Source organism: Pongo pygmaeus, chromosome 15, assembly GCF_028885625.2.
Source record: "Pongo pygmaeus isolate AG05252 chromosome 15, NHGRI_mPonPyg2-v2.0_pri, whole genome shotgun sequence".
NCBI classification, from domain to species: domain Eukaryota; kingdom Metazoa; phylum Chordata; class Mammalia; order Primates; family Hominidae; genus Pongo; species Pongo pygmaeus.
The window spans coordinates 33,196,607-33,407,452 of record NC_072388.2 but is presented as its reverse complement, the minus strand read 5'-3'; the positions used below and the strand labels follow the sequence as shown (position 1 = coordinate 33,407,452).

The following is a 210,846-nucleotide window of genomic DNA, read 5'->3' as shown; positions in this document are numbered from 1 at the left end:
CAGAGTAAGACCCTGTCTCAAACCAAAAAACAAACTTCATTTTGTTAAGGATTTTTGTTAAAGAATTTATGTTAATTCAGGATAAAGACTTCAGTTATACATTACATTTAGTTTTTATGAGATGCTGAAAGATTAGAAGAAGGTAAATATGAACTATGATCCAGAAGGAACTGGAATTCTTTTTTTTTTGTTTTGGAGACGAGTCTTGCTGTGTCGCCCAGGCTGGAGTACAATGGCGCAAACTCCGTTCACTGCAACCTCTGCCTCCCAGGCTCAAGCGATTCTCCTGCCTCAGCCTCCCGAGCAGCTGGGATTACAAGCACCTGCTACCATGCCCAGCTAATTTTTGTATTTTTAGTAGAAATCCATCTCTACTAATTCACCATGTTGGCCAGGTTGGTCTTGGACTCCTGACCTAGTGATCCGCCCACCTTGGCCTCCCAAAGTGCTGGGACTACAGGCGTGGGCCACCGTGCCCAGCTGGAACTGGAATTCTTAAAAGGACTGAAAAGGAAGTAGGAAAAAGTGAGTGAAAGAGGCTTAAAGTAAGACAAACCATTGAATACATTTATGGGAAATTTTATAGTTTGCATAAACAAAGTATAAACTTAAGGCATAGTGAATAACTACTGATAAACAAACTAGCCACTATTGGACAAGTAGCAAAAGTAAAATTCAAGAAACAAAACCTTCATAAGTCACTACTTCCTTTTGTTACAATCATAAACTTTTCTGGGTAAACTCTAGACACTAGTATCTCTAGGGAGACAGGATTCAGAAGATCACTTTTAGACACACCTATCTTCACTTGATAACCAAATAAATATCTGTGAGTGAGAGGTACTATCTCGAATGAAGTTAAATTAGAAGGAAAAGGTCAGGTTAGCATGTTTTAGAACTATTGGTAAACTGTAATTCATGGGACATTATATAATCAAAAGATTAATATTTTAAGCACTAAGTTATAAAGGGTTTACACCCATGAATAAAAAGATTACCATCACTTACTATGAACCACCATTCCATGAATCCACGTAGCTGAACACTCCTAATGAAAAGTTTAATTATCCTTCAACCTGTAGTTGAAGAACTCAGTTCATGTTCATTGACAGATTTCCATTACAGACCCACCAGATTGATGTTACTTTCTTTGACACTATATTTTATATAGCTATATTAAGATTGAAAACTTAATGCTGTTTAGAAGGCTATTAATATAACAATTTCTGAAAGCTTTGAGTTTCTGAAAAGGCTTTTAAGATCAAAATTTCTGAAACACTCCACACATTCTTCCTCATCCACATTTAATTATAAATCAATGTTATACTGATAAAAGGTTCTATACACATATTTAGAAATATGTGTGTATGTGTGTGTGTTTGTGTGTGTGTGTGTGTGTGTGTGTGTATTTTTTTTCCCCCCAAGATGGAGTCTCACTCTGTCCCAGGCTGGACTGCAGTGGTGCAATCTCGGCTCACTGCAACCTCCACCTCCCTGGTTCAAGTGATTCTCCTGCCTCAGCCTCCCGAGCAGCTAGGATTACAGACATGCACCACCATGCCCGGCTAATTTTTGTATTTTTGTAGAGACGGGGTTTCACTACGTTGGCCAGGCTGGTCTCAAACTCCTGACCTCAAGTAATCTGCCCACTTCAGCCTCCCAAAGTGCTGGGATTACAGGTGTGAGCACCGTACCTGGCCATATTTAGGAATATTTTCAAAATTAGCTTCACAATATATACATTTATAAGGTTTACAAATAACCTCCAACCAGATTCAAGTAAACTGTCCAGTCTTCACTGTTGCTACTTCTAAATGATGAATGACGGGTAATTTCATTAGGCTATCATTGCACCTTATACAATATCTAATTGCTCCTGATGGATTAAATCTATACCTGTCCCACTATCCCCCAATCCCCTCCAAACCACTTTTCTATAGGATTAACGCTGAACAGATAACCAGGATGCCACATGGATATTCACTAGGTATTAATATTAATAAATCTATTCTATAAGTAGTGTTTTAATATTATGTTCAAAGCTAGTTATTTGAGTCCTGAAAAAGAATACAAGATTAAGTGGCTTGCATTAAAAAATGGAAGCCTATCTTAATATCTGGTGTTATAAATTCAGATTCTTACATAAAACAATTATTCTCAATGAAAGAAAATTCAAAGTGCTTCCATCTTGTTCCTTTTATTATATGGTGAAGCATCCTTAGTGTGAAATTAATGGTTAGATATATAAATGCATGGCATAACATGAGAAAATCTAGGAGAAAATATCCTCATTTTAATCTAAGACTATGGAATTATCAATTCCAATTAGACTTAATCAGCAACTTACCTTTTTTAAAAAAAGCAAATGCACAAATAGGCTTGATAATTTAACTCTTCTTAACTATTAAGGCTCTAGGATGTCCTTAACTTTTTTAAAAGATCATTTTAAAACCAAAGCACTAATTCTATACACAGTAAAAACAGTACAAATATCTGAATTTCAGATCTGGCTTTTGCTAGATAGATCCTAAAAATGAAGAAAACATTTTCCCTTTCCAGATAGTTTAATAATTTAAAATATAAATAATTGTATTAAGTCCCACTGAATAAAGAATGTGAAAGTTTTTGTATTAAAAAAAAAAACTTAAGAGTTTGAAGCTTGATAGTCATTTCATTTTATGGTGGGACAGAGACTGGATTTTGCTTGCTTTCCATAATTAATTCACTGTCTGCCTCCATTTCAAAATTGACATTCACAAATGAGCTGGATATCACTGTCTCTGGTTGATCTGTCTGAACAATGGAATCAGTCTGCAATTTATTCTGTTGATATTGTCTTTCTGCTTCTTCAGACATCCTGTTTTCTTCTTCTTCTTCTTCTTCCTAAAAAAATGAGCAACATCAAGAATAGCTGAAATACGAAAGTCCAAAAGGTATATAGTGCTGTTTTCCCCAGTCAGCTTATGTTTAAAAAAAAAAAAAACCGTGTCATGTTCAAATCAGTTTGGTCTAATTAAGACATACTTTCCCTTCTCCTGCTCTCTAATTGAAATAACTACTGTAAAACATTTTAAGGAAAGTAGTTTTTTCTTGTTGTTTGTTTTTTTTGAGAAAGAGTTTGCTCTGTCACCCAGGCTGGAGTGCAGTGGCTCACTGCAACCTCCATCTCCCAGGCTCAAGCAATTCTCCTGCCTCAGACTCCTGAGTAGCTGGGACTACAAGGACCTGCCACCCACGCCTAGCTAATTTTTGTATTTTTAGTAAAGACAGGGTTTCACCATGTTGGCCAGGCTGGTCTCGAACTCCTGATCACAAGTGATCCACCCACCTCGGCCTCCCAAAGTGTTGGGATTACAGGCATGAGCCACCGTGCTCGGCCCAAAAGAGGTTATTTTTTAAAACAGGGTCCAGCACTACATCACTTAGATGAGGCCTGAATTAACTTTGACAAGGACTATATTTCTTTCAGATTAAGTCTAAGCTAAATAAATAAAAAGTTAGCTTCAACTGTATCACTTCAGTTGTAGGGTGTCAGTCTATTCGGTTGAATAGGTTGGTTCATTTACTAAATGATATATAGCATAGTTAGTTTTCCCATAAGCATCAAATATAGATAAGGCAGCACCTACCCTCAAGAAGTTTACAACTTAGTAGGGAAGTTAAGACATGTAAAAACAGTATTATGACAGATGTAGAGATTTTGAAAGGGTAAATAATTTCTAGTTGCAGAACTACTAAATTCATTGAGGAGGTGGCATTTGTACTGGACCCTGCAGAACAGGTAGTCAGTACACAGTGAGTAGCCCCAGAAGATTACTCTGGGGCTGGCTTGAGAATAGAGAGAGACCATTTAGGAGGCTAGTCCAGATGAGGTAATGAGGCTCTAAGCAAGGCTTATAGTGTTAAGAAATACTTATTTGTTCATAAAACAGGTTTGAAACCATATGACAAATGTTAAGTCAGCTGGCCTTTCCAGGCTCATGTCCAGTCACTCCCACATTGTACCTTATGCTCCAGTGACAATAAACTATTATATTTTTGCCATTTCCCCAACCATAACAATGTACCTTCATGCCTCTACATTCTAGCTTTACCTGAATTGCTGCCCTCTATTTTCTTGAAGAATAGCAGATGCCAATTTGTTGTGCTCACTAGGTGCTGTTCTAAACATTTTATATTTTAATACATTTAATCTGTAGAGCAGCCCCCAAGCATGGATGCTGCAATTCTCCTCATTACAAAGATGAGGAGATTGAGGCTTATAGAGGGGTTAAGTGTTCTGTCCAAGGTTACAAAGTTTTAAGTGGTAGAACAGATTTTGAATTCAAGCCCTTTGGTTCTTGAGCCCATGCTCTTAAGCACTAAAGGCTTTTATTTTTTAAGACAAAATTCACTTCACTCTCACCTTAAGACCTCACTACTTTTAAACTGCCCTCAAATTTTTGTGCATTAACACCTGGCACATACACATTTCTTGTACTTAAATTTTTATCTGTGTCAAACCCACTCCACTTTTCCTATATCCAGTCCATGTGCTCTAAGTATCTTGTTTCTTCATCTTAGAATTAGAATGATAATCCAAAGAGAGGCATGTGAAGATTAAATAATGTATATAAGGCATCTCACATGGCACTAAGACAATGAAATCTAGTTTAGTTTTGCACACAGATCATAGGAAAATTCCAGTTTTAAAGAATTCCAAAATGTATGTTACTTTGATAAAAGAAATTAATGACTCTAGAATGAAATGCCTAGCATAAGAGAGCTCTATGTTGGGCAGTTAGAAAATACATAGGCTCATTATGCAACCCATCAAGTCCATAGCAAACCAAACTGAACCAAGAAAATGTAAAAAGGAGGCATACCTCCTTCTTCATCCGATAATATTCATCAATGGCATATTGGTACTTTGGGGTGCTGATACCCAAAACAGATGCAATCTTCTCTCCAAGGAAGTCACACACTGAAGATACAAAAGTTAAAAGACTTATATAATTCTATAAACATTTCTTGAGCACTTTCTATGTGAAGACACTGTAGGAATACAAGAGTTACTGTTCCTGCTCTCAAGGAGATTATAAAAACCTAATATATCTCTCTTCTGTATATCTTCCCTGATTTCTTCAAGAAGTACTGGTGGCTTCAAAACTCCCAACAAGTCTTTTCATATCTGTATTAGAACACTTATCACTAGGTATATCTGTTATATGTCTATGTCTTTAAGAAAAGTGTATACTGCCAGGCATGGCAGCTCATGTCTATAATCCCAGCACTTTGCGAGGCTGAGGCAGGCAAATCACATGAAGTCAGGAGTTCAAGACCAGCTTGAACAACATGATGAAACCTCATCTCTACTAAAAATACAAAAATTAGCTGGGCATGGTGGCGGGCGCCTGTAATCCCAGCTACTCACAAGGCTGAGGCAGGAGAGTAGCTTGAAACTAGGAGGCGGAGGTTACGGTGAGACGAGATCACACCACTGCACTCCAGCCTTGATGAAAGAGCAAGACTCTGTCTCAAAAAAGAAAAATATATACTCAGAAAGCTGGGATATCACTGGGCTGGAGGAGGGGAATGGCTTGTAGTATAACACTCACTGAGTGCCTACCATGTGCCAGGCACTGTGAAAGGTTAGGCGTAGAGAGGTTAAAGAACTTAACCCAAACTGATAAAGCAGATCCAAAGTTCAAAGCTAGGTCTGAATCTAAAGCTCGTGCTCTTTCCATTACACCAACCTGTCTAGCATATATTCAGTGCTCAGTAAATGTTTGTTGAATCAATTACTATTCACAATTAGCGCTAATAAAAAGCAGAAAGTGATTTAAAAAAGTGATAAAAAGGGAGTTAAAAATGGAAGCAGAAGAAAGCTTCATAATTTAAAACCTATATTTTAAATCAGCATTATTAAGTTATAAGTTGATAATTCATTTCCTTCAAATATGACTTAGTCACATCTCAATTTAAGAAATGAAATATTAATGAAATAGAAATATAAATTAACTATAATACAGGCTTTAGAATAAGCAGTGAGACAGATTGAGAATGTTATCAATTGGAAACCAAATGACAAAGCAGCAAAATAGCTGTTAAGAGAAAGGGTTTAAGAACTTGAAAACCATATCTAAACTAACATAGTCATTTTTCATTCCTCAAAAAATAAACTATATTGGAAGCTGAAGAATGTTTTAATGTGAAGTACAAGTTAGGTTACTATCTCCCAATGCTAGCTAGCTCTTGAGGACAGTGATTAACTCCCTATTGTTTCTCCTTCAGTTTGGAAACATCCTATTTAGCAAAGTTCCTGTTGCTGAAGCATGTTACAGCAATTATACAATATTCAAGCAGAAAAGCAATACCTGAGAGAGTTGATGTAGCAGCCCGAAGCATGTAAAACCATAAGTAGGGGCCCCAGGTAAGTTTTGTCTGCAACAAGAAATCATGTTAGCAACATTCATACCTAAATTCATTCCATATATTTAGACCAGAATGAAGTAGTCAAATACTTGGTAGGCACCGAGAATATTCTATAGGCAGTACTACAAAGAGACTGCAATCCAATCAACAATTTAAAATCTTTAGAGTTAAAATTCCACAAAGATATTTTACATTCACCCATATACCACCTTAAGCCCATAGAAGAATCAAAAAAAGATGCAGCCGCTGAAATGGAGTTGTTAATCGCAGTCTGGATTATTTTATGAGTTGATAATCCAGAGCTTTCCTTTCTCCTGTCTTGCTGCATTTTTGTCTCCACTATTTATAAACACAACACCAGAGGGAGTGTTCAGTCAATAGAAAGAAACTTAAGGATGCCATCTGACATACTTATGCTATAGCAGGGAAATTAAGGTTCAGAGAAATTAAGCAGGATATGTAAGGGAACATCAAATGAGCTTTTAATGGTGGGAAAATAAGGGACAAATAAGTGGCAAGATAAGTTTTGTTTGTTTCTTTAAGTCTTTATTATTATTATTATTATTATACTTTAAGTTCTAGGGTACCTGTGCACAACATGCAGGTTTGTTACATATGTATACATGTGCCATGTTGGTGTGCTGCACCCATTAACTTGCCATTTACATTAGGTATATCTCCTAATGCTATCCCTCCCCGCTCCCCCCACCCCAAAACAGGCCCCGGTGTGTGATGTTCCCCTTCCTGTGTCCAGGTCTCATTGTTCAATTCCCACCTATGAGTGAGAACATGCGGTGTTTGGTTTTCTGTCCTTGCAATAGTTTGCTCAGAATGATGGTTTCCAGCTTCATCCATGTCCTTACAAAGGACATGAACTCATCCTTTTTTATGGCTGCGTAGTATTCCATGGTGTATATGTGCCACATTTTCTTAACCCAGTCTATCACTGATGGACATTTGGGTTGGTTCCAAGTCTTTGCTATTGTGAATAGTGCCGCAATAAACATACATGTGTATGTGTCTTTATAGCAACATGATTTATAATCCTTTGGGTATATACCCAGTAATGGGATGGCTGAGTCAAATGGTATTTCTGGTCCTAGATCCTTGAGGAATCGCCACACTGTCTTCCACAATGGTTGAACTAGTTTACACTCCCACCAACAGTATAAAAGTGTTCCTATTTCTCCACATCCTCTCCAGCACCTGTTGTTTCCTGACTTTTTAATGATTGCCATTCTAACTAGTGTGAGATGGTATCTCATTGTGGTTTTGATTTGCATTTCTCTGATGGCCAGTGATGATGAGCATTTTTTCATGTGTCTGTTGGCTGAATAAATGTCTTCTTTTGAGAAGTGTCTGTTCATATCCTTTGCCCACTTTTTGATGGGGTTGTTTGATTTTTTCTTATAAATTTGTTTGAGTTCATTGTAGATTCTGGATATTAGCCCTTTGTCAGATGAGTAGATTGTAAAAATTTTCTCCCATTCTGTAGGTTGCCTGTTCACTCTGATGGTAGTTTCTTTTGCCATGCAGGAGCTCTTTAGTTTAATTAGATCCCATTTGTCAATTTTGGCTTTTGTTGCCATTGCTTTTGGTGTTTTAGTCATGAAGTCCTTGCCCATGCCTATGTCCTGAATGGTATTGCCTAGGTTTTCTTCTAGGGTTTTTATGGTTTTAGGTCTAACATTTAAGTCTTTAATCCATCTTGAGTTAATTTTTGTAGCAAACTTGACAAAAACAAGAAATGGGGAAAGGATTCCCTATTTAATAAACGGTGCTGGGAAAACTGGCTAGCCATAGGTAGAAAGCTGAAACTGGATCCCTTCTTTAAGTCTTAAAAAAGGACTGGACCATAGAACCCAAGACAAGCTCAATGCATATTTGGTAAGCCAGGGCCACTGGCAGAATGCAATCCACAATGCACACCTACGTAGTTAATCTTGGTTCTGTAATTCCAAATGAATTTTGTGAAGCTTGCCAAACAGATGTTATCTGCCTCTCTAGATGAAGCCAGTGATAAGGGCATGCTTCATTGTACCAATACGTTTATCCAAAGAAAACATAGTATAAAGCCTTCAAGGAATCAAATGCATTAATAATTGTTTTCTGGAGTTTTTTTTTAAACGGAGTCTCACTCTGTCACCCATGCTAGAACGCAGTGGCACAATCTCAGCTCACTGCAACCTCTGCCTCATGGGTTCAAGTGACTCTTGTGCCTCAGCCTCAAGAGTAGCTGGGATTACAGATGTGCACCAATTGCACGAATTTTTGTATTTTTAGTATAGATAAGGTTTCGCCATGTTGGCCAGGCTGGTCTCAAATTCCGGCCCCATGTGATCCACCCACCTCAGCCTCCCAAAGTGCTGGGATTACAGGGGTAAGCCACTGCATCTGGGCAATAATTGTTTTAATATGGCTTCCAAGGAGGGGAGAAAGAGAAAAACTTGTCCATAATCTTCGTATATATACTAATGATTAAAAGAGCATTAAAAAGGCAAACACAAGAATATCTGTTAAGACGGAGTGGATGGGGCGGGGCGCAGTGGCTCACGTCTGTAATCCCAGCACTTTGGGAGGCTGAGGCGGGTGGACCACCTGAGGTTAGGAGCTCGAGACCAGCCTGACCAACATGGAGAAACCCCGTCTCTACTCAAAATACAAAAATTAGCCGGGCATGGTGGCGTGCACCTGTAATCCCAGCTTCTAGGGAAGCTGAGACAGGAGAATTGCTTGAATCCAGGAGGCGGAGGTTGCAGTGAGCCGAGATTGAGCCCCTGCACTCCAGCCTGAGCAACAGAGCAAGACTCCATCTCTAAATAAATAAAATAAATAAAAATACAAAAATTAGAGGGGCTGTAGTGGCACACGCCTGTGATCCCAGCTACTCAGAAGACTGAGACGGGAGAATCGTTTGAACCCGGGAGGTGGAGGTTGAGTGAGCCAAGACTGCACCACTGCACTCCAGCCTGGGCAACAGAGGGAGACCCTGTCTCACAAAAAAATAATAAATAAACTCCCTTTCATATATACATATATTCTATTAGTTCTGTCCCTCTGGAGAACCCTAATACAGTATCTAAAGCTGGAGAATTTAATGCCAGCAAAGGATGGCTTGATAATTTTAGAAAGAAGTTTGGCTTTAAAAATGTCAACAAACCAAGAGAAGCAGCTTCTGCCAAACAAAAGATAGCAGATGAGTTCCCACACATCATTAGGAAAATCATTGAGAAGAAAGGATATCTATCAGAACAGGTTTTTAGTGGAGATCAAAGTGCCCTATTCTGAAAAAACATGCCACAAAAGACATTTATTAGTAAGGAAGAGAAGCAAGCACCAGGATTCAAGGCAGAAAGGGATAAGGCTAACTCTACTATTTTGTACAAATGCAGTCCGGTTTATGATTAGGACTGCCCTTATCTATAAAGCTGCTAGCCCCCAAGCCTTAAAGGAAAAAGATAAACACCAGCTACCAGTCTTTTGTCTGTACAACAAGGCCTAGACAACAAGAACCCTTTTCCTGGATTGGTTCCATCAATGCTTTGTCCCTAAAGTCAGGAAGTATTCTGTTAATAAGGGACTGCCTTTTAAAGTTCTTTTGTTATTGGACAATGCTCCTGGCCACCCAGAACCCCACAAGTTCAACACTGAAGGTGTCAAAATGTTGTACTTGCCCCCAAACACAACATCTCTAGTTCAGCCTCTGGATCAGGGGTCATAAGGACCTTTAAGGCTCATTACACACAGTACTCTATGGAAAGCATTGTTGATGCCATAGAAGAGAACCCTGGGCCAGGCGTGGTGGCTTATGCCTATAATCCCAGTACTTCGGGAGGCTGAGGCGGGCAGATTACCTGAGCTCAGGATTTTGCGACCAGCCTGGGCAACATGGTGAAACCCTGTCTTTACTAAAATACAAAATATTAGCCAGGCATGGCAGCGTGCACCTGTAGTCCAGCTACTTGGGAGGCTGAGGCAGGAGAATTGCTTGAACCCGGGAGAAGGAGGCTGCAGTGAGCCAAGATCATGCCACTGCACTCCAGCCTGGGTGACAGCGAGACTCCGTCTCAAAAAAAAAAAAAAAAAGAAGAAGAAGAAGAGAACCCTGATAAAGAAAACATCATGAAAGTCTGGAAGGATTACACCACTGAAGATGTCGTTGTTATAGAAAAAGCTGTGAAAGACATCAACACGAAACAAACTTCTGCTGGAGAAAACTGTGTCCAAGTGTTGTGCACATCTTCACAGGATTTATGACAGAGCCAATCAATGAAATCATGAAAGATTATGGTAGATATGAAAAGAAAGGGGGGTGGGGGGTGGAGGGTTTCAAAATTTGGATCTTGGAGAAATTCAAGAGCTAACAGACACAATACCAGAGATATTAACAGAAAATGGCTTGATAGAGATGAGTGCCTCCAAACCACTGCCAGATAATGAAGAAGACGTAAAAGCAGCAGTGCCAGAAAAGAAACTGACATTAGACAATCTGGCAGAAGGGCTCCGATTTTTCAAGACCACTTGACTTCTTTTACAACATGGACCCTTCTATACAGGCAATGAAACTAAAGCAAATGGTGGGAAAAGAACTGTTACCACATAAAACAATTTTTAGAGAAATAAAAAAGTAAAACAGTCAGACAGAAATTACTACGTATTTCCACGAAGTCACAGCAAGTACGCCTTTCTCTCTTGCCTCCCCTTCCACCTCCTGCCATGCCTAACACAGCAAGACCAACCCCTCCTCTTCCTCCTCAGCCTACTCAATGTGAAGACAATGAGGAAGAAGACTTATGATGATGATCCACTTCCCACTTAATGAGCAGTAAATATATTTTCTCTTCCTTATAATTTTCTTAACCCTTTTTCCTTTCCTTTCCTTTCTCCTTTCCTTTCATTTCTTTTATCTTTTCTTTGTCGCCCAGGCTGGAGTGCAATGGTGCGATCTCGGCTCACTGCAACCTCTGCCTCCCAGGTTCAAGCGATTCTCCTGCCTCAGTCTCCCGAGTAGCTGGGACTACAGGTGCCCACCACCACATCCAGCTAATTTTTGTATTTTTAGTAGAGACAGGGTTTCACTATATTGGCCAGGCTAGTCTCGAACTCCTGACCTTGTGATCTGCCCACCTCAGCCTCCCAAAGTGCTGGGATTACAGGCATAAGCCACCATGCCCAGCCAACATTTTCTTTTCTATAGCTTACTTTATTGTAAGAATATAGCATATAATACATATAACATAAGAAATATGTGTTAATTGACTTTATGCTCTAGGTAAGGCTTCCAGTCAACACTAGGCTATTAGCAATTTAGTTTGGGGGGAATAAAAAGTTATATGCAGATTTTCAACTGTGCAGGGTAGTTGGCGGGGTCACACCCCTAAACTTCACATTGTTCAAGGTTCAAATGTAAATATGTTTCTCAGTGGACCAATTCTCCTGGGGTTGTTTCTGGAGAGAATAATTGATAATATCCAAGTTATGACTACCAAAGAATCAAATCTGCTCCAGAGCTGAAAAACAGGTTAATAATTCCTAGATAACATTTATCATCATCCCACACAACTGTACAGAATGAATATATAGGGCCCTTTGTTTGAACATTGACTTGATTGAATCAAAAAAAAGAAGTAGCTAGAGTCTACGCCAGAACTCCACCACCTAGACTATCCCAGTAATAGCAAAACTGGGACAAGATCTTGTGTCTTCAAGACTTCTTGTATATAGTGCTAAAACTCGAAATGATTCATTTTTCCTCCAAAAATATAAGTATTTCTTCCTTCCCTATTAAGACCTACTACCTTTTATTTCTTATTAAAACAATTTATTTTCAGATTATAAAAGTCATATTTATTTGTTGTAGAACACTTAGAAAATGGAGGTCGGCGGGGGCAGTGGCTCACGCCTGTAATCCCAGCACTTTGGGAGGCTGAGGCGGGTGGATCACGAGGTCAAGAGATGGAGACCATCCTGGCTAACACGGTGAAACCCTGTCTGTACAAAAAAAATACAAAAAATTAGCTGGGCGTGGTGGCAGGTGCCTGTAGTCCCAGCTACTCAGGAGGCTGAGGCAGGAGAATGGTGTGAACCTGGGAGGCGGAGCTTGCAGTGAGCCGAGATCGCACCAATGCACCCCAGCATGGGCAACAGAGCAAGACTCTGTCTCAAAAAAAAAAAAAGAAAGAAAGAAAGAAAGAAAATGGAGGTCAATATAAGGAAAATGTAATTCACCCATTTTCCACCACCTAGAAATAATTATCCAAATATCAGGGTATCTTTCCAGTCTTTTCCTGAGCATATACTTATTTTTACAACATTGTTGTCCCTTACATATTTTCTCTATCCTATTTTTCCACATGTATTATATCATATTAATATAATTATAATATTAAGCCTATTTACTTAATCTGCTTAAATTCCTAAAGGTGGAATTAACTAGGCCAAAAATATAATCATTTAGGAAGCTCTTCATTCACATTGCAAAACTTCACACTAGAAAATTTGCCAATAAATATGCAGTAGCAATGTATGTGATTGCCCATTAACTTGTAGCTCCGCCGGGTGTGGTGGCTCACGCCTGTAATACCAGCACTTTGGGAGGCCAAGGTGGGCAGATAACGAGGTCACGAGTTCGAGACCAGCCTGACCAACATAGTGCAACCCCATCTCTACTAAAAATACAAAAATTAGCCAGGTGTGGTAGCATGTGCCTGTAATCTCAGCTACTCAGGAGACTGAGGCAGGAGAATCGCTTGAACCCGGGAGGTGGAGGTTGCAGTGAGCTGAGATCGCACCACTGCACTCCAGCCTGCGCAACAGCGCAACAGAGGGAGACTCCGTCTCAAAAAAAAAAACAAAAACAAAACTTGTATCTCCACTTCAAAGTATTACCCTTTTCCTTTTTGTAAAATTTGAGGTGGCTGGGCGCAGCAGTTCATGTCTGTAATCCCAGCAGTTTGGGAGGCCGAGGCAGGCGGATCACCTGAGGTCGGGAGTTCGACACCAGCCTGACCAACATGGAGAAACCCCATCTCTACTAAAAATACAAAATTAGCCGGGCATGGTGGTGCATGCTTGTAATCCCAGCTACTTGGGAGGCTGAGGCAGGAGAAGCCCTTGAACCTGGGAGGCGGAGGTTGCAGTGAGCTGAGATTTTGCCATTGCACTCCAGCCTGGGCAACAAGAGTGAAGCTCCGTCTCAAAAACAAACAAAAAACAAAAAACGAAATTGAGGCAAAAAATGAGACCAGATAATTTTTAGTTTTGACTATATTAGAAAAGCATCACTCAATCCATTTATATAGGTAACAACTATATATATATATATATATATATATATATATATATACATATATATATTTTTTTTTTTTTTTTTTGAGATGGACTCTCACTCTGTCACCCAGGCTGGAGTGCAGTGGTACGATCTCAGCTCACTACAACCTCCGCCTCCTGGGTTCAAGCGATTCTCCTGCCTCGGCCTCCTGAGTAGCTGGGACTACAGGCGCGTGCCACCACGCCCGGCTAATTTTTGTATTTTTAGTAGAGATGGGGTTGCACCATGTTGGCCAGGATGATCTTGATCTGACCTCGTGATCCACCTGCCTCAGCCTCCGAAAGTGCTGGGATTACAGGCGTGAGCCACCGTGCCCGGCCTATAACAATATTTTTTTTTCTTTGCATCGGAGTCTCGCTCTGTCATCCAGGCTGGAGTGCAGTGGCACGATCTCGCCTCGCTGCAACCTCAGCCTCCCGGATTCAAGTGATTCTCCTGCCTCAGCCTCCCAAGTAGCTGGGACTACAGGTGCATGCCACCACACCTGGCTAATTTTTTGTATTTTTAGTAGAGACGGGGTTTCACCATGTTAGCCAGGATGGTCTTGATCTCCTGACCTCGTGATCCACCCACCTTGGCCTCCCAAAGTGCTGGGATTACAGGTGTGAGCCACCATGCCCGGCCGCCTATAGCAATATTTTTAAAATATATATAGACTTATACAAATATACACATATTTGAGGAATATTAACTGAAACTAAATTAATGTTTAAGAGAATTAGAGAAAATATGTTTATTCTTAAGGTACATCTAAGGTAAAATTGAAGTGAGTTACTATAGGATTATAAAAAGATCTAGGTCTCCACTTCTTTTTTTTTTTTTTTTTTTTTTTGAGACAGAGTCTTGCTCTGTCGCCCAGGCTGGAGTGCAGTGGTGCGATCTTGGCTCACTGCAACCTCCACCTCCCAGGTTCAAGCAATTCCCTGCCTTAGCCTCCCGAGTAGCTGGGATTACAGGCACCCACCACGCCCAGCTAATTTTTGTATTTTTAGTAGAGACGGGGTTTCACCATCTTGGCAAGGCTGATCTTGAACTCCTGACCTCATGATCCATCTGCCTCAGCCTCCCAAAATGCTGGGATTACAGGTGTGAGCCACCACGTCTAGCATAGGTCTCCATTTCTTATGCTCTATTAGTATCATATGCCAGGAGTATTAATCTTAAATCTTTATCTTAAATGTCAGGGTTTTAAAAATTGAGTCTGTTTTACAAATGTACTACGGAAATACAGGACCTTTTCAAAATTCCTTTGTCTTATCATATTTATGATGTATTAAGAGGAAACAGAAAATTGAAAGTCTGCTCTTAACATTAAGTGAAGCCAGGTTTATCTTCAGTTGTTAAAAAGTACTCCAATGGGGCTGGGCGCGGTGGCTCATGCCTGTAATCCCAGCACTTTGGGAGGCCGAGGCAGGCAGATCACCTCAGGTCGGGAGTTCGAGACCAGCCTGACCAACAAGGCAAAACCCTGTCTCTACTAAAATACAAAATTAGCCGGGCATGGTGGCACATGCCTGTAATCCCAGCTACTTGGGAGGATGAGGCAGGAGAATTGCTTGAACTCGGGAGGCAGAGGTTACGGTGAGCCGAGATTGCGCCATTGCACTCCAGCCTGGGCAACAAGAGTGAAACTCTGTCTCAAAAAAAAAAAAACTACTCCAATGGATAAGCATTGGCTGTTGTATTGGTCTATGGCAGGAAACCCAACGATACATTCAAACTGGCTAGTAGTGGTGAGATTTAGCTATACACATTTAAAAAATTTTTTTTAATTGGCTAATAGGGTATTATCTACAAAGATGTGGACAAGGTTTCCAACAATGAACAGAATAGTACCCCAGAGCTAATAGCACTGAGAAAACCATTAATATCCCTGCTGTTGTTTAAATGTGTCCCCTAAAAAACATGTGTTGGTAACAATATAACAGTGTTGGGAGCTGGGACTGAACGAGCAGTGATTATGCCATGACAGCTCCAGCATGGCATAATTAATCATGAATGGATTAATGCCATTATTATGGAAGTGAGTTTGTTATAAAATCATGAGCTCTGTCCCCTTCTCTGTCTGTCTCTCTCTCACCCTCTTGCCTTCTGCTACAGTCAATGATGCAGCAAGAAGGCCCTTGCCAGATGCCAGTCCCTCAATCTTGGACTTCCCAGCCTCCCCAACTGTAAGCCAATAAAGTTATGTTCTTTATTAATTACCCAGTCTGTGGTATTCTGTTATAGCAGCACAAAATGGGCTATCACAAACCCAATATCTGAAGGGGTAAAAAGAGAGAGCAGTTACTGGGAACCCCGGGAGAACACCCAAATGGAGAAGGCTTCCCAATAGTAGCTGTGGCCTTAGTAGAAAATCCAGTTACCCATGGCATATAACAAGGAAGGAATCCCAGAATCAGAATGGTGAAGAGTAAATAACACAACCTCATTTTATTCCCTGCCCTCTAATTTCCTGCTGGTGGTTCACATTGGCTAAACTCAATAGAAAGCCAGAGGACAAAGGAGTCTACTAATATAGTGCATACATGCCAAAGTACAATGCAGCATGCAGAGGAGTAGAGAGTAAATCTACAGGAGCAAACAGAAACTTCACATGATGCCTAGTCCACAAACACAAGAAAGGATATGGTGATTAGAAGTAGTTTTATGGTTACCTGCTATCACAATGCTCTAACATTAAGATACCAATCATCTGTTAACATACTCCACCATGTAAAAGATTTTCTACTTAACAATAAAAAACCTATTTATTGCCACCGATGGAGATTCTGAAATACATATTAGAAAAATTATCCATGTAAAACTACTAGAAGAAAACATAGGGGAAAACTACATAACATTGGTCTGGGCAATACTTTTTTGGATTTGACCCCAAAAGCTCAGGCAACAAAACCAAAACCAGACTAATGGGATTACATCAAAATAAAAAGCTTCTGCACAGTAAAAGAAACAATCAACACGGTGAAGTGACAACCCATGGATTGGGAGAAAATACTTGCAAGCCCTACATTTGATAAGCAGTTAATATCCAAAATATGTAAAGAACTTAAACAACTCAAAAGCAAAAAAACAACCTAATTAAAAACTAGGCTAAGGACCTGAACAGATACTTCTCAAGAGAAGACATATGAATAGTCAACAGATATATGAAAAAATGTTCAACATCACTAATCATTAAGGAAAGGCAAATTAAAATCACAATGAGATACCACCACATACCTGTCAAAATGGATATTATCAAAAAGATAAAAGATAACAAATGTTGGCAAGGATGTAGAGAAAAGGGAACCCAGGTGCACTTGGTGGGAATGCAAATCAGTACAGCCATTTTGGAAAACAGGATGGAGGTTCCTCGAAAAACTAAAAACAGAATTACTACACAATCCAGCAATTCAATTTCTGAATATATATATTGAAAGGAACTGGAATCAGTATATCAAAGAGATATCTGCACTCCCATGTTTATTACATCATTATTCACAATGGCCACATTATGGAACCAACCTAGGTGTCCATATCAGATGAATGGATAAAGAAAATGTGACATATATACAAAATGAAATACAATTCAGCCTTTAAAAATAGGGAATTCTGTCATTTGTGCAATGACATGGATGAACCTGGAGGACATTATGCTACTGAAATAACCCAGGCACAGAAAGGCATAACACCACGTTTTCACTTTTATGTGGAATCCAAAACTGAACTCATAGAAACAGAGAGCACAATGGTGGTTACCAGAGGCTGGGGGTTAAGGGGAAATGGGGAGATGTTGGTCAAAGAGCTCAATGTTACAGTTAGGAAGAATAAATGGTAAGTACTTGAGGCCATAAATATGTTTAATAAAAACAGAAAAATGGGCTGGGCATGGTGGCTCACGCCTGTAATCCCAGCACTTTGGGAGGCCAGGGTGGGCAGATCACCTGAGGTCGGGAGTTTGAGACCAGCCTGACCAACATGGAGAAATCCCGTCCCTATAAAAATACAAAATTAGCCAGGCGTGGTGGCGCATGCCTGTAATCCCAGCTACAAGGGAGGCTGAGACAGGAGAATCGCTTTAACCCGGGAGGCGGAGGTTGTGGTGAGCTGAGATCGCGCCATTGCACTCCAGCCTGGGCAAGAGCAAAACTCCATCTCAAAAAAAAAAAACAAACAGAAAAACGATTCAAGATTCAAAAGCCTCTATTATGTATACATTCCATTAACTATAACAATGGCATTTAAATATATACATGAAGTTGGCATCAAGATGCTCTTTTATGGCCAGGCGCAGTGGCTCACGCCTGTAATCCCAGCACTTTGGGAGGCCGAGGCGGGCGGACCACTTGAGGTCAGGAGTTTGAGACCAGCCTAGCCATCATGGTGAAACCTCGTCTCTACTAAAAATACAAAAATTAGCCAGGAGTGGTAGTACACACCTGTAATCCCAGCTACAAGGGAGGCTGAGGCAGGAGAATTGCTTGATCCCAAGGGCGGAGGTTGCAGTGAGCCAAGATTACGCCACTGTACTCCAGCCTGGGCAACAGAGTGACACTCTGTCTCAAAAAAAAAAAAAAAAAAAAAAAAAAAGATGCTCTTTTACTACTTTAAACAACACAAGAAAAATGGATTTGAGGCCAGGAACTCATGCTTGTAATCCCAGCACTTTGGGAGGCCAAAATAGGAGGATCATTTGAGCCGAGGAGTCCAAGACCAGCCTGGGCAACATAATGAGAATTTATCTTTACAAAAAATTTTAAAAATTAGACAGGCATTGTGGCCTGTATCTGTAGTCCCAGCTACTTAGGAGGCTGAGGTGGAAAGATCGTTTGAGCCCAGGAGGTCAAGGCTACAGTGAGCCATCATCATGCCACTACACTACAGCCTGGGCAACAGAGGAAGACTTTGTCTCAAAAAGAAAAAAATAAAAAAAAAAAGGATTAGAATTCCTACGATTTTCATATTATCAGACAATGGCTTTAATACTTTTGTTTCTAAGCCGGGTGCAGTGGCTCACACCTGTAATCCCAGCACTTTGGGAGGCCAAGGTGGGTGGATTACAAGGTCAGGAGTCTGAGACCAATCTGGCCAACATGGTGAAATCCTGTCTCTACTAAAAACACAAAAATTAGCTGGGCATGGTGGCAGGTACATGTAATCCCAGCTACTCGGGAAGCTGAGACAGGAGAATCATTTGAACCTGGGAGGTGGAGGTTACAGTGAGCCGAGATCCTACCACTGCACTCCAGCCTGAGCGACAGGGTGAGACTCTGTCTCAAAAAAAAAAAAAAAAAAAAAAAAAAATTTGCTTCTTATACCTTTTAAAACAAAGTCTACATTAATGAAAAACAAAATTAACAGCCATCTATTGCTGGTGTAAGATGAAGGAAATGCACAGCAGGTAACACATTTTTATTTAAAGAATATTCTGCCTGAGCACCATTCTGTTTATATAAAAGGATTCAAAAAGTAATCAAATACTCAGCTGGCAACTTCCCTAAATGGCATTTAAGATGTGCTTATCTTGCCAGAGAAAAATTGAAAAAACTATTCAGGTGGAAGTCTTTGGTTAGTTCTAAGCTTTAAAAATCTTTTCTGAACAGAAATGAGAATGTTGTCCGGCCAAAAAAAGAAAAAAAAAGATTCAATGGAAAAATCTCCTGAGTGGCTGAATACATTATGGTTTAATGTATTAAACCATAATGTATTCTATTAATATTAAAAGTTTCCCTCCAAGGCGGAGCTTGCAGTGAGCCAAGATCGCACCACTGCACTCCAGCCTGGGCGAGACAGCGAGACTCCGTCCCAAATAAAAAAAAAAAAGTTTCCCTCCAAAAATATTATAGTTATTTAAGGGAAATAAAACCACCAGCAAGTTTACTTTACGAATGTAATTCTACATTAAGCTACAGCATTAAAAAACAACAAAAAAAATATGGTGACAGACTAATATTAACATGGGTGTACATAAAAAATTAACCAGATGAAGTCATTTGCAATTCAGGCAGCTATAAAAAATATCAGAGATACAGGCCCGGCTGCGTGGCTCACGCCTGTAATCCCAGCACTTTGGGAGGCTGAAGCAGGCGGATCACGAGGTCAGGAGATCGAGACCATCCTGGCTAACACGGTGAAACCCCATCTCTACTAAAAATACAAAAAAATTAGCTGGTCGTGGTGGCCGGAGCCTGTAGTCCCAGCTACTCGGGAGGCTGAGGCAAGGAGAATGGCGTGAACCCGGGAGGCGGAGCTTGCAATGAGCCAAGATGGCGCCACTGCACTCCAGCCTGGGAGACAAAACGAGATTCCGTCTCAAAAAAAAAAATCAGAGTAATAAATTGTATCTCATTTTGCTAAAGACTTAAGTAATTATTATTCTATCTCAGTTAATTTAGTCAACATGTATAGTCACATTTCCTAAGTATAAATTCTTCATTAACTGTATTAGGTTTTTCTGTGAAAATTTTACTTAGAATTCAAGTAAAATGTCCTCTCTCAGCTTCAGGCTGTTATAACATAAAGCTACCAACTGACAGTACAGTAACAACTCATATTGCCTTAAAAAATCATTGTACTTTTTTGTTTTTTTGTTTGTTTGTTTTTGAGACAAAGTCTTGCTCTGTTGCCCAGGCTGGGGTGCAATCGCTCAATCTCGGCTCACTGCAACCTCCATCTCCCAGGTTCAAGCGATTCTCCTGCCTCAGCCTCCCGAGTAGCTGGTATTACAGGTGTACGCTACCACGCCCAGCTAATTTTTGTATTTTTAGTAGAGACGAGGTTTCCCCATGACGGCCAGGCTGGTCTCAAACTCCTGACCTCAGTGATCTGCCCACCTCGGCCTCCCAAAGTGCTGGGATTACAGGTGTGAGCCACTGCACCTGGCCCATTGCACTCTTAAAGGCATGAAGTACCAAAAGGGAATTTTTTTTTTTTTTTTTTTTTTTGAGACACAGTCTCGCTCTGTGGTCAAGGCTGGAGCACAGTACGGTGGTCTCTGCTCACTGCAATCTCCGCCTCCTGGATTCAAGCGATTCTCCTGCCTCAGCCTCCCGAGTAGCTGGGATTACAGGCTTGTGCCACCAAGCCCAGCTAATTTTTGTATTTTTAGTAGAGATGGAGTTTCAGGGTTTCACCATGTTGGCCAGGCTGGTCTCAAACTCCTGGCCTCAAGTGATCTGCCCACCTCAGCCTCCCAAAGTGCTGGGATTACAGGCGAGAGCCACCGAACCTGGCCCAAAAGAAAAAATATAATTTTAAAGCTTTAAACTTGCTATTTCAAAATTGGAATCATAAAACAAATCAATTTTATAAACTCTAAAATGATACTAAATCTGAGTGCAGGACTAGATTTGTTATTTCAAAAAGAAAATGACACTAAATAGGAACTATGGAGAAAATTAATTAATTTATTTATTTTGAGATGGTGTTTCACTCTTGTTGCCCAGGCTGGAATGCAATGGCGGGATCTCGGCTCACTGCAACCTCCACCTCCCAGGTTCAAGCGATTCTCCTGCCTCAGCCTCCCAAGTGGCTGGGATTACAGGCACCTGCCCCCATGCCTGGCTAATTTTTTGTATTTTTTTTTAGTAGAGACAGGGTTTCACCACGTTGGCCAGGCAGGTCTCAAACTCCTGACCTCAGGTGATCCACCCACCTTGGCTTCCCAAAGCACTGGGATTACAGGCAAGAGCCACCATGCCTGGCCCCAAAGGGAAAATATAATTTTAAAGCTTTAAAATTGATATTTCAAAATTGGAGTCATAAATCAATTTTATAAACTCTAAAATGATACTAAAATCTGAATATAGAACTAGATCTATTTTTTTTTTTTTTTTTTTGAGATGGAGTCTCGCTCTGTTGCCGGGCTGGAGTGCAGTGGCGCGATCTTGGCTCACTGCAATCTCCGCCTCCCGGGTTCAAGCCATTCTCCTGCCATTCATCTGCCCACCTCAGCCTCCCAAAGTGCTGGGCTTACAGGCGTGGTCCACCGCACCCGACCTATTTTTTTTTTCAAATGATACTAAATAGGAACTATAGAGAAAATTTAAAAAATAAGTTATGGGGTTTTCAATCTCGAATCGAGTTCTAAAATTACCTCAAGTAAAAAAAAAAAAAAAAACGCAAATAAAATTTCTTGTGCTACTTGCTATATTTGCTTTATCAATTAATACTACCATATATTTTTCTTTTCTTTCTTTCTTTTTTTTTTTTTTGAGACAGGGTCTCACTTTGTTGCCCGGGCTGGAGTACAGTGGCATGATCATGGCTCATTGCAGCCTTGAATTCCTGGGCTCAAGCAATCCTCTTGCCTCAGCCCTCCAAAGCAAAGATTATAGGCATGAGGCACTGTGCTCAGCCAAGTCACTTTTCAGTGAGTTTTCATAGATATTATCCATTTAATCTTTAAAAACAACTACAGGTAGGTGAGGCAAGTTATCTCTCTTCTTTGTAATCATGGAACTTTAACTACAATGAAAGTTAAGTCTTTGTCAAAGCAAGGTGACCACTACAGGACAGAGCCAGAACTAAAAACCAACTTTCTGACATCTCATGGTACCTCTCAGTAAAGAAAATGTAAAAAGACTTCTTATCACCCAGGGATCTGTTGGATTGGGCTTCACAACTCAGGGAAATTCCAACATGAATATGCTATATACATGGTCATTAAAGACCTTAAGAGTGCATACAGACCTCTATCATAACAGCATGAGGAACTCTGGACCCACTTCCCAGTAAAACTGATGAAATTTATTAAAAAATAAACATTTAAAGCCCCTGGAAATGGTCTTAATGGCATATAAATGAATAAACATCTATTCAAGAAAATCTATGAAAATTTGGTAACAAAAGCAAACGTCTGTGGTAACTGAACTAAGACCACTCCCTCTCAGCACCCTCCCAGCAAAGGAAGGTAGAAACTGCACTTCAGACTGGTACAGCCAAGAATACAGGGTTCCCCCTCCCCTCAGCTTCCAGTTGGGTTTTCTTCTCAGGAGGAACAGAATATTAACCAGCACTTCTCATCTATTACTGAGGCCAATTTCCAGGTAAGTGTGGTTGACAGGGGGCGACTCTCTTCTTCCACCAGCCTCTGCTCACAGAATGGAGGCTCTACCTTGAGCATGGCACCAGTGAGAACACCAGGGCCCTGATCGCCTTTACCCAGTTCATAAGGCAGCAGAGGCAAGTTCTACGCCAACAGAGGCAAGTCAAAAATACTTAAAGCTACTGACCCCACCTCCCATAAATGCTCAGCTCCTAAAGTGAAGGTGTTATTCAGACAGAAATGAGCCATTGTCCCCATCCCCAGCTCCAAAACCTTGGCTCAGATTGCCCTGAGTGAGAGGCAGAAGGGCGAGGCTGGGATAGGGGAGCCAGCCAGGACAGGAAACAAAGCAGACAACTCCTAATCTCTTCCTAAAGGAACTGACTTCATTTGCAACACACCTAGAAAAGTCCAAGGCTAAGGGTGTTCTCAAAAACACTGGAGATTGTAGCAAAATGTACAGTGGTCCCCCTTTATCTGCAGGGGCTGTGTTCCAAGACCTCCCATGGGTGACTGAAACTGCGGATAATACTGAACCCTATACTATGTTTTTTCCTATATACACATACCTATGATAAATTTTAATTTATAGATTAGTCACAGTAAGAGAGTAACAATAGCTAATAATAGAACAATTATCACAATACACTGTAATAATAGTTATATGAATGTGGTCTCCCAAAATATCATGTTGTACTGTGTGCGCCCTTCTTCTTCTGATGAAGGAGGTACCAAGTGTGACAGTATGTGACAGTATAAGATTTTATGATGCTACTCAGAATGGTGATCAACTTTGAGTAAATTTTCTGGAATTTTCCATTTAATATTTTCAGAGCACAACTGACCATGGGTAACCACAAAAAGCAAAACCACAAATAAAGCGGGGACTACTGTAACTGGAAGAAGATTCTTAGATTCAATAAAAATACAGGCTAAACTATAGGCTAGCTAATTTGCAGGAAAGAATAGGAGCGGAGAATAGACTTCACTAAAAGAACACAGCAGTCACTAAACAAATAAACAGGCAAATAACAATGACAAGATATAGGGGCGCAGTACCCAGAGTTGCTATAATATATAATCTAAAATATCTAGTTTCCAACAAAAAATTATAAGACATGCAAAGAAACAGAAAAGTATGACCCATACATAGGGAAAAAAAATCAGGCAACAAAAAATACCTGTGAGAGTGACAAGATGCTGGATTTAACAGAAAAAAAAATCAAATAGCTTTTATAAATATGTTTGAAGACCTAAGAAAATAATAAATTAAAAATAAAGGAAGGTATAACAGTATCACATCAAGTAGAGAGTATCAAAAAGAGACAGAAATTATTAAAAACAAAACAAAACAAAAACTGGCCAGGCACAGTAGCTCATGCCTGTAATCCCAGCACTTTGGGAGGCCAAGGCAGGTGGATCAAATGAGGTCAGGAGTTCCAGACCAGCCTGGCCAACATGGTGAAACCCAATCTCTACCAAAAATACAGTAATTAGCCCGGGCATGGTGGTGTGTGCCGGTAAGCCCAGTTACTCCAGAGGCTGAGGCAGGAGAATCACCTGAATCCGGGAAGCAGAGGTTGCAGTGAGCCAAGATCGCGCCACTGCACTCCCGCCTGGGCGACAAGTGTGAAACTCCATCTTAAAAAAACAAACAAACAAACAAAAAAAACAGCCAGGCGCAGTGCCTCACACCTGTAATCCCAGCACTTTGGAAAGCCAAGGAGGGTGGATCATTTGAGGTTAGGAGTTCAAGACCAGCTTGGTTGTCTCTACTAAAAACACAAAATTGGTGGAGTGTGGTGGCTCATGCCTGTAATCCCAGCACTTTTGGAGACTGAGGCGGGTGGATCACAAGGTCAGGAGTTCGAGACCAACCTGACCAACATGGTGAAACCCTGTCTTTATTAAAATACAAAAGTTAAAAAATACAAAAATTAGCAGGACGTAGTGGTGTGCATCTGTAATCCCAGCTACTCGGGAGGCTGAGGCAGGAGAATCACCCAACCTGGGAGGCAGAGGTTGCAGTGAGCCGAGATTGCGCCACTGCACTCCGGCCTGGCAATGAGCGAGACTCTGTCTCAAAAAAAAAAAAAAAAAAAAAGAAATGTAAATGCTTCTGTAGAAAATATTCACTTAATCCAAAAGATAACAGTAGAAAAGAAAGGAGCAAAAAGACATGAGACACAGAAAATAAAAGGTAAAATGGCAGATGTAAATCCAACTAAATCAACATAAAATATGAATGGATTAACAACTGAATCAAAGGGCAGAGATTGTTAGATTGGATTAAAAAAACAAGATCCAATTATATGCTATCTACAAGAGATGCTTTAGATTAAAAAATACAAACAGATTCACAGTAAAAGAGATGGAAGAAGATATACAAAACAAACTATAAAAAAGCTCACACTGGCCGGGCGTGGTGGCTCACACCTATAATCCCAGCATTTTGGGAGGCCAAGGCAGGTGGATCACAAGGTCAGGAGATTGAGACCATTCTGGCTAACACGGTGAAACCCCATCTCTACTAAAAATACAAAAAATTAGCTGGGTGTGGTGGCACGCACCTGTAATCCCAGCTACTCGGGAGGCCTGAGACAGGAGAATGGCGTGAACCCGGGAGGCGGAGCTTGCAGTGAGCCAAGATCATGCCACTGCACTCCAGCCTGGGCGACAGAGTGAGACTCCATCCCCAAAAAAAAAAGAAAAAAAAAAGCTCACATGGCAATATCAGTAGCAGACAAAACAGACTTTTTTTTTTCCTTTTTTTTCTGAGGCAAGGTCTTACTCTGTCACCTAGACTGGAATGTAGTGGTGAGATCCCAGTTCACTGCAGCCTCAAACTTCTGGGCTCCAGCGATCCTCCCAACTCACCTCTCCAAGCAGCTGGGCCCACAGGTGTGTGCCACCACGCATGGCTAATTTTTTTAAATCTTTTGTAGAGACAAGGTCTCACTACATTTCCCAGGCTGGTCTCAAACTCCTGAGCTCAAGAAATCCTTCTGCTTCAGCCTCCCAAAGTGCTGGGATTACAGGCATGAGCCACCATGCCAGACCTAAAATAGACTTGAAAACAAAAAACATAACTAGAGGTAAAGAAGGACATTTTGTAATGATAAAAGGGTCAATCTATCAGGAAGATATGAAATTATAAATACATATGCAGTTAATTTAATAACAGAGCACCAAAGTACATGAAACAAATCTGACAGAGAGGGAGAAATAGACAATTCAACAATAATAGTTGAAGACTGCAATATCTCATTTTTAATAATAAATAGGGGCTGGGCACAGTGGCTCACACCTGTAATACCAGCTCTTCAGGAGGCCAAGGCGGGTGGATCATGAGGTCAAGAGATTGAGACCATCCTGGCCAACACGGTGAAACCGCGTCTCTACTGAAAATACAAAACTTAGCCAGGCGCATGCCTGTAATCTCAGCTACACGGGAGGCTGAAGCATGAGAATCACTTGAACCTGGGAGGTAGAGGTTGCAGTGAGCTGAAATCGTGTCACTGCACTCCAGCCTAGGCAACAAGAGTGAAACTCTGTCTCGAAAAATAATAACAATAATAATAAATAGGACAACAGGGCAGACGATCAGCAAGGAAACAGAAAGCTTGAACAATACTATAAAATCAATTAGACCTCACAGACACCTATAGAACACTTTCAACAACAACAGAATATACATTCTTCTCAAGTACATATGGAACATTCTCTAAGACAGACCACCTACTAGGCAGGCTATAAAACAAACGTCAATACATTTAAAGGGCCAAATAATATAAAGTATGTTCTCTGATCAGAATGGAGTGAAATCAGAAATCAATAAAAGAAAAAAAATAGACAAACAAATACATGGGAAGTAAACAACGTACTTCTAAATAACCAATGGGTCAAGGAAGAAAACCAAAAGGAAAAAAAGAAAATACTTTAAATAAAAATGAAGGTATAGGCTGGGCGCAGTGGCTCACACCTATAATCCCAGCAGGAGGCCGAGGCGGGCAGATCACCTAGGTCAGGAGTTTGAGACCAGCCTGGCCAACATGGTGAAACTGTGTCTCTACTAAAAATACAAAAAATTAATTTGGCGTGGTGGCGTGCGCCTGTAATCCCAACTACTCGGGAAGCTGAGGCAGGAGAATTGCTTGAACCCAGGAGGCAGAGGTTGCAGTGCACCAAGATCATGCCACTGCACTCCAGCCTGAGCGACAGAGTGAGACTCCGTCTCAAAAAAAAAGAAGGTATAACATACAAAAACTTATGGGAAGCTGGGCATGGTGGTGCACATCTGTAAACCCTACTACTTGTGAGGCTGAAGCAGGAGGATCACTTGAGCCCATGAGTTCGAAGCCAGCCTAGGCAATATAGCAGGACCCCATTTGTAAACAAGAACAACAAAAATGTATGGAATAAAACTAAGGCAGTACTTAAAGGGAAACTTTATTCGTAAATGCCCAATTAAGAAACCTAGCAATAACCTAGACTTCTGCCCTAGGACACTGGAAAATGAAACACAGACTACACCTAAAGCAAACAGAGGAAGGAAATAATACAGGCAAGAGCAGAAATTAATAGAGAATAGAAAAACAACAAAGAAAATCATGAAACCAAAAGGTGGTTCTCGTGAAAGACCAACAAAATTGGCAAACCTTTAGCTAGATTGACCAAAAAGAAAGAGTAAATGCCCAAAATTACTAGAATCCAAAATGAAAAGGAAAATCAACCTTATGAAAAATAAAAAGAATCATAATGAACTACTGTATGCCAACAAATAAGATAACAGATAAAATGGACAAATTCCTAGAAAGACACAAACTCATACACAACTGACTCAAAAAGGAACAATCTTAATAGACCTATAACAAGTGAAAAGACTGAATTAGTAATCAAAAAAACTACCCACAAAGAAAAGCCAAGGAGGCTTCACAGCTGAAGTCTTCCGAACATTCAAAAAATAATTAAGACCAGGCGCTGGCTCACACCTGTAATCCTAGCACTTTGGGAGGCTGAGACGGGGGATCATTTGAGGTCAGGAATTCAAGACCAGCCTGACCAACATGTTGAAACCCCATTTCTACTAAAAATACAAAAAAATTAGCCAGACGTTGTGGCATGTGCTTGTAGTCCCAGCTACTTGGGAGGCTGAAGCAGGAGAATTGCTTGAACCCAGGAGGCAGAGGTTGCAGTGAGCCAACATCACACCACCGCAGTCCAGCCGGGGTGACACAGTGAGACTCTATCTCAAAAAATAAAAATAAAAAAATAAAAAATAAAAAATAGTTGGCTGGGCGCAGTGGCTCATGCCTGTAATCCCAGAACTTTGAGAAGCTGAGGTGGGCAGATCACTTGAGGTCAGGAGTTCAAGACCGGCCTGGCCAACATAGTGAAAGCATGTCTCTACTAAAAATACAAAAATTAGCTGGGTGTGGTGGTGCGTTTCTGTAGTCCCAGCTACTTGGGAGGCTGAGGCAGGAAAGTTGCTTAAACCGGGGAGGCAGAGGTTGCAGTGAGCCAAGGTCACGCCACTGCACTCCAGTCTGGGTGACAGAGCCAGACTACATCTCAAAAAACAAAAATAAATAATCAAATAGCCTAATCAAAATAAGCAAAGGAAGATATACAAACGGCCAATATGCACCTGAAAGGATACTCAACATCACTGACCATCAAGGAAATGTAAATCAAAACCACAATGAAATAACACATTCACTAGGGTTGCTAAAATCAAGAAGATACATAGCAAAGGCACAAGAGAACAAAAAAATAAAAAGACACATAATAACAAGTGATGCTGAGTATGTGGAGAAATCATTATCCTTACACACTGCTGGTAGGAATTTAAAATAGTGCAGCCACTTTGGAAAACAGTCAGGCAGTTCCCCAAACATTTAAACATAGAGTTAGGGCTGGGTGTGGTGGCTCATGCCTGTAATCCCAGCACTTTGGGAGGCTGAGGCAGGAGCTCGGGACCAGCTTAACCAACATGGTGAAACTGCATCTCTACTAAAAAAAAAATACAAAAATTAGCCGGCCGTGGAGGTGTATGCCTGCAATCCCAGCTACTTGGGAGGCTGAGGCACGAGAATCGCTTAAACCCAGGAGGCAGAGGCTTCAGTGAGCCAAGATTGTGCCACTGAACTCCAGCCTGAGTGACAGAGACCCTGTCTCAAAAAAAAAAAAAAAACAGTTATCACATGACCCAGCAATTCTAGTCCTAGTTATGTACCCCTAATATTCTACCTGCATTTGGAACTGCCTTCAGAGTATATGGTACAATCCTTTGAATATTTTCTGTGTAGAAAATCCGATTTTTTTTTTTTTAGATGGAGTTTCACCCTTGTTGACCAGGCTGGAGTACAATGGCACAATCTCGGCTCACTGCAACCTCTGCTTCCCAGGTTGAAGCGATTCTCCTGCCTCAGCCTCCTGAGTAGCTGGGATTACAGGTGCCTGCCATCACGCCTGCCTAATTTTTTATATTTTTAGTAGAGACAGAGTTTCACCATGTTGGCCAGGCTGGTCTCGAACTCCTGACCTCAGGTGATCCACCCACCTCGGCCTCTCAAAGTGCTGCGATTATAGGCATGAGCCACTGCTCCTGGCCTGCTTATGATTTTTTATTTTATTTTTTATTTTTTTTATTTTTTGAGACCAAGTTTCGCTCTTGTTGCCCAGGCTGGAGTGCAATGGCATGATCTTGGCTCACCACAACCTTCGCTTCCTGGGTTCAAGCGATTCTCCTGCCTCAGCCTCCTGGGTAGCTGGGATTACAGGCATGTGCCACCATGCCTGGCTAATTTTTTTGTATTTTTAGTAGAGATGGGGTTTCTCCATGTTGGTCAGGCTGGTCTTGAACTCCCGACCTCAGATGATCTGCCCGCCTCAGCCTCCCAAAGTGCTGGGATTACAGGTGTCAGCCACCGCGCCTGGCATGATTTTCTAATAGCCAAATATTTAAAGCCAAATCTGATGAAAAGGAATAACATTTTTAAAATCAAATATAAACAATTCTCTATTCTGTTACTATGCTTAATTTTCTTCATAGCACTTTTCATAGCCTGATAATTATAGTACGTATTTATTTATTGCCTGTCTTCTCACTAGTATATGAGAGCAGAAATTTATATCACCCACTGCTATATCACTGGCAACTAAAATAGTACCTGTTAGAAAGTCAGTAAATATGTGATTACCTGGACTCTCAAAATAATTACTTGAAGGGCATTTCTTTATAAATAAATACAAATTTCTTTATAAACATATAGCTAGTCTCATAATTATATAGTCACATCTTGTATAATTTAGAAATTCTCCAAGTTAGTTGATAAGGCACACAAAGTTCAGAAATGTATATTCTTATCTTCCAATCAAAACTTGAGGCAAACTTTTGTTTTGTTTTGTTTTGTTTCTGAGATGGAGTCTCACTCTGTTGCCCAGGCTGTAGTGCAGTGGCGTGATCTCGGCTCACTGCAAGCTCTGCCTCCCGGGTTCATGCCATTCTCCTGTTGAGGCAATATTTTAAAAAGCTAACAACTCCCTAAGTTTTGGGTGGAAACTATCATGGTAGTACAGTCCTTAAATCAAAGGAACTGGGATTCAAGCACTCAATTTAGTAAGAAATCTTTTTTTTGAGACAGAGTCTCGCTCTGTCCCCCAGGCTAGAGTGCAATGGCGCAATCTTGGTTCACTGCAAACTCCGCCTCCCAGATTCAAGCAATTCTCCTGCCTCAGCTTCCCAAGTAGCTGGGATTACAGATGTCCACCAATACATCCAGCTAATTTTTTGTGTTTTTAGTAGAGATGGCGTTTCGCCATGGTGGCCAGGCTGTTCTCAAACTCCTGACCTCAGGTGATCCACCCACCTCAGCCTCCCAAAGTGCTGGGATTACAGGTGTGAGCCACCGCGCCCGGCTGATCAATCTTAAATCTATCCATACTAACACAGTACTCTGACACTGAAAAACAAGCTGTTTCAGGCTACTGAAATGCTGGAAATATTTCCATCCATATCATGTAAAAATATTATTTTCTATCAAAATCACCATACATAATTTTATAATAAGAATATAGTTGATTTAAACCTCAAAAGGTCCCTTCCACTCAATGTTTAGGGAAAAAAAATAAATCAAAACAACGCCCACTGAGGAAAGAATCATCAATATCAAACCTACCGGATCAACAGTAGGCAAAACATCTTTCTTCTCCAGGCCATCAACTTCGTCTTCATCTGTGCTGTATTCTTCCATTGTTTCACCACTAACAAAGTGGATGACTCTCCTTGGGACTTTCTTCTTTTTTCCTATGACTCCCAGTTCTACATTTTCAAAGCCTCTTTCGTTACTCATCTATATCAACGATATTTTAAGAATATGAGAGTTTCAAGTGAGATTAATTTTCTTTCATTACACGTGAAAAACTTTTCGTAGGTTTATTGTAGTAAAGAAATAAACAAATCTTTAAGCAGTTTTGGTTTGTTCTGAGACAGGGTCTCACTCTATTGCTCAGGCTGGAGTACAATGGCAAGACTACAGCAGACCAAATAAAACCCACCATTTGTAAACCAAATCTGGAAAGCAGATTATCAGCGTTGTATCTCTGAACTTCCAGATGTCTTGGCCAGTAATACATATGTAACAAAAGAGATTTCTGATAGTAAAAAGATTTCACAAGTTCTTAAACTTTAGTAGTCTTATGGAATTTTTTTTTCCCCCAGACAGGGTCTGGCTGTTGCCTAGGCTGGAGAGCAGTGGTGCAATCATGGCTCACTGCAATCTCAAATTCCTGGCCTCAAGTGATCCTTCTGTGTCCATCTCCTGAGTACCTGGGACTATAGGAACATGCCACCACACTTGGCTGATTTTTTTTTCTATAGGGACAGTGTCTGGCTATGTTGCCCAGGCTGGTCTCCAACTACTGGCCTTAAGCAATCCTCCCACCTCAGCCTCCCAAAGTTTTAGGATTACAGGCATACGTCACTGTGCCTGAGCTGGAATTCTAATACAAATTTTACTCCTATATATTCACACTACATATATACATATATATATATATATATATATATATATATATATATATATATATTAGTGGGAGATGGTGAAGAGCTTCTTTTCATTGTCCTCTTGCCTCAAGTTTAAACTCTTAAGAAAACTGCCTGAAGTTGGGCCAGGCGCGGTGGCTCACACCTGTAATCCCAGCATTTTGGGAGGCCGAGGCAGGCAGATCACAAGGTCAGGAGATCGAGACCATGGTGAAACCCTGTCTCTACTAAAAATACAAAAAATTAGCTGGGCGCAGCGGCGGGCGCCTGTAGTCCCAGCTACTCGGGAGGCTGAGGCAGGAGAATGGCATGAACCTGGAAGGCGGAGCTTGCAGTGAGCCGAGATCGCACCACTGCACTCCAGTCTGGGCAACAGAGCAAGACTCCGTCTCGGAAAAAAAAAAAAAAAAAAAGAAAACTGCCTGAAGTTTAAACTTCCAGATTTCAAAAAGGTACAGTACATACAATTGTGAAGAAAAATCTGGCAACAGTGGTTACCCCATTAGAAACTAAGATGGGGGAGAAGGAGAAGGTAAGGGAGTAAGTAGTCAAAGGAGGGCTTTTATTCTTTTTGCATATACAGGACTACAGTACTGTCATGATTAGAGTCTATGTTCATAGAATTCTCTAGGATAGTCCAGAGTACAAACATTTTGTTCTCTATAAAGATTCTTGTGGTTATAAGCAAACATAATTTAAATCCATGCCTGCTGTTCAGCCACTGGAAAAGCTCTTTGAATTGCTATTGCAAAAAAAGGATTATAGTGATAAAAACAGTGAACTGCCCAGTTATGCAAGTATAAGCTACTTTATTTTTATACACTGTTTCATCTTAATCTTCTAAGGTCCTTCTTAGAAAACAGATATGATTCTTCTCTGCCTTTTACCTCCCAAAGGTAAGTTTAGTCATTAGCCAGGATTTGAACTGCAGATCATGAAAATTTGGTAACAGGACAGGCGTGGTGGCTCATACCTGTAATCCTAGCACTTTGGGAGGCTGAGGCAGGAGGACCACATGAGGTCAGGAGTTCGAGATCAGGCTGGCCAATATGGCAAAACCCCAACTTTACTAAAAATACAAAAATCAGCTAGGCATGGTGGTACACGTATGTAATTTCAGCTACTTGGCAGGCTGAGGCATGAGAATCACTTGAACCCAGGAGGTGGATGTTGCAGTGAGCCGAGATCGCACCACTGCACTCAAGCCTGGGCAGCAAAGCCAGACTGTCTCAAAAAAATAAAAATAAGGCTGGGTGCTGTGGCTCAGGCCTATAATGGCAGCAATTTGGGGGGTCAAGGCAGGTGGATAACCTGATGTCAGGAGTTGGAGACCAGCCCGGCCAACAAGGTGAAACCCTGTCTCCACTAAAAAAAACAAAAATTAGCTGGGCGTGGTGGCACGCACCTGTAGTCCCAGCCATTCGGGAAGCTCAGGAATGAGAATCACTTGAACCCGGGAGGTGGCGGTTGCAGTGAGCTGAGATCGTGCCACTGCACTCCAGTCTGGGTCACAGAGCGAGACTCCATCTCAAAAAATAAAAATAATAAACTATCTTAAAAAATAAAATTTGGTAACATAGGCTATCGATGTATTAACATGAAAAAAAGTCACAATTCTTTCTAGCCTGTCCTGAGGGTTCAAATAAATCCCAGCCCTTAACAAGGGAAGATCAGGTCATTTATTGTGTCTATGAAAAAAATAAACAAGTAGTTAACCCAGGACACCTTTCTTCTACCCACCCCCAACCCCCACCATTCCCCAGGCACTGATAGCCATCCCTACCCAGTCTCATGTTTACCCTTGAGATAAAATTTGGCTACGGCTGTCCGGACATCAACATTTCCTTTTGGACTATGACTCAGCTTTTTGGATCCCTTAATTTCCTATGCAAAGGAAAGATAGATGAGCTAAGTTAGATCTCCAGTCATCCTACTAACTGGATGGATCTAATGTCAATGCAACAGCTCCAGTCAGTGAACACAGAGCCCAGATCCTTCACAGTATACCACCACGCCTCACCCTATCCCACCCCCAAGACAGTAGAGGCTTCTCACTGCTACCTCTAGCAATCTCTCATTGGCTTAATGTTTTCCTTCTATGACACAGGCAAATGAAGGAATGTCAGTGCTCAAAAAGCTTCAGATTTTAGAGTATTTCAGATTAGGGATAATGATTCCAACCTCTACTTCGGAGACGGGGTGGGGGGCAATGAAGGAAGCACTAACAGGTAAAACCAACCAGAAAATCATTTGATACAAAATTCCCAATAATTATATTTTTAAAATATATATTTTTTTATTTTTCAAACATCAACTTGAACCAGAAATCCAATAATTACAAATAAAATTTACACTGTGGCTGGGCATGGTGGCTCATGCCTGTAACCCCAGCACTTTGGGAGACTGAGGCAGGCAGATAACTTGAGGTCAGGGGTGTGAGACCACCCTGGCTAACATGGGAAACCCCACCTCTACTAAAAAAATACAAAAATTAGCCAGGCGTGGTGGAGCGTGCCTATAATCCCAGCTACACAGGAGGCTGAGGCAGGAGAATCGCTTGAACCCGGGAGGTGGAGGTTGCAGCGAGCCGAGATCGCGCCATGCACTTCAGCCTGGGCAACAGAGTGAGATTCTGTCTCAAAAAACAAAAAAAGTTACACTGTGAATTTTCCAAATGCTTCATTTTATAAATCTGCAAGTAAGAAAAATTTCACTGCCAATTATGCAAATTCCATAACAAACCCCAAAGATCTGAAAGATAGTTTCATAACACCAGGAAATTATCATAATTACCATGTCAATTAATATTTTACTCAATTTTATAGTTAACCAAACTATAAATGTGCTTATCTTTATTCTCAGGATCTGTTTTTTTGTTTTTTGAAAAGGAGTCTTGCTCTGTCATCCACACTGGAGTGCAGTGGTGCGATCTTGGCTCACTGCAAACTCTACCTCCTGGGTTTCAGCGATTCTCCTGCCTCAGCCTCCCGAGTAGCTGGGACTAAAGGCGTGAGCCACAATGCCCAGCTAATTTTTCTATTTTTAGTAGAGATGGGGGTTTCATCACGTTGGCCAGCCTGGTCTCGAACTCCTGACCTCAAGTGATCCACTCGCCTCAGCCTTCCAAAGTGCTGGGATTATAGGTGTGAGCCACCCCGCCCAGCCCAGAATCTGGTTTTAATGGCAATTTTTTGTATATACTCCCATGGCACCCAGACTTCTTTAAAACACATACTAGACTCGGAATTTATTCTTTGTCATCTTCCCCAACTAGGCTATTAGCAACATGGGGGTAGGTACTGCTATATCTTTCAGCCTAGAGTTCCTGGCACATAGTAAGTGCTTGGTAACAGAGGTGCCAAATAAATCAATCACTGAGTGGTACTGAAATTTTAACTCCTTTAAAAACATTGAGGCTGAGATTCTGCTTAAAAGTCTATTCAGAGAAGCTGCTGGATAGAATGTCACAACAGGAGGCCGGGTGTGGTGGCTCACACCTGTAATCCCAGCACTTTGGGAGGCCGAGGCGGCAGGTGGATCACGAGGTCAGGAGTTCAAGACCAGCCTGACCAAGATGGTGAAACCCCACCTCTACTAAAAATACAAAAATTAGCCGGACGTGGTTGCGCGCGCCTGTAGTCCTAGCAACTCAGGAGGCTGAGGCAAGAGAATTGCGTGAACCCGGGAGGCGGAGGTTGCAGTGAGCCAAGATCATGCCACTGCACTCCAGCCTGGGCCACAGAGTGAGACTCCGTCTTAAAAAAAAAAAAAAGAACGTCACAACAGGTACTGGATGGCCTGTTTGGAGGCCTAATTCTAGACCCTATCTCCTATCTCTTACTCCCTTTCCCTACATTGCACTAGGGATTTCTCAGTTCTGCCAAACTTGGGAAGAAGTGTAAGATAGCGGCCTCTCCATCTCCTGAGATGTCCACTTCCCTGGCTTCTTCCCTCTTACTGTGCTCAACCCCTTGGGCATAGAACTGGAGTTCCCAAAGATGTTTCTGATTCAGGAATGTGAATCTGGAAGCACAAAGGGCAAATCAGAAAATGGAACTCATTGGAGTTTAATGAGGAAGAGATATTTAATATTTAATAATACATATAATATATAAGAAATATATAATATTGAACGATAAAATTCCAGAGAGACTAAACCAAAACTTAATAGCTACCTTTGGGGAATGAGAACATGAGGAAAGGGTGGTGGTGGGGTATTCCTGTGAATTTTTATCTTTTGTTCTACAGCCTTCTTCACTGTTTAAGTAGTTATTTGTTAACCAAGAATGTGAAAACAACATAATATCACTAACCCAAATCAAAGAGCCTCTCACTTCAAACAACATTTAGCTGGTATATAAGTACACGTGTGTTTACTTTGCTATTAGATCCAGGGCGGAAGTAGTGATTTTAAAAAAACAATTCTAGTAACAACAGGAAAAATCAAATTGAAAAACATATCAAGGGCCATGGACTCAAAGGTTAAGTATAAGTGCACTTGCCAACAATAGGTCTCTCAACTCAACTGAAAATGACGTGGCTTCCTCATCAATTCATGTTGTCCCCTGAATCCCCTTCTTAAGTAGGAGGGAAAAAACATATTCCATACAGAGCTTGGTATGTGGGAAAGTTGTGTTTTTTGTTTTGGGTTTTTTTTTTAGTTTTTAATTTAAGAGATGGGTTCTTGCTCTATTGCCCAGGCTGGATAAGCTTTTGTTAATGCAAACGACATCTTATACTATAAGAGATACACAGAGATATACTCACAGTTTGGGGGAAATGTCTTACTAACATTCAGGTACTTAGTCTCAAAAATGAAGCTACTGAAAAAGCTTCATTTTCATGGAGGATGGAAAGCGTTACACACATGAGCAACTCAAGGGTTTTTTTGTTGTTGTTGTTGTTGTTGCTGTTTTGAGACGGAGTCTCGCTCTGTCTCCAGCCTGGAGTGCAGTGGCGTGATCTCAGCTCACTGCAACCTCCACCTCCAGGGTTCACGCGATTCTCCTGCCTCAGCCTCCCGAGTAGCTGGGACTACAGGCGAGCGCCACCACGCCCAGCTAATTTTTGTATTTTTAGTAGAGAAGGGGTTTCACCATGTTGGCCAGACTGGTCTTGAACTCCTGACCTCAGGTGATCCACCCGCCTTGGCCTCCCAAAGTGTCTTTTTGTCTAATACTGAAAAGTTGCAAGAAACTAACTCTCTAAACCAGCGCTGTCCAATACAGTAACCACTAGCCACATGTGGCTAATGCGCACTTGAAATGTGGTCAGCCAGAACTGCAATATGCTGTGCGTGTAAAATGCACCCAGGATTTAAAAGACTTAGAAAAGACTCCAAAAGAGAATGCAAACACTTCATTAATAACTTCCATAGTAATTTTAGGCTGAAACTGTTTTGATAAATTAGGTTAAATAAGATATGCTATTAAAATTAATATCGGTTTCACTTTTTTAAAACGTGCCTACTGGAAAATTTTAAATTACAATTTTCAATGCAGCTTGCATTCTATTTATGTTGGACAGCGTAGCTCGGAGCCTTAGTTGCCTCGGGGGTGAAATGGGGCTAACACCCACCTCGAGCGGTTACTATAAGGATTCAGTGAATTAAAGCCGGTAAACGTTTGGCACATGCCAAGCAAAGGGCAGATGCCAAGGCAGGCGCTCGCACCAGAAGAGACTGAGAAGTGGTTGAAGCCGCCCTCACCTGGCTTCCAGCTACTGCAAGGACAGCCTTTGGGGGACACGCCTTCCTTCTTCCTCTGGTAGACCAGAAGCTTGACTATCACCCCAGGAACCCGAGGCCGCCCCAGAGTCTGCTGTGCTGCTAGCCAAGGGGTTGGTGAGTGAGGCGGGGGGCGCTCCTTCCCACAAGCTGGTCTCACTGAGCAGAAACAGGGGTGCAGTGAGGAGGCACTCCAAAGCTGGGGCGGCCTGCTCGGAGGACGGCCGGGCAGGCTAAAAGAGCGGCCCGCGGAGAAGGCAAGGAGGCGGCTCGGCTCCCCAGACGTCAGCCTTGGCGGCCCCACCTACCTGCCCCGCAGATTCCCCGAATGCCGCGGCGGCCGCAGCTCCCGAGGCTGCGACGGCTTCTCCTCGTTCCAAACGGCCCACTGGCTCCTGGTCCATCGTCGTCGCCACCACAGGGCTGCTGGCGCTGGTGAGAAAGAGGGTAATGGCCGGTAAGCCCACTTCCATCCTCGGTCTCCCCGCCCAGTCGCTGGCCGAGCCAGGCTGTCGGGAAGTGGGACTCACCCGCAGCGCCCGCCTCGCGCCGCGCCTAGCCAAGTCTCTGAGAAGGGGACTCGCCGGCCTGAGGGGCGGGACCAGCCCGCGCCTCGCCTAGCCCGCCTGGCTCCGCACCCCGAGAGCTGGCCGACTGCAGTCTAAGAGCCGCAACTACCGGCTCGCGCGGGGCGGGGCGGGGCGGGGCGGGGCGGGGCCTTGCGGGGCGTCGCTTCCGGCCAAGCAAGCATCCAGAGCTCGTGGATCCCCGCCTGGCACCGCCTGTGACGTCATTCCTGGGACGTGTCCCTGAAGCCTGGCGTCTCGACCTCGGCGCAGCCCGTCACCAGCTGCGTCCGGGGCAGTCACCCCGCAGGACCTCGGTTTCTGCACTTGTAAAATGAAGACAGCTGTGTCGTTGTACTTCAAAGGCTAGTGATGGGATGTGGTTGCTGAAAAATGTAAAATGTACGGCTCGTGCTGCACTTTCCATTCCTAACGTGGGTAACAGTCCAGCCAAAATACCCTCGAAAGAAGAACCCCAGGCATGATATTTGCTTACTCTTGTCTGAAATACTTAAGTATAACTGTAGAAAGTGTTAAGTGAAAAGACCTGAAGGAGAGCAAAGGGCAGTAGTAAGCTTCCATCTTGACAAATGTAAGGAATGTTTTATGTGTCTTAAAGTCGTGTGCGTATGCTAGAGGGGGCGTCCCAGATTTTTTTCCGTCTTTTGCAATGTTCAACCAAAGTAAAAAATCATGCAATTACTGCATGACTTCAACATCAAACAAGTCTGAGGTTCTGCAGGTAAATGGTTTATTGTTGTTTTAGCATGAAAGTTTTCACAAATATGTCGGGGTCAAAACCAAAACATACATTATTTTGGCTATGGGAGGCTTCATTTGATACTTTAAATTCCATTTTCATACTAGTCTCAACTCAGAAATGCTCCCTAAAGTTGTATGACCTTGTAAATGTTAACAGCAGGCCCAAATGTTAAATATTCCTTTCTCTTCTGTGCCAAAGTTCTTCTCCTTACCCTCTGCCTAATGTTATTGTACACTTCCTATCCTATGTATAACTGGAACCTAAAAACAAAACCAAAAACTTTAAAAACAAATAATCATTTGAAAACCATCTACGCCTTAAAAACTAGTTGGAAATCCATATTGCTCTGTATCCTGGTAATAAAATCAAATTAGGTTGCTGCTGAAGTAAACAAGTTAGTACCTGATCTGACTCTGTATGGCGGCATCAGCAGGAAGTTGAGACAGTCCAAAACAGCAAAACCAAACTCGGCCATAAATTGAAAACAAAAATAAAGAACCAATTGTTAAGACTTCATGAATTGGCATTCATAAACAACACAGTTCTGCATTATATGTATTCAAAATCTCTTCCTTCTTACTGGCAAGCAGGGCAATCAACAATCTTTATTACTAAACATTTGTGGAATATTTATAAATGCATGATTTTATTTTCCAAATTGGCAATTAAATATCAAATTACAATTTTCTTTTTCTCTCTTTTTTTTTTTTTTTTTTTGAGATGGGGTCTCGCCCACGCTGGAGTGCAATGGCGCAATCTTGGCACACTGCAACATCCGCCTCCCGGGTTCAAGCGATTCTCCCACCTCAGCCTCCCGAGTAGCTGGGATTACAGTTGTGCACTACCACGCCCGGCTAATTTTTGTATTATTAGTAGAGACGGGGTTTCACCATGTTGGCCAGACTAGTATCGAACTTCTGACCTCAGACGATCCACCCACCTCAGGCCTCCCAAAGTGCTGGGATTACAGGCGTGAGCCACCACGCCTGGCCTCAAATTACAATTTTCATTGCCGAAGCAGAATATATTTTCACAGTTTACAAATGTATTTCTTAGTTTACTGAAAATTCAAAGTACAAGTTATATTCTAACATGAACTGGAAGTATTTCCTAAAAAGTTATTTTTAACACAAATATGCAATTGAAGAGCAGTTTATTACAAATCAACAACTGGGGCTGGGCACGGTGGCTCACGCCCGTAATCCCAGCACTTTGGGAGGCCGAGGCGGGTGGATCACGAGGTCAGGATATCGAGACCATCCTGGCTAACACGGTGAAACCCCGTCTCTACTAAAAAATACAAAAAATTAGCTGAGCGTGGTGGAGGGTGCCTGTAGTCCCAGCTACTCGGGAGGCTGGGGCAGGAGAATGGCGTGAACCCGGGAGGCGGAGCTTGCAGTGAGCCGAGACCGCGCCACTGCACTCCAGCCTGGGCGACAGAGCGAGACTCCGTCTCAAAAAAACAAAAACAAAAACAAAACAAATCGACAACTCAAAGCAACATAAAAGCATAGAAATTCTAATGGTTTTATTTTGGGCATTTATATTTTTGTCATTATTTCCAAACTGTTATAGCTCAACCAAAAGTAGGCACCAAGGCAATGTGCCAAATTTTTCCTTCTTTCACTTTGTAACATAAATTGTATCGTAGCACTATGACAAAAATAAATTCAAGTATTATGATAATTTATCTACTTGAAAACATAATGTGGTCTACATTTATCATTTAGTGATACATATAGAGCTAAAAAGGTAAATTTGGATTGAACCATTTCTGCGTAAGGCTGGGAAAATAAATCTGAATAAAATTTGATAACCAGGAATGTTCATCAAATAAACAAGACATTCTTAGGGTTTTAATATAGCTACATATATATACTTTGATAGAGAATATTTTTTAAGTTGTCCGTCAAACAGAACAATATATTTTCATCAAAAATAATGCACAAGAAAAAAAGATGATAAAAATAAAAATGCATTTTAGGTTCAGTCTAAGCATAAAGAAATTTTTTTTTTTTTTTGAGACAGGGCCTTACTGTATCACCCAGGCTGGAGTGCAGTGGCACAATTATGGCTCACTGCAGACTCAGACGATCCTCCCACCTCAGCCTCCTGAGTAGCTGGCGTGTGCCATCACACCTGGCTAATTTTTATATTTTTTTTTCGCCATGTTGCCCAGGCTGAAGAAGTTATTAAAATCATGGTAGTGGTTTCACTTGTGGAGCACAATATGCCAGGTACTTTGCTTTCTTTGTATTAACTCTTATTCCTCACAACAATTCTGAAGTATTACTGTAACTACCAGCATGTTATAGATGAGGAAACAAAGAGAGGTTAAACAACTTGCTCCAACGACACAGCTGGTAAGCAGCAGAGCCAGGATTGAAACCCAGGCATTCTGATTCCACCACCTACACACTTAGCCATTCCGCCCCAATGAGAATGAAAATGTCAAAAAATACAAGGCCAGTAAGTGTTAGGAAGGCAAGAAATTTCCACACCAAAGGTGAGTATGTTATTTGGAAAGATTTGGATGGAAATGAGTAAAGTATGTTTCTTTTTAGAAGTCTTTTAGTAAGCTTTAAAGCTCTATATGTAAGAAGCAGATGAAAATACCAAGTGAATTTTTAGGTTTGATGTTATGTAAGGTTTTGTTTTGTTAATTAAAATTTGGTCAGGTTTTGTGTGTGTGTGTATGTGTGTGTGTGTGTGTGTGTGTGTGTGTGTGTGTGTGGTGAGAATATACCAGTGATATCCAACCACCAAAATTTTCTTTTTTTTTGAGACAGTCTCACTCTGTCAGCCAGGCTGGATTGCAGTGGCGTGCTCTTGGTTCACTGCAGCCTCGATCTCCTAGGCTCAAGTGATCCTCCCACCTCGGGTCCCAAGCTGGGACTACAGGCACACATCACCACACCCAGCTAATTTTTGTATTTTTACCAGAAACGGGGTTTCACCATGTTGGCCAGGCTGGTCTCAAACTCCTGGCCTCAAGTGATCCACCCGCCTCAGCCTTCCAAAGTGCTGGAATTACGGGTGTGAGCCACCATGCCCGGCCTAGAATTTTCTGTATTGTATTAGGCATAAAATAACTAGCTTTCTTTGCACACTATGCCTAGACTCAGTAATTTTAATGTTGGAGAGCTGTGCATCTTCATCTAAAATCTGTAGAACCCTGACTGTCTTCTGATAAGAATCTATAACAAGCTCTCCCTCTCCCTCTCCCTCTCCCTCTCCCTCTCCCTCTCCCTCTCCCTCTCCCTCTCCCTCTCCCCGGTCTCCCTCTCCCCGGTCTCCCTCTCCCCGGTCTCCCTCTCCCCGGTCTCCCTCTCCCCGGTCTCCCTCTCCCCGGTCTCCCTCTCCCCGGTCTCCCTCTCCCACTTTTTTCGGTCTCCCTCTGTTGCTCAAGCTGGACTGTACTGCCATGATCTCGGCTCGCTGCAGCCTCCCTGCCTCGGGCTCCTGTGATTCTCCTGCCTCGGCCTGCCGAGTGCCTGGGATTGCAGGCGCGCGCCGCCACGCCTGAATGCTTTTTGTATTTTTGGTGGAGACGGGGTTTCGCCGTGTTGACCGGGCTGGTCTCCAGCTCCTGGCCTCTAGTGATCTGCCTGCCTCGGCCTCCCGAGGTGCTGGGATTGCAGACAGAGTCTCGCTAACTCAACGCTCAATGGTGCTCAGGCTGGAGTGAAGTGGTGTGATCTCGGCTCGCTGCAACCTCCACCTACCAGCCTCCTGCCTTGGCCTCTTAAAGTGCTAAGATTACAGCCTCTGCCCCGCCGCCACCCCGTCTAGGAAGTGAGGAGCGTCTCTGCCTGGCCGCCCATCGTCTGGGATGTGAGGAGCCCGTCTGCCCCGCCGCCCTATCTGGGAAGTGAGGAGCGCCTCTGCCCGGCCGCCCATCGTCTGGGATGTGAGGAGCACCTCTGCCCGGCTGCCACCCCGTCTGGGAGGAAGTGAGGAGCGCCTCTGCCCGGCTGCCCCGTCTGGGAGATGAGGAGCACCTCTGCCCGGCCGCCCCGTCTGGGAGGTGAGGAGCGCCTCTGCCTGGCCGCCACCCCGTCTGGGAGGAAGTGAGGAGCGCCTCTGCCCGGTTGCCCCATCTGGGAAGTAAGGAGCGCCTCTGCCTGGCCGCCACCCCGTCTGGGAAGTGAGGAGCGCCTCTGCCCGGCTACCACCCCATGTGGGAAGTGAGGAGCGCCTCTGCCCAGCCACCCCTTCTGGGAGGTGAGGAGCGCCTCTGCCCAGCCGCCCCGTCTGGGAGGTGAGGAGTGCCTCTGCCCGGCCGCCCCGCCTGGGAGGTGAGGAGCACCTCTGCCTGGCCGCCACCCGGTCTGGGAGGAAGTGAGGAGCACCTCTGCCCAGCTGCCCCATCTGGGAAGTGAGGAGCGCCTCTGCCCGGCTGCCACCCCCTATGGGAAGTGAGGAGCGCCTCTGCCCGGCCGCCCACTCTGGGAAGTGAGGAGCGCCTCTGCCCGGCCGCCCACTCTGGGAAGTGAGGAGCGCCTCTGCCCGGCCGCCCACTCTGGAAGGTGAGGAGTGCCTCTGCCCGGCCGCCCCGTCAGGGAGGTGAGGAGCGCCTCTGCCTGGCCGCCACCCCATCTGGGAGGAAGTGAGGAGCATCTCTGCCCAGCTGCCCCATCTGGGAAGTGAGGAGCGCCTCTGCCCGGCTGCCACCCCCTATGGGAAGTGAGGAGCGCCTCTGCCCGGCCGCCCACTCTGGGAGGTGAGGAGTGCCTCTGCCCGGCCGCCCCGTCTGGGAGGTGAGGAGCGCCTCTGCCTGGCCGCCACCCCGTCTGGGAGGAAGTGAGGAGCGCCTCTGCCCGGCCGCCCACTCTGGGAAGTGAGGAGCGCCTCTGCCCGGCCGCCCACTCTGGGAGGTGAGGAGCGCCTCTGCCTGGCCACTCCGTCTGGGAAGGGAGGAGCGCCTCTGCCCGGCCGCCCCGTCTGGGAGGTGAGGAGCACCTCTGCCCGGCCGCCACCCCGTCTGGGAGGAAGTGAGGAGCACCTCTGCCCGGCCGCCACCCCGTCTGGGAGGAAGTGAGGAGCGCCTCTGCCCGGCTGCCCCATCTGGGAAGTGAGGAGCGCCTCTGCCCGGCTGCCACCCCGTATGGGAAGCGAGGAGCGCCTCTGCCCGGCCGCCCCGTCTGGGAGGTGAGGAGTCCTCTGCCTGGCCACCCCGTCTGGGTAGTGAGGAGCGCCTCTGCCCGGCCACCCCGTCTGGGAAGTGAGGAGCGCCTCTGCCTGGCTGCCACCCCGTCTGGGAGGAAGTGAGGAGCGCCTCTGCCCGGCTGCCACCCCGTATGGGAAGTGAGGAGCGCCTCTGCCCGGCCGCCCCGTCTGGGAGGTGAGGAGTGCCTCTGTCCGGCTGCCACCCCGTCTGGGAGGAAGTGAGGAGCACCTCTGCCCGGCTGCCCCGTCTGGGAGATGAGGAGCACCTCTGCCCGGCCGCCCCGTCTGGGAGGTGAGGAGTGCCTCTGCCTGGCCGCCACCCCATCTGGGAGGAAGTGAGGAGCGCCTCTGCCCGGCTGCCCCATCTGGGAAGGGAGGAGCGCCTCTGCCCAGCCGCCACACCGTCTGGGAAGTGAGGAGCGCCTCTGCCCGGCCGCCCCCTCTGGGAGGTGAGGAGCGCCTCTGCCCGGCCGCCCCCTCTGGGAGGTGAGGAGCACCTCTGCCCGGCTGCCACCCGGTCTGGGAGGAAGTGAGGAGCGCCTCTGCCCGGGCGGCCCCGTCTGGGAAGTGAGGAGCACCTCTGCCCGGGCAGCCCCGTCTGGGAAGCGAGGAGCGCCTCTGCCCGGGCGGCCCCTTCTGGGAAACGAGGAGCGCCTCTGCCCGGGCGGCCCCATCGGGGAAGTGAGGAGCGCCTCTGCCCGGCCGCCCCGTCTGGGAGGAGAGGAGCGCCTCTGCCCGGGCGGCCCCGTCTGGGAAGCGAGGAGCGCCTCTGCCCGGCCGCCCTGTCTGGGACGTGAGGAGCGCCTCTGCCCGGCTGCCCTGTCTGGGAGGTGTACCCAACAGCTCCAAAGAGACAGCGACCATCGGGAGCGGGCCATGAGGACGATGGCGGTTTTGTTGAAGAGAAGGGGAGGAAGTGTGGGGAAAGGAAGGAGAGATCAGATTGTTGCTGTGTCTGTGTAGAATGGGGTGGGCATAGGAGACTCCATTTTGTTCTGACTAGGAGAAATTCTTCTGCCTTGGGGTGCTGTTGATCTATGGCCTTTCCCCCAGCCCCATGCTCTCTGAAACATATGCTGTGTCAACTTAGGGTTAAATGGATTAAGGGCGGTGCAAGATGTGCTTTGTTAAACAGATGCTTGAAGGCAGCATGCCCTTTAAGAGTCATCACCACTCCCTAATCTCAAGTACCCAGGGGCACAAACACTGCAGAAGGCCGCAGGGACCTCTGCCTAGGAAAACCAGAGACCTTTGTTCATGTGTTTATCTCCTGACCTTCTCTCCACTATTATCCTATGACCCTCCCATATCCCCCTCTCCGAGAAACACCCAAGAACGATCAATAAATACTTCATAAATTTAAAAAAAAAAAAAAAAAAAAAAAAAAAAAAAAAAAAAAAAGAATCTATAACAAATATAAAGATATAATCCTTTTTTTTTTTTTTTTAGACAGAGTCTTGCACTGTCACCCGAGCTGGAGTGCAATGGTGCGATCTTGGCTCACTGCAACCTCCGCCTCCCGGGTTCACGTGATTCTCCTGCCTCAGCCTCCCGAGTAGCTGGGATTACAGGCGCACACCACCACACCCAGCTTATTTTTTGTACTTTTAGCAGAGATGGGGTTTCACTATGTTGGCCAGACTGGTCTCGAACTCCTGACCTGGTGATCCTTCCACCTTGGCCACCCAAAGTGCTGGGATTACAGGTGTGAGCCACTGCGCCCGGCAAAGATATAATCCTTTAAGAGATTATATTATTGATTCTGTTAAAGACAAATTATCTTTATTATAATAAAGACATAATCCTTGAAAGGATGATATTATTGATCTTTAAAGATCATGATTAAGAATGCCTCACCTCTCAGAGCAAGATCATACTTTTTTTTTAACACAGTAAGAAGCAAATTGCAAAAAAACAAGGGACACATCAACTGAAGAGTTTCACATTCTTATTTCCTACGAAGTGGAATGTCAAGAAACATGCAGCTATTTCTTGTACCAATTCTGACAGAATTGAGATTATGAACCCCTTAATTGATTTCCCAAGGTCAGAAAGTGTGGGCCAATGATGATATCCAATAACAATTCCCACCTCTTTTGGGTCACTGAGGAACAAGTTTCCCTTTCTATATAAAAGCATAAAACACAAGCAAACATGATTCCTGAAATATGGAAATATGCAGACATTATATGTTCTCACTTGATGCAGATATGAGACCTCTCTCTCTGGAAAAAGGCTCACAAAACTTTAGCATACCTTGCTTAAGAAAAATAGTCCACAGTCACAGGCTGCAAAGGAAAAGCCTATATGCAGCAATGTCAGAGGAATCTCAGACCTCAGGTAGGGGAGTTTCTTAGTGTCAGATTCAACTGAATCATCCCTCTTACAAACAAGTATTACTGTGCAATTTCTTGGCTGTTTTTCCACTTATGATCCAAGTGGTACCAACAATGCACTGTGTTAGGCTAATGAGAGAAGCTTTTAAGCCAAGCGAAGCTAAAAGATATAACATGCTCTTCAAATGAAGAGAGAAAAACATAATGAAAGGACTGCAAAAAGTAGCATATGCATGCCAAACTCAAAAGAACCTATATGGCAGTCAGCACCACATTAATAAAAGGAAATGTACCGTAGTTACCAGCTTACAAGGCATATTTTTACTTTAAAAGACTCCAAAAATTGGCCGGACGCGGTGGCTCACACCTGTGATCCCAGAACTTTGGGAGGCCGAGGCGGGCGGATCACAAAGTCAGGAGATCGAGACCATTCTGGCTAACACGGTGAAACCCCGTCTCTAACAAATATACAAAAAATTAGCTGGGCATAGTGGCGGGCGCCTGTAGTCCCAGCTACTTGGGAGGCCGAGGCAGGAGAATGGCGTGAACCCGGGAGGCAGAGCTTGCAGTGAGCCTGAGATCGCACCACTGCACTCCAGCCTGGGCGACAGAGCAAGACTCTGTCTCAAAAAAAAAAAAAAAAAAAAAAAAACACTCCAAAAATTATATTATATTACATATGCCTATATTACAGATAAAGGCCAGTACAAGAGAAATAGAGCTTAGGGTCTTAGGTAAGCAATTACTGAAAACTGAGTACCTACCTACCCCTAGTGGCAAAGTGTGGAGGAAAACTATCATAGCAAGATTTCACAGCGCATCCATTAACTACAAAATTAGCTACAAAAAAAAGCCAAAGGCTACCCAACTGACTTAGAGGTAAAGTTTAAATTAATCCCCAGCATGTGAGGTGTAAACTCATCATTCCTACAACTCGTGGCTCAAAAGCAAAGAAGGCACTAGGTTCAAGCTTCATGTAACCCCTAAATGTTTGGAACGTGATAATTAGAACTTGGGGCGGAATTTTGAGGATGATGACTAATTTAGTGAATCCAAAGAATGACAGTCCTAAAGAGATCAAATCATGTAGACTTAAGCTGTGATGATGGCCTTCTGGTTTTGGACATGATCATTTACTTGGCTTTACCAATAACTATTCATTTATCAATAACTATTCGTAAGTCTTGAGGGAGATCAGTATTTATATAGTTATTTAACCATGATTCTCACTGACATGGTTGTTTTTATTAGACCTCATTCAAATTCTCTGGCTGCTCTCTGTATTCAAATACTAAAATATTTTACTCTACATAAGCATCAAGTTGAAATTCCTTCACATTTTAATTTTCAATACTTTGTTCCATTTTTTACTGAAATATTTGCTTGTATGTGTATATGTACCAGAGCTACCTGTAAAATAAATTCATTCAAATTTATTTTATGATTTGCTGTTTAGATTTTCTAAATTCACTAAAATACTAATATATTAATTTTGCTGTTACATTAATATGCATATTATGGGGCTTTAGCTCCAGCAAATTTCCTGGTTTTTTTGCCACCTGTTTATCAGTATTCATGTACAACATTATATTTCTTTTTAGTTATGTGATACTATATTTCACAATACTAATAATATTAGTACATTATTACTGCATATTAGAACTTAGGACTTACTCTCACATTGTAACATACTGTATTTACTTGAACAAAATAATGGTTTATATAACACACATTACATGATAAAAAGAATTTAATTTTTTCCAAAAAATTTCTCCAGAAAATTGTGAAGCATTGGGCATATATATACCTTTGTATCTTATATACCATTAAATATGATACTTTCAGAACACTGACATCTATCACATTTAAATCATTAATTTCTGTCTGGGTGGCGTGGCTTATGCCTGTAATGCCAGCACTTCTGGGAGGCCAAGGCAGGTGGATCACTTGAGCCCAGGAGTTCAAGACCAGCCTGGGTAACACAGGAGACCTTGTCTCCATAAAAAATTAAAAAATTGGCCGGGGACAGTGGGTCACGCCTGTAATCCCAGCATTCTGGGAGGCTGAGGCAGGTGGATCACTTGAGGTCAGGAGTTTGAGACCAGCCTGGCCAACATGGTGAAAACCCAACTCTCTCTCTTTTTTTTTTTTTTGATACAAAGTCTCACTCTGTCCCCCAGGCTGGAGTGCAGTGGCACAGTCTTGGCTCACTGCAACCTCCACCTCCCAGGTTCAAGCAATTCTCCTGCCTCAGCCTCCTAAGTAGCTGGGACTACAGGCGCATGCCACCACACCTGGCTAATTTTTGTATTTTTAGTAGAGACAGGGTTTCACTGTGTTGGCCAGGCTGGTCTTGATCTCCTGACTTCAGTAATCTGCCCGCTTCGGCCTCCCAAAGTGCTGGGATTACAGGCGTTAATCACCCATCTCTACTACAAATACAAAAATTAGCTGGGCACATGCCTGTGGTCCCAGACTTGGGAGGCTGAGGTAGGAGAATTGCTTGAACCCAGGAGGTGGAGGTTGCAATGAGCTGACATCGTGCCTCTGCATTCTAACCTGGGTGGCAGAGTAAAACTCCATCTCAAAAAATAAATGAAATAAAATAAAAAATTAGCTGAGTGTTGTGGCACACTCTGATAGTCCCAACTACTCAGGAGACTGAGGTGGGAGGATTGCCTAAGCCCAGGTCAAGGTTGCAGTGAGCCATGACTGCACCACTGCACTCCAGCCTGGGTGACAGAGCAAAGACCCTGTCTCAAAAAAAAAAATTAATAAATAAAAAATCATTAATTTACCCTTTCTTCATTTTGTAGTTTGTGATATTTAATTTCTCAGTTTGTTGTTGTCTCATAATTACATGAGTACTGTAAGCTTAAGGAAGCTACACCTAGTTTTATGGTTACATATATTTAACATTATAATAAAATTCAGGAAGAATTCAATGTTGTACGGTATTAGAGCTAGCTAGTGGTCTAAGTTGGGAGTATATCAAAAAAACAATGGAGTCAATTTTAACAATAGTGAAAAACAAATGGAAATGTGTTCAAATTATTAAAGGATTTAATTTTGGTATTTGGTTTGGCTGTGTCCCCACCCAAATCTCATCTTGAATTGTAGCTCCCATAATTCCCACGTGTTGTGGGAGGGACCTGGTGGGAGGTAATTGAATCATGGGGGCAGTTTACCCCATACTGTTCTCATGGTAGCAAATAAGTCTCATGAGATGCGATGGTTTTATAAGAGGAAACCCCTTTTGCTTGGTTCTTATTCTCTCCTGTCTACCGCCATGTAAGATGTGCCTTTCACTTTCCACTATAATTGTGAGGCCTCCCCAGCCACATGGAACTGTGAGTCAGTTAAACCTTTTTCATTATAAATTACCCAGTCTTGGGTATGTCTTTATCAGCAGCATGAAAACAGACTAATACAGTAAACTGGTACTGGTAGAGTGGGTGCTGCTGTAAAGATACCCAAAAATGTGTAAGCAACTTTGGGACTGGGTAACAGGCAGAGGTTGGAACAGTTTGGAGGGCTCAGAATAAGATAGGAAAATGTAGGAAAGTTTGGAACTTCCTAGAGATTTGTTAAATGGCTTTGACCAAAATGCTGATAATGACATAGACAATGAAATCCATGCTGAGGTGGTCTTAGATGGAGATGAGGAATTTGTTGGGAACTGGAGTAAAGGTGACTCTCGCTATCTTTTAGCAGAAAGACTGGCAGCATTTTGCCTCTGCCCTGGAGATTTGTGGAACTTTGAACTTGAGGGAGATGATTTAGGGTATCTGGCAGAAGAAATTTCTTTTTTTTTGAGATGGAGTCTCGCTCTGTTACCCAAGCTGGAGTGCAGTGGCATGATCTCAGCTCACTGCAACCTCCACCTCCTGGGTTCAAGCGATTATCCTGCCTCAGCCTCCCAAGTAGCTGGGACTACAGGCGCATGCCACCATGCCCAGCTAATTTTTATATTTTTAGTAGAGACGGGGTTTCACCATGTTGGCCAGGATGGTCTCGATCTCGTGACCTCATGATCTGCCAGCCTCAGCCTCCCAAAGTGCTGGGATTACAGGCATGACCCACTGCACCCAGCCTCTGGCAGAAGAAATTTCTAAGCAGCAAACCATTCAAGAGGTGACTTGGGTGCTGTTAAAAGTATTCCATTTTAAAAGTGATACAGAGAATAAAAATTCAGAAAATTTGCAGCCTATGTGATAGAAAAGAAAAACCCATTTTCTGAGGAGAAATTCAGGCTGGCTGCAGAAATTTGCATAAGTAATGAGGAGCCGCCAGGTGCGGTGGCTCACGCCTGTAATCCCAGATGAGACTTTGGACTGTGGACTTTTGAGTTAATGCTGAAATGAGTTAAGACTGTGGGGGACTGTTGGGAAGGCATGATTGGGTTTGAAATGTGAGGACATGATATTTGGGAGGGACCAGGGGCAGAATGATATGGTTTGGCTATGGACCTGGTGGTATATAAATGAATCATGGAGGCAGTTTCCCCCATACTGTTCTCATAGTAGTGAATGAGTCTCATGAGAACTGATGGTTTTTTAAGGGGAAACCCCTTTGGTTCTCATTCTCTCTTGCTGCCTGTACACCCATTGTATCTAGGCGGGCAGATCACCTGAGGTTGGGAGTTTGAGACCAGCCTAACATGGAGAAACTCCATCTCTACTAAAAATACAAAATTAGCTGGGCGTGGTGGCATGTGCCTGGAATCCCAGCTACTCAGGAGGCTGAGGTAGGAGAATCACTTGAACCCAGGAGACAGAGGTCGCAGTGAACCGAGATTGTGCCACTGCACTCCAGCCTGGAAACAAGAGCGAAACTCTGTCTTAAAAAAAAAAAAAAGGAGCCAAATGTTAATCACCAAGACAGTGGGGAAAATGTCTCCAGGGCATGTCAGAGACCTTTGCAGCAGCCCCTCCTATAACAGGCCCAGAGGCCTAGGAGGAAAAAATGGTTTTGTGGGCTGGGCTCAGGGCCCCCTGCTGTGTGCAGCCTTGGGACCTGGTGCCCTGTGTCCCAGCCACTGTAGCCATGGCTAAAGGGTGCCAAGGTACAGCTCAGGCCACGGCTTCAGAGGATGCAAGTACCAAGCCTTGGCAGCTTCCATGTGATGTTGAGCCTGTGAGCGCACAGAAGTCAAGAACTGAGGTTTAGGAACCTGCACCTAGATTTCAGAGGATATATGAAAATGCTTGGATGTCCAGGCAGAAGACTGCTGCAGGAGCAGGGCCCTCACAGAGAACCTCTGCTAGGGCAGTGCAGAAGGGAAATGTGGGGTTGGAGGGCGCCCCCAGAGTCCCTACTGGGGCACTACTTAGTGGAGCTGTGAGAAGAGGGCCACCGTCCTCCAGACCCCAGAATGGTAGCTCCACCAACTGCTTGCGCTGTGCACCTGGAAAAGCCACAGACAACACCAGCCTGTGAAAGCAGCTGGGAAGGGGGGCTGTTCCCTGCAAGGCCACAGGGGCACAACTGCCCAAGGCTGTGGGAGCCCACCTCTTACATCAGCATGACATGGATGTGTGACAAAGGAGGAAAAGATCACTTTGGAGCTTTGAGATTTGACTGCCCCACTGGATTTCGGACTTGCATGGGGCCTGTAGCCCCTTTGTTTTGGCCAATTTCTCCCATTTGCAATGGCTGCATTTACCCAATGCCTGTACCCCCATTGTATCTAGGAAGTAACTAACGTGCTTTTGATTTTACAGGCTCAGAGGTGGAAGGGACTTGCCTTGTCTCAGATGAGATTTTGGACTGTGGACTTTTGAGTTAATGCTGAAACAAGTTAAGGCTGTGGGGGACTGTTGGGAAGGCATGACTGGTTTTGAAATATGAGGACATGATATTTGGGAGGGACCAGGGGCAGAATGATACAGTTTGGCTGTGGACCTGGTGGTATATAAATGAATCATGGAGGTGGTTTCCCCCATACTGTTCTCATAGTAGTGAATGAGTCTCATGAGAACTGATAGTTTTTTAAGGGGAAACCCCTTTTGCTTGGTTCTCATTCTCTCTTGCCACCATGTAAGATGTGCCTTTTGCCTTCCACCATGATTGTGAGGCCTCCTCAGCCACCTGGAACTGTAAGTTCATTAAACCTCATTTTCATTACAAATTATCCAGTCTTGGGTATGTCTTTATCAGCAGCATCAAAACAGATTAATACAGGTATATAGTACTTATGCTGTGAAACATCACTTCAATAAAAACTGAGAACTGAAGGATAGCTTTTGTAACTAAAATGCCAATTTAAGGACCTAATAGAATCAGAATTTTAAAGAACATTTTCAATTTCCTCATTTTAGCAGAAAAAGAAAGATAAAGGGAAGCTGAACAAAGTATCCTAGACCTTTAGTTGTCCTTTGTTTTATTTATTTACTTATTTTTTAGATAGGGTCTCACTGTCACCCAGGCTGGAGTGCAGTGGTGCAATTTTGGCTCACTGCAGCCTTGACCTCCTAGGCTCAAGTGATCCTCCTGCCTCAGCCCCCCAAGTAGCTGGGACTACAGGTACACACCACTATGCCAGGCTAGTTTCTGTATTATTATTATTATTTTAAAGATATTAAGAGTCTCACTCTGTCACCCAGGCTGGAGTGCAGTGGTGAGATCTTGGCTCACTGCAACTTCTGCCTCCCAGGTTCAAGTGATTCTCGTGCCTCAGCCTCCTGAGTAGCTGGGATTACAGGTGCCGGCCACCATGCCCAGCTAATTTTTGTATTTTTGGTAAAATCAGGGTTTCACCTTATTGGCTAGGCTGGTCTCAATCTCCTAACCTCAAGTGACCCATCGGCCTTGGCCTCCCAAAGTGCTGGTTTTACAGGTATGAGCCACCACACCCAGCCTAATTTCTGTATTTTGTAGCAGTGGAGTTTCACCATGTTGCCCAGGCTGGTCTGGAACTCTTGGGCTCAAGTGATCAGCCCACCTCAGCCTCCCAAAGTGCTGGGATTACAGGCATGAGCTACTGCATTCAGTTGTTTTTTAGATGAGGTCTCCCTATGTTGCCAAGGCTGGAGTGCAGTGGCTATTCATCAGCAGTGACTATTCATAAATGATCATAGTTCATTGTGACCACCAACTCCTGGACTCAAGCAATTCACTGATTTGCCCACCTCAGCCTCCCAAGTAGCTGGTACTACAGGTGTGTGTCAATGTCTTGCCACTGTGCCTGTCTTGTTATTGTTGTTTTTGCTTCTGAAAAATATATAAAATATATATATATAAATATATATTTAAAATATTGTTTGTGTCAGACACACAAACATTTAAAACTATGCCTAAAGCCATCAAGGTTATTATGGCCAAAGGTTTCAATTTCCTTTTTTGGTCAAAATGCAAAATTGATACCCTGAGAATAGAGTCACAAACGTGTACCTAGAAAAGGTAGTATGCATCAGTTAATAAGAAACTACTTTGGAGAACAGTATTTTCTCTGTTGTCAAATGTTTATAGCTTAGTAAGCTTTCTGAAGAACACACAATACATCATTTTAACATGGTATATAATTTTCTACAGGGTTATTCTAGTCTTTAGCAGAAAAACTAGCTAAAACCTTTTTATTTTAGTTTTTAAAGGGATATAAAACCTTTGCCCAAGTTAACAAGAAAATCTCAATTGCATTCTTTTTTTTTGAGATGAAGTTTCACATTTTTGTTGCCCAGCCTGGAGTGCAGTGGTCCGATCTCAGCTCACTGCAACGTCCGCCTCCCGGGTTCAAGCGACTCTACTGCCTCAACCTCTCAAGTAGCTGGGATTCCAGGCACCCACCACCACACCCGGCTAATTTTTTTTATTTTTATTAGACACAGGGTTTCACCACGTTGGCTGGGCTGGTCTTGAACTCCTGAACTCATGATCTGCCCGCCTCGGCCTCCCAAAGTACTGGGATTACTGGCGACAAGATCTTTTTTAAACAGGAGTCATAAAAAATTAGCACCATAAAAACTGTTTCTTTCATTCTTCTACAAATCAATCACTTGCTGAAGATCAGTTCATACTAATTCAGAATACACTGTTATACCATATATATTATCTACTTGATGTCAATAATGAATAGGCATATTAATAAATTATTCCAGTATTTTCAATTCCTTAATTTATTTAAAAGCCATTGTTCTAAATGAACCATGCAGCAATCCAAGATAACCAAAAACCAAATCAACTTTGTCACGGTCTCATGATTTATGTTTTTAACTTTCATTTTAGATTCAGGTCATTTTTTTTTTTTTTTTTTTTTTTTTTGAGACGGAGTCTCGCTCCTTTGCCCAGGCTGGAGTGCAGTGGCGCACTCTCGGCTTACCACAGCCTCCACCTCCCGAGTTCAAGTGATTCTCCTGCCTCAGCCTCCCAAGTAGCTGGGACTACTAGGTGCATGCCACCATACCTGGCTAATTCTTTTGTATTTTTGGTAGAGATGGGGTTTCACTATGTTAGCCAAGCTGGTCTCGAACTCCTGACCTCATGATCCGCCCGCCTGGGCCTCCCAAAGTGCTGGGATTACAGGCATGAGCCACCGTGCCTGGCCTTTCTTTTTTTGTTGTTGTTGAGACAAGAGTTTTGCTCTTGTCGCACAGGCTGGAGTGCAGTGGCACGATCTTGGCTCACTGCAACCTCTGCCTCCCAGGTTCAAGCAACTCCTCTGTCTCAGCCTCTCGAGTAGCTGAGATTACAGGTGTCTGCCACCACGCCCAGCTAATTTTTATACTTTCAATATAGGCAGGGTTTCGCCATGTTGGTCAGACTGGTCTCGAACTCCTGTCAGGTCATTATTTTTAATATATAATAGTGACAACCTAATACTTGCAATTATTTTTCCTTTAGAAGATGTATACATTAGCTATTATCATCGAAGTATATCAAGTTCTTCAAGTATATTTTTGGTATGTAGAAAACATAACAAAAATGGCTTTAAAAAAATGAAAGATTAAGCCAAGCATGGTGGCTCATGCCTGTGATCCCAGCACTTTGGGAGGACAGAGTGGGCACATCACTCGAGGCCATGAGTTCAAGACCAGCATGGCCAACATGGTGAAACCCCATCTCTACTAAAAATACAAAAATTGGCCGGGCACAGTGGCTCATGCCTGTAATCCCAGAACTTTGAGAGGCCGAGACAGGTGGATCACCTGAGGTCAGGAGTTTGAGACCATCCTGGCCAACATGGTGAAACCCTATCTCTACTAAAAATACAAAAATTAGCCGGACATGGTGGTACGCACCTGTAATCCCAGCTACTAGGGAGGCTGAGGCAGGAGAATTGCTCAAACCTGAGAGGTGGAAGTTGCAGTGAATGGAGATCATGCCATTGCACTTCAGCCCGGGTGACAGAAGGAGACTCTGTCTCAAAAAAAAAAAATTAGCCAGGTGTGTTGTCATGTGCCTGTAATCCCAGCTACTCAGGAGGCTAAGGCAGGAGAATCACTTGAACCTGGGACGCAGAGGTTGCAGTGAGCCGAGATCGTGCCACTGCACTCCAGCCTGGGCAACAAAGCAAGACTCCATCTTAAAAAAGAAAAAAAAAAAAAAAATCAATGATTGGCTGGGTGCAGTGGCTCAGGCCTGTAATCCCAGCACTTTGGGAGACCAAGGCAGGTAGATCACTTGAGCTCAGGAGTTCCAGACCAGCCTGGGCATGAGCCACCATGCTTGGCCTCTTAATTTCTTTTTTTTTTTTCTTTTGAGACAGAGTCTCACTCTGTCACCCAGGCTGGAGTGCAGAGGCACGATCTCGGCTCACTGCAATCTCCGCCTCCCGGGGTTCAAGAGATTCTCATGCGTCAGCCTCCCGAGTAGCTGGGACTACAGGCATGCATCACTACGCCCAGCTAATTTTTGTATTTTTAGTAGAGACGGGGTTTCCATGTTGGCCAGGCTGGTCTTGAACTCCTGACCTCAGGTGATCCTCCTTCTGTCACCCAGGCTGAAGAGATCCACACTTCAGCCTCACAAAGTGCTGGGATTACAGGCGTGAGCCACCGTGCTCGGCCCCAGGCATAGTTTTAAATGACATTTATCTATTGGCTTTTCCATTGAGTTTTTAGTGTGATAAACTGATAATATTTAACCATAAAGAAAGTTAACAACCCCTTAACTTATAACCACTTTGAAGTTTATTTTACAGCACTTTAATTGAAACATTATTTAACTACTGACCAGGACTGTTTACAAATGCAATACTTGGCCTTCGAGACAATCAAAAACCTTTAAGTACTAAAATTTTACATCATGAGTTAACTTAAGTGTTATGATGGTGAAAACAGAAGAAAATCTAAAGCAAACATATAATGATTTCCACAAAAACCATGTATTTCTCCCTTATATTAAAGGGAGGAAAGAAGGAAGGAAAAAGAAAAGGAGGGGAAAAGGGGGCGAGAAGAAAAGGAAAGAGTGCATGATAAGCAAGAAAAATACACTTTCCCCCCAATTTGCAAAAATAAGGGAAACTCTGAGGTCTCAGCAAATTAGGTATTCAACTGAGTCAGTTTATATTAAGGCATTTTCTTTACATATTATTGAATCCCATCATGCCTTTCATGTTGCCAGCAGCACCCTGTTGAAACTGCCTCATCATTGACTGAAGTCCTGCCATACCACCTAGAGCAAAAGAAGGGAAGTAGAGTTAAAAACAGACAATTATTAAGCAGAACTGGAAACATTTATTACTTTTGCCTAATAAGTACTTCTAAAAATACTGAATTCTGATTGCAATTTAGTCATCAGCCTTAAAGAACATACCACCTAAAAATTTGTATTATCACCAGTATCTTCATCAATAAAAGAGAATGAATAGCCTATCTTATGGAGTTATTGTGAGGAATAAATGAGGTGATACATAAAAAGATCTTAGGATACTACCTGTCACACAGTCAATAAATCTAAACAAAAAATTTTTTCTTATAAATCCAAAAGGGTCTTCCTCTAAGTTATATAAAAAATAATCAATAGGGGATTATTTCATAGGACTTACAAAAAGAACATAATTCATTTACTGAACATCTACTATATGCCCAGAATTGTACTGAATGTCTTCATATATATTATTTCATTTAATTGTCACAATTTCTTGATGAGATATGATCTGTGATTTTACCGAAGGGGAAAGTGAGGTGCAGAAAGTTTAAGGAACTTTGTAAAGGTTATACGGTCAAAGTAGAACTCAGGTTAAAAATCCTCTGTCATATAATTAAAAATATCCAGGTTCTAAAACAAGGGGAAAAGTCACCAGAACAAACAAACAAAAGATGATTAAATAGCTTGCTCAAACATCACACAGATGGCAGCAGAGGAGTGAATAAGACCTCAGCTAATAAGCCCTATTACAATTTAATTCAACTTAGGATTCAGATGACCATTTCCCTGAAATCACACACCTTTTGAACATATTTTCATAATATTACAACAAAACGCTTATCATTAAAACTCAACCCTTACAAATTAAACTGCATTAGCAACTGCCAACAACTTGGTATTTACCCATGTGATGAAGAACTCTAGGATCCATCATTTTGGCCATTTGTTGGTTCAATTTTGCCATCTGTGACTGGCTCACATTCTTAGACATGTCGCCACCTGAGGAAAAAAAAAAAAGATTTTGAGTCAGTGTAGGAGGTAATATAATCAGTATATTCAGGGTATAATAGAAAGTTTGATGAACTGAGTAAATACAAAGAAAAAATTACATAATCCTATCACTCTAACATAATTATTTCTATTTCTACATATTCCCTTCTAATCTTTATCTCAATTACATACTATTTTTTGAAGAACATGTAAAATTCTATATAAAAGGACATTTAAAAGCCTTTTTTAAGGCTACAATTTATGCTAATACTTTATTTATATCTGTGAATAAGCCACTATTAGCAAAATTGTATCCAGTGTTTTATTTATTATTTATTTATTTTGAGACAGAGTCTTGCTCTGTCACCCAGGCTAGAGTGCAGTGGCATGATCTCAGCTCACTGCAACCTCCGCCTCCCAGGTTCAAGTGATTCTCCTGCCTCAGCCTCCCAAGTAGCTGGGATTACAGGTGCCCGCCACCACACCCGGCTGATTTTTGTATTTTTAGTAGAGACAGGGTTTCACCATCTTGGCCAGGCTGGTCTCAAACACCTAACCTCGTGACCCACTCACCTCGGCCTCCCAGAGTGCTGGGATTACAGGTATGAGCCACCGTACCTGGTCAGCCAGCAGTTTTTAATAGTAAGCTGTAACAACGGCTTAATAGTGATATAGGGGAATGCTGGACAAAAAGCTGAGTTTATAGACACAAGTTAATTCGCAAAGAGACTGGATGGCTGGTAGATGAATATGAAAGTTTGAGTCTGTTGGGCCGGGTGTGGTGGCTCACAACTATAATCCTAGCACTCTGGGAGGCCGAGGCTGGCAGATCACTTGAGGTCAGGAGTTCGAGACCAGCCTGGCCAACGTGGTGAAACCCCGTCTCCACTAAAAATACAAAATAAATTAGCCAGACATGGTGGCACGCGCCTGTAGTCCCAGCTACTCGGGAGGCTGAGGCAGAATTGCTTGAATCTGGGAGGCGGAGGTTGCAGTGAATCAAGATCACACCACTGTACTCTGGCCTGGGCGACAGAGCAAGACTCTCTCAAAAAAAAAAAAAAAAAAAAAAGAAAGTAGAAAGTACAGTATGAGTCTGAGAGAATGTGAAGATGTGTATGTATCTAAGAAGTTTTTTTTTTTTTTTTTTTTTTTGAGATGGAGTCTAGCTCTGTCACCCAGGCTGGAGTGCAATGGCACAAACTCAGCTCACTGTAACCTCCGCCTCCCGGGTTCACACTATTCTCCTGTCTCAGCCTCCCGAGTAGCTGGGATTACAGGCATGAGCCACCACGCCCAGCTAATTTTTGTATTTTTAGTAGAGACAGGGTTTCACCATTTTGGCCAGGATGGTTGCGATCTCTTGACCTCGTGATCTGCCCACCTTGGCCTCCCAAAGTGCTGGGATTACAGGCGTGGGCCACAGCACCTGGCCAAAAGTTTTCTTTAAGTAATGAAAACCTTCAGAGAATACAAAGACAAATAATGCAACTTCATTTGTCAAGGAATTTCTACACCATGTCAAAACACCACAGTAAAAAGGGCAGTCAATGAAAGAGATGCAGCCTGGGTGAGGTGGGTCACATTTGTAATCCCAGCACTTCGGGTGGCGAAGGTGGGCTGATTACTTGAGCCCAGGAGTTCAAGATCCGCCTGGGCAATATGGCGAAACCCTGTCTCTACAAAAAAAAAAAAAAAAAAAGCATTAGCTGGGTGTGATAGCACGCGCCTGTAGTCTCAGCTACTTGGGAGCCTCAGATTGGAGGATCGCTTGAGCTTGGGAGGTCAAGGCTGCAGTGAGCCATGATCATGCCATTGCACTTCAGCCTCCAGCCTGGGTGACAGAGCGAGACCCTGTCTCAAAACAAAACAAACAAACAAGCAAACAAAAAACAACAAAAAATAAATGCACTCTGAGCCAGAATAGGTAAAAACATCCTTTAGACAACAGCTGTACTCATAAAAGAAAGGAAAGCAAGAGATCATCACTACAACAATGAATAGAATTGCTTCAACAATTTTTTTTTTTTTTTGAGACAGGCTCTTGCTCTGTCGCCCAGGCTGGAATGCAGTGCCCTAATCATGGCTCACTGCAGGCTTGTCCTCCTGGGCTCATGGGATCCTCCTGCCTCGGCCTCTCAAAGTGCTGGGATTACAGGTATGAGCCACCACAACCATCCAAAATTATTTATTTGAAAGGGGCATTAACTATGGTACTTCTCAGAAGCATTTATAAAAAACGGGACTCAAAGCTCCTCCTGATTCTCCAATCACAGCTGGTTAATGTGAATAAATCATGTGAATTATAAACTATGAATGAAAGAGAAGATATGTTTTTATGATAAAATCTGTGAAAACCATTTATGATGAATAAATCTGAAGAAGATGGGAATTCCATGCTCATTAGTGATTTGTCCTAAGAGTTTGTTTATCAGCATTTAAAACTTCTAAAAAGTATTTCAAGTATGGTGTGACACAGCTGTGTGTATATCCACTACCAACTTCATCTTGGGTTATTCCTTTATTGAGGAATCAATGCATAGATAAGATCTGGATGGTGAATCTGTTCTATGAAGAACAGTCAGGACTACATGGGAAAGACATTACAGTGATGTAATGTGTTTATTAGTCACTATCTGAAATAGCATGTGATGGTAGGAATTATAACCAATTTTCAACACGTTTGTCTAATTTTTTTGTCACAAAAGAGAAAATAGGATATCACAAGGAAAATAAGGAAAGCTTCAAAGACAAAAGGTAATTTAAAACATCTGAAAATACTCATTCTTTTAGAAGCTATTCAGTGGTATTCATCTTCAGAGCCTGTCTAATTAATGTTTTTGGAAACAATAAATTCATTTTAATGGGTTTCAAGGCAAATTTTCACAGGCTCTGAATTAGTTGTTTACATTATAGAAAAAAATCAAAAAGAGGACTGGAACAGTTGATAGTCTTTGGAAAAACTTATCTTTTTACGATACACAATACACAGCAAAATAAATTACATTGAGATTAAAAAGTCAAACAAAATAAAACCAAAAACGAGTAGAAGCCAGGCGTTGTGGCTCATGCCTGTAATCCCAGCGCACTTTAGGAAGCTAAGGCGGGCAAATCATTTGAGGTTGGGAGTTTGAGACCAGCCTGGCCAACATGGTGAAACCCAGTCTCTACTAAAAATACAAAAATTAGCTGGGCATGGTGGCACGTGCCTGAAATCCCAGCTACTTGGGAGGCTGAGGCAGGAGAATCGCTTGAACCCAGGAGGCGGAGGTTGCAGTGAGCCGAGATCATGCCAGTACACTCCAGCCTGGGTGACAGAGCAAGACTCTGTCTCAAAAAAAAAAAAAAAAAAGAAGAAAATGGTGACAACTGTGGTATCAACATGGAGAAGGTTAACTTGATTACCTCTGTAAAGAAAAAAAAAAAGGAAAAAATAAACATGGGGAAGCTGTTTATGAGCATAAAAGAAAAAAAGGCTGGCTACATTAAAAAGGGCAACTACTATTCATTATAAAATATAAATAAAAATAAAAGGTAAATGAAAAACTGGGGGAAAATATTTGAAGACATAAACCAAAGATTTTAAGGAGTTACTACAAAGATATAAGGGAGAGAAATGGAAGAACTGCACAGGGAACATGAAGAGGTGATTCATAAAGTAAATTCAAACCAGTAAATGTACAAAGAAATGTTAAACTTAATAATGTAAAAACACATATTGAGAAAATATTCAACCATTAAAATGGAAATGAGGCTGGATGTGGTGGCTCAAGCCTGTAATCCCAGCACTTTGGGAGGCCGAGGCGGGCATATCATTTGAGGTCAGGAGTTCAAGACCAGCCTGGCCAACATAGTGAAACCCCGTCTCTACTAAAAATACAAAAATTAGCCAGGTGGTAGTGGTGCGTGCCTTTAATCCCAGTTACTGGGGAGGCTGAGGCAGGACAATTGTTTGAGCCTGGGAAGCAGAGGCTGCAGTGAGCCGAGATCGCGCCACTGCACTCCAGTCTGGGTGACGGAGAGAGACTCTGTCTCAAAATAATATAAATAAATAAATATAATGGAAATTATATTACTACAAAATTTATTTAGCATCTACTATGTTTCTGATCAAAACAGACAAAAATCCTTGGTCTCATGGAACTGCACAAAAACTGACCTGATATAGAAGTGAATGAATCAAACTTACTGTCCAAAAAAGCGGCACCACATTAGACAAAGATACATGCATAACTCGAACAGTATTACTCAGAAGTGCGTGTGTGTGTGTGTGTGTGTGGACCGGAGTCTCACTCTGTTGCCCAGGCTGGAGTATGGTGGTGCAATCTCGGCTCACTGCAAGCTCCACCTCCTGGGTTCAAGTGATTCTCCTGCCTCAGCCTCCCAAGTAGCTGGGATTACAGGTATGCCCCACGACATCCAGCTATTTTTTGTATTTTAAGTAGAGGCAGGGTTTCACCATGCTAGCCAGGCTGGTCTTGAACTCCTGACCTCAAGTGATCTGCCCGCCTCAGCCTCCCAAAGTGCTAGGATGACAGCCATGAGCCATCGCGCCTGGCCAAGAATGATATTTTGAAGAATACTTGACAACATGGAAAAATAGTTATGATATATCAGAATAAAACTTAGTTATAGCAACTGTTATTTGCAGTAGGATCCACTGGATTCTCTGGGGAGTAAAGGTAATGTGTTTTTTTTTCCTTATATTATCTAAGTTTAATATAATGTGTTCACAAAAAGAAAATCATTGCTTTATTATTTTTTTCATTTACCCACACTACACATATGTAATGTGTAAAGTTTTTTTAAAAATATTAATATTACCTTGACTATGAAAACAGATAAATCACAGGTCACATAAATCCTGGAAGTACTTGAAAATAACATGAAATTCAGCTGTGAATTTTCCAATACTGGCAGTACTCTGAACTTTTTTCTCAATTTCCTTTCTTTTCCGTCTGTTAACTAATAACAAGCGTATTTTTCTTACCTTTGAAAAGTCCTTTGATACCTCCCATCTTTTTTACCATCTGTGCAAACTTGGTATATTGTGTCAAAAGTTCTTGAACATCTCTTGTTGATACACCCGATCCTCTTGCTACTCTTTGGATTCTTCCTGGTTGTTTACTAAAAACTTTGGCACCATCCGTACTGTCTAGTTCTGTAGACAAGGGTCAATTACTCTCACACACAATTATCATTCACCATCAAAGCAGTTATGTGCAAATGGGCAATACATAACTTCAAAGAGCTTAGCAGATATGTTTTTAAAGTGATAACTATCTCATTTTTCTCTTTTTATATTACAAAATATCTTACATATAGAAAAACAGACATAATACATAGTCAAACTACCACTCAGATTTAACAAATGTTATCATTCGCTATGTTTGCTTTTGAGTTTTAAAAATTAAACACGGAGGCCGGGCGTGGTGGCTCATGCCTGTAATCCCAGCACTTTGTGAGGCTGAGGCAGGTGGCTCATGAGGTCAGGAGTTCGACACCAGCCTGGCCAATATGGTGAAACCCCGTCTTTACTAATAATACAAAAATTAGCTGGGCATGGTGGCATGCGCCTGTAGTCCCAGCTACTTGGGAGGCTGAGGCAGAAGAATCGCTTGAACCTGGGAAGCAGAGGTTGCAGTGAGCCAAGATTGCGCCATTGCACTCCAGCCTGGGCAACAGAACGAGACTCCACCTCAAAAAAAAAAAAAAAAAAAGAAAATACGGAATATATTCAAAAGAACATTTATAGTATTCATAAGCTATAAAAACAATAAAACAAACATGTACTTTCCCTAAAGTTTAAGTAAACTATTAATAGAATGTTTTGAGACCCCATGTCCACCACTTCCATACTTCATATGTCTACCCTCTCTAGGCCCTCCAAACACCAGAGGTATATGGTATATTTAAAAAATGAACACAAATGCTCACCTTAGCTCTACCCTAAATATTAATCATAAATTCATAAATGTAGACTATATAAGCAAGCAGAAGGAGGTAGGTTCTATCCATAATCAACAGAAAAATTATTTCCTATAATCAAGTAATTACTACTGCTAGTATTTTAATTCTCTCAGTAGCATATAGTGAATTAATTCCCGCAGTTGTTCGATCACTCTTAGAATATCAGGTGCATTTCTTCTAGCTTCAGTTGCATGCAATCTCAGGAATGGGATGGAATTTAGTCAAAATGTCCATTATGTCTGCATTCCCTCTGCAATATCCCCCAAATAAATGGTTATCTAGCCTTGGTCTTAATATCCCCAGGAGAGATGACCTGCTATCTAATGTAAGGCTGTCTATGCCATTCTGTTATACTTAGGGAAAAATCTTTTCTTTACACATATTAAATTGAAATCCGTTTACCTGGCACTTCCATTCCTATTCATGTATGTCTCCTTGCTATACATAAAAAATAAGGCTTTCAAAATCTTTTTTTTTTTTTTTTTTTTTTGAGACAGAGTGTTGCTCTGTCACTCAGGCTGGAGTGCAGTGGTGCAAGCTTGGCTCACTGCAACCACCACCTCCAGGGTTCAAGCGATTCTCCCACCTCAGGCTCCCGAGTAGCTGGGACTACAGGCACACGCCACCACAGCCAGCTAATTTTTTTTGTACTTTTAGTAAAGACAGGGTTTCACCATGTTGCCCAGGCTGGTCTCGAACTCCTGACCTCAAGTGATCCACCCACCTCGGCCTCCCAAAATGCTGGGATTACAGGTGAGAGCCACCACACCTGGCCAGCTTTCAAATGCATAAGAGCTACCATGTCTCCTGTGAACTTTCGCTGGATGACAAATATCCAACTCTGACTCTTCTAACATGGTTTAGAACCCCATTTATCATCCTGATTTCCTACATCTTTTAATTTGTCTATACATACCCTCTAAGTATATTGTCCAGAAGTGAACTGAAATCCAGGTGAAGTCTAATTATCAATGCAATACTAACAAAGATACAATATCTCAAAATAAAGTCACGATCAGAACCTCCAAATCCATTTCATGAATGCAGCTTTTAAGCCACATCTTCCTTATGAAAGACTTATGAAATATATATATTATATTCCTTCTAACAGCTCAAATCAAATGAAAGAAGATAAACTAATAGGAGCACATTGTGGCAAGCAATATGACAGAGCTAAGCAAATAGAGGAAGGGGCCTTAATTCAAAGAAGGAAGAAGTCAGGAAAGGTTCTATATTGGGCAAATTACTCAACTTCCCTGTATCCCAGTTTCCTAATTTGAAAAAGGCAGATAATAACTGAATATGCCATAGGAGTTGTTATGATTATAAAATGAATTAATATATTTAAAGTGCTCAGGACAGTGCCTGGCACAGAATGGATACTTTAGATATGCTGCAATTATGAATTCTACATGCAAACATTTTTGCAGTGTTAAAGATAGTGAGGAAAAAGACAACCTTAAAAGAAAAAGACAGTCTTATTTGGGTTACTATGAAAACCTGGAGCTCAGGAAAAAGAGACTACAAAAAAATAACAATAAGTCAGATAGTAGATAAAGCACAGATATGAAAAATTGTTCAAATTGTTAGAATATTACATAAACTTAGTTGATAAAGCAGCAGCAACAGGGTTTGACAGAACTGACTCCAATTTTAGAAGACGTTCTACTGTGGGTAAAATGCTATCGAACAGCATTGAATACTACAGAGAAATCTTTTGTGAAAAGAAGAGTCAATCAATGGGGCAAATTTCATTCTTGTGTTTTAAGAAATTGCCACAGCCACCTTGACCTTTGGCAACCATCACTGTAATCAGTTAGCAGTCATCAACATCAAGCTAAGACCCTCCACCAGCAAAAAGATTATAATGCACTGAAGGCTTAGATGATCATTAGCATTTTTAGCAATAAACTATATTTTTTTATTTTTTCTTTTGAGACAGTCTCACTCTGTCGCCCAGGCTGGAGTGCAATGACACAATCTCGGCTCACTGCAACCTCCGCCTCCTGGGTTCAAGTGATTCTCCTGCCTCAGCCTCCCAAGTAGCTGGGATTACAGGTGCGTTCCACCACGCCCGGCTAATTTTTTTGTATTTTTAGTAGAAACGGGGTTTTACCATGTTAGCCAGGCTGGTGTCAAACTCCTGACCTCAGGTGATCCGCCCGCCTCAGCCTCCCAAAGTGCTGGGATTACAGGCGTCGTGAGCCACTGCGCCCAGCCAACAATCAACTATTTTTAAATTAAGGTATATACATTGTTTTTTAGACATAATGCTCTTGCACACTTAATAGACTACAGTATATGTATTTGTAAACATAACTTTTATATACACTGGAAAACCAAAACAATCTGTATGACTCACTTTATTGCATGATATTTCCTTTACTGCAGTGGTCTATAACCAAACCCACAATATCTCTGAGGCATGCCTTTATAGGGTCAGGGGAACAGAGCAGTATACTGAGAAAACTGAATTCTTATGTTTCAGACCGAAAGAATTTTCTAAACATTGCTTAAGCTATCCATTTCTTAGTTTCCCAATGTATGTTAGCAATATTAAAGCTCCATGAAGAGACTTTCAGTAAATAATTTTTTTTTCATAGAGGCAGGGTCTTGCTATGTTTGGCCAGGTTGGTCTTTAACTTCTGGCCTCAAGTAATCCTCCCACCTTGGCCTGCCAAAGTGCTAGGATTACAGGTGTGAGCCACCTCACCCAGCCAAATTTAACTCTAAACTAGCATTCCACCAAATTTGACTCAGAGTTCTCCTTTTAAGTTATCTCTATCAACATCATGAAGAACTAGTGTTCTTTCCTTGTAACTCATTTGGAGAAGTATCGTACTAGACATTTCTCTCAATGATGAAGGCAATCCAATAATCATAACCCTCTGAGTAAGAGCTTTCAAGCTATTACAAATCTACCTAAAAATAATCTTTCAGGCTAAATTTCTCCCCATCTTGTCCACAAGAATACAGTGAAACTCTCACCTTACTGATACTCAGAACATTGTCGCCTGAGGAAAATAATCTGCCATCTTACCTTGATCATTCATACTATCCATTATTGTCATTAATTTCTTTAGCCTTGCCATTGACTCCTGTTCATTTCCTTTGCTCATAAAATCTGTTCCAAAACCAGGGATCATCCCCTAAAACAGATTTAAACATAAAGTCAATAGTAGCTTAAGATTAATAGTTCAAAATGTCCACATTTAACTATTAGGTTTAATATTGACACTAAGTCTTAGATATATTTTTACCCAAATGTAAAAATAATTAAAGCAAGTGTATCTATTCTTAGAAAATTTAATGAAAACAAAAGAAGGTATAAACTTTTAAGGGTAACTAACCAAGATCTGACTGAAGGGGCCCATTTTCATGATATTTTGAAATTGCTCATACATGTCTCGCAACGTAAACTGACCTGAAATACAATGTAAATAATTCGGATATATTAGAGTATGTACATTTCCATTCAACAAAACTAATTTATTCCTTAATCATGAATTCATCTTGAAGCATACTTATAAAATATACAATCAATAAATATTCACCAAGCAGTTACCATGTGCAAGATGACAGGATGAATGCTGGGGAGAGTACATAGACACAGACAGGTCCTATCCTAGAGAAGCTTACATTCTATCCGAGAAGACACATATACAAACACACAAGAAACCTGAAAACAAGGCACATAAACTACACCTACTAGGATGAGTAAAATTTTAAAGATTGACAATATCAAAAGTTAAAGAGGATGTGGACCACAAAGAACTCCCATATATTGGTGAGAATATAGAATAGCAAAACACTTTAGAAGATTGTTTGGAGTTTCTTAAATAGCTTAGGTATCTATGAACAGGAAAATGGATACACTGTGGAAAAAATATTATTCAGCAATAAAAAGAACAAACTATAGATAAGTACAACTACATGAATGAATATCAAAATATGCTTAGTTAAAGAAAACAGACTGGAAAAAAAAGGATACACTCAGAATTTCTTTATTTTTTTAAGAGGATTGTGCTCTATCACCAAGACTGGATTGAAGTGGTACAGTCATAACTCCCTGGTAGCCTCAAACTCTTGAGCTCAAGTGACCCCCCTGCCTCAGTCTCCAGAGTAGTTAGGACTATGGATGCATGCCACTGGATTTTTCTAAGAGAATGGGTCTCACTACGTTGCCCAGGCTGGTCTCAAACTCCTGGCCTCAAATGATCCTCCCACCTTGGCCTCCTAAAGCACTGGGATTACAGTGTCAGCCACCATGCACAGCCCAGGACTTCTATAATATGAAGTATTACTGGGAAAGGGCACAAGCAAACCTTTCAGAGTAATGGAAATGTTCTGTTTCTGGATTGGGTGTGGGTTACTGTGCATTTCTCAAAAAAAGAAAGGTATCCTTAGGATTTGAGCATTTCATTGTATGTATACTAACCTAAGCTTTAAAAACGGGGATGGAACAAGCCAAAAGAGAAAGTATTTTCTATTTATGTCCTAAAGATAAAAAGAGAAAAGGTATTTGGTTCAGGCATTCTGAATGTGAAGTGGCAGTACAATATCTTAAAAGAAATGTTACAGCAGGCAACTAGAAACGCAGAATTAAACAGTGGAAGAAAGGATTAAGGTTGAAATACGTATTTGGCCATTTATACAGAAGTGATAATTAAAGCTAGAATAATATAAGAAATCTACAGACATGGAACTTAGAGTCTGAAAACAGAAAAGGCAGAAAACACTTAAATATCAGGAACCAAGGAAAACAAGAAAGGTCACTACATGTGGAAATTAGGAGACCCTTGGAGATCTCAGAATGAGTAGAATATTAGGAACAGAAACAAAAATGTAGAGACTTAAGGAGCGTCAGGAGTCAGAAAGGAAACAGAGTAGGAATATCACACCCAGCTTCATAGTGGTAGCAGAAACAGTGGTAGGATTATTCAAGACAGAAAAAGGAAGGAGCGGCCACGCAAGGTGGCTCACACCTGTAATCCCAGCACTTTGGGAGGCCGAGGCGGGCAGATCACCTGAGGCCAGGAGTTCGAGATCAGCCTGGCCACCATGGTGAAACCCCATTTCTACTAAAAATACAAAAATTAGCCGGGCATGACAGTGCACGCCTGTAGTCCCAGCTAATGGGGAGGCTGAGGCAGAACTGCTTCAAACTGGGAGGTGGAGGTTGCACTGAGATGAGATTGTACCAATGCACTCCAGCCTGGGTGACAAGAGTGAAACTCTGTCTCAAAAAAAGAAAAAAAGAAAGAAAAGAAAAAAAGGGGCAAAAAAACAGGCAACAAAGGATAAATTCATTCATTCAATAGTTGTTGAAGGCCTACTATGTGCCAGACACTGTGCTAGGTACTGTGAACATAAAAGATGAATAACACAGCTATGACCTCTACCTTCACCTTCAAGCAGGAAAAACAGACATCAAATAATTGTGGTGAATAATATAAAAATTAATTGTAGGAAGTGATAGAAACATCTGTCAGAAGGTTCCAACTCAGTCTAGGGTTCAGGTGAAATGTCCCTCAAGAAGGACATTTAAGGAGAAATCTGAACTGTAAGTAGCAGTTAGCCATCTTGGCCAGAGGAGATGATGGCAGAGGTAAGAAGAGAGATAGAGGGACTGGCAAAGGCAACAGCCCAGATGTGAGAGACAGGAATGTACATTTGAGAAACTAAAAGAAGTCCAGCATAGCTGGCACACAGAATACTAAGAACAACAATGCTAAAACACAACATGGAAGATGTGAGCTAGATAGTAAAATCAGTTAAAAACTTTAAAAGGGCAATAGAAAGCCACTAAAGAATTTTAAGAAGAGCAGTAATGGGATCAGATTTGCAGTTTTGAAAGATTATTCTGGGCTGTAGTATGAAAAAACACATCAAAAGGGAAGAGTACAGGAAGATGGAAGATCTGTTGAAAGACTTACAATAAGAAGATCTAGGAAAGAGACAAACTAGCATAGTTGTAGGGCGGCTACAGAGAAGGGGATGGAATGGAGATATTTAGGAGGTGGAAACACTTGGACTAGTTAACTGACGGAGAAAGGAGTGGGCAGAGTGAGGAAGAAATAATAATGACACCCAAGTTTCTAACTCTGGCAACAATATAAATGATATTAATATTCATTGATAAGACAACGAGGTGAGAGGTTGGGATAGGAATAAGGATATGCTAAATTTGAGATGTCTATGAAACATCCAAGAATGGTCTAGTAAACACAGATACATGAGTCTGAAGCTCCTGAGAAAGATGACTTCGAATGATCCCTGAGAAACATCAGCATTTAAGAGAAAAGTAAAGGCACAATTATCTGGTAAGATGAGTGAGAAGAAGCAAAGAGGCAGAATAGTTGCTATGGTAATTAAAGATTATTTTTAGAACAACTGAAATGGTCGAGAATAATATACATTGAGTGTTTATGATGTGCCAGACATTGTACATGCATCAGTGAATGCAATCTTCACAACCATATGAAGTAGTTAGTATTATGTACTTTTTACAGATGACAAAATTGAGGCTAAGTAATTTAAAAAGTTATAAAGCTAAAAAATAGATCAGAGATACAAAAACAGGTATGTTATATTTAAGAACCTGAGCTCCTAATCAGAATAATATCCTTCTCTACAGGAGTGGTCTTTCATGGGGGGTGAAGAAAATGTGGTATATTTAATTTCATCCTTGTGTTCTCACTTACTTTTAACCTGTTTAACTTCAAGGAACCGGCCAAGCACAGTGGCTCACACCTGTAATCTCAGCACTTTGGGAGGCCGAGGTGGGTGGATCACCTGAAGTCAGCAGTTCAAGACCAGCCTGGCCAACATGGCGAAACCCCATCTCTACCAAAAATACAAAAATTAGCCGGGCCTGGTGGTATGTGCCTGTAATCCCAGCTACTCAGGAGGCTGAGGCAGGAGAATCACTTGAACCCAGGAGACGGAGTTTGCGGTAAGCCAAGATTGCACCACTGCACTCCAGCCTGGGTAACAGAGTGAGACCCCGTCTTAAAAAACAGAAAAACTTCAAGGGACCTAGTGAAAGCCTTGATTTTAGTCTTAATTTTATTACAATAAAGAAAATAAAAACACTGAATTCTGTAACTGCTCAGGTACCTGAGATTTTAAATGATTTGCATATAAATCATCTAAAATAATAAGCAGTAGAAGATCTGACTCTAACAGATATTACATTTCAAATAACTTAATAGTAACTTTATTAAAAAAAAATCAATGGAAGAAATCTGAGATGAAGTGCTTTTTGTCACTCATATACCATGTTTCAACTTCTCTATAAGTGCTTCGTTGTCATCCAACTTCAACTCGTTGACTTTATCTATCAGTCCTTCAATGTCGCCCATACCTATAAGATGCAAAAAAGAAAAATTAACAACTAATACTATATACCCTGCTTTACATTATACAAAACACATTCACATACATAATAACCTTGTGAGGTTATTATAATAGGTTAGGTATTCTTACTACACTACACAAATGAGAAAACTGAAGCTAAGAAAGTTAAGTGGCATGGCCAGGAGCGGTGGCTCATGCCTGTAATCCCAGCACTTTGGGAGGCCAAGGTGGGTGGATCACCTGAGGTCAGGAGTTCGAGACTAGCCTGGCCAACATGGTGAAACCCGGTCTCTACTAAAAATAAAAAAAATTAGCTGGACCTGGTGGTGCACGCCTGTAATCCCAGCTACTTGGGAGGCTAAGGCAGGAAAATTGCTTGAACCCAGGAGGGTGAAGTTGCAGTAAAGTGAGATCCCGCCATTGCACTCCAGCCTGGGTGACAAGAGCGAAACTCCATCTCAAAAAAAAAAAAAAAAAGTTAAGTGGCAACAAACAATTGGCAAAGCAAAGGCTGCAGCCCAGGGTTTAATTCCAAATTTCATGCTCTCTAACTATACCACCTTGAGACATTGCCAAAGTATTATTGCCCTTACATCCACTATTATTAAAACCACTTGTTTTTGTATTATGCTCTAAAACTTTTCCAAAAAACTTTCTACTAGATACCTCATTTTACCACTTTCACCACAGAAAGGAGATAACCATTATCTCTATTTTACAGGTAAGGTAACTAAGTCGTAGAAAGAAATGATGTGCTTAAATTAGTGAGGACAGAATTAAAATCCTATTTTGTCCTAAAGATACATCGTATTTCTTGGAGATTTTTCTATATCCCCACCACTGTACATACCAAGAAGTTTGCTAATAAAAGGCTGTGTTTTGAAAGGTTCAAAGTCATCTATATGTTCCCCTGTACCAATGAAAATAATCGGACTTTTTGTGGCAGCGACTCTGGAAAAAAAAAAGAAAATATAAAATAACCTCAAAAGAACCCCACAAATTTGCAGCAGATCTGAAATTCGAAGTGAATCCACCTCCAAAGCTAATTAGACAACGGTACAAAACTCAAGTTTCATTTCACAAGTTATAATAGAACTATATCAGACAGGCTCCAAAATTGTTTCTATTTAAACTTCCTTTATAAACCTTATTAGGCTCACTATTGAAACATATTTTAAACGATCAATATAAAAGCTATAAACACATATCCTTCCCCATATAATCCCAAGACAGAGGACAACAGTATCAATGATACTTACGCACTGAGCGCACCACCTCCTTTTGCATGGCCATCAAGTTTTGTCACTATTACTGAGGCTACATCTACTTTATCTTTAAAAGCCTTAGCCTGGGCTTCACAAGCCTGCCCAATGGAGGCATCCATCACATAAACAATGTTATCAGGTTGCTAGAAAGTTTAAATAGAAAAGATACTTTAGAAAAGATTTTTATTGATCCTAAGCAAATGTCATCATTAGAAGCTATAAAACAATATTTAGAGCCAGGTGCAGCGGCTCATGCCTGTAATCCCAGCACTTTGGGAGGCCGAGCTGGGTGGATCACCTGAGATAGAGTTCAAGACCAGCCTGGCCAACATGGTGAAAACCCTGTCTCTACTAAAAATACAAAAATTAGCCAGGCATGGTGGCGAGTGCCTGTAATCCCAGCTACTTGAGAGGCTCAGGCAGGAGAATCACTTGAACCCGGGAGGCAGAGGTTGCAGTCAGTTGAGATCATGCCACTGCACTCCAGCCTGGGTGACAAGAGTGAAACTCCATCTCAAAAAAAAACAAAACAAAACAAAACAAAAAAAAAAACTCACAATAATATTTACACTATAAATAATTACTCAATCCATAAATATTTGTTGAAGTACTATGTATTATCAGGTACCATCTAGGTCCTGAGAACAAAAAGGTAAATGAGGAAATATTTGTCCCAAGAAACTTGCATTCTAGTCAGAGGACATATATAATAAAGAGATAAACATTTCAGATGTATAACAATGAAAATGGGATACAGAGTATCAGTTTTGAAGTATGGGAGGCATTTTCTAGTAGGGTAGTCAGGGAGGGCCCCTCTGGACCTAATGTTTGAGCTGAGGCCTGAAAAAGGAGGAAAAGCTTATACAAACATTTGAAAGAATGGCAATCTAGGCAAAAAAAGTACAAAGGCAAATCAAAGTAGAAGAGTTTATACTGAAAACGGATAAAACACACTTAAGGCTATTTCCCTTAGATCTGCTTAACTTGGTCAAAATAACATAACTGAAAAGAAACTTATTAGCATTAACCACAAACCAAAGAATTACTGCTAACACTCCAATGTCAAGACGTGGGTTCCTAATAATAGATGCTGCAGATATCTATAAACTGCTACTCCTCCCCCAAATTGTTTCCATCACACTTTTAAAGAGACACAAAATGATAATTAATATTTTTTAATGTATTTAAAAATCTAAGTATTTCCAACTGAATTTTTAAAAAGGAAATTCAACAGACACTAAAGGCTAATTACTAATTTTTTTTTTTTTTTTTTTTGGGATGGAGTTTTGCTCTTGTTGCCCAGGCTGGAGTACAATGGCGCGATCTTGGCTCACTGCAACCTCTGCCTCCTGGGTTCAAGCGATTCTCCTGCCTAGGCTCCCAGGTAGCTGGGATTACAGGCACCCACCACCATGCCCAGATAATTTTTGTATTTTTAGTAGAGACAGGGTTTCACCATGTTGGCCACGCTGATCTCGAACTCCTGACCTTGTGATCCGTCCGCCTCAGCCTCCCAAAGTGCTGGGATTATAGATGTGAGCCACCACACCGGGCCTAATTACTAATTTGTAAACACTTTCTTATGCATACTAATAGGATGATTAAGTGAAAAAGGAAATTATTTTTTCATACTTATGAAAATTTTATATTTAATGGAGAACAAAAATAATGAAATTAAGTCCCTACCACATAGATATAGGTGCCCAAAACAAAAATAAATTACTTGGGATCTGCATCACAGGCAAAGAATAATTTATATTGGTCATACACTCAACCTGGTTTTATAATTAAATTAACCAAAGTCCTAATAATAGTGTTACATTGAAAGCTACTTACTATAGCATTAGCAACTTGAAGCATTTCTTCAAACAAAGAGTCTTCTTGTTTGTGGCGGCCACTTGTATCAACAATAATAATTTCAAAATTTTCATTTTTAAATTTCTCTACTCCTTCAGAAGCAATGATGACAGGATCCATTTCTGTATAGCTATATAACATGGACAAATGATTTAACAAAACGACAAAACTTTCAAATACTACTAATTCAGAAATTGTTAATTTACCTATAATCTATTTTGAAAAAGCCAAAATGACCCCAATTTCAATTTTGAAGAAGAAAATCTATAAATCATTAAATACAGAATCTACTTCTAAAAAAGCATGAAGCATTATCCAATTTTCCAATTCCAAAACCCAGTATGATTCTACTGCATGTCTTTTTTGAATGAATTGTGTCTCCTTCAAATTTATTTTTTATATCTTCTTTAATAATTGAACTCATGCTCACAGTGTTTCACACATTTTTCCATTTAACATCCATTTGGAAGCATTTTATAAAACCAGTAGATAATCTTGTAACAAGCCTGAGCCATATAGGGAGATTCCATCTCTACAAAAAAAAAAAAAAAAAATCTAGCTGGCATAGTGGAATGTGCCTATAGTCCCAGCCACTTGGGAGACTGAGGCAGGAGGACCACTCGAGTCCATGAGTTCGAGGCTGCAGTGAGCTTATGATCATGCAACTGCACTCCAACTTGGGCAACAGAGCAAGACCATGTCTCTTTAAAAATAACACGGGGAAAAAAGAAAAAATATTTCTGTAAAACATAACCTTGAGGTTATACAGCATTCTATCAGATGGCTGTATCATTTATTAAATAATGCCCTACTATTAGACATTTGACGTTTTTCCAATTTTTTTTAATTTTTATTTATTTATTTATTTATGTATTTATTTATTTATTTTTGAGACAAAGTTTCACTCTGTCGCCCAGGCTGGAGTGCAGTGGTGCGATCTCGGCTCACTGCCACTTCTGCCTCCTGGGTTCAAGGGATTCTCGTGCCTCAGCCTCCCAAGCAGCTAGGATTACAGGCGCCTGCCACCAAGCCTGGCTAATTTTTGTATTTTCAGTAAAGATGGGGTTTCACCATGTTGGTCAGGCTGGTCTCAAACTTCTGACCTCATGATATGCCCAGCTTGGCCTCCCAAAATGCTGGGATCACATGCATGAGCCATCGTGCCTGGCCTCCAATTTCTTTTTTAAATTTATTTATTTATTTATTTATTTATTTTGAGGCACAGTTTCACTATCGTTGCCCAGGGTTGAGTGCAATGATGCAATCTCAGCTCACCACAACCTCTGCCTCCCGGGTTCAAGCGATTCTCCTGCCTCAGCCTCCTGAGTAGCTGGGATTACAGGCACGCGCCATCATGTCCAGCTAATTTTGTATTTTTAGTAGAAATGGGCTTCCTCCCTGTTGGTCAGGCTGGTCTTGAACTCCCGATCTCAGGTGATCCACCCGCCTAAGCCTCCCAAAGTACGGGGATTACAGGTGTGAGCCACTGTGCCTGGCCTAAAAAAAAATTTTTTTTTTTTAAACGGTGTCTAGCTCTGTCACCCAGGCTGAAGTGTAGTGGCGCGATCTCGGCTCACTGCAACCTTCACCTCCCAGATTCAAGCGATTCTTCTGCCTCAGCCTCCCAAGCAGCTGGGATTACAGGCACCCACTACCACGCCCAGCTGATTTCTGTATTTTTAGTAGAGAAAGGGTTTCACTGTGTTGGCCAGGCTGGTCTCAAACTCCTGACCTCATAATCCGCCCGCCTCAGCCTCCCAACGTGCTGCGCCTAGCCTGAAAATTTTTTAAATTTATTTTTTGTAGAGATGAGGTCTTGCTATATTGCTCAGGCTGGTGTCTAACTTCTGGGCTCAAGTGATCCACCAACCTCAGCCTCCCAAAGTGCTGGGATTACAGATATGAGCCACTGTGCATGGCAGTGTTTCCAATTTATTGATATTAAAAATACAGCCAATATAATTGGTACATAAATGTTTCTTCTTTGACACTATGTTATGACACACTCTTATGTTGAATTTGGAACAAATGGTATGACCATTTAAGGCTTTTCGTTTTTATGAGGCAAATCTCTTCCATAAAAGTTTAATCTCATCCCTATTTCACTACATTTTCACAATCCCCAATACAATCTTTGTCAACTTGAAAATCAAGAAATGAGATATTTTAATTTGCACTCTTCTGATTAGTGGCAACTTTTTATATGCAGATCACTACTATCAAATAAAGACACATAATGTTACAAAAAAAGTTTTTTCCCTAAATTAAGAACCACCACCAAAAACTCAGGTAGAAATACACTTAATAAGAATATGTGTGTGGCTGCGTACAGTGGCTCAAGCCTGTAATTCCAGCCCTTTGGGAGGCTGAGGTGGGAGGATCATTTGAGTCCAGGAGCTTGGGACCAGCCTGGGCAACACAGGATATTTTATAAGACAGGGTCTTTACAAAAAGTTTTTAAAAAAATTAGCAGGGCATGGTCAGGCGTGGTGGCTCATGCCTGTAATCCCAGCACTTTGGGAGGCCGAGGCAGGCGGATCACCTGAGGTCAGGAGTTCGAGACGAGCCTCGCCAACATGGCAAAACCCTGTCTCTACTAAAAATACAAAAATTTAGACGGGCGTGGTGGTGGGCACCTGTAATCCCAGTTACTCAGGAAGCTGAGACAGGAGAATTGCTTGAACGCAGGAGGTGGTGGTTGCAGTGAGCCAAGATCGCACCACTGCACTCCAGCCTGGGTGACAGAGGGAGACTCTGTCTCCAAAAAGAAAAGAAAAAAAAAGCTGACAGACAAGAAGAGGCATATAAGTGTTAAAATAAAAAACAGTAACCTACCTTCCATAAAATGGAATTCTTGCTTTGGTAGCATTCTGTTTTAGTTGGTCAAAAGCCCCTAGAAGATAAAGAGTTCATGAATCCTCAAACTTGAAAATAAAAATTATATAAAACAATTTTCAAATTTCAAGACATTACCTGCTCTGAATGTGTCTGCACATATTAAACAGGTCTTCCAACCTTTCCTCTGGTAATAATATGCTAGCTGGGTGAGAAAAGATTTAAAAATATAATATCATAAAATATAACAAATTATACATATAATTTCTTCTGTTTTTCCTTATTATTTACCTAAGGAGTAAAATAAAACTGCTTATAATTCTCCTGAAAATATTATTAAAGATTTTTGAATGTGGCAAATTTCCTACAAAGTTTTACATTCTAATTGTCATGCAGTAGCATTCAAATATAAAATGATCAAGTAGCAAATGATCATAGTAAAAAATGTTAACTACTATTAATGTTAATTAAAAACAAACAACAACAAAACGATCTAAAAATCATCCTTTCTCTTTTTCCCTCTCAAACAGTAACATACATGAAGCTTGTGGAAAAAAATCCCGTAATATTGTTGAGACACCCAATTCGGGAGAAAGGAGTGGTAAACTGAATTAAAAATTAGCATAAAGCGGTCAAGGCTACAGTAAGCTATGTTCACGTGCCACTGCACTCTAGCTTGGGCAACAAAGTAAGACTCTGTCTAAAAAAAATACTGCATAAGGATATACAAAATGAAGATCTATAGTATGCTGGGTAGGAACCTGAAAAAGGAGTCCTGAGCCATAGAGGATAAAGTAAACCCCATGTTCTCTTCTCCAAATATCATACACTCACTTCCTGAAAGGATAGGAATGGTCTTTTTTAAATAAAAGAAATTGCATAGTTACAGATGTCTACCTTCTTACAAAAAATAAATCATAAGAAACTATGAGGATCTCTCCTCTTATCCTACAAAAAACTATTTAAAAACATACATCAAGTAACACAAAATTATAAAGCAACAATACTATAAAGCCTGGCTTTATAACGTATTTTAATATATTATAAATATATTTTAATATACCACAACAAATATATTTTATAATATAAATACATTTTAATAATATAAATAACATTATTTATAATATATAAATGTATCCTAATTAATTATAATAAAATATATATTTCAATATTATAAAGCCAGGCTTTATATTTTTATATTAAATACAAAGCTTGATTTATACAAACCTATCTTCCATATGACTTCTTTTTAAATTAAGTTCAATTTACCTTTGAACATGTTGTTGTTTTACCACTCCCTTGCAATCCAACAAACATAATCACATTTTGTTTTCCTTTAGTGGGTGTCCATGCCTTAACTCCAGGGTCTACAAGCTAAATACCAAAAATAAATTAAAAATAAAATCAGGTTAACATACATTTAAGTTCAAAACCCCTTCCCCACAACTTTTTTTTCCTTTTTTGAGACAGGGTCACACTCTGTTACCCAGGCTGCAGTGCAGTGGCATAATCAGAGCTCACTTCAGCCTCGATCTCCTGGGCTTAAATGATGCTCCCACTTCAGCCTCCCAAGCAACTGGGACTACAGACACTTGCCACCACATCTAGTTAATTAAAAAAAATTTTTTTTGTAAAGACAGGGTCTTGCCATGTTGCCCAGGCTGGTCTCCAACTTCTGGGTTCAAGCAATCCTTCTGTCTCAGCCTCAGAGTGCTGGGATTTCAGGCGTGAGCCACCGTGCTGCCACAACTTTTAAATTATATAAATAAGGACATTTTCATGTAAAAGCTACCATAAGCTATTATAATATAATTATTCCCCTTTGTATAGACAGAGTAAAATTTAAGAACATAAATTTAAGAAGTCATAATCAAGTCTATACTCCAAACCAATTCAGAGGTAAAGATCTCACAACCCTTTTTAGAACAAGCTGGAGTATAAAATGTGAAACCAAATTTAAGCCACAGGAGGAATCTACATCAGCACTACAGAAATGTAATACAAAAATGTATGTGAAGGCTACACATGAATTTTAAAATTTCCAGTACTGACATTTAAAAAGTAAAAACAGGTGATACTAATTTTAATATCTACCCCAATACATCTAAAAAATTATCATTTTCATATGTAATCTATATAAAAAATTAATGAGATAGTTTACATTTCTTTTCCCATACCAAGTCTGAAAATCTAGTGTGTATTTTATATGTAAAACACATCTCAGTTTGGACTAGCCACATTACAAATGCTTAATAACCACATGTGGCTAGTTGATGCCATACTTGAGAGTGCTAATGTCCATATTCAATTTGACAAATATTTACTTAACAAAATTACGGATTATATGTGAAAGATTTTCCAGGTCAAACTGTAAATTCTCCAATGCCAAATATTTACTGTAAAGTTACTACATTTAGAGGGCTAGTAACAAATAATCATCAACTTTAAAATGAGTCAGTGGAAAATTGAGGTTCATATAGGGACAGTCTCCAAATTAAAAAAGCATGGGACATTTAGGGCCAGGCGCGGTGGCTCATGCCTGTAATCCCAGCACTTTGGGAGGCAGAGGCGGGCGGACCACGAGGTCAGGAGATCAAGACCATCCTGGCTAACACAGTGAAACCCCATCTCTGCTAAAAATACAAAAAATTAGCCGGGCGTGGTGGCAGGCGCCTGTAGTCCCAGCTATTCTGGAGGCTGAGGCAGGAGAATGGCGTGAACCCGGGTGGCGGAGCTTGCAGTGAGCCGAGATCGCACCACTGCACCCAGCCTGGGCAACAGAGCGAGACTCCGTCTCAAAAACAAAAACAAAAAAAAGCATGGGACATTTAAAAAATAATTCACTTGGGAGTCAGTTGTTTGGAGCTTGAAATGTATGATATAGTAATAAATCCATAATAGTTAATGTCCTAGATCAGGGGTTGGTAAACTATGTGCAAATAAAGTTTCAATGGAGGCTGGGTGTCGTGGCTCATGCCTATAATCCCAGCCCTTTCTGGGGGGACAAAGGAGGAGGATTCATTGATTCATTGAGACCAGGAGTTTGAGACCAGCTTGGGCAGCAGAGCAAGAGCTTGTCTCTACTAATTTAAAGAATTGGCCAGGTGTGGTGGCATGCACCTGTGGTCCCAGCTAATCAAGAAGGCTGAGGCAGGAAGACCGCTTGAGTCCGGGAGTTTGAGACTGCAATGAGCTATTATCAGGCCACTGTACTCCGGCCTGGGCAACAGGCTGTAAAGTTATTACATTTCTAGTTATTACATTGAAAAAAATTTTAATCTAATACAGTCATGCCCATTCATTTACCACTTTTTTTGTTTTTTTGAGACAAGGTCTTACTCTTGTCACCCAGGCTAGAGTGCACTGGTACAATCATGGCTTACTGCAGCCTCGAACTCTTGGACTCAAGTGATCCTACCATCTCAGCCTCCTGAGTAGCTGGAACTACAGGCGTATGCCATGATGTCTGGCTAATTTTAGTATTTGTTTGTAGAGATGGAGTATTGCTATGTTGCCCAGACTGGTTTTGAACTCTTGGCCTCAAGCAATCCTCCAGCCTTGGCCTCCTGAAGTGCTGAGATTACAGGTATAAGCCACTGTGCCTGACCCATTTACTGCTTTTGTGCCACAATGGCAGAGCTGAGTAGTTGCAGTAGAAATCACCTGGTCCACAAAGTCTAAACCTTTGACAGACAGTCTGCCAAGCCATCCATAAAAATTACATAATCCATATTATACCTGAATTTCAAGGAAAGCCATGAGGTAGAGAAGAGAGGAAAATACATTCTCTTATACCTTTCCTAGGCATCAACCTACTCTTAGGCAAACTTTTGAAATAGGCAAAATCTGTCTTAAACATAAATCCACTTCCCTTCCTCATGGATCCTTTCAGTACACTGATGCTGCTCCACATTCACCTCCATTTTCTACATGTCATGGCAAAATCTCCCAGCTCTCTATGGACCCATTATTTGGAATATATATGTTTTACTAAATAATTTTATAAATTTGTGTTCTCTTCCTCCCACCATCAAGAACAGCAGTTTTCAACTTCTTGGTCTCAGGGCTTCTTTATAATCATGGTAGTTTGTAAAGGTTAGCTGCAATGTAGAATCTGAAACTATATAAACTTTTATACTCTGTTACATTAAAATCTGTGATTCCATCTTGCATTTTAAACGAATCTTATACTGGTACATGATCTTGTAACATCACGCACTAGCTATTCACTAAACATTGGTTCACTGAGTTAGGCAAATCTCTCGTCATTGACATATTTCACTGTACATAATCAAAAAACTTTATTCATTAATACCAAAACTGACCCTCATCAGAAAAGTAAGTAGTGGGATACTGTCAAACTCATGATAGAGATAGATGATAGATACAAGTCCTTTTTATTTTTATTTTAGGTGGAGTTTCGCTCTTGTGGCCTAGGCTGGGTGCAATGGTGTGATCTCAGCTCATTGCAACCTCTGCCTCCCAGGTTCAAGCCATTTTCCTGCCTCAGCCTCCCAAGTAGCTGAGATTACAGGCATGTGCCACTAGACACAGCTAGTTTTTTTTTATTTAGTAGAGACGGGGTTTCACCATGTTGGTCAGGCTGGTCTCAAACTCCTGACCTCAGGTGATCCACCTGCCTCAGCCTGCCAAAGTACTGGGATTACAGGCATGCACCACCATGCCTGGAGGCTTTGTTTTTTTTTTTTTGAGACAGGTCTCGCTCTGTCGCCCAGGCTGGAGTGCAATGGCATGATCTCGGCTCACTGCAACCTCCACCTCCCGGATTCAAGCGATTCTCCCACCTTACCCTCCCAAGTAACTCGGTTTACAGGTGTAAGCCACCGTTCCCAGCTAATTTTTGTATTTTTTGTAGTGATGGGGTTTTACCATGTTGCTCAGGCTGGTCTCAAACTCCTGGGCTCAAAGAGTAGTAGTCCCAGCTACTAGGGAGGCTCAGGTGTAGGGATCACCTGAGCCCAGGGAAGATGAGGCTGCAGCAAGCCATGATCACACCACTGCACTCCAGCCTGGGCAACAGAGTAAGACCCTGTCTCAAAAAAAAACCAAAAAAAACCAAAAAAACAAAAAACACGGTGGTGCATGCCTGTAGTCCTAGCTTCTCTGGAAGCTGAGGAGAGAAGATCGCTTGAGCCCAGGAATTTGAGGCCGCAGTGAGCTCTGATCATGCCACTGCACTCTAGTTTGAATGACAGGGACTCTGTCTTCGAAAATAAATAAATAAATAAATAAAGAGTCCAGAAACTACTAGTATCGTCTGGTGCCACTGCCTTGATTCATACCAGGGAGTTTTACCTACCATTGTTTTCAGTGCAAATGTCAACATAGTACAAAAGTCAAATAATGTCTTAGTATTATGAAAATAATTTTGACCTTGCTTTGTACACCATTGCTCTAGGCCATAAGCATCTGAGTATAAGGACCAGTCTTATTTATTTCTGCTATCAGCAGCATTTGGCATACTTCCTGAAATAAAGTAGGTACTCAATAAATGCTTCTTAATAAAGCACTTGATACTCCAGAATTGCCTACAGTTACGAGCCCCTAACAATAAAAATTTCTGGCCAGGCACAGTGGCTGACATGTGCAATCCTAACACTTTGGGAGGCCAAGGCAGGTGGATCACTTGAGGTCAGGATATCAAGACCAGCTAGGGCAACATGGCAAAACCTTGTCTCTACAAAAAATGCAAAAACTAGCTGGGCGTGGTGGCATGTACCTGTAGTCCCAGCTACTTGGGGGGCGCTGAGGCAGGAGGATTGTTTGAGCCCAGGAGGTTGAGGCTACAGTGAGCCATGATTGCACCACTGCACTCTAGCCTGGGTAACAGAGTCAGACTGCCTCTTAAAAAAAAAAAAAAAAAAAAAAAAAGAGGCCGGGCACAGTGGCTCATGGTTGTAATCCCAGCACTTTGGAAGGCTAAGGCAGGCAGATCACTAGGTCAAGAGATAGAGACCATCCTGGCCAACATGGTGAAACCCCATCTCAACTAAAAATACAAAAAAAAAAAAAAAAAAAAATTAGCTGGGCATGGTGGCACACACCTGTAATCCCAGCTACTTGGGAGGCTGAGGCAGGAGAATTGCTTGAACCCGGCAGGCAGAGGTTGCAGTGAGCAGAGATCATGCCATTGCACTTCAGCCTGAGTGACAGAGGGAGACTCAAAAAAAAAAGAAAGAAAATATTCAAACAATGTGGGGGATAAATGATTGTAGAACTAGTGGGCATCTATTGCTCTAAAAAAATTTTTTTGTTTGTTTTTTTTAAAGACAGGGTCTCACCCTCTCCCCCAGTTGGGAGTGCAGTGGCACAATCACGGCTCACTGCACCCCCGAACTCCTGGGCTCAAGCAATACTCCTGCCTCACCCTCCGGAGTAGCTGGAACTACAGATGTGCACCACTATGCCCGACCAATTTTTGTATTTTTAGTAGAGACGGGGTTACACCATGTTGGCCAGGCTGGTCTCGAATGCCTGACCTCAGGTGGTTACCCATCTCAGCCTCCCAAAGTGCTGGGATTACAGATGTGAGCCACTGCGCCCGGCCTGCACCAGCTATTTTTATCAATTTTTTTTTTTGTAGAGACTGGTTCTCACTATGTTGCCCTGGTTGGTCTCAAACTCCTGGCCTCAAGCAATCCTCCCACCTCTGCCTCCCAAAGCACTGTGATTACAGGCATGAGCCACCATGCCTGGACTAAAATAATTTTTTTAACAGCTCCTTTCTTTTTCTCTTCTACAACTGAGCCAATATATATTTTTTAAGCTCTAAGATTTTCGCCATAATTTGCATGATCAGCAATAAGGTGAGGCAGGGCAACCGGCTATATTTACTACTTGAAAATAAAACTTTCACTAATTCAAAATTGCTCATAATCTAGGCAAGAATTGGGATACCTGGTCTTTGCAAAGGGAATTCCTTACACAACGAACAGTGTAGAAAAAGAATATTTGTTATATGTGACTTTGCCATACAAAAGCATGACCATCACTAGGCAAAACACGATAGTGAAAGAGGAAAAACTTAGGCCCTTCCATCAACCAATCTGTAGTGAAATTTCACTCATTGCATCTTGGCTTTGGCATTTTTTGCAGGAATAGTACTAGCTTTCATATCTGCACTCAGAATTATGTATATTCAGTAAAGTCTACAATAAAAATAGGTCCTGGCCAGGTGCAGTGGCTCACACCTATAATCCCAGCACTTTGGGAAGCCGAGGCAGGCAGATCACCTGAGGTTGGGAGTTCAAGATCAGCCTGACCAACACAGAGAAACCTCGTCTCTACTAAAAATACGAAATTAGCCGGGCATGGTGTTGCATTCCTGTAATCCCAGCTACTCGGGAGGCTGAGGCAGGAGAATTGCTTGAATCTGGGAGGCGGAGGTTGCACTCCAGCCTGGGCAACAAGAGCGAAACTCCTTCTAAAAAAAAAAAAAAGGGTCCCTAAGAAAACTCAATAATCCTTTCATTAATATTTTAATACAGATGAATATTCCATAAAAAACATATTAAAAAATTCTGAAATATTTGTAGTGCTAACGTGTTTTTATCCACTGAGTATAGAATCACAGCACAATCTTCATATACTTTTACCTTCACAAGTTCTTTAAATACAGCATGCTGAATCATTTTTCTTTTGTTAAGACCAGATGCCATCTCTTCAAGATCAATAGCAGACCTTTATGATGGTGGTTGGTGATTGGGGTGGGGAGGAGAAAATCAGTTAACAAACTCTAAGAAAAAGAAGCTTCTGCTCCGAAGAACGTACAACATTCAGTCATTCATATTAATAGTCTTCCAAGTAACATGCATGTAATTACTACAGATTCGTAAGTCTATATCATAAAGAGTTTTAGCCATGAAGTATTAGATGCAAGACTTTGGTTTTCAAGGATTACACTTGAAAGTATAAATATAAATGTCCTAATATCACCACAAAGAACTAGGTTTATTTACTTTTCTTGCAGCTTATATATCTTTACAACAGAAATCAGGACTACTTTCCCTATTTCTTTTTTTTTTTGAGACATAGTCTCACTGTCAGCCAGGATGGAGTGCAGTGGCATGATCTCGGCTCACTGTAACCTCTGTCTCCCAGGCTCAAGCAATTCTCCTGCCTCAGCCTCCCGAGTAGCTGGGATTATAGGCGTGTGCCACCATGCCCGGCTAATTTTTTGTATTTTTAGTAGAGACAGGGTTTCACCATGTTGGCCAGGCTGGTCTCGATCTCCTGACCTCGTGATCCACCCACGCCTCCCAAAGTGCTGGGATTATAGGCGTGAGCCACTGCGCCCGGCTACTTCCTCTATGTCTAAATGGTTAAATGCTGGTAGTCCCACAACTAATATCAGTCTAACAATACAAGGAGAGATGTCTAAAGCATGGTAAGAGATACGATTCAAGCAGTTAACTGAGCTACCTGTATTGCTCTGTGTCCTACCAACTCCGTGCCTCTCCCAGTGAATATGATAACTGAGACCACACACATTAATTCTTCAAATATGAAACAGAGAAACCAAAAGGAGAACAAAAGAGAATACAGTCCTCCAATAATGAAGGTTGATTAAGATCATCTTAAGCCTAAAAAGAATAAAATGGCAGTACCTTTCTATGAAGAACCTGAATTATTAAAAGGCTTTATATATTAAAATACTATACAGTATGTAATCGAATCCATCCAAATAAAAGACTAGTAAAATAGAAAAAAAATGTAATTAAATGAAAATCACATGTAGTTTATTCTTTGAACCATCATTATGGAAACTACTACACATGATCTCGCCCAACATATGAGCTCCAACACAGCACTTTTCCAGTGCTGCAGAGCAGAAATGATTCCTGATACAGCAAACACTTCTAGTTAGCACCTCTTTCCAGCAAACTAAACTTAACCGTGCCTGCGTTTTACCTGATTAATTTAACTTACTTAACATTTTCTCTGAGTTGCTTCACTAGTTTAATATTAACATCTGCTTCCAACAAAGCAGTACAGACTTCTTTTAGCATAGCATTCAATACCTGAAAATAAAGAAATAAATGAAATTTAAAGCACCCAATGTATCATTTCAGTTCCATAAAAACAATGGTTGATCACTTATATAACCACAGCTTAAGAAAATAATACCACACTACTGAGTTTTTCAGTTAGTTCTGGAGAGATAATTTTATTAAATGTTTAGTCATTTTGTCAAAATAAGAGACCCTATTTAGTTTTAGACCCAAGTATTAATTACCACAATTTTATTCCTATATAAAAGTAATTATAGGCCGGGCATGGTGGCTCACGCCTGTAATCCCAACACTTTGGGAGGCCAAGGTGGGCAGATCACTTGAGGTCAGGAGTTCAAGAACAGCCTGGCCAACATGGCGAAACCTCACCTCTATTAAAAATACAAAAATTAGCTGGGCATGGTGGCACGTGCCTGTAATCCCAGCTACTCAGGAGGCTGAGGCAGGAGAATCACTTGAACTCGGGAGGCGGAGGCTGCAGTGAGCCAAGATACTGCCACTGCACTCCGGCCTGGGCGACAGAGTGAGACTTTGTCTCAAATAAAAAAAAAAAACAAAACAAACAACAACAAAAAAAACACACACGCACACACACACACACAAAGTAGTAATAAAGACAATATTCAAGCCAAAAAAAAGTTACTACAAATAGATGTTGCCTTTGATGTTTTCTACGTTATTGAAGAGCTCCTGTCACTATTATGTAGTGGTATATAGTCACAATGTTTGCTTTTCTCTTTTTTTTTGGAACAGAGTTTCAGAGTTTTGCTCTTGTTGCCCAGGCTGGAGTGCAATGGCATGATCTCAGCTCACTGCAACCTCCCCCTCCCAGATTCAAGAGATTCTCTTGTCTCAGCCTCCCTAGTAGCTGGGATTACAGGCGCCTGCCACCACGCCCAGCTAATTTTTTGTATTGTTAGTAGAGATGGAGTTTCACTATGTTGGCCAGGCTAGTCTCAAACTCCTGACCTCAGGTGATCCGCCCACCTCAGCCTCCCAGAGTGCTGGGATTACAGGTGTGAGCCACCACGCCTGGCTTAATATTTGCTTTTCTTAAAAACTGGACAACTATGGAAGTAAATGTGACAGAAGAAAGTTACCCAGTCTTGTCGTTTTTACTTAGAGCAGCAGAATACAGTTGGAAAGGAGGCTATCCTCCATTAAAAACTTATTATCATCATACGTTTGTTGAATTGCAAGGCACTGTAGTTAAAAGGTCATAAAACTAAAAGTCTTAAGAAAAGATGAGGCTTTAGCCACTCATGTATATAAAGTGCTCACACACTAGAATGTAAACTCTATGAGGGTAGGAATTTTAGTCTATTTTGTTCACCACTGTATCTCTGGTGCCAGCAAAAATGTCTGCAAAAACATAGGCCCTCAAATATTTCTTGAATGTACTCTCTCCTTCAACTCACTTCGTATGCCCTACAGAGAGAGGCTTACCAGTTTTCTCTACCCCTCATTAAAGGGGTCTGATAAAACTGGAACTGATCTTTCACTAGAGGGCTTTCTCCTTGTTAATTAGCTAGCAGCACAGTATCAAGAACAGAGAAGCTGCCAATTTAAGCAACAGCTGTTACTCTACCTCCCACCAAGAACTCCTCCTCTGGTTTCCTTTCCTTTCTACTATAAACACAAAGAACATAAGGGCTACACAACAGGGAAAACTGTTTGGAAAGTTGTTTTATATATTTGGAATTACAAGACCAAACAATGATTTAAGTTATGATTTATTATTTAATAAGCAGTATTAGAAAAAGCCCTGTATGAGGAACTAGGAAAAAAAGGTTCTAATCCTGGTTCTTCCAAATAAATAATCACATGAAACTGACTTTTTGTTTCTGTTAAATAAGAAGCTGAACGAAATGATCTCTAAGATGGTCTCAAAATTATTTAATTCCATTAGCTTAGTGTTGAGATCAAATTCCATGTAAGAATTCTACGTAAGTTTTCTAACCTCCAAGTTAGAAAGTTTCTTTGATACTTAAAACCATTTTCTATGGTAAATGCTATTTTTCCTATTTTATACACTAAGGAATCTAAGGTTTAGTTGCCCAAATTTATATCGTACAGCTGCTAAATAGCTACAGTGGGACCCTAACCAATGTCTTCTAACACCAAATTCAGTACTTTTCCATTGTTGATACAAAACATAAAGTATACTTGTGAACCACAGTCATCTTTTTCAATTAATAAACCACTAAGATACAATCTGTGGGGGACAAATGGAACAAAGAGATATCTTAAAACAATATAGCCGGGAAGAAAAGTATTTTAATATGATCTAAGGAGTGGCTTACAAAATCTCCAAAAAACTGAAGATTTCAAAGAAAATGAATCAAAACAGACAAGATGGAAATACTAGCCTCTTATAAAAATGCTAAATAAAAGTCACAAAGAGAAGGACAGATAAGCACAGGCCTAGCCAAGAAGAAAGAAGCAGGGTAATGAAATTTTAGGTCTATATCAATAAAGAAAACTAAAGTACAGTTCCAGATTTAAGCCACTTTCAAAAGATAAAATATGTTATTTTTACATGTAAGTTAAGGTCAGTTTTTTTTGGATTTTTTTTGGAAAATTCTTTATAGAAAGTTGAAGTAAATCTGAAGTTGTAGTTAATTTCTTAATAAAACACTATTTAATGTATCCACTTTTAGGCTTTTATCTACAAGTATTAAGTCTATATCAAAATACATATAAACACAGGGATTATTAATAAGCCATCTTCCCAATGCTAGTGATAATATACAATCATATGTATTTCATACAATATTTTACATACCTCTTCATTGATAATGGTAGCATTGCTCAACGAGCGTAATGCTGATGTTATTTTTCTTCCAAGGTCTGCTAGAACCATCTTGACAGCTTTAAGATGTACTTACGAAGAACTCTAGAGTGGAAAAAAAATTAAGTGAGAATAATCAATTTCATTTCCCATGACTGAAGAGTTCTAAAGAGTATTTAAGTTCAAATTACTCTAGTGTTTAGATACTCTAAGTTCACCTTCCATAGCCTCAACCTGTGCTTAAATACAGTCATGTCATAAAGATAAAACTGCTACTTGGTTATGATGCCTTATATTCAAATCCTTAATTGGAATCTTGTATATGAATCAGCAAATTTAACATGTCAAATAACATACTTTGAGGAAATAATGACATAATCTCACATTAAATATGTTCTTTTTTTGGCACAATACTTATGAATAACTGAATTAGGTATCATGCACATTTTTAAATTAAAAGAGGAAAAAAAGGTGAAATCTCCAGGAATATTGCCTAATTTCCCACACTAAAGGACTCTGCAAACTATTTTGATTCTTGCTCCTAAGCAAAAAAAAAAGAAAAAAGGTTTTAATAACTTTTCTAGCACAAAAAAAGCAACTGTTCAGCTATTAGCTATATTGAAGTGCTGTACTAAGTGATTCCACATACGTTATTTCATTTTAATTCTTCTAACCACAAAGAAAAGAGGTATATTATTTTCCTTTTTTTTTTTTTTTTTTTTGAGACAGGGTCTCACTCTGTCACCCAAGCTGGAGTGCAGTGGTGTGATCACAGCTGACTGCAGCCTCAACTTCCTGGGCACAAGAAATCCTCCTGCCTTAGCCTCCCAAGTAGCTGGGACCACAGGTGCATGCCACCATGCCCAGCTAATTTTTATTATTTGTAGAGACGGGGTCTCACTATGTTATGTTGCCAAGGCTGGTTCTCTTCCCATTTTAAACCTGTTTCTGATTCCAGGAAAACTCTAAAATAAGATAATGATTTAAGTTATCATTTATTATTAATAAGAATTATTAGAAAAAGCCCTGGATGAGGAATCGAAAATAAAATTCTAATCCTGGTTCTTCCAAAAAATAGTCACAAGCAACAGACTTTCTGTTTCAGTTAAGTAAGAGTCAAAAACCCTTTCCGGCTCTAAAATCTTACTGTTTTATAAAAGTATTACATATTAGATGTACTTACTACTTGTAAGGATGCAAGGGCTTACGGATGATAAACAAGCAAATATTATTTGTAGTCCCTGCCCTCAAGATGCTTACCTACTAGCTGGTAAGACAAGGCACACAAATGAATACTAAAATAAACACTAAGAGAGAATTCCTCCTGTCTGACTGCTTACTGACAGGGGCATCAGCTTTTCTTGCCTTCTAACTGAAACACTGGTTCTTTGTGGGTCTCAAGCCTTTGGATTAAAACTACATCAGTGGCTCTCTGAGTTCTCAGGCCTTCAGATTCAGACGGGATCTACAACATGGGCTCTCCTGGGTCTCCAGCTTGCCAACTCATCCTACAGATCTTGAGACTTAAGTCTCCATAACGGCCTGAGCCAATTCCTTATAATAAATATTTATCTTTATATCCATTTCTCCCTCTCTCTCCCTCTGTACACACACACACACACACACACACACACACACACCCCTTACAGAGATTCTGCTTCTCTGAACAAGAAAAAAAAAAAAGAAATAGGAAGAAAAAGGCCAGGTACAGTGGCTCATGTCTGTAATCCCAGCACTTTGGGAGGCCAAGGAAGGAGGATCACTTGGGCTCAGGAGTTGGAAACCAGCCTGGGCAACATAGCAGGATCTTAACTCTTAAAAAAAAAAAAAAAAAAAAAAAAAAAGGAGCCAGGCATGGCGGCATGTGCCTGTAGTCCCAGCTACTCAGGAGGCTGAGGGGAGGATTGCTTGAGCCAAGGAGGTCATGATCACACCACTGCACTCCGTCCAGCCTGGGTGACGGAGTGAGACTCTGTCTCCAGAAAAAAAGAAAACAGAAAAGGAAGAATTTTAGACTAAGGCAGAGGGTATAGGCTTTATTGGAAAGACTGAGTATGAATTTGGTCCTGAAATAAGAGGAGAATTTGAGTAAGTGGAGAAGACAAAAGGGAATTTGAGGAAGATGAAATAGCATAAGCAGAAATGGAGACAGAGGTAAGTCTGGGACATACTTATGCCTTATATATGCAGTGTACTTATGGATCACTGAGCATTATTTAGGGGACAGGAAACAAAACATTCTGGTCAGGACAGAGGTGTATACAGTTAGAAGGAAACAGAGATTTCAAAGGGCTCTAAAAACGAGATTATCCAGACTAGATCCCTTCTACAGAATACACAGGAGATTAAAAATAAGAGAAACAGCACCAGGCGTGGTGGCTCACATCTGTAATCCCAGCACTTTGGGAGGCCGAGGTGGGTGGATCATCTGAGGTCAGGAGTTCGAGACCAGCCTGGCCAACGTGGCAAAACCCTATCTCTACTAAAAATACAAAAAAAAAAAAAAAAAAAAAAAATTAGCTGGGCATGGTGGCAGGCACCTGTAATTCCAGCTACTCAGGAGGCTGAGGCAGGAGAATCGCTTGAAGATCGGAGGCAGAGGTTACAGTGAGCCTAGATCGTGCCATTGCACTCAGCCTGGGCAACAAGAGCGAAAGTCCGTATTAAAAAAATAAATTTTGGGCCGGGTGCGGTAGCTCACGCCTGTAATCCCAGCACTTTGGGAGGCCGAGGCAGGCGGATCACCTGAAGTTGGGAGTTCGAGACCATCCTGACCAAAATGGAGAAACCCCATCTCTACTAAAAATACAAAATTAGCCGGGTATGGTGGCACATGCCTGTAATGCCAGCTACTTGGGAGGCTGAGACAGGTGAATCGCTTGAACCCAGGAGGCGGAGATTGCGGTGAGCTGGAGATCGTGCCATTGCACTCCAGCGTGGGCAACAAGAGCAAAACTCCATCTCAATAAATAAATAAATAAATAAATAAATTTTAAGACAAACAGGAAGATGAAATAGCTGATTCATTCACCATAGAGAAAGTAAAGAGGTGAGAGGAATCAAAAAAAGGCAGGAAGGGAAAATGCATTCGAGGACCTATCACTGGCAAACAGATATCCCAGGCTGAGCTATAAATTAAACACTACACTTTCACTCAAGTACAATTTGGTAATTTAGAAGTAAAAAAAACTTACTACCAACACTTGATAAAATTGAAAAAAAAAATTGCTTACCATAAGATTTTTTTACAATTACATTGTTACTTAACCTGAGAGCCAACTACTTCACTGAAAAGATCCAGGACTTTTTATTTCTTATGCCATACCCATTATACAAAATAATTATTGATCCTTAAATTAATATTCTTCATTTAAGAAATAAGATTCAGATGTTTCAGTTTATATCCTTCACCATGGTGGTACTGGGAGTGATATAATCCTATTTATGACACCACAATTAACTTTTTTAGAGGTCATGTCATAAGCAGATCATCCTTCATTTTAAAAAGCTATACTAAGCCAGGCATGGTGGCTTATGCCTATAATCCCAGCACTCTGGGAGCCCAAGGTGGGCAGATTGCTTGAGGTTGGGAGTTTGAGACCAGTCTAGCCAACATGGTGAAACTCCATCTCTACAAAATATACAAAACTTGGCCGGGTATGGTGGTGCACTCCGGTAGTCCCAGCTACTCAGGAGGCTGAGGCAGGAGAATCACTTGAACCCAGGAGGTGGAGGTTGCAATGAGCTGAGATCACATCACTGTACTCCAGCCTGGAAGACAGAGTGAGACTCCATCTCTAAACAAATAAATAAATAAATAAGCCATACTAGTTAACTTTTTGGGGGGCAAACTCTAGGAAGTGTCTTTATTTTAATTTTTTTAATTAATTTATTTTAGATTCAGAGAGTACATGTGTATGTTTGTTACACTGGTATACTGTGTAATGGTGGGGACTGGACTTACACACACATGACCCAAATATTGAACCTTGAACCCAAGAGGTACTTTTTCAATCCTCAGTCTTCTCCCAAACTCCCCCATTTTGGAATGGTCTGTGTCTACTACTTTCATCTTTATGTCCATGTGTACCTACGTTTAGCTCTCACTTATAAGTGAGAACATGAGATACTTGATTTTCTGTTTCTGAATTAGTTCTCTTAGGATAATGGCCTCCTGCTCCATCCATGTTGCTGCAAAGGACATGATTTCATTCTTTTTATGGCTGCCTAGTTAATTCTTAAATATAAATCTAACTTTCCATGTTAACTGGTTGTTTTAAATTTAAAAATTTTAAAAACTTCTGTGAGGTTTTCCAATATACTTTTCCTTCTGTAAGTAGTTACTGGCAGTGTGTATTCTAAAACATTTTTGCCTTAAATTAAAAAAATAAATATTTTATTATATAATACATGAATACATATAGTTTTAACATATAAAATAACAAAATCTGTCCAGGCCCAGTGGCTCACGCCTGTAATCCCAACACTTTGGGAGGCCAAGGCGGGTGGATCACCTGAAGTCAGGAGCTCAAGACCAGCCTGGCCAACATGGCGAAACCCCATCTCTACTAAAAACACAAAAATTAGCCAGGCTTGGTGGCAGATGCCTGTAATCCCAGCTACTCGGAAGGCTGAGGCAGGAGAATCACTTGAACCAGGAGGTGGAGGTTGCAGCGAGCCGAGATGGTGCCATTGCACTCCAGCCTGGATGACAAGAGCAAAACTCCGTCTTAAAAACACAAAACACAAAAACAATAAAATAAAATCCTGCATTTCAGTAGAGGAATAAGAACATCTAATAATGCCTTTAACTTACAGTGTTTCCTCTACAATGTCCAAGCATGATCTGTTCCTGAAAACTCCGTGTTAGAATTTTGCTTAAAATCTCCATGACTTCCATTGCACACAGATGTAAAGTCCTTGGAATGGACTGTAAGGCCACACACACACGACTGATTTTAATCATACTGACCTCCTTGCTATTGCTGCTACACATTTCCACCTCAGCGTCTCAGTACCAGCCAGCATGCTCTTCCTCTGCTTGACAACATAACTCCCTCCCTCATTTCCTTCAGATTTGTCCAGATGCCATTTCTCAATGAGGTCTTCCCTAATCACTTATTTAAAACTGCAACCCCTTCCCTTTATTTTTTCCTATTGTTCTATTATCAACTGACATATGGCTTATTTATATTATTTGTCATCTATAATCTCACTATTGAAATGTAAGCTGTGGCCACGTGTGGTGGCTCACGCCTGTAATCCCAGCACTTTGGGAGGCCGAGGTGGGTGGATTGCCTGAGGTCAGGAGTTCAAGACCAGCCTGACCAACATGGTGAAACCCCATCTCTACTAAAAATACAAAAATTAGCCAACCATGGTGGCAGATGCCTGTAATCCCAGGTACTCAGAAGGCTGAGGCATGAGAATCGCTTGAACCCAGGAGGTGGAGGTTACAGTGAGCCCAGATCGTGCCACTGCACTCCAGCCTGGGTGAAAGAGCAAAACTCCATCTCAACAACAAGAAAAAAGAAATTTAACCTGCACGAGGGCAGGGATTTTTGCCTCTTTTGCTTTCTCCTGTGAGCTCACTGCTTTATCTATCCTCAGCCTTATACAGTAAATCCTTAATAAAAATGAACATTATGAATGAATGAAATGATGTATTTAAGGCCTTAGGGATAAAGCGAGACCAGAGAACTAAAGTCATGAAAGGCATTGCAAATATCTTTAAAAGCCACTAAAATAAATCAATGAAGATAATATGATGAATCAAAAGAAAATCAATAACTTGGGTAATTTATACTGTACATTAAATATATTTATTTGTCATTACTTATAATTCTTCTTCAGAATTTCCCTGCCATGCATTTCCAACAAGATACTTAAAAATTAACCTCACCTTGTTCTAATATGTACACTAAAGTGAAAAATACCTTTTGTATGTTAATAGCTAAGCCTAAATCTCAGGTTGGAGTAATCTACAATTCAAGTACACTCTCAAGATTCTCTTGCCTAACTAAAACGATTTATAGAAATAAATCTGTATATGCTAGAATTCCACAAAAGAAGAATCTCTACTTAGATGGGGCTTTTAGAAAGGTAAGAGATTACCACACAGTACTTTCCTACAGTTGAACATCTATTATCTCATTCCACTCTTACAACGATTTTATGATATAAGTAGGATAGGGAATAGAACAGCCATTCCCTGCCAAAAAAAAAAGCAAAATGACTTCCCATAGTCCTTTGGCTAGAGTATGAATGCTGCTTTAAATTATAGGGTTGACTACACCTGCTGGAAACTGCAAGGACAAATTTTGCTGCTATGCTATAATAGAAGAAATCACATTTTAATCATATTTAAAGATGTATATTCCTCTTTGTGGAGGAGTAATTGCAACGTTCAGAAAGAAATGATAAGTATCACTGCAATCAGAACAGTACATACAAGGACTGATCCTGGCTCAAGTCACAGGGTCTTCTAACTGGGGTCTGACTAGGATTTGAATAGTAAGCAATGGAAACAGGCTGAAGTTTGGGGTGCCCTAAGTAAGGCAAGCACAGGGCCAAGTATCACACTTACTTGCTGCAGTGTGAAGTACTGGAAAGAGCATAGATTTTGGAGTCTGACAGACTTAGATTCAAATCCTAGCTCTGTTACATACTGGCTGTGTTACTTCGGGCAAGTTACTTAATCTCTCTGAGCCTCACTTTCCTCACTTGCAAAATGGAGATAATACCATTACCAAGGTAGTTACCCTGAAGGGCTGTTGTGAGGATTAAATGAGACAATACATATAAAGCTGTCTTCAAAAACCTAGCATATCAACTATTAAGTTCCTTTCTTCTTTTAATGATACCAACTATCTCTCTCTCTATTATATGGACTGTAAGTAAGCTGGAAATTTTCTGAACAATCTTACTGAAGTGTCTGTCCCATCATCCAGGAACCACTCCTGGAATCTTTAAAATTTAGTGGCAATTACAACTGCCAGATTATTATTCAACAGAAGCTGCAGTGTCCAAAAACTCACTTTTCTCTACATAAACAATTATAAATATTCCTGCCAGATTTGCCTGATCTGAGATTATATAAACAGAGTCTAATGATTAGATATGTCAAATCCTATTACAACATAATCCCTACAAAAAAGTTCTTTTTTTTCTGAGATGGAGTTTTGCTCTTGTTGCCCAGGCTGGAGTGCAATGGGGCAATCTCAGCTCACTGCAATCTCCCGAGCAGCTAGGATTACAGGTGCCCGCCACCACGCCCAGGTAATTTTTTGTATTTTTAGTAGAGACAGGGTTTCACCATGTTGGTCAGGCTGGTCTTCAACTCCCGACCTCAGGTGATCCACCCACCTTGGCCTCCTAAAGTGCTCGGATTATAGACAGGCATGAGCCACTGCGCCTGGCCAAAAGTTCTTTCTTCTAAGTCCTTGTGAATGACTTTTTGAATCAATATTAGCCTCAAGAACTAAATATACTTAGAAAAATTACTTCTACATAGTACAGTCAGCCTTCTGTATCTGGGGCTTCACAACCATGGATTCAACCAACCACAAATCAAAACATTCAGAAAAAAAATTGTGTCTCTAGTGAACATGTACAGACCTTTCTTGTCATTATTCCCTAAACAATACAGTATAACAAGTATTTTCTTAAGCATATAAATATGGTATAACTACTATTTACATTTTGCATTAGGTATTGATCTAGAGATGCTTTAAAGTATATGGAAGGATGTGCATAGGTTATATGCAAATACTACACCATTTTATATCAGGGACTTGAGCATCCTCTGATTTTGGTCCTGGAATCAATCCCCCCCAAATAGCAAGGGACAACCGTATACTTTTCTATAAAGCAGTCAAAGGCTAATAACCAGTATTTGCTTTTTTGACTTTAATACTACATATTTTTCTTAATTCTGCACAGCATATGTGTTCATAGTCTAGGACCACAGAAAAGTAAATTTAGTTAACAAAATGGCCTATAGGTATTGTATTTAGTAAAATAAATAAATATATATATATATATATATTTTTTTTTTTTTTTTTTTGAGATGGAGTCTCGCTCTGTCGCCAGGCTGGAGTGCAGTGGTGTGATCTCAGCTCACTGCAACCTCCGCCTCCCGGGTTCAAGAGATTCTCCTGCCTCAGCCTTCTGAGTAGCTGGGATTACAGGCGCATGCCACCAGTCCACCTAATTTTTGTATTTTTAGTAGAGACAGGGTTTCATCATGTTGGCCAGGATGGTCTCGACCTCTTGGCCTCGTGATCCGCCCACCTCAGCCTCCCAAAGTGCTAGGATTACAGGTGTGAGTCACTGCACCCAGCTTAGTAAAATATATTTTAATGACTAACTTTACAATGTTAATTATGACTTTCAAATTTAGGAATTGTTTTTCATGCTGAATCTACTTATTCCCCAAGGAAATAATTCACCTTTATGTTCTGTGATTACAAAATGATGTATGTTCATTGTAAAAGTTAAAACATTACAGAAATATTTAAGGTAGAAAATATAATTCCCCTAATTCTACCCACTCCCATACCATGGTAACAACCAATAATAATTTGGTATATATTAATAGGTATATATTAATATGGACTGTATTTTCTAGGTATATTAATTTAAGCAACGTTTCCCAAGAATTTATGGTTTTGGCGGGGAGTAAAGAGGGGAGCAAAAATTAGGAAAATTCTTTTGTAAAATATGCTTGCTAACGCTAAAAACAGGCTTAAATGCAAAAGGCAGACTATAAAACTGCATATGTAGTATAATCCATATTTTGTTAAACACAGTCTAAAAGCAAGTATTAAAAAATATTAGCCATCAGGGAACTGTAAATCAAAATCTTAATATCACCCAAATACTTGTACATGAATGGTCAGAGCAGCATTATTCATAATAGCCAAAAAGTAGAAACAACCCAAATACCCTTCAACTTATGAATGCATGAGTAAAATGTAGAATAAAATACAAAGGTATATCAGTAGGCAATAAAAAGAAATGAAGTACTGAACATATGCTACAACATGGATTAATCTTCAAAACATAAGTGAAAAAACCCAGTCACAAAAGACCACATATTATGGTTCCATATGAATTGTTCAGAATACATAAATCTATAGAGACAGAAAGTGGATTAATAGTTGCTTAGGGCCCAGGAGATGGAGTAAAATAGGGAATGATTGCTAATAGGTATGCGGTTTCTTCATGGGATAATAAAAATGTACAAAAATTGATTATGGTGATAGTTGCACAACTTTGTGAATACACTATAATCCTTTCAATTGTACACTTTAGGTGAACTGTGTAAGAATTATGTGTGTGTGTGCGTATATATATACACATATATATATATATATATATTTTTGAGACGGAGTCTCTCTCTGTCACCCAGGCTAGAGTGCAGTGGCAAGATCTCGGCTCACTGCAACCTCTGCCTTCTGGGTTCAAGCGATTCTCCTGCCTCAGCCTCCCATGTAGCTGGGACTATACGGAGTGCCACCATGCTCGGCTAATTTTTTGTATTTTTAGTAGAGATGGGGTTTCACCTTGTTAGCCAGGATGGTCTCGATCTCCTGACCTTGTGATCTGCCTGCCTTGGCCTCCCAAAGTGTTGGGACAGGCTTGAGCCGCTGCACCCAGCCAAGAATTATATTTTAATAAACTGTTAAAATAACATTTGTTATCTCTGGATGATGAATAACTAGCAATTTTTTTTTTTTTTGAGACGGAGTCTCACTCTGTGCCCACTGGAGTGCAGTGGCACAATCTCGGCTCACTGCAACCTCTGCCCTCCAAGTTCAAGCGATTCTCCTGCCTTGGCCTCCGGAGTAGCTGGGATTACAGGCGCCTGCCACCACACCTGGCTAATTTTTTGTATTTTTAGTAGAGATGGGGTTTCACCATCTTGGCCAGGCTGGTCTTGAATTCCTGACCTCATGATCCACCCGCCTCAGCCTCCCAAAGTGCTGGGATTACAGGTGTGAGCCACTGCGCCCAGCAATTTTTATTTTCTTATATCTTTTTCTAATTTCCAATTTTTTAGTAATGACTGAGAACATTATTTTTTAAGTCAAGGGAAAATTATTATCCAAAGCGCTCCTTGTGAGAATTAGAGTGCAACTAGTCAACAGACTAGAGGTTAGGATGGAGCTGCCACTTGTATTCATTTATTCATTCATTAAACACCTACTATGTACTCCAGAAATTGTCCCAGCATGAGAGAAGTTCTAACTCCTAATCAAATATAACAGTTTAACACAAGACTTCCTTCAAAAGATAAATTATGCATCATACCACCTCTGCCTTAACTTAGCACCAAAGGTTATATTCAATTATATCAAGAAGTATCAAGCAACTTTCTCTTCATTAAAGTAATTGTTTTTCAAATTTTAAAACTCATTTTATGTAAAATAATATCACAGCACCAATTCATACTTTTGCAGCAAAAAAGGTATACCAAAAAAAAGTCAATGAGCAACAAGAGGTAATAACTCAAAAACACTGGGAATCATTTCTTTACGATACTTTTTGGCTATGAGGTCAACCATAAAAAGAATCTTTACATAAAATGCTACCAATTAGAAAATTAAAATGAAAATCAAAAGAATTCCTTGGAAATGGTTGGCCTTAAAGTTGAAAAGAAAAAGGAAAAGTGAAAAATAAAAAAGGAAAAGGAGGGATAAGAGGTATATGCTCAAGCAATGGGTTATTTCAATGACATTTAGATAATGCCTATCAGTAAAAATTAAATGCTCAATCAGACTCTCCAGAGATGGCAAGGTAAAAAAGTTTTAGGGGGAGTAGCTTCATCTAAATTCTTAATCTGGAGTGCAAAACAAGACATTTATGTTTTGAAAACTTTCACTAGCTATACTGATGTGCAGCCAGGGTTCATAATCACTACATTAAGTATTTAATAACACGTCCCAAAGAAAACAACGGAATGAGAAATCTGTTCTATACCTTTAAAAACATCTTTAGATACAGTGTAACAAATACACTGGAGGGAAAAAACTGAAGAGCCAGGACACTACATGCACTACCCATACTCCATAAGGCTAGCTGCGACAAGATGTGGCCTTGAACTAGAGAAAAAGAAACTAGGGTTAAGGGCTAACTCACGAAGCAGAATCTAATGACCAAATGGTTATGGCAAGTGAAGGGAAAAAAAGGCAAAAATGATTCCAATATCTCTAGTTTTTATAACCAGATGGCTAGTGATGCCATTAACCAATGAATGGAAGGCAAAAAGGGAAGGTGGTTTGAAAGTCAGAAAGAGGAGTTAATAGAGAAAAGGTCAAAGGGACTTAATGTATTATTTTTAATGTTTCACTTTTTATGAAGGATGTGTACATAGATGTTCATTTTACTATCCCTCCAACTAGCTGGGACTACAGGCGGCGCCACTAAGCCCGGCTAATTTTTGTCTCTTTTGTTGAGACAGGGGGTTTCGCCATTTTACCCAAGCTGGTCTCGAACTCTTGAGCTAAAGCAATCTGCCAGCCTCAGCCTCCCCAAGTACTGGGATTACAGGCGTGAGCCATTGCTCACAGCCCTTATAATCCTTTAAAAATTTAACCTACTTGTAATCACAAAATTCAACCAGAGGTCAAAACTCAAAAACGCACTGAGAATCACTGCTTTTATACACTTTCCTATGCATGACATATGTCATAGTGGAAAAAAAAAAAAGGAAGTTGAAGACAGTGCATTTGGTTTCGGACCTAACGAGTTTGCAGCTTTTAGGGGAAAGCACAGAACTATCAACTCATAAGATGGAGGCTAAAGAATAAGGTTTAGGCAGGGCATGGTGGCTCACACTTGTAATCCCAGCACTTTGGGAGGCTGAAGCAGGCGGATCACTTCAGGTCAGGAGTTCAAGACCAACCTGGCCAACATGGTGGAACCCCATCTCTACTAAAAACACAAAAATTAGCTGGACGTGGTGGCGGGTGCCTGTAATCCCAGCTACTCCGAAGGCTGAAGCAGGAGAATCGCTTGAACCTGAGGCGGAGGTTGCAGTGAGCCGAGATGGTACCTCGGTACTCCAGTCTGGACGACAGAGCAAATAAGGTTTGGAAAAGAACAAGGTTTGGAAATGAAAAGAATAAGGTTTGGACATGGTTGGCATATAGGGACAATGACATGGAAGCAAGTGAGAAGCCTCGAGGAGAGCCTGTGGAAGACCATTTGGGTTATAGCAATGACTGAGGGCCAACTAAAAGGACGGCGTTAACCAAGACTGAAAATAACCAAAGGGATAGAAGCTTTTACTAATTCCCTTTCCCTTTCTCCGTGGCACATAGGAGAAAATCAATTTTTAAAAAGCTACATTTACGGTTATCTTACTGTAATCCTGTGGCAGGTCCAGAATTTCCAAATAGATGGGGTTAGAGGAGTAATCTGGAAGGAAGACTTGAAGATGCTTTTGCATAGTACTCTATATTAAGGTAGAAAATACCAGTTGGCCATATAAAAAAACTGAGGAAAAGCGATTTGAGGGAAATATTTCCCTCCCCTTTGGCACCATGATTGCTATGTTCTAGGCACTAAACCAAACCAAACCTCTTACCTAATCTCCTTTCTTCCTCATAACAAGCCTATTAAGTAGATGAGGAAATTGAGGCTAGATTGGAATAGAAACTGGCTCAGGGTCACAAAGCACCTAAGGAGCACTTTAGCTCTCCCACAGCTTTCTACAACTCTTTATATGTAACTAGTGTTTCTCATTACCCATCTCGATATAACGTGTATTTATGTGCGTTAGCTTCTCAATGTCAGAGTTAGTGTTATTCATTTCTGTATCCTTGTAGCCAAGAACAAGCATATATTTTGTTAAATTAAGCATGTGAAAGAATCAGGTGAGGATAGCATAAAGAAAGGCAGCAGGGGAAAGTTTCAAGAAATGGATGGTCAGCAGCGTCAAATGGTAGAGAGAGAGCTATCAGTCTATCTTAAATCATCACTGGCAATTCAACTGATATTCCATATTCGTTTATTGAACGTCTACTACACGCAGGACATTGTGTTAAGCACTACAAACATATAGGAAAAATAAAAGTCTGGTACAAGTAAAAGGATTTTCGGGGAAGTAGCCTCATCTAAATTCTTGCTCAGGAAAGGAAAACCAAGAGTCAGGCCTGCAACTGCCTACATCTTATTTGGCTCAGGTAAATCGGCAGACAACTCAAAAGGGTCACAGCGCATCTTTAATAAAACTTCTCATGGAAGACAAGAGATAAAGAAGAGCCACAGAAACTCAGTCTCGGTAACGATGGCCAGTGGCCAGGGAGGCAGACTTTCCCCGGAGTCTCTCGCCTCCTGAGCAGCGCTGGGGCTGCCCCTAGCTGCCCCTCCGTAGTCTGGGGCGGGAAAAAGCAGACACTTACCGCAAAAGACACCGCTAAAGCCGCGGCCCTAAGGGGCCGGGAATTCCTTAGCGAGGCCCCACGCCGTCGGAAGAAACCCAAGAAAGCTGGGAGCAGACAGACAGGTATGACCCCACAACCCAACTTCCCGAACTAGATAAAACAGGGTCCCAACGCCCAGCCCCGCGTCGCCAACTCCCACCAGCTGGAAGACCGACGGAGTGCCACCGAACCTTCCGCCCAATGAGGAAACGTCACCACTCCGCGTAGTCCACCCTTTCTATAGGACGATCCACTTCCGCTTCCGGGGCACACCGCCGCGTTCCTTCTACGCGGCTCCTGAAACAGTTTAGATGTTTATTTGCTTACACTGGTTTTTGGTTTCAGTTTCCTACCGCTGACTAACTGCAGTAGTAAAGTTAGTGGTAAAATAGGAGGCTGTCTAGGGACGTGATTTCGGGGAAGAAGTCAGGCCTCGACGAGCCACCTTAAGAAAAGTGACTAGGCGGAGCACTCCCAGCTAAGAGCGGAAAGATGAGAGATGGCGGTGTGACTAAAGGCAAGGATCCCCGGGGGCACGTGAGACCTTCGTAGAGGGGCGGGGCTTAGGGCTTCGCAGACTAGAGGCTTGTTCCGCGGAGGGCGCGGCGGTCTCTGCGTACGCATGCGCAATGCTAGCCAGTGCCTGCGCGGCTTGCTCCTGCAAGGTAAAATTTCCCACTGCGAAGCAGGCAGTGATGCTGCGGCAGCTTCGCGCTATGGCTGCTGCCGACCGCCAGGCGCTGCTACAGTGGATGCGAACTACCGGTAAGTGTAAGTGACCAGAGCCAGAGGCAGGCGATGGGGGCAAGGATATGCTGCGGGCGCTGACTTTGAGGACTTAGGCGGGGTGAGTCCAACAGCCTTTCTTGGGATCGTTGTGCTGGCCTCTGCTCTCTTGGCGGGTAGATTGACCAGGGCTCGGAGTGCTCTAACGGAAAAGCGAGTTAGTTGCCCGCCACACGTAGAGACCAATTAACAAGAGCAAGCCCTGGTATACAAGAAGAGGGATGTTATTTCCGAAGCCAGCCCGCTTCGCCCTTGGAGCAAAAAGCGGGCATTTTATAAGTTACGAGAGGAAATGAGCAAGAGGTCTCTGTTAGCTGATGCCTTATCTACCGGGTAGTTGAGTTGGTGCCTTTCTGAGCAGAAATAAGTTGTGAAAGTGGCCAAGTGGGCATGCTTTCTGCTTACCCTTCTGAGGCGACCCCCTGGCGGTGGGAGTTGCGTCTTGGATCTCGTAGGTGAATTTGCTCTGTAGAGAATGGTCTGGTGAGGGGAGTTGAGAGGTTATTTTGCATTTCAAAAAGGGCTAAGTGGGAAGTGTAGTGGGGAGGGTAAAAGAGGGGAAAAATAAACTGTCTCTTGGAAAATGGGGGTAATCGGATACAGTACCACTTGGAATTAATTGGGTGTGGGAAGACCTGGTTCTGAGTGGTTTGAGTTTGTAGCAGACTTCGGACAAGCCTTTAGAGCTCCTTGTGCCTAACCCTTTTTCTGAAAGAAAATAGAGGGTTAGCCCTCCTCCCCATTACTCCCACAAACTTGTTAGGATTGGTACGTTGCCACCTGAAAAAGCACTTTGCAGGAGAGGTTTTAGGCTGTAGCGTTAGTAGGAAATGTTAAAAGAAAAACCTTAGCCAAGTTAAATTTAACAGTTTGAGCAAAGAACGATTCACGAATCGGGTAGGCTCAGAGAGATTGCAGCGCAGCCAAGTGTTGAAGATTTATAGACAGAAAAAGGCTGCAGTGAGTTTTGATCCCGCTGCTTCACTCCAGCCTGAGCGACGCAAGACCCTGTCTCTTTAAACACACATGTTAAAACTGAGGAAATGTGGTAGGTAGATCTAGTTATTGAAAAATGGGATAGATGTATTCTGGCAAAGTAAAGTCTGATGAAAGCTCAGGAAAATAGGATATTCTTATGTTTGGTAACTATAGCAAACTATCTTATGCCTGTATGTGAGTGTGTGTGTGTGTGTGTGTGTGTATTTATTTTTTGAGACAGAGTTTCACTCTTGTCGCCCAGGCGGGGGTGCAGTGGCGCCATCCGGCCCACTGCAACCTCCGCCTCCCAGATTCGAGCGATTTTGAGTGGCTGGGATTACAGGCGACGGCCACTACGCCCGGCTCATTTTTGTGTTTGTAGTAGAGACGGAGTTTCACCATGTTTCCCAGGCTGGTCTCAAACTGCTGACCTCAGGTGATCTTCCTGCCTGGGCCTCCCAGAGTGCTGGGATTACAGGCGTGAGCCACCACGCCTGGCCACTATGCCTGTATTTTGCTGAATGTTGATTTCCATGGTTATTTTTATCCAAACTCATGATTTGAAATGTCATTGTTAGCTGATGACTTCCAATTTTAGATTTTTAGCCTCGACCTCTTAAAATTCTTTGTGATGTTAGAGTCAGTAGGTTTAGGTATTATAATTATCATTATTAGACATTTTAGGAGTCATTTTAGATAAGATGTCAAACTGAAGTTAACAGGAACATCTGATAGTGAGATTTGACCTGGAAAGTATAGAAAACCAGATATACAGCTTTGTTTATTTATTTATTTATTGAGACGGATTCTCAGTCTGTCGCCAGGCTGGACTGCAGTAGCACGATCTTAGCTCATTGCAACCTCTACCTTCTGGATTCAAGTGATTCTCCTGCCCCTGGAGTAGCTGGGATTACAGGCACGAACCACCGCATCCAGCTAATTTTGGTATTTTTAGTAGAGACGGGGTTTCACTATGTTGGCTAGGCTGGTCTTGAACTCCTGACCTCGTGATCTGCCCTCCTCGGCCTCCCAAAGTGCTGGATTACTGGCATGAGCCACCGCGCCCAGCCGGATACAGCTTTATTTCTATATACACAAAATCAAGATAAGAATTTCCATAATATGCTGAGTCTCCTATCACTTCATCTAAATCCTATGTTGCACATTTCTTTTTTGTTTTTGTTTTTGTTTTTGAGACGGAGTCTCGCTCTGTCGCCCAGTCTGGAGTGCAGTGGCGCAATCTCGGCTCACTGCAAGCTCCGCTTCCTGGGTTCACGCCATTCTCCTGCCTCAGCCTCCCGAGTATGTGGGACTACAGGCGCCCGCTACCATGACCGGCTAATTTTTTGTATTTTTAGTAGAGACGGGGTTTCACCTTGTTAGCCAGGATGGTTTCGATCTTCTGACCTTGTGATCTGCCCTCCTCCGCTTCCCAAAGTGAAGGAGGACGATTACAGGCGTCGGCCACCGTGCTCGGCCGCACATTTCATTCTTCATATCCCATTTGTCAATAAAACAGCACCGATTTACATCTTTTTTTCACATTCCTCAGCACAAGGTCATTTATTCTAAAAGCACTGAGTGCCTACAGAGATGTCACATACTGCCTAGAGCTGGCAATTGTAAAATTACTAAAACATCCTTGCCCTCAAGATTTGTTTTGTGGAGCCATTTGCAATCTAAATCTTGATTTTTTTTTTCCTGTGTTTTGTTTGTTTTTGAGATAGGGTCTCTGTCACCCAGGCTGGAGTGCAGTGGCACCATCATAGCTCACTACAGCCTCACACTCTTGGCCTCAAGGGATCCTCCCACCTCAACCTCCTAAAGTGTTCAAATTACAGGCATGAGCCACTGTACCCAGCCTCAAATTTTAGAGATATCAGTTGAGACTCTATTTTTCAAAATCAGGAAGACTTGAAAGAATGTTTTGGATAATTTTGTAAACAAGAGCCAATATCACTGGCTAAAGAATATATTTTTACTTTTTTTTTTTTTTTGAGACAGAGTCTTGCTGTCGCCCAGGCTGGAGTGCAATGGCACGATCTTGGCTCACTGCAACCTCCGCTTCCTGGGTTCAAGCGATTCTCCTGCCTCAGCCTCCTGAGTAGCTGAAACTACAGGCGCGTGCCACCACGCCTACCTAATTTTTTTGTATTTTTAGTAGAGACGGGGTTTCACCGTGTTAGCCAGGATGGTCTCAATCTCCTGACCTCGTGATCTGCCCACCTCGGTCTTCCAGAGTGCTGGGATTACAAGCGTGAGCCACCGCGCTCGGCCCAATTTTTACTTTTTTTAAAGGTACTTTTTGTTGTTGTTTTTAAAGAAAAGGTCTCACTCTGTCACCCAGGCTGGAGGCTGGTGTGCCGTGACACCGTTTATGCCCACTGCAGCTTTGACCTCCTTGGCTCAAGCAGTCCTCCCACCTCAGCATCCTGAGTAGCTGGACTATGGTGCAAACCACCACACCCAGCTTTTTTAAATTTCCTGTAGAGACAGGGTCTTACTATGTTGCCCAGGCTGGTCTCAAACTCCTGGCCTCAAGAGATCCACCTTGGCTTCCCAAAGTGCTGGAATTACAGGCGTGAGCCATCGTACGTGATCTTAAGGTACTTCCTGTGCCTCTCTTTAGCAGACCCTGTAGTAAGGAAGCTCAAGCAATTTGTTAAACAATTTAAAAAATAACTTGAGTTTCTGAAGAATGTTTATTAACACAAATATTTTAAGAAGTGAGGCCGGGCATATGGCCCACGCCTGTAATCGTAGCACTTTGGAAGGCCGAGGTAGGCGAATTGCCTAAGCTCAGGAATGTGAGACCAGCCTGGGCAACATAGGGAGAACCTGTCTCAAAAAAAGAAAAAAAATTAAAAATTAAAAAAAATTTTAAGAAGTGAGAGTATCACTGAGCTTAAAATAAAGGAGTATGGTTATTTATAATCCTTTAAAAAAAGTAGTGTATTAGTATACCTTCTTTATTGTGGTAAAATATATATAAAATAAAATTTACCATTTTGACCTTTTTTTTTTTTTCCTTCAGACAGAGTCTTGCTCTTTGCCCAGGCTAGAGTGCAATGGCACAATCTCGGCTCGCTGCAACCTCTGCCTCCCAGATTCAAGCGATTCTCCTGCCTCAACCTTCTGAGTAGCTGGGATTACAGGCGTACACCACACCTGGCTAATTTTTGTATTTTTAGTAGAGATGGGGTTTCACCATGTTGGCCAAGCTGGTCTCGAGCACCTGACCTCGTGATCTGCCCACCTCAGCCTCCCAAAGTGTTGGGATTACAGGCGTGAGCCACCGCACCCAGCCCGTTTTGACCATTTTTTACTGTATAGTTAAGTGGCATTAAATATGTTAACCTTGTTTTGTAAATATCATCACTATTAATCTCCAGAACTCTTGTCTTCCCAAACTGAAACTCTTAGTATACCTTTTTATGAAGTGGTCTAAGTACAGCACAAAAGATTCTTCTAAACAAACATTTTTCATTTTCCTAATTAGATTTCCTTTTTCCTGGGGAAAATTTTTTTTTTTTTTTTTTTTTTTGAGACGGAGTCTCCCTCTGTTGCCCAGGCTAGAGTGCGGCCTCCTGAGTAGCTGGGATTACTGGCACATGCCACCAAGTCCGGCTGATTTTTATATTTTTAGTAGAGGTGGGGTTTCACCATGTTGGCCAGGCTGGTCTCGAATTCCTGACCTCAGGTGATCCACCCACCTCGGCCTCCCAAAGTGCTAGGATTATAGGCCTGAGCCACTGTGCCTGGCCTCTCCTATAGTTTTTAAATACATTTTTAGATCTCTGGCATAAAGTCATTTAAATAATGTCTTGCATGACATTTGCCTAGACTTTTAATTTAAATTATAACTCTTCTTGAATTTTTATACCATTTGATGGAATAGCAAGAGACAACGCTAGATGTTGAGTATGGCTTTGGTTTTGAGTTTCATAAGAGTTTATTAAAACTAGGCAACATGGCTGTGTGCAGTGGCTCACGCCTGTAATCCTGGCACTTTGGGAGGCGAGGCGGGCAGATCACCTGAGGTCAGGAGTTTGAGACCAGCCTGGCCAACATGGTGAAACCCTGTCTCTACTAAAAATACAAAAAAAAAAATTAGCCAGGCATGGTGGTGTGCACCTGTAGTCCCAGCTACTCAGGAGGCTGAGGCAAGAGAATTGCTTGAACCCAGGAGGCTGAGGTTGCAGTGAGCCAAGATTGCGCCACTGCACTCCAGCCTGGGCGACAGAGTGAGACTCCATCTCAAAAAAAAAAAAAAAAGAAAAAAGAAACAGGATATAAAACAAAGGTGGGAGCCTAGATGTTTCTTTGTACAGCTTAAGCTAGGAAATAATGAGCACTAGTGTCGGAAAGATAAACCAAGTCTGAGGGGCAATGCAGGCAAAAACAAGTTCCTCTCCCCCCAAAAAAAGATAAAATAAAAAGCAGTTAAAATACAGCAGTACTGGAACTTATTGATTCTGATCCTCTGGCAGAGTATCTTTTCCTCTTTTCCCTACTATTTTCCTAATGTGTATGAAGTGGGCTCTTGACCTAGATTTCAAAGTGTAGGAGACTGATTGCAATCCATTAAGTGAGGGGAGTTGAGAACCAGAACTGCAAGTGGGATCCCCAATAGGGCATATAAAAAAGATACAATGCAACAGCAGTCTATTAACAAATTCTACTCTGAAGGCTCTCAGTATTTCCTGAATATGCAAAATAGAAATGAGGACATTAAACTAATAACTCATACAAAGTCTCTCCTTTTCTTTTTTTTTTTTTTTTGAGATGGAGTCTCTGTCGCCCAGGCTGGAGTGCAGTGGCGCGATCTCGGCTCACTGCAAGCTCCACCTCCTGGGTTCACGCCATTCTCCTGCCTCAGCCTCCTGAGTAGCTGGGACTACAGGCACCTGCCACCACACCTGGCTAATTTTTTTTGTATTTTTTTTAGTAGAGATGGGGTTTCACCGTGTTAGCCAGGATGGTCTTGATCTCCTGACCTGCTGATCCGCCCCCCTCAGCCTCCCAAAGTGCTGGGATTACAGGCGTGGGCCACCGCGTCTGGCCCATGCCTGGCTAATTTTTGTGTTTTTAGTAGAGACAGGGTTTCACCATGTTGGTTGATCTCGAGCTCCTGACCTCAGATGATCTGCTCACCTTGGCCTCCCAAAGTGCTGGGATTACAGGCATGAGCCACCGTGCTGGGTCTCTTCTTTTAGACAGTCTCGCTGCGTCACCCAGGCTGGAGTGCAGTGGTGTGAACACAGGGCTCACTGCAGCCTCAACTTCCCAAGTTCAAGTGAGCCTCCTCCCTCAGCCCAAGTAGCTGGGATTATAGGTTTGTGCCATCATACTTGGCTAATTGTTGCATTTTTTGGTAGTGACAGGATTTCGCCATGTTGCCCCGGGTGATCTCATACTCCTGAGCTCGATTATTTCACCAGCCTCAGCCTCCCAAAGCACTGGGATTGCAGGTGTGAGCCACTGCGCCCAACTGCTCATACAGTTTCTATTAAGGATCAAGTTACAGAGGGTAGAAAATTAAGGTTTGCAGGAAGGAAATTAACCAGATAGTCAAGAAATATTTAAATGCTTAAAATAACAAGAGGTGACTAGACACTTACAGGAGATTCTCTGTATCCTTTGTTGTAAACACCTCTTCATTGAGTAGAATTGAACATGTTGCTGAGCAGTAGCTACAGAGCTTTTATAGGTTCTATTAAATGAATAAAATTGTACTTTTCTCTCAATCGCATTTGTTGTCTATTAAAAATGGCCAGGATATGTGAAAAGAATAATACGTTATGAGCAGGTGGGTTTATCTCAGGAATGCCCTGTTGGTTTAACATTAGAAAAACAATGTAATTCACCAAATTTGCTAAAACATACATACAATCATACATCATTTAACAACAGGGACAGGTTCTGAGAAATGCATTGTTAGGCCATTTCATTGTTGTGCGAGCATCATGGAATGTACAGTATTTACCCAAACCTAGATTGTATAGCCTGTTGCACCTTCTACAAACTTGTACAGCATGTTCCTGTAGCAACTGTAGGCAGTTGTAACACTATGGTTAGTATATGTGTATCTAAACATAGAAAAGGTACAGTAAAAATATGACATTGTAATCTTATGGGACCACCATGGTGTGTGCAGTCTGTCATTGATGGAAGTGTCATTATGTAGTATGTGACTGTATTTCAGAATTGTTAAGAGAGTGGGTTTTGGCTGGGCACGGTGGCTCAAGCCTTTAATCCCAGCACTTTGGGAGGCTGAGGTGGGCGGCTCACCTGAGGTCAGGGGTTCAAGACCAGCCTGACCAACATGGAGAAACCCCATCTCTACTAAAAATACAAAAAATTAGCCGGACGTGGTGGCACATGCCTGTAATCCCAGCTACTCAGGAGGCTGAGGCAGGAGAATTGCTTGAACCCATGAGGCGGAGGTTGTGGTGAGCTGAGATGACGCCATTGCACTCCAGCCTGGGCAACGAGAGCAAAACTCTGCCTCAAAAAAAAAAAAAAAAAAAAAAGAGGGTGGGTTTTAAATGTTCTGGACACAGAGAAATAATAAATTTGGCTAGGTGCAGTGGCTCACGCATGTAATCCCAGCACTTTGGGAGGCTGAGACAGGCGGATCACCTGAGGTCGGGAGTTCGAGACCAGCATGGAGAAACCCCGTCTCTACTAAAAAAAAAAAATACAAAATTAGCCAGGCGTGGTGGCGCATGCCCGTAATCCCAGCTACTCAGGAGGCTGAAACAGAAGAATCGCTTGAACCCGGAAGGTGGAGGTTGCGGCGAGCTGAGATCACGCCATTGCATTCCAGCCTGGGCAACAAGAGCGAAACTCCCTCCCAAGAAAAACAAAGAAATCATAAATATGTGGTGATGAATATGTTAGCCTGATTTGATCATTCTACAATGTATACATTCTACCCCATAAATATATACAATTATTATGTGTCAATTAAAAATAAAATTTTAAGAAAATGGCTGAGTAGACTTGTGATATGGAGGGCCTTAAAAATCTTGAGATTTGATACACTGAAAAATAGAAAATCATTAAAAATTTGTAAGGAGAGGGAGTGATATAAAAGTGAGATTTAAGCAAGATTCGCTTAGGTGAACAAGGTATTTTATAGTGGGGAGAAGCTGATATTGAGGAACTGGTTATGAGTTTGTAATGGTATTCAGAGTATGAGATGATGACTGTGGCTATGAGATAGTTGAATTGGGAATGAAGGGAAAATAGGTTTCAAAAGAAAAAGTGGTGGGACTGAATACCTGACTAGATACAAAAAGTGAGGTTTGATTCATAGGCTGTCAGCTTTGGGGACTTTTCTTTCCCCATATAATTAATTAGATGTAAGTAGGAAATTTTAAAGAATTGATTTTGCCCGTTAGAGAAGCTCTTCGTTCTCCATTCCCTTCCCCTCTACATATGTAATTTGAGAAAAGCTCTACTGTCCTTTAGGCAGATGATTAGCACCTTCCTTTAATCTTTTTCCAAGCAACATAGTATTACCACACATTTGCTGTTTACGTGTTAAGAGGTGTTCCACCTCACTAGTAATTAAATAAATGCAAATTAAAACAAACAGGTTTTTTTAGTTTTTTTATTTTTTCAGGTAGGATCTCACTCTGGTTGCCCAGGCTGGAGTGCAATCGTGTGATCACGGCTCACTGCAGCCTTGACCTCCCAGGCTCAGATGATCCTCCCACCTCAGCCTCCCAAGTAGCTGGGACTATAGGCATATACCACCACGCCCAGCTACTTTTTAATTTTTTTTGTAGAGATGGGGTTTCACCATGTTGCCCAGGCTGGTCTCAAACCCCTGGACTCAAGCGATCTGCCTGCCTTGACCTCCCAAAGTGCTGGGATTACAGGCGTGAGCCACCGTACCCTGTCCAAGTTTGTTTTTATGATAATATTCAGTGTTGTGAGGGTTTGATGAGACTTGTGTTCTTTTTATTTTATTTTATTTTTTATTTTTTGTGAGGGAGTCTCATGCCCAGGCTGGAGTGCAGTGGAGCTGTCTCGGCTTGCTGCAACCTCCAGCTCCCAGGTTCAAGGAATTCTTCTGCCTCATCCTCCCAAGTAACTAAGATTACAGGTGTGTACCACCATGTCCAGCTAATTTTTGTAATTTAGTAGAGACAGGATTTTACCGTGTTGGCCAGACTGGTCTCGAACTCCTGACCTCAAGTGCTCTGCCTGCCTCAGCCTCCCAAAGTGCTGGGATTACAGGCATGAGCCACCACACCCAGCCAGAGACTCGTGTTCTTTTTTATTTCTGTTAAACTGTTGTCCTTCAAGAAAGAAAGAAATGTGCAAATATGTAGGAAAAGCCTTTTAAATGTTGAAGCACTTCTAAGAATTTATAGTAAGGAAATAATCAGAGATGCAAAGAGATGATGTTTGTCAAAATGTTTGTTGCAGTAGTCTCAGTTTTACACAATTATAACTATATTTAACTCAGGGTAGCAGTGAATGGTTAAATAGAGACTACACAGCCTTCAAAAGTAAAGTTTCCACAAATTTTAATTTTAATGACATAGCATAAATGCTTAGGATATGCAGTGGGTTCTCCATATCCACAGATTGTACATTTGTACATTGATCCAGCAGAGAATTGAAAGTATTTCAAAAATAATAATATACTATTTTTAGAAATAGAGCATAACAACTTTTTTTGAGACGGAGTTTTGCTCTTGTCGCCCAGGCTGGAGTGCAGTGGCACAAATCTCGGCTTACTGCAACCTGTGCCTCCCGGGTTCAAGCGATTCTCCTGCCTCAGCTTCCCGAGTAGCTGGGACTATAGGTGCCTGCCACCACACCTGGCTAGTTTTTGTATTTTTAGTAGAGACGAAGTTTCACCATGTTGGCCAGGCTGGTCTCGAGCTCCTAATCTCAGGTGATCCACCTGCCTCGGCCTCCCAAAGTGCTAGGATTACAGGCATGAGCCACCGTACCCGGCTGCATGTCTGCTACTCATGAATTGACATCGCTACTTATGTATCTAAAATGGCAGGATATAGATGGTGACACTATTCTCTCATCAGGATACTTTCCAGTAAGGTTAGTGGAACTGCGCAGCCATTCATAGCTCAGATTCATCAGTCACAAAAGAACCCCAGATGATTATGCTGTTTGTAAAAAACAATTTTCTTTAGTATTTTGGTTCTGCTTTAATCTTAATCCCTGGGGTAATAGATGAGATACTCAAGTTCAGAGAGGTGTGGAAGTCATTTGACAGAGCAGTCGGGCCCAAGTGGTTTCCTTATGCCGAGTCAGCACGTCATCCTTTTTCCTCAAAAATAACAGCAACAACATTCCTGCAGCTTGCCTCCGCAGCATTATATCGTGCTGCAGAAACCAGCTCAACTATGCAAAACTACCACCAGGATTGGCCAACACCAGGAGGGATTCCAGAGACCACACTGCAGGGAGCATACAGAAAGAAAATTAAGAGATCAGGTCAGTTAGCATTCGCTGGTGAGCAATGTGAAAGTCTCAGCTCATGGTGTCACATCAGAATGCACATGATGTGCATTCTGATAATGCAACACTTAGATCAAAAAGCAAGAGGAGAAGTGAATGTCTGACATCATTGACTGAGGTTAGTTCATGAAGAGATAAATAAAAGTAAATATGTTAAATTTACTGTGAGTGCTTCTTAAAGTTTCTCCTATTCTTCCTAACCCCACAGTCTCTTCAGCCTAATCAGCCCTAAATTTGGTTTTAAACAGTTTTTCATGTAGTGCTTCAGCCATGTCCCCAATTCTTTTGAGTCCTCAACCCTTTGACTCATCAGTACTATTCATTCAACAAATATTTTTTGAGAGTATCCTGTTTGCCAGGCTCTGGAAAAACAATCAAGGCCCAACAAGAGCCAATGATGTGATCCTAACTACATCCCATGTCCTTGTTTTTTCCTCCGTTCCATTTCCCTCATTTGTATTAATGATGAAGCTCACCTTTTTGTTTCTTTCTTCTACATTTGCCCCTTACACTTTTACTTGTTCTTCTATTCCTTTATTTTTAGAATTAGTTCTCATTTTTGGCCGGGCACGGTGGCTCACGCCTGTAATCCCAGCACTTTAGGAGGCCGAGGTGGGTGGATCACAAGGTCAGGAGATTGAGACCATCCTGGCTAACACAGTGAAACCCTGTCTCTACTAAAAATACAAAAAAAATTAGTTGGGCATGGTGGCAGGCACCTTAGTCCCAGCTACTCGGGAGGCTGAGGCAGGAGAATGGCTTGAACCCAGGAGGCGGAGCTTGCAGTGAGCCAAGATCACGCCACTGCACTCCAGCCCAGGTGACAGAGTGAGACTCCATCTCAAAAAAAAAAGAATTAGCTCTCATTTTTCTTCTCCAGAACTCTTTCAAGTTCCTTCAAATCCTAACCCTTAAGGGAAACCTATGTTATGAATATTGTTTTGTAAAGCAAGGCTAATAATCTCTTCTTGGCCGGGTGTGGTGGCTCATACCTATAATCCCAGCCCTTTGGGAGGCTGAGGTGAGAGGATCATTTGAGCCTAGGAATTCAAGACCAGCCTGGACAGCATAGCAAGACCCCATCTCTATTAAAAAAAAAATTTCCACCCACTAACCTGAAAACAGCAATTCTCCATGTGGTTTTCAGACTATAAATAACTGAATAAAGGAGCTAAATTCTGTTTGTTTGGTTGGTTTTTTTTTTTTGAGACAGAGTCTTGCCCTTGTTGCCCAGGCTGGAGTGCAATGGTGTGATCTCGGCTCACCGCAACCTCCGCCTCCCAGGTTCAAGTGATTCTTCTGCCTCAGCCTCCCATGTAGCTGGGATTACAGGTGCCCGCCACCATGCCTAGCTAATTTTTGTATTTTTAGTAGAGATGGGGTTTCACTATGTTGGTCAGGCTGGTCTCAAAACTCCTGGCCTAGTGATCCACCCACCTCCGCCTCCCAGAGTGCTGGGATTACAGGCGTGAGCCACCGCGCCCAGCCATCTGCACATTCTTAATAGTGCTATGCATATAATCAGTTTTGTGAAATCCACGATGTATACAATGAGAAAAGTGATCCTTGTGTGTTAATAATTGACCCACAAACTTCAACCTTTTGTCTTTTTTATTTATTTATTTATTTATTTTTTGAGATGGAGTCTCTTTCTGTCACCCAGGCTGGAGTGCAGTGGCACAATCTTGGCTCACTGGCTCACTGCAAGCTCTGCCTCCCGAGTTCACACCATTCTCCTACCTCAGCCTCCCGAGTGGCTGGGACTACAGGCGCCTGCCACCACGCCTGGCTAATTTTCTTTTTCTATTTTTAGTAGAGACAGGGTTTCACCATGTTAGCCAGGATGTTCTCGATCTCCTGACCTCATGATCCACCCACCTCGGCCTCCCAAAGTGCTGGGATTACAGGCATGAGCCACTGCGCCTGGCCCAACTTTTTATCTTAAATTTCCTTCTGATCCTTATATATCCATACCTGATTTTTATGTACCAACCAAGGTTTCTTTGTTTAAATGTAGACACATTTTTAGGTATTCAAGCAAAATGGTTTATTATAGTTAAGGTAAAAGGAATCAAACATTTGTTTCTTTGTAGCCACTTGCTAGTATATCCTATACCATTAATATTAACAAATGACTACTATTTATAAGCATGAAGTTTTAATAGCATTTTATTTGAAAACTGCACTCTGGGAAAAGATTACTTGTTAAATATTTTAATGGTAAGTCACTGACATGTAGGACTCAGAAGACCTGGTATTAGTTTAAATTTTTTCCTCTATTATTAACTAATATAATTTCTTTGAAGAAATGTTTCTGGGTAAGTATTTGTAAAATATGCTACTTAGGGTAGACAAAATGATCTATGAGATTCCTTTCAACTAGAGTTTTATGTATTTCTCATGGCTTGTTTTGCATCATTCCAGGTCAAAAAGTTGCTAGGGTCTCAGAAATAAAACGAAAGTAGAGCAGTTACTTGCATAAGCAAAACATGTCTTACTGTGCCTTTTTGTTGCTCTCAGAATGTTAGCATATAGACCACTGACATTTTGCTTTATTTAGCAATAAAAAGATACTTCTTTGTACTTTGTTTCTTTTGATGTTTTTCTCTCCACCAGATGCAGCAACAGCCCGAACCCACAGTTCACCTTGGTGCATTCCTTTATGACGAAGACTTATTGATTCATTATATGAGAAAGGAAAAATGAGCAGGAACTACTATATGATGTGCAGCTCACACCAGACAGCGCCTTTAGGTAGGCACTTAGGTATGCAAATCTGATGACTTTATGTGTATTTTTTCTTACACGAGTATGCAAAGTTTGGACTAAGCTATTCAATGTTTTCTGAAAGCAAAAGGCCAACCTGTGGCATGGTTATTACCAAATACTGCAGTTAGGGAGGGTAAACGAATATTATCTCAGAAGAATAGGTCACTTAATGTCCCCCAGGATATATTTAGAAACTTTGTTTTGTTTTGTTTTGTTTTTTGAAGCTGAGTCTTGCTCTATTGCCCAGGCTAGAGTGCAGTGGCACGATCTCGGCTCACTGCAGCCTCCGCCTCCTGGGTTCAAGCAATTGTGCCTCAGCCTCCCAAGTAGCTGGGATTACAGGCACCGGTCACCACACCTAGCTAATTTTTTTGTATTTTTAGTTGAGACGGTGTATCACCATATTGGCCAGGCTGGTCTCAAACTCCTGACCTCAAGTGATCCGCCTGCCTCAGCCTCCCAAAGTGCTGGGATTACAGGCATGAGCTACCACGCCCAGCCTAGAAACTGTTTTTCACAGGTTTTTTTTCCCTAGTAAGTAAGGCAGTGAGATGTTTTTCACATCTAGAAACTATGTAATCGGAGGCAACTCTGCAGGTTCAGAAACTAAACAGAGGTGACAATACAAAGGAACTGACTCATACTCTACATATTGAACAGGGGTTGGTAAACCATACACTGATTGATTTACAATGAGAAATATAATTTCCGAGGAGGCTGAAATGTTCTCCCCATAAAAACATCTACTTGAGCTGGGCATGGTGGTGTGCACCTGTAGTCCCAGCTACTTGGGAGGCTGAGGTGGAAGGATTGCTTAAGACCAGGAGTTCAGGGCTGCAGTGCAGTATGATTGGGCCTGTGTATAGCCACTGCACTCCAGCCTGGACAACAGGAGACCCAGTCACTTAAAAGAAAAACATCTGGCTGGGCACAGTGGCTCAGGCCTGTAATCCCAGCACTTCGGAGGCCGAGATGGGTGGATCTCTTCAGCCCAGGAGCTCAAGACCAGCCTGACCAACATGGCAAAAGTCCGTCTGTACTAAAAATACAGAAAGTAGCAGGGTGTGGTGATGCACACCTGTAATCCCAGCTACTCATGAGGCTGAGGCATGAGAATCACTTGAACCCAGGAGGTGGAGGGTGCAGTGAGCTGAGATCGTACCACTGCACTCCAGCGTGGGTGACAGAGCAAGACTGTCTAAAAAAGAAAAAATCTCCTTAAGAAATCAGATAGTGATGAGATATTATTGGGCGGGCATGGACACAGAAGACAGAGATAGATAATCTTGAGAAATCGTTCATTCAGGCTATAATTTGACCCAGTGAAGCATCCCAATCCATATTAGAGAACTTCTCTAGTGACAGAAAGCCTTCTGTCTTTGTTCAGACTGGGTAGATTTGTCTAGACGTGGTGCTTTAGACATGTATTTCCCTGCTCACTTACATTTAGCATTATTACATAGAGTGGGCTACCCACCCCTCTGGGTAAATAATCTTGTGCTTATATTACTGATCTTAGATGATATCATTATCAAAGATTAAATACCAAATTTGGAATATGTTGCTAAACAGATATATTGTACCTGTATTATAATTTGAGATTAAACTTCTCTGATTTATTAGTTTAAGATCCTATTGCTCAGGCCGGGCACGGTGGCTCAAGCCTGTAATCCCAGCACTTTGGGAGGCCGAGGCGGGTGGATCACAAGGTCAGGAGATCGAGACCATCCTGGCTAACACAGTGAAACCCCGTCTCTACTAAAAATACAAAATATTAGCCGGGCATGGGCGCCTGTAGTCCCAGCTGCTCGGGAGGCTGAGGCAGGAGAATGGCATGAACCCGGGAGGCGGAGGTTGTAGTGAGCTGAGATCGCACCACTGCACTGCAGCCTGGGCAACACAGCAAGACTCCAACTCAAAAAAAAAAAAGATCCTATTTCTCAATAATACTTCTAGTTTCCATTTGAGGTAGTTAAAATTCACAGAATGAAAAGGATTTGGACAATAATAGAAGAAACACTAAAAAGTTATTAATAACTTTGGGAGGCTGGGGTAGGTGGATCACCTGAGTTCAGGAGTTTGAGACCAGCCTGGCCAACATGGCAAGACCCCATCTCTAATAAAAATACAAAAATTAGCCGGGTGTGGTGTGGCACACACCTGTAGTCCCAGCTACCTGGGAGGGTAAGGTGGGAAGATTGCTTGAACGTGGGAGGCAGAGGTTGCAGTGAGCCAAGATATTGCCACTGGCGCTCCATTCTGGGCAACAAAGATAACATCTCAAAGAAAAAAGTTAATAACTGTAACATCCTGTTAAAAATATTTATAGAAGAGCTATGTTTGACAGATAAAAATTTGAAGATTAGGATGTGTCTTCCCATAAAAATCTTATTTTTAATTACTGGGTAAACAGGCCAGCCTCCCCATTGTAGAGAACTATAATGAATCTGAAACAGTTATCACCATAAGGGACTTTCTCCCTCTCTGTCACGAGGGGCATGTCTAGCTACAAGACTGTAGTGGTGACACTAACCCAAAGAAGCACTAGTGTAGCAAAGAGGATAGAGAAGATGAGGGTCCTAGGGAGATAACGACTACACTGCTTACAGCCCGACCCACAATAATGACTTCAGAGGCCTAGTCACACCTTTTTTTCTCTTCTAAGGGATTGGCCTACCTGCTTCTATTTTACTTTTCACCCTCTGTTAGTTAGGACCAAGGTTTCTCCCCTTCCTGATCATTATTACATAGAACATAATATAAGTCTTTGGGCTACCTACATATCAGAAGAAAACCAGACTCAGGCTATCTCAGATATTTCATGACAGAAACTAGGATGAGAAGATAGATTACGAGGCTAGAAATGGTGGCAGTTAAACTAAGTGGGATAAAAGCAATTTATGGGTGTATGTGAATCTTTCACACCACTCCTCTCTTGCCCTCCAGAATCTATTCCAGGTTGATGAGGGCTGCCACTCTGTATAGCCCCAGAGCCAGTCATACATTTTGTAGTCTACAGTCTATGCAGCAATACATAGTACTTCTGGGGTTCAGGGGTAAGGTGAGAAAGCCAGATGGTATGGAAGTTATGACGCTGTCCCAGGCACAACAGGCCATAGGAAGTAGAGAAAGGAAAAAAACCTAGGACCTCTAAAGCGGCAGCAAGAAGGAAATGAGGGGCACAGGAATAGAGATGGTCTTCTAAGTAGCTGCTCCCTAAAGGCCTTTTAAATGTCAGACTTAATATTTGTTCTAAGTCAGAGTGGATGAGTAAAAAATTATCACATGAATTTTTTCCAAATAACTTCTGGATGATTTTCATTGATTAAGGAACAAAAACATGAAATATACTTTACAGATGAAATATAGATGAAAGAATTAGAAGTCCAGAATGCAATTACTTATACCCAAGCAAAATTTGGTGTTCACTCTTCTAATTCTCTGGGATTTATTTCTCATTACTTCTCCCTCATGGAAATGAAATTCATTTATCATCATGTACTCTCTGACATATCAGGAAAGGTCTTGGTTGACATCAGCTCCAGGCCTAGCATAGTCCTTTATGGGGTACCGTCCACCTTGCAGACATCATTTGGAAAGTATTTTCTTCTGCTAGCAACAGCTTTGCCTGTCACCATCCAAGGTGACAGTGTGGCTTTATTTATTAAAGTAAAAGAATAATAAGTTATGACATAGGTAGACACTTACATTCTAGTTTATGATGACAATTGAATTTGGGATTTCAAAGACCACGTGTCTGATTTCCTTTACTACTTTGTCTCTGCAGTGCAAATTAAGGAATATCAACAAAACAGAAGTGTATGACTCTTTCTTGTAACACTTTGCTATTTTATCAGTCACTACTGCCTTCTAACCCCTTCTTTTTTTTTTGGTACTGTACTGAAATAGTATGTTGAACTTTGATAAGAGCTTTTATAAAGCTGACAAATTTACTTGACCTAGGATATTGTTGTATGGCCATAAGCAAACCACTTAACACCTCTAGGCCTCTAGTTCCTCATTTTAAATGAGCAAACTAAATGCTATCCAAGGACACATCTTGCTCCAATTTTTTATGATCCTAAGTTTGAATGCTTGTTTCTAAAACATCACTTCAGTGTGGGTTTTTTAAAATTAAATCATGAGTATTTATTTCTTATGTTCTTAAATGGTTTTACCAAAATCTGAAATATGATTTCTGGTTGTCATTAGTAGACTTATTAAAACATGTGGCCAGCTGGGCATGGTGGCTCATTCCTGTAATCCCAGCACTTTGGGAGGCCAAGGCTGGAGGATCACTTGAGCCCAGGAGTTTGAGACCAACCTGGGCAACATGGTGAAACTCGGTCTCTCCAAAACAATACAAAAATTAGCCAGGCATGGTGGTGTGCACTCCTCGTCCTAGCTATTTGGGAAGCTGAGTTCTGAAGATCACCTGAGCCTGGGGAAGATGAGGGTACAGTGAGCTGTGATTATGCTACTGCATTCCAGCCTAGGCAGCAGAGTGACACCCTGTCTCAAAAAATAAAGGAAACCCATCTTTAAAAATATAACTATTTTAGATAATGGGAATTAATAAACTATAATCAAGGCTCTGATCAGTAAGAGCCTTTTTCAGTTCAGGAAGTTGTAAGTTTTACATAAACTACAAGATATTACTTTCATTTTCTTTTTACTTTATTGAATTATTTTTATTTGTATGTTTTGAGACAGAGTCTTACTCTGTTGCCCAGGCTGGAGTTCAGTGGCGTGATTTCGGCTCACTGAAACCTCTGCCTCCCGGATTCAAGCAATTCTCTTGCCTCAGCCTCCCGAGTAGCGGAGATTACAGGTGCCCACTACCACACCTGGCTAATTTTTTGGATTTTTAGTAGAGTTGGGGTTTCGCCACCTTTGCCAGGCTGGTCTGGAACTCCTGACCTCAGGTGATCCACCTGCCTTGGCCTCCCAAAGTGCTGGGATTACAGGTGTGAGCCACCGTGCCTGGCCAAACTATATTTTTTAAAGCTTGATTTTTAAAATTTCAAGCAGAAATAAACCCATGAGTAAGAGTTCATTCATTTGCATCATAGTGTATCTTCCTGTTTTAGGGTTATCTTTCCAGTTCAGCAGTGCAAGTCTATGGAGTAGAATTGAAAGGAGACTTTTGCCAGTTGCAGGAAATGGTCATAAAAAAATACCTGTTCACTGACAGAATAAAGGTAACTTTTAACTTAGCCAAATCTCTTTTGCATTGTTTTCCAATCTGTTCTTGGTTGCCATTGTATAGAAAAAGATTGAATTCTCTTAAATATTTTAAAACATTAATAGAGATGAATTGTTGTAATTATATCCTATTCACATATTTCTCTCTTCCCTAATTTTATTGGAAAGTAAAATTGTTTGAATTGTCTTCCTACCAGATACAGTTTTGGTAGCAGCATTTTTAAATCTCTAGAGGTTGGTTAGAAGTGTATTTAATTAATCTCTGAATGTCAAAAATACATAAAGGCCTAAGTAATGCTCACAATACCTCTTTTTCAGCAGGTATTGTGTACGCCACAGAATAGCAGTTCGTGGGGGAATGATGCCATAGGTTACGCTACAACAGAGGTTTTCTCTTTTTCCCGTATTTAAGAAGAAAAATAACAAAAAAGGAGAAAGGAATTTTTTTGGTTAATGCAGTAATCTTTGTCATTTCACTAATAGTTCTGTACTTCTGATGGCAATGCAGAGAAATACCGAGTATCTCTGATGTTAAGTGCAATCTAATGTGGAAAGATGTACCTCAGTAAGATTAAGGATGTAGTCTTCCACACCCCCCCCCCTTTTTTTTTTTGAGATAGAGTCTCACTCTGTCGCCCAGGCTGGAGTGCAGTGGCGCAATCTCGGCTCACTGCAACCTCCACCTCCTCGATTCAAGTGATTCTCCTGCCTCAGCCTCCTGAGTAGCTGGGACTACAGGAGCCCACCACCACGCCCAGCTAATTTTTTGTATTTTTAGTAGAGATGGGGTTTCACCGTGTTAGCCAGGATGGCCTCGATCTCCTGACCTCGTGATCCACCCGCCTCGGCCTCCCAAAGTGCTGGGATTACAGGCGTGAGCCACCGCACCTGGCCTCCCCTTTTTTACAGAAGGAAATTATTTCATTCCCTCCTCTTTCCCACCTCTCTGTCTCCCCGACTTGCTCATATTAGAGATAGAGGCAAATAATCAGAGTAAATTCATTGTCCAATAGTAAGTTCATGGTATTTTCTCACTATCCCATATGTAGTGAACAATAATACCTTGCTCTTGCATAAGAATCACATAACGAATAGAATCAATATAATTGAAATTTGAGATTTAAAAATTATGAACTCTTAAAAATCATGGTTTATAAATGGATCACCAAGTAATTTTTGTTGGTTTCTTTTTAAAGAAGATAATCAAGGTGTACAAAATACATATTTACTTACTTTTTTTTTTTTTTTGAGATGGAGTGTCACTCTGTCACCCTGACTAGAGTGCAGTGGCACGATCTCGGCTCACTGAAACCTCCGCCTTCCAGGTTCAAGCGATTCTTCTGCCTCAGCCTGCCGAGCAGCTGGGACTACAGGCAAGCACTGCCACGCCCAGCTCTTTTTTGTATTTTTAGTAGAGACAGGGTTTCACCATATTGGCCAGTCTGATCTCAAACTCCTGACCTCGTGATCCGCCCACCTCGGCCCCCCAAAGTGCTGGGATTACAGGCATAAGCCACTGCCCCCAGCCTTACTTACATTTTTAAAGATGTTTTTTACCCCTTTTCAAAGGAAAATATGCAGACACACCCATCCACATATTTTCCTGGCTTGTAGCTTCTGTGGCCATCAGCAACCCGATAAAAACTTTTTGGCCAGGTGCAATGCCTCACGCCTATAATTCCAGCACTTTAGCAGGCCAAGGTGGGAGGATTGCTTGAGGCCAGGAGTTCAATACCAGCCTGAGAAACCATTTCTCGAAAAAAAAAAAAAAAAAAAATTAGCCAAGTATGGTGGCACACACCAGTAAGTCCCAGCTACTTGGGAGGCTGAGGCAGGACTCCTTTAGCCCAGCAGTTTGAGGCTTCATTGAGCTACAGTCATGCCACTGCAGCCCAGCCTGGATAACAGCTAGACTTTGTCTCTTAAAAAAATAAAAACTCTTAAGGCCGGCCTGGTGGCTTACACCTGTAATTCCAGCACTTTGGGAGACCAAGGTGGGCAGATCACCTGATGTCAGGAGTTTTGAGACCAGCCTGGCCAATGTGGCAAAACCCCATCTCTACTAAAAATACAAAAATTAGCCAGGTGTGGTGGCGCCTGCCCTGTAATCCCAGCTACTTGGGAGACAGAAGCAGGAGAATTGCTTGAACCCGAGGGGCGGAGGTTGCAGTGAGCCGAGATCATGCCACTGCACTCCAACCTGAGCAACACAGCAAGACTCTGTCTGAAATAAATGAATAAAAACTTTTTTTATACCATTTTTTTTTTTTTTGAGATAGGGTCCCTCCCTGGGCTCAGATGATCCTCCCACCTTAGCGTCCCAAGTAGCTGGGACTACGGGTGCGCTCCACCAACCTGGCTAATTTATGTGTTTTTTTGGTAGAAACAGGGTTTCACCACATTGCCCAGGATGGTCTTGAAATCCTGAGCTCAAGCGATCTGCCCACCTCAGCCTCCCAAAGTGCTAGGATTACAGGCCTCAGTCACTGCACCTGGTTTTTTGGTTTTTTGGTTTTGTTTGTTTTTTTTTTTTTTTTGAGATGGAGTCTCGCTCTGTCGCCCAGGCTGGAGTGCAGTGGCGTGATCTCGGCTCACTGCAAGCTCTGTCTCCTGGGTTCACACCATTCTTCTGCCTCAGCCTCCCAAGCAGCTGGGACTACAAGCACCCACCACCATGCCTGGCTAATTTTTTGTATTTTTAGTAGAGACGGCTTTCACCATATTAGCCAGGATGGTCTCAATCTCCTGACCTCGTGATCCACCTGCCTCGGCCTCCCAAAGTGCTGGGATTACAGGTGTGAGCCACCGCGCCCGGCCGCACCTGGTATTTTTATACCACCTTATGACTTTTAGAAACCTTAACAGTTTCCTTCCTTAAAGCTATAGACAAATGGATTTGAGGTATCTTAAAATTAAAGAAAGGGATTCTAGGATTGTTTTTTATTGTATCTGTTGAAATCCAACTAGCCTCCAAGGTTCAATTTTTGCTTTTTCATTTGTTTTTGTTGTTGTTTCTTTCTTTCTTTCTTTTTTTTTTTTTTGAGACAGAGTCTTGCTCTGTCATCCAGGCTGGAGTGCAGTGGCATGATCTCAGCTTACTCCAACCTCCTCTTCCCAGGTTCAAGCAATTCTCCTGCCTCAGCCTCCCAAGTAGCTGGTATTACAGGCACATGCCACCAAGCCTGGCTAATTTTTGTATTTTTAGTAGTGACTGGGTTTTACCATGTTGGCTAGGCTGGCCTCAAACTCCTGACCTCAAATGATCCGCCCACCTCGGCCTCCCAAAGTGTTGGGATTACGGGCGTGAGCCACTGCGCCCGGCCTGTTTCATCTTTTTGAATGGGGCTTTTCTCTGAATCCTTGGTTTTCTGCTCATGCTTAAGAATGAGTAACAAAAAAGCTGATTGAAGTTCTGAGTGGGGATTGTTAACTGTGGACTTCACTATTGAGTGATCTTGCTAGGTAGTTCATTAGTTGGGAAATGTCTAGTGAAATATCTTAAGATCTTTCCTCTTGGGCTGATCTGATTGCCTAGAAAAAACCTTTTCAATCTTCTAGCTGAGTAGCAAGCAGCATCCTGGGAACAGAGTGGTAGAGCAGAAGGGTTGAAGAGGCAGGGTTCTCAGCATTCTGCATGCATGTTTCCTTAATTCCTCGGTTTTCAGTACGTTACCCTTTCTTTCAGCGAGGCCTGGAATCCCCTGGTTGTCTGCTTCAACCATTTCCAGAGAATAAACCTCTATTCATTTGCTGGAGTAGGAGAAAGGGAAATAGGGATCTGACTGTGTCTTAATCTGACTTTCAGCCAAATTCCCTTATTTTTAGCATTTCTCCCTATTTCACCTGGTACCACCAATTATTAGCCTTTTGGAGATTCTGTAGCATAAGTCAGATTTGAGTCTTAGCTCTCAATATTTCTATCTTTGAAATCAATTTTCTCTGGTCTCCTAAATTCCTTATCACTTCTCTTTTTTTTCTAACTTAACAAATTTTTACATCTGTTATTTCCTTTCCCATTCTACCCATCCTTGAAGGTTTACACCTTCTTTTAAAAACCCCTATTCTGTCATTATAATGGGGTTTCAGTAATGTACATACATGTCTCTTGTCCACTGTCTTTACAGGCAAGGCCTATGGATTGAAATTCTTTTTTCCCTTTTCTCCAGGCTAGAGGTAAACTTTCCCTCATTCATATCCCTGGTGTTGGCTTATTCCTTTGATGGCAGCTGTTGTATGAACTTACTAACATAGCTTTTCTAATCCCCTTACTAGATAACATATTTGAAGTAAATATTGTGTCTCATTCATCATAGTGTATATCTCTGCATGGTATCTTGTGCATAGGAGGTGCCTGTTAAATATCGGTTAAATTGATTTGAGCTACCTTGTGGCCTCTGCATTGTTAGCATTCCAGAGTTCGCCCAGAGCTATTCCTTTATGGTTTTCCTGGGACCTTAAGAGCACCTCTGTGGGCTGCCATAATTAATTGATCCAGCTGATTCTCTTTTACCCTATCTGTATAGTTGTGGGGTGTGGGGGAAAAGAGTGAACAGAGATGGAAAAGAAAAGGGGGGAATTGTTTGAGAGCTGTGATATATCAAGAAGTTAATTTACATATCTATTTCTTGTATTTCATACATGTTTCAAAAGTTTGAAATGATTGACTTTTTCTTTGTGTTGAGTAATGTGTTTAGAGGCTCCAGGCCAACTTTAAATTTATTATTTTAGTTTAGTTTTTTTTTTTTTTTTTTTTTTTTTGAGACAGAGTCTTGCTCTGTTGCCCAGGCTGGAGTGCAGTGGTGCGATCTCAGCTCACTACAACCTCCACCTCCCAGGTTCAAGCGATTCTCCTGCCTCAGCCTCCCGAGTAGCTGGGACTACAGGTGCGTGCCATTACGCCCGGCTAATTTTTTTTATTTTTAGTAGAGGCAGGGTTTCACCAAGTTAGCCAGACTGGTCTCGATCTCCTGACCTCAGGCAATCCGCCCGCCTTGGCCTCCCAAAGTGCTGGAATTACAGGCGTGAGCCACTGCACCAGGCCCATATTTTAGTATTCTTAACACTTAAAAAGAGAAGGAAAATATTTAAAAATCGGACCCCAGGCCAGGCATGGTAGCTCATGCCTGTAATCCCAGCACTTTGGGAGGCTGAGATGGGCTGATCACCTGAGGTCAGGAGTTCGAGACCAGCTTAGCCAACATGGTGAAACCCTGTCTTTACTAAAAAGCTCCAAAAATTAGCCAGGCATGGTGGTGTGTGCCTGTAGTTCCAGCTACTCGAGAGGCTGAGGCAGGAGAATCGCTTGATCCCAGGAGGCAAAGGTTGCAGTGAGCCTAGATTGCGCCACTGCACTCCAGCCTGGGTGACAGAGCAAGACTCTTTCTCAAAAAAAAAAAAAAAAAATCAGACCCCAAAACATTTTGAATATTATATATTTGTAAGACCGTGTGCTTATTTGAAAAGAAATCATATGATACAAAGTAAACTTTTATTTTTAAAATAAAAGTTTGTTTTGCTCTTGAGCAAATATGTTTTTTCTTACTATCTTTCCTGTTGTCTGTAAGATTTATAGATTGTAGTCTAAATTAATTTGTTTAGGTATATAGTATTGGGGGGGTATTTAACTTCTAAGTTCAGGGATATGTGTGTAAGTTTGTTATATAGATAAAGTTGTGACATGGGGGTTTGCTGTACAGATTATTTTGTCACCCAGGTGGTAAGTGTGGTACCCATTAGTTATTTTTTCTGATCGTCTCCCTCCTCCCAACCTCTATTCTCCAATAGGCCTCAGTATCTATTGTTCCTCTTTATGTGTCCATGTGTTCTTATCATTTAGCTCCCACTTGTAAGTGAGAATATGTGGTATTTGGTTTTCTGTTCCTGTGTTAGTTTGTTAAGGATATGGCCTCCAGATCCGTCTGTGCTCCTGCAAAGGACATGATCTTGTTCTTTTCTATGGCTGCATAGTATTCCTTGGTATATATGTACCACATTTTCTTTATCCACTCTACCACTGATGGACATTTAGGTTGATTCCATGTCTTTGCTATTGTGAATAGTGTTGCATTGAATATACATGTGCATGTGTCTTTTTAGGCTGTAAATGCTGTTTCCCCCATGGTCCAACAGCGACCCTGCCCAGTTTAACTCCCAATTCAGGGACTTAGGCCCATGTAACCTCCTAACCACCCACAATCCTAGGTAAGGCCAACTCTGTGACCCTGGTCAGCAAAGAACAGTTAAAAAAATAAAACCTGGCTGGGCGCGGTGGCTCACACCTATAATCCCAACACTTTGGGAGGCTGAGGCAGGCAGATCACATGAGGTCAGAAGTTCAAGACCATCCTGGCTAACACAGTGAAACCCCATCTCATCCGGGCACGGTGGCTCATGCTTGTAATCCCAGCACTTTGGGAGGCCGAGGCAGGAGGATCACCTGAGGTTGGGAGTTCGAGACCAGGCTGACCAACATGGAGAAACCCCATCTCTGCTAAAAATACAAAAATTAGCCAGGCATGGTGGCACATGCCTGTAATCCCAGCTACTCGGGAGGCTGAGGCAGGAGAATCACTTGAACCTAGGAGGCGGAGGTTGCAGTGAGCTGAGGTCGTGCCACTGTACTCCAGCCTGGGCAACAGAGCAAGACTCCATCTCAAAAAAAAGACACATAGCCCTCTTGCACAAATAAGTCAAGTTGTCCTGTGCCCAACTTATCACCAGACACTTGCAAGTTAGCTCACCACAACCTTGGCATTATCAGTACTGCACAAAGCCTTCTTCAGCATACAGCAGAAACACCATTCTATAAAAACTCACAGCAAGCCTTTGTCTCTTTGCAGTCAGCATTTTTCTTGCTGACCTGCCTGTTTCACCCTTGCAATGTATTTTCATACTCTAATAAATCTGCCTTTTCTTTTTCTTTTTTTTTTTGAGACGGAGTTTTGCTCTTGCTTTCCAGGCTGGAGTGCAATGGCATGATCTCGGCTCACCGCAACCTTCACCTCCCAGGTTCAAGCAATTCTCCTGCCTCAGCCTCCCAAGTAGCTGGAATTACAGATGCCCGCCACCACGCCTGGCTAATTTTTTTGTATTTTTAGTAGAGATGGGGTTTCACCATGTTAGTCAGGCTAATCTGGAACTCCTGACCTTGAGTTATCCACCTGCCTCAGTCTCCCAAAGTGCTGGGATCACTGGCGTGAGCCACCAGGCCCGGCCATAAATCTGCCTCATTTTTTTTTTTGAGACAGAGTTTCACTCTTGTTGCCCAGGCTGGAGTGCAATGGCGCAATCTCGGCTCACTGCAACCTCTGCCTCCCAGGTTCAAGCAATTCTCCTACCTCAGCCTCCTAAGTAGCTGTGTTACAGGCATGCACCACCACACCCAGCTAATTTTGTGGTTTTAGTAGAGATGGGGTTTCACCACGTTGACCAGGCTGGTCTTGAACTCCTGACCTTGGGTGATCACCGGCCTTAGCCTCCCAGAGTGCTGGGATTACAGGCGTGAGCCACCATGCCTGGCTAAACCTGCCTTTCTTTGCCTACAACTGTCTAAATTCTTACCACTGGGGCCACCAGCCCAGATAGACACTGATCACCTGCAACACCCGTCTGATGGACAAGATTGCCCTGCAGAGTTCAAGTCTGACAGTTCCCCTAGAGCTAAACTCTCCTATCAAAGTAAGTCGAGTCTAGAGGCATGGCAGTCCCTGGCTGTGCTCCATTACAGAATGCTCCTGCAGCAAACCCTCTGGTCTCCACATCAGGTGGCTTGCTGCCCTTACCACTCCTCTGAGCATCTCTCTGCCAACTCAAGTGTCCAGAGTCTCTCTCTGTTGCCCAGGCTGGAGTGCAGTGGCATGATCACAGCTCACGGCAACCTCCACCTCCCGAGTTCAAGTAATTCTTCTGCCTCAGGCCTCCCAAGTAGTTGGGATTACAGGCGCACGCTACCAGGCCCAGCTAATTTTTGTATTTTTAGTAGAGACAGGGTTTTACCATGTTGGCCAGGCTGGTCTCAAATTCCTGACCTCAAGTGATCTGCCCGCCTCAGACTCCCAAAGTGGTAGGATTACAGGCGTGAGCCACCACGTCTGGCCTCTCCTATATTTTTTAAATAAATTGTTTTGTTTACTTTTTTGGATAGGTGATACATTTAAGTGATTTTTTGTTTGTTTGTTTTTTGTTTTTGAGATGGAGTTTCGGTCTTGTTGCCAGGCTAGAGTGCAATGGCACTATCTTGGCTCATTGCAACCTCCGCCTCCGGGTTCAAGCAATTCTCCTGCGTCAGCCTCCCGAGTAGCTGGGATTACAGGCGTGTGCCACCACGCCCGGCTAATTTTGTATTTTTAGTAGAGATGGGGTTTCTCCATGTTGGTTAGGCTGGTCTCAAACTCCCAACCTCAGGTGATCCACCCGCCTCGGCCTCCCAAAGTGCTGGGATTAAAGGCGTGAGCCACTGCGCCTGACCTAAGTGATTTTTAGATGAAAAGCCAAACAAGACCAGTTAACATATATTAACATTTTATAATTTTTTATAACCCATTTAAAAAATGTTTTTATGGTCCTATTTGATTCTGTGAATTGGAACATATTCTTTCATTTTATTTATGAAGAAACTGATTACCTAAGAATATAAACCTAGTTGGTGATGGAGCCAGAATTTGAACTTAGGTCCTTTGACTCTTACAACTAGTGTTATAATTATAGTGGAAAAAACTGAACTGGAAGTCAAAGAGCATAATTATGACTAAGTGAATAATTGCTTCTAAAATAAATATTGACAGTTTCATGGGTTTTACTAGATGATAAGCATCTCATACTACTCCCGTAAGCGGTAGTATTATACGGTTCTTTCTCCAGTTTTTAGAAGTGTTAACCTGTCATGTTGTTTCACAACATCAGTGAACCAATAGATACTTCTTATGTGCTTGTATGCTATAGTATCCTTGTTCTCGTCTGTGAATTCATTCTTCTTTAGGTGCTTCATGCAGACATCTGTACACCAGATTTACTTCTGCAAAATGCTGATGTTATGAATAATGCTTTTGAATATTAATAAGGCAGAACAGGCCAGGTATGTTATTTTATCAAGCAAGAAATTTGTCATTAAAATATATCCAGCAAGATATGAAAAGAGATTAGTATGGGAGAAATGTTTTCATGTTAAACTTTTTAAAAACAACTCCTCAAACAACTATAAGGAGTATAATCTCCTTACAGATTATAAGGAAAAGTGCTGTTTATAAAATGAAAACAAACTTTGTCTAATTTTGGAAAACATAGTATTTAATTTTTTTTTTTTTTTTGGAGACAGGGTCTCGCTCTCTCACCCAGGTTGGAGTGCAGTGGTGCGATCTCAGCTCACTGCAACCGCCACATCCCAGGTTCAAGCAATTCTCCCACCTCAGCCTTCCAACTAGCTGGGATTACAGGTGTGTGCCACCATGGCTGGCTAATTTTTTGTATTTTTAGTAGAGATGGGGTTCCACCATGTTGGCCAGGCTGGTCTGGAACTCCTGACCTCAAGTGATCTGCCCACCTCAGCCTCCCAAAGTGGTGGGATTACAGGCATGAGCTGTGACACCCAGTGTGTCTAATTTTTGACAGATAGAATGATTTCATGATCCAACATTTCCTTATCAGTGAGGGATACAATAAAATACCAATTCTCAGTGGGCCTTTATACTTCTTTTTTTTTTTTTTTTTTTTTGAGAGGAGTCTTGCTCTGTCGTGCAGGCAGGAGTGCAATAGTGCAATCTTGGCTCACTGCAGCCTCCGCCTGCCAGGTTCCAGCGATTCTCCTGCCTCAGCCTCCTGGGTATGGGTAACTGGGATTACAGACACGCACCACCATGTTCGACTAATTTTAGTATTTTTAGTAGAGATGGGATTTCACCATGTTGGCTAGCCTGGTCTCGAACTCCTAACCTCAAGTGATCCGTCTGCCTCAGTCTCCCAAAGTGCTAGGATGTGGGTGTGAGCCACTGCGCCCAGCCTATACTTGTTCTTTTCTGCCTCAGTTTTCTTTTCTGTGAAATAACATCATATTGCTATCCTATTACAAACTAATGGGAATTAACTAAGGCTTATAAATGAATATTAAATGGATGTAAGAATATTGGCCGGGCACGGTGGCTCACACCTAAATTCCAGCACTTTGGGACGCTGAGGTGGGTGGATCACAAGGTCAGGAGTTCGAGACCAGCCTGGCCAATATGGTGAAACTCCATCTCTACTAAAAATACAAAAATTAGCCTGGCGTGGTGGTGGGTGCCTGTAGTCCCAGGTACTCAGAAGGCTGAGGCAGGAGAATCGCTTGAACCCAGGAGGTGGAGGTCGCAGTGAGCCGAGATGGTGCCACTGCACTCCAGCATGCGTGACAGAGTGAGACTCCATCTCAGAAAAAAAAAAAAAGAATATTGCTGGGTGTGGTGGCTCACGCCTGTAATCCCAGCACTTTGGGAGGCTGAGGCGGGTGGATCACGAGGTCAGGAGATCAAGACCATCCTGGCTAACACAGTGAAACCCCGTCTCTACTAAAAATGCAAAAAAAAAAAAAAAAATTAGCTGGGCGTGGTGGTGGCGGGCACCTGAAGTCCCAGCTACTCAGGAGGCTGAGGCAGGAGAATGGTGTGAACCCGAGAGGCGGAGCTTGCAGTGAGCCGAGATTGCATCACTGCACTCCAGCCTGGGTGACAGAGCAAGACTCCGTCTCAAAAAAAACACAAGACTATTAACCTGGAAAACTGATTAATTATTGAACTTTAAAAATGTTCTTAAGGTATTAATCATAGGTTCCTGGAGTTTATTCTGTTATTCAAATAGAAAAACTAGCAAATCTATGATCACTTTTCTGACTTCCTTGCCACAATTGGTGCATCAGGACCTATAGGATCCTCTAATTAGAAAATTGCTATAGTCTGTAGTCTGAGACCCTGAAATCAGGTTTGCTGATGTCTTACTTTTTGTATGGCATATATGGATTCTAGATACAAGAAAGCTCCTTTCAATATATTTGAAAGAGACACTAATATTTTTGGATTGGTGCATCATTAAGGTTTTCATCACAGAGAAATTAAAATGCAGGAGTGCAGTGGTGTGATCTTGGCTCACTGCAACTTCCGCCTCCCAGATTCAAGCAATTCTCCTGCCTTAGCCTCCCGAGTAACTGGAATTACAGGCGTGCCGCCACCATGCCTGGCTAATTTTTGTATTTTTTAGTAGAGATAGGGTTTCACCGTGTTGGGCAGACTGGTCTCGAACTCCTGACTTCAAGGGTCTCACTCTGTCCTGACTTCAGGTGATCCACCTGCCTCGGCCCCCAATCAAGGAAGCACTTCATGGCTTCTCTGGCATGTCTAACTTGCCAGCATCACTACTCTGTGCTTTGGGGCCATTCTTAAGTAAAATAAGCATTACTTGAAAAACAAACAAAAAAATGAAAATTAAAAAAACAAAAGAGAACGAGAAATAAGCCTTACTTTACCACCAGCCCTTCGATACGGAGACAAAGGGCTTGATCTGACAAAGAAGACGCTACTAAGTGACTAACAGGTGGATAGTGGAGACAAGTGTGGATCCCCTGGATAAAGAGATAATTCACTTCTGGGATACAGAGCAAGATGGCGTGAAATTTCATCATGCTACTCAGAATGGTGTGCAATTTAAAACTTAGGAGTTGTTTATTTCTGGAAATTTTTGTGTGCTGTTTTCAGATTACAGTTGACCACAGGTAATTGAAACTACAGAAAGAAAAACCATGGCTAAGTGGATATCACTTTAAATGCTTAACACATTTTTTAATAAATATGAGGTAAATATTCAAACTGTAGGATACCAAGGAGATATTACTACCACCAGCTTCAATATTCTGTATGTGGAGTTATTCAACTTAGTTTTTAAATGTCTGTATATTTGCCTAGAGACAAACTAACTGTCATTTTATTTTATTTATTTTTATTATTATTATTTGTGCGTGTGGCATGAGGTCTCCCTCTGTAGCCCATGCTGGAGTGCAGTAGCATGATCTTGGCTCACTGTAACCTCAACCTCCCAGGTACAAGCGATTCTCCTGCCTCAGCCTCCTTAGTAGCTGGGACTACAGGTGTGCGCCACCACACCCAGCTGATTTTTTTGGATTTTTAGTAGAGATGGGGTTTCACCATGTTGGCCAGGCTGGTCTCAAACTCCTGACCAGGAGTGTGGTGGTGCATGCCTATAGTCCCAGCTACCTGGGAGGCTGAGGTGGGAGGATCACTTAAGCCCAGGAAGCTGCACCACTGCACTCCGACCTGGGCAATAGAGTGAGGCTGTGTCTCAAAAAAAAAAAAAAAAAAAAAAAAAAAAATGCTAGTTTCTTACTTTAGGGGAATTTTTAGTGTTGGAAGCTTTATACTTCCCACAATTTGTCATTCCTTAGCTTGACCTCAACCTCCTTCTCTATCCTCCAATGTTACACAATGCATCTCAGAAGGTTTGTGGGGAAGGAGAAAAATAGAGTTAAGGTAGTTTCATATTTCATCAGCCAAATGAAAAATACACAAAACCAGTTTTTCATATAGCATTGCTGGTACTCAAACAAAAACATTAAGATTACAGTAAATGTCCTAATTATTTAGCTCTTTAGCATTTTACATTGATTTGATAAAAATTAAATTGATAGAAAATAAACCTATTAGAACTCGAACTTTTTTCAGCCAATGATTTTTTAAAATTATTAAACTTCATACAGGGCTGGGTGCAGTGGTTCATGCCTGTAATCCCAGCACTTTGGAAAGCCAAGACAGATCACTTGAGACCAGGAGGTCAAGACCTGTGTGGCCAGCATAGTGGAACCCCATCTCTACTAAAAATACAAAAAATTAGCCGGGCATAGTGGCACGCACCTGTAGACCCAGCTACTCAGGAGACTGAGGCACGAGAATCGCTTGAACCCAGGAGGCAGAGGTTGCAGTGAGCTGACATCACGCCACTGTGCTCCAGCCTGGGTGACAGACTGAGACTCTGTCTCAAAAAAAAAAAAACCGGCCAGGCGCTGTGGCTCACACCTGTAATCCCAGCACTTTGGGAGGCCGAGGCGAGCAGATCACAAGGTCAGGAGATCAAGACCATCCTGGCTAACACAGTGAAACCCTGTCTCTACTAAAAATACAAAAAATTAGCCGGGCGTGGTGGTGGGTGCCTGTAGTCCCAGCTACTCAGGAGGCTGAGGCAGGAGAATGGCATGAACCCAGGAGGTGGAGCTTGCAGTGAGCCGAGATTGTGCCACTGCACTCCAGCCTTGGTGAAAGTGCGAGACTCTGTCTCAAAAAAAATAAAAACAAAAATAAATAAAAATAATTTTAAAAATTAACTTCATACAGCTTCTTCATTGTTTTTGTCACCTTTTTCCCTCACCCAACCTCCAGTGCTGTCTAGTAATGCAGATGCCCCAGATGTCCCAGCCTCGTCCCATTTTGGGATACAACAGCTTAAACATTCCAAAATTTGATGAAAACTTCATCATTAGTAGACATTATAAGGTATTTTTTGTTGATGGTGAATTCCACAGCCATTCAACTATTAATTGCACTAATTTTACAAACATGTACTAAGCGTCCACTGTTTATCCAGCACTCTGCCAGACTCTGGATACAAACATGGAACACTTGGGTCCACTCTGAAGGAATTTACAGTCTAAGGAGAGAGGCGCTTCATTCATTTAGATACAGGGTAAGGAAAGATGTCTCTGGTAGAGGGAATGGCATATGCGAGGACATAGAGAAGAGTATTTTAGTATGACCAGGGTCCAGGCTAGGATTACATGAGGTTGGTGAAGTAGATGAATGCCAGATCGGGAAGGACATGGTGTGGCAAACAAAGGAGATCACATTGTATTCTGAAAGGGGGAGCCATTCCAAGATGCATTAGCATACTGATATAGTCAGAATAAAATTATAGAAACATAATTCTGAAGACATTATTTAGGATGGATTAAAAGGGTAAAACATGGTTGGGTGTGGTGGCTCACGCCTGTAATCCCAGCACTTTGGGAGGCCAAGGAGTACAGATCACAAGGTCAGGAGTTCTGGACCAGCCGGGCATGGTGACAGGCACCTGTAATCCCAGCTACTCAGGAGGCTGAGGCAGGAGAATTGCTTGAACCCGGGAGGCAGAGGTTGCAGTGAGCCGAGATCGTGCCATCGCACTCCAGCCTGGGCGACAAGAGCAAGATTCTGTCTCAAAAACAAAAGGGCAAAACAACAGCAAAGAAAATAAGTCAGTCACTGGAGTGGTCCAGCAAACCCAGTAGTAATGAACTTAGGCATCAACACTGGGAATAGAGGGAGAAAGAAGGAATCATGAAGTATTTAGGAGGGCCTAGCACTTTGTGGGGAGTAGATAAATCTGGAAGTGAGTAGTTTTAATAATTACATTTACGAAGAGATTTGAGAAAATCAATGAGGCATTACAGCAAATCTATTAAGTCAAAAGATAATAGCAAGAAATCTGCTGCATGGAATCATACACTAACAACATAAAAAATAGTTAAATACTAAGTACATGGCCAAAAAAGAATCCCAGGAGGCAAACATTAAAACAATAGCTTGAATAGGAACCTGCCAAGGGTGAAACACATATAAGATACACAAGGATAATTGCATTGAAGACAAGGATTAGGGTAGGGCATAAAATAAAGTTCTAAACATTGTAAATAAGAATCTAGCTGGGGAGCTGGGCGCCGTGGCTCATGCCTGTAATCCCAGCACTTTGGGAGGCCAAAGTGGGTGGATCACCTAAGGTTGGGAGTTCTAGACCAGCCTGACTGACATGAAGAAACCCTGTCTCTAATAAAAATACAAAATTAGCCAGGTGTGGTGGTGCATGGATGTAATCCCAGCTACTCAGGAAGCAGAGGCAGGGGAATCACTTGAACCCGGAAGGCAGAGGTTGCAGTGAGCCGAGATCGCGCCATTGCATTCCAGCCTGGGCAAAAAGAGCGAAAGTCCATCTCAAAAAAAAGAATCTTGCTGCGGAAAAGAAAACAAACATAAGGATTTCACTGGGGACATGTTAGTATAGTAAAAGATATGTACTTTATTTTAAATTTTTTTTGAGACAGGGTCTAGCTTTGTCTCCCAGGATGGAGTGCAGTGGTGTGATCTCAACTCATTACAGCCTCAATCTCCCAGGCCCAAGCAGTCCTTCCACCTCAGTCCCCCAAGTACTTGGGACTACAGCTGTGCACCACCATGCCTGGCTAATTTTTTGTAGGGACAGGGTTTCACCATATTGCGCAGGCTGGTCTCAAACTCCTGAGCTCCAGCAATCCACCTGCCTTGGCCTCCCAAAATGCTGAGATTACAAGTATGAGGCACCACTCCTGGCTTAATTTTTTTTTTTTTAAGACATGGTCTCACTTTGTCACCCAGGCTGGAGTGCAGTGGCATGATCTCAGCTCACTGTGGCCTCAACTTTTCAGGCTCAGGTGACCCTCCCACCTCAGCCTCCCAAGTAGCTGGGACTATAGGCACCCACCACCACACCCAGCTAATTTTTGTATTTTTTGGTAGAGACGGTTTCACCATGTTTTCCAGGCTCGTTTCAAGCTCCTGGGCTCAAATGATCCACCTGCCTTAGCTTCCTAAAGTGCTGGGATTACAGGCCTAAGCCACCATGCCTGCCCAGATACCTACTTTAAAAGTAACTTTTTCCCTAGATACAGTATTGTTTAGGCAGGCCTTGGAACCTGGGGTATTGCTTAATGCTTTAAGCAACTCAACCACTTTAGGCTGCCGTTTTATCCACTTGTAAAATAAGTTAATTCCTCTTTTCTGACCATGAATTTCACAAGAGTATTATGTACATTGAGAATGATAAACAGTCCTTCAGATACACATATGGAAACGCACATAAATAGAATACAAATTGGAATTGATCTGTTTATCAGAAGAAATGTCCCAACCACATTGATAGATACAGTAATCGTATTTGTATCAAGGATCCTCATTTCCAAGAGCGTTCAACTTCAGGTGGCTCTTTGCCAACAACAATGATCATCCAGCTGTTAAGTTCTCTAACACTAATTGGTATTCTCAAATTTCTACTTTCTTTGAGGGAGATGAGGAAAAAATGCCCAATGTAACCTTTTAGGAATAAATAAAATATGGATTATGGATTAATGAAAATGTAATTATGTAGACTGAGGAGAAAAGAAAGTGTGTGGCCAGGCGCGGTGGCTCACGCATTTAATCGCAGCACTTTGGAAGACCGAGGCAGGCAGATCACCTGAGGGCAGGAGTTCGAGACCAGCCTGGCCAACATGGTAAAACCCGGTCTCTACTAAAAATACAAAAAATTAGCCAGGCATGGTGGCACGTACCTGCAATCCCAGATACTTGGGAGCCTGAGGCAGGAGAATTGCTTGAAACCAGGGGGCGGATGTTGCAATGAGGCAAGATTGCACCATTGCACTCCAGCCTGGGCGACAAGAGTGAAACTCCGTCTCAAAAAAAAAAAAAAAAAAAAAAAGTGTGTGAAATCTCAACTGTACCTAATGACAGAAAAAGGTCATAAGCTATGAAATCATCTCAAGCAGGTCTGTTAAAATGCTTCCATACTGACTGGGCACAGTGGCTCACACCTATAATCCCAGCACTTTGGGAGGCCAAGGTGGGCAAATCACCTGAGGTCAAGAGTTCAAGACCAACCTGGCCAACATGGCAAAACCCCATCTCTACTAAAAATACAAAAATTAGCTGGGTGTGGTTGTTGGCATCTGTAATCCTAGCTACTCGGTAGGCTGAAGCAGGAAAATCATTTGAACCTGGGAGGTGGAATTTGCAGTGAGCCCAGATGGTGCCACTGTATACTCTAGCCTGGGCAACAGAGCAAGACTTCATCTAAAAAAAAAAAAAAAAACAGCTTCCATACTGACCTAAATCACAGACTCCTATACCAAGAGGCATCAAGGAAGATTTTCAGAGAATAAAAAACACACAAAATTTGCTTACACATATTTTATACGAGATGCATTAGGTGTTGACCCTAACAACCCAATGATGCAGGAGCTATTAACCCTATTTAACAGATGAGTAAACTGAGTTTTAGTGAAGGTAAGAACCTTTCCAAAAGTTACACAGTTAGTAAATGGCAGAGCCAGGATTCAACCCTATTCCTATCTGAACTCCAAAGACCATGCCCTTTTATTATGCTGCATCTGTATTTTAAATTTCATAACCTACTATTAACCACAGAAATCAATAGATTCTAATAGAAAATGTGTTTTGCCTTATTTTGGTTTTGCATTCCCTCATAATGTGAGAGTTGCTTGAGTAATTGTTAAATGTATGAGATGATTTATAAATCTGCTGGGTGCTTAAGCCAAGAGGAAAAAATAAAGTTTCAAAATTTGTGACGTTTGTGAATAAAAGTACAACATAGCTCTAATACTGTAAATGGTATCATCCAATACTATGAACCTAAATGGGAATTATTGATGTAATTTTTTTTACATTGAAAGTTACCTATATAGAAAGTGGGTTCATTTTCTTCTCTTCTTTTTTTTTCATTTACTGAATTGTTCATACATTAATAAAATAATACCTGAACTTTTCAAAAGCAACTGAAGAAATAGAAAATATGACAAGTTTTTGGCTTGAAAACAGGCAGGAAAGGACAACTCATAGAGACTATACATGATTTGCTTATAACGACTCAGTTTTTGGACTCAATCTTTTGTTTAATTTCCTTGCCAAACAAACATTATTTTCCTTGTCAAACAAGCATTAATATTTAAGTCAAACTGCAAGGTGCAAAAATAAGAGCCATGCTTTCTGTTTGAATTTAGAAAAGCACAGACTTTTTAAGTTTGAAAATGTCTCAGAATAAACTAGTCCAACTCCATTTTCTTACAGAAAAAAAAAAAATTGTATTTAAAGCTTCTTTGCAAAGAAATGAGTGAAAGCAACTTCCTTAAAACCTACCTGCATTGTGACAACATGGGACCCACAATTTATGGGATAAAATGAAGCTTGAAAATTACTTTAGGTTGATGTTGAGAAATTGGAACCCCTCCTACATTGCTGGTAGGAATTTAAAAAGGTGCAAATGCTTTGGAAAACAGTTTGATAGTTACTCAAAATGCTAAAGATGGAGTTACTATATGACCTAGCAATCTCACTCCTAGATACGTAGTCAAGAGAAAGGAAAACATGTCCAACACAAAAACTTGTACATAAACATTGACAGCACATTATGTATAAAAGCCAGAAAGTGAGGGGAGGTGGGGACAAATGTCTCTCAGCTGATGAATGGATAAATAAAATGTGGTATATCCATACAATGAAATTTTACGTAGGTTAAAAGATAGTAATAATACATGCTACAACCCAATGATCTTGAAAACATTGTGTGAAGAAGCCAGTCACAAAGATCATATTATATGATTCAGTGTATATGAAATGTTTAGAATACACAAACCTACAGAGACAGTACATTACTGGTTGCTTAGAGCTGGGATGGGGGTAAGAGAAGATGGGAAATGATTACTAATAGGTACAGGGTTTCTTTTTGAGGTGATAAAAATAGTTTAAAAATAGATTTTGGTGATAGTTGCACAATTGATGATACTAAAAACCACTGAATTTACATTTTATTTATTTTGATACAGAGTCTCTCTCTGTCACCCATGCTGGAGTACAGTGGTGTGATCATGGCTCATTGCACCCTTGACCTTCCAGGCTTAGGTGATCCTCCCACCTCAGCCTCCTGAGTCACTGGGACATAGATGTGCATCCCCACACCCAGCTAATTATTGTATCTTTTGTAGAGATGTGGTTTCACCATGTTGCCTAGGTCTCTTGAACTCCTGGGCTCAAGCAATCCACCCACCTCAGCCTCCCAGAGTGCTGGGATTACAGGCGTGAGCCACACTGTTCTGTCATTCTTGCCTTTGTTCCTCAGCACTTGTAGCTTGTTTCTCTGGCTGTTTTGTTGTTTTGTTTTGTTTGTTTTGTTTTTTTGAGACAGGGTCTCGCTCTGTCGCCCAGGCTGGAGTGTGGTCGTGTGATCATGGCTCACTGCAGCCTCGACGTTCTAGGGTTAGGTTGTCCTCCCACCTCAGCCTCCCCAGTAGCTGGAATTGCAGACATGCAGCAACACACCCAGCTAATTTTTATATTTTATTTATTTTTCTTAGAGATAGGTTTTCGCCATGTTGCCCAGGCTGGTCTTGAATTCCTGGGCTCAAGCAATCCTACTGCCTTTGCCTCACAAAATGCTGGGATTGTAGGCATGAGCCACCACACCTGGCCCTGTTTTTAATCTATTCTTTTTGTGACTTTCATTTGTGCATTGGTGTGTTTTATTTCGTGTTTCTTTTGCTTGGAGTTTGTTGCACTTCTTGGATCTGTGGGTTTATAGTTTTGATCACATTTGGAAAATATTTTGGCTATTATTTCTTTAAATATTTATTCTATCCCTCCATTTTTTTCTTCCTCTTTTGAGACTCCAACTACACATATATTAGGCTGCTTAATGTTTTCCCACAGTGCAATGAGATCTGATCGAGATCTGATTTTTTTCAACCCAATCTTTTATATTTCTTTGGTTCGTTTTTGTTAATTTCTATTGCTGTGCCTTCAAGTTTATTAATCCTCTTTCTTTCTTTTCTTTTCTTTTTTTTTTTTTTTGAGATAGAGTCTCACACTGTCACCCAGGCAGGAGTGCAGTGGCGCAATCTTGGCTCACTGCAGCCTCTGCCTCCCGAGTTCAAGCAATTCTGCTGCCTCAGCCTCCTGAGTAGCTGGGATTACAGGTGCAGGCCACCACACCTGGCTAATTTTTGTATTTTTAGTAGAGACAGAGTTTTGCCATGTTGGCCAGGCGGGTCTCGAACTCCTGATCTCAGGTGATCCACTCGCCTCTGCCTCCCAAAGTGCTGGGATTACAGGCATAAGCCATCATGCCAGGCCTTAATCCTTTCTTTAGCAGTATTTAATCTGCTGTTAATCCCCTCTAGTATATTGTCCATTTTAGACATTGTTTCTTTCTTCTTCTCTAGCTGTTTTGAGTCTAAAAATATCTTACATTCTTCTTCTTATCATGCTCAAACTTTCCATTACCTTTTTGAAGATATGGAGTATAGTTAGAATAGCTGTTTTAATGTTCTTAACTAACAAATCCTATCGTCTTTGTCACTTCTGGGTCTGTTTCTATTGATTGTTTTTTCTCCTTGTTATAGGTTGTATTTTCTTATTTCTTCAAAAGCCTTCTAATTTTTGGATTCCATTGTGCCAGAGTTTTCTTATTTAAATGTTTTGGGTTTTGTTCTGGGATGCAGTTGTATTACTTGGAAACAGTTTGATTGGTCATTTCAAGGCTTACTTTGAATCCTTTTTTCTTCCCCCCTGAAATGGAGTCTCACTCTGTCGCCCAGGCTGGAATGCAGTGGTGCTCTCTGCTCACCACAACCTCCACTTCCGGGGTTCAAACAATTCTCCTGCCTCAGCCTCCCAAGTAGCGGGGATTACAGGTGCCCACCACCACACTTGGCTAATTTTTGTATTTTTAGTAGAGATGAGGTTTCACAATGTTGGCCAGGCTGGTCTTGAACTCCTGACCTCAGGCAATCCACCTGCCTCGGCCTCCCAAAGTGCTGCAATTACAGGTGTAAACCATTGCACCCAGCTTTTTTTTTTTTTTGAGATGGAGTCTTAGTCTGTCGCTCATGCTGGAGTGCAGTGGCACAATCTTGGCTCACTGCAACCTCCGCCCCCTGGGTTCAAGCGATTCTCCTGCCTCAATCTCCCGAGTATCTGGGATTACAGGTGCCTGCCACTGTGCCAGCTAATTTTTGCATTTTTAATAGAGACAGGGTTTCATCATCTTGGCCAGGCTGGTCTTGAACTCCTGACCTCATGATCCACCTGCCTTGGCCTCCCAAAGTGCTGGGATTACAGGCATGAGCCACTGCTTCCGGCTGGCTTTTTTTTTTTTTTTTTTCTTTGAGATGGAGTCTCTCTCTGTCACCCAGGCTGGAGTGCAATGGCACTATCTAGGCTTGCTGCAACTTCCGCCTCCCAGGTTCAAGCAATTCTCCTGCCTCAGCCTCCCGAGTAGCTGCGATTACAGGCATGTGCCACCATGCCCGGCTAATTTTTGTATTTTTGGTAGAGACGGGGTTTCGCCATGTTGGCCAGGCTGGTCTCAACCTCCTGACCTCAGGTGATCTGCCCACCTCGGCCTCCCAAAGTTCTGGGATTACAGGTGTGAGCCACCACGCCCGGCTTTGAATCTTTGTAGGAAGGTCCATTACAGCCTTTAATATGGGGCTTATTTGGCTCAGCTACTGAAGCAATACCTTCTCAAGACTCTACTCAATGCCTTACATCTTAGGAGGTTTTTCCACTCGATCTGGTTGGACCACAGTTTCTGGTCCTGTTTAAATCCAAGGTTGGTTCTACTTGTTCTTCTCCAGTGCTGCTTTCTCAAATCTTGGTTGTTTTCTTCACATACATGTGCTGATGATCAGAACCAGCTGAAGACTCAAGGAGAACCCTTCTGAGCTCTTCTATTACATAGTTCTCTCCTCTGATTTTTACCATGTGAATTCTGATGACTTCACCTCCCAGATCTTCATACTGTTTGCTCAACTCAAAGAGGTGGCCAACATCTGTTTGGGTTGCTCCTCCCTGTGCTGCAGCCTGGAAATTCTACAGCAATCATAGGATTCACCTTTTTTTGTTTCCTTCTCTGAGAAATCACTGTCCTGCACTGCCTCCTGTCTGATATCTGAAAACAATTAACTAGTATATTTTTGTTCAGTTTTTTAAGTATTTTAGGTGGGAGGTTAATTCTGGTCCCTGTTACACTATCCTGGGTGGTAGCAGAAGTCACGGCATAAAGTTTGTATTTCCTAATGCTTTCTTAGTTATATGGATAATTCAAATGTTGAGTAAGAACATATTTTGCATTTTAATTTTTTCAATCATTTTATAAGTTGGAGGAATCTTTAAAAGTAGAAAAGCAAAAAAAGGTGTAAAATGAACAATTGACAAATAAAATCATGATACTTTACCAATATGTTGTACTAGCTAATTATTAAGCAACTTAGGTAATATCTCAAAGGCTTTTAGAAAATGTGTGTAAAAAATTATTTTAATTCCTTATAATGTTTCTTTTTTCTTTCTTTCTTTCTTTTTTTTTTTTTTTTTTTGAGACAGAGTCTTACTCTGTCACCCAGGCTGGAGTGCAGTGGTGCGATCTCTGCTCACTGCAACCTCCTCCTCTCGGGTTCAAGTGATCCTTGTGCCTCAGCCTCCTGAGTAGCAGGAATTACAGGCGCCTACCACCACATCAGGCTAATTTTTGTATTTTTAGTAGAGAAAGCGTTTCACCATGTTGGCCAGGCTGATCTCAAACTCCTGACCTCAGGTGATTCGCCTGCTTTGGCTCCCAAAATGCTAGGATTACAGGCATGAGCCACCGCACCTGGCCTAAATGCTTATTATTTATTTTTATTTTTATTTTTATTTTTATTTTTTGAGACGGAGGCTCACTCTGTTGCCCAGGCTGGAGTGCAGTGGCACAATCTCGGCTCACTGCAACCTCCACCTCCTGAGTTCAAGCAATTCTCCTGCCTCAGCCTCCCAAGTAGCTGGGATTACAGGCACTCACCACCATGCCCAGCGCTTTTTAATTTTTTTATTTTTTTAGTAGAGATGGGGTTTTACCATTTGGCCAGGCTGGTCTTGAACTCCTGACCTCAAGTGATCCACCTGCCTCGGCCTTCCAAAGTGGTGGGATTACAGGTGGGAGACACCACACACCCAAACACTTACTGTATTTTTACTTAACGGCTTCAAGTCTGAAACAGATTCCAGGACTAGCAACATTTTGAAAACTCACTGTTCCACTGCAGATTTGCTCTTAAGTAAAATTTGAAAAATTTGCTTTTAAATATAGGAGATACTGAGCATAATATTTAATTTTTTTTTCTGAGACAGAGTCTCACTCTGTCACCCAGGCTAGAGTGCAGTGGTACGATCCCAGCTCACTGCAACCTCTGCCTGCCAGGTCCAAGTGATTCTCCTGCCTTGGCCCCCCAAGTAGTTGGGATTACAGGCATGCACCACCATGCCCGGCTAATTTTGTATTTTTAGTAGAGATGGGGTTTCAACATGTTAGCCAGGCTGGTCTCGAACTCCCGACCTCAGGCTATCTGCCCGCCTCAGCCTCCCAAAGTGCTGGAATTACAGGCATGAGCCACCGTACCCAGCCAAAATTTAATTTTCAAGTGGCCAGTAGCTACTCCAATGAAGCCAAAAATAATTAGTATCATTTTCCAGCCCAAGTTGCAGAATGACTGAACATAGAAGGCATCTCAGAAGAAATTTTTTTTTTAATCACTGGACACTTCATTGAATGCAAAGCAAGATTTAGCATCTTTGCCTTCGTTGTACACAGCTGAAGCGGAAGCCCAGGGAGGTGAGGACTGCATGGTTTTCCTTGGCGTGGGAGGTGTGCGCCCTTCAGTCCTCTCATGTTGTGGGAAGATCAGCCCATCTTCTGTTGGCTGCCATAGTCCCTAGGATGGGTGCCCTTCCAGTCATCCCACTCCCGAGCTCTGTAGAGTGTTTGTTCATCATCCTCTTCCTCCTTTTCTTCTTGACCTTCCTGTTGCTGAACTGCTTTTCTGAATTCCTCTGGTGTTGCCTTGGCTATTCCCTGATCTGGTAATGCTCCATATTTCCGATGTTGCTCATACCAGTCACTCACCGTCATAGTTGCCAGACTTGGATAACCAGCTCCAAATACTTTGGCTTGGGCCGTGTTCCGAGTGAGAATGAAGGGTTTCACTGGAGGCCTCTCCTGGCGAGATGAGTTAGAAGTTGATGCCTCTCTTGAAGAGTCTATTTCTCTCAGGATCTTTATTTCCTGGTCAAAGCTCTCAATCTCTTCTAAGCTGATATCAGTTCACTTCTGAAGATGAAGAAGATAATATTCACGAACACGCTCATCATCTGCTTGACCACTTTCCACAGCAGATTTCATTGCAGACAACCTGTGCTCCAACTCCTTTTTCTGCTTGTGTCTCTCTCTTTTAGCCTGTCTTTGAGATGCCATAGCAATGAGGCTAGGATAAGCCATGGAGGAATTAGCAGTGTGATTTTCAGCTGAGTTCTTGGTTTTGGGCAGCTCAAGCTCTGCCACATGATAGCAATGGCACAGTTAAGTAGTTTATAGTGCTCTTGAGCCCACTGCAAATGATCTAGACGCTTGCTGGGCTTGACTTGTTTCATGGTGAAGTCTCCTTAAACACTGGCACCAACAGGTACTTCAGGTCGGTGGAAGCAATCACTTTCAAATCTTCATTTTGGCTGAACAAGTCAAGCTGCGATAACATTTCGGCAGCCTTCTCAAGGAGGTCCAGGCCCTTGAACACCTTCTCCTGGACTATCCGGGAACCGGCAGGTTCGGTCGCTACTTCTACATCGTCCAGAAGCTGTTTGCTGGTTTCGAACAGCTCGGGGAGCTGTGGCAGCAGTAACGCGTCTTCAGCAGCCATCTTGGAGAGGGACGAACAAGAAATTATTTTTAAAGGAAAACTTTCAAAGTGAAAAGAGAAATATATCTTCTCCTGGGAGTGCTAAAAGAAAACCTCACCTCAGATGAGTTATCTCACATTTTCCGAACAAAAATAATCACCTTTGGGCCAAGAAGAGGTGTGGAAAGTTTCAAACACAGTTTTTATAAAGGAGGTACAACTGAAAAGGGGTTTTAACACAACCGCCTCTCTCACAGGCTTATTAGATCCTGATCACCTAAGAGTTTCTTGTTAGCACTCCTGTCAAATGGATGAAATGCGCCCGGAACGCTACCTCTGACAAAAAGGAAGTCACAGCAGATATGTTACTGTGTAAAGGTGCCAATGGGTACAGATGTGGTTATCATCTTCCACTAATCATCTAAGAACAAAGCATCTTTTGCTCCTTTGGGGGGCTAAATGGGATGGTTACTAAGTGGGAAGGATGTGCTTTCCTAATACAGCAGCATAATAATTGTTCTAAAAGATTTTGACCCTGGCTGGGCACAGTGGCTCACTCCTGTAATCCCAGCACTTTGGGAGGACGAGGCGGGCGGATCATGAGGTCAAGAGATCGAGACCATCCTGGCCAACACGGTGAAACCCCATCTCTACTAAAAATACAAAAAAATCAGCTGGGCATGGTGGTGGGCACCTGTAGTCCTAGTTGCTCAGGAAGCTGAGGCAGGAGAATTGCTTGAACCCGGGAGGTGAAGGTTGCAGTGAGCCGAGATCGTGCCACTGCACTCCAGCCTGGGCAACAGAGTGAGACTCTGTCTCAAAGAAAAAAAGGGCAGGAGGTGCCAGGCATAGTGGCTCACGTCTGTAATCCCAGCACTTTGGGAGGCCGAGGCAGGCGGATCAAGAGATCAAGACCATCCTGGCCAACATGGTGAAACCTCATGTCTACTAAAAATACAAAAATTAGCTGGGTGTGGTGGCATGCTCCTGTAATCCCAGCTACTAGGGTAGCTGAGCAGGAGAATCACTTGAACCTGGGAGGCAGAGGTTGCAGTGAGCTGAGATTGCACCACTGCACTCCAGCCTGGCGACAGAGCGAGACTTCATCTCAAAAAAAAAAAAAGTGTAAAAACCTCAACAATTATAATTTATCTCATCTTATTATGTAAAGGGGCTCTTGAGAACAGCTAGTGTATCTCAATATGGTATATTCAGAATAGTCAAATATAGTTTTTTGTTTGTTTTTGAGACACAGTCTCACTGTTGCCCAGGCTGTAGTGCAGTGGTGCATTCCTCAGCCTCCTGAGTAGCTAGGGCTACAGATACGTGCCCCCATGCCCAGCTGATTTTTTCAATTTTATGTAGAGATGGGGTCTCCCTGTGTTGCCGAGGCTGGTCTCAAATTTCTGGGCTCAAGGGATCCTCCTGCCTCAGCCTCCCAAAGTGCTGGAATTGCAGGCGTGAGCCACCAAACCCAGCCACTGCCCTGGTCTTTCAAAGCACTGGGATTACAGGTGAGCCTTAATTTAGAGATAGTATTTCCCTTCAGAGCAGATATCAGGTTTGTTTACTTTCCTGTATAATAAAGTTAATGTCTCCCTCCAGAGCAAAGACCTTGCAGGTTTAAAAGTTGTCATTCAGAACTAAGGGGAGTTCCGTGGCGCCTCTGGCCTGGCCTCCCCTTTCTTGTCTGAATCGAGACACCAACTGAGTTCCTGTTTCTAGTAGCTAAGCTCCCACTGTCGGGGAGGAATCAGGGACTGTGCAGTCCCTGCCAGCTGTCCTTGAATCCCATCCAGGTCAGTTCTAGATTCTAAACTGAATTTTTTTCATGATATTGTCAAAACAGTGAGGAAACATTTTGTAAAGAAGCCCTAAAGAAAAAAAAATCATTGACCCTTCCTAAACAATTTTCTCTTAATATATGTATTCTAAGACTTTTTAATGTATATACTATATTAGAAATCCAATTCTCTTGTAGATGTCTCTCTTTTTTTTTTAAACTGTTTTTTTTTTTTTTCACATTTTCCTGCCTCTATCCAGTATGTGGAACTTAACTGAACTTAGAAGGGACTTCAGAACTATTTTATTTATTTATTTATTTATTTATTTTATTTATTTATTTATTGAGACAGAGTTTTGCTCTTGTTGCCCAGGCTGGATTGCAGTGGCACAATCTCAGCTCACCACAGCCTCTGCCTCCCGGGTTCAAGCGATTCTCCTGAGTAGCTGGGATTACAGGCAAGCACCACCACACCCGGTTAATTTTTTGTATTTTTAGTAGAGACAGGGTTTCTCCATGTTGGTCAGGCTGGTCTCAAACTCCCAACCTCAGGTGATCCGCCTGCCTCGGCCTCCCAAAGTACTGGGATTACAGACACAAGCCACCGCACCCGGCCCTGTAGATTTCTCATTGAGGGCACAAACATTTATTTCCATCTCCTGTGTAACTATTCATAAACTTAAAGATGATTACTGAAGCAACTTTCGCCTTCCTCAGGTTAAATAAGCACTGTGCCTTTAAACTTTCCACATAAATTCTGTTTTCTAATTTTGTTTGTTTGTTTGTTTGTTTTTGCTATTTTGTGTTTTCTAATTTTTAATCCTTTGGTTAATCATGCCTCTGGATTTTTTCCCATTTTCTTCATCTCTTGAATTTAGAGCCCAGGATCTGATACAATACCCTAGTAAAGGGTTAATTCCTATTGCATAGATTTTCGATACCTGCCACAGACTTGAGGGCAGGTTGAGGGCAGATACTGTTTTATGCTTTTCTAGTATCAGTAACTTTCTAGCATATGTAGGTGCTCAATAAATTCTTACGGATTGATTGGTGTATCCCAGAATTGTTTTTGAGTTGTAAATCACAGTACCACTTTGCTGATTCATGTTTAATGTTTGCTTCACTATAAAAATTGTTTGTAAAGTAAAAAACAGCAAGAAACTCTACAGATGGTGAACAATGGCTATAAATCATAGAACCATCTTTGTTTTTGTGAACGTATTCTTACTTCAATTAACAGTCTTTCTGTTCCCGACCACCTATCCCAAAGGAATCATCATCAATAATGCCATCTCTGCATACAAAAGATATTCTTTCTTTAATGATGATGCTTAGCTGAGTTAGCATTTTTACTTTTTTTCCTTTTTCTATTCTTTTTTTTTTTGAGACGGAGTCTCGCTCTGTCGCACAGGCTGAAGTGCAGTGGCGCGATCTCTGCTCACTGCAAGTTCCGCCTCCCTGGTTCATGCCATTCTCCTGCCTCAGCCTCCCGAGTAGCTGGGACTAATTGCGCCCACCACCACGCTCCGCTAATTTTTTTTTATTTTTAGTAGAGACAGGGTTTCTCCGTGTTAGCCAGGATGGTCTCGATCTCCTGACCTTGTGATCCGCCCACGTCGGCCTCCCAAAGTGCTAGGATTACAGGCGTGAGCCACCGTGCCCGGCCTATTCTTATTTTATTTTATTTTTTTAGCACCACTTGCTTTTGAAGCATTTTTACTTTTCGTATTTCCTTCTTTCTAGAGTTACTATGGTAGGCTGCATCTAAAATGACTCCTAAGCACCGTACCTTCTGGTTTTCACATCCTTGTGTAATTTCTTCCTATTGTGCTTGGGCTGGACCTAATGACCTGTTTCAAAAGAATAGAATATGGCAAAGTGACAGAATGTCACATCTGAGATTAGGTTACAAAAGACTGTGACTTTCATCCTCCTCTCACTCTCTCTTGTGCTCTCACTTGCTCATTCCAATGAAGAAAATTGCCATGTTACAATTTCCAAAGGATAGGTCACAATCCAAAGGATAGGTCCATGTGGCAGAAAAACGGAGGGTAGCCTCTAGTCAACAGCCAGTGAGGAACGGAGGCCCTGAGTGCAGCACCCTGATCGGGACTAAGTCCTACCAACATCAATACCTAGTCAAGCCTTAAGATGACTGCAGCACCCGCTCAACACCTTTTATACAGCCTTATGAGAAACCCAGAGCCAAGAGACCCAACTAACCTTTGCCTAGCTTCCTTACTCATAGACTCTGTAAGAAAATAATTGTTTATTGCTTTAAGGCATCAAGTTTGGGGGTAATTTTTCATACAGCAAGAGATAACTAATACAGATTCTGTTTGATAAATATTAACTTACACCTAACTCAGATTTCACTCAAAGAAATTAATACGCATGTGAGAAGATATATTCTTTACCCAGCCAAGGGAGGTATTGCCTAGGAAAAACTTAGATAGTTGCCAACCGATTGTATCATAATCTCACTTCTGAGTTTAGAAATTAATATTAAAGGACTGTAGTTTCCAGTCAGACTTTTCCATTTAAAAACCATGAGGTTCTATTTTTACAAGTCATAGGTACTTAATTAGTTCTCCACTATTCTGTAAAATAATACACTCCTAGTTCTGTGATAACTCTGGTCAATTCTAGAAATAAGTATTCTTTAGTACAAATTACCAGAGCCTGTGGATTTGAACGTGTCAATCTTTTTTATTAAGCAGGCCCCATTTTGTGAAACTCAGCTGGAAAACAGTCAACCTGACAATTCTCATAAATAGTTAATTTGAGAAATTCTTCTTTTTTTTTTTTTTTTGATGCAGGGTCTTACTCTATTGCCCAGGCTGGAGTGCAATGGCACAATCATGTCTCACTGCAGCCTCAGCCTCCCGAATAGCTGGGACTGCGAATAGCTGGGACTGCAGGTGCACACCACGATGCCCAGCTAATTTTTTTTTTTTTTTTTTGAGACGGAGTCTCACTCTGTCGCCCAGGCTGGAGTGCAGTGGCTCCATCTCGGTTCACTGCAAGCTCCACCCCCTGGGTTCACGCCATTCTCCTGCCTCAGCATCCCGAGTATCTGGGAATACAGGCGCCCGCCACTACGCCCGGCTAATTTTTTGTATATTTAGTAGAGACGAGGTTTCACTGTGTTAGCCAGGATGGTCTCGATCTCCTGACCTCGTGATCCACCCGCCTCGGCCTCCCAAAGTGCTGGGATTACAGACGTGAGCCACCGTGCCCGGCCGCCCAGCTAATTTTTAAAATTTTTTTGTAGAGACAGAGTTTCACAAAGTTGCCCAGGCTGGTCTCAAACTCCTGGGCTCAAGCAGTTTGCCCACCCCAGCCTCCCAAAGTGCTAGGATTACAGGTGTGAGCCACCACCCCTGGCTATTTTTTTTTTTTTTTTTTTTTTTGAGACAGAGTCTCGCTCTGTCACAAGGCTGGAGTTTAGTGGCACGATCTTGGCTCCCTGCAACCTCCGCCTCCCAAGTTCAAGTGATTCTCCTACCTCAGCCTCCTGAGGTAGGAGCTGAGATTTACAGGCACACTGTAAATCTCAGCGTGCTGGAATTACAGGCTGGAATTACAGGCATGCACCACCACGCCCAGCTAATTTTTGTATTTTTAGTAGAGACAGCGTTTCGCCATGTTGGCCAGGATGGTCTCTAGCTCTTGACCTTGTGATCACTGCAGCCTCCCAAAGAGCTGGGATTACAGGCGTGAGCCACCACGCCCGGCCTAATTTTTTATTTTTTGTAAAAATGGGGTCTCTGTTGCCTGGGCTGGTCTCAAACTCCAGGGCTCAAGTGATCCTCCAGTCTTGGCCTCCCAAAGTGCTGAGATTACAGGCATGAGCCACTGTGCCCACCCAAAAAATTATTCTTAAGCTGGTGAGTACATAAATGTTTCTTTATTATTTTTTAAATCTATATATATATGTTTTATGCAGTCTTTGTTATGTGTAATACATTTCATAATAAAAACAAGGTTAAAAAAACAAGCTTTCTGACTTGTTCTGATATTTAAGATTTTGATAAAAAGTTTTAAGTTTTAAAGAGTGCATATGGGCTGGTCTGTGTGCAGTGGTGTTTATGACTAATTGATCACAACCAGTTACAGATTTCTTTGTTCTTTCTCTACTCCCACTGCTTCGCTTGACTAGCCTTTAGTAAATAAATAAATAAATAAATAGAGTGCATATGGTAGTTAACCAAAAAAAGAGTGTTTTCTAAGCTTCCATTAAGTCTATCATACACTATCGTTAATTCCCCTAAGACTGTGTCAAGTTACCTTCTTGCCGAAGTTCGGTTGCTCAGATCCTCCAAAGTTCATTAATCCTTTAGTTTTGAATGATAAAGAGTGAAAAAACAAAAGTTAAAGAGAAGCCCACAGAACCAGAGAAAAAAAGAAGTTGCCTTCTTTCTCATCCTTCATAGACACCTGCCCACACAGGTTGATGTCCTTTTTCAAATGTTTAGTCAGACCCCAAGCGCTACCTTTGACCCTGGTATTACAAGTCCCACTCTGCCTTTACTACTCATTTCTGAACTTTTAATATCTAATTACAATATTCAATGAACTAATATTACATGCTATCATTTTTAAGTTTGGAAGTAAATTAAACTTGGAATTATATTGACAAATCTGGTTTGTTTTAGAACGTAATACCATTTAGAACTTTTGTTTATTATGTTTTGTAAATTAAATGCCATTTTTTACCTTTTAAAATTATCTTCCTATTTTATTCATTCAGCAAATATTTATATACCTATAGTAAAAGTATATAAACCTGATATATAGTAATATATCTAGAAATGTTCTGGATAGAAATGCAGCAGTGAACAGACAAGCAAGCTTGTAGTCTTTAAATAAATTACAAACTGTAATGTTGTTTGACGTTCTGTTTTTAAATAATGCATAACCTATTGTTATCAGGGAGTTATATGTACCTATATATTACCATATATCTTCCAATATAGGCTTGTAATAAAGTCAGTATACTCACGCTCTCTTTTCTAAGCATGTCTTCACAGGTTAAACCACACAACTGTGATATTTGTATATTATATAATTAACATCTTAAATAACAGCTTTGAAATTTCTTAGTGATAGATTGTACTGCACTAAAATTTGAGACAGGGCCAGGCATGGTAGCTCACCCCTATAATCCCAGCACTTTGGGAGGCCGAGGTGGGCAGATCACCTGAGGTCAGGAGTTTGAGACGAGGCTGGCCAACATGACAAAAACCCATCTCTACTAAAAATACAAAAATTAGCCTGGCATGGTGGCATACACCTGTAATCCCAGTTACTCAGGAGGCTAAGGCAGGAGAATCACTTGAACCGAGGGCAGAGGTTGCAGTGAGCCCGAGATTGCACCACTGCACTCCAGCCTGGACGACAGAGCGAGACTCTGTCTCAAAAAATAAATAAATAAAAATTGAGGCAGATACACTTAGTATCATACACATTAAAACAGGAAAGGATTAACCCTCATCACACATATACTCAAATCAAAGTTAATACCACTTGGTTTTCTTTTTCTTTGTTTTAGTAAAAATTAGACAGTTTACAAGAAACTGTCTTTGAGAACCTGATCTTTCAATCTATGGATATTTAATGAAAATAATGAAATTAGTTTCACCTTTGAAGAGGGGAGGATTCAGGGAAGAAAGACCAGTACCATCCATCTGTAATAGATTGCTTAATTGAAGATATTTAGCAAAAGCACACTGAAGACTAATAGAACTGCCCAAAGGTTTTTCTCCTCTTTGATCTACATATTGTGTCTCACATGACACAAGTGTGACACACCACCTCAAAAACAAACTTGCCCTTTCCATTCAAATACCAAACTGGCCAAGAAGGGTGGATAGAGTGCTGTGTCTTCTTCCTGGTACAGTGTGCCAGCAAGGAAAGTCTCTGTTATGTAACTTCCTGCATCTTCAAAACAAAACAAGTCTTCACGTAAGAGATATTACCACCCCTAGAAAAGTTCCACCCATCAGAATAGGAAATCCTCATCTGTTGCTGACAGCAGTGTCACAAAGGCCTTTAAAATGTTAAAATACCTTGACTAAACAGTTTCTAAAAACTTAAGAAAATAATCGGATATTTGCAAAATGATTTATGTATGATCGTCTACTACAGTGTTGTTTTATAATGGTAGTAAATTGGAAACCACCTAAACGTCCAGTAGCTGGAGATTAATTAGGTATAGGACATCCATATCCACTCCAGCCTGGGTGACAGAGCGAGACCTTGTCTTAAAAAAAAAACAAAAAGTGGACAGCTGCAACTTTGGATGGCCAAAGGGCTGGCAGTGATAGGAACAGCTACTTCAATAAAGAGAACAGAAAACTGAAAGCTGTAAATTACACATTTTCTATTCTGTGCTTTGCTTTCCAGGAAGTCACATGTTCATTAGACTCTCCTTTTTATTTAAAAACTGGATAATACTTCTTTCCCACCTTATAGTTACCTCCCAAAGTACAGTCAACACAATGCTGTGCTTTGGCTACTTTGGCTAAGAATAATCCCAAATCAGCATTTTAAACCAACAGTATCAGACCAGATCAAGAGAGGTAGACTGATGTGTTCCAGCTCTCTGTTATGACTGAGCAGGAAGTTTCCGAGCAAACCTCCACTTCTCAGGAAGTTTACGTCAAACTTAGTATTTACATCCTGTTGAATATAGTCTTAATTTTTTTTCTCAATTCTAGATACTATTTGAATTAAAATGTTGGAGTAATCTGTCCTCAAATTGTTTTTTTTAATTCTCAATAGACTGTGTGTATCTGTTCTAAGTGACACATGGAATACCTCCATGACTAATAATGATAAAAGTTAAAGATTGTTTTTAGAATTAAGTACCTATAATTATAACTATTTATATCCCTATACATTATCTCTTATTCATTTGATCTCTCAAGTAGGTCCTTGTTAACTATGTTCTGATTAATTCATTATGCAGTTAGTATACTATATGCAAACAAATAAAACCCTCAGTGGAGCATCCTGATGTTTCTCCCCAGGACTTACCGGGTAATATTGACATGTGAAAGGTGACACGATGCTGAGTCTGATGCTTCCAGCAGCTGTCTGTATGACTTTGGCTAAGGCCCTTAACCTGCAGTTTTCTCACCTGAAAATAAGAGGGATGAGTTAAATGATCTTTAGTATATCTTCTGTGATTGTACTATGCAGGAGTGCCAATCTTTATCTTACATACAGTAAAGTTATACTTTATTATGTTTGTTAGTTTGTCTTTTGAGACAGGGTCTCACTCTGTCTCCAGGCTGGAGTGCAGTGATACAATCATGGCTCACTGCAGCCTCAACCTCCCAGGCTCAAGCGATCCTCCCACCTCAGCCTACCAAGTAGTGGGGACCACAGGTGCATGCCTGCTAATTTTTTTTTTAAGAGATGATGTCTCCTTGTTGCCCAAGCTGATCTCAAACTCCTGGGCTCAAGCAATCCTCCTGTCTCTGCCTACCAAAGTGCTAGAATTATAGGCTTAAGCCACTGCTCCTGGCCTCATACTTCTTAAATTAAAAAAAAAAAAAAAAGACATATTCTAAGTAATAAGCCATAGGACAAAAACTGTGCATCTTCGTAGATGTGCTAGTTAGGATTATGGTTACAAGTAATAGAAATCTGAATGGATCTTGCTTAGATAACGAGGTGAATGTATTTTAAACACATAAAGGGTCTCACAGAACCCAAGGACACAAATTGAACTGAACATAAGGAGCCAGGAAGGTGAATGTCAAAGAGACTCTGTCTCATGTGTCCTCCTCCCTTTGTACATCAGCTTCATTCCACCTTCTCTCTGTCCATCAGGTTCTTCTGCTTCCCGGAACCACAAGGTGGAAAATAGCTGCTGGCAGCTCTTCAGTTTACAAATTATAGTGTGGACACAAGAAGAGAAATGGCTGTTTCTCAGTCCAAATGCCATGTCTCAGGAAAAGGCTCCAACGGGCCCACATTGGGGCAGATGTCCATCCCAGGACTTATCAACTGTCATCTATATTTGGGATAACCTCTATTGAAAATGATGATTTTCACTTCAATTCTGAGGAGTAGGCAGGAAAGGGAAATTTTTAGAAGGAGGATATAAGTAGAAAATCTAGGCTGGGGCTGGGCGCAGTGGCTCATGCCTGTAATCCCAGCACTTTGGGAGGCCAAGGCCGGTGGATCATGAGGTCAGGAGTTTGAGACCAGCCTGACCAACATGGTGAAACCCTGTCTCTACTAAAAATAGAAAAATTAGCTGGGCGTGGTGGCACGTGCCTGTAATCCCAGCTACTCAGGAGGCTGAGGCAAGAGAATCACTTGAACCCATGAGGCGGAGGTTGCAGTGAGCCGAGATGGCATCACTGCACTCCAGCTGGGGTGACAGAGGACAGAGTAAGGCTCCGTTTCCAAAAAAAAAAAAAAAAAGGAAGAAAGAAAATCTAGGCTGGGCATGGTGGCTCACGTCTGTAATCCCAGCACTTTGGGAAGCCGAGGCAGGTGGATCACAAGGTCAGGAGATCAAGACGATCCTGGCTAACACAGTGAAACCCCGTCTTTACTAAACATACAAAAAATTAGCTGGGCGTGGTGGCACATGCCTTTAGTCCCAGCTACTTGGGAGGCTGAGGCAGGAGAATCACTTGAACCTGGGAGGTGGAGGTTGCAGTGAGCCAAGATAGTGCCACTGCACTCCAGCCTGGGCAACAGAGCCAGACTCCATCTCAAAAAAAAAAAAAAAAAAGAAAAAAAATCTAATTGGGGTTCACACACTAAAATATCAGTGTTAATAGTATTTTTACATTTTGAAATAATCGTAGATTCACAGGAAGTTGAAAAATTAGTGCAGAGAGGTTCTCTGTACCCTTCACCCAGTTTCTCCTAATGGTCAGGTCTTACATAATTATAGTGCAATATCAGTTGTAAATTTTTTATTGAGATAGTTGATTTTCATATTCCTTCCCTTTTACTATAGCACATGTGCCTCACTCTTTATGGTAAATGTTTTACTGAAGAATAACATACAGAAAAGTGGACAAGTCTTAACTGCACAGTTCAATGAATTTCCATGAAGTAAATATACCCATATGATAATCCAGCTCAAGAAAGAAAATCACTACCACCCCAGAAGACTGCCTTATACTACCATCTTTTAAGAGTGAATCACACATGGGGTACTCTTTGTATCTGGCCTCTTTCTTTTTTTTTTTTTTTTTAAATTATTATTTTTGTTTGAGATGGAGTCTCATTCTGTCACCCAGGCTAGAGTGCAGTGTCATGATCTCGGCTCACTGTAACCTCTGCCTCCCAAGTTCAAGCAATTCTCCTGCCTCAGCCTCCTGAGTAGGTGGGACTACAGGTGCCCGCCACCATGCCCAACTAATTTTTGTATTTTTAGTAGAGACAGGGTTTTGCCATGTTGGCCAGGCTGGTCTCAAACTTCTGACCTCAGGTGATCCACCCGCCTTGGCCTCCCAAAGTGCTGGGATTACAGGCGTGAGCCACTGTGCCCGGCCTGTTTCCAGCCTTTGTTCAACATTATGTTTGTGAAGTTAATCTGTGTTGTTTTATATAATTATAGTTCACTCATTCTTTCATGGGCTTAAATCTTTTTACAATAAAATTTTAAGAGAATAAAATTATTTAAAAAACAGCTCATGACATGCAATAAACTGTACAATTTGATGCGTTTTGACATGTGTACACCCATATCAGTACCACAGTCAAGATCATGAATATATCTGTTTCCTCAAAATAGTCCATTAATTTTTTTTTTTTTTTTTTTTTTTGAGACAGAATCTTGCTCTGTCGCCCAGGCTGGAGTGCAGCGCGCAATCTCAGCTTACTGCAACCTCCGCCTCCTGGGTTCAAGCAATTCTCCTGTCTCAGCCTCCCGAGTAGCTGGGACTACAGGCTTGTGCCACCACGCCCCTGTAGTCCCAGCTAATTTTTTGTATTTTTAGTAGAGATTGGGTTTCACTGTGTTAGCCAGGGTAGTCTCGATCTCCTGACTTCGTGATCTGCCCACCTCGGCTTCCCAAAGTGATGAGTCCATGAATTTTTTAAAACTAAAAATGGGACCTGGATAAAGTGAACATCTTAGGGCCATAATGACCTCCAGACCCTTTGCAGAAGGTTGGAATAGGTAGTATTTATTTTTCCCTGTTGTTAAGAAGACTTTAATGAGAAAAGTTTCTATTATATATCTTCTGATTTTAAATTAGCCAACATTTGTACACACATACAACAAACTGGACCAAATTTTGGGATTTATTCCAATAAATACAATAATAGTGTTTAGAGAGCTATAGATAAGAGAATATTTGCTATATCAATCTTTTTTTACATGGCATTTTTTAAATATGCAGAATATTTTTGTTATAATGTACAGTTCTTCCATCTCCTTACTTATGTCATCACAGTGATTCATAGTTGAGGAATTATAAGAACAGAGGGGTCAAAAGACTGTAAAGTCAGAACAACAAGATTTTTGACAAGGAAGGAAGACATATTCTGGCAAACTTAACATTAATGCCAGGAACAAGTCTAGAATGGATTTTCATAGGTGATTTGAGAGTACTTAAGGAAAAGACATGATCATTTAGAGCCAACCTAAGTTTACCAAAAACAGGTTAAGCCACACTAACTTTATTTTTCAGATAAGATTAGCACATTCGTAGTCTGGAAAATGCTATACAAAGAATGTAAAACATGAAACTACTTGCGGACCAAATGAAAAACTGTGGAGCAGATTATGATGCAGTTAGACCTTGCTTGAATGACTTTGACCCACAAAAGCAGGTAAATGTTCCCTTGGACTGAGGCTTTTGGTTACATTGCAAGGTTCCATCATGGGCTCTATTACATTTAACATTTTTAGTAATTATTTGGATGGAAAATCACATAAAATAAATTTGTAGATCACATGTAGTTGTTAAGGATTACTAATGTATTCATTGACACTAAAGAATTATTAGGTAAGCCTAATTGTAAAATTCAGTATGTAAGTTAGAAAATTAATAGTACAGGTCAGGCACAGTAGCTCACACCTGTAGTCCCAGCACTTTGGGAGGCCAAAGTGGGAGGATCCTTGAGCACAGGAGTTGGAGGCTGCAGTGAGCTATGATCACACCACTGCAATCCAGCCTGGATGGCAGAGCAAAACCGTCTCTAAAAAAGCAAACAAACAATTGGTATAGTATATTTCAGGTAAATATGTCCTTCAGCAGTATGTGGAAAGGCAGGGATTATAGCTGACTATAATTTTAGGCTTCATTAATTAAAACTGAACCAAATGAACATTGTCCCTATCTATTCTTGCTTGGTCAGACCACAGTATAATTTCAAAGAAACATTGGTAAGCCAAAGGTATCTGTGTTAATCCATTTGCATTGCTATAAAGGAATACCTGGCCAGGCACCGTGGCTCATGTCTGTAATCCCAGCACTTTGGGAGGACGAGGCAGGTGGGTCACCTGAGATCAGACGTTCGAGACCAGCCTGACCAACACAGAGAAACCCTATCGCTACTAAAAATAGAAAATTAGCTGGGCGTGGTGGTGCATGCCTGTAGTCCCAACTACTCGGGAGGCTGAGGCAGGAGAATTGCTTGAACCCAGGAGGCAGAGGTTACGGTGAGCCGAGATCACACCATTGCAATCCAGCCTGGGTAACAAGAGCGAAACTCCGTCTCAAAAAAAGAAAGAGAGAGAGAGGAAGAAAGAAAAGGAAGGAAGGAAGGATGGAAGAAAGGAAGGCAGGCAGGAAGGAAGGAAGAAAGGAAGGAAGGAAAGAAAAAGAAAGACAGACCTGAGGCTGGGTAACTTTATTTTATTTATTTATTTATTTATTTATTTATTTATTTGAGATGGAGTCTTGCTCTTGTCACCCAGGCTGGAGTGTAGTGGCACGATCTTGGCTCACTGCAGCCTCCCCTTCCAGGGTTCAAGTGATTCTCCTGCCTCAGCCTCCCAAGTAGCTGGGATTACAGGTGCCCGCCACCACACCTGGCTAATTTTTGTATTTTTAGTAGAAACGGGGTTTCACCATGTTGGCCAGGCTGGTCTTGAACTCCTGACCTCATGATCTGCCCACCTTGGCCTCCCAAAGTGCTAGGATTACAGCATGAGCCACCATGCCCGGCCTTGGGTAATTTTAATTTATAAATAAATGAGATTTATTTTGGCTCATGGGTTCTGCAGGCCGTACAGGAAGCATGGTGCCAGCACCTGTTTCTACTGAATGCTTCAGGAAGCTTACAGTTGTGGCTCATAATACCAAGGGGAGCCAGCATGCTACACAGCAAGAGAGGGAACAAGAAAGAGAGCGAGAAGGAGGAGGTTCCACAAGGAGGTGGAGAGAGAAGGAGGCGAGTCTTGCTCTGTCGCCCAGGCTGGAGTGCAGTAGCACGATCTCAGCTCACTGCCTCCCATGTTCAAGCGATTCTCCTGCCTCAGCCTCCCGAGTGGCTGGGATTACAGGCACCCGCCACCATGCCCGGCTAATTTTTTTGTATTTTTAGTAGAGATGGGGTTTCACTATGTTGGTCAGGCTGGTCTCAAACTCCTGACCTCAAGTGATCCACCTGCCTCGGTCTCCCAAAGTGCTGGGATTACAGGCATGAGCCACCGCACCTGGCCCCAGACTCTTCTAAAAACAATCAAATCTCGTGTGAACTCAGAGAACTCACTCATGACCAGGAGGAGGGCACCAATCCATGCATGAGGGTTCCACTCCCATGACTCAAACACCTCCCACCAGGCCCATCTCCAACACTGGAAGTCACATTTCAACATGAGATTTGACAAACATCTAAACTATATCAATATCCATAGGAGGCTAACCAGGATAATAGGACTTTGGAACTATGTCCTATGAAATTGCTAAAGAAATAGTTTTCTCCACAGAAGAAAAGCCAGGGGAGATGGGGTCAATATGTCTTCCAAAGTCTGAAGGAGTTATGTGGCAAATACCAAATTTACTATTTGTGACTTCAGAGGACAAAGCCTCTGGATCAGTGTTCAGAAACTCCCGTGTAGACAAAGTTTATCTGAATATAAGTACATTCTAGCCATTAGGATTGTGGGCTGCATTTTTTTTTTTCCGAGACAGAGTCTCGCTCTGTAGCCCAGGCTGGAGTGCAGCGCGCGATCTCGGCTCACTGCAAGCTCTGCCTCCCGGGTTCACCATTCTCCTGCCTTAGCCTCCCAAGTAGCTGGGACTACAGGCGCCTGCCACCACACCCGGCTAATTTTTTTTTTCTTTTGTATTTTTAGCAGAGACGGGGTTTCACCGTGTTAGCCAGGATGGTCTCAATCTCCTGACCTCGTGACTGCCCGCCTCGGCCTCCCAAAGTGCTGGGATTACAGGCGTAAGCCACCGCGCCCAGCCGGATTGTGGGCTGCTTTGAGGGGTGTGATAGACAAATGGCCCTCCACAGGTGTCCACATCTTAATCCATGGACCCCTCTATATGTTACCTTACACAGCAAAAGGGATTTTGTAGATGTAATAATTTAAGGACCTTAAAGTAGGAGACTATCTTGAATTATCCAGATAGCACATTGTAATCACAAGTATCCTTAAAAGATGGAAGAAGGAGGCAGAAGATTCAGAGATGTGATGCTGTAAAAAGGTTAGAGTTAAAGAGAGATGTAAAGATGATGTCTTAGCCTACTTGTGCTGCTATAACAAAATACCACACACGAGGTAATTTATAAAGAACAGAAAGTTATTTCCCCACAGTTCTGGAGGCTGGGAAGTCCATGGTTGAGGGGCTGGCATCTTGCAAGGGCCTTCATCCTGTGTCATCCCTTAGTGGAAGGTAGAGGGGCAAAGGGAGGGTAAGAAAAAGACAAAAGGGGTTCCCTTATTTTATAAGGAACTCATTCCCAAAATAATGACATTAATCCGTTTATGTTTTGGATTTTTTTGTTGTTGTTGTTTGTTTTGGAGATGGAGTCTTGCTCTGTCACCCAGGCTGGACTGCAGTGGTGCAATCTTGGCTCACTGCAACCTCCGCCTCCCAGGTTCAACCAATTCTCCTGCCTCAGCCTCCCAAGTAGCTGGGATTACAGGAGCCCACCACCATGCCCAGCTAATTTTTGTATTTTTAGTAGAGATGGAGTTTCACCGTGTTGGCCAAGCTGGTCTCAAACTCCTGACTTCAAGTGATCTGCCCGACTCAGCCTCCCAAAGTGCTGGGATTACAGGCGTGAGCCACCACACCCAGCCAACATTAATCCATTTATGAAGGTAGAGCCTAATCATCATCCCACCTCTTAATACTGTTACAATGGTAATTAAATTTCAACATGAGTTTTGGGAAGTGACAAACATTCAAACCATAGCAGATGCTATCCTGCTGGCTTCAAAGGTAGGAGAAGGGGCCATAAGCCAAGGAATTCAGGCAGCCTCTAGAAGCCAGAAGAGGCAAGGAAATGAATTCTACTCCAGAGCCTCTGTGGGGGAATACAGCCCGCCAGCACCTTGATTTTGGTGAAACCCATTTTGAGTCTTTTCTGCCCAAATGGAGCCCTCTTTTTTCATTTTTTTGAATATTTTTCTCTGGAGATCTTAAGTACTTCCCATAACTTTAACTCTAGCTTCTCTATATAAATAACACCCCAAATCATATCCCTTCCCCTAATCTCTCTTGAGCTCTAAGCCCACATAGCTAATTAGCAGACATTTTTTATTTGGACATCCTGAAATAGTTTTAAATTCAATATGCCTCCAGGAGGAAAGATGCAGGGATTGGGAGTTTAGAATGCAAAGGGGTAATGTGGTCTTTCCTTCAAAAAGTAAAAAGAAAGCCAACTTATTTTCTACAAAAAACAGATCCAAAATTGAGCAACATTGGCCATGAAGAATTCTGATGACAAAATTGCAAGTGCTTTTGTGCAGCAAACTACATAGAGGCTTTTAAACTCCAAATGGGATAAAGTTGAAGATTTTTTTTCCTGGCCGGGTGTGGTGGCTCACGCCTGTAATCCCAGCACTTTGGGAAGCTGAGACGGGCTGATCACAAGGTCAGGAGATCAAGACCATCCTGGCTAACATGGTGAAACCCTGTCTCTACTAAAAATACAAAAATTAACCGGGCGTGGCGGTGGGCACCTGTAGTCCCACCTACTTGGGAGGCTGAGGCAGGAGAATGGCATGAACCCAGGAGGCGGAGCTTGCAGTGAGCCGAGATCACATCACTGCACTCCAGGCTGAGCGACAGAGCGAGACTCCATCTCAAAAAAAAAAAAAAAAAAATTTTTTTCCTTAAGTTGTCCTTTTTCAAAATTGTATTAAATATTATATTCTTTTTAATTTTTATTATTTATACTATCTTTTTGAGACAGAGTCTCGCTCTGTTGCCCATGCTGGAGTGCAGTGGTGTGATCATGGCTCACTGTAGCCTCAACCTCCTGGGCTCAAGTGATCCTCCCCTCAACCCCCTGAGCAGCTGGGACCACAAGTGTGCCACCACACCCAGCTAATTTTTTAAATTTCTTATAGAGACAGGGTCTCCCTATGTTGTCCAGAGTGGTTTCAAACTACTGGGCTAAAGCAATCTACTGGCCTCGGCCTCCCAAAATGTTGGGATTACAGGCATGAGCCACTGCACCCGGCCCAAATACTATGTTCTTAACAAGAAAAATGATACTTAATAATATCTGGACATGAGATGCATGTCTTCAGCCATCTCTTTCAAGAGTAGGCTGAGCCCAGTGAAGTGATAAATAATAAATGTGAATTAAAACTACAGGGAACCACGTACCATTGTGGTTTGGAGTGCAAGCACTAGAGTTAGGTAGTTTGGATTGGGGTCATAGCTCTAATATTTGTTGGATGAATAACTTTGGAAAATCTTGTTATCCTCCTTTGCCTCCGTTTCTTCATCTATAAAATGAAGATAGGCCAGGCGTGGTGGCTCACGCCTGTAACCCCAGCACTTTGGGAGGCTGAGGTGGGTGGATCACGAGGTCAGGAGATCGAGACCATCCTGGCTAACACGGTGAAACCCTGTCTCTACTAAAAAATACAAAAAATTAGCTGCGCGTGGTGGCGGGCTCCTGTAGTCCCAGCTACTTGGGAGGCTGAGGCAGGAGAATGGTGTGAACCCGGAAGGCGGAGATTGCAGTGAGCCAAGATCGTGCCACTGCACTCCAGCCTGGGCAACATAGCGAGACTCTGTCTCAAAAAAAATAAAATAAAATAAAATGAAGATAAAGTATCTACTGCATAGGGTTGTCGTAAAGATTAAAAGATAATACAAGTAAAGATCTTTTCTTTTCATTTTAAACAAGAAGTTTATTTAAACAAGACATTTGAAGGGAAAACTATCTAGGATTCTTTTTTTTTTCAGAGTAATTTATCCCTACTTAAAGAGAGATTGCCCTACGTGTAACAGCTGCATACAAAAAAGTTATAAAATTATCATTGGTTTAACAAGGATAAATGAAAAACATTAAAATTCTCCAACTGAACAAGGTATGCAAGGATTTTTATATTGTTGTTTTGTTAAAACAGTAAGAGAAAAATAACTTACTGGAATATAAAGATAAGAGCTGAATGAGCATGCCACTAATGGAGAAAGGGGGTATTTTCACAGAATCAGTTTTTTCCCATTCCATCTCCACTTGATGTCAGTCAAAACATACTATTGCTATTTAGTTTAAAAAATGCAATATGAGTTGGGCGCGGTGGTTCACTCCTGTAATCCCAGCACTTTGGGAGGCTGAGGTGGGTGGATCACTTGAGGACAGGAGTTCAAGACCAGCCTGGCCAATATGGTGAAACCCCGTCTCTATTAAAAATACAAAAATTAGCCGGGCGTGGTGAGTGCCTGAAGTTCTAGCTACTCAGGAGGCTGAGACAGGAGAATTGCTTGAACCTGGGACGTGGAGGTTGCAGTGAGCCGAGATCGCGCCACTGCACTCCAGCCTGGGTGACAGAGCAAGACTCCGCCTCAAAAAAAAAAAATGCAATATGTGTGTCCACATATACCAGTTACTTTATGTACAATAAAAAAATGGGAACTGGAGTAAAGAAGCAGGTTCCCTTTTCAGTAGACACCTCCTATCTGCTGGTGGAACACGTCAATTATATCTATATCCTCCATTTCCACCTGTGCAGGTGTGTCTGTTTCATTGATTGGCTGACTGTCAAATTGGAATCTGATCTGCCCCATTGACAATGCCTTGGGCTTTTCCTCGGCCATGGCAAATGCCATGAGTCTTCTCAGCTGCCGCTTCACAAAAGAGGTACCAGCTTCTCACTGAACGAACACAGTGCAGCACCAGGAGTGACAGAAGAAGGAGGCGGCAGCGGTGGTTGAGGGACAGGGTGCGTGCACGTCCAAGTACAGTTCTTAAAATGGTTATGGCATACAACATATGCTCAATAAATACCTGATTTTTAAAAAAGACAATGACTATGGAAAACTCTTGATCATTAACCCGAAGGGAGAGTCTAGTTTCCAGGAAGCATTTGTTTGTATACACTATTTAACCCAAGGATACACTTTTTTCTCCGTGGCAGCGTGACTCATCTTAGTCTCCAATTTTTGACCTGGTAAGGCATCTTTTTTGGTCTCTTAATTTCTGGCTCACTTGGCCCTGATTTGATGTGAATGTTCTTACTGACATCCCAGTGACTGATTCTCAGCACACCACAACCCCTTTTTTGTTCCTACCCTATCTTCTCTGTGTTGGCAACTGGACTTACCTATTCTTCAGGACTTTCAGGAGTGCACACTCTGGTAGCTCTCTATTGACTTTACTGCTCACTCATTCTTTTTTTTTTTTTTTTTTTTTTTTGAGGCAGAGTCTCGCTCTGTTGCCCAGGCTGGAGTGCAGTGGTGCGATCTTGGCTCATTGCAAGCTCCGCCTCCCGGGTTCACGCCATTCTCCTGCCTCAGCCTCCCGAGTAGCTGGAACAGGTGCATGCCCGGCTAATTTTTTTGTATTTTTAGTAGAGACGGGGTTTCACCGTGTTAGCCAGGATGGTCTCGATCTCCTGACCTCATGATCTGCCTGCCTCGGCCTCCCAAAGTGCTGGGATTACAGGTGTAAGCCACTGCGCCCAGCCTACTGCTCACTCATTCTAACAGAGCAGTGTTCCAGTTCTGACTTAAGCTCCCAGAAGAACTTCTGTGATTCTAGCAAGTTGTTATTAAAAGGTATTGAGGCCAGGCATGGATGTTCTTGCTTGAAATCCCAGCACTTTAGGAGGATCTCTTGAGGCTAGGAGTTCAAGACCAGCCTGGACAACACAGCAAGACCCCCTTTCTACAAAAAATATAGGTGCACGCCACCATGCTTATGCCAGCATGCGCGCTACTTAGGAAGCTGAGATGAGACGATTGCTTGAGCCCAGGAGTTCAAGGCTGCGGTGAGCTATGATCACACTATTGCACTCCAATAGAGTGAGACCCTGTCTCTAGGGAGGAAAAAAAAGAGATATTGGATTCACTGACCCATCTAGAATGAAAGTTTTTCATTCTAAATTAGCATAACCATCATTAACTACCTACCTTCCTAGCACTGACTGACCACCCCACCATTTTCCCCTTTAGTAAATCCAAAAAAAAAAAAAAAAAAAAAAAAAACAGGTGTTGAAATTGAGCAAGGGAGAGGGATCTTATATATATTTGTGCTTCTCTAAATCTTATTGAATATGATGTGCAAAAATATGCCATAAGACTATACTTTCAGGGATCATTTCTATAGTTTATTACAAACATATGCCATTAATAGCTTGACAGGTCATACTTTAATAGTTTTTCTTTCTAATAAATAGATATGCTTTTTAAAATTTGGCTAAGTTATGGGCAAATCTATATTCTCTTACCCAAATCAGATAATAGACTAGACAGTAAGCCCACAAAACCATAAACCAGGCACCAACATTCACTTGGTAGCCAGTACCTGAATTATAAATACAGTGACTCACAGAAAATAATAAATGTTCATTAGGCTGCCCTCCCCCAAGTTAAATCTGTAACATGAAACAGCCATTTTAAAGTGGTGTCTAGGCAGGGCATGGTGGCTCACACCTGTAATCCTAACACTTTGGGAAGCTGAGACAGGCAGATCACCTGAAGTCAGGGGTTCAAGATCAGCCTGGCCAACATGGTGAAAACCCATCTCTACTAAAAATACAAAAATTAGCTGGGCATGGTGGCAGGCCCCTGTAATCCCAGCTACCTGGGAGGCTGATGCAGGAGAATTGCGTGTACCTGGGAGGCAGAGGCTGCAGTGAGCCGAGACTGTGTCACTGCACGCCAGCCTAGGTGACACAGCGAGACTCTGTAAAACAAAAAAAAGAAAGTGGCGTCCAATGACCAATACAAAGTATGTAGAGAAAAGAAAAAGTGTCAGTGTTGATTACAAAGATAAAAAATGGAAAAAAAATTATAGAAAGAAATGGCCAATGGCCATAAAAGGGATAACCTTCTGTGGAAGATGTATACAAACCATAAGTTTGTTGAAAAATAACGTTTACATAGCACTTCACAATATACTTTTCTTATACTCCACCTCGTTTGTTCCTTGTAACAGTATTCTAATGTTGGTGCTATTATTGTTCCTATTTTTAAAATGAGGAAATTACAGCTGGGCACAGTGGTTCACTTGTGTAATCCCAGTAACTTTGGGAGGCGCAGGCGGGCAGATCACCTGAGGTCAGGAGTTTGAGACCAGCCTGACCAACATGGCAAAACCCCGTCTCTACTAAAAACACAAAAATTAGCTGGGCATGGTGGCGTGCGCCTGTAATCCCAGCTACTCAGAAGGCTGAGGCAGGAGAATCACTTGAACCCGGGAGGCAGAGGTTGCAGTGAGCTGAGACCACGCCATTGCACTCACTCCAGCCTGGGCGACAAGAGCGAAACTCCATCTCAAAAAAAACAAAACAAAACATGGGGATACATAATGAGTGCAAAAGGTTAGATAACTTGTCTATGTTCACCCACTTAAAAACAGGCAGAACCAGGACACAATTACACTTGCCCTGATTCCAAGTCCTGGACTTTTCCCATTACATCATGCTGCCTCACCTAGTACATGGGACACAGTTAAATGCATAGAGGAACTTCACTAGATAGGCTTGTAAATTTCATTTTTAGGAATCTTCAAGAAGCGCATATATCTTATATAATTTTAACCAATCTGGCAGCAGATTTTTAGGCATAATAATCTTCTGAGGTTCTTTTCTGCTCTTTCATTTTCAATTACTGTCAGACTACTTCTCAGTACTGCTTATGACTTATGATATCTACCCCAGCTGCATATGGTAAATTTTAATGTTATGTATATTTTACCACAATTTTTAAAAATAAATTTAAAAAAATTTTTTTAGTGAAACAGGGTCTCTTTGTCACCCAAGGCTGGAGTGCAGTGGCACAATCATGGCTCACTACAGCCTCCTGGGCTGAAGTGATCCTCCCACTTGAGCCTCCCAAGTAGCTGGGACCATAGGCACATGCCACCAAGCCTGGTTATTTTTGAAAATTTTTTGTAGAGAGGAGGTCACACTATGTTGCCCAGGCTGGTCTTGAACTCCTGGGCTCAGGTGATCTTCCTGCCTTGGCCTCTCAAAGTGCTGGGATTACAGGTGCAAGCCACCGTGCCGAGAATTTAAAATATATATATTTTTTATTTTATTATATTATTATTTGCATTATTATTATTATTTTTGAGACAGAGTCTCATTCTGTCACCCAGGTTGGAGTGCAGTGGTGCAATCTTGGGTCACTGCAACCTCTGCCTCCCGGTTCAAGTGATTCTCCTGCCTCAGCCTCCAAAGTATCTGGGATTACTGGCACTGCCACCACACCTGGCTAATTTTTGTATTTTTAGTAGAGATGGGGTTTCACTATGTTGGCCAGGCTGGTCTCAAACTCCTGACCTCAAGTGATCCACCCGCTTCGGCCTCCCAAAGTGTATTTTTTTTTTTTAAGCAAGGTCTCATTTTGTCACCCAGGCTGGAGTACAGTGGCATGATCTCAACTCACTGAAGCCTCAGCCTCCTTGGTTCAAGTGATCCTCCTGCGTTTTTACCCCACTCCTGCCTTTTTCCACTGACCCAAGTAGCTGGAACTACAGGCCTGCGCCACCCCACCTGGCTAATTTTTGTGTTTTTTGTAGAGAAGGGGTTTCACCATGTTGGCTAGGCTGGTCTCAAACTCCTGAGCTCAAGCAATCCACTTACCTCGGCCTCCCAAAGTGCTGGGATTACAGGTGTGAGCCACTGTGCTCAGCCTAAAAAGATAATTTTAAAAGCATAGGAAATATGAGTCCTTAGCTCTATTATTGAAAGCCTCTATGACCTCCATGTTTGTGTTACAGAATTATCAGTTAAGCCACTATAGCATGGAAACACCAGATACAAATGTGAATTTAGTTAAAGAGTTATGTGTTTGTGTGTGTGTAGACAGTGGATATCTTGTCTACTTTGGATGTGATTCTTCTTCCAACTGATTCGCCAGAAGCATCAGGCCTCTTTGCTTCTTTTCTTCAGTATCCTGCGCCTTGGCTGTTACAGGTGGAGGTGGAAAATAAATTGCCAATAATGCTGCAAATAACTTCCTTCACCTTCTAACCTGGAGATTCATTGAAGGAAAAAAAAAGGTGAGTGTCAGGAGTCCCTGCTGGCCATGCCTCTCAGCCACATGACCACTGAGCCACTTAATTCCTCCCCAGGGTCAGAAGTGCCCCAGCACCAGATTGTTTATGGATACCCTAACCACCTTTTCACACTCCTTGAGGTTTAGCTTTAAATGTTTTAAGAATTAATGAAGTGGGCCAGGCGTGGTGGTTCACACCTGTAATCCCAGCACTTTGGGTGGCCGAGGTGAGTGGATCACCTGAAGTCAAGAGTTCAAGACCAGCCTGGCCAACATGGTGAAACCCCATCTATGCAAAAATACAAAAATTAGCCAGGCATGATGGTGAGTGCCTGTAATCCCAGCTACTCGGGAGGCTGAGGCGGAAGAATCACTTGAACCCAGAAGGCGGAGGTTGCAGTGAGCCGAGATCTCACCATTGCACTCCAGCCTGGGCAAGAGAGCGAGACTCCATCTCAAACAACAACAACAACAACAAATTAGCAAATCCGATTATTTGATCTTGGCAAATGCTGAAGGTTATTTCAGAACGTTGACCCTGGCCAGGTGTGGTGGCTCACGCCTGTAATCCCAGCACTTTGAGAAGCCAATGCAGGTGGATCACCTGACGTCAAGAGTTTGAGACCAGCCTGGCCAACATGGCGAAACCCCGTCTCTACTAAATATACAAAAATTAGCTGGGCGTGGTGGCGGGCACCTGTAATCCCAGCTACTTGGGAGGCTGAGGCAGGAGAACTGCTTGAACCCGGGAGGCAGAAATCACAGTGAGCCAAGATCGTGCCATCGCACTCCATCCTGGGCAACAAGAGCAAAACTCTGTCTCAAAAAAAAAAAAAAAAAAAAAAAAAAGAATGTTGACCCTGATCAGTAATGCTACAAGAAATTAAGAAATTAGTATCACATTTGGCAAAGGGAAAGTTGTTTAGTTAGCACTAAATAAGGTGGTGGCGGGACACAGTGGCTCACGCCTGTAATCTCAACATTTTGGTAAGCCAAGGCAGGCAGATCACATGAGGCCAGGAGTTTGAGACCACCACATGGCGAAACCGCATCTCTACAAAAAATACAAAAAATTAGCCAGATGTGGTGGTGCAGCTACTTGGAAGACTGAAGTGGGAGGATCACCTGAGCCTGGGGAGGTCGAGGCTTCAGTGAGCTGTGATGGCAACACTGCACTCCAGTCTGGGTGACAGAGTGAGACCCTATCTGAAAAATAAAATAGCTGGGCACAATGGCTCATGCCTGTAATCCCAGCACTTTTTGAGGCTGAGCAGGGAGGACTGCTTGAGCTCAGAAGTTTGAGATCAGTGTGGGCAAACATGACAAAACCCTGTCTCTACAAAAAATTTAAAAATTAGCCAAGTGTGGTGGTGTGAGCCTGTGGTTCCAGCTACTCGGTAGGCTGAGGTGGGAGAATCACCTGAGCCCAGGGAGGTCAAGGCTGCAGTAAGACCTGATCGAAACACTGCACTCCAGCCTGGGCAACAGAGTATGAGACCCTGTCTCAAAAATAAATAAATAAAATAAAGTGGTAAAGACATATTAAAACTAGTGCCCCTTATGTGATTAAAATATATCATCATTATCATTGTTTTGGAAAGTTGAGAAGTATTAAATATTAGTAATTTACGAATCATGGCCATTTTTCCTTTGTTAAATGTTCAACATACATTTTTTAAAAAAGAAGTCTAGGCTGGGCACGGTGGCTCACGCTTGTAATCTCAGTACTTTGGGAAGCCAAAGCAGGTGGATCACAAGGTCAGGAGTTCAAGACCAGCCTGACCAACATAGTGAAACCCAGTCTCTACTAAAAATACAAAAATTAGCCAGGCGTGGTGGCACACGCCTGTAATCCCAGCTACTCAGGAGACTGAGGCAGGAGAATCGCTTGAACCCAGGAGGCGGAGATTGCAGTGAGCCAAGATTGCACCACTGCACTCCGCCTGGGGGACAGAGCGAGATTCCATCAAAAAAAAGAAGTCTATTGAAACCATTTTTCTAGCAAACAAAAAAAACAAGTTTAGAATAGTTTTACTAGGAAACTTTTATCTTCAGCAGGATACAGACTAAAAAAAATTTTTTTAATAAAAAAAGGAAAACTTTATCAAAATTCTCACTAACCTTATAGTGAATAGAAAGTATAAGTTAGGAAGTAACAAAAGATATCTGAAGTCTAAAAACAACTCACCTACCAACAAATTGTATGATCTTGGACAAGTCACTAATCACTGCTTAACCATTGTTTCTTCATCAGCAACCTGGAGGTAATAATGCATCTCCAACCTAGCTAAGATGGAAGTTTACATACAGTAAAATAATGGATGAGTAAGTGCTTTGGAAAGCATTGCATGCTACACTTATAATTATTGTTATTAATAAAGATACTTTTAAACAAAAACCATGGTAAGGAAAGGGAGAAAGACAAAATGAGAGATATATATCTATATATCTTTTTTTATTATTTATTATTATTATACTTTAAGTTTTAGGGTACATGTGCACAACGTGCAGGTTTGTTACATATGTACACATGTGCCATGTTGGTGTGCTGCATATCTTACATGTATACATATCATATGTACATACATACATACATGTAAAAAATTATATATACATATCATATGTACATACATACATATATGTAGTACATATGATATGTATAAATGTAAGCCTAACACAAGATGGAAAATAATCAAGAAATTTTAATTATTTTTATTCTATCCTATTAAACTAATTCTTCTTCTTTTTTTTTTTTTTTTACAGTAGAGACCGGGTTTTGCTGTGTCACCCAGGCTGGAAGGCAGTGACACAATGATCATAGCTCTCTGCAGCCTCGAACTCCTGGGCTGAGTGATCCTCCCACCTTAGTCTCCTGAGTAGCTGGAACTAATAGGTGCACTCCACGATGCCCGGCTAGAATAATTATTATGGTCTTATTTAAATATTAATTTAATACTTGAAACAATATTTTCCTGTGGTTTAGCTCTACTCAGATATTAGTGGAAAGCAGCTGACACATGTAGCCCAAACCACAGTTTCATTAAACTAATGAGAAACTACCAGTCTATCCTTGGAATCCTGGGTTGTTCCAGAGGTGTAGAGTAGGATTAGCACAGGTCTAAGGGACTCAGGTGATTGGGGGTTCCTTATCACCAAAACGGTAGATGTATTGTAGATTCTCCTAGGAGTTCTGCTAAGTTTCAGATAGTATGTGCTACCAGGGGATTCCAATTAGCATAAGCATAACGAGTAACAGGACCAAACTGGGTTTTTTGTTTCACTAGAATTATCCTTTCCTGGGCATTTTCTGGAATTTAAGTACAACCCGATGATACATTAGATAACAACTGATCAGTTTAGATGCCCTAAACCTCCCAAATCATCAGGGACTAGAGATTGAGTTACTATTGTCCCAGTAGTATAAGTTTGTGGTTTTGTGGGTTCAGTCTAGGTCCTGCTGCTTGCTACACAGAAAGCCAATGACTGAGATAACGGGTATTGCCAAGGCAGAAGACTTTGACCAGGTGCTGCAGTGGAGGAGATGGGAGATCAGTCTCAAATCCATCTCTCCTGCCGACTAAAATTAGGAGTTTATATAGCAGGTAAGAAATATAACAATGTGTAGGAAAACAAGAACTCGGGGAAGGTTAAGGAAGCAATCATGATGAATGAGGGGCCTGGCCTCTCATTGGATGAGATGATCCAGTGAGTTTCAGTTATTTGATACTTTCCCAGAGGTCTGGTTGTCCTTTCCTGAGGAAGTAACTCAGATAAAATAAATGTAAGTTTCAAGCTTTAAGACCAGAAGTGTCAATTTCTATAGATAGATAGATAGACAGATAGATAGATTTTTTTTTTTTAATAGAGAAGGGGTCTTACTATGTGGCCCAGGGGGGTCTCAAACTCCTGGGCTCAAGTGATCCACCCACCTCAGTCTCCCAAAGTGCTGGGATTACAGGCATGAGACACCGTGCCAGCACATCCAACATTTTCTAATCTTCCCACATTGCTGACCCTTCGCCTACACTTCCTTACTTTTCATCAACTGACCTGAAAACAGATGTCCTCAGATAAAACGCGTCTTAACTTCCTCAAATTAAACTAATTCAATATATACAATTTCACTTCCCCCAGTCAGCACCTTTCTTCCTATTTAGCAGTTACCTGTGTTCTTAATTCCATTTTAATCACCTTGTGCTATTTTAATTATTCTATTCTATTATTTATCATCCTCTTCCCCAATATACTTCCTCTCAATTAGATCTTACTATCTTTTTTTTTTTTGAGACAGGTCCACTGGAGGGCAGTGGCGTGATTACAGCTCAGTGCATCCTCAACCTCCCAAACTCAAGCCATCCTCCCACCTCAGACCCCCAAGTAGCTGGGACAACAGGCACCAGCACGCGCAGCTAATTTTTGTATATTTTGTAGAGAAGGGGTCTCACCATGTTGCCCAGGCTAATCTCAAACTACTGAGCTCAAGCAATCTGACCACCTCGGCCTCCCAAAGTGCTGGGATTATAGGAGTGAGCCACCACGCCCAGCCTCCATTAGCATTTTAACCTACTTAAGCTTCTCCCATCAGCACCAAAAACAAAACCAGAATATTCTTTGACCTTTTATCTTTCTCAGCTACTGCCCTGTTCTTCTCACCCAACCTTCTTGAAAGAATTGTATACACTCACTATTCTTCACTTCCCATTCATTCTTTGGTCCACTGCCAGCTGCCTTTGACCACTAACATTCCTCTACAAGGCCACTAACAACAACCGAGTCTCAGAAATCCAATAAACACTTTTAAAAAAATTGAGATATGATTCAAATCTCATAAAATCTCATAAAATCCCATAAGACTCACCTTTTAAAGTGTACAATGTATCTTTTAAAGTGTACAATGCAGTGTTTTTTAGTATATTCATAAATTCATTCAACTATTACCATTTAATTTCAGAACATTCTCATCACTCCTGTATCCATTAGCAGTCACTACCAATTCCCCCTCCCTACAGCCCTTGACAACCGCTAATCTATTTTCCACCTCTACAGATTTTCCTATTCTGGACATTTAATATAAACTGAATCATACACCATGTGACCTTTTGTGACTGGCTTCTTTCATTAAAGATAATGTTTTATTTCTTTATTTATTTTTAGCTATACCTACTGGAATGGGATTTCTTTTTTTAGTATAATGTTTTCAGGGCTCATCCATGGTGTAGTATGTTATCAGCACTTCATTCCTTTTTATTGTGCAATAATATTCTGTTGTGTGGATATACCTCAGAGTGGTTATGCTATTTTGTTTATCCATTCATTAGTTGACGGACATTTGGGTTGTTTCCACTTTTTGACTATAATGAATAATGTTGCTATGAACATTCAGGTACAAGTTTTTGTGTGGACATATGTTCTCAATACTCTTAGGTGGAATTGTGGAATTACTAAGTCATATAACTCTGTTTAACCCTTTTCCCCTTTGCCCAAGAATACCTGCCAGTGGTGCTTGCAGCTGCAGCATTTACTCCAAGATAACCTTGCCACGAAATATTGTTGTATTATTAATATATTAGTAAGCATATTAATATTTATTATTATTTTCGCATTGCTCTGGTGTATTGACTTTGGAAACAAAAAACATTATTCTATTTATAGCATTCTGTTTTTAGTTGTATTTCCATTTACAAAATATAGTAATTCTTGATCACTGAAAACGTAAAATCCTAAAAAACGTAGCATCATTCTCAAACAGTTGTTGGCTGAAGATTCATTTGATGGATCTGATTTTTCTGAAATAGGCGATTTTGATGGTAAAGATGATTCTGATGGTTCAGATGATTCTGATGTTAGTTCTGTTTAGAAATAACTCCAAGAACAGTTTTTATATTTTATTTTCACATGAAAATCAGTCAAATTTTCTTCAGCCTCAAGGAACATGTTTATGTAAAATTAAATGAGTGCTGGCATCAAACTGTGTTTTTTTTTAATCTAAACTGGAAAAGGGTTAAATTTTGAGACAGTGCCAAACTGTTTTCCAAAGCACCTGCACCATTTTACATTTCCACTGTTAATATACAAGAGCTCTAATTTCACCAACACTTGTTATTATCTGAGTTTTTCTTCCCAGATGATCTAGAAGGTGTGAAGTAGTATCCAATTGTGGTTTTGAAGTTGGATTTTTCTAATGATTAATAATGTTGAACATCTTTTTATGTCCTTATTGGCCATTTGTATATCATCTTAGGAGAAATGTCTATTCAAGTCCTTTGCCTATTTTTAACTTGGGTTTTTTTTTTGGTTTTGTTTTGTTTTTGAGACGGAGTTTCGCTCTTGTTGCCCAGGCTGGAGTGCAGTGGCGCAGTCTTGGCTCACTGCAACCTCCGCCTCCCCAGTTCAAGTGGTTCTCCTGCTTCAGCCTCCTGAGTGCCTGGGATTACAGGCATGCACCTTCACTCCCGGCTAATTTTTGTATTTTTATTTTTTGAGATGGAGTCTCACTTCGTTGCCCAGGCTGGAGTGCAATGGCATGATCTTGGCCCACTGCAACCTCCACCTCCTGGGTTCAAGCGATTCTCTTGCCACGGCCTCCTGAGTAGCTGGGATTACAGGCATGCGCCACCACACCTGGCTAATTTTGTATTTTTAGTAGAGACAGGCTTTCTCCACGTTGGTCAGACTGGTCTTGAACTCCCGACCTCAAGTGATCTGCCTGCCTCGGCCTCCCAAAGTGCTGGGATTACAGGCGTGAGCCACCGTGCCCGGCCTGTATTTTTATTTATTTATTTTATTTATTTATTTATTTATTTATTTATTTTTGAGATGGAGTCTCACTCTGTCGCCCAGGCTGGAGTGCAGTGGCGTGATCTCGGATCACTGCAAGCTCCACCTCCTGGGTCCACGCCATTCTCCTGCCTCAGCCTCCTGAGTAGCTGGGACTACAGGCGCCCGCCACCACGCTTGGCTAATTTTTTTGTATTTTTAGTAGAGATGGGGGTTTCACCGTGTTAGCCAGGATGGCCTCTATCTCCTGACCTCGTGATCTTCCCGCCTCAGCCTCCCAAAGTGCTGGGATTACAGGCGTGAGCCACCACGCCCAGCCTGTATTTCTATTTTTTGAGATGGAGTCTTACTCTGTCATCCAGGCTGGTGTGCCGTGGCACAATCTTGGCCCACTGCAACCTCCACCTCTTGGGTTCAAGCAATTCTCTTGTCTCTGTCTCCCAAGTAGCTGGGACTACAGGTGCACACCACCACACCCAGCTAATTTTTGTATTTTTTTTAGTAGAGACGGGGTTTCACCATACTGGCCAGGCTGGTCACGAACTCCTGACCTCAGGTAATCCACCCGCCTCTGCCTCCCAAAGTGCTGAGATTACAGGTGTGAGCTATCACGCCCGGCCTAAAAGCTTTTAATTTTTCTGAAGTCCAATTTATCTATTTTTTCTATGGTTGCTTAGGCTTTAGGTATTATATTTTAGAAACTATTGCCTAATCCAAAGTTACAAAGGTTTTGTTGTTGTTGTTGTTTTGTTTGTTTTTGAGTCAGGGTCTCACTCCTGTCTCCCAGGCTGGAGTGCAGTGGTACAATCTCAGCTCATGGCAGCCTCCACTTCCCGGGCTTAGGTGATCCTCCCACCTCAACCTCCGGAGTAGCTGGGACTACAGGTACGTGCCACCACACCAGCTAATTTTTTGTATTTTTAATAGAGATGAGGTTTTGCCATGTTCCCCAGGTTGGTCTCAAACACCTGTGCTCAAGTGATCTTCCCACCTCAGAAGTGCTAGGATTATAGGCATGAGCCACCTCACTTAGGCATGAAGATTTATACCTATTTTTTATTCTAATACTCTTGCAATTTTAACTCTTACATTTAGGTCTTTGATCCATTTTGAGTTAATTTTTACATATGGTATGAGGTAGGGGTTCAACTTTATTATTTTGCATGTGGACATCCAGTTGTCCCAGAACCATTAGTTGGAAGACTTCATACCCTCATTGAATTCTCTTGGCACCCTGATGGCAGATCAATTGACCTTAGATCTCTGGGTCCAGTGGGCACTTTCTATACTTACCTTACTTGACCCCTCATCAGCATTTGACACCGTTGATCACTCCCTCCTTTTATTTATTATTATTATTATTATTTGAGACAGTCTCACTTTGTCATTCAGGCTGGAGTACAGTGGCGTGGTCTCAGCTCACTGCAACCTCTGCCTCCCAGGTTCAAGCAATTCTCCTGCCTCTGCATCTGAGGAGGTGGGATTACAGGTGTGCACCACCACGCCCAGCTAATTTTTATATTTTTGATAGAGACGGGGTTTCACCATGTTGGCCAGGCTGGGACTCCCTCCTTTTAAAATACTCTTTTTCTGTGACTCTGCTCAATTACCTGGCATTGTAAGAATTATGCCTGCTTTAGAGATTATACAAAGCATACCCATAAATAAGTGGATGGTATCAGTATGCCTTAGTAGGATAAACACTGCCATAGGAATTATTATGAGAGGTGTTTTATGTCATTTTCTATCAACAGTTTGGTCATATACTTTGTTGATCTTATGTGGGGAAAGAGCTTGTAGATATTTTTTAAATTACTATTTTGTAGGAACTCCTTAATATTAGAAAAATTAATTCTTCGTCTTAGGCTATGAGTGAGACATGTTTTCTCTCCAGTTTGTTCTTTATTTTTAAACTTCTCACATAAAGGTTTTTGCCATGCAAATTTTTTTCTGGTTAATTTTTCAGTCTTTTATGACTCTTTGCCTTTGTATCGTGTTTAGAAAGGGTTTCCACATTCAGACATAACAGAAAAAAAATCCCTTCCATAGTTTTATCTAACACTTTCATGGTTTTGTTTTGCATTTAAATCCTTGATCCATGTGGAATTTATCCTAGGGTAAGGGGTGAAATACGGATCTCACTTTTCCCCCCAGATGAATATTTTTTCTTTTGCTTCAATTCAATTAATTGAAGAACCCTCCCTCATTTAAACACTTTTATCGTATTCCAAATTCTCTTGTTTTAATATGTATTTCTCTGCTAACTATTCAATGTAATTAATCTACTTATAACTGATTACCACACTGTGAAATTGTTATTTCTTTATAACATATCTTAGTATCTTCTTTTTTTCAGAATTAGCTTATATGATAGATATTAAATTGTCCCTATTAAGGAATAAATTTTGACCCAGGCATAGTGGTTCACACCTGTAATATCAGTATCTAAGGAGGCCAAGACAGGAAGATTGCTTGAGCCAAGGAGTTTGAGGTTACAGTGAGCTATGACTGTACCACTGCACTCTAGCCTTGGTGATAGTGGGATCCTGACTCAGTTTTGTTTTTTTTTTTTAAAGGAATACAATTGGAATCACATTGATTTTTAAAAAGGAAAAAAAAAGGAGTATATTTTGTCTTGTGTATTTCAACTTGTGAAAATATTTTTGAATCTTAATTCTAAAATAAAACTTTACCATTTCTCTTTTTGCATAATCATATTTAATAACCATACCTGTAGATCTTAATATAATCTAAGATTCTGAACAAAAAACGGCCAGAAAGAGAGTCTTGCAGCATTCTCCTAGACGGTTATTACTCTAAGTGTGGTCTGTGGTCCAGCCTCCCAATATTTGTTGGTTATTATAAATCCTGAATCTCAGGCCTAAGATTAGTAACTCAAACTTACTAATTTAAAACCTGCATTTTGACAAGACTCCTGAAGCAATTTGTATGCACATCAAAGTTTGAAAGCAGTGTACTATAGAGACTTATCTCTAGGATAATAATCCATAACCTTCGCTTACATTAAATTCACCTGGGGGAGTTTTTAAAAAATACTGAGGACTGAGTTGCAACCCCAGAGATCGATTTAATTGGCCTGGGGTTGAAACGCTTGGCATTGGTATATTTACAAGCCCCTAATGGCAGCCATGGTTGAGAAACAGTGCTCTAGAATTACAGTTTGCCATTGTCAGGGTCCTAGTTACTTTAAAACCAGGAAGAGGACTTTTATCATCTGATGAGGTATCATCAGAAAACAACAGTGATCTGAAAGCATTATTCATGCAACTTGCATCCCCAGAACTTTTTAGCTATTGTACCTGCCTGGCTTGGCTTTTTGCCTTGCCATTTGTTTGGTTTCCTTGATGGACGACTTTTGTTTCCTGATAACCACCTCTTCTTCATCTTTGTTCTGACATCCAATAAAACGTTCTGACTTGCCTACTCACTTTAATAAAGAGCCACAGATTTGTATCTGCCTGTGTTCCTGTTCTTCTGCCTTATGTATACTTAAATATTCTTGTTCATGAATCTGATACAATTTGAACCCTCCTGGCTGGGCGTGGTGGCTCACGCCTGTAATCCCAGCACTTTGGGAGGCTGAGGTGGGTGGATCGCTTGAGACCAGGGGTTTGAGACCAGCCTGTGCAACACGGTGAGATCCTGTCTCTACTAAAACAAAAATTAGCCAGGTGTGGTGGCACATGACCTATAGTCTCAGCTACTTGGGAGCCTGAGGCACCAGAATCATTTGAACTCAGGAGGCGCAGGTTTCAGTGAGCTGATATTGAGCCACTGAACTCCAGCCTGAGCAACAGAGTGAGACGCTGTCTCAAAAACAACAACAAAAATTTGATCTCCCTTCTACTAGTTGCAGCTTCAGTTTGGGAGATTTTTCTTCTTTTGTACTGTTAAAATTCCATACTTATGAATAGTTCTTATCACAGTGGTCAGCTCATCTTCCACCGTGGTGATTAGTGACAGTACGCCATAGAATTCCTCAGGTATGCCAACCCAGAACCTTAGCAAAAGAAAGGAAAAGGGATTCATTTTGAATGACATTCTAAGAGTCCATGTTGATTTCTTTTTTTCTCTTTTTTTCTTTTTTTTTTTTTGAGACAATGTTTCACTCTTGTTGCCCAGGCTGGAGTGCAATGGCACGATCGCGGTTCACCACAACCTCTGCCTCCCGGGTTCAAGCGATTCTTCTGCCTCAGCCTCCCGAGTAGCTGGCATTACAGGCATGCACCACCATGCCCAGTTAATTTTGTATATTTAGTAGAGGTGGGGTTTCTCCATGTTGGTCAGGCTGGTCTTGAACTCCCGATCTCAGGTGATCTGTCCACCTCGGCCTCCCAAAGTGCTGGGATGACAGGTGTGAGCCATGGCGCCCGACCATCCATGTTGGCTTCTAATGATCACTGTGTGCTTCTATAAATACACATAAGCCAATACTTAATAAACTACGATAGAATGTTGCAGGCTCTCAGATTCAAACTTTCCACCAAGAGACTATTAGACTATTGAAAATTTGGAAGGTTGTCAGTCTACAGTTTTCTAGAAACCTGATCGCTCCTACCTCATTCTTAACATAATTTCTCAGAAACTACTAATGCTGGTTCTGAAATCACTGGGCAAATTCTTTCAGTATCTAGGTATAATTCTCCAGAGTCCTAGAGTCTTGAACTCTGTAGAAGTGAGAGATAAATTTATTATCTTTTCATGTATTGCGGCCTTAGTTGTCCGTTTAACATACATAAATGAAGCATCATGATGTGCTGAACTTGGACAAAGTTGAGTAACCAAGGAGTTTACTTCTCCATTTGGAGGAAGAAATCTCCAACCAATACAAACTGAATGTAGTATGAATGAAATGGATTGGATGGGGCAGATGAAGTTCTGTGTGTGAAAACAGCTGGTCTTAAAGTTTGGAATTTCTAATACTGTACTGGTATTATGGATATGCAAATTTTAACATCTGTCCCAGGGATGTGAACAATGTTAAGAGTTTTATCTGGGGGACCTAGAGGGCAGTTTCCCGGAAGTATTTTGATTTTTTTTCCAGCTTGAAAATATTTCTTGTTGCTTAGAAGATGGAAACAATATAGTAATCAAGTTGCTAAACTCTTTTTTTGGCTGCTAAAATTATATTATCTTCCTCGAAAAGTAAGTCTATTTCTTTTCTGAAGTATTTCTTCCTACAAACTTCTTCTTTTGAGACAGGATTTCACTCTGTCACCCAGGCTGGAGTGCAGTGGGGTGATCTTGGCTCACTGCTTCCTCAACCTCCCAGGTTCAAGCGGTCCTCCCACCTCAACCTCCCAAGTAGCTGGGACTACAGGTGTGCGACACCACACCAGGCTAAATATTCAAAAGTTTTTTTGTAGGGCCGGGTGCGGTGGCTCACACCTGTAATCCCAACACTTTGGGAGGCCAAGGCGGGCAGATCACCTGGGGTCAGGAGTTTGAGACCAGCCTGACCAACATGAAGAAACCCCATCTCTACGAAAAATACAAAATTAGCTGGGTGTGGGCGCATGCCTGTAATCCCAGCTACTTGGGAGGCTGAGGCAGAAGCATTGCTTGACCCCAGGAGGCAGAGGGTTGCAATGAGCCGAGATTGCACCATTGCACCCCAGCCTGGGCAACAAATGCAAAACTCCATCTCAAAAAAAAAAAAAAAAGTTTTTTTTGTAGAGACAAGGTCTCACCATGTTGCCCAGGCTGGTATGGAACTCCTGGGCTCAAGTGATCCTCCCGCCTCAGCCTCCCAAACTGTTAGGATTACAGGCATAAGCTGCTGTGCCAGGCTTACAAATTTCTAAAGAATCTGCAGGTGGAAGATAAAGACAATTTATATTAAGGTAGAGATGTAACAAGATAGCCATTTAAACATTTTGGTGTTATGATGTAAATTTCAGTTTTAGGGCATACAGTCAATACTAAAGACAGATTTGACTTTAGAAATTTCTACCAATGGCCGGGCGGGGTGGCTCACACCTGTAATCCCAGCACTTGGGGAGGCCAAGGCAGGTGGATCATGAGGTCGGGAGTTTGAGACCAGCCTGGCCAACATGGTGAAACCCAGTCTCTACTAAAAATACAAAAATTAGCCAGGCACAGTGGCACGCACCTATAATACCAGCTACTCAGGAGGCTGAGGCAGGAGAATCGCTTGAACCCAGGAGGCGGAGGTTGCAGTAAGCCGAGATCGCACCACTGCACTCCAGCCTGGGCAACAGAGTGAGACTCTGTCTCAAAAAAAAGAAAGAAAGAAATATCTACCAACAAGTCACCTGTAACATATTTTATGATCTGCCTTAAAATCTGCCTTTTCCAACTTAAGAAGAGTGGTAGGGAAAATAATTAATAAAAAAATTTGTGAGCTGGGTGCAGTGGCTCATGCCTGTAATCCCAGCACTTTGGGAGGCCGAGGTGGGTAGATCACGAGGTCAGGAGTTCAAGACCAGCCTGGCCAACATGGTGAAACCCCGTCTCTACTAAAAATACAAAAATCAGCTGGTCATGGTGGTGGGCGCCTGTAATCCCGGCTACTCGGGAGGCTGAGGCAGAGAATGGCTTGAATCCGGAAGGTGGAGGTTGCAGTGACCCGAGACTGTGCCACTGCACTCTAGCCTGGGCAACACAGCGAGACTCCATCTCAATAAAATAAATAAATAAAATTTGCTCATGCCAGGCACCTATTTTATTTGATCCTCGAAACAACCCTCTGAGATAGGCACTATTATTAACTCCATTTGCAGATCAGGAAATAGGCACAGATGTTAAATGACACACACACTGTTTAGTTGTAGCCATGAAGTGCCAGAGATAGAATTTAAATCCAAGCCTACTTGACTTCAGGGGATGAATGAGTGACCACCATAAAAACTGCTCTTTTTATCTGTTGTCGTTCTTTGCTACACTATTAGGTAAAGCTCACCTTTCTACCTTTCTTCAAATTGCCAACAGGATATTCCAGATTCAGACTTGAAATGATGCTTGGAAGCCCTCAATTAAGCAATTTCATCCCTATTGTGTGTCTGTGGTGGTGGTTTTCTAAAGCCCTATGTTTTTCTGTCAGTGATATATGAAAATAAAAACCAAAAACAGTGAGGGGACTTTGCTCTTTGAGGAGAGGTTTATGGACTCATTTGTCCCCCCAGGACCTATTCGAATATATGCTTTTTTTCTGTCCCTGGCATCCCTGTATATATCTGACACAGACAGAAATATGGACATGTACCCTCCCCCAAGTACTCTATCTTATATTACATTTTCAGATTTTGAACTCAATACCTGATTGTAGCCCATTTATTAGAATTGCATATAATGAATTCTTAGAAAGGAGAATATGTTTTTCTCTAATAATTTATTTAAACGTTCAGTAATTTCATCTTCTCTAATAAAAGGGATTAAAAGCATGCCACACCTGGCCAGGTATGATGACTCAGGCCTATAAGCCTAGGACGTTGGGAGACTGAGGCATGAGGATCACTTGAGCCCAAGAGTTCAAGACCAACTTGGGCAACACAGTGAGACCCCCGCCCCCACATCTCTATTCAAAAGAAGAAAAATTTACAAAACACACATACACCTTTACTTCACTATAAATTACAATAACTGACCTTACCACTTCAGTATTGGCTCAACTACTAGTGCAGTGGTGCAATCTCGGATCACCGCAACCTCTGCCTCCTGGGTTCAAGCGATTTTCCTGCCTCAGCCTCCCGAGTAGCTGGGATTACAGGCATGCGCCACCACATCCAGCTAATTTTTGTACTTTTAGTAGAGACAGGGTTTCGCCATGTTGGCCAGGCTGGTCTCAAGCCCCTGACCTCAGGTGATCTGCCCACTTCGGCCTCCCAAAGTGCTGGGATTATAGGCGTGAGCCGCCACGCCCCGTCATGACCAAGTTTAATAGAATGTTGAGATTATACTACTGTATAATCCTGTGGGTTACTGGTTTTTAACTGCTGTAAGGAAGCCAGTAAATAGAACATATTCACAGCAATATGAAATTCAGCCTATAACTTTCCAATACTGCCCAAAAAAGGTAATTATTTAAGTATTTCTTAGCTATTTAGAGCTTTTGTTGTCTGTATTTGGCATTTAAGACCTGACTATCTCATTTGAATTCTGTTTAGAATCAACTGTATAAATTACTCCAGATATTTTTGAAAAATTGTGAAATAGGCGAAGATCCCCCCCCCCCGTCCCCCCATGAATCCTTTATCTGTTTTCTGTGGTGACTTTCTGCATCCTCCATTCTTTTTTTTTTTTTTTTTTTTTGAGATGGAGTTTTGCTCTTGTTGCCCAGGCTGGAGTGCAATGGCAAGATCTCGGTTCACTACAACCTCTGCCTCCCAGGTTCAAGTGATTCTTCTGCCTCAGACTCCCCTGTAGCTGGGATTACAGGCATGCGCCACCACACCCAGCTAATTTTGTATTTTGCGGAGAGATGGGGTTTCTTCACGTTGGTCAGGCTGGTCTCAAACTCCCAACCTCAGGTGATCTGCCTGCCTTGGCCTCCCAAAGTGCTGGGATTACAGGCGTGAGCCACCGCGCCTGGCCTGCATCTTCTATTCTTCCAGGCACTTGTGTTCTTTTGCAACTCCCCGAACTGCCTATTGCTGTCCACTGCAGACTTACTAGCCTGGCAATTGCCCTTTCTTTCTCTCTCCCCACAGACCTCCCATGTCTTGTTTCCTACAAGTCTTATACAAGTTGGTAACCTGATTCACATTTACATATTAATGACTGACAGCTGCCAGGGGAATTAGAAGAGGTTTGGGAAAGGCCTCTTCCACAGCTTTGAAATTCCCATCTGGGCAACAACTTAATTAGCTGATCTCCAAGAGTGTTCCTAATCAAATTAATTGACAAATACTGTGCAGTGAAAAAGATTAGATTGCTTAAACATAAAGTAGTTCTTTATTTAGGGAGCCATTGTTTAGATTTGTGTCTTCCATGTGGAAATTTTTTTTTAAATTTAGAATTGAAGTCCGCATTAGGAGACTAGTTCCAAAATCACAGATTCAGAAACTCACCTTTTTTACTAGCTTTGTTGCTGCTAGGTATCCTATATATACTTTTTTTTTTTTTTTTTTTGAGACAGGGTCTCACTCTGTCACCCAGGCTGGAGTGCAGTGGCACAATCTCGGCTCACTGCAACTTCCACCTCCTGGGTTCAAGCGATTCTGTGCCTCAGCCACCAAAGTAGCTGGGATTACGGGCATGCACCATCACACCTGGCTAATTTTTTTGTGTGTTTTTAGTAGAGACGGCCTGACCCTGTTGGTCAGGCTGGTCTCAAACTCCTGGCCTCAAGTCTGTCACTCTGTCATGGCCTCCTAGAGTGCTAAGATTACAGGCGTGAGCCACTGTACCTGGCCTATTCTTTTCAATTAAATAAATTTAAAAAATTTCCACGTGAATATGAACATATATTGTGCATCATTTAGTAAACATATTTGCTCACTTATTTTGCTTATATAAATGGTGACCAAAACTTTTTGACTAGTAACTATACTAGTCAAAGGGTGCAGACAGTGATGTTCCCTTTTCATTATTTGGTTAAATTGTGAACATTAAATTGTACCTATGTATCAGAACTTAATAAATCAGAGATAAAACTCAAGTAATTTGGTGAAGTCTACTTATTCTTTCTGATCCATATAAAGTAGATCTTTCTGGCCAGGCGCAGTGGCTCACATCTGTAATCCCAGCCCTTTGGGAGGCTGAGGCGGGTGGATCACCTGAGGTTGGGAGTTCAAGAGCAGCCTGACCAACATGGTGAAACCCCGTCTCTACTAAAAATACAAAATTAGGCACGCATGGTGGCACATGCTTGTAATCCCAGCTACTCGAGAGGCTGAGGCAGGAGAATTGCTTGAACCCAGGAGGCGGAGGTTGCAGTGAGCCGAGATCATGCCATTGCATTCCAGCCTGGGCAACAAGAGTGAAACTCCGTCTCAAAAAAAAAAAAAAAAAAAAAGTCGATCTTTTTGATTACCTGTGGATTCTTCATGCATTTGTTTATGCTGTATGATAATCATTCAGTTATTAATTATGGATTTGTTAGGTATGTTTTATAGGCTTACCACTTGGCTAAGAGAAATGTATGATAATTTTAGTTTCTTTTGTGTGTGTTTTTTTTTTTTTTTTTGAGACAGAGTCTCACTCTGTTGCCCAGGCTGGAGTGCAGTGGCGCAATCTTGGTTCACTGCAAGCTCCACCTCCTGGGTTCAAGCCATTCTCCCGTCTCAGCCTCCCAAGTAGCTGGGACTACAGGCGCCCACCACCACGCCCAGCTAATTCTGCTTTTGTAATTTTAGTAGAGACAGGGTTTCACCGTGTTAGCCAGAATGGTCTCAATCTCTTGACCTCATGATCCGCCTGCCTCGGCCTCCCAAAGTGCTGGGATTACAGGCGTGAGCCACCAGCCAGGCCAGATAATTTTAGTTTCTAAACAACAAAAAAAAGGATACATACTCTGACAAATGTATCTCTGGTGACAGTGTTTCTGAATCACAGAATGGAGTATCCTGGAAAATCTAAAACACAATATTGCCAAATATATGAGTTACTGAAAAAATAAAGTCATTGTATAGGACGATGATAAAAAGCAATTTGCTGAATACATATAATGTGTCAAGCACTTTATATATATTATACCTAATTTTTATGGCAATCTTGCAAGATGGCTGATATTATTTCCATTTTATAGATATAGAACCTAAGGTTTTGGGGTAGGAGTGGAGGGAGAGGTTTATATAACTTGTCTAAGATCAATGGCTGTTCTGTGCCAGAGCTGGGTCTCAAATTCTTTTTTTTTTTTTTTTGAGACAGAGTCTCGCTCTGTCACCCAGGCTGGAGTGCAGTGGTGTGATCTCGGCTCACTGAAAGCTCCGCCACCCGGGTTGACGCCATTCTCCTGCCTCAGCCTCCCGGGTAGCTGGGACTACAGGCACCCGCCACCACACCCAGCTAATTTTTTCGTATTTTTAGTAGAGACAGGGTTTCACCCTGTTAACCAGGCTGGTCTCGAACTCCTGACCTTGTGATCCACCTGCCTCGGTCTCCCAAAGTGCTGGGATTACAGGCGTGAGCCACCGCGCCCGACCTAGCTGGGTCTCAAATTCAAAGTTGGTCTAACATCAAAGCCCGTGCTCCTTCTCTAACAGCCTATTATCTCAAATAACTTACGATGTCCTCATGAGTCCTAGCATACAGATAATTGTGGTTAAGAAAGGATGGAGAGGGAATTCAGGAGTGAGTCAGATAGACCTGGATTGAATATTGGCTATACTGTCTCTATCACTTAATAGTTGTATGACTTTGGGCACGACATCTCTAAGCCTTCATTTTTTTCTGAGTAAAATGTGCTTAGTAATACCTACCTCAAAGGATACTCAGAGGATTAAATGAGATATTGTATGCATTACCCTTGACACAGTGCCTAGCACATACTAAGCAATCAAAAATTGCTATCTGCTATTTTTGTTGTGATTTTATAGTAGCAGTTAAAAGTGACATTGATATATTCTAGTAAAAATGTTATCGTTGGCCGGACTTGATGGCTCATTCCTGAAATCCCAGAGCTTAGGGAGGCCGAGGCAGAAGGATTGCTTCAGGCCAAAAACTCAAGACCAGCCTAGACAACATAGTGAGATCCCCATCTCTACCGAAACAAAACAAAACAACAAAAAAAACCTAGCAAGAAATGGTGGCACATGCCTGTAGTCCCAGCTACTTGGGAGGCTGAGGCAGGAGAATCGCTTGAACCTGGGAGGCGGAGGTTGCAGTGAGCCAAGATCTTACCACTGCACTCCAGCCTGGGCCACAGAGCAAGACCCTGTCTAAAAAAAAAAAGCCAGGGGGCAGGGGAAGGAGTGGGGAGTGTGGCTAGAGAAGGAAGCCAAAAGAATGTATAGGAAGCTAATGGGTAGATGACAGAGTGGCCAACGTTTTGAAGGCTGTGTTAAAGAGTTTTTGTTGTTGTTGTTTTTTGTTTCTTTGTTTGTTTTTGAGACAGCGTTTCACTCTGTCGCCCAGGCTGGAGTGCAGTGGCGTAATCTGGGCTCACTGCAACCTCTGCCCCCTGGGTTCAAGTGATTCTCCTGCCTCCGCCTCTCAAGTAGCTGGGATTACAGGCATATGCCACCACGCCCAGCTAATTCTGTATTTTTATTTTTTATTTTACTTTATTTTATTTTATTTATTTATTTTGAGACGGAGCCTTGCTCTTTTGCCCAGGCTGGAGTGCAGTGGCACAGTCTTGGCTCACTGTAACCTCTGTCTCCCAGATTCAAGTGATTCTCCTGCCTCAGCCTCCTGAGTAGCTGGGATTACCGGCACCCGCCACCATGCCTAGCTAATTTTTTGTATTTTTAGTAGAGACGGGGTTTCACCATGTTGGCCAAGCTGGTCTTGAACTCCTGTCCTCAAGTAATCCACCTGCCTCGGCCTCCCAAAGTGCTGGGATTATAAGCGTGAGCCACTGCACCCGGCCTATTTTATTTTATTATTATTATTATTATTATTATTATTATTATTATTATTATTTTGAGACAAAGTCTCACTCTGTCGCCCAGGCTGGAGTGCAGTGGTGCAATCTCAGCTCACTGCAACCTCCACCTCCTGGTTCAAGCGATTCTCCTGCCTCAGTCTCCTGAGTAGCTGGGATTATAGGCGAGCGCCACCATGCCCAGCTAATTTTTATATTTTTGGTAGAGACAGAGTTTCACCATGTTGGCTGGGCTGATCTCGAACTCCTGAACTCAAGTGATCCGCCTGCCTCTGCTTCCTAAAGTGCTGGAATTACAGGCATGAGCCACCACGCCCGGCCTGAAATGGTTTTTCAGATGTATTTTTAAATTTGCAAATTGTGGCTGCACTGTTGATAATTACTCATCACTCGTGAACATCTTTCATCCCAGCGTGGTAGAAGCCTTTATGGGTATTAAAGTTCATAACACCCCTGACAGACAGCTTATAGGTAATTAAACTCTGTGATCTGCCCACTTGATATATGAATCAGTTCTTAGTTAATACTCTTTTACATATTTCAAATGAAATAAAAAATTTAAATAGCAGTAATAATGGCACAAGCGCCAGAGAAATACAAAGGAGTTTAAAATCACCATGAAAAAAACTTCCAAATTTAAAAATAGACCTATTTTAGAAATGTGTGAAATTTTATGCTTGAATGAGTTTAAGATGAACCTAGAATATTAAAAATTCATTCCTCAAAAAATATTTTTGGAGGCCCACTGTGTGTCAGACACTGTGTATCAGACACTGTGCTAAAGGTGGCTACACAATCATACATAAGAATTGTCAGCACCGGCCGGGTGCAGTGGCTCACGCCTGTAATCCCAGCACTTTGAGAGGCCTAAGTGGGCAGATCACATGAGGCCAGGAGTTCGAGACCAGCCTGGCCAAACTGGTGAAACCCCGTCTCTACTAAAAATACAAAAGTTAGCCTGGCGTGGTGGTGTGTGTCTGTAATCCCAGCTACTCAGGAGGGTGAGGCACAAGAATTGCTTGAACCCGGGAGATGGAGGTTGCAGTGAGTTGGGATTGTGCCACTGCACTCCAGCCTGGATGACAGAGCTAGTCTCAAAAAAAAAAAGATGCAAAAAACGCAACCCAGATTCTTCAAAGCATTCACTCATTTATTCAGGATATGTAAATAAAGAACTACAATGTGTCAGGTATTGTTTTAGAGGAGGAAGACACTGTCCTTGCCCATCCCCATCCCAAGATTATTGACACATAAACAAATTGGTACAGTGTGTTACAGGAGATACGTAGGGGAATAAGAGTACCAAGAAAGAAGCCATGAGTGTTATGGCTGTTTGTGGGACTGGGGATGCAAGAAGTGTTTCCTATGGAATAAAATATGTGTTTAGTCTACTATGTATTCTTAATCTGTATTTGTAAAACAATGGTCCACATAATGATATTTGACTTGTACAAAACATAATTTAGGGACAGTAGTAGTTGTTATGCTAGCAAATTAAAATTATGTAGAACTTTGGAACCCCTTAAGTTTTTCTGGGTCCTACTTATTTTGTAAATTTGAGCTCTAGATAATACAATATATGTTTTATCTGAATGTTGAGACACACTAAGGAACAACACACTGTTCTGCACAGACTGTTGCAACAGCTTTGGAATGTGTTTGTCAAATTAAGAGACAAACAAAAACACAAAATGCTACAGTTCAAAACTGGCTTTTTATTAGATCTGCTACTTTGCTTCAAACTTTAAACTGTACCCAGATAACACAAGAAATAGATAAGTACCAGTTGCAGAGAACCTTCTTTGTTGATTGCCTCTTGGGAATTTCAACATTTGAATATACTTCCCAGTGTGGAAGCATGGAGTAGGGAGTGGACTCCAGAAGATACAGGGGCCCTACCTAGCTGTAACCACATTATTATGAAGAACAAAATTACAGCTAAATAAAAATTTGAAGACTGTCCTTGAGGATATGCATAAAAAGCAATGTGTTACCTAATAGATAATTTATGAGCCTGAAGTCATTCAAAAGCCAGAGAAGAAATATTCAGGCTAAAACAAAACTTGCTACTTTGTTAGAACAAAGAGAATGCACTTCTTGTTGGGAAGCTAAATCCTAAGAAAGACGGGGAATAAATACTCCATAGATAGCAAGTCCCAGAGAATTTTACTTTAATATTTATTTATTTATTTATTTATTTATTTATGTATTTATTTATTTGAGATGGAGTCTTGCTCTATCGCCCAGGCTGGAGTGCAGTGGCGCGATCTCAGCTCACTGCAACCTCTGTCCTCCGGGTTCAAGCGATTCTCCTGCCTCAACCTCCAGCGTAGCTGGTACTACAGGCGCCCACCAGCACACCCAGCTAATTTTTTGTATTTTTAGTAGAGACGGGGTTTCGCCCTGTTAGCCAGGATGGTTTCTATCTCCTGACCTCGTGATCCGCCCGCCTCTGCCTCCCAAAGTGCTGGGATTACAGGCGCAAGCCACTGCGCCTGGCCGAGAGTTTTACTTTTAAAGTGAGTAGGATAGAGCTAACATAAGAACCAGGGACCTTCCTAGAGAACTGAAAAGAAGCCTCGAGTATTGCTATTGCTGTAGCGTACGGACATCAGAACGGATGTTTTACTGAGTTAAATTGAGATCAGGTGACCTACATGAGCTCTGGGAAATAACCAAAACAACAGCATAGGAATGGAGGTTAAATGTGTGGGTGGTGCCATAACTTTGAGTGGCTAAATTCAAGATAATTTATCGAGATTTGGTCCTAGATGCTGTTATACTGGGCACCCACCCAGGCTTTTTAAAAAGAAAATCAGCCAGATGTGGTGGCTCACACCTGTTTTTCCAGCAGTTTGGGAGGCCAAGGTGGGAGGATCGCTTGAGGCCAGGAGTTCGAGACTGGCCTGAGCAATATAGTAAGACCCTGGTCTCTTAAAAAAAAAGAACATCAAAGCCTGAAAGTACAAGAGAGGTCTCTCAGGTTGTAGAGATAAGGCATGATCAGTCTTCCTTGGTGGAAGAGTGAATAAAAATATTGGCCAGTTTGATTTTGCTGCTGTTTAGAAAGACTCCTGGCTGGGCGCAGTGGCTCACACCTGTAATTCCAGCACTTTGGGAGGTCGAGGCAGGAGGATCACTTGAGCCCAGCAGTTCAAGACCAGCCTGGCCAACATGGCAAAACCCCATCTTTACTAAAAATACAAAAAATTAGACGGGCATGGTGGCACACGCCTGTAATCCCAGCTACTTGGGAGGCTGAGGCACGAGAATCACTTGAACCTGGGAGGCAGAGATGTCAGTGAGCCAAGATAAGGCCACTGCACTCCAGCCTGGGTGACAGAATGAGACTCTGTCTCAAAAAAAAAAAAAAAAAAAAAGAAAGACTCCTGAAGAGTTTTATTTATTTATTTATTTATTTATTTCTAAATAAAAATATAGAGATGGGGTCTCACTGTGCTGCCCAGGCTGGTCTCAAACTCCTGGGCTCAAGTGATCCTCCCGCCTTGGCCTCCCAAAGTGCTGGGATTACTAGCGTGAGACACCGTGCTCAGCCCTTCAGGGTCTGAATAAACATGAACACACTGCTTGAGGGGAACGGGGGATACTAAGTGCCCGTTATGGACCAGGCACTGTGCTTTGGCACTTTCTCTGAAAGGTAACAATTAACTTTCTCATTGAAAGCAAACAATTTACAGACTAGAGAAGTTTCTTATCAATGCTTAGGGTAATTTGACCTTTGCTAGCCACTAGACTTCCAGTGATCAAATTAATTTACTAGAGCAATAATTTTTTAGTCATTTTCTTGTATTTTTTCTGAATGAAATAACCATTAGCATTAACAGAAAGAAAGACTTATAAAGGAAAAGTAATGTTCAGTTGTGTTGGTGATACTGAAAGGAACAGTGTGGAGGCAGGTGTAGGCAGCCACACTTTAAAGACTGGGATGGTGCTGCTTTAGGGGCATCCTTACTTGCAGTTTATATTCTTCATATGTAATTATATTGTCAAAGACAAACTATTTCATCATGTATGGTAAACATTTTTCCCCAGACCTACCATAGTTTTAATGATGTCTTCTGGTTGTAATAAAAATTAATGAGTTGTGGCAGTTTAAGACAAACAAAACCCAGGTAACCTTGTTTTATTCTTTTTTTTTTTTTTTTTTTTTTTTTTGAGAGGGAGTCTTACTCTGTCACCCAGGCTGGAGTGCAGTGGCGCGATCTCAGCTCACTGCAACCTCCGCCTCCTGTGTTCAAGAGATTCTTCTGCCTCAGCCTCCTGAGTAGCTGGGATTACAGGTGCGCGCCACCACGCCTGGCTAATTTTTATATTTTTAGTAGAGACAGGGTTTCTCCATGTTGGTCAGACTGGTCTTGAACTCCTGACCTCGTGATCCGCCTGCCTCGGCCTCCCAAAGTGCTGGGATTACAGGTGTGAGCCACCACGCCTGGCCTCTTGTTTTATTCTTATCTTAAAAATAATATGTGCTCAGCTGGGTGCAGTGGTTCACACCTGTAATCCCAGCACTTTGGGAGGCCAAGGCAGGCGGATCACGAGGTCAGGAGTTCCAGACTAGCCTGGCTAACATGGTGAAACCTCGTCTCTACTAAAAATACAAAAAACAGCTGAATGTGGTGGCAGGTGCCTGTAATCTCAGCTACTTGGGAGGCTGAGGCAAGAGAATTCTTTGAACCCGGGAAACGGAGGTTGCAGTGAGCCGAGATCACGCCACTGCACTCCAGCCTGGGCAACAGGGTGAGGCTCCATCTCAAAAAAATAATAATAATAAAAATAAAAAGATAATAGGCCAGGTACGGTGGCTCACGCCTGTAATCTCAGCACTTTGGGAGGCCAAGGCGGGTGAATCATGAGGTCAGGAGTTCAATACCAACCTGGCCAAGATGGTGAAACCCCGTTTCTACTAAAAATACAAAATAAATAAATAAATAAATAAATAAATTAGTCAGGCGTAGTGGCGGGCGCCTGCAATCCCAGCTATTCAGGAAGCTGAGGCAGAAAATTGCTTGAACCCAAGAGGCGGAGGTTGCAGTGAGCAGAGATCACGCCACTGCACTCCAGCCTGGGCGACAGAGTGAGACTCCATCTCAAAACTAAATAAATAAATAAATAAATAAATAATAATAATAATAATAATAATAATGTATGCTCATTACAGAAAAATCGAATCAGAAAAACTAAAAATGAAAATGAAAAACACCAATCAATCCAGAAATAATTGCTGGCTAGTAATAAAAATTTGTTATATCTTTAGAGAGGCTGCGTGTGGTGGCTCATCCCTGTAATCCCAGCACTTTGGGAGGCCAAGATGGGCAGATCACTTGAGGCCAGGAATTTGAGACCAGACTGGCCAACATAGAGAAAGCCTGTCTCTACTAAAAATACAAAAATTAGCCATGTATGGTGGCACATGTCTGTAATCCCAGCTACTTGGGAGACTGAGGAAGGAAAATCACTTAAACCTGGGAGGTGGAGGTTGCAATGAGCTGAGATTGTGCCACTGCATTCCAGCCTGGGCAACAGAGCTGTCTATCTCAAAACAAAAATAAAAAGACTTTCCATGGGAATAAAATATGTTTGTACAACATCATTGTTAATGGCAGCATAGTAGTCAATTGTTTAGATATTTATTTTATATCTTTTTGCTAAATATTTGAATTGTTTCTTTTTTTACTAATGTGTTTCGTATCCTTTGTTCATTTTTCTATTAAGTTATTTCTTTTTGCCTGTAAGGGCTCTTTATATATTCAGGACCCTAAACCTTTACCTGTCATAATTATTACAAATATTTTGGTAAGTTTCTATTTGCTCTTTAATTTTATTTTGAAGTTAGAAAAGTTTTAATTTTAATATAGTTAAATCTATTAGTCTATTCAATTTTATTTCCACCCATTGTATCATGCTAATGCAGTCATTCTCCACACCATGGTTATATACTTACACACATTTTCTCTTAATAGCAGACTTTTACATCAGAATGAAACTCTGCCTTACATGCTTATGTTTTCTTTTCCATGTAATATTTATTCTATGTGAAACTTATTTTGAAGTAAGAGATAGGTAGAGATATAATTGATTTTCCCCTCAAACAGTTGGCCAGTTGATTCAATGTCATTTTGACTGAATCATTTTCCCTGTTTCAAAATGCTACCTTTTTGTATCCTGAATTCTTACCTATACTGGGCTATTTCAGGACTTCCTGTTTTGTTTCATTGATTTATCTATTTCCCCTCCCCCTTTGAAGGCAAACTGAGTTTACTTGCCAGACAAGAGAACCAAACCAGTAAAAAAATTAGTTTACTGATTCACTAAAGGGCAAAATTGTGGGGGAGGTCTGTCTGTGATAGAAATGTAGGGAGTTTGTGATGGCTGTGGTAATTTAGAATGGAAAACTTTCATTCTAGATAGGACAATGAATTAATATACCTTTACTTTTTTTTTTTTTTAAGTCCCATTGTTCCTTGGAAAGAGCATCCTAGGTGGGTCCAATAAAGTTCTGGCCTACCAGGGACTCTAAAAGTTCATTTTTTTTGGCTGGGCGCAGTGGCTCACGCCTGTAATCCCAGCATTTTGGGAGGCCAAGGTGGGCGGATTACCTGAGGTCAGGAGTTTGAGACCAGCCTGGCCAACTTGGCAAAACCCCGTCTCTACTAAAAATATAAAAATTAGCCAGGTGTGGTGGTGGGTGCCTGTCATCCCAGCTACTCAGGAGGCTGAGGTAGGAGAATTGCTTGAACCTGGAAGGTGGAGGTTGCAGTAAGCCAAGATCACGCCACTGCACTCCAGCCTGGGTGACAGAGCGAGACTCAATCTCAAAAAAAAAAAAAAAAGATAATACTTGTGTATATTTAATATAGTTAGATGGGGTCAGTGGAAGAGTGGAAGAGGCAATAATTGAGTATTCTATGTTTTAAAGGAGACTTGAGCTGATAAAAATCAAGAACATAAGTAGAAGAGTTAATTTTGGGAAAGTAAATTTTTCTTTATTTGTGGATGTAGGTAGCAGGAGAGAATATAGAGAAATTGTCATCTAATGAATGTAATCACCCAGAGTGCAGGGATCTTCTGTTTTATCTGATATATCCCAAGGTCCCTAGAACCATGTCTGGCAGATAGAAGACAATGAGATGTTTGTTGAACGAATAGACTTTGACATATAATCAATCTGAATTTGAATCCCAGTTCTTCCATTTGCATACTGTGGAATCTTGGACATTTTCTTTCCCTTGCTAAGCCTTACTCTTAGTATTTTATAGTAAGAGTATAAGCCTTACTCTTATTATCTATAAAATGAGAATAATAACACAGAATGTTTGGGATATAGATTTTTTTTTTTGAGACAGGGTCTCAGTCTGTCATCCAGACTGGAGTGCAGTTGCTTGATCATGGCTCACTGCAGCTTCAACCTCCTAGGCTCAGGTGATCCTTCCACCTCAGCTTCCCAAGTAGCTGGACCAACAGATGCTCGCCATCATGCCCAGTTAATCTTTGTATTTTCAGTAGAGATGGGGTTCCGCCATGTTGCCTAGGCTGGGCTTCAGCTCCCAGGCTCAAGCAATCCACTCACCTTGGCCTTCCAAGGTGCTGGGATTACAGAAACGAGCCACTGTGGCCTGTCAGATTTTTAATCTGAGCCACTATGACTTTCTTGTTCTTAAATTTACTGATTGGCAAAGTTGCTCTGTGATTTTTTTCATTTAATTTTTATACGTAAGGAATACATTTGCTTTACTATAATAAATCAAAATATCTTTAAATATTTTCAGCAATTTTCTAGTTGTGGAACCTTCATTGTTGTGATATACATACTTGGTTTTTGTAAAATCACAAAAATAAGTTTTTTTGTTTTTGTTTTGTTTTTTTGTTTTTCGTATTTTTTTTAGACGGAGTCTCGCTCTGTTGCCCAGGCTGGAATACAGTAGCATGATCTTGGCTCATTGCAACCTCTGCGTTCCGGGTTCAAGTGATTCTCATGCCTCAGCCTCCGGAGTAGCTGGGGCTACAGGCGCCTGCCACCAAGCCCAGCTAATTTATATATTTTTAGTAGAGACAGGGTTTCGCTGTATTGGCCAGGCTGGTCTCAAACTCCTGACCTCAAATGATCCTCCCACCTCGGCCTCCCAGAGTGCTGGGATTATTGTCGTGAGCCACCATGCCCAGCCAAAAATAAATTTTTCTAAAAGTCGGTTATAAAGATGCATTTAAGTTTTAAATATTTCATTCTTTAGCTGTTAGATCCAAATACCTGGCATCACGTTCTGGTGTTTTCTCTAACTTCATCAACAATTAAGACGGTAGCTATGGTGGAATGAGGTAGCTTTTTATGATTGAAGGAGAAATGTAGGTATATGTATAGAGTACAGAGGGGGAAGGCATTGCTAAGTTTCGTGCTAGAAAGTTCTAAAACATAAATATATTTTGTGAAGTAAGATTGATTGTATTTAAATTAATAATTGAAAAATACGGTGTTCTTATTGGCACTTTCTAAATTAAAACTTGACTGCCCGCTTCTCATGCTAACACTCAAGTCTGTTGCCATAGGAATTGCCCAAGATTCTTGCTTACAGCCTTAAGTGAGTATAATTGCTATTGTTATAGAGCGAAAAATCCTGACTTATGACTAAGAGATAATCATCATATGATAACTCTAAGTACACTTACAATTCCAACTCCTTGGAAACAAATAAAGGCAAAGTAGTATTAGATTATTTGTTGCTTCTTGAAAGTCAGCATCCCAAATGGTACAAATATTTGATTAGTCATAGCAGAAAACATTTTAAGATTAATCTATCAGATGATTGCTGCCCTATAGAAACTTACATTTTGGAGACTCTGACACAATATATAGAACATACCAACACAAAACTGTTACAGCAAGAATTCAAACTACTAATCAAAACTACACATAGTTGTAAAGTTTATATTACTTAGTGATTAAAAAAATGGAGAGTGATAAGATGATACATCTGAGGGAATCAAAGTGAAGGAAAAACATTTTTGGAAGATCAGGGAAGCTTGAATATGTTATTAGGCCAAAAGAAAAGAGCAACCAAAGGGAGGAGATATTAAGGAAGTCAAGGAATAAGCTCCTAGGGGTTGAAACAAATACGATCAAAGGCATAGATATAGCCTTGGAGAGGAGAAAACAATAGGGAAGGAAAAAGGGATGTGATGAAAAAAAAAATCGGGTTGAGAACAGAAGTTTTATTGAATGGCTGAGATTTTGTAAATAAACTAGGAGGCAAGGTGATTACTGAGAGCAAAGGTAAGGCTAAGAAAGGAAGACCAGGATGGAGGCTTGAGAAAAATGAAAAGAAGTTCGGAAAACCTGTTATAGGGCGTTCAACAGAATGTCAATATGAGATGATGTAAAAGGAGTTTAGAGTGTCAGCAAAGGCCCCTAAGATTAGAGAGCACATTTTTATAATATCTAGCAATGATCAACCCAGAAGAAGGAACAGAGAAAACAAATGCCGGTGGTTACTCAGTGGCTCAGTGAGGTATTCTGGAGTGCCGAGGAGGGGTCTTGAGTGTCTTGGTACTTGAGCTGGGTGCCTGAATAGAGGGAAGAGTATAAAGAAATGTATTTGTTTAGCAAATAATTACCTACCATATATCCATCAACTCTAGTAGATTTTGTTATCACATTTCTGGAAACAATCCCCTGATCTATAGACTGAATTTTGATTTCTCTTTGTTTTTTTGTTTGTTTGTTTTTTGTTTTGTTTTTTGTTGTTGTCTGAGTCAGAGTCTTGCTGTGTCACCCAATCTGGAGTGCAGTGGCACAATCTTGGCTCACTGCAACCTCCGCCTCCCTGCTTCAAGTGATTCTCCTGCCTCAGCCTCCCAAGTAGCTGGGATTACAGGCAAGTGCCAACAAACCTAGCTAATTTTTGTATTTTTAGTAGAGGTGGGGTGTCGCCATGTTGGCCAGGCTGGTCTCGAACTCCTGACCTCAGGCGATCTGTCCACTTTGGCCTCCTAAAGTGCTACAGGCGTAAGCCACCACGCCCGGCCTGATTTCTCTTTTGATTTGAGAGCCTTGTCTTCCAACTGCCTGCAGGGCAGGTCTGATTTGATGCTTCATATCTAAAACTGAATGCTTCATCTCCCTCCCAAACCTAATTTAATACCTTGTTACCCCATTTCTGTTCATGATGTTATTATCTTTCTGGTCTCTCAAGCCTGAAACCTTTGAATCATCTCTGACTTTTCCTCTCTCTTCCTTAGTGTATCATCAAATTATGTCACCAAATATTTCCTCTGAAATATTTCTCCTGACTTTTCCTCCCTTCCATTGCCAAGGCAATAATTCAGGCTTCATTTCATTTCGTGCTTGTACTTCTATGCCTTCTCAACAAGTTTTCCTATCTCCAGGCACTACCCAGTCCGGTCAGTCTTACACACCACTTCCTCCCAGATTAATCTTTATAAAATTTCAGTTTGGGGAGTCACTCATCATCTCAAAAATCTTCTAGAACCGTGGCAGAGTCCTCAAGGAAAGAACAAGACCCCAGAGGAGCTCATATTCCAATGAGAATGGAGGCAGTTAATGTTGTGAGGAAGAGATGTTGATTTAGGGAAGGCCTCCCTGAGGAATGACAAGAAAAAAGAATGGATGGGAGGAAGCTGGGAAATACCAGGCTTTAGGGAATAGATTGAGGGAGAAGAGGTGATGCCAAGGAGACTCAGGACAGCTCAGGGAGGTAGGAGGAGAATCAGGAAAATTTGTATCACAGAGACCAAGTTAGGAGAGGATGCCAAGGAGCAGATTGAGTGAGTAAGGTGGACTCTTTCCTGGAGAAGAGTTCTTTGGATTTGTCAGTTAGGGGGTCAGAATCAAAAGCAGCTTCAGGGGGGTGTAGGGAGTAGAAAGGCTATAGTGAGCTGGAAAATAAGGAGAAATAAAGAACACAGATTTCCTTTTTAAAATGTTGGTTGAGAACAGAAACAGTGCTGAAGACTGTACTTAATTTTTTCCCCCACAATGAAATGGACCTACACTAGTTTACAGTCTAAGGGCAGAGATCTTAAGGGTGAAGGAGAGGCTGATATTAGAGGAAGACTGACTGATGGAGCAAGGTCCCTAAAGAGGTTTGAGGAGATGGAATCCAATCAGGAAAAAAGTCTTTGTCCATTTATAATCATCTCCTTACTATATACATGCAAATTTTGTATATATGTTATGGTTATATATGGCTAAGGTAATAGTGTATTATGAAATGACTAGATGAATTTTTACAGCTTGAAGGGGTCTCTAGAAGCTGGAAGACCTTCTAGAGACTTGGTGTGTGGCCCTCTTTCTCATTCAGAAGGATCAATGTCACATCTCTGACTTTGCTTCAACCATCGCATCTCTCTCTAACATAGTCAGGAAATGTTCTCCACTTTCAAGGATTTATGTGATTAGATTGGGTCCACCTGGGTAATACAGGCTGCTCTCTCTATCTCAAAGTTCTTTTTTCTTTCTTTTTTTTTTTGAAACAGAGTCTCTCTGTGTTGCCAGGCTGGAGTGCAGTGGAGCGATCTCTGCTCAATGCAACCTCTGACTCCCTGGTTCAAGTGATTCTCCTACCTCAGCCTCCCAAGTAGCTGGGATTACAGGCACATGCCACAAAGCCCAGCTAGTTTTTGTATTTTCATTTTATTTTAGTTTATTTATTTATTTATTTGAGACAGAGTCTCGCTCTGTCGCCTAGGCTAGAGTGCAGTGGTTTAATGTCTGCTCACTGCAACCTCTGCCTCCCGGGTTCAAGCCATTCTCCTGCCTCAGCCTCCCAAGTAGCTGGGATTACAGGCGCCCACCACCATGCCCAGCTAATTTTTGTATTTTTAGTAGAGACGGGGGTTTCACCATGTTGGCCAGGATGGTCTCAAATTCCTGACCTCGTGATCCACCTGCCTCAGCCTCCCAAAGTGCTGGGATTACAGACATGAGCCACCATGCCCGGCCTTTGTATTTTTAGTAGAGATGGGGTTTCACCATGTTGCCCAGGATGGTCTTGATCTCCTGACCTCATGATCTGCCCACCTCGGCCTCCCAAAGTGCTGGGATTACAGGCGTGAGCCACCGCACCCGGCCTTAAAGTTCTTAAGCTTAATCACATCTGCAAGTTTCTTTTGCCATGTAAGATAACATATTCACAGGTTATGGGTGTTAGGATGTGGACATCTCTGAAGGCTGTTATTCTGCCTGCTACACTGGAACTGACTGTGAAGTCCTTATTTTAAGAGGAGAGTTTGAAATGGGAAAAAGAGGGGCCGGGTGTGGTGCCTCATGCTTGTAATCCCAGCACTTTGGGAGGCCAAGGCGGGCAGATCACGAGGTCAGGAGTTCGAGACCAGCCTGACCAACAAGGTGAAACCCCATCTCTACTAAAAATACAAAAATTAGTCAGGCGTGGTGGCACACAGCTGTAATCCCAGCTGCTCAGGAGGCTGAGGCAGGAGAATCACTTGAACCCGGGAGGCGGAGGTTGCAGTGAGCTGAGATCATGCCACTGCACTCCAGCCTGGGCAACAGAATGAGACTCTGTCTCAAAAAAAAAAAGAAAGAAAGAAAAGGAAAGAAATGGGAAAAAGAAAGGTGTTTAGTATAGAGAAATTTGGTCTTTGTACTTGAATCAGGCAAGACGCTTATTCTGGTAGATAAACTGGCTCCTAGGGGCCATGAATGTGGTGTCTACATGCTGAGAAGTGATTGAGAAACAGTTTACTGGTAGCTTGAAATTAAATGATCTTTTTTCAGCTGAAAAAAAGAAATTTCAGTTGTGGTAAGGAAATGAGATGGTGTTTCAACACAAACTTTTTTTTTTCTTTTTTTTTGAGTTAGTGATGGAGTCTCGCTTTGTTGCACAAGCTGGCCTTGAACTCCTGGCCTCAAGCGATCCTCTTACCTTGGCCTCCCAAAATGTTAGGATTATAGGTGTGAACCACCACACCCAGTCCAAACATTTGAATTAGAGAAAATAGAGCGGTTATTATGACTCCTGGCTTCCAGGTGTGATGATGGCAACAAAAATAAAAAGGAGAAAATCCTAAATGTTTTTATTTTATAGGAACCTACAGCATTACGACGTTTTGTCAGGAACTCTTAGGTTAGAATTTAGCAAAAATACTTTCAGACCTGGGTTCTGAATTTTGTCTTAGTTCTAGCTCTCCTTCCATAATGGCCAGGTAGTCTGTGGATACAGGCATTGCAATGTGAGGACTCTTCTTTGTAAAGCACATTGTAAGTTACTGGAGTCAAAACAGTTTTTATGTCTGATTATTCCTTATATGTCTTATTTTTAAAAACAACAATAAATCTCTCTGGTTGAACATAGTATGATTTATTTTGTAAGTTGGTAAATAACTATAAACGTAGGTAATCTAGATAAAATTTTTCAGAAATGTGTAATCTCAATTCTATTTCCAGTTTAAGATGAAAGCAGTTATCTGACTCTATTTCTCTCACTATAATCAAATTAAATTTGTGTTTTATATATCCATGTAACCATTCATCCATCCAACAGATATGTATTGAACTCTTATCTTGGGAAAGACACTATGGTAGGCCCTGGAAAATATTTAACACAGACATTTTTTACTTTCTATTTGCAGTTCTAAACTTTATATTTCTAATTGTGAAGTGAAAGATTTTATTACATCGGCTATCTGTCCTGACTTGCCTCTTTACCTTCTAACCTCTGTATCTTTAAATTTTTTATTCATCTTTCAACAGTGAAAGGTTTCCCTTTCTTTTTTTTTTTTTTTTTTTTTTTGAGACAAAGTCTCGCTCTGTCACCCAGACTGGAGTGCAGTGGTGCGATCTCGGCTAATATGTATTTTTAGTAGAGAGGGGGTTTCACTATGTTGGTCAGGCTGGTCTCGAACTCGTGACCTCGTGATCCACCCGCCTCGGCCTCCCAAAGTGCTGGGATTGCAGGCATGAGCCACTGTGCCCAGCTGAAAAGTTTCCCTTTCATCCTTGTCTCCTAGCCACCCCTTTCTCAGAGGCAACCAGTGTATTATTTTCTTACATATCCTTCCAGATGTATTTTATGTATCAGGCAAATATAATATTTTTTAAACAACATACACTCTTTTCTGTACCTTGTGTGTGTTTTTATTTTACTTTTTTCTTTTTCTCTTTTTTTTTTTTTGAGATGGAATCTTGCTCTGTCGCCCAGGCTGGAGTGTAGTGGTGTGATCTCGGCTCACTGCAACCTCCACCTCCCAGGGTCAAGTGACTCTCCTGCCTCAGCCTCCTGAGTAGCTGGGACTACAGGCGTGTGCCACCATGCCCAGCTCATTTTTGTACTTTTAGTAGAGACAGAGTTTCGCCATGCTGGCCAGGCTGGTCTCAAACTCCTGACCTTGTGATCCACCTGCCTCGGCCTCCCAAAGTGCTGGGATTACAGGCGTGAGCCACCATACCTGGCCTCATAGTGTAGTTTTAATTTATACTTGTCTTGTTAGTGAAAATCTTTTTATTTTTATTTTTAAGGCAGGGTCTCATTCTGTCTCTCAGACCGGAGTGCAGTGGTGCGATCTCAGCTCACTGCAACCTCCACCTCCCAGGTTCAAGCGATTTTCCACCCTCAACCTCCCAAGTAGCTGGTACTACAGGCCTACGCCACCACGCCTGGCTAATTTTTGTATTTTTAGTAGAGACGGGGTTTCAACACATTGGCCAGGCTGGTCTCAAACTCCTGACCTCAAGTGATCTCTCCACCTCAGCCTCCCAACTGTTTTTTATGTTTGAAAAGCCATTTGTGCTTCCTTTCTGTTTATCTTGGGTTATTGTGATTTGTTATTATTATTTATGGGAGCTCTTTATATATTAGGGAAATTAGCCCTTTGTCAGCAAGTTGCAAATATTTTTTTCCCCAATTTGCTATTGTCTTTCAACTTTGTGGTAGCTTTTTGTTGTTTTTTTTGTTGTTGTTTTTTGAGATGGAGTCTTGCTCTGTTGCCCAGGCTGGAGTGCAGTCACACAATCTCGGCTCACTGCAACCTCTGCCTCCCAGGTTTAAGCGATTCTCGTGCCTCAGTCTCCCTGAGTAGTTGGGATTACAGGAGCCCACCACCAAGCCTGGCTAATTTTTGTATTTTTAGTAGAGACAGGTTTTTGCCATGCTGGCTAGGCCGGTTTTGAACTCCTGACCTCAGGTGATCCGCCTGCCTCAGCCTCCCAAAGTGCTGGGATTACAGGTGTGAGCCACTGTGCCTAGCCTGTGTTAACTTTTATATGCGGAACTTTATTTATTATTTTATTTTTGAGACAGGGTCTCACGCTGTTGCCCAGGCTGGAGTGCAGTGGTGAGATCTTGGCTCACTGCAGCCTCAACCTCCTGGGCCCAAGTGATCCTCCCACCTCAGACTTCTGAGTAGCTGGGTCCACAGGCGTGTGCTACCATACCTGGCTAATTTTTGTATTTCAGTAGAGATGGGATTTCACCATGTTTCCCAGGCTGTTCTTGAACTCCTGTGCTCAAGTGATCCACCTGCCTCAGCCTCCCAAAATATGGGATTATAGGCATGAGCCACTAAGTCCAGCCTAAATTTTTATTTTGTAGAATTATATATTGTCTATTTTCTCTTATAAGTAGGCTTTCCTTATTTTGAGATAATTTTTTTTAAATCTTCCATGGTTTTCGTTAGTACTTTTATGATTAACAAACCTTCTTAATCATTACAAGTTCTAAATTGTTCAGTGGATAGTACTGAGTTCCCTTTTTCAGTTTATATCTGAGCTAGATTAGCAAGTCAGTCCTATGGAAATATAGAATAGTAGTAAGAAGCTTGGATTCTGGAGTTGATAAGATTGGAATTTAGGCCTTCCTGTTTCTCAACTGTATGGTTTGGGGCATGCTACTTAATTAACCTCTCAGAGCCTCACTGGCTTCATCTGTAAAATGGTGATAAATACTTCTTAGTTTGAGGTGAAAATTGCATGAGATGAGATGATTCCCTTAAAGCCCTTAGCACAATCCTTGACAAGTTGGAAACATTCATTAAATGTAAAGTATTACTGTGATAAAGATGATGACCATAGACTACTCTCTCAACTTTTACTACCATCCCATAATTCAAGACTCTAATCAGAAGGGGTTGAATAAAAAGATGTATTCCCAATTTGCCCACATTACCACTTCAACATCAACAGTCTGAGCACAGTAATTCTCAGCCTTGGCAGTCCATTAAATTACCTGAGTAGATTTTTAAACTCCCAATGCCTGGGTCTCTATCCCAGAGACCTGGGGCCTGGATATGGCCCAAGCACCAGTATTTTTCAAAAATCCTTCAGGTGTTTCCAATGGGCAGCCAAGCTCTAGAACCACTATTCTAACGCTAGGCCAGTGGTTTCAGATATAAAGGAAAACACATTGCTTCTAAATAACAGTACTGTATATAGAAATCTTTTATGAGTAAAATGCCATGAATTCATTAGAAAGACATTATAAAGAACATAGAAGACTTGAGACAAATGTTAGAGATATGTGAGAAAAGGAATTACAAAACTAAAGATGTTCCTTGTATATATTTGTAAGGAATCTTTCTCAGAAAAGCTTAGGGCAGCTATACTGTAAGTACTTTTATAATATTGCTAAGAGGTAAGGGAAATGAAATTTTCTGTTAGATATGTTAATGGAAGCATGGAGATAGGTCTCATGTCAGCTGTCCAATTAGAGACATTTATGATTTTTTTTTTTTTTTTTTTTGAGACGGAGTCTCACTCTGTCCCCAGGCTGGAGTGCAACGGCATGCTCTCAGCTCATTGCAACCTTCACCTTCCAGGTTCATACGATTCTCCTGCCTCAGCTTCCCGAGTAGCTGGGATTACAGGTGCACACCACCACGCCCAGCCAATTTTTGTACTTTTAGTAGAGACGGGGTTTCACCACGTTGGCCAGGCTTGTCTTGAACTCCTGACCTCAGGTGATCTGCCCGCCCCAGCCTCCCAAAGTGCTGGGATTACAGGCATGAGCAGCCTCACCCAGCCTATGACTCTTATTACCCCATTGCTTTCCTGGATGATTCTCAAAAATAATTATTTCTTTACTTTTTATTTTTTAATGTTAAGGACACAGCTGCAACAAAAATAATTATTTCTAATAATCAGTAATATAACTTATCCCTATATGAGCACTTTAGGAAGGATGTATAATGGTATTTTAGCTCATTAATGGGGTGGGAGTAGGGTATATAAGAAAATTAGCTATTATCGAATCCAAAGAAAGAGCAGTGTAGTCTAAAGAGAATGACTGGACAAGGAGACTCAGGAGGCCTGGATACCGGTTCCTCAGCTTAAATTTCCTCAGGTGCAAAATGGAAGAATTAACAGAGGTCACAAAGGTTTGTTTCAGGTGTAAGTGATTACTGTCTCACTAAACCACCTAAGTATAAAGCCTTTCTTAAGTTAATCAGTCAATATTAATAGAAGCTGCAGGAAAATTGTTCTAGCTCAGACTTTTTTCTTTCTTTGTTTCTTTCTTTTTTGAGACGGAGTCTCGCTCTGTCGCCCAGGCTGGAGTGCAGTGGCTGGATCTTGGCTCACTACAAGCTCTGCCTCCTGGGTTCATGCCATTCTCCTGCCTCAGCCTCCTGACTAGCTGGGACTACAGGCGCCCGCCACCATGCCTGGCTAATTTTTTGTATTTTTAGTAGAGATGGGGTTTCACCATGTTAGCCAGGATGGTCTTGATCTCCTGACCTTCTGATCCATCCGCCTCGGCGTCCCAAAGTGCTGGGATTACAGGCATGAGCCACCACGCCTGGCCTCAAACTTTAAAAATGTATATTCCAGGCCAGGTGCGGTGGCTCATGCCTGTAATCCCAGCACTTTGGGAGGCCAAGGCAAGTGGATCACCTGATGTCAGGAGTTTGAGACCAGCCTGGCCAACATGGGGAAACCCCATCTCTACCTAAAATACAACAATTAGCTGGGTATGGTGGCAGGCGCCTGTAATCCCAGCTACTCGGGAGGCTGAGGCAGGAGAATCACTTGAACACAGGAGGCAGAGGTTGCAGGAGCTGAGATCGTGCCACTGCACCCCAGCCTGGGCGACAGAGCAAGAGTCTGTCTCAAAAAAAAAATAAATAAATAAAATAAAACTTAAAATTCCAGTCTTTTTTTTTTTCTTTGATGGAGTTTTGCTTTTGTTGCTCAGACTGGAGTGCAATGGCATGATCTTGGCTCACTGCAACCTCTGCCTCCTGGGTTCAAGTGATTCTCCTGCCTCAGCCTCCCAAGTAGCTGGGATTACAGGCATGCGCCACCATGCCCGCTAATTTTGTATTTTTAGTAGAGACAGGGTTTCACCATGTTGGTCAGGCTGGTCTTGAACTCCTGACCTCATCCACCTGCCTTGGCCTCCCAAAGTGCTGGCATTACAGGTGTGAGTCACTTCACCTGGCCCATAGTCTTATTTTGTCTTTACTTCTAAGGCAGTATGTGTCTCAAAATTGATATTTTAATCAAACTATGTCTTGATAGTATTAGATTAATATATGTCCTGCCTAACTAGAATATTCACATTTTACATGTCTTCATGCTGAAGGATGACTAATGGAGATTGATGGGGTTGTCGCTTCAGACTGGCGAGGATATGTTGGAGCATGAGTTCTCTGTTGCCCTTCAAATCATGTCCTGTAGATGACTTCATTTAGGACTGATCCTGGGGTCTTCCTTCTACATTTTATTCTAATCTTTTCTACTTCTCTTTTTGCATTATATTACTCATGATTATCAGGATTCACATAATTCTTGTATTGGTGTATTTGCATTGTCTCTTTCCTATAAGATTATACATTTTTTGAAGCCAGGATACATTTATTTACATTGTATCCCTTACATGAGCTAGTACAGTGTCTTGGCACACAAAAGGAGCTTGACAAATGTTTAATTAAATTGTTAAAAATTAAATAATTTTAATATCTTTGCTTTCTCTTTTTTTGTGCCACTTTAGCTTTCAGTTTCCTTGACAATATTTCCAAAAAAATTTTTTTACACAAAGTCCTATGTTATGACAGTATCCTTTAACTACTTTCTGAATACAGCAATGAGCTTTTTATTCTCAAAAGCCAAGAAGTAGTAATTAACAAAGCAGGGAAGAAATCATGGTATCAAAATACAGAAATAGATCATAAATTAGGTAAGGTTTTAGTTGTGAATGTGTAGAATACTTTAAATGTTATTTCATGAGGTAGTTTAGGTAGTCTATTTATTTGAGTATTATAAACACATTAAAACTAAACTTTTGAACATGTTAATTATAATTTTCTAAACTTACATTGTTCTGAAATAACAATGAACAACTGTATAACATTCATTAAATGTCACAAATCATTAAAATAAACCATATGTATATAATTCAGAGAAATAAGTTATGATAGTATTGAAATTTGAGTATGATCGTGAGAAAACAGTATGATAGCTTTTGATGGAATAGAATAAAATTTTAAGCTAGTATAAGAAAAAACCCAACTTAAATATTTGTATTTAATAATAAAATAACGACTTTTGATCATGATTTGAATGACTTATTGAACACTAAGATCTAATAAATATAAATACTGACGTATTCAGAAAGAATTTCATCTTTATTTAGCTTAATTGTTAAGTTGGGATTTTGAGTTGTGAGGGTGATGCTTCAATATAGGTTGAAAATTATCCATTTTCCCAATCCCCCTTTTGAGTTTACCTTTGTGAGCTCTAAATTTTTCACCTAGTAGATCAATAAATAGTTTTTTTTTTTTTTGAGACGGAGTCTCTGTCACCCAGGCTGGAGTGCAATGGCGCCATCTCGGCTCACGGCAACCTCCGCCTCCTGCCTCAGCCTCCCGAGCAGCTGGGATTACAGGCACCCAGCGCCATGCCCAGCTAATTTTTCACTTTTAGTGGAGACAGGGTTTCACCATGTTGGCCAGCATGGTCTCAACCTCCTAACCTCATGATCTGACCGCCTCGGCCTCCCAAAGTGTTGGGATTACAGGCATGAGCCACCGCACCTGGCCCAATAAATACTTTCTAGGCAGGGAATTCTAACTTGTCACTCAGTATACTAGTTGGAGACAGGTTTAAAACACCAAATCTTGGCCGGGCGCGGTGGCTCACGCCTGTAATCCCAGCACATTGGGAAGCCAAGGCTGGCGGATCACCTGAGATCAGGAGTTTGAGACCACCCTGGCCAACACGGCGAAACCCCATCTCTACTGAAAATACAAAAATTAGCTGGACGTGGTGGTGTGCGCCTCTAATCCCAGCTACTTGGGAAGCTGAGGCAGGAGAATCGCTTGAACTCAGGAGGCAGAGGTTGCAGTGAGCCGAGATCGTGCCACCGCACTCCAGCCTGGGGGACAGAGTGAGACACTGTCTCAAAAAAAAAAAAAAAAGAAAAAGAAAAAGAAAAATAATTAAATCTGTAAACTCTTATTTGAAGAGTTTACCGATACTAAAGTATATACTTACTACTTACAGAAAGCATTTCCAAACTTCTGTGACTTCTGTACAGTAAGGTGCATTAATAGTATTAACGAAATTTAAAACACCCAAAGAATAACGCCTTTCACAAATGTTTATTTTGCTAGGTGTATGAACAGTTAAAACCAGCCTGAAAGATAAAAAATACTAACGCTTGATTTCGATTTCTTACATTTTCTGCTCCAAAGTACAAAGGAACTTAAATTCAAAGTTATAAAACGGATCCCACATTGTTTCTGTAATTATCATTTCGCAGTATTGGTAATAGGAATAACGTCTTTGTCGAATAACCGTTCCTAAAACTTACTTTTAGATTCATTCTTACATATTAATTTGCAAATAAGCAAATGTTAAGGACAGTATCAAAAAAGACTTTAAAACACATCTAGTGAACGTTCTGAGTTACTTCTAGTTTTGAAAATTCTATTGAATTTCAAGGTCACATGTATTATGTACATTAAAATTGTTTCCCTAAATAAAAGTTACTGATATGGGAAAGTTGCTTTAGGGGAATTTTCGCTAGTAAATCCATAATCCTTAAAATTCTAATTGAATTAAACATTGATACTTTGCAAATATTTACAGCAGTGTAAATATTACTTTTTAAAGGTGCGTTTGTTTCAAGAACGTTGGGGTCCTACAAGCATGATGACACTTTGTAACACACACTTTTTTTTGGTCTTTTCCTCTGCTCTCTAAATCTCTTAATTGCCATAGGTATTAAATAGAACTGATGTCAAGGTATCTTCTGTTCAAGATGGATGTTTACTAAACATGCAAAGTATTTTTAGAGATATGGATTCTAATTTGGAAGAAGAAAAATAGCAACAAATTTTCTTATTCATTTCTTTTCTCATCTTTAAAATACAAGTTAAATCGTAATTGGAATCCCTTTTCCCATCGTGTAGTCAAGCGTCTGTGCCAGACTTGAAGGCTTTACTTTGTTAGCCATGTGTTTATGAACCCCCAGCGCTTTCCCTAGATCTTTTGGCTGATAATCTCAAACATGGAGGATGCTTCTGAATCTTCACGAGGGGTTGCTCCATTAATTAATAATGTAGTTCTCCCAGGCTCTCCGCTGTCTCTTCCTGTATCAGTGACAGGCTGTAAAAGTCATCGAGTAGCCAATAAAAAGGTAGAAGCGAGGAGTGAAAAGCTCCTCCCAACAGCTCTTCCTCCTTCAGAGCCGAAAGTAGATCAGAAACTTCCCAGGAGCTCCGAGAGGCGGGGAAGTGGCGGTGGGACGCAATTCCCCGCGCGGAGTCGGGCAGTGGCAGCGGGAGAAGCGGCAGCCAGGGGCGCGGCGGGGCCGGAGAGAGGCGGTCCCCTGGGAGGACGGGGTCTCCCCTCGTTGCCTTTGTAGTGGAGAAGGTGGA

At 41.7% G+C, this 210,846-nt stretch overlaps 1 protein-coding gene and 2 pseudogenes across 9 annotated transcripts; 1 reads left to right on the top strand and 2 right to left on the bottom strand.

Annotated features, from left to right (window-relative positions):
• Positions 1-563: 563 nt before the first annotated feature.
• LOC129012291 (signal recognition particle subunit SRP54) lies at positions 564-103,032 on the bottom strand. Of its 8 annotated transcripts, none has more exons than XM_054447919.2 (17): positions 102,473-103,007; positions 89,058-89,168; positions 86,190-86,281; positions 84,857-84,941; positions 78,510-78,614; positions 77,379-77,445; positions 77,241-77,298; positions 74,385-74,535; positions 72,543-72,691; positions 72,134-72,234; positions 71,204-71,290; positions 67,275-67,348; positions 66,965-67,073; positions 62,945-63,115; positions 57,868-57,963; positions 4,866-4,963; positions 564-2,883 (listed from the first exon to the last, which is right to left on the bottom strand). In XM_054447919.2, exons 2-17 carry the CDS (start codon positions 89,133-89,135, stop codon positions 2,677-2,679), a joined length of 1,728 nt encoding a protein of 575 aa, XP_054303894.1. In that variant the 5' UTR covers positions 89,136-89,168; positions 102,473-103,007; the 3' UTR covers positions 564-2,676. The 8 variants fall into 8 exon arrangements, with proteins under 8 accessions (XP_054303894.1, XP_054303893.1, XP_054303892.1 ...); XM_063651543.1 differs by lacking the exons at positions 564-2,883; positions 4,866-4,963 and adding exons at positions 56,482-56,988; positions 101,433-101,523 and having other exon boundaries at positions 102,685-103,004; XM_054447916.2 differs by lacking the exons at positions 564-2,883; positions 4,866-4,963 and adding an exon at positions 56,482-56,988 and having other exon boundaries at positions 102,685-103,032.
• Positions 103,033-145,109: 42,077 nt separating this feature from the next.
• LOC129012293 (immunoglobulin-binding protein 1-like) lies at positions 145,110-146,282 on the bottom strand (annotated as a pseudogene). Its single transcript, XR_008493600.2, has one exon. The product of XR_008493600.2 is annotated as an immunoglobulin-binding protein 1-like (transcript).
• Positions 146,283-166,748: 20,466 nt separating this feature from the next.
• LOC129013493 (small nucleolar RNA U3) lies at positions 166,749-166,830 on the top strand (annotated as a pseudogene).
• The last annotated feature ends 44,016 nt before the right edge of the window (positions 166,831-210,846 follow it).

What these genes read in the sequence shown, in the direction of transcription:
- LOC129012291 (XM_054447919.2), bottom strand. Translation starts at nt 89,135, where the DNA reads ATGGTTCTAGCAGACCTTGGAAGAAAAATAACATCAGCATTACGCTCG. An exon ending in TTCAAGTTGCTAATGCTATA is followed by an intron (nt 72,692 to 74,384) that starts GTAAGTAGCTTT and finishes TAAACTTTCTAG; the next exon opens with CAACCTGATAACATTGTTTA. An exon ending in GGAGGTGGTGCGCTCAGTGC is followed by an intron (nt 72,235 to 72,542) that starts GTAAGTATCATT and finishes TTTTTTTTCCAG; the next exon opens with AGTCGCTGCCACAAAAAGTC.